Source organism: Girardinichthys multiradiatus, chromosome 2 (genome assembly GCF_021462225.1).
Source record: "Girardinichthys multiradiatus isolate DD_20200921_A chromosome 2, DD_fGirMul_XY1, whole genome shotgun sequence".
In the NCBI taxonomy this organism is placed as follows: Eukaryota; Metazoa; Chordata; class Actinopteri; order Cyprinodontiformes; family Goodeidae; genus Girardinichthys; species Girardinichthys multiradiatus.
In genome coordinates, this window is record NC_061795.1 from 38,674,343 (window position 1) to 38,909,063 (window position 234,721).

The 234,721-nt window shown below is 39.0% G+C and overlaps 8 protein-coding genes and 3 long non-coding RNA genes across 24 annotated transcripts; 7 read left to right on the forward strand and 4 right to left on the reverse strand.

Annotated features, from left to right (window-relative positions):
• The first annotated feature begins 2,774 nt into the window (after nt 1-2,774).
• mterf2 (mitochondrial transcription termination factor 2) lies at nt 2,775-9,269 on the forward strand. The gene is made up of 2 exons (XM_047347453.1): nt 2,775-2,876; nt 7,795-9,269. Exon 2 carries the CDS (start codon nt 7,824-7,826, stop codon nt 8,949-8,951), a length of 1,128 nt encoding a protein of 375 aa, XP_047203409.1. The 5' UTR covers nt 2,775-2,876; nt 7,795-7,823; the 3' UTR covers nt 8,952-9,269.
• Nucleotides 9,270-14,174: 4,905 nt separating this feature from the next.
• Nucleotides 14,175-21,830, reverse strand: zgc:153031. The gene is made up of 6 exons (XM_047384224.1): nt 21,610-21,830; nt 18,850-18,899; nt 18,650-18,755; nt 18,168-18,294; nt 16,967-17,082; nt 14,175-14,934 (listed from the first exon to the last, which is right to left on the reverse strand). Exons 1-6 carry the CDS (start codon nt 21,714-21,716, stop codon nt 14,844-14,846), a joined length of 597 nt encoding a protein of 198 aa, XP_047240180.1. The 5' UTR covers nt 21,717-21,830; the 3' UTR covers nt 14,175-14,843.
• A 2,412-nt stretch (nt 21,831-24,242) lies between these two features.
• On the reverse strand, nt 24,243-38,972 carry cry1b (cryptochrome circadian regulator 1b). Of its 2 annotated transcripts, XM_047351769.1 has the most exons (12): nt 38,661-38,972; nt 38,071-38,233; nt 33,885-33,993; nt 33,430-33,572; nt 33,141-33,325; nt 29,447-29,535; nt 28,628-28,768; nt 28,196-28,507; nt 27,077-27,228; nt 26,564-26,766; nt 25,495-25,632; nt 24,243-25,121 (listed from the first exon to the last, which is right to left on the reverse strand). In XM_047351769.1, the coding sequence occupies exons 2-12, from the start codon at nt 38,226-38,228 to the stop codon at nt 25,036-25,038; spliced, it is 1,716 nt and encodes a 571-aa protein (XP_047207725.1). In that variant the 5' UTR covers nt 38,229-38,233; nt 38,661-38,972; the 3' UTR covers nt 24,243-25,035. The 2 variants fall into 2 exon arrangements, with proteins under 2 accessions (XP_047207725.1, XP_047207734.1); XM_047351778.1 differs by having other exon boundaries at nt 24,243-25,118; nt 38,071-38,967.
• Nucleotides 38,973-41,105: 2,133 nt separating this feature from the next.
• Nucleotides 41,106-172,276, forward strand: btbd11b (BTB (POZ) domain containing 11b). Of its 2 annotated transcripts, XM_047388996.1 has the most exons (17): nt 41,111-44,734; nt 118,489-118,641; nt 127,708-127,912; nt 141,207-141,359; nt 141,600-141,765; nt 142,425-142,514; nt 148,960-149,061; nt 152,330-152,423; nt 152,657-152,792; nt 165,489-165,709; nt 165,813-165,991; nt 167,131-167,236; nt 167,455-167,557; nt 167,779-167,860; nt 169,343-169,411; nt 169,541-169,654; nt 169,794-172,276. In XM_047388996.1, the coding sequence occupies exons 1-17, from the start codon at nt 43,882-43,884 to the stop codon at nt 170,001-170,003; spliced, it is 3,036 nt and encodes a 1,011-aa protein (XP_047244952.1). In that variant the 5' UTR covers nt 41,111-43,881; the 3' UTR covers nt 170,004-172,276. The 2 variants fall into 2 exon arrangements, with proteins under 2 accessions (XP_047244960.1, XP_047244952.1); XM_047389004.1 differs by lacking the exon at nt 148,960-149,061 and having other exon boundaries at nt 41,106-44,734.
• Nucleotides 71,788-78,735, reverse strand: LOC124882573. Of its 2 annotated transcripts, none has more exons than XR_007041940.1 (3): nt 78,261-78,735; nt 78,048-78,162; nt 71,788-71,810 (listed from the first exon to the last, which is right to left on the reverse strand). It is a non-coding gene; the product is annotated as an uncharacterized LOC124882573 (long non-coding RNA). The 2 variants fall into 2 exon arrangements; XR_007041939.1 differs by lacking the exon at nt 71,788-71,810 and adding an exon at nt 77,066-77,118 and having other exon boundaries at nt 78,041-78,162.
• LOC124882580 lies at nt 107,548-108,211 on the forward strand. Its single transcript, XR_007041948.1, has 3 exons — nt 107,548-107,684; nt 107,768-108,043; nt 108,117-108,211. It is a non-coding gene; the product is annotated as an uncharacterized LOC124882580 (long non-coding RNA).
• A 2,343-nt stretch (nt 172,277-174,619) lies between the features above and the next one.
• mlc1 (modulator of VRAC current 1) lies at nt 174,620-188,113 on the forward strand. Of its 3 annotated transcripts, none has more exons than XM_047389018.1 (12): nt 174,621-174,793; nt 176,718-176,998; nt 184,082-184,171; nt 184,272-184,325; nt 184,435-184,536; nt 184,650-184,751; nt 184,852-184,917; nt 185,004-185,120; nt 185,220-185,276; nt 186,643-186,765; nt 186,934-187,095; nt 187,334-188,113. In XM_047389018.1, the coding sequence occupies exons 2-12, from the start codon at nt 176,741-176,743 to the stop codon at nt 187,412-187,414; spliced, it is 1,212 nt and encodes a 403-aa protein (XP_047244974.1). In that variant the 5' UTR covers nt 174,621-174,793; nt 176,718-176,740; the 3' UTR covers nt 187,415-188,113. The 3 variants fall into 3 exon arrangements, with proteins under 3 accessions (XP_047244993.1, XP_047244974.1, XP_047244984.1); XM_047389028.1 differs by having other exon boundaries at nt 174,622-174,793; nt 187,337-188,113; XM_047389037.1 differs by lacking the exons at nt 185,004-185,120; nt 185,220-185,276 and having other exon boundaries at nt 174,620-174,793.
• An 8,742-nt stretch (nt 188,114-196,855) lies between these two features.
• panx2 (pannexin 2) lies at nt 196,856-212,895 on the forward strand. Of its 5 annotated transcripts, none has more exons than XM_047388874.1 (7): nt 196,856-198,376; nt 198,592-198,750; nt 202,980-203,647; nt 207,891-209,005; nt 209,310-209,457; nt 210,161-210,346; nt 210,444-212,895. In XM_047388874.1, exons 3-7 carry the CDS (start codon nt 203,419-203,421, stop codon nt 210,755-210,757), a joined length of 1,992 nt encoding a protein of 663 aa, XP_047244830.1. In that variant the 5' UTR covers nt 196,856-198,376; nt 198,592-198,750; nt 202,980-203,418; the 3' UTR covers nt 210,758-212,895. The 5 variants fall into 5 exon arrangements, with proteins under 5 accessions (XP_047244830.1, XP_047244837.1, XP_047244816.1 ...); XM_047388881.1 differs by having other exon boundaries at nt 198,595-198,750; XM_047388860.1 differs by lacking the exon at nt 198,592-198,750.
• LOC124882502 lies at nt 203,968-207,868 on the reverse strand. Its single transcript, XR_007041915.1, has 3 exons — nt 204,794-207,868; nt 204,655-204,717; nt 203,968-204,389 (listed from the first exon to the last, which is right to left on the reverse strand). It is a non-coding gene; the product is annotated as an uncharacterized LOC124882502 (long non-coding RNA).
• trabd (TraB domain containing) lies at nt 210,740-224,534 on the forward strand. Of its 5 annotated transcripts, none has more exons than XM_047388913.1 (10): nt 210,740-210,907; nt 213,986-214,026; nt 214,256-214,322; nt 216,658-216,824; nt 217,162-217,302; nt 219,506-219,616; nt 219,884-220,023; nt 220,770-220,942; nt 222,456-222,552; nt 222,640-224,534. In XM_047388913.1, the coding sequence occupies exons 1-10, from the start codon at nt 210,874-210,876 to the stop codon at nt 222,809-222,811; spliced, it is 1,143 nt and encodes a 380-aa protein (XP_047244869.1). In that variant the 5' UTR covers nt 210,740-210,873; the 3' UTR covers nt 222,812-224,534. The 5 variants fall into 5 exon arrangements, with proteins under 5 accessions (XP_047244869.1, XP_047244865.1, XP_047244856.1 ...); XM_047388909.1 differs by lacking the exon at nt 210,740-210,907 and adding an exon at nt 211,450-213,419 and having other exon boundaries at nt 216,661-216,824; XM_047388900.1 differs by lacking the exon at nt 210,740-210,907 and adding an exon at nt 213,194-213,419.
• A 1,224-nt stretch (nt 224,535-225,758) lies between these two features.
• Nucleotides 225,759-234,063, forward strand: selenoo1 (selenoprotein O1). Its single transcript, XM_047381210.1, has 9 exons — nt 225,759-226,427; nt 228,639-228,842; nt 228,937-229,114; nt 229,431-229,561; nt 230,525-230,802; nt 230,905-231,073; nt 232,270-232,455; nt 232,682-232,838; nt 232,954-234,063. Exons 1-9 carry the CDS (start codon nt 225,874-225,876, stop codon nt 233,176-233,178), a joined length of 2,082 nt encoding a protein of 693 aa, XP_047237166.1. The 5' UTR covers nt 225,759-225,873; the 3' UTR covers nt 233,179-234,063.
• Nucleotides 234,064-234,721: the final 658 nt, after the last annotated feature.

The following is a 234,721-nucleotide window of genomic DNA, read 5'->3' on the forward strand; positions in this document are numbered from 1 at the left end:
ACTGGCTGCTCAGCCTCCAGTATGTGCCTCAATATATATGCTCATTTGTGAGTTGGTTTTGAAAAAAATGTCTGACATGTACCATAAACCTGCTTTTTCAAACATCAGGCATCACAAGGCAACATTTTACTTTTTGAATATATTAGCCAACTTCATGTTGTCAGATAGGTTGTATTTTAATGATTTTGTAGTTCTACAGGTCTGGCAATAACCAGCTCCTGGTGTGGCTAGTGAAATGGAATTAAACAATTTGGGTAAATAAGAGTTATTTCTTGATTTAACAAGGGAGACAAATACATTTTCACACAGGGCCAGACTGGTTTTGAAGAGATTTTTTCGACTTATACATAAAATTATAGTTTCGACGCTAAATTTTAAATTTACAAAAAAGCTACAACAAAAGCAGCCAGTAGTCAAACACTATCGCATTGCACTGTATGTTGTCACTGTAAAATATATTCTTAACACCACTCAGCTGTTTAAGTTTGTTACTTAAGATTCCTCTTTCATTTTCTCATTTTACAAAAACACGAAAGCGAAACAAATTGAAAGAACCTCATGTAAAAGCCAGTGTGAAGATGATAAAGGACAATAACTTGGCTGGAAAACCTAGTACTTGGCACGGTTGTTTTACTGTAGATACAGGTTTTAAAAGGGGAACTTATTTGTTTCCTGCAGAGATGTCTAGACATGTATAAACGTTTGTGAAATACCCTTGGGAACTTTAGGGTTTTCAATTAGGAGTGCTGGAATTTTCAGGTTAGGGACAGGGAACTCCTCTTTATGTGTTGTCAGTGGCATTGTTTCCTTACATTTATGTGTTTATGTTCTTCAGTTTCGTAATGTGGGACCTCACACAGAGTTAAATATTAGAGCAACCACAACACATTCTCGGAAAGTTTGGGGCAGTTTCTAAGCGTACAAAAGTTTTATTTCTCAGAGCTTGACAGAAACCTATAGTCTCTTCTTTTTCTTTATTTGTTGATTTTTGGCTTGCCCACTGAATGCGTGTTTAAGTTTTTTGTTCCACTATAAAACTTCTCAATAAAAGCTATGGAAACAATTAACAGGTTGAGTGGGAATGTGAGAAAAGATGTGTTGCTTTGATTCCGCTCTAAGGACTTTCCCATGAAAGTCATGCAAACCACTGGCAGTGCTGAAACAAAACAATCAGATTTATATTTTTATGTGTGGACATCTATCAAAAAAATGACTGAAATAACTTGATTTCTACTACAAATATAAAGGTGCATTAAAAAATAGCAACAACCTGTTTCCCTTTGGGGTAAATAAACAGTTTACTAACACATAAACTATAATGAACTGAAATACTCACACAGCAAAAGCAGCAGGTCCTGTTCAGCAAAGGGAACAGCTTGCAGAGCTGATGATCAAGCATCATGATTAAGCACCAACGGCGAAAAACTCTCCATGTGTTCAGTCCAATTCAGTGTGGCGCTGATTGCATTCATCAGGCCCCCTTGTGCTCCAGGGATTGGAGGCGCAGCAACTGCTGTTTGAGATTCAGATTTTTCCAAAAGAAATTTGATTACTGGACATATGGGGGAAAATAAATTAGCAGAGTTTTGAAAAGGTTAGAGCTGCAAAAAAGCATGAGGTGTACTGAGAAAAAAATAAAGACTTTTTGCTAGTTAACAGTTTTTTAAAGGTTTAATGTTGAGGGCATTAAAAAGAAAAAGCAAATTGTGTCAAAATACTGGTGCTGAGGAAAAATAATTCTGTATTCTTAAAAAACGGACATTACAAAACAGGTATTTACTAATAAGATAAATTTCCTGTCTTATGAATTCTAATAACAATGTTTGTCAGGCATTTGTCAAATACTAGTATAACCAGGTTGGGTAAAATCATTGTATTGAAATAGCAAACATTTGACCTTGTAAATTTGTACAGTTTGAAGTGCTTTTAATTAGATGCCAGAGAAACTGTTGGGATGACCAGAGCTTTCTCTAGCCTTAGGGAACATCATGCAGTGCTGCCCCTCCCCCACATGTTGCTGTGAAAAACCCGTAAGCTGGCTAAAAGAAGGGTATTACATGTTTTTTTTTTTCTCTTACAAGAAAGGCAAGTCAGCTCTTTAGAAATATTTCTGGTACCTAAGAAACAGAGACAGTCCAAGGTGTGTAATATGAATAACATTAATAAATCTATAAAAAATGTATTTACTATCTTATTTTAGCAGCAGTACAAAACATTTTAGCTTTTCTGTTTACAAAAACACAGCTATTTGATCATTTTTACCAAAGGTTGTCGTACTGTGAATCTCATGCTGCGCCATGTCTAGGTTTAGGAGTGTTTAACATAAATTCACATTTAAATCAAACTGGCAGCCCAATTTGAAAACTTGTCTGTACTCATAATATTTGATGTAGTTGAATTAAATTGAAGGGAAATATAAATAATAAAGCTACAATATCAAAATCACACAAATTCTGGTTAGCATAAACGTCCATAATTAATTTTCTCTAATATTGTTTCTGGACATGAAATGAAGTCTTTAAACTATATCTGACTGTCATTATTTTTGGTTAATTTCTAAGATTCCAATCCCACCAATATATTTTTATGGTGTTTTTATTGTTATTATCTTGTTTATAATAAGCATCATGTGCTATATGTTGATTTTGATTTAGAAAGAAAGAAAGAAAGAAAGAAAGAAAGAAAGAAAGAAAGAAAGAAAGAAAGAAAGAAAGAAAGAAAGAAAGAAAGAAAGAAAGAAAGATTTCCTTAGTTTTCAGTCTGGCAGGGTGAAATCTGCCTGCATTACCTTCCACCGCCTCTGTGTGTCACTGTTTTGCACCGGAGCATAAATGTGTTTCTTAACAAAACGTCACATCCTCCGACCGCTGCTAAAGGTAATTCATTTCAGTTACAAATGTTTTCCTGTATTGCTGAGTATCTTTACACACTTAGACGCCTCTGTTGAATAAATATAAAATTAAATCCAGCATATAACTAAGTCAGTTTGCTCCCCTGCATTGTACCGGGGGTAATTTTTGTCCTCCAGCTGTTAGCTTTCCAGCTTCATAATATGTTCCTACATACTGTGTGTTAAATAAAAACCTCAGGGTACAACAATCTGTTTTAAGGTTGTTCAATGACAGAAGTCATTGGCTGAGTTAGACCAGGGAGTCTGGTTTGTTCATGCTTTCTTTGACTCATTTGGCTTTAACTGAAGAAAACCCATTATGTCTTCCTACATCAGGGTGTATGTTTTACAAATTTAAGGCTGAATTAACTTTGACTGACATTAATCAACTAAGTGTAAACAAGTCATAACTGGAACTGTGAGTCACAAACAGGTTTTTTAGATGTAATCACTGCAGGTTTAAACTGTTGGTTCAGGTGGATACGGGTGGCTTTTTATAGTGTTTACAGTAAAAAATTAACGGGGCACAGCATTTTTCTGTTAAAGTTTTAGTGGTCTAATCCAAAACTGAGATGACACACCAGAGAAATTGCAGAAGTGTGTTAAGTTTTCTCTTGTTAAATGGATCATAAAGTAGGTGCTTCCCACCCCTCCACCTGATGCTGCACAATACCAGTAACCTGAGTGAAAGAAGGCTTTTTCACTTTACCGTCACTTCTGAGAAAGGCAGATTCTGATAAAGCAAACTGTGATGATGTTGAAACACAGGAACTCCAAGTATCTCTCCTTTTAAGGCAAAGCGCTTTTAAAACGGAAGTTACGCTGTAACTGGTTCTGTGAATTCCTGGAGGACTGCCAGTGGCAGTAAACAAAGTGGATATGTCTCCTCGCGCTTCGCGCAGGTCGAGATTGAATGTAAACAAAGTCACGCACGTGACATGTAGCCCACCTGGGCGTGCGCCTATAAGTAGCACGTGGAAGGCTACGTTCGATCTCTGGGATCTTCTCGCAGGGGAGAAGTTCCGAGTGACCAGTGTGACTGGCAGTCATCCAGGAATTCACAGAACCATATTTACAGCGTAACTTCCGTTCTGTTTACTGCCAGTGGCAGTAAACAAAGTGGACGACTTATGCGAGCAATGTCACGAGGAATGCAGTACTCACCCACCTCTCAGTTAGTAGAAGGGGCCGCTTGGCTGTTGTTACTGCCAACAAAAAAGCAGTCTTAACCGACACCAGTTTCAGAGGGCTCAAAAGGTGGCCCTCTTAGGGCCTTCAACACCAGTGGGAGGTCCCATGCTTCCGCTGGTCTCCGTAACAGGGGGTGCAGCCTCCTTGCACCCCGGAGAAACTGTGATACCCAATAGTGTGTCCCCACTTGTCTGCCATCCACGACGTCGTGGCTTGCTGAAATGGCAGCCAGGTGCACCTTCAGGGTTGATGCTCCCCGTCCGGCATCCAATAGACCCTGCTGGTACCTCAAAATATTATGCAGGGAACACAAAACTGGGTCAACTTCTCTGCGTCTGCACCACTCAATGTCCTCAATGTGGAAGGAGCTCTGGCATTCTGCAGTGTCTGCTGAATGGAGGGCTCCAGATCCGTCGGGGGCTGCCAGCACCCCTCAGCGGCCACACCGTGAGAAGAAGATGGCCCGGAGACGGATGGCAAACCTTCCCCTCCAACTGAGACAGCAGGTCTGCCCTGACTGGGAGCCTCCATGGCTCCCCATCCAGCAGACTGAGGAGCAGTGGGAACCAGACTCTCATGGGGCACTTGGGGGCTACCAACAGAACCTTCAGGGTCGACGGCCTCACTCGGTGGAGAGTGGGCAGAAGCAGTGGAAATGGGGGAAAGGCATACAGCAGGCCGGCTTGCCATGCGTTCGCTAGGGCATCCATCCCCAGTGGGGAGCTGGTCTCCGCCAGGGAAAACCACAAGGGGCAATGTGTACTGCTCATTGAGGCAAAAAGGTCGACATGGGCCCTGCCGAACTGATCCCATATCTGCCATATGACCTGAGGATGCAGCCTCCAATCCCCAGGCGGGAGCCTCTGTCAGGACAGATAATTGGCCATAGAGTTCCTTGTCCCCGGTAGGTGCATTGCCCTGATGGAGGCAAAGCGAGGGTATGCCCAGGTCCACAGCCTCCGGGCCTCCCTCAGGCACTGTAGTGATGTGGTCCCACCCTGGTGGTTGACATGGAACACTGCTGAGGTGCTGTCTGTCCTGACGAGCACCTGCTTGCCCTCGAGAGAGGGCGAGGAGTGCCTTACCGCCAAATAAATCGTCCTGAGCTCCAGAACATTGATTTGCAGACTTCTCTCCCGAGGCCCCCAAAGCCCCTGGATGGACCTGCACTGCCACACTGCTCCCCATCCGAGAGGTGATGCGTCCGTAGTCACCACCTCCCGTCTTGCGGGGACCGTACCAAGGGGGACCCCACACTGCAGATATGCTCTGTCCCGCCAGCGACGGAGGAGCATTGCGCAGCCGGGTGTAACCGGTGAAACCTGGGGTCCATGTGGTGGCTGTTGAACCACCTCTGCAAGGGCCGTAGATAAAGCAACCCCAGAGGAGTCAGAGCCAAGGCCGCCACCAGCATCCCCAACAGTCTCAGCCACAGTTTGACTGGGGGTGCCGCACCCGCTCGAAAAGACTGGAGCAGAGACTGAATCCTGTCCACCCTTTCCGAGGTTGGCTGAGCCAGCATGGCCACTGAATCCAAGGCCATGCCGATAAAGACTGCCTGCTGGGCCGGGATGAGAGAACTCTTCTGATGGTTCACTGCTATCCCCAGTGCTCTGACATGGGCCAGGACCTTTGACGTCACCCGATCCGCCCTGCCGGAGGAGGTGGCACAGATGAGCCAGTCGTACAAATATGGCAGGATCTTTAATCCTGACAGGCACAGAGGGCTTAGGACCACCTTCATGCACCTCGTGAAAATCCGAGGGGCTAAAGAAAGGCCGAATGGCAGGACCGAAAACTTGTACGCCACGCCGTGGAAGGCAGATACTTCCTGTGTCCTGGTGGATTGGAACATGGAAGTACGCGTCCTTCAGGTCTACGGATGTAAACCACTTGCCTGGACAGATTACCCGAAGGACGTTGCAGGTGCGGAGCATCCGAAATGGCAGCACCTTCAAAAAGTGGTTCAGCCCTCTGAGGTCCAACACCGGCCGAAGGCAACCGTGCTTCTTTTTAATCAGGAAATAGGTTGAGTAAAACCCATCGGCCTGCGAATGTGGCGGGACCACCACTATGGCCTCTTTGTCCAGCAGAGTCTTTATTTCCTGCAGCAAGATCGCCAGAGCCCCGCGAGGTGGTGCCCGTTCCACCCCGGGCTGCCGCCAAGCTCCCGCCACAGCACGGCTCCACTGCGCAAGCTGTGCGGAAGTAGCGGTCCAAAACTGACGCCGTGGGTCCCATACGTCACGTCTCCTGGGTTGCAGTGCAGGGGGTCCCATGGCCCCACTGCGACCACACCAAGCCTCAGGGACCTGGCTGGACTGCCGACGGCGCTCCAGTGCCCTCTTGGCCTCCGGTCCAAACAGCTGCCGCGGTACCACCGGCAGCCTCCGCAAGCTCTGCCTACAGTCATCCGAGATCGGGGCCTGTGCCAACCAGACCTGCCGTCGGGTGGCCAGGCGTTGGATGCATAGGAGCAGCAGCTCTTGTTTGAGCTGTACTTTGACTGTGGATTGAAAATGTTGTTTTCAGCTAAAGCTGTTTAGAGAAATCAAGGATTAAATTCTACATCAGTCACAAGTAGTGAGAATTTTACGTCGATGTCAGCTAAAACAGGAGGTTGTTTAAATAATAAAAAAATAAACATGTACAATTGTTGATGACTAAAGAAAAGTATCAAAAGAAAGAGCCGAATTTAATAGAAATTTTAAGGGAAGTACTTTCATCCACATACAAAGTTAAGTGTTAAAGCAAACACATCACATTTGAAGAAAGTGCGGGGCAGGTTCAAAGTCTTACTAAAATCTTAATAAGCATGTCACTTATTGCACAGTTTTGCATCTCCACCAATAGCATTTGATGCCAGCATATTTTGATTTACTATCGCTTTAATTAGTCAAACTAATTGCTCTATTAACTAGCCTGCATTCAGCTGGTTAACAGACATGCTGCTCAAGCCTCCTAAGCATGCCAACAGCATCTTTACATTTAGTAAAGCAATACTCAATTATAGGGCTGCACCATGTATTCCAAATTTACAGCTGTCACAAGATCAGAGTACGCAACAGGCATATAGCGTAGAAGTGCTTGGACTGCCATAAATATGACCAAAAGGCAACAATTTTAGTCAGCATTTAAAAAAAAACAGTTTCATTATTCTGGGTTCCCTAACTGTCGATTGATTGAAATGTTAGTAATGAAGTATTTTTTATGTATATTTAATCATAATTCATGTGTTCTAGTGGTTAATAACACTGCATCACACGTATAAGAGGGAAGGTTTGATCACAGCCACCTGGGTAGGTGCAGTATATTATCAGCTTTTTTAAACCACGTATTGGCGCAATAATTCTGGGTTTCCCACTTCTGCTAAATTCCTTGGTGCTTTTTTTAACTTTACTTTTTTATGTGTTCTGTTTTGCTGCTGTGCTGATGGTGTATTCGAGACAAGTTTGAGAAAAAGTCACCAACTAAATTTAGGGTTACTTGTGAAGAGTAGTAGCTCATCATAAAATTGGATAAGAATTTTAAGATACTAGCAAAAGAAAAGCATTAGTGTTATCTCTTCTTATATTCAAGTTGCAGTGAATGAAGTATTATTTTAAAGTTAAAGATGGGTGAAGATACAATCAGGAAGTCTGTTAATGACTCAAACTCTTACTATTTAGTGTCCTAATTGGATTTTTTATTATTATTGTTCTCTTCTATCACAGCATCTGAGCAGCCATACAACTTTGTCTCCATGTTGCGCTTGATTGCAACATCCCTGTGCCTCCGTTGTCAACATGTCCCAGTTTTACCTTCAAACCTCAGGGCATGTTCGACACTCAGCTCGGTGGAGAATCAACAGACTGTGGAAGCTCTTTATGAGCTCTCTGTGAACATCCAAAAAGTTCGGAAACTTAAAGGATGGGTGCTACATCAAAATCCAGCCTACACTAAGGAGGTAGCTGGGCTGCTGAGAAACATGGGGGCCTCGGGCCCCATCATCGCTCATATCTTGGCTGTTCATCCTGAGGCTGTCCTCTGTAATCCGGAGCAACTGCAGACCCAGCAGGAGCTGTGGATGTCTGTCTGTCCGAACCACAGAGAGCTGATTGGGGTTATTGAGAAATTCCCAGCCTCCTTCTTCACTGCATCCAGCCACCATGAAAACCAGAGGAAAAACATTGCTTACTTCCAGAGCCTAAATCTCAACAAGCGGATCATTACCAAACTCATGGCGAGTGCTCCACAGAGCTTTGGCAGGCCTGTTGAACAGAACCAGTTGATGGTCTGCACCCTCCAACAGGCCTATAAGGAACTCGGGGGGGATGAAGCCAACATGAAAATTTGGCTGCAGAAACTGATGAGTCAGAACCCATTTGTTCTGCTTAAACCGCCAGAGATGCTGACACAGAATCTGGTGTTCCTTAAAAACAGAGGGTTCACCACTTCGGAACTCCTCCGTCTCCTCTCCAAACTGAGGGGTTTTGTCACCGAGCTGAATCCGGACAGCATGTGTCGGACCCTGGCTTTCTCCCAGGAAGCCATCGGCTGCTCTGATGCAGAGCTGAGGGAGGTCATCCTTAATTGTCCAGCTCTGCTTTACTATCCAGAATCTACTCTGACTGAGCGCTTTGAGGGACTCTTCAGCGCTGGGATCAGCATGTCTCAAATCATACAGACTCCAACTGTCCTGGAGCTGACCACGCAGATTGTAAATTATCGCATCAACCGACTGAAGGCACGCGGTTACGACATTAGCGCAGGTAGTCTAGACATCATAAACGGTACCAAGAAAGACTTCGAGATGAGCTTTGGTAAACTGCAGCTGCGCAGAGAGAGACCACTATTTAACCCTGTTGCCCCCTTAAAAGCAGATGACTGAGCAGATGTTGGATTCATGAAAGTATGAATTAAAACTGTTTGTATATTGTTCTAATGCGTATTTTCAATTTGGGCCTGCATCATAATACTGAGTCTTAAATCTCATGGTGCCTTTGTTTCTGCAGTTACTTTTACATGATGGCAAATCACAAGTCTCCTTATGTGACATTTCAAGTTTAAGATTGAACCTGTGCAAACAATGAAACTTCTAATTCAGTTTTGTTTACAATTAACTAAAGGTGCAACTTAAGTAATGCATTTTTTTCCCCCCATGCTGGTATGTAAAGTGAACAAAATCCTATTAAAATGTCATCTGTGAGTCATGTGTCACTTTGTCACTTTATTTGTGTGTTTGCTTATTGGGGTTGTGCTTGTTTTATGGGAAGTATGCCTTTCAACCTGAAGTTTGGACCAAAACAAGTCTTTTTTTTTTTTTTTTTTTTTTGGCATGATAACTTTTGGGTTGCATGGTGGTGAAGTTGTTAGCACTCTGACCTTGCAGCAAGAAATCCTACCCAGGGCCTTTCTGCACATAGTTTGCATTATGAGTTTACGATGCTGGTGAGAGATTTACATACGTTAGACTTAAAGTTTTGGCTTTTAATTGTGCATTTAAGCCCTTCTTTGTGATAATGATAATACAACAAACAACTTCAATTAATTTTGGATGTTTTACTTATCAGTTAGCAGAGTGGATTTAAAGTTGTTGGTTTCCAGGATTTTAAGCATAATCTGTAAACTTTTAATAGCTTTGAGGTTTGGGTTATTGCAGGAACCTAATGTTAACCTGGTTTATCCATTCTGATGTATGTCAAAGATTCAACCATCTGACCCAAACTGTCATCCTCAGATAAAATGTAAATTGATTAGTAAAGTCCTGGAACCAAGATTTAAGCCTATCATAACCTGGAATAAGCTGGAACACCCTTGTCACTGTCAACAGTGAAGTGAGTTTTACATCAATATGATTTAAAAGGAAGCTCACCAAGCCAGAACCTCCTGCATGTGGGCAGCAGAAATCTTCAGCCCTGCGTGCCAGCGATGCCATGTTGGTCCCAACATCAGGACGCATGTTTGAAGGAATCAATATAAAGCTTTAGAACATCAGATTACTGTAACAAGTGTTGAGCATGGCGGTGGTGGTATCATGCTGAGGGTCTGCTTTGCCAGGAAAGCAACCAATTTAAAAGAATTCTACTAATTCCGATTGAAAAACAAATATTCAGCCAGGAGTGTTTTGGTGTCTACAAAGAATTTGTGGTTCCTCTGCACCCTGCAGAGAGACATTTAACCAAAGGTTAGTGTGGATGTATCTATACATTTGAACTTGTGTAAAGAAAATTTATTTTTATGCTATTTGTGACAAATAATTGAAGTTGTTGTATTATTATTCCATCCTTAAAACAAGTCTTGAATGTGTCCTAAATTAAAATATTGCACATGATGAGTGCATGTAAACTTCTTTGTAACCTTATACTGTAACACCAAACTTCAGTACATTCACCTACTCCTTTTCTTTTAAGCATTAAGCTAGCAAATCTTTTTGCTGTGCTGTTTTTACCTACTCTGCAAGCTGCTTTTCAGCTCCAATCTAACCATTGTCATATCAGTAACTGATTCTTCAACATGCTGAAGGCTGGAGTATTTTTGCCTCTGCCACTGGAACAGGGTGATACTTCACTCTAAGTTGCTACTTTAATTGCAGAAGATTATTCTTATCGTTTTGACTTAGGCATGTGGTTTTCCCAATTAAACTTGACAGCAGTGCGCTGTTATTACAGTGTAAATCTTTATTGGAAGAAATGAAGGGGAAAATGTGATGACATTAAGACAAAAGCAACCCCATATTGATGTCTAACAGTTCTTTTCAAGAAAAGGCTGCCTTTTTTCAGATGATAAAGAATTTCACAGCTCATTAAAGCATCACACCGTTACAATAACTTCTCGTAAAGTCTCTGCTTGACATAACAGTGTAATGACAGACGTGCTGAGATGCTGTCAAATGTATTATTGAGCATAACTGAGGCTTTTCCGCCCATTTTATTTATTGCCAGAGTCTCATTTTTACTGGATTCTCTGCAGCTCTTCCCCTGAAGGGGGAAGAAATAGCTCCGTGTTTTACTGTTGCTCTGCAGATGAAGGCACTTTATTATAAGCTACTAAAGTGCTGCTTAGTTATACTTTTAAATGAACTCAAACATCAACATAAGATAACATTGGGCCAGTAATGGTTTATTTGAATGTGCTTCCAAGCTTTGATTTAGCATGTACTTGAACACCAAATACATTTTTGACCTTTCATGCAAAACCTATCTTTATGTTTGGCTTTATTCATGAAAGGATTTGGTGTCCTTAAGCTTAAAATGCTTCTGAACAGCTTTAGACTGAAGGCTGAATGTAGGAAATGGCAAAGATGATACCTTTGCCATTTACTACATTCAGCTTACTGTGCATTGTCCATATAGAGAGGGCATGTTATAATGAATCTGCTGTGATGTTTGAGCACATGAAAGCCCTTGAAACACAGAGTGGCTTTTTAATGAGAGTAAGCTTCTCAGCTAATGAAGCCATGACTTTATGCCTCAAGGTTCGCTATTGTCACAATGGTGGGGGCGGGTCATGACTGAGACAGAGGATGTGTGCTTCCAGAGTGGTGAAGTTGTACGTTAACAGTTTCCTCTTCCCATCTGCTGCCTCTGGCATCACTCACTAAGTTCATGTAGTCAGGGCGATAGCCAGCGGGCAGGTGATGCAACACTGAGTGCATCTGGTAATGAATCTGAGCCGAGCAGATGGATGTCTGACCAGAGTTCATTTTTCCAACCATTCACAACATGGAAACCCTGAGGGGCAACAACATTGCCACTGGGACACTGCTGCTGACATCCTGAAGGTCTATAATTTTCACCGGCAGTAACTTTAACTCACAGTGCTGCTTGGTTATGGTTTATGCCTTTCTTCGATGGAGAGTAATAAAAACAAGGAGTTAATTAAGATGAGTCAAGGTGAGATGAAACAGCCCTGAGCTATTTCTCACAGTGTCCTTTCCTCCTTTGTTGACAGCCACATCGTTTCATACTAAGCTGTTGAATTACTCAGACAAGCCAGAGAGGTTAATGAAAGTATGTGATTTTTTTTCATTTCAAACAAGCCTACCGTAGTGCATTTTTTTGTCATATCTCAACAGAAACAGATGACAAGTGCAATGATTTCCAGCTGAAGCAGAATAAATGATGTTTACCTATTAGTGCACTTACGTTGTCTCTGGGATTATTTAGTGTTTTCTTCAAACACTGTTTACATGGGTACAAATAAAGCAATTTTCATGATTTTCATCTTTTTCTTGTGAAGATTCATTAAAAACATGGCCTCATCTGTCACCAAGCTCCGGTTTTTGAGACTGATCTTATTCTGGACCAGGGAGGCACAGACGTTTTTTTAGCGCAGTAAACCTATAATAAAACAGTTTTGGAAGGGGAATACCTTATACCCTGTTTAACAAGGTATACGGTAAAATGTAAATCTTAAAAGCAGGATCAGGTCTTGAGACAGCTTGAATAGGGTAAAAAACTCATAGAAAGGTTAGTACTACCCAGAGTTAGATTTTGACCCCGGGAAGTTGCATGTCCAGGTCCATTCTCCTGCCTGCTAAAGAGTACATTCCTTCCTGTAAGTAATACCACGTGGAGGGGGCTTGCTGTTGCTTGTCTAGGCTGAAAAAGCAACAGCCACATCGTTTCCTGAGAAAGGAAGCTACTCTATTTTCTGTGGTTGTTGAGATTAAGATGCACAAATTGCTTTTAGTCAGAACTCATCTCAGGCAAAAACAAGATGATCATCTATTGCTGTCTTCAAGGAATGACCTTAAGCAGGCAAATATCCTTGTCTCTTGAAGTAGGATGTAAAAGATATATAAATACAATATATACAGTAGTATATACAGTATCTCACAAAGGTGAGTACACCCATCACTTTTTATATATTTTGTTATATCTTTCATGGGACAACATTGAAGATATGACATTGTGATATAATGTAAAGTAATCAGTGTACAGGTTACAAACTAACGGAACAAGTTAAACCTAGTTTTGCATCAGGTCATAGTTGTCCTTTTGTTTACATGTGAAGCGATCGCATTAAGCATGACCATCAAATGCTTGGGTGAACATGTATTCAGTGCAGTCCCTGTTGTAAATATGGTGCAGATATGACGAAGGTTACATGAAAAACATGCAAAAATGGAGCAAAGTGCATTGCTTTCTGGATCCACCCCTCTGTGTTGTGGTTTTTAAAGACGTTTTACAGAACAGAACAGAGGTGTAGAGCTGCCACCCAGGCAAAATAAAAACAGAGCCATATCATGTTGTAACGTGTTCTAACAACATACGTGTCATGTTTGTACAAGATAGTATCATGTTATTAATTTATACTTTTTTCACGATTGAAGATTATAACATGATTTTACAAAATGCTTTTCACATATAAATATAATATTGTACTCGAGTGATAATATATTGTACAAAGGTGGAAATTCCATTGTTAGAACAATAACGCTTTTATTTTATATAGCTCTATTTTATTTTATTTTTTTGCCTGTGTGGCAGCTCTGGGTTTTCATATTAGTATGTTCATATATAATAAGTATACACCATATTACCAAAAGTATTTGTCTGCCTACCTTTACATGTACATGAACTTTGATGAGATCCTATTCTTAATCTATAAGGTTGATTTTGTTGATGCACCCACTGCTACCAGCAATAGCAACTGTATTTATTCTGTAAACATCTTCCACAAGGTTTAGGACTGTGTTCATTGTTAGATGAGAACATCAGAATTGCAGCCTTCGCTCTAATTCATCCCCAAGGGGTTCAAGAAGGTTGAGGTCAGAACTCAACACCAAACTTTATATCCCTGCATCCATGGAAGTGATTGGAACACCAGAATTCACTGATTTGGCGTTGTGACCAGGCAGGAACAAGCAGGAATGATAAGGCTTGATTTTAATTGAATTTCCAGATCTAACTACAAAGAGCAGATGTGAGAATTTTTACAAATTCAGTTAAATCAAGCCTTATTATTCCCGCTTGTTCTTTGTAAAATCCTTCAGCTGGAACGAAAATATTTACTGTAAAAATGGATGGTAAGAATAATCACAAGCAAAATTCGGGTTTTCTGTCCTCACCGATGGCACCATCTAGTGGCTAAAAGAATCAAATACAACTTGATTTTCATGGCTCTTTTTAATCACATGGAAGAAACATTGACATATTGTAAATGATTTTTTTAAAAGGATAACACCTACTTGTTTGTGAAGAAATGATCTCAAAGAGGAATAATAAACAGAGTAAAATAAAAAAGTAAATAAATAATTTTCATAATAAATTACAAATTGTAACTCTTCTCCATATCTGTTACTGTGATTTGAAGGAAACCAGCAGGATCTTAATGTGTATAACTCCCCAAAGTGGCACATGCGGTGTCAGTTTAGGAAGCAGCAGATTTGCTGTAAAAAACTAGAACACAGGGTGACTTTTTCATGACCTGCCAAAGGACAAACACATTTTAATCGCAGCTGCAGAATATTAGCGTGGGAGGATGATACAAGGAATCTGAAAAGGTGACAGCTGAAGCCAAAAGGAGAACTTTCATGTCATTTAATGTTGCTTCGGTCTGTGCTGAAAGTGATTTAAGTTATTTTTATGTTGCTTTCACTGTATATTGGCTAGTTCTAGCAATTTTGCGATTTCTGGCAAAACCTTTTATTATTTGCAGTCTTAAAACTACAGTATTGCCAGGACTTGATTCAGCTAGGAGTGTAAAGATTTGTTTTTAATATTATTCCTGCGCCGTTGGTGTGGTTATTTAGATTTAGATGCTTTGTTTTTTTTATCTACATAGTATCAGCAATCTCCTTCTTGAAAACCTGGCACTTGAACTTAATCCCATTCTCCTCTTGAATTTCACTCGGTACATCAGGAAATCTTAGTTGGAAACAAAGAAAAAAACAAGTGAGTTAGCCAGGGACAAAAACTAACCACAAATATGACAGACAATCAAAATATTTAAGAAGTTTGACTGTAATGCTTCAGTGTTAACTTGGGAAATTCAGTAGAAGAGAAGAAAACTTGCATAAATGAAATATAAATCTAAAACAGATTGCAGACCCATTCAGTAAATTAGAACACTGTTGAAAAGTTAATATTTTTCTGTAACTTAGCTCATTAAGTGAAACTCATTATATAGATTAACTGATGTTTTCAAACCTTCATTTCTGTTATTTATGATTTTCTGCTTACAGCCTAATGAAAACACATCATTTAAGATTAGAGTATTACATCCAACCAATAAAAATAAATAAAAACGTTTTTAATAGAGAAATGTGGGCTTTTTGACAGGTATGTCTTATACCTGCTTGGAGACTGTCAGCAATCCTCTTTGGGACATATTCCAATTTATTGAATATGACTGTAGGACTAATCTCACAAAGACTGTGAATGAATACAAAAAGAAGATTTGAAATTCTAATTTCATTAATGAAAAAGCTATCCAGGGCAAACTGGTCATATTTGAAGAAAAAAAATAACCCCCCACGCTCCCCACTGTGAAATCGATAATACCCGATATTATGGGAAGTTTAATTTTACCAGCATCTAGTCCTGATCATTCCCTGGCCTGTAGAATAAAGAAATTACTTAAACAATACCAGTCTGACAACTTAAAGTAGGCCAAAGTATCTCAAAAAAGCAACACATTATATCACAAAGGCTTTGGGACAATTAATTTGCATCAGAGTCAGAGACTGGAAAATAGCATCCATGATGGGCTTCCAAGGCACAAACCAGTGCTGACCAAAGCAAATAAAAACACATTTGCCAAAGAAAATCTTGATGATCTCAAAGACTTGGTAAAATATCCTTGGACTGACAAGATAAAAGCAGAACCTTTGAAATATGTGAGTTCTGTTACATCTGGCATAAAACTAACACTGAAAAGAACCATCATATAGACAGTCAAACATGGTGATGGTAGCATGATGACCTAAGGCTGCTTTGCTTCTTTAGGACCTGTATAACCTCCTATAATTCATGGAACCAGGAACTCTACTGTCTACCAGAAAACCTTGAAGGAGAATCTCCAGCCTTCATTCTGTGACTCTAAGCCCAAGCACACTTTACAGCAGGACAACAATCCAAAGCATACGAACAGGTCCATTTGGGAACAGCTCAAACAAACAAAACAAAATGAAGGTTTTAGAGTGGTCTAGTAAAATCCTGACTTGAATCATTTTAGGATTACTAAGACTCGGCCTATAACAGGTCATTTATGCTTGACAAATCTAAATTAAGCTCTAGATCAGAGCATTGTCTTAATGGAGTAGTGGGCCAGGATTGTAACACAGCAATGTAAAAGACTCATTGCCAATTATCATGAACACTAAATGACAATTGTTGCTGTCAGTGGTGGTACAACCAGTTATTAGGTTTAAAGGGCAATTTTCCTATATGGCAAGGTTGGTTTGGAAAACATTTTCCTTGATAACTTAAACATTCAATCATTCAACAGTCACTTTTTCTATTCACTCAGGTTATCGTTTATGTGATGTAAAAATGTGTTTGATAATCTGAAACAGTTCAATGTGAATCAAAAGCTAAAACAAACAAAATCTGTAAGTGGGTAAATAGATTTTCACAGAATGGGGTTCATAATTTGAATGAAGTGATAATTTGCTGCTTCTTAAAATGGAAACAGAAATAAACTTTGATGAAATACACTTTTACTAATTTGCAATTCAGATTTATTCTAATTACAGCAACAAAGCTCCTCAAAGCTCTGATTTAGGTCAGCAGATTCTTCTGAGCTGTATGGACAACTTTGCTTACTCTAACTTCCTGTTAGTGTGCCATGAGGCAAATAACTCTCACTAAATGCCTGCAGGTTTCAGATGTAGTGGCCGGGCTTTCAGATCAGGAAAACACTGATTCTCATCTGTTTCCGAATGAGATGAAAACTTACTTTTCCTGTAGTTTAAATACATGTCTGTCAAACTCAGGGAAGAACACATCACAGTCAAAGTCGGCCATCACGTCTGTCAGGTAAAGTAGGTCACACCATGGGTGCTTCAACGCGTCCTGGTCAGACCGAGGACAAAGCAGAGCATTCCAGCACAGTATAAGTATTAATAGTACATATTATACATAGCTTAGACTTTGGATTATTAAGCTCTGAATTTTATTTTTAAAAGAAATTCCTATAAACTTTGAATAATGAACATTGAATAATATGAAAAATTGTGTGTCAGAAATCAAGCTATACATTATCCTGACAACATTCTTCTCAGTATAAGTTTAAGAATTTGCTGTAGATATTTAGATAGAGGTCAGGTTGTAATTACAAAATTAGCAAAAACCACAACCTGTAAGGATGGATAGATGGATGCAGCTTAAAATACATGTAATAAACATGAAAATATGGCTTGTGTTTGTATTTTGCTCGTGTAAAATCTGAATTTAATTTTACACTGAAAAACAGAATAATGGACTGCTGTTGTAGCTGCCTGCTAATGTTCTTTGTATTGTAAAGTCCATTCTCTAAATTAAAATTTCTTTCAGCTTTCCGGTTGATTAGAAAAAGAATTTTGGCAAAGCATGTGAGACTAAATAAATACTCGCATGAATGAATGTCTAACACTAGGAGGCCAAAGAAAGCAGGAAGGAAAGTAAGACAAGTACATTCTTGATACAAATCCGACTTAATGAGTCTCCATTTTTCAATACAAACTAAACACCAGCAGTGAAAATCAGATATCTTCTAAACACAACTGGAAAAACCTTATCCATTCTTTTAATTATGCTGTTTTCAATCTATTACTTTTTCCTCTAAAAACTTTAAAATCAAAAAGAGAGTGCCAAAGACTTAATCTTGTGCTACAAAGAGGAAGTGTATTTTTCTGCCACAAGATAGTGCTATATATCATTTTATTATATTATTTTAAATTTATTATCTGCACTGTATTTGACATACTATCAATAGCTAAATTCATTGTAGGAGTACTACAGTTCAGGCTTGTTCACTACCAAAACCAAAACGATGAAACTGTGAGGCCATTCTAGTCATATCATTAAGTTGTCATACTAAAAACAGGGACATTTGTAAAATACATGTTATTTTAATGAATATGGACCCTGTTTCTGGATGTCTGGATAGGTTGGTTTACCTCATAGACCTGCGTCCCACCAACAATCCAGATGGTCTCTATTATGTCAGCAAGGGGGGGCTCAGCAGCCAGGTCGACAGCACTCTCAAAGTCTCGACGCAAGAAGTGGGCATGATCTGGAACTGAGCTGGAAAAAAAGTGAAGTCACAGATATAAAGAAAAGACAAAAGTGTAGAACGTGTTTCTGGATAACAGTGGATATTACTGAAGCTTCTTTTGATGCACAGTTTCTTCCCCCAGGCTGTTTCTCTGATGAACATTTAATAAAGTACAAAACAACAGCATACAGATGGTGCAAATGCACCTTTTTTATTAGATATGTGTATATTGTATATTGTAAATTGTAAATTTGTATATTCTGTAATGCAAAAACAGAACAAAAGAGCAAAGTGTACCGGAGGCAAATTCCTTGTTTGTATGTACGAACTTGGCAATAAAGCTGATTCTGATTCTGATATTTGTGTGTGTGCAATTATACCCACCTCAGTGTCTTACTAAGCACTACATGCAGACAGTTGGGAAGCGGAAACATATTTCCTGGGTGGGAATTCCAACATAGTCGCCCCCAAATCAGCAAATTCATATTTCCTGCAGAATGACAGATTATGACTTAAAAATGAATCCAAAACATTTTTTCAAGTTGAATCTTTAGAACAATTCCGGGAGGAACGATGTGTACTACCTGGTCGCGACACTTTTGTGATGGTGTTCAGAAAGTACTGGAATTCAGATCTGTTGAAGTCACAGTTCCAATATTTAGTTGCAGGAAACATTTACCTTTTGCTCATTATAGCTGTTATAGTTGGTCAGTTTACTGCACTTCGTTCACATGCAGGATACCACTTTCACAACTGCAGCATAGTTATAAAATAGTCTATGCAATGCTGGGATGTTGTTAGCATTCCAACTTAAAATACAACATAATCTTCACTCATCACGGCACTAGAGCTTTGAAGCCAATATACAGGTCCTTCTCAAAATATTAGCATATTGTGATAAAGTTCATTATTTTCCATAATGTCATGATGAAAATTTAACATTCATATATTTTAGATTCATTGCACACTAACTGAAATATTTCAGGTCTTTTATTGTCTTAATATGGATGATTTTGGCATACAGCTCATGAAAACCCAAAATTCCTATCTCACAAAATTAGCATATTTCATCCGACCAATAAAAGAAAAGTGTTTTTAATACAAAAAATGTCAACCTTCAAATAATCATGTACAGTTATGCACTCAATACTTGGTCGGGAATCCTTTGGCAGAAATGACTGCTTCAATGCGGCGTGGCATGGAGGCAATCAACCTGTGGCACTGCTGAGGTCTTATGGAGGCCCAGGATGCTTCGATAGCAGCCTTTAGCTCATCCAGAGTGTTGGGTCTTGAGTCTCTCAACGTTCTCTTCACAATATCCCACAGATTCTCTATGGGGTTCAGGTCAGGAGAGTTGGCAGGCCAATTGAGCACAGTGATACCATGGTCAGTAAACCATTTACCAGTGGTTTTGGCACTGTGAGCAGGTGCCAGGTCGTGCTGAAAAATGAAATCTTCATCTCCATAAAGCTTTTCAGCAGATGGAAGCATGAAGTGCTCCAAAATCTCCTGATAGCTAGCTGCATTGACCCTGCCCTTGATAAAACACAGTCAACCAACACCAGCAGCTGACACGGCACCCCACACCATCACTGACTGTGGGTCCTTGACACTGGACTTCTGGCATTTTGGCATTTCCTTCTCCCCAGTCTTCCTCCAGACTCTGGCACCTTGATTTCCGAATGACATGCAGAATTTGCTTTCATCCGAAAAAAGTACTTTGGACCACTGAGCAACAGTCCAGTGCTGCTTCTCTGTAGCCCAGGTCTGGGGAATGCGGCACCTGTAGCCCATTTCCTGCACACACCTGTGCACGGTGGCTCTGGATGTTTCTACTCCAGACTCAGTCCACTGCTTCCGCAGGTCCCCCAAGGTCTGGAATCGGCCCTTCTCCACAATCTTCCTCAGGGTCCGGTCACCTCTTCTCGTTGTGCAGCGTTTTCTGCCACACATTTTCCTTCCCACAGACTTCCCACTGAGGTGCCTTGATACAGCACTCTGGGAACAGCCTATTTGTTCAGAAATTTCTTTCTGTGTCTTACCCTCTTGCTTGAGGGTGTCAATAGTGGCCTTCTGGACAGCAGTCAGGTCGGCAGTCTTACCCATGATTGGGGTTTTGAGTGATGAACCAGGCTGGGAGTTTTAAAGGCCTCACGAATCTTTTGCAGGTGTTTAGAGTTAACTCGTTGATTCAGATGATTAGGTTCATAGCTCGTTTAGAGACCCTTTTAATGGTATGCTAATTTTGTGAGATAGGAATTTTGGGTTTTCATGAGCTGTATGCCAAAATCATCCGTATTAAGACAATAAAAGACCTGAAATACTTCAGTTAGTGTGCAATGAATCTAAAATATATGAATGTTAAATTTTCATCATAACATTATGGAAAATAATGAACTTTATCACAATATGCTAATATTTTGAGAAGGACCTGTATTACAGCTGCTATCTGAGAGTGAGCTTATAGCACTGTTTATACTATCCATTATTTTCCATATATTTTTACATATTGCTTTCACCTTTACATTTCAGTCTATCACCGGTTATTTACAACATGAACAGCTTTGTTTTAGTGATTAATAGTGAAGCTATTTTACAACAAACCTTAACTAACTTGTGATTGGTCAGTGCAAGAATTATCGCAGACTATCATTAATTTTTAAATACTTTTAACAATTGTCAGATAGTTTTAGTAGCACTAATTAACCCTTAATGAATAATTCAGTGAACTCTTAATTTACAGCTACAACTTTGATAAAACTCAAACTGATTAATTTGTTCCCTCCATTTTAAAACAACACAGGCTTGTTCACATAGATATACAGTATAAGCTATCTTTTTAATCAAAATGGTCATTATATTCTGTATATTTTGTTAATATATATATGTACATGAATATTTAAGTTGCTTAGAAGACAATTCTAAGTAACTTTCACAAATTAGAAACAACTGTTTTGGAAAAAAAAATCTATTTCCATGTGTCACAAGTCATCCCATATCACTCTGTTGCTGGGCCCCAAAACTCTAGTCCAAGGGCCCGCATCCACCTAAATCCGGCTCTGTAACTTAACAGTAAATTCAGTTTGTAAGTGAAAATAGCATCGATGTTATGGGTATTTCAGAAAATCTGAACATTTCTGTTTGCGCACAGAAGGATGTTGATTTTCTAGTTATTAGTACAACAAAACAAATAAAATCATTTTACGCAATTAGAGATGAGAAAAATGGCAGTTTTGTTCGTCATATGAAAATTCCGTTTTTAGATCCTAGACTAGAAGAAAACCAACATTAGAAGAAGATACAAAACTAAAGCGCATTTGCTATAATAACTATTTTAATCTTACGGTAAACTCCAGGGCAATGCCCCGTCTCTCCCTATCCCCATGTTGTTGCAAATCGCAGCTATGGGGCGAATAGGTTTCGGCTGCACTTTCTCCCGGCTCTTCTCCATCTCCAGCAACAGGCGGTGTAAAACAAATCTCAACCAGGAAGCAGCGTAGGTTTGTCAGTCTGCAACATGAAGCTACAGATGTGTGTGAACGAACATTTTATTGAGTTTGTGCTGAGCTGTCTCCGCCCACCGAGCGGCTGCTGCCATTGGAAACGATGCAGCTTTGTCTGCGTTTTTCCTGCCGGTGTCACGAAACCAAGCCGACCGAGTCGCTACCAGGGGGCTGTAATACTGGTGATTACACAAAGGATCACTAACTCTCCCTTCATACCGTGTCTACACAATTTAAAGATAAACTGTTGTGGTGCGCCTTTGAATCGCTAAAGTCTTCATTAACCAGTTTCTCAACATTTGCCCATTCACACAGTAGGAACAACGTGATCAATCTGGAATAGACCTGCCTCACATGAAGCTGAAAAACCTGACTTGCATGTGGTTTCTCTTACGTAATATCTGTTTTGACTGAAGCAAGAAAAGGAAAAAAGAGATTAGACACATTATAAACAGCACATTTTACTGCCTTGTTTTTTTTTAAAGATACATTTATCTGAAGGTGCGTGGCCTAACAGCTTGATTTAAGTATGCTCTCATTTTTGAACAAGAAACAAAATACTGAGTTAACAGAATTTTTCCGTCACATAATTGATGTCTTTGAGCCTGTAGTTATAATTGGTCTTTTCTGCCTCACCATCACAAACGTAGATGTGGAATTGAGTAAACTCCACTTGCTTTAGTCAGATAGGACTAGGATTGAGCTTTTTACAAATGTGTAAATAAAGCACCCCATGTTCATCATGGAGTAAGGTGGAGAATATGTGATGCGCTGGGCCTGTTTCTCCTCTAAAAGTCCTGAGAACTGTGTTAAACTACATGAAACTGTGGACATACTGATATTTTGAATAAAAAAATCAGATGGACTCCACCAGTAAGCATAAAATGGGCCAGTGTGGCCTCAGGAAAACTTGTGGCGTGAGCAGATCCAGAGTGTGTAAAAAGGAAGAATCAAAGATCCTTGTTTGTATTTTCCAACTTGGTATGGGAGCAGAGGAACAAACACGTGTAGCACCTTGATTTTTTTGTGCACTTAATAAATGTATTCCAATTGAAGGGTGTATTTTTGTAATATTTTCAGTGTGAAATGATGCTACAGTAGTAAAAAAACAAAGAAAAATATCATAAAGGTATATATTATTATCAGGGGTGCCAAATAATGTGTCTACATAGTTATACAACTTAAAGGTTTAGACAGGTATCCGTAGGTTTGCTGGCATCACAATGTTCAATAAAGTATGGTCTAAAGACTGGGCATTATTTATAATATTACAACAGCATCTTATTGCTTATTATTATTGTTTTACTTGCATTCTTCAGTCAAACATAGTTGGATATACAGTTAACAATTTTAGGTCCCTATTCAGTTTGGAAGGCACAACTATCACGAAAAACAGGTTACAATTTCTACTACAAGCTTAAATGGAAGGCAACCTGACTTTAGCCGAGTTTATCTGAAAAACCTTTGACACTTATCCAGGATTCCTGGGAGCTGCAGTCCACTTGCACCTCAGGAGCAAAGGACACACCTTTGATGACAATGATGTTCAGATTTTAGATAGAGAGGACAGGGGTGAAGGAAGCCATCTTTGTCAAAACAGAGAAACTAACACTGAACCGAGGTGGAGGGTTGTGATTTCAGCTTTCCAGCATCTACAACCCTGCATTGAAACTCATTCCAAAGAAATTGCATCAGTGGTCTCATCATGATTCAGGTAACCAAGTAAACAACTGACACCTAACAACAGAATCCAACGACCCAGGGGAGGCACAGGCAGGTCGTAGATTTGAATCTGACTTGGAATGTTACTAGGATGGGCCTCCATGTGCTTTAAACAGCAGCTCACAAACTCCAGGTTGCTCAACCTCCAGAACTGACAAAGACTCCTGGATACTATCGGTGTTGAAACGATTTTAGAAAAAACTGACTAAAGTCCAGGTTGCCTTTGATTTAAGCCTGTTGTAGTTGCCATGAAATGGATGAATGAGAATGTGCACTGCATTGTTTCTACTGTCAAAATTTCCCAGTTGCTGATAAAAGTAATGGGCTTTACAATTAAAATATATAAAAATGCTTGATGAGCAACCCCAATTTAATGTCCTGAAACAACCTGCTAAGATATTAAGTTAATAAAAAGGAATTCAAGTATTTGGAACAATAACTTAATATTTATGGGGCTATAATTACATCATTTATACAAAAAGATCAAGATTTTGTGTCATAATTTTTTGCTATATTGTTTGTAATTGCATTATCTTCAACACAACTCCAATCTGACAAGTCATTGCAGGAAAGACAGAAGTGTTTCATGGCTGCACACATTGCTAAAAAGGTCCATCTTGTTGTTTTGTGGGGACGTTTCACAGTTAAAAAGGCTTTCCAAAACCATTGCATTTAAATAGCAAATTACGGCAATTCCTTTGGTGAAGAGAAAGATGGAAATAAGTATTATAACACAAAATCCAAACGCAAAGCAGAATTAATTTTTCTTTTATTGCCATGTCAAAACATTCAGAACATGGTCATTATTTATATAAAACACATTTATGACCACAGAGGTGACAAAAAAACATATATTTAGTTTACAACTTTTACATTTCTGTAACATTATTCACAGATACATTTTTTTGGAGACCACATAGCAAAATATACAAAAACAGAAAATCAATTTCAGATATTTACAAAATAATTAACATTATTAACTGGCTGCTACTGTATATCAGACCTTTGTCAGTTTAAAAAAAGAAATTGCAACTTATGTTGAAGGAGAACTCTATATTCGTCTTGTGCTGAAACAACAGGTTTTTTATGTATAATAATATAAGAGGATGCTTTACTCTCCTGTCAAAATGCTAAAAGAAGTCAGTGAGGAAAGGGGCCTGCTTAGAGGGTTCATCGTGTGCGGTTACACACTGCAGGGGAAGACAACCGGTTGCTTCACATCATGTCTAAAAAGATCCCCGCCATTTTTGCATGGTTTGCTTTTTGATATATTAGTTCGTTTTATCATTTTGTACCTGAGAGGTATAACAGGTCCCATCCTGTGAGCAATACCCATTAACTGCTAATATCTTAACTGCAAGCAAATCAGTGTTTAGTTGACATTTCTAAGTTCCTTTAAAAAGAGGTAAACCAAAGTCCAGAAATACTGAACAGTACCAGTAATTAACTCTCGTCCAGAATCATTAGGCAGAAGTTAATTGTTGCTACCTGAGGACATTGACCACAAACCATGAGAGGCATTCTTGATATGCAGCCATTTCCAAACTATCTGCTCTGCTTCCAGGATCTGAAGCTGCATTGAGGGTCTGTCTCTTCATGACGGCGCTTCTGCGTGGAGTGTCGCCTTTCTACTTTCCAACATGGCACAGGAGACACAACGAGAAGATTTCAGGCACATTAGCAAATAGCTTTCATTGTTGAGAAACAGAGAATTGCTGTTACAGCCTTTTGTAGCCTTGAGCCTAGGCTGAGGTTATATTAATCTTTTTTTGATATTAGTGCAACAGAAGGTTAGAGCTGCTCCATAATGATTCCCAGTATTCATCTTCCACTTGTAAACAACAACTCGGAGCAGCTCTGGAGGCCACATTTCAGATGTCGGATATCACGCTGAAGTCTCATGGGTAGTAATTTTGTTCTTGAACACTATGATGATTCTTATGTAATAATGTTAGTGTACTGACACCAATGCACAACCTAATTCTTTTGTTAAAGCTGCCATACCTGTTTGAGATGTTCCCTCCAGCATCAAGGGGTTTTCAAAGGACCCCCCTGGACCTTGAGCAGACCCAGTGTTGACTCCTCCAATGTTGTTACCATTTACTCCATGGCTGGGATTTGCTGGTACAGTTGCAAGCAGTTCTACAAAATAAACAGCGTTTCATGCTTATTCAGGTTGTACCACTTAAAAAAAATTTAATTAAATTAAAATTGGTATCTTCCTACATGGGATTAAAATTATGATTTGACCTGAATGTCAGACTTCTGCTATTACTTATATTAATGAAAGAAAATAGGGGTAAGCTGTGTGACAGATGCGTTTATTGTTTTAACCTTTACTACCAAAAGTAAAACAAATAGTCCTTCGGAATAAAGATATTTTTGCCTTGTAAAAGCATTCATTAGCGTTTTCCAATGAGCGGAATATGGGCTAGGGAAGCTAACTTTTTGGTGAGCTGTGCAGATGGATCACCCTAAACATAATAAGGTTAGAGCCCCAATGAGATGGTTTGGATCAAAGGTTATCCATGTGTAAGAATGGGCAAAGGTTCAAATGTAAATCCAACTGAGAAACAGTGGCAAGAGTTGAGGTCCAGGTATTGGATCCATCCAATTTGACTGAGCTTCGTCTATTTTGCAAAGACGAATTGACAGAAAAATTCAGTTTCCACATGCAGGAAGCTGATAGAGACACACCAACAGACACGCAGGTGTAATAGCAGCAAAATGTTGTTTTACATTTTACTCAGGAGGGCTGAATACAAATACACACTATGAATTTCAGATTTTTACTTGTAAAAATTTTTAAAGCTATGTATACTTCTTTCATTTCACACTAGCACACTCCTTTACGTCAGTCTATCACATAAAAATCCCAATTAAATACAATAAAAGTGCTTGTGATGTGACAAAATGTGAGTAGAGGGTATACTTTTGCAAGGTACTGTATTGTGTTACAAACTAAGCAAAACAGGACATATTACACAATAACCTAACAGTCGGTACATTTAATAAGAATCCACTGTGCAGTTTTTAGTTTAAGATTTAACAATCATCTGGCTCATGTGTTTACCCAGTCCTTTGTAGCAGGACAGCCGCTGGTAAATCTGCTTCATCCTCTCTATGTTGATGCGGCTGGCCTCGGCGTGGTTCACCATGGGTTTGGGGTAGTTCGTTCCTATGATACACTTGGCTGCCTTCTGCACTTCCTCTGGGGCGTTCCAAGGATCATAGATGTATCTGGCAGGAAAACCCCTCAATACAGGCAAATAACGACTATAAAAAAGGAAAAAAGATAAAAAAATAAAAACATGCAAACCAACACCGATTATTTTCATGGTGATATGAAGAACACTTTCATAAATACAGTAAAAGTTACATAAAACACTACATTTGCTATTTTTCAATCTTGATGAGACCATCTGACATTCTTTCTCCCATGTGAGGGTTTGAAAAAGCACAAGTTAACCATGAGATTTTGGTTTCCCAGTTAAATGTGTATGGGAAGCACAAAACAAACAATTATATTATGAAAAACAAGATTTTCTTTTAGATTCACGTGGGGCACATGAAAGCAGCGACTGACCGTATGTAGTCGCCACTGGGATCTGTGCGTCGACCAAATCCCACGGGACAGTAGCAATGGAAAAACTGTTGGAAAAATGAACTGCAAGAAAGCCACATCCAGCTGCCGGCGTTTACACTCCAGTCTGCGTCAAGTAGCAACTCTTCAAAGACCTGCATACAAACAACAATATTTACTACATTAATCTCTTCAGATAATATGGGTGCATCTTAAAATAATGACTAAACTTAATTGTGACACATACGGTGCCGGTCCCGAGTTTACATACACAATCTCATGATTTTGAGCCTTTGTTTTTCTAATGGGTTACACAGCACAGTTTCAGTGAAATTTAAAAACAGGAATCACATTCAGATATTTGAACTCATGGGGTTTTCCTCTTATCTATACATTTTCAGAATTATAAATAAAGACTGAAATACATACACACACAATGATATTCGGTTAAACCACTGTCTTTTTGTAGCCATCAACAAGCTTTTGGTATTATTGTGGCTGGACAACCGATAACTTAAATCTTAAATCTTCAACTTTATATAAAGCAGCTGCTAATGACTGAAACTTTGACAGAAAAGGTGTTCAAGAGGGAAAACGATCCCAAACACACATCGAAACTGGTTTCGGTATGGATTAAGCAGCATAACATTAAACTTCTAAAAAACCTTGAACTTAACCATGCAGAAACTTAGTGGACTATGCTTAAATATTGCGCTGGTGCCAGAAATCAACCAGCTTAAAAAGTTTTATCATTTTTAAAGAGCAAACCGGAATTGTACCAGAAGGTTATTGGCGACTACAAATAGATCGTGGTCCATGGCCACCTTGCTCAGGGGCATTCAACCACGTATCAGTGCCAGGTGTATGTGTATGTTTGAGCTTTTATAGTATCTTTTTTGAAATACTGGTTACTGATCAGCCCCAACGAATTTAAACCTGTCCACCCAAATATTGGTGTTAAAAATACGTGGTTTTGTATTTTATATAAGTATTTCAACCTAGAAAAAGAATGGTTCACATGCATCTTAAAAACCCCAAAATATAATTTTTATACCCATGATGACTGCATGTAAACTTTATACAGGAACTGTATGTTTGCTTGCTGCTCCTCCTTATTCTTACCTTCATGCCTTCTTCCCAGCTGAGCCAGAGGTCTCCCCTTGTGAGAAAACAGGCCACAGCATGTCTGGCCAAATGATGAATCCACCCCTCCTGCCTCAGCTGGGTCATTATAGCATCAATCCATGGATAGCCTGTTTGTCCCTCTGCCCACTTGGCTACTGCTTCCGGGTTTCGATCCCAGGGGATTTGAAGACACACGGGGTTTCCCTCCATCTTGTCAAAGCAGGGGTTGTTGGTGGCCGTTGTGTAGAAGAATTCCCTCCACAACAGTTGGCCATACAGGGACAGAGGTGGTGCGCTGTTCCTCTTCACCTGATAAAATAATAGGCTTATTTGTTATAATGATGCATTTTTGGTCTTTACAGAACATACATTTAACTAATTGACAAAACAACACATTTTAGTTCTGAACTAACTAATGATAAATTCTACCTTTTTGTAAAGATCAGTGAGTTTGAAGTAGAAGAGCCGACAGGAGAGACACCCAAAGCGCAGGTAAGGGCTGAGGCCGGTAGGAGTGGCTAAAAGGGAGTTGGAGTTCATTCTTGGGCGCTCAAAGTTTGCCACCCATGCCTGCAAAAGCATTTTGGAAATATTATCAGCTTCAGCGATACTTCTTTACTGCTGATTGCTAAAGACACAGAATTGATGACAATAAATTAAAGGCATAAAAAGATGAGATGCTTTTTAACTGCTAGTCAAAACTGGATGACTTTTCGGTCAGTAAACTGTAACAACTGTGACAATTAAGTTCTACTGGCATTAACATGCCTTAGGGGTTTTCGTATTAATTTGAAAAAATTCTCCCGCTCATTTAACATTTTCTGATAGTCTTTATAGATCTTGATTGTCTTAAAATGGTTCACAAACCTTAGGCATAGTGCTATTGACTTTTTTATATGCATACCTATCATGCCCAGATGTGGTTATAATTTGTCAGGTTTAATAACAGGGATCTATTGTATACAGTAGAAACAAAGGTCAGGCAGGAACTAAGAGAGATAAATTGTTCATATTATTTGACCACATGTCATTAAGTTATTGACGTAATGGACTGATAACACAGCCCCTAACCTTAAGGCACAATCATGCACAAAAAAAGCAACAGAAACTCAAATAATGCTAAACAAACACCATGCCTTGCAACAAAATGTTGCAGTGTATAAAAACAAAATGTAGTCATGTCCTGTGTGAACATAATATGCTGAAAGTTGTACCAAAGTCTAATTTTGATACAGATATCCTTTTTACCTTTCTCTCCAGATGCCGATCTAACCTCATGAGGGCTTCTGTTTCTCCGCCCGGCCAAACTGCAATGCCAAGATCCTCCGTCTCAAAACCTGCCAGATGGACAGGGTTGTTCATGACATTAAAAACTGAGGTGGGATCAACTAGGTTTACATACAGGACATACAGGTCCTTCTCAAAATATTAACATATTGTGATAAAGTTCATTATTTTCCATAATGTCATGATGAAAATTTAACATTCATATATTTTAGATTTATTGCACACTAACTGAAATATTTCAGGTCTTTTATTGTCTTAATACGGATGATTTTGGCATACAGCTCATGAAAACCCAAAATTCCTATCTCACAAAATTAGCATATCATTAAAAGGGTCTCTAAACGAGCTATGAACCTAATCATCTGAATCAACGAGTTAACTCTAAACACCTGCAAAAGATTCCTGAGGCCTTTAAAACTCCCAGCCTGGTTCATCACTCAAAACCCCAATCATGGGTAAGACTGCCGACCTGACTGCTGTCCAGAAGGCCACTATTGACACCCTCAAGCAAGAGGGTAAGACACAGAAAGAAATTTCTGAACGAATAGGCTGTTCCCAGAGTGCTATCAAGGCACCTCAGTGGGAAGTCTGTGGGAAGGAAAACGTGTGGCAGAAAACGCTGCACAACGAGAAGAGGTGACCGGACCCTGAGGAAGATTGTGGAGAAGGGCCGATTCCAGACCTTGGGGGACCTACGGAAGCAGTGGACTGAGTCTGGAGTAGAAACATCCAGAGCCACCGTGCACAGGCGTGTGCAGGAAATGGGCTACAGGTGCCGCATTCCCCAGGTCAAGCCACTTTTGAACCAGAAACAGCAGGCAGAAGCGCCTGACCTGGGCTACAGAGAAGCAGCACTGGACTGTTGCTCAGTGGTCCAAAGTACTTTTTTCGGATGAAAGCAAATTCTGCATGTCATTCGGAAATCAAGGTGCCAGAGTCTGGAGGAAGACTGGGGAGAAGGAAATGCCAAAATGCCAGAAGTCCAGTGTCAAGTACCCACAGTCAGTGATGGTCTGGGGTGCCGTGTCAGCTGCTGGTGTTGGTCCACTGTGTTTTATCAAGGACAGGGTCATTGCAGCTAGCTATCAGGAGATTTTGGAGCACTTCATGCTTCCATCTGCTGAAAAGCTTTATGGAGATGAAGATTTCATCTTTCAGCACGACCTGGCACCTGCTCACAGTGCCAAAACCACTGGTAAATGGTTTACTGACCATGGTATCACTGTGCTCAATTGGCCTGCCAACTCTCCTGACCTGAACCCCATAGAGAATCTGTGGGATATTGTGAAGAGAACGTTGAGAGACTCAAGACCCAACACTCTGGATGAGCAAAAGGCCGCTATCGAAGCATCCTGGGCCTCCATAAGACCTCAGCAGTGCCACAGGTTGATTGCCTCCATGCCACGCCGCATTGAAGCAGTCATTTCTGCAAAAGGATTCCCGACCAAGTATTGAGTGCATAACTGTACATGATTATTTGAAGGTTGACGTTTTTTGTATAAAAAACACTTTTCTTTTATTGGTCGGATGAAATATGCTAATTTTGTGAGATAGGAATTTTGGGTTTTCATGAGCTGTATGCCAAAATCATCCGTATTAAGACAATAAAAGACCTGAAATATTTCAGTTAGTGTGCAATGAATCTAAAATATATGAATGTTAAACTTTCATCATTACATTATGGAAAATAATGAACTTTATCACAATATGCTAATATTTTGAGAAGGACTTGTATTACCCTAGTTAGGGTTAGCAGCATGGAGCAGCTCAGCATACTGGGGTGTACAAGGTTAACTGACCCATCACATTCACTGATCTTGAGCAGGATATTTTTGACAACAACAAAAGAGAAACTAATACTATAATAAAACCAGAATTAACTGTTGCAACCAAAGCAAGGAGGAAAGCTTGCAGAGAAAAGCTTTATAAATGTCATTATTGACCAAGTAAGGTGTCCAGAATCACGTTCTTAAAGTATAGTTCGAATATGAGACAGACAATAAAATTGTCTTTTTCTGCAGGCACTAAAAGAAAAACAAAAACTGATCTTCTAAATCTCAGACTATTTTTATGGAATCTAGGGTCTAAATAAACGATAAAAAAGATTGAAGTGTCAAGTGATTAAAATAATTTTTAAACATTTTACAGATTTGACCTGTACGAACATACAGACATATTTTTTGTACAATTACGTAAAGATTTCAAACACTTTTGCCAAGAAATCATTCATTCATATAAGGTATATTTTTTTAAAGGAGAAAAGATTCTGCTTAAACCGCAAAAACTGAAAAGAAATAGGGTTTTGACTTGTTTCTCTTTTGCACATCATCTTTTACTTCAGCTGAAATCTTTGTCATATGTCCCTTTTCAATTCGTACCTACTCAGCACGAGGGAGAGGGAAATCATGGAGTGGTACAAGCTAAAAGACGTGTGAGGGTAAGCTAATGCTACCTAATGCTAGCTTGCTAGTGGTCATTTACATATTAAGTCCAGTGTACAACAATTTAATGGTTAAAGATAGTTATTGAAACATGCAATGACTAGTGATGCCGCCCCATACCCAATCAGTGTCCGACAGTCTTCTGAGGTTGAATCTTTAGCACAATTGGGCACGGGTGGAGCTCCAAGCAAGCAGATACTAAAAAATAGTAGCAGTTCCATGTAAACGTTACTAATGGAAAAGCCAAAAAGGCAAGTATAGTCGTACAAAACCGGGCGGGGTAGAGACTAATGGAAAATGGGCAATGATGATTTACAAAATAGAATTTTGATAGAGACAACCCACAAATAATTTTTATTCATTCCAAGAGAAGTGATTGATCTGAAAGTGGTGTATAAGTTAACATGTCATTACATGGAAGTTTAGCACATCCATTATGCCATTCCCAAGCATCAGTCTTATTATATCCTGCTATCTTTGCTCACATAAACTGCATTTTATACCAGATGAATTCCAACAACAGCAGCTTTTCTTCAGAATTTTAACGCTTTCACTGTCAGAAAACAAAACTGAAAATTAAGACTATGTTTGGAACTGCAGTCACTTTTAGATACCTCATCAAGTTTTTGTTTTGACCTTTAACCTCTTAATGCACAGTTGGTTGTTTGTTTGGCTACTTACATGTAGAAAGCAGCAGCACCTTCTCTGCTAGTGTTTGCTGTATCTCCCACTCATAAACAATTATATCAAAATGCAAAAAATCTCGATTTAAAATTGGTTAGTTTGCAGGGTTAAAATTCTCCCTTATAAAGTGAAACCAAAGGGGTCATGGCCATATCAGAAGTGAGGAGAGAAATTACAAATATGGGTCTTCACAAAGATGACAAAAAAAGTCTATTGTTGTGCAATAATTTCACTTCTTATTCTTTTCTGTCTGAAATACCCAAGAGTTTGCCCTAAAAAACACAGTGTAAATCTAGCTCACACTGGGACAGAGGGCCGAGAAAGGATGTCAGGATAAGCTGCTTTTTTCTTTAAGTTTGTTTTGTAAAAATAAGCATTGTGCTTCAAAGTAATCCAAAAAGTGAGTTCCTCTCACATGCACACCACTCATGACATATAGTTCTTATTAAGACTCAATCCTATTTTATAGCACAGACTGCTGGGTATTTTCAAAAACACATTTTACAAAATAAACAAAAGAAGAACCTCACCAAGCTCTTCGAGGGATGGAACTCCAAATTTGTCATCATGATCATCACTAACAAGAGTGATGCAGTTTTTCATTATATCGGCTGTGATTGTCTCTGCAGGCAGCTCCACAGCATCCATTCGGTTAATTATAGCCTGGAAGCGCTTATATGTAAGTGGAGGCTGACCACCATTGAGTTCTATAATCCTTTAGAAGACAAAAAGCCATTTTAGGGAAGCACAAACATGCACACATAGTATGAAAACAACAGTTTAAAAAATCGTTTCAACTAATAATCCAGACTAACTCACTGGTCCAGATTATAGAGCGTGTGTGAGATCCCCACAGTAACCTCCACACCAGCCTCACTGGCTAGTTTTTGGATGGCAGCGTCACGTTCCTTTCCAAATGGCTCAGAGTCATACTCATAGGATAGCCGCGTGATATTCCATTCCTAACAACCAAACACATCACACAAATACTTTGGATTCATTTACATTTACGTATTTGGATTTTAATTTTCATTTAATGAGCCTTTAATTACTTTCTAGTTAGCTTGTTTAGATAGTATGTGTAGAGAGAGGACAGCGTTCCAAATATTTTACTTCTAGCTTCTTATAAGACACTGAATTTAATTCAGTTCAGAGTCACATTGTTTGTTGCCTTTATGGCGTTTTTGGAAAAACACATCAGCTATTTCTCATTTTCTATTTCCTTAAGCTTGGTTTGGACTTGGTAAATCCTACGTTTTTCTTTATTTTCATACCCTAATAAGACGAGGGAAGACATCTGTGGGCTGGCCTCTGATGACAAACAAGCGGGAGTTGAGTTTCCGCAGGCTTGCATCCAAATCTTCTAAACAATGCAGCAAAAACCTGAGAAGACAGAAGTTACCAGATAACTTATATTTTTTGCTCACAGATACAAAAAAATACACTTACAAGATAACTACAAGAGGCATAGTTGATCTGAATGAACTCTTTAGGAGGTTGGATATACCACAACTTCAGCTGACTTAAGTTTTTCTGATTGTCATATGAATTTCATTAAGGAAAAAAGGCCCAGGGCCATACAATCTTTCAAATATTTCTCCATTTAAAACAAAATGCTAATTTTCTTTACACTCATGGCTTAAAACCTGAATCCAAAAGGCTTCACAGCAAATACATTTCTTGAATTCTTTATTTATGCGATTTGCCTCTGGCTGAAAACAAGAACCCATAAGCAACTAACCGTGACATACCCAGAGCATGAATCAACTGTAGAAAATCTTTAAAGAAAACTGAAATATCCCCAAAGAACCTACTTTATATAATCATATTTAATAAATTACAATACTATTGAGAAATGAATTTCACTAACTCAATTCACTAAGTGTAACACATATAGGTTAATTACAAACAAAATGATGTTTCAAGCCTTCTTTTCTGGTAATTATGATTTTCTGCTTACAACTAATGAAAACAAGACCTTTAACGATTAGAATATTACATCAGACCAATAAAAAACTACTTTAATAGACATGCTTCATGAAAATTATTTTGAACACCAGCTCAAAAGTTGTTTTTTTTTCCCAAAAGCTACTTTAAATCTGACAAACAAGCCTTATCAGAACACATATGCTAATTTATTGAATGAGTATAGATTCAGTCTTACAAATATTTATATATTCCTAAAATGTGCAAATGAACTTTTGTATACTTTTACTGTTACTCTCTCATTGGTTGAAATGGGGCCTGTTCAATGTGACGACAACAATTCTGGTTTGGCCTGAGGTTTGGAGTAACCAGCAGGGTTCTTCTAACAAAGAGCTTTTGCTAACTACCTTAAAATGACAATTTCTTATTATTTAAATGTTGGTACATGTTAATAAATTCAAGTATCTATTTGATAAGGTATGTTTATGGCATGTAGATGCATAAAATCACTACTCCTACTACTAAATGTTTGGTTAGTTTACAATGTGCCAAATAGTTTGATTTTTACTTAGAAGAACATCTAACAAGTACAGACCTAAGCTACTACTAAACTAAAATACTCCTAAAATACTCCTATACCTTGCTCCCATACAGGTATAAATCCTGTTTCTAAAAATAGCACAAAGGGTCAAAAAGTCCAGCTCTGGCTTTCATTTTATTGATCAGCGTCTTTGGACATTTCACATCTAAAAAAAACTGAATATTATTTAAATATTGGTTAAAAGGCTAACTACAGTTCACAGTAAGTACAAATGTACTGGACTGAGGATTATTTAATGAATTAATAGAAGTGCTTATGTAAACAAAAATTGATCAGTTACAATGATTCTTACACAAGCCATAAGGCCCAGAGCATTAGGAGGAAATATGCAACATGTGCAGGTATGGAAACAAAAAAATAAAACATGCGCTGAAAGAAAATACAGTTGTGGAGGACAGTGTGGTGAATAAATGTGTGATTGTAGATTAAAACTCTGCTTACTGATGTAATGAGCATAACAGCACACTGACACCGTTTATGAGCCTTTCATTAAAGCTGTCCTGCAAAGACAAACTATTATGAACATGCTAATTAGCCAGCAAACTCACTGCCTGGAGCCTTAACCAAGGCATGAATGGTATACGCTCTTTGTTTCCAGATAACGTTGGTCCAAATGAAATCAGAGTTCCAAACATATTAGGGCCATGCTGAAACAGCACGTAGCTACTACTAAAATGTACTACATAGCACCAGATTAACTGCAGAAAATCTACAATTTAAATACTGAACATGATGTATCTAAGATAACGTTCAGATGTTAACCAGAGTAAATGCAAACGAAATGTTTAAAATGTATGCACATTTTTAACAAGCTTACTGTGATATTACATCTTTTTACTACAGTTAAGGGAGCCATTACCAATATTAACTTTACAGAACCTCCAAACTAACCCTTTAATTTCAAGCACGTTTGGGTTATGCAGCATGACAATGATGCACACGAGCATGTACACCTCTAAATGGTTAAAAAAAACAAATAAAAAATGTTGAAGGACTTGGAGCTAGTGGTATGACCTTAAACAGGCCCTACATGCTTCAAAATCCATCAATGGGACTGAATTAAAAATTCTGCAAGTAACCTCGGGTTCATATTTCTAGGAAGCTGAAAAGTGTTACTTTTTACACCTCTGTATTATTAATGACATAGATCATGGTGATTTCCTCTAGGTCAGCTGAGAATTAACAATAAGCTTCTTGGTTTTACTGATGTTGAAGTGCAAGCTGTTCTCAGGTTGATCTCCTCCAAATAGCCCGACTCACTGTTGTAGATAACACCATTTATAGTGTCATCAGGAAAGTTTCTCATGCTGCTTGTACTGTGGATCTGCATAGCCATGAGTGTACAAATGTATACTATACAATTAAAAGCAAACCACACAACCCAGGGAGACTAGCAACCAAAGTATGGGTGGCGAAAGAGGAATTTTCTAAAAAAAAAAAAAAAGAAAGAAGGAAAAAAGAAACTGTAAGTGATGTTTCTGAACAATATGAAGGAACATGAGATGATGAACTAACCCCTCTTTAAGTGACTAAAATACAAATGTTTTACTCTGATGAATGCCAGGTTGGTAAATATTCTAAAGCAGTTTGTAGTATTTCATCTTAGCACCTTAACAACCTGTTGGAATCTTTCTGTTTTGTTCCACTGAGCAATCTGTAAATAGTCGGGGGCTGGGCTAAGGATAAGCTAAAGTTTTAACCGAAATTCTGAGTAAAATAGGAAGTGCATTCAAGCAGTCAGCCAAACATGGGATAACCACCACCTATTAATGAAATAATATTTGACACACTTCAGTAATAGAATGATTGCATGAAATTCAGTCTTTAGATAAGTTAAATAGAACCTGTCTGAGAACCCAGAAAAGGCTAAAAGATCAGCATGCCCCAATCTTAAGAAATTCACAGACAAATGTTTAAAAAAAATCACTGTAAGATGATGAACAATTCCCTATTTTAGTAATATGGTCTCTCTTGAGATTTAGGGTTCAATTAATAAATACATTGTTGACGTTACAGTTTATGATTCTTAAGATATTCAGTTTCCATCCATCCGTTTTGTTTTACCCGCCTAATCCTTGAAGGGTTGCAGAGGGGCTGGAGCCCATCTCCGGTGGTCATGGAGGTTGTTTTCATGGATGGGGAGAGGAAGCCAGAGTACCCAGAGAGAGCCCCTGCATGCATATGGAGAACATGCAAACGCCACACAGAACAGCCTCAGCTGGGACTTTCTTGAAGGGAGGGAACTCACTTCAAGCAACTCCCTTTTTAGTTCCCTCACTTGGATTTGGATATCCGTTTTTGTGAAACACACATTAAGTAAACTTCTTAAGCTAAATGTAACAACTGTAAATTATTGCTAAATTGAAACATCTGGGCACTACATAATAAATCTTACTAAGAATAATATGATGTCTACTGCTCAGGGTGGTCCCATTTATCCAGGTTAATTGCTGGCTTTCTCCAGGGCTGTTTAACATCGACAGAACATCAATTGTTTGTCATGTTTTTGGACTCTTTAAACCATCCTGCTGTGTCTTGTGTGGTGTATTTAGATTCTCATTTAATGTCACGAGGAAGGATTAAGCAGAGACACTAAGCAGGCTTGACTGTGTACTTTGGATTAATTTTAAAAATGCACATTCCTTGCTGGAAATTGAAACGTTTCCCATAGAATAAAAATGCAGTTATTCATTTTAAAGTTTTAAAAATGCTTTCAATATCTGATTAATGCAATTCAACTCAATTTAGCATGTTTATCAAGCATAAACTCACAGCAAAGGTAATGTCACGGTGCTTTTACAAAAATCTACATATCAAATATTATTCAGACTGTTTAATTTAATCCAGCTCTTGCCAATACAAGTCCATAGAGGCATATAGATCAACGCCCTTATGACCTCTTACTGCCCCAGCTGTCCTGGCTCAACTCTTACCTCCATCTGTTGATGCCTACACCAGAGGACCCAGCGAACCATGGATCCAGGATGTAGATGCAGCGAAGGGTGTCCGTCCCCCGGATGGAGTCCCTCAGAGCCGGGTTGTCGTGCAGCCGTAGTCCCTTCCTAAACCAGTGGATGGTGTTGACTCCCATCTCGTCTGAAATTTTCAGCACAACGTGGAAAATAAGGAGGGTGGTGCCCCCAGGGGAAAAAACAAAAACACACCAAAGGGGTCCTTTGACGTTTTCTTTGTCAATTACCAAAAACGAAAGCTAGAGTTTTTAAACGGCTCAGCAGCTCTTAGTAGGTTTGTCCGAGTTTAACCTTGCTCCATGACTTTATCCACAGAGTTGGGTTTGCTGTGCAGAACTGACTACATTTACTGAAAAATAAGCTTAAAATAAAACGATTCCAGACAGCAGCAACAATTAAAGAGGAAAACGAGTGCAGAAACACGACACCTTGACAGGGCTCAAATGCCCGTTGTTACACGCCAAAAAAAAACTACAAAACGTCCAAATTTATACGCGTTATTGGTAGCTCAATAGTTAACATACGCAAAGAAAATAAATATTTAAACTTACGAACTCCATAAACACGGTAAATGTCTACTACGCGTATCAATATGTGCCGGCAAGATGTCTCTTCGGCATCAACCTCCCCACCCACATAAACACGCAGGAAGAAACTACGCGATCTGATTGGTCAGAACTGGAGGTTATGTAAAAATTTCTCCGTCACGTTTCCGTAATGTGCTTTATAACCACCGTTTACACGGTGTTTTCCGTTGATTTGCATTCACTGGACATAGGTTTTAAGGTCTAAATTCACTATAGCTTGTGTTAAACATTTTTTGTTGTGTAAATCCCCAAAAATAACCAACAGAAACAGCTTCTTTACGCAGCAAATCAGAGCCCTTAGTTGCAGTTATGTGGCAACACAGAAGTACCCGGATGGTCACATGCTGCTCGACGAGGCTCATTCTTGTTGGTGCGTTTGATTTAGTACAGCGGTCGCACCGGTTAGCTGGAACAGTGCGTTCGGTCGGTCACAGCCGTAACCGCCCAATCACAAGAGCGATAATCTCAAACCAAGGTGAGCCACGTTCGTTTACATAAAACTGTCAGCTGTGACACGGAATCTACTGTAGGCATGTAACACTGGAGCAGCTCTTGTAATTACGAAAGAACTGTTCCTAGTAAGTAAGAAGATTAAAAAAAGCAAAGCCCTTATTCGTAACAACAGTGTTCCAGAATAATACTGGTATGTTGTCACATATTGCCAGATAGTAGGCCTTTATAAGATATCCTCCAGCGGGAGGCTCAGTTTTATATAGTCTCAAATCCTTTACAGCACAGTTCTTTCAGATTAAACTAGTCATGTGAAAAATATGACACACCCCGAAAGGAGAGCACAAGATACTAAAGCAAGTCTCATAAAATCCCTAAAATGTTTTCCAATGAACTACAGCAGGCCTTTGGTACTGTTGTTATGAAAGTTAATGCTCCAACAATAGTTTAGGTTCCATGGGATGTGTGCATAAAGGAAACTGTTGCTCTCTCTAAGAACAACACGAAGCCCAGACTAAAGTTTTCCAAAGAGAATGTAGACAAACATGATAATGGGATAATGTTTTTTTTATGTTCTTTGGTTAAATGACTCTAAAATTTTATTATTTGAACTGGACATGAACCAAACACACCATTCCACAAAAATAGTCTTGTCCCAAGTGGAAAGCATAGAGCTGGAAGTGTCATGCTTTGGGGATGCTTTCTTGACCACCATGAACTCAGAGAGTGTTTGAGGAAAATGTAGTACCGGTTGATGGCAAGTGTCTCACTAAAGTTGTTTCAACCAAATGGGATGGGAATTTGGTTTTAATTCTCCTACTCCTGGTACATATGGCGAAGGTACAAGTACACAAAATAGCCCAAGTGTTTCATACTCTGCCCTATTAAATGTTACGAGTATGATAATATGTGCTATTCTAAGTGCATCATAAGTATCATAAGTATGGTAGAGGATCTATGGTACTATGGTCCCATTTCTCTCCCAAAGATTGCGGGAACCTTGTTAGACTGAAGGCATTATGGACTCTAACATACATCAGAACATTTTAAATAAAAACCTGTTCCCACATTTCTCTAATCTTTTGTGTTTATCCATACAGTAACAAGTTACAAGAAAAAACAAGTTTTAGGTAAGAGCTCCAGCCTTAGAAATTAGTTATTTACTATAAATCCAGTTTACTAGATGCAATTTTATAATACATGGACTGTGTTTTTGCCTCTAGATTTATTGTCCCCTCTCCAATTTGGCAGAAAAATATCCTGACCATAAAAACTAGGTTTCTTCTTTTTAATATATCTTAACATAGTCAAAAGAATTGCTTCAGGCAGATTTTCACTCTTTCATTTATAAACATAATGTAATTTGACTGTAGAAATGTAACACTTACTTCATCTATTTCATTTGTTGCAGCTTTACAAACTGACACTAGATGGCAATCTGACCAAGGAACTGATGAGTGATGCTTTGAAACAAACGTTTGGGTCTTCAGATACTTTTGTCCAAAGTTCTGTTTTTCATCTAAATTTTATTAGTATTAGTTATTCTCTACTTGTGTGATTGAATGAATAATAACCTCGTTCCTGAGTGCTTTGATTTTTATTGTCCTTTTAAGACAAACTTATACAATACTTATATTTAGAATTAGAATTTTCTCCGCCACTGGAGTCTCAAGGTATGAAAGTTGGTGTGATACTATCTATGTAAATCCATCCCCTAAAAAAGGTTAATTTATAAAAGTTTTATTTGAAAATAAAGATTTCCATTTTGTACAACAGAGGGTCAGCACACTATAAATAAGTAAACTGCTCCATTCAGTAGCATTTAGATCATTTCATTCTGGAATAAAGCAGAAGGAGGAACAGCAGACCAACATCCTATAAACCATAGCAACACCATGGTTGAAAACCAGGTCACTGGTTTGTGCCAAGACTGCTTAGTGGTGGGTTTTAATTAGATGAATGATTTTGCAACCAAAGAAGCTTTGTTCTCTCTCCTCATGCTGACCTGCCAGAATTATTTTAATGTAGCTCTTTAGCTTTAAAGGTCGACTTTTAAATTTATACTCAAAAGACCCTCAACAATGACTGTAAAACACTGAGATTAGAGATGAACTTTTCACAAAAGAAAATAAAAACTAAACACTGATTCTAATATTTTTTTCAGTTAAATGAAGCACTTGAAAATGTTACTAAGATATGAAACTACAATCATTACAACTTAGCCTTCTTCTGTTAAATACACACAAGTTTTAAGGCTGACTAACTCTTTATGAAGAAAGGAACCCTCAATTGTGACATTCATGGTAATTTCTCATCACATGTATGTCAGCCAAACCAGCATGGAAACCAGGACTTCACCATGTAACGGTTTGTAGGACAGAATTTATTGAGACTGATGAAACTACAATTAAGTGTGTTTGCCTCCTCTTGTTTGGAAGGTGGGCAGATAGATGCATGATAGGATAATCTTCCTCTTTTTCATAAAACAACGTTCAGGTTTATTACATTTAAGATGACTTAATGTTGCACATATTAGTAAATGTATGTTTTTAAATTACCCATATGTAATAATAGAGGGTTATGCTGATTTTCACTAGTTGGCTATGAACCAGACAGATACAGTGCTTGCAAAGATATTCATAGTTTTCCACATGTTGTCATGTTACAGCCACAAACGTCAATGTATTTGATTGCTTTTATCTAACAGATCAATACTAAGTAGTGTGTCAGAAAAATAATAATTTTTTATTTGTTATAAATAAAGGTCTGAGGAGTGAGGGACACATTTGTATTCAGTCATGTCAATACTTTGCTTCACCATGTTTCATCATGGGGATGTTATATATAGGGTGATATGCATTAGTTTTCCACCACAACTAGCATTTTATTTGTAGGAAGAAAAGTGAAATCTAGGTCTCATTGACCAGAGCACATGTTCCACATATTAGCGGTATTCACTATATGGCTTGTGGCAAACTGCAAACAAGATATTTTTTGACTTTCTTTCAACCATTACTTTCATCTAGTTAATCTTCTATAAAGCCAGATCTGTGAAGCCACTAATGTTTGTCCTGTTAACAGATTCTCCCAACTGAGTTGTGGATATTTACAGCCCCTCCAGAGTTACCATGGGCTTCTTGGCTGCATCTCTGATTAATGCTCTCCTTACACTGGAGCCAATAACGAGTGGAATTTGATTAAGAGTTGAATTATTTTAATTTTAAAAGTATTTAAATTATTATAAATAATAAACATTCAAACAGGGTAATTAAAAGCATAATGCACATTTCAGTAAATTGTACTCAGCTGCAAAAAGATTGCAAAAGATTATAGTATATTCATGCGGGTGCAGTAGTTACTAAAATCAACCTGCAGCCTGGAAATATATTTATAAAAGCAGCAATCCCAATTTTTATTTAACGCTTAAAGTCAATATTGTAAAAGTTCTACTTTTTGTGGGAGATTTCTGGTTTGTCTAGAGAAAGTTAAATAATTGAAAGGAGACAGTTTTAAAGCAATTTAATTACAATATGACAGTGCACTACATTATTTTAATAGTAGACTTTTCTTATCGTTTTCAATTTTTGCCAGAATGTAATTCATGTGGAGAAAAACTGTTGTTAGTCTTCACAACACCAGGGTTCACTGTTGCTCTAGGCACATATCTACTCTGCTGTCAAACGCAGAACCTTTCTACTGCATCTGTAATGTAAACTCATCCTTAGTCAGTGAGCACACCTCAGTGCAGTTTCACTTTTAAAGCGCCAGTTTACATTATTTCTACTCTAAGAGCTTTTCCCCTGATCCCAGCATGTTACTCTCACTGCATTGATACAGTTTTTTTTTTTTTTTTTTACCATAATCACTGCATCTAATTGAACCACCATACTTATTTGCTTGAGGATACCTGTACATTTCTCATCACAACGTTTTGTCCCTTAATTTTTGCTAGGAAGCCAGTGGGGGTCCATGAAGAAGCTGAAGTCTAATTAGACTTTGGGAGTCATCCAGAGCACATGTCTTTGAAAGAAATTTAGATCTTTTCAATGAATTCTCCTTCAGAGAAACAATGATGTATTATGCATGCAATCTATTATTAATGGTCTTGAATCATGTTACGGCCAGACATGGGCCATATAGCCTGATACTCTTTCAAACTTGTCTACTACACATGACCACATTCAGGCAGCTGCTTCTGAATTAGGGGATCAGTCTTTATGTGCTGAAGTCTATTTGCTTTTCATTTTACATAAGATCTGTTATTATTTCAGCAGTTAATCTTTCTATTAAGTGTGTTTTTCTTTTCAAAAACACCTTAAATTAAACACCAAAACATGTAATTTTTCATGATTTACAGTTACCTCCTGGGTTATCTTTTTGGTCATGGGCTACATTACTTTTATTGATCCTTTAAAGCAATCCAATTACAACTCTTTGCTGCGCCTTCCCAAGAGTCTATTGGCTGAAGGGTGCTCTCAGTTGTCCAGGGCTCCGCCTCCATCTGTCAGGCTCTGCGTTGATACAGCACCGTTGATGCGCTGAAGTAAAATACTGCAATCTAACTTTTTTCTTTAGGCTTGGGTGGACATTATTCAAAAAAAAAAAAAAAAAAAAGAATCAGTTAGCATAACTCGTACAAGGCGTATCCAAACTCCAAACGTTTGGAGCATTTCCCCCCACTTTTCCTAGGCTCTTGCTTTTTTTTTTTTTTTTTTTTACAGTATGAAGAGCAGTTATGGCAAGGAGTAGCAAGTCAGCAGCAAGGACCCTGGAGGATTTGACGCTAGATTCTGGTTATGGTGGAGCCGCCGACTCCTTCAGATCATCCAGTGCATCGCTGTGCTGCTCAGAGGCACATGGGGGGAATTACTGGCATTTAACCGACTCAATGCACAGTCGACACAACAGTCTGGACACTGTTAACACGGTCCTGGTTGAGGACGCCGAGATCCTGGAGTGCAGCGGGCAGTGCGCTAAACTACCCGAGCTTGAGGATGTGCCTTGGAGCCTCGGGGAAGTGGCAAGCGCGCTGAGCAAGGACGAAGAGATGAGCCTGCCGACCCCCCCTCAGGACGTCCTGCTCAGGCTCTCTGTGCTGGTCAGCCGCGTCCTGGTCAGGGTCGCCAAGGAGGCGCAGCGTCTGAGCTTGCGCTACGCCAAATGCACTAAATACGAGGTACAAAGTGCCGTAAAGATCATCCTGTCATGGAGCGTTTCGATGAGCTGTATCGGCGCGGCCGTCAGTGCCTTGTCCGTGTACAACATGAGCACGGACGAGGACAAGTTCAGCCGTGGCAAGTCGGCGCGCTGCGGGCTCATCTTCAACGTGGGGAAGTTCTTCAAGTGGATGGTGGACAGTAGGGTGGCGGTCAGGATCCACGAGCACGCGGCCATCTACCTGGCCGCGTGCATGGAGAGCCTCTTCCGCGAGGTGTACGCGCGGGTGCTGCGCAATGCGCTGCTGGAGCGCGACAACGGGATCCCCAAGTTCACGGTGGAGATCCTAGAACAGGCCATCAACGGTGACGCGGAGGTGTGGGGGTCTGTGCAGCCCTGGCAACACCTGATCTGTGGGAAGAGTGCCAGCGGTGAGTTATGAAGGCTGGAAGTCGTTGCAACAGGGTGTTTCTGCACTTCAGCACTGTCTTGCATATATATATATATATATATATATATACAGGCTCCCTTAGGTTCATGCCTTTACAAATTAATAAAGAGACACTCGCGAAGGATATATTTTTCTCTAACCTTTCTCTAAAGGAGAGGTTTGGATTATTTCGTCTTCATTAAGCTAATTAATGATGATATTTAACATAAATTCACGTAACTGCAATGCCGCTAAGAGCACAAGAATATGCAGGCAGGTAATGAACAAATGAATAGAAATGGAAGGGGAAAAGAGTGATTCTTTTCTAACCAAATTGCCCCCTTCTCTTTCCAGGCACTGTAAACAACTGCCTGATATCAATCTTACATGCAGTTGTTTTCTTAACGTGCATACTGATAAGTATAGGGCCAATACCCTCAGGTTGAGTGATTCATTCTAAGAGCTTTTGTTAAAGGGCCCCTCCCTATTGGTCTCCATCAGTGATGCCCTGCAGAAGTGTGTTTTTTCCACCCAAGGAGGAAGATTCATTCATTCCCTGTATACATTTGCAGTTTTTAGGGTACACAGATTTACAGAATACAAAATACAGATGCCACGTTGACTTCTTGCTTTAAAATTTAAAAGTGCATATAAAGTTCACCCCTGCTTTACCATTAGTACGTCAGAAATCACTCAAACAAAAGCAAGCTTTGTAAAGATGGATGTTCTTATTGCAACAGGTTTACATAATGAAAAGCCTTGTGGGACTTGTGTGCTGTCATGCATTATGCAGAGTGATGTAAATAAAACGAAGCTACAGAGTGAATGGGAGCAGGGTAAGACAGACATACAGGAAGCTGGAAAGACTCTTACTGTTTTTATGAATCTCTTAGAGGAACCTATCATTGTGTCGAGGACAGTTTACCGTAGCTGTTCCATTGGTTTTATATGTCAGCTGGGTTACACACGTTTCCATTTCTAACTACTGAGAGCAGTGCACAATTGTGAAACTTTTTTTGGACAGCTCATATTAAACGTACACACTGCTCACATATTATGACAAACACTACAACAATCCAGAGACAAATGCCATGCAGTTAGAAATCAATGCAACGTGTTGAGTATGAGCTCTGCTTTGCTGTCTTTTTAATGTGCATGGGGAACTCTATAGTTAGCCTGGCCAGTATCCAAGCATCCACCTCTGGAAATGGTGTGGACGTCATTCATCAGTGCAGGGGAACACTGAACAGGAATTTGTTGCAAATGAAACATCTGGAACATGTAGAATATCGACATAACCCATGTTTGTGACAGAGTGTCACATAGAACAAAACTCTTTGCTCTAACAGTGGAATAAATTCTGAAGTATAAAGTGAAAGGTTGCCTTTGCTTATGAACCTGATACTCCTTTCTCAGCTTCAAGTAGCTTTTAGTCATTGTTTTGCTTTGACTCACATTGTTGCTGTTTGGTTGATGCTCTCAAATGTATTCATGTCATTTTTGAGAGTTTTCAGTTAAAAGTCTTCTAAAGGCTGACCCCACTCCACTCACAAAGTAACCTAACATCAAACACGTCAGGTTGGTAAAAATCTAATGGATTTATTCAATCCAGGAAACGCGGTTTCCATTTGTACTTAGTATTCAAACTTTCCTAGTTCTAAGTCATAAAAAAAAATTGCAGTTTGCCCTTAAAGTCTGAATTCTTCATAAGTGGCAGACTTGGAAAGTCAGAGGTCCAGGGAAACCTTGACGTCAAAATCCAACATGGCTGATTATTTGTATCTCATTAAACCAATTGCACATATTGTACAGCAACTATTTGTGATCATGTTCTTTTAGAATTTAAATGCATAAAATGCAAAAGAAATATTTATCTTTTCTCACCATTAACAGTTTGCCTGGTAATTGACTACCACATTTAATAAATACTCCCAGTTTTCCGACTTGCAACTGGAACTCTAGCCACATCCAGTTCGTATTTCCGTAAACTATGAATCCCTCTTTATAGATCATTTCATCATTCTAGTCAATCCAGTGTGATCATGGGCTGTGTGTGACTTCTGAACATGCTGCCAGAAACCAAAGGGTAGTGGTGTTTTTTTTTTTTTTTTTTTGTGAAACTGAATGTTTTTTGTGCCAAACCTATAATTTGAAATTTTGGCACAACATTTCAAGTATATTTTATCTCACAACATTCATTCATTTTAATCAGACTTTAATCAGACTTTGATGCATTATTTAGAGGAAAGGGCTTCTGTCTTACAACCCTACTATGTAGCCTGGACATATAGAGAATACAGGAGATTGTTGGTAAATGTAGAGCATAAGCAGTTCTTATAGGGAAAACAATTTACAATTTTCATCAGTTTGACCACAAAACATTACAAAATGTTATTTGCTGTATGTCAGTATAAAGATTCAAAAATAATCTTTGTTTTTTATACATTTAACTTTCTGCAACAGTTCCTAAAGACTTTGCACTCCATAAAATCTGTGCCACTTAGAAGTTGGGTGCCATCAGAAACTTTGAATAAAACTGGCACTTGTCATATGTACTACTAAGATCCCCCATCAGAGGCCATAAGACTAGAATTGAATTTCATTCACCAAGCGTGTCAGAAAAGTACCAACTTTTTTTAAGAGGTTGAGGTCTCAGAAATATGGGTATCAAATATGATGCATTTAAGATCACAGTGGAAAAGAAAAAGAAAATAATGGACTGTACCACCTCATAATTTACATCCTGAGTTAAGTGCTCTTTGTTATATTTTGAGCTTATCTTTGTAGAATTTCTCTTAACAAACAGATCAAGCAAAACTCTCCAGTCATGCAGTCAATTTATTACATTGTTAACTCACTAGTTAACAGTCTTACAAGTTGTGTTAAATGCTAAATTAAAAATTGATCAAACATGGATACAATACCAGGGAGGTTAATGGGGCTGTGGTGGCTGGTGGGCTAATGTTGAGGTGGGTCCCCAAATGAAATTCTGCTCAGGGCCTCATACAACCTTAGGCCAGCTCTGTATCGAACAGTTCACTTCAATGTAATTTATTATACTTTAATTCAGTTTATTTACATAGCACCAATTCATAACAAATATTGTCTCAAGACACAAAAACACAGCAAAACAACCCAGTCATTTCGCAATCTTTATTCTGATGTGGGAATTTCTTGTTTATATAATGACTGCCAGGTAATTATTTGCCAACATGTTAAAAAATGGAAGATTTATTCTGAAATGGTCAGACCTCCTGAATTTTAAAATGGCCTTTCTGCTTTCATCTTCAGTGGGAGAGAAGGCTACAACGCTGTCACTTTTTTGTCCTTCTGCCAAAGCCGAATCAGTAAAGCAGAGGCTGGATTGACCTTAACGGAGTTTCTGCGCGCCGAATTGAACCGTATATTGCTCCATTCATTCTATTTATCTCCATTTGTCAAGTGGGAGTTACTGAGGTGATTTTTTTTACTATTAGGCCATGGCGCTGGTGACCCAGCTATGTGAGTAGGCATTTATGAATATCTTTATTGCATCTCATCCACCAAAGACGGTTTCCATTTCTGTGTTGTCACAAATCCAATAAGGATGTCACCGCAGCAGGTGCCTTCCTGTCTTGTCTTTATAATGAGGTTACAAGGGAAAAAAGTAAGTACACACCCTGAACAATTTCAAATAAACTTGAACAAGCAAATGCCTCATCCTTATTGAAATCTGATAGTGTTTTGTTCTTCCTTCATTCTTTTTATCAAGGTGATTATTTAAACAAAACAATTACAAATTACAAAAAAATGACATGTTTAGCACTTTAACTAATTTGGGACATAAATTAGGACTTAATTAAAGATTTTGTAAAGGTGAAACTATTTATTATTTAAACCCCTGAACATCCAGCGTACACTGATCAGACATAACATTAAGACCATGAAGCGGTGACATGAATAACATTGATTGTCTGATGATCTCCTTCTGACACCTGTAAGCAGGTGGGATTATTAGGCAGCACGTAAACATTTATTCTCAAACTGGATGTGTTAGAAGCAGGATGAACAGTCAAGTTTAGGCCGTTCCTGTTCTGCAGTCTTCAGTATCTATTAAAAGTGGTCCAAGAAAGTAACAGCGGTGAACCAGCAATAGAGAAATGAGCAACTGACGCTTAGTGCATGGTAGGGAGAGAAGGCTGGCTTGTGTGGACCAATCAAAAAGATGAGTTACTGTAGCTCAAACTGTAAAGGTAAATGTTGGTTCTAAGTAAAAGATGCCAGAATTCACTGTGCTTTACATTTGGTTTCATATGAGACAGACCTTTCAGGGTGCCCATTCTAAGCTATCTCTGATGGAGGCATTGTGATACTTTGGACCTGGACAGCTCTTTGGTCACTTGGGTGTGTAAAGCGCTATATAATTAAAGGTTGACTGATTAATTGATTTGGTGGGGCTGCCAATAATCTTTTTTTTTTTTTTTTTCGAATAATTTATCAGCATCTTTTTCTTAGTTGATTATTCTAAATTATGTATCCTCCCAAAAAGAAATGTTATTATTTATTTTTACAAAAATTCTAATTCTTTGCAAATCACAACAGAAAATGGAAACATGTTACACTTTAAAATATGAATTACATGTATGAAGGGCTACTTCCAGCATCACATTATTATTTATGTATTTACAACTTAAAAACCCATAGTTTTCAAAAATTCAAATAAGATGACATTGAGCTAACAATAAATAAAAATAGGTCACAGTTCAGAGTGCAACTCCAACGGGATGTGATAAATTTAGATGGGCACCTTATCTACACAGTTAAATGTCATGATTTGAGGGTGTTTGGGTTTTAGTTATTCATATTTCTAGTTTAAGTTTTGGATCTTGTTTCTGTTTAGTATTTTCTTGGCTGTGCTTTAGTTTTTTATTGTTTTCTAGTTCATGTTCTATATGTTATGTTTTCCCGATTAGTTTGTATTATTGGATTTCTGTTTTGCCCTTGTCACGTTTTGTTCTCCCTGCATCTGTCAACCTGCAATCAGCTTCATTCGGTCCACCTGCATCATGTAATCAGTCTTCTCGTTTCACCTGTACCACCCTCCATATATACACAATCATTTTGTTCATTCCTCGCGGAAACATTTTCACTGTTCAGTTCATGCTGTTTATGCCAAGCCTGTTTTGCCTGCCTGTCCATGCCTGTTTTGCCACCACCCACAAGTGAGTTCCATTTATTAAATATTATATTATACATTATGATGCTTCCTGCTTGTCTGCATTCTGGGGTCCTCTGCTACGCCGCACCTGACATTAAAAAGTGATTAAAATGGGATAAAGTAAAATTATTTGGGGCTTGTGCTGCTGTGGTTTGTAACACAACTTACAGTGTCAAGACCTCCATTTATCACTGTCTATCTTGAAGTATCACAATATTTCAGATAGCTTTGGCCTTTGAATACTTTGAAAAACTAAGCATTGTTGCAGACAATGTGTACTTTTTCATGAAAACAATATTCACAAACTATTGTGGCCTCTTCTACCTTGATAATGCACACTGTAATAAAGCATAAATACTTCAGTAATGGTTTGAGGAGCACAAGAACAAGTCTGAGGTGTTGACTTGGCCCTTCAAATTTTCCAGATCACAATCCTGTCTAACATCTGTGGGATATGATGTGCGGCCATACCTCACAATTTACAGGACCTAAAAGATCTGCTGTCAATATCTTGATGCAGGATACCAAATAACACCTTCAGCGTCTAGTGGAGTCCATGGCTTTACTGGTCAGAGCTGTTTTTTCAGCAAAATTGGAAGTGGGCACTATTAGGCAGGTGGTCATGTTTATTATGCCTGATCAATGTACTTTGATTGCATGTGGAATCAAATTTCCAAGCCCTAAAGAGCTCTCAGCAGACCTCAAACATATTACCAATGCTGAGGAGTCTGTGAAGGCAACCAAAACAAAATATGAAATTTGAAAGTATTATTTGTTGTTGGTAGCAGTAACTGATCTGTTTTTTATATTTCCGTTGAAGATGTTCGGTTTAATTTTCTTTGCAGAATTGTTTAATTTCAGCCACACTGCAGGATTTGTGAACATTAAAGGCATATTTATCAGAGCTGTGTATGGATGTTTCCTAGGCTGTTCACAAAACCTTTTGTTTTGTTTTTTGGCAAATGTGGGACAGGCCTTTTGGTCAGAAGTGGTTTTCACCTTGGAAGTCCCCCATGGAAGCCGTTTTTACATAGTCTCTTTCCTTTGTTAAATCATAAATACTGACCTTAACTCAGGAATGTGAGGCTGGCAGTTCTTTAGATGTTGTTCTGGGTTCTTTTGTGACTTGCTGGATGAGTTGTGGATATGCCTGTGGAGCATTTTTGGTAGGTTTGTCAATCCTGGGAAGGTTCACCACAGTACCATGATTTTTCAATGTGGCTCTCACTGTGGTTTACTGGAGTCAAAAAGACAGAAAGGTTTTGTTACCCTTTCTAGACTGATAGATTTAAATGACTTTTTTCTCATTTCTTCTTACATTTCTTAAGAAAATTGCATGATGTGCTTCTTTTTAGATCTTATGGCCTGCGTCATGTTGTCAGACAGGTTCTATTTCAGTGATTTCTGGACCCTGTAGGTCTGAAATGAAACTCAAAATTGTGGTTAATAACAGATATTTTCAGATCTAACAAGGGGGGAAATATATATTTTCACACAGGTTTTTTTTTTTCCATTCATAAATGGAATAAGCATTTGATAACTGCCTCGTGTGTTTATCCGGGTTCTTAGCCTGATATTAACTATTTGTTTGTTATTTGTTTGATTTTCTGAAACATTTAGGTGTGACAAAGTGTAAAAACAGAAGAAATCTCTAAGGGATTGTATAGACATGTTTTGCATATAAATCTGTTCTGTGGATCAAGCAGTGTCCCTTTTTCTATAAATAAACTTTATCAGAAGACATATTTTTTATATTTATATATTTGAATTGTTTTTGTTTTATAGTAGGATATTTTAATTTTAGAAATTTTGCTTTTTGTTTTACCTTTATAACCATATTGTATACATAGAAAAATACGTCTAGGAGGTAGATACTATAGCAAACCATTAAGTCTGAAACAGTAAGGGAATTATCTACCTCTGTAAGTTAGAGGCCAAATTATATAGGCAGCTTATTATATATCAATGCAGAAAACAATGCTTTCTTGCAGGAATAATTTTTTTCATTGTCAGTTAGCGTAAAAGTTTGATTATTCCTTGTAATGTGAAACTATTGGTAAGGCACTGGATATATAGTACATTATAAAATATGCATGGGTTTTTTCTGTTTGCATTTCATCAATTTAAAACACAGTGTGAGAATGCTTTTTCTTGGTTGCTTCATGAATTGATACGTCAGGCTTTAACATAGAATCCATAATTACTGTGTTCTATAAAGTCTGTTTTTACCTACTGCTCGAGTCACGTTTTTGGCACGTCCACCATATGCCAGCCACCCCACTACACGCAAACCCAAAACACACAGCACCATATACGGATAAACATCAAGACGTGAGGGGCTCCTCTCACCATGTCTGACTCAGTGTTACATTGCAAGTGGGTGTTGGGTTTCCCTGCTTCAGCTGTGAGTTCCTGTCAGAACAGGAAACTGCTCTATATGGTGAAATACGTCTTCTGACTCCTATCAGAACCAGGACACGGGGATTCTTTAATCTTCCTGAAGGCGTGTGCTTGTCACAGAAAATAAATTAAGTGGAACATTATATCCAATGCTCAGGGATCTGTCTCACCCTGAGGACAGATTTTCAATCTCACTCACAGTTGTGACATGACTTTCAAGTTAAGGCGATGGTGATTTGTTTGAAATAGTAAACTTCTTTTTTTCTTGTACCTCGAAGTCAAGTGAACAAAGGTTTTGTTTGCAAAACCTATGTTGTTTTGGTGGTGGTGTTGCTTATATTTTTCAAATGGACAGATAATAAATGTGAATGAAGTATGAAGAGTACAAAAGTCTAACTTCGTGACTCAAAATTTTGTTCACATCCAAAAATATGTGAGAGATAGCATGCTTATTTGTTATGGTTACCTTAGATTGTGTGGGGAAAATAACTTTAAATTATGCATTAAACACACTGCTAAGTCCTGCAGAGATGATAGAGAATCATCTTTAGCAGCAAAAACATGTACTTGCTTTTTGTATGTCTTTCCCATAACTGTGGAGATTCAGTATCACTCCCATAGCATTTCAATCAGGCTGAGGTCTGGACTTTGACTGGACAACTTTTACACCTTGCCTGTTTTTTTCCAATGCTGCTGTGTTTGGAATCATTGAAATCCGAAAATCAGCTCAAGCTGTTGGTCCGAAGGCCTCATATCTGATACTACAATACTTTGGTACTTTGGTAGGAGCTCTTAGTAGACTTCAAAGTATCTACAGGTGGCTCCAAAACGGGTCAAAGTCATTCCTCGTACACTACCAAGATTGTCAGTTAATGAGGTATTTGTGCTGAGATGTGGTGTTTGTTTTTTATCAGAGGGATATTTGCATCTTTACTTTGGGTAGAATTTAATATAACATATACCATATTCCCATATTCTCTAGTATGGTAAGTTAAGTTAGTTTACTAGACCTGCCATTCACCTTCTTGAAGCTTGGCTGATACTTTTCTGGAACTTTCATTGAACTTGCTGGTTACTTTCCCACAACTTACCAAGAAACTTACAGTACTTACCAAGTACTTTAATGGAGCATACTGGTTACTTTCCTGTAATAACAAGGTACTTTCTCAGTTACATTCCAAAGCTAACCAGGTATTTTTCTGGTACTTTTCCAGGAACTTCCAAACTACTTTCCTGGTTATTAGAGGTTACTACCAGAACTAACCAGGCCCTTTCCTTGAACTTTCAATGAACTTATTGATCACTTTTACAGAACTTACAGGTACATTCTGGAACTTAACAGGTTACTTTTCGGAAGTGAACAGGTACTTTTCTGGAACTTTCATGGAATTTACCAGATATTTTCCTGGCACATAGAAGTTACTTTAGAGAACTTACCAGGTAACTAGTACCTGGCTGTACTTACTTTTTCATGTGATTATATTAACAGGTTTTTATTAAGTATTTCAAATTTATTACAGCATTTTAATCACTTACAGATTATTAAACTCTGTTAATAATGCCATCTTTCACAGTCTCACCTTTTGCACACTAGCTTATAAAACTTGCAAAATCATGCGCATCAAATCATTGCACCTTTTTGTTGCGGTTGCCAGGACCCTGTGAAATGTTATACTGCGGTAGGGTAATTTTAGATGATTTGAACAACTGTCTCACTGCTCTGTGGCATTGTACTTTGTTCACTCTTGCTTTTTCTTGCCCAGAACTCACGTTCTCTGTCACTAATGTGCGATTTTGTCAGCACAAGGAATGCACCTTCCTGAGGTTAACCCACTCTGGAAAGCATAAAGGCAAAGTGGCCACCCAAAACAATGGTAAATTACTGTGCTGAAGCACATCCTTTGGAAACAATAGGAACATTACGGTTTGAAATGCATAACCCAGGTGGGATTTCCTTTTAAAGTCAACATTAAAAATGTGAGAAAAGACTGATTTTAGATGGTATCAGGGCACATGGTCAAGAGTATGATGTGTGTGCTTTTAGAATAATTACGCTACACTGTTTGTTCTCTTTTAAGAGCCTTTTTCTGGGGTAATTAAGTAGAGGTACCCTCACAAGTCTTTTGTTGCTTATCTGTGTTGTGTGAGGTGGACGCTTGGTGGACATGTGATGTGGTGAAAGCAGGCAAACAGGAATGACTTCACTCAGCAGCAGTACCATTCAGTACCAGTGGAAACCGCTCTCTATTATGTCTAGTAAAACATATCTGTGCCAGGTTAAACCATTACACAGCAACACATAGTTGCTGTGTAATGGCGCACTCAGTCTCACACAAGGCTCAGGAGAGGATGTGGTATAAAATATGTGTTTCTGAGTGTAATGACAAATGCTGATGAGACAGAGTCTGCTACAACGAGGGAGAACACCAGCCAAGTTTACTCCAGTTGATTAAGGGGTGACAAGTGATTGAATACAGTAAGTCCTGCACCCAGATGGGAATGCCGGCAATAGATTGCATGTCTTTTTTCAATTCTGTAACAATCCCTTTTTCTATGCTCCTCAGCTGTTCCTGTAAATCCTTTCTGTTGCACAAATCTACCTTATTTCTTTGGGTGTTATGATATGTGCAGCTTGTGGACTACCATTAGGATCATTCTTATCCATGTGCTACTCAAACGAGTGCAGCATTTTACACAGCACACACACAACCATTCACCAGTCATTGAGTGTAAACTTGATAGAGCTTTGCCCTTGAAAGGAACATTGCAAACCGGCCCAATTATGGTCAATAATGGGGTAAAAAGCTCAGAGTCATTGTTCTAAGTAATTTCACTGCTGGAACTGATCCAGCTAAGAATAATTTAGGAGCTTCCTCTCATTTTCATGCTTGACCTTTTACACCAAAATATGATTTTCCCCATTATAAACCTAACACTGTCAACCCAACAATTGCTTTCAAATCACCCTGAATTATGCATTTACCGCCAGTGTAAATGTCCCTCTATTTTTATCATAGAATCAACACAACTCTAGCTCTCTTTTTAAAGTAAATTATTTCCTTGCAGAAAGAAAAAATATTGGTGTTTTTCTTGAAGCTTACCATTACTTTTTGGTTTCTCTGAATAAGCTTTTACTTTGATGAATAACACGACACTAGAGTAGATGAACAATTACTCTGCACTGCACAGCCAAAGTCATGAATGAGTTGTTCATGATGTTGAGTTTGGATGAAAAATAGAAAGAAAAGAAACAGACACAGATGGCAAGGATCTAAACAGGAAAATCCATAAGAGAGGCTGTGGGTGACAGATGAGACCTAGACAAGCGGTGTCTCTGTCTTTTTATAGCGAGAGAGAAAGTCTGGACAAACAAGTAGCAGCAAGTGGATTAGCTCGGGGATGGGTCAGTAACACTTCGTTCTTTTGGAGCTCCAAATACCGTTTCTTACATAAAGTGAAAAGATCCTTCTTAAATAGCACCCAGTCTGGCCTGGAAATTACAGTGTAGATCGCAGTAAACAAACTTTGGACTTGTTTTCTTTCTTTCATGCGAGCTAAATTAAATTCTGATCAATTGTCTCGTATGGTAAAGGAAGCTACATGATGGTATGTATTAAGACATATATACATTTGTTTGCGCTTTAGCACATACAAGTACACAGATATTTACAGACCCAGACAAACCTGTTGGCAAACCTCGTAAAGATCAGAAAAAACAGGAAATAAATCTTATAGTGCAGTAGCATAATCTCACACTGAAATATTACACAAAACTGAAATCATGGGTGGCACAATTATCGGTACCCCTACTGTCAATACTTTGTACACCCCCACCCCTTGCTAACAGGACAGCACTTAGAGAAGAAACACGCCCGTAGCACCACAAATTCTTCACTTTACTTAACAGTGGCCATGAGGTGCTTTTCTACACATTCCTGTCATGCTTTATCCCAAACCCACCACAAATCCCAACCTTCGTCTCATCTGACCAAATCAGACGGTCTGAGTAAAATTTTGCGTTGTATCCTGCTCACTGTGTAAGTGCTAATAAATATTGAGATAATCTTAGATAAGCTCTCAGTAATTATTTGAAATGTAAAATCTCCATTATTTTGTAGGGGTTTAAATGAAGTTGATTACATGAGAATGTTCAGTAGCTTGTATACATCTGTCTAACAAGAAAGAAAACACAAACCAGCTGTTTCATATTATGCTAAATATTACAGAGAATTGCTTTATCTGTTTTGTGTTATTCTTAGCAAGACTCGTGGGTCTAATCAAGTTAAAAGAATGATGGGATTTCATCTGAAAATGTCAAACCATTCCTTTACGGATTTATGATTATATTCCCTCAATAAATCTTTGGGTGTCCTCATCATTATTAGAAGATACCCAAGTTGAGGAAGATTCTTACTAGTTTCCTCCCTGAGTTGCCAATGTCAAACTCAGCAAGATTCACTAATTCTTGGCTACAGCATGCTTAGCTGTGTGGGTGCAAACATATGTGGGACTTCTTTAGTGGCTGTGAGCTGCTGAACTTTAGTTATTTCAGGTTCCTCTGCACATGAGGAACACAGAGCAATACAGAACTGTATTAACACTGGACAGATATTGTTCCTGTGGCAGATGTAAACACTTTCCTCCTAACTTATTATGAATTACACACACTTTTCACCCTCTGTTTTCACTGGAGGACACAAATATTCTCAGATATATGGGTAGGTAACCAGTGTATGGTTATCACTGCTGCCGTCTGTTGTGCTGATACAGAACCCTTCCGTGCTGCTCAGTGGGTTGGGCCCAAATTGAAATGTAGAACCCTAAAGTCTGAAAAAACAGCCACACATGATAACGTGAGCTTGAACATGCCCACTGTCTAATGGCCTGCTTCACCTGGAGCATTTATAAATCAGAAGCTACTTGCCCAGGAAAATCCCAGATCTGTCTGAGTGTGTTTTTGTCACTTCTGTGTGAAGAAGGCAGTTGGGACAGTTACAAGAAAAGTCGCTACATTCTGAGGTCTTGCAGTGGCCTCCGCATATATTCGCACCCCCGATATGTAAAAAAGGATATGTAAAAAACCCATAATCTCATAATAATAAAGAAAAACTATAAAGAGACTTTTATTTTAAGTATGTTTACACAGTTGAAAAAAAATCACATTTAAAATGATTAAAATAAATGCATATTGTAATTGTAATAAACATGTTCCTTTGTGCACTCACTGAATAGGTTTTCGGGTGCCGGTACAATGTTATGCATGGGATGGAAAATATCATAGCTTATAATTTAATCCTGCACATTTATGTGACGGTTGAAAAGTAAATTAAACTGTATGCTTTACCAAAATATACAGATTGCATTTCTTCAGTGACAGTGGCATTTAAAGTGAGGTTTTTAGACACCAAAAGCCAGCCTTATAAAGATTAAAGGAGTTGTAGTTATTTTAGCATCTTCACACTGATGAATTGGAAATTACTTCTCTAAATAATGACGACTCAGAGTGAACTAAAGTCTGTGGTTATTGGTTGGCAGTATAAAGACAGCAGTCACTTGAAGCCCTATAATATTGTACCTTGTTACTCCACTTTATTGGGGTAGTTTGTCTGCCCTGATTTGCCTAAAACATTTCTGTCATTGTTATGAGCCTTGACCTACTAAGTTCTTTGTAATAAATAATATTGACTTCTGTTGTGGTTACATGAGCTGCTTTGATTTTTTTTAAACTGGAGATGTTTTAACATCACAGGCAGCTTTTTTTGTACCTAAAAATAATTGTGCATGAAAACACCCAAACTGCAAAAGTACAAAATGGAGGAGGAGTGTAATGATCTGCACCCAAACTAATCTCTACTCCCTCAAAGAGAAGACACAAAATTATCTACAAAGTCATTAAATATTATGTTATTTTTACACTAGTGTTCACATGTTGATGTCTAATCCTTTTAAATTTACTTAAGTGATTTATTTCCAGTCAAACACCAAAAGTAAACCTTGTTGCGCTCATTAAACAATATCAACACAGTTATACATCCTAGCTGAAGTTCAAGCTACAACACCCTACCCCTTAACGGCTGGCCTAATACCCAATTGCTGAAATAACTTCAGTGAGATTCTTGTCTCTCAGTCTCTGCCACACTTTTCACCTGAGATGTTTGAGGGGTTTCTTGCATGTATACTTTGCAGGGTCTGGTTCTGCTTCAGCTGTTTTTTTTTTTTTACATATGGTCCTCCTTTTTCCATAAGTACCTTCTGATAAACAGCAGGACTCATGTTGGACCCTATGATGGTGGGCTGACTAGGTCCTACTGGCAGAGCATCCACACACCTTGACACCTCCGAGTTTAAGGTTATTTTCCTGGAATGCTGCATTTGCCAAATATTTCCTCTATTCTGGTGTCCACACAATTCAATTTAGCCTAATATGGAGTTTAAACGAAAATTCAGAATGAAAGACTCACCCTCACCGTCTCCACCTTCCAATGACTCTTCTGTGCGTCTCCCGGCCTTCCAATCAGCATCCTGTCCATCTGATTCTCCATCAAATCACCTTCCGACGCCTTGCTTTTAAAGGACCTTCAGCTGTGTTCATCCTCGCTTGTCAGCCGAGCTCATCCCTCCTCCACTCCACCTCCACCATCTTCCTTCACATCTACTCCTGGCATCCTCGCTGCCTGGCCGCCAATCCACCACCAGTGTCGGATCAGGGGGAAGACATCTCTAAATTTAAGCCTTACAAATGATCATCTTAGCTCATGTCATTCTCTGCATTCATGTCTTCCTCACAGGTCCGAGCGCCAAAGAAATAACCATGTAATTTCACATCATTAAAACCTTTCTAATTGCCATCCCTTTCTTTGTGAGTCTTTTCCATAAAATTTACTGCAGGAGTCCTGGTCTTTGTCTGTGTTCTCACTAACAACTTTAGTCTGGACTTCATGTTTTTCTTTGCCTTCAGTTGTCGTAAAGCGACATCTTTGGTTTTGTTGTGGTCTTGTGTTTTCTATTAGTTTGGAATTTCTCTAAGTTCTTTTAGTAGTTTATTTTCTATTACTTGTTATGGTTTTCTTATGATTATGACTATTATTATGTTTGTTGTTTTTCTAGTTCCCTTGTCTTCCTTGTAGTATATCTGTGTTTATTTATGTTTTGGTATTTGTTCACCTGCACTCTTTGTTTACTAGTTTATTTTCTCTCTTCCTCCTCATCCTGGTTCCCTTTCTGTGGTTTAGGTTTTGTTTATTTACAGTCAGGGTTCCTTTATGGATTCTTTGTTAATTATTAGGTTTTGGTGTTTCTTCTATTCCCTTTAGTTTCTCAGTTTACTTTAGTTAATGATTATTCTAGGTCCTTATGTTTCTTTTGGTTTATTATCTTCGTCCATAGTTTTGCTTAGATCTGTTTCCCTGAGTTTTGTTATTTATAGTTTTGTTTTTGTAGTCAGGTCCCTTTGTTTATGTTATTGTCTATAGCTTCCCTCATGTTTTCCCCTCTGGATTTATGTTATGGTTTAGCTCTCGTGTTTTGTTTCTAGCCTTGTCTCCTTAGCAACTATTCACATTCCCTCAGTTCTCTACAGCCTGGTCCACACCAGGCTGTAGAGAACCACACCTGTATTCCATCTCCCCTGATTTCCTACCTCTCATTCTCATTGGTCTATACTCCACTTCCCTCTGTTCATAAGCTCTCTGTTTTCGTTTGTTCCTCACTGGTTCCTTCCGTTCAAATCCCTGTTCATATCTCCGTTCACCTACCTTCGTCTATGTACTTTGCCTACTATGTTCCTCCAGTATCAACTTTGTAAGTTTTTGGATTTCTTGTATCTGCAGTGATTTTGCTACATTTTTGCTACGTTGGAGAACCTTTGTATTACTCTTTAAATAAAGTAAGAAGACTCCTTTAAAAATGCAGCTGCCTAGCTCTTGTCTGTGCTCGGTCACTCTAAACCTCAGAACGCGACATCAGTGACAAACTTCTCCACTGTGTTTTTGAATTTTGATTGAATGGAGTGGACTTCCCTATCAACAGTAGCCTGCAGTAGGTTGCATGATGACGTTTTAGGGTTTTTGGAAAGTTCTTTTAGCATGCTTTCAGGGTGAATTTGCTTGGATCATCAGACCTGGGCATTTTGACAGTTGTTTTGAATGTCCACCACTTGCAAACTATTTTCCATACATTAAAATGACTGATTTCAAAGTCTTTTCAAAGTTTTTAAATGCTACAATCCGAAGGCCTCAGATAGCTCTTTCGATTGTATCATGTTGTTCATTCACACTTAAGCAGTCAGGAGCACACCAAACTAAATGTGTTGAGGTTTAAAAACGACAAAGCTCCGTAAGAAGTACTTTAATGTTTTAATCAGGTGATTCTCCTATGTGTGATTTTAGTCCTTTTAAACTGGGATACATATGGGGTGGTCCTAAATCGACTGTTGTATTGTATGTTTTATGTTGTTAAATTTTCTTTCCTACAAATATCTCCATTTTAGGCTTACACATAAATAACACAAAGAAATGCTCATAGCAGGGCTTATTGGTGTTTAAGTGGGTGTTAGATTTGCTGATCCAGAACCAATTCTGTTCCACTGGACCAGTATCCTATTACCTCCTATGAGAGCTCAGACCACTGACCTTCAGACTATGTTTGTGTCAGTGCATACAGCGTACTCAATACCACTCTGTGCATGCTTGAGTTAAGTGACTACAAATTTCCATTTTGTTTTTTAAGAAAAAAATCAGCCCCATTGTATCGCCTTGGAGATTCAGCAGAATGACTTTAGGTTTTTGTTTGTGCCTTCTTGCTGCTTTTCTGTCACTTTCCTTTTGTCTCATTTCTGCTCCCCGTTTCTCACTCCCTCTGTCTTGCTTCTTCTCATGCTTGTTTTAGTCAATTCTTTCTATTTAACTCCACATATTCAGAATCAGCCAACGAGCAGTAAATGTAGAGGTGAGGTAACCTTGGCCCGTCCTACATCTCTTGCGGGGCTCTAATAGTTCTGTCAATCCGAGCTTTGAAAGTCAAGGAGCCTTGACTGCAAAACCTGCTGCAGAGGCAAACAATCTCTGAGCCATGACAAACCTCCTTTAGATCAAACTACAATCTCTAACTGTAGTTTACAGTGCAGAGTGGGTAGAGTTGTACACATAATGTAACAGCAAATCCGCATATCCATATCTTAAGTGCTAAAAACAAATGATTGCTGGATGTTCTCCCAATTTCTGACTCCTACTCCTTTTGAGCTTTCTCCACCCCCATCTGAACTAGTAACATATGGTACAGATTACCAGAGGAGAAGGTAAATGTCTGTTTTGTTCATGGCTTTTTCCAGTTGGAGCATATACTAGTTACTGCTTTGGTTCCAATTATTTGTCAAAGATGATCACAGCTGGAAGGAGAACTGCCCTTTGAGAAGACTGCAGCAGGATGCAATCGTAACTATTAAATCTTGCTTTATTATCTTTATGAAAAACAATTGTATTTCATATTTTACAATTTACACTACGCTTTTTTTATGCCTTCTTATGCCAAAAACATAATGTCGTGGGAAAAGCCAGCATTGGTAAACATTCATGTACCAAATTTTCTGCTAATCAAATATTAATACATGATGAGGTTGCTGCACCTCAAGAAGACCTATAATGCAGAGGTATATCTATTTTAAAACTATTTAAACACATTTTGAATTGCTGGTTAGCCTGATAACATTAAACCTCAGATTGGCAGAATGCTACTTAAATAAAAATGAAGAACAAAGATATGCAAGCTAATGTAAAGCTACTCCTAGAAGGAGGCAGTTGTGCATATCTCTGCTGAGACACGGTTCTTTGGACTTATCTCGTTTCTCATTTTGCTGTTTTCAGAATGTTTTGGGGCTGCAACCTATTGAATCACCTTCTCGTCTTTCGTAGTGCTCTTTCTATCTGTGTGGACTTCTCTGCTATACAAATACGTTCTGACTTTACATAAAATCTGCAGATTCAGCTCCTTCCCATGAGGCCGTGTGGAGGTGTGCTGAAGTGTGGACGTGTTTATTTGAGCTTTAGAACAGAAAGAGTGTAGAAAACAAACAAAAATACTCTTGCAGCCTTGTACAAGCTGCCCCTGTTTTCTCTTTTGAGAACAGTTTTCCCTCTATATAAACCAATTATCTTAGAATTCTCTCGCATGTTTGTTTTCCAACCTTTTATTTTTGCTCATAGAGTTTCACAATAACATAATAGCACAGATTTACGCCGCAGTACTGCATCCAGGGCTATAGGTATGGGATATTTTAGTAATCCAGCACTCATTGAACCAATGCCTCAATAATCGTGTAATCTGGTTACAGATCAGATTTACTACACATCTTTCTTTTTCTTGAGGCCACCTGCTTCAATATATATACAAATGGCTGTGCATGAAAATAATGGCTGCGGCCCCTTTTCTCCATCACAATGGTACACTCACAAATCCTGCCCCAACATCTACAGCCAATTGGTAAATTATTATTTATACATTGTGTCTTACAAAAGTATTGATAACCCTTGAAATTTTTCACATTTTGTCATTTTACAACCACAAACTTCAGTGTACTTTATTGGGATATCATGTAATGGACCAACACAAGTAGCAACTCTTAACAGGTTTTCCTTCAGGATTGCCTTGTATTTAGATCCATCTATCATCTCATCAACTTTGACTAGTTTCTCTGCCCCTGCTATGGAAAAGCATCCCCGCAACATGATGCTGCCAGCAGTATGACACACAGTAGGGATGATGCATTCAGGGAGACGTGCAGTTTTCCTCCACACATAGAGTTTTTGGTCCTTGCAGCACGTCTGAATTCACCACAATCCCCTTGGCTGCTTCTTTGCTTCTTTTTCTTGCTCGTCAGTTTAGGTGTATGACCATGTCTTTGCAGGTCTGCTGTTGTGCTGTATTCTTAAAGCGTGGCATATTTTAATTTATTTCAAAATGTACCCTGCGCTAAATATTTCCACATTATCTCTGACCTGTCTGTTGTGTTCCTTCGTCTGCATAATGCTGTTTGTTCACTAACGTTCTCTAACACAACTCAGAGGCTTTCAAAAAAAGCAGAAAAAAAAAACTTTTTTTTTTTTTCCAAGTGTGTTGCTGAAAATCTGTTTTTGAAGGTCAGAAAGCTGTGCCCCTTAGCCTTCCTGCTTTTCTGCAGAACCACTTATTTTTTTGAACATCTAAATTAAATAGGATTTGGCCTTACAGATTAATAATTTGTTCTGTTTATTTATATGCTGTTTGTTCTCAGTGGCTCTTTCAACCAGTGCAGAATTATAATTTTGTTGTTGGTGTTTTTCTTTTTGCTTCTATTAGATTAATGTTTGTTTCTTGGATTCCCAGCCTTGTCGCTGCTTCTGTTATTAAAGTTCTGTACTTTGTTCAGTCTGCCTGCCTCCATGTTCAGCATTTTGGTCCTACCACATCAAACTGGAAGAGAAAGAAAATGCACACATGCACCCATGATAAATGTTAGTTTTATACTATATGCAGGACTACATATGGTATTTGAATTAATCACACTAGTTTTGAAGTACAAACCTGTACATCTGAGGCTCAATATTGGGTGGCAAAGCTGCTCTTTTGAGCAACCACCAATACAAAGTGAAAAGCTCAAAATGCTGGAAACAACAAAAGATTGTTTTCTGTTTTCACCTGAGAGGGTGAATTTTCATTTAATAAACACAAGTAATTTCTGGGAAACACCCACACCTCTAACCAGGACAATTGTGCATAAAGGCCACTATGAATGACTCACCCACTTTATAATTTTCAGTTTTTTCAGTCCCATCTGTTTCTCGCTAGCAAATCAAAGCACTGTCTGACTCATAGGATGGAGAGGAGTTGAAGAAAGGCCTGCTGTTGGTGAAACAGGTGTGTTTGCCAGTTGTCTACCTGGCATGATGGTGCATCACCTTGCAGTTCCGATCTGCGCAGACTCGCTCATAGCTGGAAGTCTGCTTTGTAAAGCGAAGGATAAGCTCTGTGAGGATTAGTTGCAGAAGCTTGCGAGAAAAGGGTCATCACTTCGTGTTAATCTGCAAACACACTGAAAATGCATGTTGGGGAGAATCTTTTTGAGTCAAAATTGTTTAATGGAATTGACTCGTCAAGGTGGCGCAAATGTTTTAAAAAATGTTTTCCTTGGTTCACTCATCTGCTTCTTTGAGCTAGCTAATCAAATGCCATTCCTATTTTGCCTCATCTCATTTAGAATATCAGACTTTTTTCCTCTGGAGAGGAAAGGGATTCATCTACCAGCTGTGTCCCTGCTTAGACTTTCTCATCTCAGTGTTCAGTTATAATTGTTAACCATTATTACACATTTCAGTGGAACAAAACAGCACCTCAGAGTCCAGAAATGAAAAGCAAATGGTTCCACATGTGCAAATGTGAAATTCAGCATTTTTTCATCATGTAAATCAATTATTGATGGTCCTTAGGCTTTGATAGCTAATTGCAAAAACCTTTTCCTGTAATTGTAACCTTCTGCACACCTGCATAACTTCTACAGTGAATTAAATTATACTTTCACCTAGCTGAACAGAGAAACCCTGAAGTAAATTTCACACTGCAGCATGTGTTATTTGCTTTTTGAAATCAGCCAAGAAGACAGAATTATTGAGATACAGGAAGAAAGAGAAGGAGACGGAGGACAGGATGTGAAAACAAGGTGAAAAGCATTGGAACTGAGAACCTGAAAACAACAGTCTTCACGTTTTGTTTGGACCGGGTTTTGTTTGTGTGTGTGTGTGTTTGTGTGTGTGTGTGGGTGTGTGTGTCTCAGGTGCGGGGGAACTGAGCTGTGATCTAAAGTGAACTATTAGGGTCGACTCTGTTGCAGGGAAAGCCATCCACTTTCATCTCCTTACTTGCCTGTCTGTGACTTGAAGCTGTGTAAGTGCTGCCAAAAGGTAGTGCTGCCAGAGCAACTGTAATGTGCAATACTTGACAATTCAAATGATTACAGCTAAGAGAAAGCCACAAAGGCACAATGGTACACTGAACCAATGAAAATTGTATATGTGCAGTGCCAAGTGCCTTATGTAAGAGGTAAACTCCAAAGACAATACCTAAAAAGAGATGTTGTTTTGTGGGAGTAATAATTTCCTATAAGTGGTATGCCCTTACATACCCACTGGTTTCAACATTGTAGTACTGTGACATCTGTATAGACTACATGCCGTACACTTTTAAATATGAACCATCCAACCCAAACTGCTACTCTGTTGAACCCAATTAAAAGTTTCTATAAGGTATGCTCTCTCTTTAATGACCTTCACTCACTGTTTTGATTAACTGTCAGATGCTTCTGCAACTGCATGGAAACAGTATTGCTTCACTGATCATGAGTCCTTTTACGTGTAGATGTGTTGGCTCATTGCAGATCTAATAGTTTACATATCCATCATCGGTTTTCCAAATCCTTTTGGGTACCTAACTTGTTTGCCACATTAAAGTAGAGCATTTCTAACTAGTTATCTATTCTCAAATGAATCAAAGAAACTCTTTCTTTTCGGATCGATTAACAAGCATCATGCCTTTTAAACAAATGTTTTTTTCATTATTCTTTAATTTGAGGTGATATTTATTTTATTTAAAAAGCATTTACATTATAATGTCGTAACTCAACTTGGAATTTGCATTAGCAGATTGAGTGAAAATACTGAAACCGAACCTTTTAGGGATTCAGTTAAGTGAATATACTGGTATGTTTGCTGTTGGAGATAAGGAATGTTAACCTTGTTTGCACCGTTAATAAACTCCATGTAAGTGTTGTATAAAGAAGCACAAATTCTCTTTGTTTATTTCAGTGTACATTAATACGGGTAAAAGTCTGTAGCCAGACACATTTTGGCGTGACAGAGAAAGTAAGTAAGTTAATTTTATTTACATAGCATCTTTCACAGATAAGTGCTTCACACAAACATTAAAAGACAAATTAATTCAAACACGAATAAAAAACAAAGACTAAGTCAAATGATACATACAATTAAAACAAATATAGTAATATTAAAAAGGTCAATTGCAAATGAGAGATATGAGCTCTTGTGATGCATGTAAAAGTGCATTGCAATAATTTAGACAGGCTGAAAGTAAAGCATGAATACCCATCTATGAAAAGCCTCAGGAAATTATCCATACAAAGTTTTGATAGTTTTGCATCCAAAGCAGTACTTTGCTTCATCCAAAGTGCAGCTTTAAAAGTCTCACACTAGCATTAATTTAAGCGTCTTTTTCAGCTTTATTTAATAAAATAAGGTCAGATTCAAGGTGATCAGTAGCTGACTGCTTTGCCTATTTCTCTTCTAAAGAGGATCTTGATTTGTAGGAGGAAGGAGTGGCACAGTATAGTTACCCCTGTAGTCACATAACCCTGCTGTTATACCGTTATGTGTTGCAAGAGTGGAGATGAGTCCAGACTCAAGAGCTAGGCAAGTAAAAAAGGGAATAGTACAATTTTGGTTTTATTATTATTAGCACAAGACATGAAATCCACACGACATAGATCCAAGTCACAAAACCAGATTGTGGCCATGTATAAACTGAAGAAGAGGAGACACTTCAACATACCAATACTGACTGATACAGATATAAAGACATCATCATCTCTATGAGCAAAGAATACTTCTCCACAATCAAAACAGTTATAGATGTGATGTACATTTCAATTCAGGATAACGTCTGATCCTCCCATTCAGTCTGTTTTATTTAAAAGCCAAGTTTTATTTATTATCACAGAGATAACAGAATTACTCACAAGTTGTTTTGCATAGGAAAATAATTTTGAGGTTTATACCCCCAACACATTATTGACTATTTGCCTTGCATTTTGATGGCATTGAAAGATACAAAGCTTTAAGTAAACAACCCACCATAACTAGCTTTACATGCATCTGATACTGTATACAGAGACGCAAAAGCCCTGCTCACTAACCACTTGGCCACTACTCCCCTAAAAACGTTTATATAAGTGAATATTGCTTGCTTATTGGTGCCTCAGTGTTTCAGGGGCTGCTAATCTACTGGGAACTGCAATGCCAAACCATCTCCCTGGTTAACAAAGGGTGGTCTGAAAAGAAAAAAATATCCAGTAATTGTCAGTTTTGTGGGTAAAATTTCCCTGCCATGCTAGAAGCCAGAATAGAATGGGTTCACAGGTTTGAGATGATAAAAAGGTAACTGTAGTTCAAATAACCACTCAATACAACCAAGGCATGCAGAAAACTATCTCGGAACATATTGAACCTCAGAGAAGGTGGGCTACCGTTCCGACCACACTGGGTGGTATTTCCGTCAGCTACGACCAGGAAACTAAAGCTACAATACTCTCAGACTCACTAAAATACATGAATAACTGATAGGAAAAACATTGTTAAGTCCAGTGAGTCTCTATTTCAGTTGCAACTTTCAGATGGTGGGGCCAGAATTTGGCATAAAACTCATGAAAACATTGTTCTAACCTGCCTTGTATTAATGGTTTCAGGCTGATGGTAGTGGTGTTATTATGTGGGAGGATATTTTTTTGGCAGCACTGTTTAAACGCCAGAGCCTACCTTACTATTGTTGCTGAACATGTAAATTTCTTTATGATCACAGTGCATTTATTTTCTAATGTCTACATCCTGCAGAATAGGGCATTATGTCACGAAACTAAAACTGGTTTATTGAGCATTATAATGAGCTCACTGTACTTCAGTGTCCTCCACAGTCATCAGAGCTCAATCCAACATAGTGCCTTCGAGATGTGTTGGAATGGGAGATTCAAATTCATCTCTGAGGAATGTTTCTGGCATCTTGTTGGACCTGTCCCAAGTTTTAAACTCAAAAAGGGGGAACAAACTCAGTACTAACAATGTATACCTAATAAAGCGGCCGGTGAGTGAACAAAATATGAAATTCTGCTAATTTCTTGATCTATAGATACACCAACACATGAGGTAAGAAAGGAAACAGCGTGACAGCAGCTAAAGATTAACAAAAAGTCTTTCGGTTTATAAACAAAACCAAGGAACAATAAACGGTGAAATCTGAATACATTTATCCTCTTTGTGATGCAAAGTTACAACCAATGAAATGCATCTCAGGGGCAAGAGAAAAGAGAGAACGGAGCAGGAATGAGTCTGATCAGTGAATGACAGAGACATTTTTCTTCTAATGATAATGTCACACTTCTGAGATTTGCTTTTTCAACAAAACAAGCAAATGTTAAAGCTGAATAGTTTAACTACTGTAGGGGGATGTGATTAAGTTAATGATGCCAGATCAGATGAATCATTTGGAAAGTTAAGTGCTGATAAATATCTTACTTGCTGTGACATAGTACTGTATTCAAGACTTCTTAGACAACCTCTTTACTGTTCATTCACATCTTCTCTGTTGTAACTCATATTTTCTTGCCCTCGCTGACTAACAGCTGTTTTGATTTATTGAAAGAAGACAGTCGTCTCATGTTTACTTGGATTTCACACCTCAGCTTCATTAGTTTACGAATGACAGCAGGAGACTCCTGCAAGCACAGACCTGAAATATAAAGCAAATCTTAGATGTCTTGGATTCGTCTTTGTGATTTTAAGAGTTTAAAAGCTCCTCTACATTTACTCACATCACTGAGTAAAACAGTTTGGAATCTCACAGTTGTGCTAAAATATAGCTACTTTTTAGGCTGTAAGCTTTGGGTTTTGAGGGAGTTATGCAAAATAGATCTTAATCTATTTTACTTCTAAAACCAACTGTCAATAGAAGAAATACGTCTTCTGATAAAGAGTCCCTCTCCTACTGGCTGAGTCTCAGAGGAGTTGAACCATCATTAAGGATCCATTAACTTATGCAGGAGTGTACTTTGAAAATCCTAGTCACATCATTTTTTTCTGCTAATGGAAACTATATAATGTAACATCTATGGGTCTTTGTTGAGCTTAGCAAAGGTTAGATCACACTCTCTCATAAACCTTCTAAGTACTGGGACAGTTTCACCAGTAAAAAGTGATAATATTGGCATGAAATGAGCCTAAAAAAAACAAAGCTCTAAGTGTCAGGTCTGTTTGAGATTAAATTAATCTTTCCAGAGTTAGGTCTGTTTAAACAAAACCCTCCACATTTATTGGCATTCCTGGAAAACATGTAGAAAGCTTTAAAAAATATATGTAGTTTATCTCAGTAATATGGTGATAACACGAAGAAAAATATGTTAACTGAGCTTTTGCAGTCTTTCTTTTTTTTTTTTTTTCGTTTTCATTCCTTACCATCCACCTCAATGTGGATTGTGGCAAAATAAACATACATTATATATCTCCTTGTCCAGCTATGTTGGTCACAATTTCAGTTTTAATGTTTTTAAATATTACTGTGGCTGCAGCTATGAACACGTTAGATCTTCCTCGACACACTGGTCAACTTAAAGAAAGGTAAAGAATAAATGAATTTGTAAATGAATGAATTTGCAAATCTCTCTATGTGCAATGTATGAGACTGAATGTTCCTTTAAACTTTTAGTGGTTGTCTGCAGCCCGGTAATAATGAATTTTTAACTCACTTCAACAGCTCATCTCTAGGGGTTCAAACCACAGCAGTGATATTATCACTGCAGATGCAGTTCAGGATGAGGGGAGCTTGAAAGCAGCTCCATTCTTACACAAGTGTGTCACATCACATTATGTGATCAGTGTTTATAAAGTGAACAGCTCTTAATTAGCCATGTATGTCCTTGCAAGCTGCTCCTTCACACTTAGCACAAGCTGCAGGGGACAGAGTTCATTTATAATCATTAATTGCTCATCTGTCCTCTAAACCAGTGTGGATTTCATTCGATCATTTGAGCTTTGAAAATAAAAATCGCTGCATGACATCACCACACAGCACCTCTTCAGACTTATTTGGAAGAGACAGCAGAGTGAACAAACAAGACCCATGAGCTTGGGTTTGTGGTCATGTTGGTTTTGGGGTTTTAGGCCTGCAGTGTAATGAAGGAAAGAGGGCAGAAAGCCAGATTAAAAAATATATATATATATTGCTTCAAGCAATCTTTATTCTTTGGCCGCTGGTTCATTGACATCATGCAAAAAATATGAATTAGGAATTATCCAATTAAGAGCAGAGCATACTGATACTGTCTCTCCAAATTACACACAGTAAAAGCATTGTCTCAGTTGATGTAGGACTTTTGTATAAAATCACAAAGAATTTCAGTGGGTGTAATATAGTATTTATTTAATCCTATTTTTTTTTTAATTACACACTTTAAGTGTTAGGTATTATTTAGTCAACTCAGAGGTAAGAACGATACAGTCATAGTTACTTGCAGCAAGGGTAGCCCACTTTGCAGTGAAACTACAAAGTTTTTGACACCCTATCTCTTTATTTATATACACAGTTCAACAGACAGTTCAGACAGGGTGTGTGTGTGTGTGAGACGGAAAGGATGCTGGTTCACACAGAGATAACAATGATCTCACACACACAGGGAGGAAGGCATAGTGCAGGTGCCTTGCAACACAAAGTTTTTACATGAGTGATAACAAGTTTTTGCACCCATCCAACAGTCCCTCCTTTTATCACAAGTAAAAACATTTAATATAAAAACGAGTAAGAAAAATACTTTGTATGAGCGAAAACCCACGGACGGTAAACAGATTATATTTTGTGGGAAATACTCATACGGCCCCGCCGCCCACGGCGACCATTAAAAGTTAAATGTTGATTAATACTTGAAATCATAAAAATAAAAGAATGATACTTGAAATCATAAAAATAAAAGAATTAAAAAATCTGCCCTGTTTATGTCATCATTGTACTTTTTCTCATTTCACTTAAGCAACAACTTCTTCCGATTTTCTGCTGTAAGGTCATTTTATGAAATACAATGTATGAGTACACTCAGGCTTTTGATGTGATTTATTTACAACATGTCATCATAATCGTCCCCTTCATTTTCGTGCATTTCTACCTGGTTCAGTGTTGCATATGCCACCATGAACAATACCAGAAATTCTGTAGGAATGGATGTGCGTCATGTCCTTCCGTCAGTGGTCTGAGATGGGTCCCGTCTGATGTCCATCTCTTCTGGTTCGGTATCACCTCCTGTGGATCCTGCTTTAGATAGAGAAAGAGTCCTGCTACCAGAATTAAGCTCAGGCTTATCAGTCCTGTCCACATGTTACAGAGAGCCATTTTATAATTGGGCGCAGATCAGCTGTTTTCTTCACCGGTTTGAGACGCAGGGCCATATGGGTCCTCCAACTCCTTTGAACCCGGACTTCCTCTGCTACCCCGTTGGTTGGTTTGGCTCCTGTAACGGCAAAACTGGCTTACAGTGGCTTTTATGGATCCAGGAAGGCCTCTCTGCTATTTTCAGAGCTGTGGGCGTTGTCAGGAGTACTTGAAACGGACCTTTCCACCGAGGAGTGCTCCAATCCTTCCAGTGGAGTGTCTTAATCAGGACCAGGTCTCCAGGCCTCAGGTTGTTCTGTGGGATAGGAGCAGGGATTATCGGCAGACCACTGGACATTTGTTCTTCTTTTGTCTGCAACATTTTATTCATCCACTCAGCTAATGAAGTTTCCTGTTGTGCTTTCTCTATTTCATTCATGTCAGAGGGCAGAGAAAACGGTCTGCCATGTACTATTTCTTTGAGAATACAAATTTATATCAGCAACTTGGTGTCACGTGATCTCAGGCTCAGAATATAGTGGGTGGAGTTATACAATGATGTACAGTAGGTGGCAAATGGAGTAAGACCAGTTTGATTTGGAGTTATTCTCATCCATAATTTAACCAGGGATAGGCATTCGGGCCATGGCCTCCCTGTTTCTTCCATTGTTTTCCTTAATCTTTAACTGAAACCCTAATGCTTTAGAACTTAGTTCTATTAATTTATTTACAAAATGAGTTCCATTATCTGACCTTATAATCTGTGGGATACCATATGTGGGGAAAAAATGTGTCACTAGGTTCATCTATTACAACTAGGCAATATTTCTTCCCCCGTGTTTGCAACAAATTATGCATGATCTGCAAAAATTCTTTGCATAGTCAGAAAAATTTATAGTGTAGCATTAATGCTTTACCAGATGTGACATATTCCCCCCTTGACACGTGGGTCTTCCCAATGTGTCACTGTAGCCGCTGTGTTGTATAAATATTTTGGGAGGATTGGTTTATCTTCTATCTGATAGATGTCATCTTTTTTCTGTGCTCCTCTCTTTAGCCAGGCCTTTATTTCTGTCTTGGGTGCTGACTGTTGGGCGTCTTTCAGCACGTCTGTGTCTATAAATAGCAGATCTGACATTTTCTCTTTAATAGGTTGAAATTAGTTAGTTCTGTCCCTGATGATGTTTTAAAACCTCTATTTTGCCAAATCTTAGCATGGTGATGTACTGATCCGAAAACGTATTGGCTGTCTGTGTATATAGTAAGTATTTGTCCCTCATGTAATTCACAGGCTCTTACTACAGCATATAATTCTGCTGTTTGGGCTGAGCATGTATTGGGTAGAGATGTAGCTTCTATTATCCTATCAATGGTTGTTATTGCATAACCAACTCTATTCTTTCCATATTCATCTTTAGATGCTGAGCCATCTACAAACACAACACATGAATCTGGTATAAGGGTTTGAGAAATGTCTTGTCTGGGTTTTGTGTCTTCTTCAACTTTTGCTTTATAAGAATGTGGTTTTCCATCTTCTGCAGTAGGTATTAGAGTACTTGGATTTAAAAGGCACATCTTTTTAGAGTTATGTTTGGCTGTGATAATAATAGCGATGTCAGTGTGATATGTCTTGCATGTAGCGTCAGGTGCTTCTTTTAATATTCCTGACTTCAACATATCTTGTATTACTGGCTTAATACCTTCTTCAACTTCTGGCTTTAAGAGGTATTGGCGGACTAATGGCCTTTTTTCAGATATTAGTTTAACCTTGTATGGTGGGAACCCCTTTATAAGTCCTACATCAGTTGATGATTGGGACCACAGTTCAGGTGGGACAGCAGATAGGGCAGGATGCATGTTGCTCTATTTGCTCTCAGCTAAGCCCTGTATTTGTCCCTCTGCCTCATCTAAATGTGTCATTGGATGGACTTTGACTATCCACGCCAGAATGAGCTTCCAGATTCCTGTATTAGGATCTACCTTCGACAGTGTCAGTGCTGTTCCTGCAGAGGTTTAAAGCCTCTGTTTTTCCAAATTCTTATTATTCTTTTTTATCATATTTTATAAAGTAAGTCCTTATTACATTTAAAAATGAGATCAATATTTTTGGTAGTTGCTATTATTATAAATAATGCTTGGTTTAGTTCTTCTTAAAAATAAAAAATAAAAACTCACTCACTGATGAACACAAAAAATGAAGGGCATATTATATCTTATAATCTTAGTTTATCTTACCCAGTTTTATAGATACAACATACAGTTTCAGTCAGCTTTGTATTTAGTTCAAGTAACTAAAGTTTGTTTCAATTAACTCAAGTTTTCTCTATTTCAGTCCAGTCCAGTAATTCTGTTAAGGTTCATTTCATCTTATGTTAAGTTTGAGTCTAATTCAATCATTTTGAACCTGACTGGAAAAAGTCTAAACATCTGTTAAAATCTTTTTGTTTTACCATAGAGAACTGACCTAATATTATTATGGTAATGCTGAGGACTCTAATTTTTACATAACATGAAACAGACATTTATTTCACAAAAACAGAAAGTCAAATACAGACATTTGGCCACATGAAAGTTTAAATACCCTGTTTGTAAAATAATTATGAAAAATTGAAGATGGGTCTATGAGCTTTCTTATGGTTATCAGTATTTTCAATACAGGTAGAACCTTTGCCATCTTTATATGATTTTTCGAAAAAGATTCTGGAAACCTTATTAAGATATAAATTTGGCAAAGATCATCAGAACATCAGACCTTTATTAGCGTTTTAAGGTCCCTCAAAGATGCATTACAATGAAATCAGTCATTCCCATTCACACACATTCACACACTACTTACTTATTTCTCTGTCAGAGTCATTTTATTTGCAAAAATGTGAGCATAATTTGACTTCTATTATTCTTAAAATGCACATTGTTTCCTCATAACCCCTTTTGTTTCCACTAGGTCTGTTTTGAACGCTTCAATTCTTTTTTTTTTTATTCACCAAGAATCAATAAGGTGGTCTTAGTGGGATCCACCTTAAAGGTGTTATCTGTTGGGTGTCATGTTATCATTGTCAGGTCAGTGAGGTTCATAAGTCAGTCAGAACCTTGGTCATTTGGTCTGTGCACATAATGTTTCATAGATCCAGCCTATGATTAGTCAGCAAAACTTCCACCTATAGGAGAAAAATTGATTGTTAATGAATGAGCTGCATTTCCTAGGAACACTGTCTTCCTACTGGATGAGCATCACCTGTTGAAAAACTTTCATCATTGTTTGTTTCACATATTCACTCACATCTTTATATTATACCAGTAGGTGAAGTTGTTAGTATCTCATGTAGACTGACATATACTGTTGCATTTGGAGAAGATCTCAGATTAAATAAATATAGTTAGAGCTTCAATCCAAGTTCATTTTGTGTCTGCAGACTTTAGCCAATTTGTATTTTCTTTTTTTTTTTTTTTATACATAAAGAGCAAGATTCAAAACATTTTCAAAAGGCAGATTGTGGCAGAATGTAGACAAAACTGCTTATTGATTGACAAAATAACATTCAAGCACACAATCACCATATTAAAAGGCTCTACTTCTAGAGAATCACTAAACGTCTGAGGTCCGGTTTTGGCCCGCGGACCTTGAGTTTGACACATGCAGGGTAGAGTTACAATTTTTTTTTTTTTTTCAGACCTTTCAGCAGAGACAGACTTCTGCTGTTTGCAGAAGTTTTATCTTTGTTTTCAGGCAGCTGCATCTCTTTGTCAAGGTCGTTTCACAGAGCTGAAATTTAACTTCTCTCAAAGAGGAAAAATCAAGAATGCACACAATCTGAGCCAAATATGGAATTATTTCCCTGTAAAATGAATCTTTTGCATTTTATCATGATATTGTTGGTTTTATAAGACCATAGAATGATTTTTAAAGCACCTGTTTCTCACTAATGCTTGCCTACAAAATCTTTTACTCTCAGATTACGTCTTTAACAACATTCTGTTCTCCCTTCTCTAGTCATTGTTCACTGGGTTGTCCAGTTGGACAGTTTCCATGTTGTCACCTCCTCTTTTAACTTCTTTTACCACGTCCTCTAAAACCACCTCTTAGTCTTTATAATTTGGGGCTACCTTGGTATTCTAACCTGGGATGGGTGGCAGTCCGCCCCCCTTTATTTGTTTTCAGTTAAGCTGAAAGTTTTTTCCTGTGCTTTTCTTAAGGCCTCAGTATTATGGCTATGTCAGTTAAAAGCTGCTCTTATTGTTGTTTTTTTAATTCATCTTTTTGTTTTAATCTGTTTATCAACTGTGTGCCCTCAGGGACTGAAAGGTCCCCTTTGAAATTATAATCTGGCAAGGCTTTTTATTGTCTCTTGAATCTTTTGAATGCATAATCTCCAGTTTAAGATCCCCGTGTAGTTTTAGGATTTCAGTGATAATTAAGTTACCTGAAAATCCGTATTTTTATGCCATCGTGTACATATTTCTGTTAAATCAGAGCTTTTTCTCTGTCCCTTCCCCATTGTTCTTTGTTATTTTTCTCTTTTTAGTTTTCATTATTTCTAATTTTAGATCCCCTTGTAATTTTAAGACATCCTTTGTATCTAATTTGCCCAAAAACCCATGTTTTTTTATTTTTTCATCTATGACAGATCATACCTGCTCCTTTTACATAGTTCTCCATAAACTTTACCTCCCCTTCTAAGTCAATTAGTTTACTTTGTTTCTTCCCCATTATGTTTTATGTTAGTTTAATTGTAGTATAAATGTCCCAGATAAAAGGTCACTGGCATGAGACTTATGGAGAGGACATTAACACGGCCTTCTACTGCAACTAATTCGCAGCGGTGTTAATTTTCTGGAATGAAATCCGACCTTAATCTCCAAAGTCACCAGTACGTAGTTTTAATCTGGGCAAAATAAAACACAGGACTAGCAGAATCCTGCTGATTCTATTAAAATGCTTAGTCCTCCATACACACACAACACAGTCACACAGTTAGTTTCAGGTACCTTGTAGTTTTTCTAAGTTAACTTGGTGTTATTTTATGAGCTCAATTTACTCCGTTCTTTTTACTTTTATAGCGCTTATTCTATTCCCTCGCAGGGGAATAACCCTTAGTCGTTTTATTTGGCCCCCTTCTTGGCGGGGCCCTACCTTAATTTGTCACTATTCCTTTCACGGTGAAATAAAACCATACCAATGCAGCGTCCTTACCGGCGACGCACTACCAACGACTTTTAAGTACTTTTCTTCTTTTATTTATATAGCGCTTACTCTATTCCCTCGCAGGGGAATAATCCTCAGTCGTTTTCTTTAATCCCCTTCACGGCGGGATTGTACCAAATTTGTCACTATTCCTTTCACGGTGGAATAAAACCATCCGAATGCAGCGTCCTTACCGGCGACGCACTACCGACGACTGTTAAGTACTTTTCCTATGAACTGTATTTTAAAACTGTCTCACCTCGGAGTTGACTTCTTGGTGACTCTCTGGACCCTGTGAGAGTCACCCCGCGCCGAGGAAGGCGATAACCCACTGGCCAGGTGTGAATTCACACACACCGGGACTTTCAGCCACTCCGGCTAATGGAGGCTGTGCAGCGGTGCTTCGCTCGACGTCAGGCTTCCCCCACGGATCCCAGAGTCACTGTTAAAGCAAAGAGAAATAAGGTTATTGAATTAATCCGGCTACGAAGGACCAATAAATGTCAGGTATTATTTAGTCAACTCAGAGGTAAGAACGATACAGTCAGAGTTACTTGCAGCAAGGGTAGCCCACTTTGCAGTGAAACTACAAAGTTTTTGACACCCTATCTCTTTATTTATATGCACAATTCAACAGACAGTTCAGACAGGGTGTGTGTGTGTGTGAGACGGAAAGGAGGCTGGTTCTCACAAAGATAACAATGATCTCACACACACAGGGAGGAAGGCATAGTGCAGGTGCCTTGCAACACAAAGGTTTTACATGAGTGATAACAAGTTTTTGCACCCATCCAACATTAAGACATTAAATGTCTTCAAATTGTATAACTGTTAGATTTTTAATGTAGAATGGCAGAATATCAAGGCAACCAGTCAGTCAATATCTGTTTTACCATCCACCTATTTGTCTGTCCTTCCTTGCATACATACATCTGTTCATCACACACACACCACAAGTTAAAAGCCCTTTCAGTCCGCTGCTATAAAATTTCACTAATACAAACTGCAAGCAAACAATTTGCTGGTGAACATCTAAATGATCAAGAGATGGCTTAGGAAAACGTGCTGTGGTCAGCATCATTTGACCCGTCATGCTTGGAGAAAGGTGAAAAGCCGAGTATGACCTGAAGAACACCATCCACACGAAAGTAGAAGAATCATATTATGAACATTATATGTACATCTATGTAGATGTAACATATGTACATCTAAGAAGTGTCCTGAAGCTTTAAATTGCCAATTTTCAGCTCAGAAACCTAAAGGATTTGGAGTTTCTATACTAAAGATTAAGCCAGATTAATCCCATCAAAAATGTGTTCAAACATGCTGACCAACTACTGGAAACATTTTGGCTCTGTGCTTACCAGATACCTGTCATTGTATTCAAAATAGCTCTGACCCACATACAGAGAACACTCAGGAGGAGGAAGTAAAATAAAGACTTTTATTGATGATGAAATCAGGAACGAAACGGACGAAAATCTCACTGTAGGGAGAGAAGTGAAGAAAATGGATGAGTACGGGTAACTGAAGAAAAAACAAAACTAAGAACAAATAATTAACATGATTCTGAGATTAGCTTACCGAGTAATGGTGGTCAGGTCGCCAGGGGGAATGAGATTCAGGATCCAGGTCTTAAGCAGGGATATCCGTAGAGAGTTCACTTGTTGCTGTTCTGTGTGAGCTCAGAACAAAGGAATTAGTTCGATGTGCGGTGGCTTGCGCTGGAGGGTGGACAGGGTACGCTTGTGGCTTGGCTCAGGAGACGAAGAGAGCAGGAAACTGCCAGCTTGATGCAAATCCAAACGAAGGCAGATGACATGATAGGAATCCACAGAACGTAGATGGGCTTTATCATCCAGAATAACTTCCAGAAACGTAGTCAGAAACTCAGTGACATAGATCCAAAGCTTAGGCTTTCAAAATCTGCAGAGGAGCAAAAAACAAAATTAAACGAGGTTGAAGAACGAAGCACAAACTTAGAGTGTGGCTCGAGTTTGTACCACTGGTGGCAAAACACTCTGGCATCGAAGTGCTGGCAGCCTTAAGTACTCCTCCTAGTAATCAGTGGAACAAGTCGTACCTGTCACCAGCACACCCGAGAGTTCCAGCCCCTCTGAAACAGAGCACATGTAGCAACACCAAAACAAAAACTCAGCCCAGATCCTGACAATACCAAACAAATTCTAAATCATGTTTTATGTTAGGATTATAATAATTATTTATGAAAATGGCATGCAAATTAATTTGATTACATTTCCTTTGGCGTGTTGTTTTCGGGTGTTTGGTCAATGTTCTCCCAACAATAAAATCAAATCTTCATAAAATTTCCATCAGAATAGACTTAATTTTTTTGTGGGTAAGAAAAGTTACAAATTCAGCATGGAATCAAATAAGTATTTCTCCCACTTTAAAGGAATTTGTACTTTTCTGTGAGGACAGGTTAACCATTCTGAGTACCAAAGGCTAAACAGTTTGCCAGCACATCATTTTCTCACAAAATGGTACTTGATCCTGGTGAAATGACAATTGATACTGTACATAGATTCTCACTGAAGGCATCAAAACAGTAAATGAACACAGTTATATTTAAATGCATTAATATCAGCTAACTTTTGTGGAAAACGTTCTTAAGTGAAACAACTTTTGGTGTAAGTGTCTGCAAAGGTGGAGAAAGTAATCATTATTGTCAAAGCCATTGTTTTGAGGATTTAAATCGCCAATGTTTTGCAATTATGCTGCAAAATGAGTATCATTGACAAACAGACATGCTGCAGCTGCAGCTGCATGTGTTTGTGGGTAATGCTTCTTTGGAATAAATATGTTACACTTGCCATAAATATAAATGGTCTGTGAGTTATGATCTTCCTTGGAGTTTAAAACGATTTTAATTCAGTCTCAGGTTCTAACTGCTGTGGAAAAATCAAATTTTTTGGCCACATGCAGGCCAGCAGGTTGTAATCCCAACCAGAGCTTCCTCTTCTTGGGTTGTTTGAAGGCTTTTACAGGTAGGCCTTTTTATAAGATTTTAAATATGTATACAATTCATGTGACAGAATCACTACAGGTCCTTCTCAAAAAATTAGCATATTGTGATAAAGTTCATTATTTTCTATAATGTAATGATGAAAATTTAACATTCATATATTTTAGATTCATTGCACACTAACTGAAATATTTCAGGTCTTTCATTGTCTTAATACAGATGATTTTGGCATACAGTTCATGAAAACCCAAAATTCCTATCTCACAAAATTAGCATATTTCATCCGACCAATGAAAGAAAAGTGTTTTTAATACAAAAAACGTCAACCTTCAAATAATCATGTACAGTTATGCACTCAATACTTGGTCGGGAATCCTTTTGCAGAAATGACTGCTTCAATGCGGCGTGGCATGGCGGCAATCAGCCTGTGGCACTGCTGAGGTCTTATGGAGGCCCAGGATGCTTCGATAGCGGCCTTTAGCTCATCCAGAGTGTTGGGTCTTGAGTCTCTCAACGTTCTCTTCACAATATCCCACAGATTCTCCATTGGGGTTCAGGTCAGGAGAGTTGGCAGGCCAATTGAGCACAGTGATACCATGGTCAGTAAACCATTTACCAGTGGTTTTGGCAAGGTGAGCAGGTGCCAGGTCATGCTGAAAAATGAAATCTTCATCTCCATAAAGCTTTTCAGCAGATGGAAGCATGAAGTGCTCCAAAATCTCCTGATAGCTAGCTGCATTGACCCTGCCCTTGATAAAACACAGTGGACCAACACCAGCAGCTGACACGGCACCCCAGACCATCACTGACTGTGGGTACTTGACACTGGACTTCTGGCATTTTGGCATTTCCTTCTCCCCAGTCTTCCTCCAGACTCTGGCACCTTGATTTCCAAATGACATGCAGAATTTGCTTTCATCCGAAAAAAGTACTTTGGACCACTGAGCAACAGTCCAGTGCTGCTTCTCTGTAGCCCAGGTCTGGGGAATATAGGCACCTGTAGACCATTTCCTGCACACGCCTGTGCACTGGTGGCTCTGGATGTTTCTACTCCAGACTCAGTCCACTGCTTCCGCAGGTCCCCCAAGGTCTGGAATCGGCCCTTCTCCACAATCTTCCTCAGGGTCCGGTCACCTCTTCTCGTTGTGCAGCGTTTTCTGCCACACTTTTTCCTTCCCTTCAGACTTCCCACTGAGGTGCCTTGATACAGCACTCTGGGAACAGCCTATTCGTTCAGAAATTTCTTTCTGTGTCTTACCCTCTTGCTTGAGGGTGTCAATAGTGGCCTTCTGGACAGCAGTCAGGTCAGCAGTCTTACCCATGATTGGGGTTTTGAGTGATGAACCAGGCTGGGAATTTTAAAGGCCTCAGGAATCTTTTGCAGGTGTTTAGAGTTAACTCGTTGATTCAGATGATTAGGTTCATAGCTCGTTTAGAGACCCTTTTAATGATATGCTAATTTTGTGAGATAGGAATTTTGGGTTTTCATGAACTGTATGCCAAAATCATCCGTATTAAGACAATAAAAGACCTGAAATATTTCAGTCAGTGTACAATGAATCTAAAATATATGAATGTTAAATTTTCATTATGACATTATGGAAAATAATGAACTTTATCACAATATGCTAATTTTTTGAGAAGGACCTGTATATGTTAACTGCTGAAAAGTATGGCATTCTATTTTTGCAACTGGAACTCTTTTCATCTTTCCACGATACACCCCGAGATATTGTTACTTCAAATATGATATTAGTGCAGTGTCAGTCTAATTTCACTGGTTTATTTACATTTTGAAGTCATTTTGGATGGGTCAGCAATCTGTGTTGCCTAGTCACTGAAGCTGAAGGCTAACACTCTTGCAGTAGAAGAAGCTTCTAAGCATCACTAGATGTAAATTATGTAAACACCCTGGTTTTGAGCCATGCAGTGAAAACACACAACTGAGATCCAGTAACTTAGGTTTCAGATAGAAAACAATCCGGGTCACATAGTCATAGTACACCTTTAGCCTTTGTCTCTGTTAAACAGAACGTACTTGAATTTTTAAGAATACTTTTTCAGGGAAGAGATTCCTGAACAAACTCCAAGATGTGAGTGTTCTTTACCTGTGTAAGGATGAGACAGTTCTGTAGAGATCAAACGATCGGGCAACCAAGAGGCTGTGCAGAGAACTGCAAACTGAATTATCTACCTGTTGTGTTGTGGTGGTGTCAGGTTGCCTGTGGGGGGAAAGGAGATTAATATGTCTTGCTGTGTCTCTGATCTCTCACCCTTTGTGCACTCATAAACAGTCTGTGCTTTGTCACTTTTGCTCACATGCTTGGTTTTACTCAGCTGTTGATCTAGCCTTACTAAATTTGCAAGTAAAATGAAGGCTTTACAAAATGTTTTAATTATTACCAACACTTGGTACAAATATTTTACAACTTTTTGCTTTCATGAGGAAGTAACTCTTTTTTTCCTGAATAATTTGGAAGAAAACAAACAAAAAAAAAAACTTCCTATTCCTGAACAACACCCAAATTCATAATAGTTTTTCACACATCACCTTTGGGTCATTCATCATTGTACACCTACAAGTCACACATCCCTGCTGACTCTTTCAGTCCTTCATCAACAGAGTCAAAGATCCAGCTTTTCAAATTCCGTCACGGTGTTTGATCAACTTGCATGGCATCGTTGAAGGACCACACTGTTAGTGTTCAGCTGCTCAAAGATCTGCACAATGATGCCAAAATAGAGGCTGTGCAAATCACTGCAGTGCCTGACATAACAAAACTACAAACCCAATACAGTCCAGGGCAGTCCAATATAATAACAGAGAAACATATAGACTTAGATTTATGACTGACACAATCTATTGCAATGGAATCCCAAGACAAAGTTAGGACTTATTGCAGAGTTGTGTTGGTAAAGAGACTCATATTGGGCAGTTGTTTTTTTAGTTTTTGGGTTAACTCCCTGAGGCAGCTCTTATTTTTTCCAAGTGTCATAGAAGGTATGAAATAAAGGACAGAAAGAAGCTAAAAGATATTGGATCATTTGTAGTGTAACACTAGTGTGTGTCAGTAGAAGCCAGTTTGTGAAATATCTTCAACTTTTATTTAATATTCTTTCCTGACTTCTTTATTATTGTACTTTGGTTTTACTTTTTGCCTAACATATTCAAGTTCGCTCACTGGAAACACTTGGTTATGTTTAAGAAAGACAATGTCCTACAAATATGATCTCTGCTCCATGTTAAATGAAAAATCACCTTTCAGATTGTATCATAGTGACCAGAATGTAAAAATTTAAACATGACAAAAATTAACACAAGGAACAAGGAACATAATTTTCAATCAGATGTGACAGTGATGTAACCTTTCACTTAACTCAAAGAAATAAAGTTTCTATAACATTATTTCTTTGTACCATATTTTTAAATGCTGTTTGAAACAAACGCTGTTTGAAACAAACCCCTCAACATTATTGTTTTGAGACAGTAGCATAATGTTACACAAAAATACACAACCCTTATTTTGTGTACATTTGCTTAGTAAAGTAAAACAAATTCAGTAAAGTAAAAGAATAATTGTTTTTAAAAACATCAGTTGTTCTATATAAAAGCTTATATAGTAAATGTAACTGAATCATTTTGCAATGTATTCTTTACTTTTCAGGTTGATTAGAAAGCCTAGGAACTTTCAAATCGAAATGGTGTGACACATAGGCCCATTTTACTTCAAAATGGGAAAGACAAGACTACACGCCATTCAAATAAGGTCTATGTGTGTTTATGTTCATAAGTAAAGAAATATCTGTAAGATAATGTCTACTTGTCTAAACCTGCCCATAGCTACAGTCAGAAATATTGTGAAAAACCAAAACAACTACATTTGTGACAAGCAAGTCTGGACATAAACCTGTGTTTATCTTGCCACATTGAGGAGGAATGGTATGGAGGAAATCTCCAAAGCTCACTGTTGAAAACTGCAGAAAATATTTCAACCTGTGATTATATAACTGCAAAAAAAAAAGGAATTTATTTTGATGCTTTTTACTCATCTTTGCCAGTGATGCCTGAGCTTGCTGTAAAAACATATTTCTACACTTTGAAAGTTCTCTACAGTAAAATTTATTAAATAAAAAAATCCTTGGTTGTACTGCAGTTACCTAGCAAGATGCCAAAAGGTTGTTTTTTTCTTGGTTAAAAGACTAAATTGCTATCAAAATATATTTAGAGAAAAACAATAACAACGAGTCTTTTCAAAGTTTTCAACAAACTGTGAAAGTAGTTTTTTGTTTTAGTTTGTTGAAAAACAACCTGGAATTCTGATCCATTTTAACGGTTTCACATAAAGCCATGAACACATCAAAAATCTGCTAAAAGAGTGAAACATATTTAGTTACAGATCAGAGAAAAATGCAGAAAAACTTCTAGGAATTCACCCACTCACATCATCAAATTGATACAAGTTCATACATGAACAGTATTTTCCTGTCAGCTTATTTGGGTGCAAAACAGGAAATGCACCAAACATTTTGTGTTAGAAAAGTTACATTAAATGATTTCCATATCAATTATTTTCTTCTATTACCTGAAAGTGTGCTAAATATTCACTGTTTAAAAACAAACAAAAAACTATAATACAAAAACTTACTGAAGAAAAAGAAAATATCAGGCATTGCTTCTAGGATGGAGTCATAAATATACGCTAAAGATTGTAGATATTTATATTATTTTCTCTAATGACTATTAGCTCTGCTGAAACATTTGCTTTAGACTTTTCCTCAGTAAGACAAACCATTTGTTTTAAATTATGAAAATTGATGATTATTCATTAATGATTAGACTATAAGAGGTAAAGGTGAAAACTCCCACCTGCTGCCTCATCCTGCCCTCCCTGAAACACCTGCGGGGCATTTGCCCCTTTTGTGTTTAAAAAAGGGCATGAGGTCTTCTTGCACCTGGACACCCCGCAGGCCAGAAACTGGACACACCTAAAAAGAAAGCTGAACTATCTCATTCTACCCTGTGTGTTTCTTTTTTCGCTTCTTTTGTTTTTAGCAGTCTGCACATTGAAAATGAAGCCTTGCAGGTGCCATGGCTGGTGTCAGATTTCATGCTCCCTGCAGCCGACTGGACAAATCACTTGAATAATTTCACAGATGAAAAGTGGACAGCCAGAAAAGAGCGTCCCCCCAGTTCAGCAGTAGTAATTAAATGTGCGTTAGCATCATTCTGTTTTCTCTGGCATAGCTGAGACATTAATAGTTCGATTAGCGTAATAGATGGAACAATTTCAAAAGTGCAAAGAGAAAAACTTAGGATTAATTTTTCCTTTTATACAGCACAACTTTTTCTTCATTTTGGTTGAGTTGAGTTTTTTTTTTTTTTTATGTGGTGAGAGTGGAATATTAAAGAAGGCCTGCAGTCCACATGCTGTAATCATTAGCTTGAATGGAGAGAAGTTTTATAGCTCCCCACTCCATTGCCAATCCAAAAATGTGCTCTGCTGCTCTTACTCTGCACTGTTAGTTAATGTGTCTACGGCCCTTTCTAGTCAATCAGTGCAGTGTTCTGGATGGGTGAAATGGTAGTCTATCAGCCCCATGATTGAGGCCGTGCAGCTCTCCAGGCAACGTTAGGGGAGGGAGGAGCCTTTCATCTTGGAATCTTTAACTGGATGGCTGCAGGCCAGTGGCTACAAGAGCCTCCAGCTACTGATGTCATTGCGGGTTTTCTGGTATCAACACCCCCAAGGAAATGTGCTCAGCTATAGTAGCTTATATCTGCAGGGTAACAGTAAGTCGCAATGCATCCCATCATTTTTTAAAGACTTTCTTTGTGGATGTGTTTTTATTTTAGCCTAGCTAAACATAGTTTAAAGAACTGTAAATGAGAGGCAAATGCTTTATGAGCTGTGATATGGGTTTAAAACTCTGATTACAGAGGTTGACAGTAAAGGCCTATTTCTGTGCTGTAAAAGTTGCTGACCCGCAGCTGACGAGGAACGATTGTGTTTCACGTGCGTCCTGTCCTGCTCTCACAGCACCGAGGTAAACAAATGATCACATTTTCTACCCAAAAGCTTAGAACTGAGCTTTATCCTTCAGACTGTAGGTTTGTTTCTTCTGCATCTGAACTTGTGCATCACAAGGTCATCGCAGGAGACACACAAAGCCTTTTGCAGATGATTGATAGTCACTTCCTGGCAGCATGCATTTCCATAATATTTAATGGAATGGAAAGGGACTCTGTGTCTCCTAATCTTCTCAAGTTCATTGGCTGTCTATCACTGTCTCAGAGTTTTAATTGGTCCCCTATTTTTGACTCATTTGTCCTACAGTTTCTATTTCTTTATGCTTCTCCAACCCTTGTAAAACTAAGACTTTAAAACATTATAACATGAGCACTGTTGTTTTGGTGATATGAAATAAATACCATTTGACACTTTCATTGATACATTTCTTTTGAATTAAGGATGTATACTTGTGTATTTTTTAAATATAAGAAAGTAAAGTAATTGGCACTGCTTGCAAGTTACTGAAAAGGGAAAAAAAGATATTGGTTAATACAGGGGTCTGTGTGGCAGTGGCACAGAGGTAAAGCGCGTGACCCATATATAGGGGCCACAGTCCTCAATGCGGCCGTCGCTGGTTTGAGTCCCGGCCCGTCAACCTTTTCTGCATGTCTTCTCCTCTCTCTCTCTCCACCCCATTTCCTGTCGGTCACCACTAGACCACTAGTGCCACAAAATTTTGAAAATATTTGAAAATAATTCAGCTATGCCAAAAATAGTAGAAATACGGGCGTTTATGTGTTGGCAAGGCCCAAAGGGCTCATGTTCATGGAGGTGGAGATGCATGTTCAGGCCTTAACACAATGTCCATCTTAGATTAAGCTAAAATCCCTAGCTTGAATGCGATCTTACAAGCTGAACAGTTGTATAATGATTTGTCCAGTGAGGAGGAAAAATTCAGGAGAAATGTTGTCTCAGAAGCTGCAGCTACCAAGTAGACCAATAAAGCCCAGTCTGCCTGTAATGCACCACAGAAAGAATGTGTCACAGAAGTTCTAATAAAAGTGTAGATGCAATTTTTTGTTGATTAGCATTGTTACTCTGATGTGCACATGTGCACCAGCTCTATTTCCGCAAGCAGCTGTGTCACCAAACTATTTCGTATTAGGAAGCTGTTCAGTGGTTTTGCAAAACATGGTAGTAGTGAAAGGAAGAAGCTGAAAGTCTCAATTTAGTTTTCTAATAAGAATCAGTCCACATTTTACTTTTAAAGGTTTAAGTAAACTACAGTAATGTAGTTATGTTGTTGGCCCTAGAAAAAGCACTGCTTGTTGATGCTACACACTTGGTGGTTCGAAGAGAACATCGAATACTAATTTACAGTCAGATGGCAGCTGCAGTCAAATGCTCTCTTGTTCATTTGGCTCAGACACAGAGAATGAAAGCCCAGCTGCGACTAATCCTTAGCGTGAGAGAACATACAGGAGCATCATTTGGAGAGAGCTGTAACTGATTTATTTAGTAATTCAATCCATGGCAGTTAGTAGCTGTAGATGCTTTTTTTAAGGCACACCTCTACTTTTCTCATCTTTTCAACAGTAAGTTGACAGCAAAGGAGAGAGATGGGAAAAACATGCAACAAAGGTCGCCTGGACCTCCGACCCGTGGCCTGTCATGCATTTAACCCCTGTGCCACAGTCGCACCCCAGCTGTTCTTTTTTTGGCCTACCTCCCAAGGCTCTCGTTGTTGCTGAAAGAAAGATATTTTAAAGTTTCTTATTTTCTTGACAATTAATGGAAAGAGAAACTGGGGTAGATTTTTATTAGTTTCATTAAGATTTGTATTATTGTGGAACCAAAATCTGATTAAACATGCCTTTTATCTTTCCAGTACTACAAAATGTTCTTTTAATACATAATCAGATACGTATCTAGACTTGGGATAATTTTTCTCCTCTCAAAAATGAGAAAACAGGTCTTGTCTCCCTATGTTTTCTTCCTGCTTTACAGGAAGAAAAGCACACAGAAGTCATGTTTTTTGTGCCTGTGTTCATGCTTACATACAACACACAAAACAATAATGGAACGTGGATGTCTTCTGTTGTGATGGCATCTGTTGCTCGGTCAGATTACATTCATTCAGGAGGTTGCTATGGATGACAAGAAGCCAAATCTTACTTCATAGCAACACAAGCCTTAACTGAGTTTTTTCTTTTGTTCATGAGCTCAAGACCTTCTGTGCACATGAGGCAGATGAAAGTAAAGATAATTCCTCTTATACTGCTGTGTCTTTCTTCTGTTCTGACCAAGAGTAAATAATCACAAACACCATCCTGTTGGGCAAGATATGAATGGCTGGCATTCATTGGCAAGTAAAATATCCCTGCAGGAGTGGAGAAGCACCGGTGTAATACAAGCTGCTATACTGACACGAGTCCAGACACCCTTTCCATTCACAAGCTGAAAATAACATCCAAAAGAAGCTTTGCCACATTAAACAAACTGTTCTTCTGTAACCACTGACTTTTTAGTGACATAGTTTAAAGTATATAGGCCATTAAAGTAGTGCTTTAAAGATCGAACACTTTGTTCTCTCATTAGGGTGCTAATACAAAGCTGCACCACAGCCTCTCTTCATCTAAATTAACTTTATTGATCACCTGAGGTGGACAGGAATCAGAGAATTATCAGTCAGGCCCACTCACACACATCAGCACCACCCTTGATTCTATTTTGTCATTTCAGTCACAGCTCGATGATTTATTGAGACATTTAGACAACATTTATTTATAATTTGCTTGCTATTAAAATGCGATTCCTTTTACTCTCTTTTTATGTTTATGTGTGTAGTTAGCTTTTATCCTCATTTTACCAAAAGTCAATGCTAAATTAAACACATGTTTAATTAATTGAGGTTTTGCTCTCTTTTTACATTGAAATGGAGAACGGGAAAAAAAAAAAGTCCCATAATAACTTGTGACCTTGCTGTGCAAAGATGTAAAAATACACAAATTAGTCTCCGCCTCTAAATCTACAGTAAGTCCAAATTCAGTTGGGTTTTAAAATGTTCCTGTGCCGTCAAATTAAACTAAAGTTTGTAATTCTATATGATGACAGCTTAAAAGGCGATGCAGATTCAACATGTGGACTTGCTTGGACTGGGTTGTAATTTACCTTTATTAAAAAAATTAATTTTCAAAGATTCATTGACAAATTTTACTAGACCAATGAAAGTATACCACCTATTCAAAGACAAAAGCAACATGATATATTTCCTTCTTTCCTAAACTCTACCCTAACTCTGCCCTAGTCTGAAGTCTTTTTTTGCCTTTCATTAGATTTTCTTCCAGGACTGACTTTTATCCACCCATCCCACCACCATGTGGGATCGGCAGTGGATTTTGGGGCTTGCTAGGTTTTGCATGTTAAATAAAATGTTCTGTTTTGGTCTCATCTGTTTTTGGTGGCACCTTTTCTTGTGGCAAATATTACATGATGATAAAAAAAAAAACATGCATTAAATGTAAAAGCACAAGGCTTGATTTTGTACATATCAAATGAACCCAAACCATTAGCTTTGTTTAGAACAATTGTGCAAAGGAAATAACTGAGAAATAAAGAAAACCGTGAATTTAGCAAAGGTATCCATTAATCCAGCTGTTCCATCATCAGGAGACAGCATCCAGTTGATCAATTTTTTGGTGTAGATGGTTGAACACAGACTATTTAATGAATACTAACCAAAAAAAACAAACCCTCAGTTTCATTGTACTCTCCGGTACAATGACAATAAAGACTATTCTAAGTCAAACACTTTAGCTAAAGGCCTGTTGCTTCAGTTACAATAGTGGACATACTTACCCCAACAAAAAAATGTCAACATCCTAAGCATTTTTACACACTAAGTTGTGGAAAATGTGCCCAATTGAAGAAACACTCCCTGATTTTGCTCAAATGCCAATTACCATACAGTAGACAAGGTGATAATTTAGTATCTCACTTTGTCCACTAAATTTTTCCACTGCAATTTGAGCCACAGCTAGCAGCTCTCAATTATTATTGCATTTCTTTGAGCATATGTGGCTTTAAAAATCCGCATATATGGCTTTAAAAATCCGCATATATGGCTTTAAAAAGCCGCATATGCAGCTCACTTTAATAAAGTTGTAGCATTGTCTTTGTATTTGCATTTCATATTGTGGTATAAGTAGTTTTTCATGTGTCAAATGTACTTCAGAGACATAAATGTCATAACAGTGAGTTGATAATTTTGTTATTTATTCTCATGCTGAACTCTACCGGTTATATTTGCATATCTAATGATTTATTCACCTCAGCATGCCAAATGCTTGGAGCTGCTGCCATGACAGGGGTATTGGCTCTGTTTTCGTGAATAATTTAGGAGTTAATGGTCCAACAACATGGCGGCACTCAGACAATGTTGAGAGCATAAACCTTTCAGATGGTTAGTTGCTTAGTATCGAAAAAAGAAAGACAATAAAAACTAGGCAGTGACACCATGTGTAAATTTTATACCCATCACTATATACACACTAGACAAAGTAGTCTTTGTGTATAGGCATGATTGATATAGGTACTTTATATACATGACAATATGTGGATTATGCTTTTTTTCATTAATTAAAAAATGTAATGATAAAACAATATCCCCTTAAGAGGACATTCAGCATTTCATAAAACATCTACTTTTAATAAAATCTCTCTGAGGGTGACAGAGCAAATATCTCTAACTTTCTGCATGAGAAAGAGATCACTTAATGTTGGCCAGTTATAGGACATGCTCAGATTCTTTCAATTCAAAAGGCTTCCATAGTGGTCACACATTAGGTACGTTAGCAAAGCTATTGCCAATTATTGTCTTTTACCATGGTTCTTTCTCACAATTTCCAAATTCATAATTATGAATGGGCAAAATACCAATCTTTCTTGATTTTAAATTATTATACCCTGTTTATTATTTGGAAAATTGAGACAAAAGATCCACCTTCTGTGTTTATATCAGTACAAAAACAGATTTATTTTAGTCTCCACAGGGAGTACTAACTTCCTGCAGTCTTATTGTCTCCTTGAGTGTGTCTTACCATGAGACAGCCATTTGTCAACTGTTGTTTCTGCACTTGTGAATGTGAGAAGATTGGAACAGCTCTAATGACTGTTACAGCTGTCGGTTCACCTTAGCAACGATACCCCAATATCTTGCAGGCGGTCGAGCTTTCTGTTTTCATCCTCTGTTGAAGATGTTCTTTAGTTTGGGGTTGATGCTCCCCTGAAGAGATTTACTGTGCTGAGACATACAGCTCTTGTTTTCTATGTCATCATGTCATTGTCATTTGTCTGGCTATATACAGTGGCTCACAACATTTTTCAAACCTCTGTTAAAATTTCAGAATATAGAGATGTGCTATGATGCTTGCCTGAACAAGTTGAAGAGAACAATGCCTTTGTGTGGTACAACTTGTGATCTATTTGAAAAGGTGTCATTCACCTGCTTCTGTCTTAAGTCTCCAGCTCCACTCTTGGATTACAGCTGGTTATGAGAGCGTTTGTTCTGTAGTCTCCTGAGATTGATGCTGTAGGTTTGGCTTTGGTGTTTTTTAAATTGCAGCAGGATCTGTACAGCTTGTGTAGAAAGTTGTAGAAAAATGTGAATGTAGAAAGTTCAGTTCTAAAGAGTAATGCCAGTGGTCCTAAAACTATTAAAAAAATGGCCAAGCCTTGTTTTATAACTTTGTGGAACAAAAATTAATAGTAACAAAACCCATATTCCTGTTCCCCCCCCCCCCCCCCCCCCCCCCCCCCCCACACACACACACTTACACTTATTTGTTAAAACAAATAAGTCTTTACTGCATTAAGTCTTAATGGGAAGTCTCTCCTGTGTCTTTTTTCTCCCTCTAACAAATTGCTCCCACTTACATTACTGCCTGTTTTTCTTTGCTGCTTCTCCTCACCCCTTCAGCAAACTTAAGGTTTTTCTTTTCATACACCTCGCTTGCTTTTTCCTGCCACCAGATCGTGAGCTTCTCAAAATGCATAAACTGCTGTGCTGTCTCAACTCAACATCACGGTAGCTGCCCCCAATTTTGCTACCAGACAGACAAATATTTGAAACTGTAGGTGTATAAAAAATGCTTTTCTGCTTTTTATTGGGTTTCAGAAATACATGAGGAAGCTTTTCACTTCTTCATTCCTTTCTACCTGTCCATTTTTCATGATTCTTTCCATCTGGTGTTATGATTTGGTGTTTTTTGGTTTTTGGTTTCTGGGTTTTTGTTGGTCTTATTCACAGTTCAAGTTTTGAATCATGTTTCTGTTTATTTTACTGGTCATGCTTTTGTTTTGTCGTCTTCATGTTTTGTCTAGTTTGGATTTCGGATCTGGTTATGCTTTTGCTTCATGTTTTTCTAGTTTGTGTTCAAGAGACTCTGTTTTGCTCCAGCCATGTTTTGTTCTGTCTGTCAATTAAGTTTATTCGGTTCACCTGCTCAAAGTTAATCTGTCTCCCTGCTCCACCTGGTTTTCACTCCATATACAGGTCCTTCTCAAAATATTAGCATATTGTGATAAAGTTCATTATTTTCCATAATGTCATGATGAAATTTTAACATTCATATATTTTAGATTCATTGCACACTAACTGAAATATTTCAGGTCTTTTATTGTCTTAATACGGATGATTTTGGCATACAGCTCATGAAAACCCAAAATTCCTATCTCACAAAATTAGCGTATTTCATTCGACCAATAAAAGAAAAGTGTTTTTAATACAAAAAACATCAACCTTCAAATAATCATGTACAGTTATGCACTCAATACTTGGTCGGGAATCCTTTTGCAGAAATGACTGCATCAATGCGGCGTGGCATGGAGGCAATCAGCCTGTGGCACTGCTGAGGTCTTATGGAGGACCAGGATGCTTCGATAGCGGCCTTTAGCTCATCCAGAGTGTTGGGTCTTGAGTCTCTCAACGTTCTCTTCACAATATCCCACAGATTCTCTATGGGGTTCAGGTCAGGAGAGTTGGCAGGCCAATTGAGCACAGTGATACCATGGTCAGTAAACCATTTACCAGTGGTTTTGGCACTGTGAGCAGGTGCCAGGTCGTGCTGAAAAATGAAATCTTCATCTCCATAAAGCTTTTCAGCAGATGGAAGCATGAAGTGCTCCAAAATCTCCTGATAGCTAGCTGCATTGACCCTGCCCTTGATAAAACACAGTGGACCAACACCAGCAGCTGACACGGCACCCCAGACCATCACTGACTGTGGGTACTTGACACTGGACTTCTGGCATTTTGACATTTCCTTCTCCCCAGTTTTCCTCCAGACTCTGGCACCTTGATTTCCGAATGACATGCAGAATTTGCTTTCAACCGAAAAAAGTACTTTGGACCACTGAGCAACAGTCCAGTGCTGCTTCTCTGTAGCTCAGGTCAGGCGCTTCTGCCGCTGTTTCTGGTTCAAAAGTGGCTTGACCTGGGGAATGCGGCACCTGTAGCCCATTTCCTGCATACGCCTGTGCACGGTGGCTCTGGATGTTTCTACTCCAGACTCAGTCCACTGCTTCCGCAGGTCCCCCAAGGTCTGGAATCGGCCCTTCTCCACAATCTTCCTCAGGGTCCGGTCACCTCTTCTCGTTGTGCAGCATTTTCCTGCCACACTTTTTCCTTCCACAGACTTCCCACTCAGGTGCCTTGATACAGCACTCTGGGAACAGCCTATTCGTTCAGAAATGTCTTTCTGTGTCTTACCCTCTTGCTTGAGGGTGTCAATAGTGGCCTTCTGGACAGCAGTCAGGTCGGCAGTCTTACCCATGATTGGGGTTTTGAGTGATGAACCAGGCTGGGAGTTTTAAAGGCCTCAGGAATCTTTTGCAGGTGTTTAGAGTTAACTCGTTGATTCAGATGATTAGGTTCATAGCTCGTTTAGAGACCCTTTTAATGATATGCTAATTTTGTGAGATAGGAATTTTGGGTTTTCATGAGCTGTATGCCAAAATCATCCGTATTAAGACAATAAAAGACCTGAAATATTTCAGTTAGTGTGCAATGAATCTAAAATATATGAATGTTAAATTTTCATCATGACATTATGGAAATAATGAACTTTATCACAATATGCTAATATTTTGAGAAGGACCTGTATACACACCTGTTCAGTTAGTCGTCGCGGAAACATTTTTCATGCTCAAGTCTTGTTTTCGGATCATGCCATGCCTGTCTCGCCTGCCCGTTTGTGGTTTTGTTCCTGCTGTGAGTGAGTTTTTGTTTTTTGTCATTAAAACCTTTTTACTTACCGACATGCTGCCTTCTAGTCTGCATTCTGGGGTCCTATATCTCGCAAGCCTTAACACTCTGGCCCATGCAGTCCTCAAAACCAGCACAGTAAACTCCAAGACTCTGCAGTCCAGTGCTCTGTTGTTAAGATGTCAGTGTGCAGCACTCTGTATAAATTGGTTGCTTCTTTTCATGGCAGCCACACATTCAGTCAAAACTGCTGCTGAAGACTCTTGGTCTTGTGTGTCTTGTTTACACATCAATCATGCTGAACTTGAAACGGTCCAACAGGCTCAGTATGAGCTCAGTAAGAATGATGTATTGAAGAACAAAAAATGAAAAAATGTTTAAAAATATGCTAGAACCACATTATATGAGGATACTCTGTAGAAAAGTAATAATGCTAAGAAAGTCCATTAATGGTTTGATGCGATAAAACCAGTCAGCAGACTTATTAGGTATTTTGTTTCATATAGGCAGTTCTTTGTAAGATTCCTGCTTGTGCCTTTACGATGCACAATTATACAAGACAGAGAGGTTTAGTTTGGAATCTTTTTTCCAATTTTTGCAAGCAGATGTTATTATTGATGTGTCTCAGATATTTATCAATTTCCATCTGCTTTACAATTATGCACTACTCTTTGTTGCCATATGGCATAAACTTGCAATAAAATACATTACATTTTAAGAGGCAGTGTGATATGACCAAAATATTTATTTTATCTGTTCTACAATGTGATCAGATCATTTCAAGATTTTGTAAGATTTAAACTAATTGAAAATATGACTTGTTTCTGATTCAGTACAATGTTTTCTTTACTTCTGAAATGATATTCATTTTGAATTTCATTTATTTATGTTACACATCTAACTAATTTAATCTCTGGATTTGGAGTAGTAAAAATATTGCCTTAAAAACTGTGACACCCCTTCAACAAGCTATATAAATGACGCGACATGTTAATATTGAAGTTGTAATTAGCATATAACCTAAGCGTCAGGATCCGTATGGGTCAAAGTTTGTTTTTTTGTTAGTTTCTCGGCACTTCCATGTCTATGTTCATCTAGGTACAGTTCATATTGGATTAAGTTCATTTTTCTATGTTTTTTCAATGATAATTTTCTGTGTTTGTTAAGTAGAGTAGCCTATAATACTAAAACTACTAGCAAAATAATAGAAACACCATATACCCTGTGGTTGTAGCGTGCAAAATGTACTTACTTGTTAGCATTATGCAGTTTTGCCTTCAGATGTCGCTAAATACTCTATGTCTACTTTTAAATAGTAAATATGACTTGATGTAGTCTATCTATATTGTAGACTCATCTTGTTAATGGGCTCTGACGTGTTTAAAGGCTTTGTCACTGTCATTTAACCTTCACTTTCGCTGTTGGTGGATGCTGTGGACCATATGATTCTGCTTCGATAACATAACTCTAGCTAATGTGACATGGCATCAAATGATTCACGCAATGCGAGCTGCTTTCACCCTCTCTTTTACATGAAAGAACAATTAACGATGTTATCTACAGATGTGTATAGTAAACTGTTATATGTCAGAAAACACGTCCAAGTCTTACGGAGCAGCGCACGTGCCCAAAGCCATGATATTCCATTTCGTATCAAGCTCTAATGCCAAAGATGCACAAAAGGGTCACTCATGGCTGCTGGTGAAAAGGGGGAATTATGGAGGAAAATTAAAAGAAATCAAATTCAGACCTTGAGTCTAACTGACTGTGCGAAAATTTTACTTTCATCTAGTTTCTGATTGAAACTGGCAGCTGAGTTGTTTGGAAACTCTCTTGAAAGCAGACCTTAGTTTAAGGCGTAGACCCACTCGTGTTCTCCGTCTAGAGTTTGACTGTACTACCCCTGGCGGCTAGGTCGGCATTATATAACCCATATAGGAGTGTCTACTGTGAAAAAACTAAAGACTGCTGCTAATGGAATAAAAAGTCAAACATAAACAGAGATAATCAAGACCAAAACTCAGTAATTGCAAACAACAGGACAGAATCAAACAATGGAATCACAAGTGTTCATAGTAACATTTTCCCATTAGACTTTTGACAGCATGACATTATTCCATGGAAGAGCTGTGCACTTTTCTGCCATTTTGGCAAGCAAGACATAGACTCATAAGACTTGCATTTTGTGTTTAAGTCCACACATTCTTATGTGACCCGCATACTCCATCCACTTAATAATGACAGAAACAATGAGGTTTTTGTGTAATAGCAGGTAACCACTCATGCATAAAGCAATGTTGGAATTTTTTTGTGCTAATCTTTACCGAAACTTTCTGAACTTGACATAAATTAAAATCCCACTGATTTTATAACTAGAGAAGCTGGCTTCCAAAGGAGAAAAAGGGAAGGATTTTGAAAGAGTGCCGACACTGACAACACTGTTTAATCATACTTTTTATTCAGTCATGCAGTGTCCCAACATACCTAAAGAAGAGAAAATGTGTGCTTTGTAAGAGTGGTGTGAACGCATCTGGATAAGCTGCAAATAATCTCTTTTAAACATAACATTTTCGAAGTAGTGCATCCACATGCAGCCACTCCAAGGATGCCTCACTTCAAATTTGGACTATCATTCTCCATTAGGAAACCCTCCTATAAATCACACAGAAGATTTACTTTCTCTTTTAGGGAAGTAGTCTCTTTTCCTTGCGAGTCCCTCTGTGTTGGTGTAGTGGCATAGGTCTGTGTCTCTCATACGAGAGACCTGAGATCTAATCTCAGTTGGGTCAGGAAGGGCATCCAGCATTAAAAAACTGCCACGTCTGTGTGCAAGTTGTAACAACTTGCTGTGGCAACCTCTGAATAAGGGAACAACTGAAAAGGACTTACTGTCTCTTTTCCTTTGGATCCAAGTTCTCTGGAGTTGACCAGTTTCCATCCTTGGCATTGCAGTCAAGTGTATTAAGGTATGAGGATAAAGTGCCACAGCCATCCAAGCTGAAAAGCAACTCTTTACTAAATGGAGCATTGCTGGTCTAGGTTGGAGCATGAATCCGTAGCGCCTTCAGCGGCCTGGGACCAAGCCACCATTAATTAACACTTAGTTAAGCACTGAGTTAAGCATGAATGACCTGATGATGAAGCACTGCTCTCTGCACAGATCAGAGAGGAGCATGGGATGTAACTCTGTGATGGGTTATGTGAGGGAATGTGGTTGGAGGGGTGTAGTAGCATGAATTCATTTTGATGGTGTATAAATAATTACTGAGGGGAGAAGTTTCACTAAGAGGAATTAGAGGAGGAAAAGATCCTCTCCAAGTGCTAGTTTCCAGCTTTATGGCACCATTTAGATTCATTAAGAAACCTGAGCAATTATGAGCTAAATATGGTGTTCTGTGCATTATTTGTATTTTTGAGTGACTTTCCTGTCTGTGTTTATGCTTTTTTAAACTTTAAAGTGAACCACACCCCCAAAACTAAGATTGAGACCTAAATTCCTCATAATTCTTTTTAACAGTGTTTCCTTTATATTTCAGTCAAGCACTGGATACTGGTCTGTCAACTCAACAGAGTAAATCAGGAAAAGAAAAAAAAGTTAAAGTATATGTTTACGCATGCTCAAAAGAGTTCTATGAGTGTGCAGGAATGTGTGTGTAACTGTGGTGTGAATATTTTTGTCCATGTGTTTGGACCAGAAATGGAGTGCTCCCTACCAGCCGACCTCCTTCACTCACTATGAATTTTACTGCAGAACCAGTACCTGGAGGTGCTTGGAGAGATGTCTTGGAAAACACATATGGGGAAATCCAGAGGAGTAGGAGGGAAACCCAGTCTGCCTGACTCCTTGTAGCCTACTGGCATCAGCTGCTACACTGAGACATATTTACTTTGGCATGGTTTAAGCATAATGTGAAGTGTTGACAGTGGGTAAGACGGTTATAACCTGAAATACGACCAGAGGTCAGGGGATGTTGCTTGTTTTTTTTGTAGTTTTTTTGGTGATGTATAAGAAAGAAGTGCTTTTTAAAGCCCTAGTTTTTGAAGGGAGAGCTCATATTTTTTTATGAAAATAAAATCAGTAATCATTTCCTGACCTGTAGTAGAAAGGTGCGATTTTCAGACATACACGTTTTAGCTGATTTAATGAAGTTAAAAAATTTCAGACTGATAATTCTCATACCTGTAAGTCAGAGGTGCTTAACTCCAGTCCATGAGAGCTGCTGTCCTGCAACTTTTGGATGCATCCCTGCTCCGACACACTTAAATGAAATGGCTGAATTTCCTTATCGGCATGTCATTCAGTCCTGCAGGGGCCTGGTAACGAGCCATTCATTTGATTCAGCTGTGTAGGAGAAAGGATGCGTCTAAAGGTTGCAAGATCACCCCTGCTGTAGGTCAACACCATAGTTCCAGGTGTTAAATCTCTAATCTCTCACAAATGAAACCATTTAGTTTTGGAGCTGTTTTCTCAGCCAAAAAGCATCAACATAATGTTCTAACATTTCTCATAAACTTTCTGGATCGGTCTCTTATGGACATCAAAGTTCTTTTACATTCCTCAAAATTGGATTGTAAATTAACATTAAGATAATTTGGTTTTGACATTTATTAAACTATTTAGAATCATCTAGGTCTGCATCTCAAACTTTCAAAAAAACAAGACAGTCAGAGACTACGTAGGGTCACTGATGCCATAGAAAAAAAAAAAAAAGTCCTGGATCCGGATAATGATGCGGATCACAACCAAAGTTTTATGGATTCTTCCTTGGGCTAAGACACACTCTGGTAAGAAGTTAATACGTTTTTGTAAAGTTGCTAGCACAAACATACACAGAGACAAACAAACCTATTTGAACACATAACCTTCTTGCCCGGGGTAATAATAATTGTGTTCTCCTATCTTATTTAAAACCAGTGAATATTATGTTGCATCCCATCAATATGAACGTTTTCAGTTTTTATTATTTCTAGTTGCTTAAATCCCCTAAAATAGGATTCCCTATCTGACAAGCTGTTAGCTTTCTAGCACTCTGAGGAGTTCTTCATTTTTTTTACTAACTCACTGTCGTAGAACATCTGTCCACTACAGTAGAGGGAATATTAGTGGTGACAGATTCATAGACTCAAACTTCCAAAAATCCAAACTATCCCTTTAAGTTGTTCAAAGTGGTATTTTATCTTTGAAGGATGAGCGTGCACTGCTGATTAATTGAGTGATAATGGAAAATGCACAATTACCACTTGGCTGATCTTCAGCTTTAAATCTGAATGCAATCATTCACTCACAAGTCTTAACAAAGGGTGCTTTGTTTTCATTTCATTATACACATTTTCCATTATGAGCAAAGTCGTTGAGGTCGCTGGGGCTCATCCATTGAGGTTTTGTACAGTGCTGAAAATTGAAAGACTACATGTCCGATATGAGTGTTCTCTCATTAGGAAAATGACAGGGGTATCCGCTAACAGAAGTCCAGAGCAGTATGAAACATCGCTCGGAGGTCTGGAGTAGAGATGGTTGAAGAGCAACAAGGAGCAACTCGCATCAGGCCTCATCATTCTCTGCCAGCCATGGCCCGCTTCCAGTCGATGTCTATGCTATGTGAAGCCACTTTGCAAAGTCAAAATGATTGATTGCAAGAGGTATGTTAAACAATTATGGGTTTGGAGTTATATGTCTCATAAATTGATGGTGTCCTGACATAAGACAACTCCGGGAAGAGTTATGTATCAACGTTTTGGTAAGAGAGACAGATAAGCTTCTAAAGATTCTTCTTGAAGGTAATAGTAACATTATTAGGTGGAAATGGAGTGCTTTCTGACTGCAGGGACTCTGAGCTGTACTTGCCTTATTTACTTGGCATGAAGTATGAAAGTGAAGGCTTACAAAATAAGCTTGCACACAATTGCTTGGAGGTAAAGTTACACATGTGCAGGTTGGGGAAAACCACCCTCAGTTGAATACAAACAGGAGCACAGTAATGACATGATCACACAGGCGTTTTTACAGTGCAACAGGCTTATTTTGCAGTTGCCTGAAAACAGAATCACCTGCTTACTGTTTGCAATAAACTCACATTTAGAAATATGCAACAAGAAAGGAAGTCATGCTATGACGATCAGTGACGCACAATGTGGTTGAAGTCTTGCCTGTCTGCTGGGATGGCACTAGTTATCAGATTGCTTCTGCATGGTGGCAGGCCAGGGACTCAAAGGAGGGGCAACAGAAAAACGAAATCAAATTTTGTAGCTTGCAGTTTGATGATGATACTGGATGGATGCTTACCTTGTGCAAGTAGATGAGTTTCATAAATGCAATATTTATAACAGTATAAGAAAGGTTTATTATAGAAATTACTTAAAGTAAGAGCAATAACTAAACAGATGGAAGATGAATAATGTGGAACTTTTCAACTTTAAAGGCTGAGTAAAAGAATAAGGTTGACATTACTAAGTTATTTATAGGATATACATTATTTATATCATTTATTTTTGACTCAATATTTTATGAGGATAGTTTTTGTTCTCTTGTTATCAAAAGAGATTATGATCATCTTTGATGATTTTTTGAAGATAATTGGAAGAAAAGTTGCATGGCCAACTACTAAGGAGACAACCAGTTGTAAGAGCTGACAAAGTGAGGTTGCACAGAACGTGGTGTGTTCAGAAGCTGGGCAGGCCCCACCTGCCTGAAACAACTACATCACAACATTTTGCAGTTAATGTACAGCTGAACCCAGATATTTATATACACTTTATAAAAATAAATATAAGTTTGTTTTTGTCACCTTCTGAAATTAAATCATACTGTTTTAGATCAGCTAAGACCACTCCATAGTTAAAGGTGAACAATTTTCTCCTCTTTTTGTATAGTGTTATTTCTTTATACACTACTATAAATGACTACTGTATATTAAGGCTTTTAATAAACCAATTTATGCGGACAAAACAAAGTTGTAAATAAGCAATAAAACATCTGCCAGCGAGAGGACCACTTTGTTCTGAGTTGAAGGTGGAGGCAAATATCTTAGATGTGGGTGCCCCAATATGTTTGTTTTACCTTCAAACGTCATATCCCGAAGTACTGAGGTACTTGCAACAAAAATCCATTTTGTTTCGTTATATATTTTGATATGAATGAAATGCGATTACTGAATATCTATGAAATTATCAACTGCTCTCAGGAAACTAGACATAGACTATCTATTAATGCAGTGTTTAGTCCTTCTATAAAAATATAAAATTAGTTCTTTAAAAGAACAGCAGAAACGTAATATTTTCCTATAAAGCCTCCACTGGGAAGGCTTTACTGATGGATTACAAAGCCTGGTGTCATCATGCATCACTGCTCCTTACATCCATCGCTTTGTGTAAAGCTCTGCCCAGGATACAATAAATCATCCTCTCTGATCTTTATTGCAAGTATATTTTTGTGGCAGTTTCCATCTGCTACTAAGCAGCCATTTTCTCAAATCATATCAAAAAGATAAATTTTAACGAATAATGTGGGTTGGGGGGCAGGAGGACATGTTGCCTCTCCAAAGACAACATATTTGGGGTGGCTTTCATAAATATCACAGAAACGTTCTTCAAAAACATTAAATGTGATTTAGGAACAGTTAGAGCTGTTGTTTCACCTGACAGAAAGACACACCTTTAGAGACCCCTGTCGCTGCATGAAACACAGATACAGAGATGAAAACGCACTGGGACGCAGGGATAAACATTCAGTCATGCACATCTTGCACAAACAGTGACTGTACTTCTCTGGCCTTAAGGACTCTTCAGTTGTCTTATTTCCTTTGCACTTTATTTCAATATTTGTAGAAATCTGATGTCCTGGAGCATTTTGTTTTTTACTAAAATCGACTTGCAACTCAAAATGATGCTACCCTTTTTAAAATGACCCTGATGAATATGTCTCAGGGCAGAAAGTCTCATTTTATGAAATTAGTCATATCCTATAATTACTCCCGTGCCTTGAGTATTAAATGAGCAATTACTTGAGAGCATTGTTGCATTCAGCATTATGTCCGCATCTCTCTGAGGTTCAGAAACTTAATATATATTTTGGGGTAATTCGCAGAAACTACATCCACATTTTGCTCTGATGCAACACATCTTAAAAAAGACACCTTATTATTCTTATCTGTATCAGGTTATTGAAGGCAACTGCAGAAATGTAAATACTGTAAAGTTATTCCTCAGACACCACTATGATGATGAGAGACATTTCAGAATGAGCAGAGAGATTACGGCTCAGTGACTTCAGATTTTGCCCTGCTGCTGATGATTGCAAGCATACTCTTGAAAGCATCCTGCGGGAAGTGTGCAACTAACGGATATTACATGCAGACTTATTACCCTTGACAGAAGAAATGAGATGAAAAGGAGGAAATAATAGAAAGAGCCACTACCTTAGGGTGGAATAGCAAACAGCCTGCAGGGAGGCTGGTTTCTGTCTGATTGGACAAGATTGCATAACTTCTGTAGTGGCCTTGTTGTGCATCGGTCACCAGTCACAAGATGTCCATCTATGCGTGTGTGTTTGTGTGCACTGGGTGTTGCTGACTTGTCTAGTGTTGCATGTCTCTTTTCTCTGGACTTACTCACAGTTGCTTTCTTTTTTTAGCTCTTGTCCTGATTTCAACATCACAACTAGGCTGACCTCTTTTTTAATTTAATTTCTTCAGTTTTTAGTGTGTTATATATCATATATTTTCATGACAAAAAATATCACGTTTGTTGGCCCGAAATTTTGATAAAAGTGTAAAACAAAAACTATTATGTAGTAATTTTGTAGTTCCTTATAAATTAAAATATTTTTTTGGGAGAAATCAGAAAATTTGTTTAGTTTATTTTGTACAATTAATTTATGCATTCTCAGTCCGTGTGTTCCAAAAAGACTATTTCTTAAATCATGTATGGTGTAATCAGCAATAGCTCTTTAAAAAATGGATTCCTAAAGCGTTTTTTTGTGGCTACTTTTAAGCCAGCCAATGATTTCGTATTTAACCTTTCATTTGAACTGTATGTCCTTTTCAAATGTATCCAAAACAAAATCATCCAAAGTCGGACTTGGTTAGGCAATTTGATCAACAGGTTTTTTATAAGAAATTGTGAAGACTTACAAAGGGAAGGGCGCCAGATACATGAAATGATACCCGATGTTAAATTATGTTTAAAAGTCAAAATCACATGTCTGATTAAATAAAATCAATTATTTTCTTATAAAAATAAAATCTAACAAAAAGTAATCTAAAGAAGAAAAATCTTTTACCTAATCAGTGAACACCTATTGCATGCTTTATTGGCACTTCAGTTGAAACGTTATGAATACATTTACTAATAGAATCAATGATTTTCTGATCATTTATTGAATAACTAAGTAAAGAAACAAAAACATGACCTTATCTACTTAAAGTAAAATTCAGAAGGGAATCCAAAATAAATGTTTGTTTTATTATTAGCTAATTAGAATCTAACTTTAACAAACATATTATAAGTGTCTTTCTTATCTTTGAAACTTGTAGTCATATTCGATAAATCTGAATAATTTTGAAATGTTCCTGTTTTTAGTAACTTTATTTCACTGAGTAAAACATTTTATAGATTATTTTTTTCAAGCCTTTATGTTAATTATGATGATTTTCTACTTACAGCTAATAAAAAACATGACATTTAGATTAGAATATTTCATTAGTCCAAAAAAAAAAAACCACAATTTTGATACAGAAATGTAAGTTCAATTAATAGTATGTTCAATACCTGCTTAAAGGTTATGTTCAAAGGGTACTTTTAGACAAACGAGCCTCATCACAATGCATATTCTAATTTACTGAAAATGACTGTTGACTCAAAGTCTTTTGTTCATAATTTGAAATTCTAAATACCTGATCAGTCTACGGTCTCAACTCTCTTTAAGAACCCAATTTTGACCTAACCAGGGGCAGTCCATACTAAAGGGAATAACATAACACAGCTGTTGTTCCACCAGGAAGATCTTCCTCAGATTTGATGGCGATTGTTCTCCTACCACTGACCAAACTGTTTAAAATAAAAGTATTCTTGCTGGTTAAGCTAGAATCTCCTTTCTTATGCAAAACAAATATTAAGTTTGCTGGAAATTTAAACATCACTAGTTGAACAAAAGAAAAGCTTAAGGTGAGTGAAAGCAATTGCGTAGCCAGATTTTAAGAAAGTGGACAAGTCCTAAACAATCCAATTGGGGCCTTTTCTTTGATGGTTCTGTGTGTTTCCCTGTTTGTCAGTCCATCACCCTGACTTTTTTTAATGGCCAGCCCCACAGAAGGTTGCAACTAGAGGAAATTTGGAGAGAGAATAATGTTGTACCAGACAGTCATAAGAAAATATGATTCAACTATTTTCTCAAAACCTTTTCTTTATTCATTCGGAGTAAGAGACTGTTCAAACCTAGATAAAATATCACTGGGCAGTACACACCTTAAGGGTCTACTGGCATGCATTAAAAACTCTTAAAGTTGTAATTGATTCTGAATTTATTGTGGATCCTTCTTTAAACTTGCAGAAAAAGATTATTACTGTAAAGAGCATTACCTGACATGAATTGGCATGCATCAAAGTAAACGGTTTCATAACAGCTTTATTGTCATAGACATTGCCTGTTATGTCTTGTCTAACACACAATCCGTGGAATAAAAGATAATTTCTGCTCATTTAATGCTGTGATGAAGGTATTTTTGAGTGACCTTCATCATGACACTACACTACACTAGATTTTTTAAAACGTTTGATCCACGACTGCATGTTGTATAGACAGAAATGTTGCCAATCCTTTGTCTTTTCAATTACCCTTTTCTTAAGGAGATGTAAGGATTATGATTATTGATTAATTAATATTTATCAACAATTATAATTAAAAATCATAATGAAGGAAAATAATGTATTTATCAAAATCATTACTTATGAATAGAAATCAGAGATGTCCTCTGGTGTTATTATGGGCTCAAAGCTCTTAATAATTATAATTAGTTATTTATTAGTTGATAATTGATAACTATTAACCAACAACACAAAATGTCACTGTTAATTCAACTGCTTCACCGAAGGTGGGGGAACGTCGAACGTATTTTGATAAATAAATCTCTCTTGCACGAAATAAACACAAACACTTCTCTTAATTATATATAGGAAGATTTACTGAAGCCATATAATTCTGATACACCATTATTCTGATCCCAAAACCTCCACCTAACTAACAAGCACTATTCTATACAAACGGGATAAAAATGACTACCTAACAGTAATAACAAAAGATAAATATATGCGCATTTGTCGGGGGAGGATCTTGGGTCGGACCACAGTGCAGACAAGAGCTCGGTAGCCGCATCATAGTTTATTCCTCAAAGTCCAAAAACGTAACAAAAACACTGCAGGGATGAAACAAAGACAAGATCAAAAACTTGCGCAAACCTGCAGGTACTCATGGCAAGGCATAGCATAGACAAAACGTAGCATAGTCGAAGCATAGTATTTACAAAGTGAAGCATAAACAAAGCATAGACGTGGTAGGGAACGGGGTAATAACAGACACAAGGAACCAGTGACGAACAGAGACACCAAACCAACTAATATACTGGGGAAAGACAAAGGCAGGGAATTATGGGAACTGAGAACAGGTGCGACAAGGAGGCAGGGAAGCAGAAGGAACAGGTGAAACAAATACCAATCCATAACTAAACACAGAGATACTAAATAAGAATCCAAGGGTGAAATAATAATAATAATAATAATAATAATAATAATACCACAAAAAGTAATAAGAAAGCAACCACAAAAGAAACTAAGAGTTAGAGGAATACAATACAATACATACTAGGAAATGATAGAGGGAGGAAAAGGAACTAATAAACATGAAGCCCAATCCAAAATGGAAACAACTAAACAAAAGTTAACACAAAGCCACGAGCAAAGTCCAAAAATGTCATATCCTGACAGCATTGAGTGTCTATGAATATCAAACCAGCAGTTTTATGGACAAAATTTGCAATTTGGGTTAACTTGGAAAGAGAAGCATCTCCTGGTGTACTGATGACTAAATTGCGCCGATCAGCTGGTAGACGGTGAGCTGTGCCCTTAGCCACTAGCAGCTGATTGCCCCGAGTCATAAAACTCTGAGGTGAAGCTCTTCCGGGAATGGACGTGTGGAGGAAAGGTTTGCCTGCAAGTTTTTGTCTCTCTAGATATGCGCCTCCGTTTAGTCGTCCCGTGAGACACGCTGGAAATGGCAATGAAAGTTTATTTTCCGTGGGTTTAATAATCTTGGTTGACGTCAGAGCTGTGATGTCTGTTGAACTGCGCATGTTCAACTCTGTAGCCCAGAATGGATGACCCCAACAGAGGTGAACAATTTTTGCAATGTATGTCATTATTCTCCTGTGTTAGGTGCTTGTGTTTTGAGTTTCTTATCTATTTCTCTGCACTTCTCTGTTTTGTTGCTGTTTTTCTTATTAGATTTGGTTCAGCCTTGTGTTTTGATATTTATGTTCATTGTGTTACCACCCATCTGTGTTTATTAGCCTCCCTCCTTCAGTTGCTCTGCACTCTCCCTGCTACCAGCTGCTCCACATTTCATCTGATTTGCTCCTTGAGCTCATTGGTAATTTCTCCACCCTGCCTCTGTATTTAAACTCTCTGATTTTTGTGGCTCGCCACTGGCTCATGCACAGCCTGTCCTTGACTGTTTGTCTGCCTGCTCTGGATCAGTACTCTGCCTATGTCCTGTGTTCAAGTTAAAAGTTAAATTACAGCCTACAGACTCGTTCAGATCAAACGTTTACATTTCCTCACGAACTGCATGAATGTCCTTCATAAAATATAAATGATAAAATATTAGCATTATTTATAATGCATAAATAAGTTTGATTATTTGTCATGGGAAATCAGGGCTTTATGAATGAATAAACAAAAGCCTGCAGAATTGTTGCGTCACTGTCTCATAAATCACAAATACAGTCGGCAGATTGCTTTGTTGTTGCCATGATTTGTTTTGTAATTTTTATGAAATATTCTTCCAAGTTGAACATTCTAACTTCCAAGTATGAAAAATAAACTGGAATCGCCCCTGAAGTCAGATGGGGTCCCTCACCAAACGGGAAATCTAGATCTAATAATGGTGTTTCAATATCTGTGGTAATAACTTGTTCATTAACTTTTCTGGCTGTTGGTGTCATTAAATCAGTTATGCAAATAATAAACTTTTAGTGAACATATTTTTGTTCTTATTTAGTTTATTTGTTTGGATGTACAAAATGCTGAAATATACCTGGCTATTCGCTTGTACTGCTAAATTTCCCTGGTGGCTTAATACAACAGTTACCATGTCCCAACAATTTCTTCAACTTGTATTTATTGTATATATATATATATATATATACATACATATATATATTTATTCATTTAATTCAGTTTTTAAAGTTCTGTTTTTATCATATGTTGCTCCTTGCTTTTTCTTTTCTTTCATTGAGCAATTTTCCAGAAAATGTTGCTTTGTATGAGGAATCCGGGGGCTTGTGCTCTGTGTGTGTGTCTATTTTTTGGAGTCCCTAGGTTTTTTCACTGGAGGGCACACGTCCACCTGTGCATGGAGCGTTGGAGGCCTGAGTGCTGCAGGTGTGCTACTGCACACCTGTTAGGAATCAAGCTCCTTTGGAGGGGTATATGAGGAGCTAGCTGCCAGTTCTTCGTCGCTTGACTGTTAACCTATAGTGGTAACCTAAGCCTCCCGAGTCTCCTTGTTTTCTTATGTGTCTGCATAGTCTGACACTCTCCTCTCATTTGTTCATTGTTAAAGGTTTCCCTGTGCTGACTTCAGGCTTACACTGTAGTATTCCTGGACCTCAAGCCACCTACCTCCTAACAAGGTTTCCTGAAAAATGTCCTCCACAACTGGCAACCTCAAGGTTCCTTATTTCCCTCTCCTCTGTGCAACCTGTTTGCCCTCTGGCACTCAAGTCAAGATCCTCCAACATCTCCTCTTTCTCCACCCTTCATATCCATCTCACACACACTATTGGACCTAAGCCCCGGATTCTGCTCATTCCCCTGGCGTCATCATCTGCACTCACCAGTAAGCCGGCATTAGTCTCCGTCCTGAATTCTCTGATAATTTTGCTCCTGCTCACATCTCCTCTCTTCCCCAGTGATGCTGCAGTCCATTTCCCCTGTGAAGAACCCGGTCAGGACCAGATCATTGTAACCATTTATTCATTGTATGCAATAAACCTTTTAAAATCTTTCCAGTCTGCGGAGAGTGTTGTGCATGTGGGTCAGGCACTTAAAAAAAAAAAAAAACATAACACTTTGAACTATTGTACTGTTAAAACTATGCTTATATTTGCAACATTTCCTTCATTTTTCTACAAGTGTTCAAAACATTTTTTGTATATTTCCTAAGTTAATGTCCAAATCCATCACATTAGTAGATTGTGTGTGGGTGTGTGTCTGTGTGTGTCAACCCATCATTCTCTAGTTTTCTCAATGCTTAGGAGCCTTTTCAGCACACTGATTTGTTCTTTCTGCCATATTGAATTTAAGGTGTCTTTTATGCAAACTTAATTGTGCAACACACAACAGCCTAATTGGCAGAACAATATCAGTAGCTAGCCAAATTAATGCAGTAGAGCCAAATTATCGAGAACAATATGGGAAACAAGTGTGTGTACAGATGCCACACTTTAATTATGTTCTGGAAAATTTTACAGGGAAGCAGGCCAAAAAAAGAAAAACACTATTTTGCTAGCATAGCTATGAAGTTACTGCTTTCTTCAATGTTGAAGTCAGTGGTATACAGAGTTGTTTGTGAAGTCTGGATGCGCATTTATTCTGATCATTTATAGATGCGGCACAAGCAATATGTCCGGAAAATCGAATCTAAAAACAAATCTGATTTGGTTGCCCTCTAATGAGCTAAGAGTTCCCTTGATCCCTTTTCATACTGTTTCCAGCTGGTTACTCACTCAACCTACTTCCTGCCGGCTGCAAAAGCAGACATTTCACTGCCCCTCTGCTCACCTGCAGCCACTTCACTAATTAGCCCAGCAGTGTCCAGATTTTCACTGGTTGTCATTGAAACTCTGATGCTCAGTGAATTTGTTATCTGGGAAGATTGATGGAGGAAATATCCCGTTTTGATTTAGCTGCACCAAACATCTCACTTGAAGCAGACATGAAGTGACTGCAATTAAGACTTTTTAACGAGCGGTAATTACCACGTGTCTGCTTTTCTGTACACTCACTTTTGTGTTGTGAGCAGCATGACTTGTTATTACCTTGTTTGCAGATTTTGACTGTGTGTGTGAGTGGGTATGTGTGTGTGCCTGTTTGTGGTTGAGCTGGTGTTCACATGCCTTCTCCATCTGCCAGTTTCTTAATATTATTAAACATAAGCGTGCAGATATTTTCTCTCAGGACTCATGTTTGTGGAGTCCATCTTTGAATCCATGTGGCTAGAACAAGACTAAACCATTAAAAGCTTGCATCAGACCATAATGTGGTCATCTCAGGAACCCAAACAAGTCATATCTCTCTAGATTTACAGTGTGCAAGGGTATTTCATCTTTTCTTCAAAGAAATCATATGTTTCTGCTCACACGTCTTTTTCTAACACTTTGGAATACAGTTGTGAGTAGTTTGAAAGGGGATGAAAGGCATTCTAGCACATATTAACTCACGTCACGACTTCTTCCTATTTTCCAGCGTGCCATGTTTCCCTCTATGATCACTTGCTTGGTGTGCATATGGTAGCCATCTGGCCTGGCACAACAGCTCAGGAGCCTGGAGTGGGCTGCACTATCACGCCATATAGAGTAATAACATGATTAACTCCTTGAGTATCTAAAGCATGCTCAACTCACATGTCTACCATTTTGTTAGGTATATTTGTTTTTTAATATCCTGGAACTTTCATCTTATTTTGTTTTATCTCTCTATTTTTAATTTGATTCAAATTCAGCACTTAAGTCAGATCTCAAATATATGCTCTGGTGCACCTGCTCATGCAGTCTAATCATAATTTGCCAAATCAAAATTCCTGCCCATGTTTCTAATCTTTGTATGAAACGGAAAGCCAGAGCTCCTGCAGAGTTCAACTATGTTTGGGGAAGTGCGCTTCACTGTGTGTCCAACTAAAATAGATTTAAATACAGGGTAGGAACCACACTGAGGTCAGTGTTCCTACACTCCTGCTTCAGTCAACCCTATAACAAGTCATCTAAACTGCAGTCATCTGCTCTTTGACAGACAGACCCAGAAAAAAATAGAAGAAAGCTACATTTGAGAGGACTTAATGTTTTTTAAACAAGGTCACTATGAGAATGTTGACTGCAAATCAGCATTATGGGAAAAGTCTTGTTGCTCGACAGTTTGAAGTAATTACTGATTGCTCTCACCAAACATGTCTTTTGAAAGTTGATGCAAATTGTTGTGTAGTTGCACCAGATGCAGAGTTTTTGTGAGTACGCTAGTAGTTTTTGTGCCAAAAACAAACAATAGATAAGAAACCTCATTAAAATGAGAACATGTGCAACTTTAAGTGTAACCAAAAAAAAAAAATGTAATCTCTGAAAAATCAACCTGATCAAATTTCCATGTGCCCCAATCCTGAAAGCCATCTACTAAAAAAACGGTATTGTTAATAGATACACCCGAGGTGAGGAGAGCTTTTATAGATACATATATTGTGCAGTAATACCATATTTTGTACATCCTGACCTTTCATCAGTAAGGTCACATACTTTCCATCCTTGAATGAGTCAGTTTGCTTTTCTCGATGGTCTTCTGTTTGGGAAATACTATGAAACAATTCAAAGTGCTTTGACTTGTAGAAGTAGAGAATTTATTTTTGCTTTAATGTAGACTAAAATAAACAAAACTTCATAAAATTGTATTAGATTTTCAGATTCTTGCCACATTAATTTATATATTTATGGGATCAAAACAAAGTGTGGCCAGCACAGTATCTGTGAATAAAATTCATTTGAAAGTATTAACAGGAACCCCTTTAAGAACAATGTAAATCTATAATGGATCGTATGGAACAATTACTTTTGAAATTGAATATTTAACTCTGATATGGATGTTGAAAAAAGTAACAGTTTTATTGTCCACTCTGTAGCATTCAGCACATTTGGCATAAAGGATTAAATGGATGCTCTCCAAACCTATTGGCTCATCCTGTAGATCCCTTGCCCACATTTGCTTATTGCCAGCCTCAATGTGTTCACAGTTTGCTGGAAACGTGATACAGTGATCAGTGATGAGCAAATCATTTTCCATTTAGATAAAATGTCTCACCTCCAGCTTGAAGTTATCAGTTATAACAAAATGATTGTCTGTCATTTCTGCGTCCAACTTCCACCAGCAGCTCAGTAGTCTTAATTAGCTGCTTTTACTGTATCATAAAACTGTTCGATGGTGCATTACATTAATTGAGAAACACCCATTGCCTCATAGACTTCAGTGTAATCAATCTGTTTCTTTTGCTCATTCACGTAACACACTTACACTGTTTAAGACCTGAAGGTTATGTAACAAACTGGGCACAAATACAGGTCCTTCTCAAAATATTAGCATATTGTGATAAAGTTAATTATTTTCCATAATGTCATGATGAAAATTTAACATTAATATATTTTAGATTCATTGCACACTAATTGAATGAGATGGGTATTTAAAAATATTTCTTCAAATTTAGGATTTTATATATATATTTCCTTTGTATTTGGTAGAATTTCCTTTTAAACTTCATGAATTGGGTTTAAGAATCTGAGTGTTCTTCCACAACTTTTTAGAGACAATCTTGCTCACCCACACCTCTGCCAACAATTTTCTATAGGATTCAGACCAGGGTGTTGATATGGCCACTCAGAGACATTGACTTTATTGTCCTTAAGCCATTTTATAACTAATTATATCATTATATGTAGTATTATATATGATATTATATTATATGGTATGCTTACAATCATTGTCCATTTGAAAAGACCCATTTATGTCCAAGCTTCATTTGTCTGGCTTATGTCTTAAGAAGTTTCAGTATTTGGAGATCTTTTATTTCCTCATCATGTCATCCATTTTTTCAAGGGCCCCAGTCTTTCCTGCAGCGAAACACCCTCACAACATAATGCGGCCATCCTGGGACTTTACAGTTGGGATGGTTTTCTCCGGTTTGCTTCTTCCTTTTACCTCAAAATGTAACAATGGTCATCATAGTCAAAACCTTTCATTTTAGTTTCATCAGACCACAGAAAATGTATTCAAAAATGAATGACTTACTGAAGACCCTATGTACAGGTCCTTCTCAAAATATTAGCATATTGTGATAAAGTTCATTATTTTCCATAATGTCATGATGAAAATTTAACATTAATATATTTTAGATTCATTGCACACTAACTGAAATATTTCAGGTCTTTTATTGTCTTAATACGGATGATTTTGGCATACAGCTCATGAAAACCCAAAATTCCTATCTCACAAAATTAGCATATCATTAAAAGGGTCTCTAAACGAGCTATGAACCTAATCATCTGAATCAACGAGTTAACTCTAAACACCTGCAAAAGATTCCTGAGGCCTTTAAAACTCCCAGCCTGGTTCATCACTCAAAACCCCAATCATGGGTAAGACTGCCGACCTGACTGCTGTCCAGAAGGCCACTATTGACAACCTCAAGCAAGAGGGTAAGACAGAGAAAGAAATTTTTGAACGAATAGGCTGTTCCCAGAGTGCTGTATCAAGGCACCTCAGTGGGAAGTCTGTGGGAAGGAAAACGTGTGGCAGAAAACGCTGCACAACGAGAAGAGGTGACCGGACCCTGAGGAAGATTGTGGAGAAGGGCCGATTCCAGACCTTGGGGGACCTGCGGAAGCAGTGGACTGAGTCTGGAGTAGAAACATCCAGAGCCACCGTGCACAGGCGTGTGCAGGAAATGGGCTACAGGTGCCACATTTCCCAGGTCAAGCCACGTTTGAACCAGAAACAGCGGCAGAAGCGCCTGACCTGGGCTACAGAGAAGCAGCACTGGACTGTTGCTCAGTGGTCCAAAGTACTTTTTTCGGATGAAAGCAAATTCTGCAAGTCATTCGGAAATCAAGGTGCCAGAGTCTGGAGGAAGACTGGGGAGAAGGAAATGCCAAAATGCCAGAAGTCCAGTGTCAAGTACCCACAGTCAGTGATGGTCTGGGGTGCCGTGTCAGCTGCTGGTGTTGGTCCACTGTGTTTTATCAAGGGCAGGATCAATGCAGCTAGCTATCAGGAGATTTTGGAGCACTTCATGCTTCCATCTGCTGAAAAGTTTTATGGAGATGAAGATTTCATTTTTCAGCACGACCTGGCACCTGCTCACAGTGCCAAAACCACTGGTAAATGGTTTACTGACCATGGTATCACTGTGCTCAATTGGCCTGCCAACTCTCCTGACCTGAACCCCATAGAGAATCTGTGGGATATTGTGAAGCGAACGTTGAGAGACTCAAGACCCAACACTCTGGATGAGCTAAAGGCCGCTATTGAAGCATCCTGGGCCTCCATAAGACCTCAGCAGTGCCACAGGCTGATTGCCTCCATGCCACGCCGCATTGAAGCAGTCATTTCTGCAAAAGGATTCCCGACCAAGTATTGAGTGCATAACTGTACATGATTATTTGAAGGTTGACGTTTTTTGTATTAAAAACACTTTTCTTTTATTGGTCGGATGAAATATGCTAATTTTGTGAGATAGTAATTTTGGGTTTTCATGAGCTGTATGCCAAAATCATCCGTATTAAGACAATAAAAGACCTGAAATATTTCAGTTAGTGTGCAATGAATCTAAAATATATGAATGTTAAATTTTCATCATGACATTATGGAAAATAATTAACTTTATCACAATATGCTAATATTTTGAGAAGGACCTGTGATGAAAGCCAAGGGAATGCCATGATGCCTGTGGAGCTCCTTACGGACAGTTCTGGTGGAAACAGGAGAGTTGAGGTGCACATTTAATTCTGCTGTGATTTGGGCAGCCGTGATTTTATGTTTTTTTGGATATAATCCGGGTTAGCACCCGAACATCCCTTTCAGACAGCATCCTCTTGCGTCCACAGTTAATCCTGTTGGATGTGGTTCGTCCTTCTTGGTGGTATGCTGACATTACCCTGGATATCGTGGCTCTTGATGCATCACAAAGACTTGCTGTCTTGGTCACAGATGCGCCAGCAAGACGTGCACCAACAATTTGTCCTCTTTTGAACTCTGGTATGTCACCCATAATGTTGTGTGCATTTCAATATTTTGAGCAAAACTGTGCTCTTACCCTGCTAATTGAACCTTCACACTCTGCTCTTACTGGTGCAATGTGCAATCAATGAAGACTGGCTACCAGGCTGGTCCAATTTAGCCATGAAACCTCCCACACTAAAATGACAGGTGTTTCAGTTTCATTGTCCAACCCCTGTATTTTCAAGCGTACGATGCAATTTGTGTTAAATCTATGATTTGTTTTATTGTTTGAGTGAACCCTCTGTCTCAAGTGAGCACTAAAGTGCTAAATTTCAAGTTTTTCCTTCAAGCTGATGGTTGCAACTGATTTTCCAGCAAGAAATTCAGATCGTTCATCTTTAAGCTTGTAATGCCTGGCAAAAAATATGAAAAACCTTCTTCTTCCTGGCGCTCACTCCGTTACAGTCAGGACTGATTGATCTGACAAGCTATCCAGTCTGTTCCTGAGTAAGAAATTACATTTTTATGGTTTAAGGAGAAAGCAGCATTAAACTGATGTCATTAAAATCCAAGTATCAATACTTGGGGCATGTGAATTCCAGTTTTTCCATATGCAACACATTTTTATGAGCACAGAGGGGCAAGCCCCACATTCAGGTTTCTCCACGGAGAAACAGAACAAGTACTGACCAAATGCCCCAGGTGTTGATGACTGCTGTTCTAAGGTGACATTTATCCAAATATTTGTGGGGTTCTGTCTACATGTTGATGTGGAAATCAACAATAAACTGAAACTTGCACTCAATTCTTGCTTTTTAAAAACAATTTGTCATTTGTAGTTTAATCATACCAACCTGACAAAAATGCGTAATTAATGCCCCAAATTACAATCAGAATCAGCTTTATTGCCGGGTTCATACATACAAACAAGGAATTTGGCTCCGGTATACTTTGCTCTCTGGGTTTTTTTGTTTAATGCGTTATAAGATATATTTATGCATATATCTTTATGTCCTTAAATATACATATATACAAATATACAATGACATTCATGTCAATGATGAGTGGATTTCAGAATGTCGCTGTAATCTAAGACACTGTTACATTATAGATATATATGACCTGTATATTGTAATTTGAACAAGCGATGTATGTTTTATATGCAGCTGTCCATCAAAGAATAGGACGAGTGCACATTCAGTGACATCTTAATGGAAACTCCTGTGTACTCATTACTTCTTCTCCAGTGATGGTCCCTTGCCTGAAGGGATCATCCAGTCTTTCTTCTTCAATGCCACTGAATACTGTATCTGCCACTGTGTTAAAAGGACAGGTCCTCCTAAAGAGAGTCAGGTGTTTAATTTGAATCCCACACCATACACAAAAGAAGGAAAATAAATACTCGTCACTGTATCATTATGGCCATAAAACCACTTGAGAGTTTTGTGCCATTGAACAGTATTGAAAACCAGAGGGCAATGCATTTGTTTGAATTATATGTTCAGTTTTGCAGTAGTAGGAGCAGGATACTCACACAAGCACACAGAGAGAGAGCTCCATCAGCTCCTCCCTGAGGGCAGACTGAGCCTTGCATTAGGAGGCAGAGTCAGTGAGTCACCTTGCCTTACTCCATCCTGATAGCAATCACCACTTCACTGACAGCCAGGCTTCTTATTCCCGTGAACCAAGGTTGAGGAGGTTGACAGTCAAGTGCTCGAGTGTAAAAGGAATGTATCTGAAGATTTTCATTTAACTACAGAACGTTTAAATATTTTTTAAGAACTGACACAAAGACATTCTGACATGATTTGTTATAAATGCAACCAATTGCAATTAGTTGATGATTAATTGTGAAAAATCACTGTAACTTTACAAGGTAAATGCAACCTCAGATAAAAATGTATTTAGAAATGTGTGTTTACTGAGAGTTGCTTTAATGAAAGACAACCTGAATCCAGGCAATAATTGCTTTACATAGTTATTCCTGCTTTTTTGGAGATCATTGCCTGAAGGTTTCAGTTAGACTTCAGGCATCTAGCTGAAGTTTTATAAGCATCTGTCCTTTCCCACAAGCTGAATAAAGAAGGCTATGTTTACCACATGGCAGAGTGCCCATTAGTTTAACTACACATTATGAAAGTGGAGACAATAAAACCAAAGCTTCTTCTCTCTCACTGATTAAGAGGATAAACAGAGAGCCTGCTTTTTGCTATTTCATGAGATGAATCCCTGCAAACACTAAGAAGAGGGAAACAAGAAGCACCATAAAAATAAAAATAACATGACTGTATGTGAGGAAGAGCTGGCAGTAATGAAACAGCATTGGATGTCTTAAACATTTGAAACTGTTTCTGAGGAGTCAAAATTATTGCATCATGTCACCTTTGTTATTCTAGCTACCAGATTCTCACACCTGATGCAAATAATTACTCATTCATCTTTATTTTTCAACCATTGTGGAGTATTGTAACTATTGAGAATCTGGAAATGCATTTGAATTGAGCTGCTCAATTTTGTGCAATCAAATATGATTAGCAAACAGAGAAAATCTGTGAATGCCTCAATGATCTGTTAGGAAACATCACTGAACAATCAGCATTATTAAGACCAAGACATCAGAAGATAAGGTTTTGGAGATGTTCAAAGCAGCCTTAGATTCTAAAGTTATATCTCAAGCTTTGCATATCTAACAGAGCCATGTTTAATCCATTATTCAGAAATAGAAAGAATATAGCACAAGTGCAAACCAGGACATAACTTTCCATCTAAACTGACAGACCAGGCAAGGAGGGGTCAATGGTAATTCTGGAGGAGTTGCCGAGATTCAATTTAAGTCAGTTTATGTCAGTATCTGTCTCCATAAAGTTTTTGTGTTGTTTACTTTCTGCTTAGCCAGGTGCTTTTCTGTTCATTTATGTTTATTAGATTCCTTCTGTTTAGTTTTGGTGCTTTTTGGGTTCCGGTGTTAGATGTGTTTAGTTCTATTCTGATTGATCTGGTTTCCTCTTGTTTATGTTAAGTCTAGTCATTGTTTTCTTGTGTTCTGATCACCTCCCTGCTCTCCATGCTCACCAGGTTAATTAGTCATTCTCCCTGTGTATTGTTTAGGTTACCTGTTCCTTAGCTGTATCACATTCTCCTGATTAGCTCCTCTCCCAGTTTGTTGGTCCATACTCCACTTCCCGCAGCATTTAAGTTTTCTGGTTTTCATTGTTCACCACCAGATTCTCTGCTTTGCTACTGCTCACATCCCTAGGTCCACGTCTCTGTTTTCTTGCCTGTTACCCTGCTTTTGTTCCCCGTGTAAGCTCAGTTTATTATTCAAATTGGTTAAAATTGGGAGATTGCATTGAGTTACTGACTAGCATTCACTCCTCCTGGATGGGCAAATAGCGACAATAGACTCTGGCTATGTATGTAGCCACAGTGGATAAAAAAAACTCCCCCTTTAACAGGAAAAAACTTCCATCAGAACCTGGTTCAGTTTGAGCAGCCATCTGCCACGACTGGGGGTTCGAGAAGACAGAGCACACAAATATTGCTCAGGTGGGATAATCTGTCAACATGACAACTATTAGTGTTGCACTTCACCCTTTTGGTCTTCCTGGAGGAGTGGTGTAAAGAAAGAAATTGTTAAATGAAAGCCAAAAAAGAATTAGGAACTAAGAATTCCGTCATTCCTCTCACAAGGAGAATTTCCAGTGTTACGGCAGTAGTAAAAAATGAAATAGAATTAAAAAAAATAAAAGCTCAGTGAGGGCTGCTATAACAAGCTGTCACAAGTCATGTAACTGACACAGCAAAGATTTGAAAGAAAGTGTTCTGCTCAGATGAGACTGAAATTGAACTTTTTTAGCCTATATGCAAGATGTTTTGTGTGGCAGAAGATTAGACTACATCACACCCTGAAAACAACATTCCCCCAATTGAAACATGATGGTGGCAGCATCATGTTGCAGGGATGCTTTTCTGCAGCAGGGACAGGGATTTTCAGATTTGATGGGAAGATAGATGGAGCTACATACAAGGTAATCCTGGAAGAAGAGCTGTTGGATGCTGCAAAACAGACCTACATGAAAAGACTTCTAGCCGAATTTGCAGCAAAAGTTGGTTTTAGAAAGTATTAAAGCAGGGGTCACTGACCACAAATACACCACACTTTTCAGATATTATTTTTATAAATGTTGAAAACCATGGGCACTCTTGCAAGTCACTGTAACTTTATCTAGAATGATATTTAAATTCTTGCTTACTTGTTTACCTGCACCGATGCTCAATGAAATGCTCAATCCATTTCCTTTCTCCCCTCAGGTGTGCTCAGCCTTCCGGAGGGTCTGACTGTTCACAGGGAGCAGCAGCACAGAGCGGGGAAGTGCGGGGAGGGAAACTTCTACAGTCAAACCGAGCTGCGCTCCATTGAACAATGCTTACTGGCCACAAGGGTGGGCAGCATCTCTGAACTCAGTAAGTTTTAGATGTATTTGTAGGCTTTTTGTGAGACATATGTAGAGAATGTATGGCTAGGACATAAAAACTCTGAATTTAAAAAGGATTATTGAATAATGCATCTTATATGTACTCTAAAAATTAAATGTAGAAGATCCCTGGCCAGTCCCAAACTCAGATTCAATATTAATGCTATGCATAGAAGAATTGAGCAAGTAAAGTGTTTTTATTCTCTACTCATTGTTTAGGTGGCACATAAAATACTGAGAAATCTTTGTCTGAGACAATAATCCTTTACCGTTTGAATGGATGGAATAGACAGGAATACATTTTTATCTGCTTGCAGTGCTAATGGCAAGTAGTCTGGTTACTGATCACAATAAGCAGCAAAGCCTGCTGGTTTTCCAACTTGCAACTACAGTAGGTTCAATTTGAGGCTCATGCCATTCCCAAATCCACCCTTTGATATCCGAGGCAAATCACACGAATCATAAACCCTTCTTCAATGGTCACAGCACCATCCTCACGGATTCATTGGAAAATTCATGATTGACTAAAACAACCAGCTGCTACCTGAGTCTTGATTAAGCTGCCAAGCCCAATACCTGTCTTGCAAGTAGGGGTTCTGAAGCTCTAAGATACCTGATAATGTTCTTGGATTTTTGTACCCTCTAAGATGCACATTAGGAAAGGATGATATGCCTGAGTGGAAAACTAAAAATGTTTTAATGCTGAAAATCTCCCTTATCCTCTATACCTACCTGTCTGACTTTATGTTCTTGAGCACAGTCAATAGAATCCCTGAAATGTTCCTTGTTCTTCCTCTTTTCTTCTTTCCTTCAAACTCCACTGTCAGGATATTTCACCCTTATCAAACATTTTTTATATGTACAAGTTCAATTCAAAATATTCTTATTCCCTCTATTTCTTTTTCAAAGTCCAGAGTGATCTGAGAGACCAATTCTTATTTTATAGTTGAAGAATCATCCACAACGATAGAGATGCATTGTATGGTATGATTTAAATGCTGGCTTTCATGTTTGGTGTCAGGCCAGGTAAAAACATAATACATGTTAAATACAAGTACATACAAATACTCATATATTCATGCTCGTCCATCCTTTTCACTACTAAAATCCATCTTTCCATTTTTAGCTCCACCATCTCCTGAATTGGATTCCTGTTTTTCTGTCACATACACAACAAAACAAAAGCAACACAAAGACATGTTGCACCCTCACACACACAACTAAGAGCAAGTATCTAGTTAACCAAACATGCATGTGGTCTGTAGGAAGGAGCACAACCAGCATGAACAGGGAGAACATAAAAAAATATTCCAGCCAGGATAAAAAGAACCTTCTTGGTGTAATGCAACAGTATGTAACTGCTCTACCATGTAGCTCACCATGACTTTCAGTAGGTGATTTTCTTTCCAGCCGCTGCAGGTTGAAAATTCTGCTTTTTATCAATTTTACCAAAAAATGATGCCCACAAGGTGATGGTTGCGAACAATAATTTAAATAGATTATTATAGTTTAAACAACTTAACTGGATCCCTGTCTTTCTTCAAGCACCACCATGGATTGCAGTTCTTTTAATCTTTTTTAAGATGTGTATTTCACAAAACAATAGATCTATTCATTCATGCATTTTCTTCTGCTTATCCAAGGTGAGATCATGAAGGTAACAGATCCAATAAACTCTGACATCTGTCTCCCAACCATTACACTCCACTTTATTCTAAGGAATCGCAATGTTTTCCGAAGCTGTGACTCCTTCACTTGAGGCAGAGACTTACCCCAACCTGCAGGCAGCAGTTTGGGAGCAAATACAGTATAAACCTATTGTTTCTGCTCCCTTGAAAACAATAGATTCTAAATAGTGTCTGTCTGTCCATCATGGTGGCCTAATCCCAGCCTATTTTATGGGCAGTGAATATGAATTAGAGGGAGTTGCATTGTCAGTGACAGCCATTATAATGAACCACAAGCATTCAATAAAATGAATGAGTCTGGCTTATACATTTGACAAGTCCTCCAAACATTAATTGAATATCTGTCACCTTACAATGTACTCATTATTCAAAGAATAATGGGCATTACAATTATTTTTGACAATGTTTATACAGTTTGAATTGATTAACATAAGCTTTACGAGTTTCATTTAGATTATAATAGTTTTTACATAATTTTTTTAATTGAAAGTTACAGATTATAGTTTACTGAAATATTCTAATATACTCAAATCATGACAAACGTTCCTTCCTTTCTGTTCTGTTTTAAGGGAAAATGTTTATAAAGCTACAGCATATCCACTGCAGTAAGCTGTGCTGCAAATAACTGAATGCACAATGTCTAAGTTTGAAATAATCATTTCTAATCTCTAAAATAGAGTGTTCTTTGGCTGTGTTGAGACGTTTTGTTAGAGTTAGCATGCAGCTCTGCAAGTTATTCCAGAAAACTGACAGGACGGGTAAAAATCAAACTTCTGAGCTTTCCCAGTTTCATGAAAACTGGGAAAGTAGTCAGTGTAAATCCAGTGTAAACATTTATCATGACAATAAACATCGAGCCAATTCCTCTCTGTATGTTTTTCTCAGAACTGAGGAGCAGAAGCAACAGGGCAAATTGCCAGTCCTATTTATTGATGAGGTCAAACTGGGATCCGTTCTGTGGTGTTGGCACTGCAAACAAACTGTGCCTCTACAGAGCTGCTGATGGATGATACCACCACTTAGACAAATTTGCAGCCACACAATTCAAGTGGAGACAAAATTAATAATTGAGAAAAAGTATAATAATAAGAATTTAACATACCAATGGAGAAGGGTGTTGAGTTTGATCTTCTACAAATATGATATAGGAAAAGAGCAGACAATCTTCTGCTCTGGCATTTAGGCTCAGATTAATTTTTTTCCACTTATTCCGCCTGTGTATTTTTCTCCTGCTGAAATGTCACATTAACATATTTTAAAATGATAGTCCTTCAAATTGTGCTAATGTGTCATTAGCACTCAAGATGAACTGTATATCCTGCATGTTATTACAATTAATTTGGATAAACCAAAGAAGCAAACGTAGAGTTTTTAAATTCCATATGTGTGAAAACCTATAAACAACATAATGTAAAAGCAGGTTGATGTTGGTTAAATGGGCTATCAGGAGTTGTTCTGCTTTGAAAATAAAAACATTTATATACTAAACACTAACTTGATTCAGGCTGGTGTACTGATCAAGACATGCAGTGCATAAATGTGTACTGTTGACCAAGCACACAATTTTTTAATTTTATATGTGAAATTCACCATTAACCATGATAATGTCATTCAGCTGGAATTGAAATCTAATAATAAAAATGCAGATATATTAATATATAAATGTAAATGGACATACAGTCATTAAGAGATTAGGACAGCACATTAATATTCAGTTATTTATTACAAAATTTTCATACATTTATGTCCATTGTAATTTTTTTTATCTCTGGAAAAGAAAGTAATTTAATTGCACTTGAGAAACAAAAAAAAACCTTGTTTTCCTTATGAAAGAATAGACATAAAAGAATAAATACCCCTTTTGGAATAACGTCAGTGAGACGTGTCTTATAGCCACCTACCAGTCTCCTACATTGGTCTGAGGAATGTTTCCCTGACTCTTTACCTTCCAGTCCAGTCCAGTTTTGCTTCAACTTTAATTTTTAATAGGTGATTTCACATTTTTCCTCAAACACCCTCCATCACAGTAGAAACCATAATGGATTTATACTGTGGTGAGCTGTCCAGGTCCCAATGAAGCATAGCATCCCCAAACCTTGACCTGTCCATCTCCATTCTTTACAGTTGGTTTGTGTTTTTTTTCCTGGGAAATCTTCTGGTGCCCAGGTCATTAAATTTAGACTCATCTGCCCATTATTTCAGAAATCCTTCTAAATGTAAATATGTACCTTTAAAAGGCTATTCTTTATTATTGACAGCAAAGTATATCAGAGTAATTTTCCTTTTGTTTGTCTGTACAAACTTGGCAATAAAGCTGATTCTGATTATCTCTGGCAAATATTATTATGGCCTTTATGTTTTGCTTAGAGAGCAGGGATTTCCTCATTGGAAATCTTCTATGAAAGTTAAACTTGTCCAATCTCTTACTGATGAAAGAGGCATGCATTTCCCAGAAAAAAGTGACAAGAGGCTGCTGTAAGTACTGTGACAATATTTGAGGATTTTTAGAAAGTTCCTATAGTATCTTACAATCTGTGCTCAGGGTGATGCTGGAGCATGGGTGTTGGTCCTTCTTTTAAATGTCTTCTACAATTTTTTGAATCGGCTGATAAGATTTTTTTGAGACCTCTTTAAATCCCTTACTCATAAGTTTCTACTGTCCTCTTTCAATAGGCCTCCCCTTTGTGGCCACATTGTGTGGCATTTTATGGTCAGTTGTGGGCATGTTTTATGGTCAGATGCATCAAAGATTGAGGTATTCGGCCAAAAGGACAGTAAGATGGATGAGTCAGGGTAAGTCTTTCAAAGCAAAAAACACTCTACCAACTACCAAGCATGTTGGTGGTGGTATCATGCTATGGCCTATTTCATGGTGCTGGTGCATTGCTAAAGTGAATGGAAAATTGAAGAAGGGGGACTCTCTCCAAATCTTTAACCTCACCTTAGATCATCAATTAAATGGTTGTAACCTGGACACAGTTGGATTTTCCAGCAGGACGATGTCTGTATAAACACATCAAAATTGTTTTTGGAATAGATACATGTGGCTAGCAGTAAGCTTCTGGAATGGACTTGACCTAAACCATGTTTAAACTTTATGGACCGTGCTTTAACTAGTGCCCATGCCAGGAAACCAATCATCATAAATCACCATTTCTAAAAAGACTGATCACAAATTGTATCTAAAATTGTGACCCTGTGTGGATTAGAGAAACTGGGACAAATACACTCACTAGTTAAGAGAAATGGTTTAGATTCACAACATTAACAATAAACCAGTTTTTATTTAGAACTATTTAATAATTTCTCCTTACAGACACACTAGGGACATGAAAGTGGTAATTAAATGTCTATTTTAAATACAATATAATTTTAATATCAGACACTTGTTTGAGTTTTTATATTGTAATATTTTAATACATCATTGCTATCTTTACTGTCTCCTTTAAACACTTAATAAAGCTACTTAAACATTTCTGGAAACATGGTGATTTATCTGTTAGTGAACATTAATTCATAGCTCGTTTGGCCATTTGCTAAAATTGATTCCTCTCTCTCCTTTAGTCTAATCCAGTAGTTTTCAGGTCTAAAGGGACAGAAAATGACATTTTTTATAAGCATCTCCCTCAGGAGCTAAGAGGGTTGCTATTAATGGCCATCAGTTCTCTCACTAGTGGCTTTTAAAAAGATCATTTCTCTGTGGAAGCAGTAAAACGCTAAAACCACATGTCGGGGAAAACATCAGAGGCTGATAGGAAACATTTTATGCCTTTTGGTTCAAAATGTTAACACATTGTTTTTTATTTCAAGAGAATAAGTTTGACCTCTGAGCAAAGTTTTAAATTACGTCATTATACTTTGATTTTAGGAGAAAGAATCAGCAAAAGTTAACAAAATTGACATAATTGGTCAATAAATTTACACCACTGTGTCTTTGTGATGTTCTGGTTTGTCAAGAGTGGTATTTTTAAGAAATTATTACCAGTTAGCATTGGAATAATCGGTGGGTAAATATTGCGGATATTGATGTTAACTCACATACAACCCCCCCTGCATCTAAACTCCAACTGTACACATGTTGAAAACCTCAAGGCTTTGGTAAAACTGAGAAAAATACATTGCAGGACCATAGAGAGTCCTGGTTTGAAAGAATGATGAAAACTGGATGCTATGAATCTATGCGTCCAATTGCTAGCAGGAAAAAAGTTTGTATGCTTGTTCCTACCACAGATCTTCACATTGATGTGAAGTGGGGGAAAAAACAAAGCAGATATGTTTAACAATAAACACACACTCTCAAAAGAATCATTTTACTCTCAAGTCATAGGCATAAAGCCTTTTCAGATGGAAGAAACGAACAGCAGGAAGAATGGCTCTGCATCTTTTTGAGGCGAGACGGCCACAGGCACCCATTAAATGTAATCACGGCCGCATGGCAGCAAATAATTGAAACAGAATCTGTGACCGTTTCAGCAGCTGCACAATGCAGGGACAACCCATTCATCAAAATGCTAAGAGAAAGCTTGGTTTATATCTGTTTATTTCCCCACGGGGAAATTAATTTAATGAATCCATCATGTTTTAGAGAAAAATTCAAAATGTCTAAAGATCATACTTTCAATCTTGTTCTTATACAATTATCCATCAATCCCTAAAGTAAAACATCTTTGTTGATTGTGTGTGGGTGTGGCATTGTTTGCTACTAGCCTTGAAGGAGCCATCGTTTATAAAACGTCTCATGGGTTAAAGCGCTCGTACTCACGCATTTCTTTTTCTTTTTTGTGCAAAGAAAATTCAATATTTGTTTAAAACAAAGACGGCTGTTGCCCCTAAAAAAAAGGCAATATTGTGTGTATCCTCTTCTTCTCGTATGTTGATGAATTAATTACCCTGTAAAAGCTTTCAGATACATGCATGTTCTTAAAGATGTTGATGCTTTAGTTTGTTAAGCTGTGTACACACAGGGTCTTGCTAAGGTATTCACAACCCATTGAACCGTTTCACATTTTCTGGTTTTACAACCACAAACTTCTATGTATTCCATTAAGATTTTATGGTAGATCAACACAAATCTGTTGGCATACAAAGGCACAAATGGCGTAGGAATGAAAATCTGAAAAATGTGGTGTGCATTAGTAGTTTTTAACCCCACAAGTCAATACTTTGTGAAACCACCTTTCACTGTAAGGCTGCTGCTAGTCTTTTATGTTATGACCCTCTGGGTTTTGCACAACTACAGACTGAAATGTTTACCCATTTCTTTTTCACAAAATAGCTTAAGCTTGGTCAAATCAGACAGAAAGCGTCTATGAACATTAATTTGTTATCTTGTCACGGATTCTCAGTTTGATTTCGGTTTGGACTCTGACTGGAACTTACGAATATAGTATTATGTCTAGGTTTAACTATTCCATTTTACAGTTAAGCCCAAACCTATTCATACCCCCGGCATATTTTGATCTAAATTTACTTTCCTTCAACAAATTAGTTTGTTTCTGAACATAAATGGAACAGGTATCTTTAATTGAAAAGGAGCATAAAAATAATTATATTTGCTGTCCAACTTTTTGCATGTTTACTCTAGTATTTTAATATTTTATCTTGGGACACCAAAAGGTTATTATTACTTCCAGTCCGAAGACACACCTAATTCTGCCAAGGGGATGAATAATCTTGGGCGTAACTGTAACTGTTTAGGGACATTGTCCCACTGGAAGGTGAACTTTCTGTGGGACAATGTCCACAGTCTCAATTCATTTGCAGCACTGAGCAGGTTTTGTCCTCGGATTGTCCAGTTTGTAGCACCATCCATTTTCCCGTTAACTCTGACCAGGTTTTCTATTTCTTCGGAGGAGCAGCATCCCTGAAGCATGATGGTGCCAGGATGATGTTACTTAGTGGGGATGTTGTGTTCAGGGTGATGTGCAGTGTTTTGCCACATGTAGCATTTAGTAGGTTTGCCAACAAGTTCTATTTTGGTTTCATATGATAGAGCACCTTCTTCCACATGTTTGCTACATGGATTGTGGCTAACTACAAATGGAATTTCGTACAGCTTTCATTTAACTTTAGCTTTCTGCTTGCCAACCTGAAAGCCAAATTTGTGCATGACTTATAATAGTCTGGTCATCAGATTACTACAGCTCCTCCAGAGTGACCATGGACCTCTTAGTCGGTAGCTTAGTCAGTAGATCTGAATTTGTGCCATACTCTTTTCATTTTCAGGAGATAGATTTAGATGTTCAGATCTTACGATATTGTTTATAACCTAACCCTGGTTTAAATCCTTTCAACAACATTTTCCTTTTCCTGATCCCTGAACATTAGGTGACTTCTGCAGGCACATGAACTGCTGGATTTCATGTAGTGATTTCGGAATAAATGGAGCTAAATACAAATCCATGACACTCTTTTCATATTTCTATTTGTAAAAAAGAGAGATTCATGGATTATTTTTCTTTCACGTCACAATTATGTGCTTATTTGTGTTGGCCTATTACAATAAATTGTCTCGTAACTTGTTTTAACAAGATAAAACCTAAAATCTTACACGACGGCTGAGAGATTGACTTTATTGCATGAATGCGCTTCCTTCACTCAGGCATCCTTTTCACACTTGCCTCGCACATTGTTGAGGCTAAATGGAATCTTGGCATGCAATAAAAGGTGTAATTTTAAAGTTAAACAAACCACTTTGCCTTTGAGAATGAGAATGAATGTTTTGTTCACACTCTTTGTTGTGTAGGCACAGACCTGTGCCTTGTTTCAGAATGACCGGATTGATTCATCACAGCATCTGTTTTTATAATTTATACTTATCTTATTTGCTTCAGAATGTTATTACATTTACTTCTAGGCCTGTGGGTCTGGACAGGAAGGAGCAGCAACAGGAACCTGACTGAATTCAGTGAAATGGGATTTGAATCCACACTGTAATAATACAGAACGTTTTCAATAAGACACAATAACGAAGGTGCCACAGTCATCATGTTTCCATGAAACGTGGGCTCTGTGTGAAAGAAACCTTTAATTCACACTTCTCCTTCTGATGAACGTCACTTACTGCAGGATGATGTATCAATCCTGAATTGAAACATAGCAAAAACAGGTGCTGAACAGAAATTTTTGAACATCAAGCTTTCATTTTTAAAGTTGAATGTAAGCTGAATATGAGCATTACAGATTATGCATAGCTGAGAGTAACCGGTCTTTATAAATGTTCTCCTTTTAAAGGATGCTATTCTGGTTATAATAGTTCTCCCAATCTCTTCTGAACTTTACAAAAATTATTTTCTCCTTCTTCTCTAATCGTTGTGCTAATGAATCCTTTTTTCAAAGCTCTTTGGTTTACCTTTGTTTTTGCACAGGTGACCTTGTGTCCAGAGCCATGCACTACCTTCAGCCACTATACATGAAGAATCCCAGCAATGGAACGCCACTTCACCACAAGAGCTGTATGATTCACTGGGCGCCTGAAGCGATCTACACACTATGCTACTTTATGCACTGCCCTCACATGGAGTGGGAAAACCCCAACGTTGAGCCCTCCAAGGTTACCTTACAAACAGAGAGGTGAGACCCAGACTTGATTAAATGCAAGTATTCTTTTAAAAACTGAATGAAAGGTTACAGAGCAAGAAAAAGAAAGAGATTGGAGCCACTCAGTATTTCTGCAACTGCCTAAAACCTGAATGGATAGTTACAGCTTTGGCAGTTCAGTATGAGACTATGTGCCCTTATGTTCAAAGGTCAAGAGATGCAAAGCCTTTAAAAATACTCTGACTCCTGGACTAGAATGACACAAAGTCACTACAAAAGAAATCATGATGGTTTATTTCCCAGGGGAAACTGTCACTTGGGTTTTGTTGACAGCACTTTGAAAATGAATTTACACATTTTGAAACCTTTTCACATTATGTTGCAAAACTAAGTGTGCAATGCAATGCTCCATAGCACAGCTTTAAAAGGTGACAGCAAAACAAAACAGAGAGGACTCCCAGCTATAACTAAATGCTGCTATGTGGACAAATGTGGACAAAACCAAAAAACGTTGTCAGTGTATGCATTTTTCAACAGCAATAAGGTACGTAGCTCACTCTAAACTTAACTGATTAACTCACCTGAGACAACTTCAGTGCATCTGAAACATCACAGACACTGGAAAAAAAAAATCAGTTGATGAACAAATGGCTACCTGAAGCATTCAGTCAGACCAAACTCCATCTCCATACATTGTATAAAATGCAAAATGGAGGAATCTCTGTTGGTGAGATAGGATTGTCCTAACAGCTTTGCATGCACATCTCAAAACACCTCTAAAGTGGTTTAAACAAATGTATTTCTCAGATATAGGCACAGTCTTATTTAAAAGCTCCTAAACATTAATGCTGGCTGTTTGCAGGTCGGTCGGTCGGTCTGTCTGTCTCTATCTCTATATTATCAGTGAAAAAAAAACAACCAAATCTTGAGTCAGTTCTGTACTTTTATAAGTTTTTAAACATAATCAAATTTAAATTAACCCCTCCTTGAACCGTCACCTTAATGTGGTGGAGGGGTTTGAGTGCTCAAATGATCCTAGAGGCTATGTTGTCTGGGGCCTAAATGCCCCTGGTAGGGTCTCCCATGGCAAACAGGTTCTAGGTGATGGGTCAGACAAAGAATGGTTCAAGAACCCCTCATGAAGAACACAATATCGAGGCACGTGACGTCGCCCGGTACGGCGGAGCCGGGGTCCGACCCTGGAGCCAGGCCTGGGGTCGGGACTCGTCGGAGAGCGCCTGGTGGCCGGGTTGCTCCTCGCGGGACCCGGCCGGGCCAAGCCCGAACGAGAGACGCGAGGCCATCCCCCAGTGGGCCCACCACCTGCAGGGGGAACCGTGAGGGACCGGTGCAAAGAGGATTGGGTGGCGGACGAAGGTGGAGACCTCAACGGCCCGATCCCCGGATGCCTAGGCTGGCTCTAGGGACGTGGAATGTCACCTCGCTGGGGGGGAAGGAGCCTGAGCTTGTGCGGGAGGTCGAGAGATATCGACTAGAAATAGTCGGGCTCGCCTCCACGCACAGCGTGGGCTCTGGAACCCATCTCCTTGAGAGGGGTTGGACTCTCTTCTACTCTGGAGTGGCCCACGGGGAGAGGCGGCGGGCTGGTGTGGGTTTGCTTGTTGCCCCCCAGCTCAGCCGTCTCGTGTTGGGGTTTACCCCAGTGGATGAGAGGGTTGTATCCCTGCGCCTTCGGGTTGGGGAGAGGTCTCTGACTATCATTTCAGTCTACGGGCCGAGTGGTAGTGCAGAGTACCCTGCCTTCTTGGCGTCCCTGTCGGGGGTGCTGGATAGTGCCCCTCCCGGGGACTCCATTATTCTGCTGGGGGACTTCAACGCCCACGTGGGGAACGACAGTGACACCTGGAGAGGCGTGATCGGGAGGAATGGCCTCCCCGATCTGAATCCGAGTGGTGTTTTGTTATTGGACTTCTGTGCTAGTCACGGATTGTCCATAACGAACACCATGTTCAAACATAAGGGTGTCCATCAGTGCACTTGGCACCAGGACACCCTAGGCAGGAGGTCGATGATCGACTTTGTTGTCGTATCATCAGACCTTCGGCCGCATGTTTTGGACAATCGGGTGAAGAGAGGGGCTGAGCTGTCCACTGATCATCACCTGGTGGTGAGTTGGATCCGCTGGAGGAGGAGAAAGCCGGACAGACTCGGCAGGCCCAAGCGCATAGTGAGGGTCTGCTGGGAACGCCTGGCGGAGCCCTCGGCCAGGGATGTATTCAACTCCCACCTCCGGGAGAGCTTCGACCAGATCCCGGGGGATGTTGGAGACATAGAGTCCGAGTGAACCATGTTCTCTGCATCTATTGTCGATGCTGCTGCCCATAGCTGTGGCCGTAAGGTCTGCGGTGCCTGTCGTGGCGGCAATCCCAGAACCCGGTGGTGGACACCGGCAGTAAGGGATGCTGTAAAGCTGAAGAAGGAGTCCTATCGGCTGTGGTTGGCTTGTGGGACTCCTGAGTCGGCTGACGGGTACCGTGAGGCCAAGCGTGCTGCGGCCCGGGCTGTGGCAGAGGCAAAAACTCGGGCCTGGGAAGAGTTCGGTGAGGCCATGGAGAAGGACTACCGGTTGGCCTCGAAGCGATTCTGGCAAACCGTCCGGTGCCTCAAGAGGGGGAAGCAGTGCTTTGCCAACACTGTTTATAGTGGGGGCGGGAGACTGCTTACCTCGACTGAGGACATTATCGGGCGGTGGAAGGAGTACTTCGAGGATCTCCTCAATCCTGCCATCACGCATTCCGTGGTGGAAACAGAGGCTGGGGACTCGGGGTTGGACTCTTTCATCACCCAGGCTGAAGTCACCGAGGTGGTTATAAAGCTCCACGGTGGCAGGGCTTTCGGGGTGGATGAGATCCGCCCTGAGTACCTCAAGTGTCTGGATGTTGTAGGGCTGTCATGGTTGACACGCCTCTTTAACATTGCGTGGCGGTCGGGGACAGTGCCTCTGGACTGGCAGACTGGGGTGGTAGTCCCCCTTTATAAGAAGGGGGACCGGAGGGTGTGTTCCAACTACAGGGGGATCACACTCCTCAGCCTCCCTGGTAAGGCCTACGCCAGGGTATTGGAGAGGAGAGTCCGACCGATAGTCGAACCTCGGCTTCAGGAGGAACAGTGTGGTTTTCGTCCCAGCTGTGGAACACTGGACCAGCTCTATACCCTCTACAGGGTGCTCGAGGGTTCATGGGAGTTTGCCCAACCGGTTCACATGTGTTTTGTGGACCTGGAGAAGGCATTCGACTGTGTCCCTCGTGATGCCCTGTGGGGGGTGCTCCAGGAGTATGGAATCGGGGGCCCTTTATTAGGGGCCATCCGGTCCCTGTACGAGCGGAGCAGGAGTTTGGTCCGCATTGCCGGCACTAAGTCGGACCTGTTCCCAGTGCATGTTGGACTCCGGCAGGGCTGCCCTTTGTCGCCGGTCCTGTTCATAACTTTTATGGACAGGATTTCTAGACGCAGCCAAGGGCCGGAGGGGGTCTGGTTTGGGGACCAGTGGATTTCGTCTCTTCTTTTTGCGGATGACGTGGTCCTGCTGGCCCCCTCTAGCCAAGACCTACAGCATGCGCTGTGGCGGTTCGCAGCCGAGTGTGAAGCGGCTGGGATGAGGATCAGCTCCTCCAAGTCCGAGGCCATGGTACTCGACCGGAAAAGGGTGGCTTGTCCTCTTCAGGTTGGAGGGGAGTTCCTGCCTCAAGTGGAGGAGTTTAAGTATCTCGGGGTCTTGTTCACGAGTGAGGGAAGAATGGAGCGGGAGATTGACAGACGGATCGGTGCAGCTGCCACAGTAATGGGGGCGCTGTGCCGGTCCATTGTGGTGAAGAGAGAGCTTAGCAGAAAAGCAAAGCTCTCAATTTACTGGTCGGTCTACGTTCCTACCCTCACCTATGGCCATGAACTTTGGGTCATGACCGAAAGAACTAGATCACGGATACAAGCGGCTGAAATGAGCTTCCTCCGTAGGGTGGCCGGGCACTCCCTTAGAGATGGGGTGAGGAGCTCGGCCATCCGGGAGGAGCTCGGAGTAGAGCCGCTGCTCCTCCACATTGAGAGGAGCCAGTTGAGGTGGCTCGGGCATCTATACCGGATGCCTCCTGGACGCCTTCCTCGGGAGGTGTTCCAGGCACGTCCCACTGGGAGGAGGCCCAGGGGACGGCCCAGGACACGCTGGAGGGACTATGTCTCTCGGCTGGCCTGGGAACGCCTTGGGCTCCCCCTGGAGGAGCTGGAGGAGGTGTCTGGAGAGAGGGACGTCTGGGCGTCTCTGCTGAGTCTGCTGCCCCCGCGACCCGGTCCTGGATAAGCGGAAGACGACGAACGAACGAAATTTAAATTAATTTAATAAATGAAAAAAATGAAAAAATCATATATCTTTTTTATTTTTCTTGTGTTTTTTGAAAACATACCAAACCGTGACTTAACCGTGTACCAAACTGTGTTTATTTTTGTGTACTGTTACACCCATAGGTGCCTATGTTTTCAGTCCCTTTTACTCTGATGCTCTTATATAAAATCCAATGTAACCAACTGCCTTAAGAAGTAATATAATTAGTAAATAGAAACTATGTGTGTGTATAAATCCAGCTGTTCTGTAAAGGCCTCAGATGTTTTTTGGAGCAAGCAAACAGAATCATGAAGACCGAGGACCACACCAGGCAGGTCAGCGATAAAGTGGTAAAGATGTTTAAAGAAAGTTTAGGTTATTAAATGACATCCTATTCTTTGAAAATCTTACTGTTCAGTCCATCAGATGAAAAATAAAGAGTATTATACAAATGAAAAAAAACTACCAAGACATTTTCACACACACAACAGGCCTTTTGAAAATCTAAAGAAGCGGCAAAGATCCACAGTTCAGGTTGGAGATCATTCATAGGACAAGAGTTAGTTGGTACACTCAACCAGTTTAGATTTTTTGGGAGAATTGCAAGAAGGAGGGCATTGTTCAAAGAAAGCCATTAAAAATTCCTGTGTAAGGCAAGGCCAAATGCACACCACACTTTTCAAATTTATATTTATGAAAGAATTTTTGAAACTATGTATTTTGATCTACTTTGCTGTTGTGTACTACTTTCTGTTAGTCTATCACATATTATCCTAGTAACATACACTGCTCAAAAATATAAAGGGAACACTCAAATAACACATCCTAGATCTGAATGAATGAAATATTCTCATTGAATACTTTGTTGTGTACAAAGTTGAATGTGCTGACAACAAAATCACACAAAAATCATCAATGGAAATCAAATTTATTAACCAATGGAGGCCTGGATTTGGAGTCACACACAAAATTAAAGTGGAAAAACACACTACAGGCCTATCCAACTTTGATGTAATGTCCTTAAAACAAGTCAAAATTAGGCTCAGTATTGTGTGTGGCCTCCACGTGCCTGTATGACCTCCCTACAACACCTGGGCATGGTCCTGATGAGACGGCAGATGGTCTCCTGAGGGATCTCCTCCCAGATCTGGACTAAAGCATCCGCCAACTCCTGGACAGTCCGTGGTGCAACGTGACGTTGGTGGATGGAGCGAGACATGATGTCCCAGATGTGCTCAATCGGATTCAGGTCTGGGGAACGGGCGGGCCAGTCCATAGCTTCAATGTCTTCATCTTGCAGGAACTGCTGACACACTCCAGCCACATGAGGTCTAGCATGGTCCTGCATTAGGAGGAACCCAGGTCCAACCGCACCAGCATATGGTCTCACAAGGGTTCTGAGGATCTCATCTCAGTACCTAATGGCAGTCAGGCTACCTCTGGCGAACACATGGAGGGCAGTGTGGCCCTCCAAAGAAATGCCACCCCACACCATTACTGACCCACTGCCAAACCGGTCATGTTGAAGGATGTTGCAGGCAGCAGATCGCTCTCCATGGTGTCTCCAGACTCTGTCACGTCTGTCACATGTGGTCAGCGTGAACCTGCTTTCATCTGTGAAGAGCACAGGGCGCCAGTGGCGAATTTGCCAATCCTGGTGTTCTCTGGCAAATGCCAAGCATCCTGCACGGTGTTGGGTTGTGAGCACAACCCCCATTTGTGGACGTCGGGCCCTCATACCATCCTCATGGAGTTGGTTTCTAACCGTTTGTGCAGACACATGCACATTTGTGGCCTGCTGGATGTCATTTTGCAGGGTTCTGGCAGTGCTCCTCTTGTTCCTTCTTGCACAAAGGTGGAGATAGAGGTCCTGCTGCTGGGTCCTCCTCCACGTCTCCTGGTGTACTGGCCTGTCTCCTGGTAGCGCCTCCAGGCTCTGGACACTACGCTGACAGACACAGCAAACCTTCTTGAAGCTCGCATTGATGTGCCATCCTGGATGAGCTGCACTACCTGAGCCACTTGTGTGGGTTGTAGAGTCCGTCTCATGCTACCACGAGTGTGAAAGCACCACCAACATTCAAAAGTGACCAAAACATCAGCCAGAAAGCATAAGTACTGAGAAGTGGTCTGTGGTCCCCACCTGCAGAACCACTCCTTTATTGAGTGTGTTTTGCTAATCGCCAAAGATTTCCCCCTGTTGTCTATTCCATTTGCACAACAACATGTGAAATTGATTGTCAATCAGTGTTGCTTCCTAAGTGGACAGTTTGATTTCACAGAAGTTTGATTTACTTGGAGTTATAGTGTTGTTTAAGTGTTCCCTTTATTTTTTTGAGCAGTGTAAATTTAATTTTGCAGGTGTGAATAGTTTTACAAGGCACTGTAGTTTTGATTGCTTCAACACTAGGTTGGCTGGTGGCAAATATATAAGAACGGTTATGTTGTTGTCATGATCTGCACCTGTTTGTGTTTCTGTTTGATGGCACTCACTGGATATCTAGCCTGTTTTCTACCATGTGTGCTGCCTGCCTTATGGACCAAACTGCAGACAACAATGAGGGAACCACAAGGTAAGTGATAAGGTATTTAATAATGAAATAAGACTTACAATTCAACACAAGACAGGATCATAGAGTCAACGGGCATGGAGCAGGCAGCAAACGAGATAGAAAACATCCAGGCAGAAATCCGGTGAGTGCCATCAAACAGACACACAAACAGGTGCAGATCATGACAGTTATACCTTTTTTCCTTCACTGCATCAGATAAATGACATTTACTACTTTAGGCTGTATTGTTTGTATACACTGTTTAAATCATGGAAGAGTTATTAAAACCATTGTTCTTCCACTGAGTTTCTGATAAGGCTGTTAAAATGCAGTTACTTCTGCTTTAGTTTTTTACCGCCTTAAAGTAATCAGTGTCATATTCTTGGAAACTATTCTCCAAAGCCAATTACCTAATAAGGACAAATAAACCTTTTTTAAATATGTGATGTTATTAAACACAGACCATTAATACTAGCTTTCTGGCCTTGAAAGACAAGAATATGAACTGTTTAATATCCACAAAGATAAAAATGCAAGATGTCAAAGATGTTTTTGTTTTTAATGCAGCAAGAATCCTTAAAGCAGCATCATTGAACAGGTCAGCATTGAATTGTCTAGTACTGATTAGACCTTTGGAGGCTTTCACCTTGACAATTGTCACTTTAGGCAAGTCAAACATATTGTCTTTTTAATGTTCTATAAAGAAGCTCTTTTTGAAACCTGCGATGAGGGGTGGAAATTCCCTACAGTTAACCATAAGGAATAGGAATAAGTCAAAAACTATTTCCATCATGGGAGAAGAGGTGGAGGTGGTGGAGGAGTATAAATACCTCGGTGTTCACCTGGACAACAGACTAGAGTGGAGATGCAACTGTGAAGCCATCTACAAGAAGTGACAGAGCAGACTGTACTTCTTGAGGAAGCTTAGGTCCTTTGGTGTTTGCAGCAAGATGCTGCATATCTTCTATAAGTCTGTTGTGGAGAGTGTGATCTCTTCTGCCATCATCTACTGGTGTAGCAGCATCAGAGGCAGGGACTTAAAAAAGCTCAACAAGCTGATAAAAAAGGCTGGCTTTGTTCTGGGGACTCCTCTGGAACCTCTGGAGATCATTGTGCAAAGAAGGATTCTTCATAAAATGAAGAACATTATGGAGAACCCTGAGCATCATCTTCATCAGACTGTCCTACAACAACAGAGTGTCTTCAGTCAGAGGCTTCTTCCGATCTGCTGTAAGACGGATCACTACAGGAGATCCTTCCTGCCCACAGCCATCAGCATCTACAACGGCTCTTTGAAGAAACCTACATAATGAGCTAGAACAACATTTAATTTCCCTTTGGGATTAATAAAGTATTTTTGAACTTGAAAAATTTAGTCTTATGCCTCTGTTTTCCTTTGTACCCCATCTTACAGGCGCAGCTCCATCAGAGCTGGAGAGATCTTTCTGCTGCAGTCATACACCTCTGCAAATGTGTCTTCTTATTGTGTTTCCGGTCCCCTGAGCTTAACTCTGAAATGACACACCAAGTGTTTTGATCAGGAACAGAGCTTTGGATAAGTACACTATCAATGTGTTGCATAATAAAGTGAGTTTTATGGTTAGGATTAGGCTTTGTTGGAGAAATTGCACTGTTGGGAGTTATTTTTTGTTTTGAATGGCATCAGGATTAGGTCAGCTTTCCATTGGTGTTAATTTACACCTTTTCATTCAAGGAAGAGGCGCCCAAAACAGCTCTTTACGGTTAGAACACTTGAAGCACATTTTCTGCACATTTTCTGCAGTGTTTCTTCTTGTTCCCCTTACACTCTGTGTTCTCAGTATTTCCTGAACCTCTGCAGAAAATCCCTGTCAGTTTTCTTCAGTTATAAATGAGGCTGACAGCTGAGCATCAGTAGTTCTCTTCAGGGGCTCCTTTTTAGACTTTTTCACCTGCAATAGACCAGTTTAAATGCGAGTCCCAGGTGTCCAGTCTGTGTGCATTAGTTCAGTTTACTGCCTTTCCAGATATTAATTTAACCCTTTATATCAGTCATCCTGAAGTGTTGGAGAAACAAAAACTGACTCCTGTTGATGCAGAGAATCAGTAGTTCTACTCCATACTGCCCCCGGATGCCCCCCAGCTCTTCAACATGACAGACCTCAGCAGTGCCCACATTACTGCAGACAAAGCATCAGTCTGTCTTTCCATCTCCCACCCATCCCATTATTACTCATGAACAAAACAACAAGATACTTCAACTTTGCCTCTATATATAACCTTCACTTTGTATGTTCCCTGCCTTTTAATGAGGTGTTGCGTGCTGCTTTTAGAAAGTCTGTGAAACTAACATTGTCACATGGCTGTAGGTCAAGCTTTTGAAGTTCGTAAATGAAAGGAGTTTGCAACTCTCAGCTTATCAAACTTCTGATCAGTTCAGAGATGAGCAGCTAAATTTAACTGATTGCTTAAAGCTGAATCTGCATCACGGAGAGTCTAGACATTAACTCACTCATAATGTAGTAACATATTAATCAATAAATCCCACAAGAGTAGACCCAACAAAACAAAACAAGTCGAAACCACAGGTAGGCTGTTTATATAATGAGGTGTATGCTGTTTAAGTTATTTAAAGAAAATATCAGAACTGGTTATTTTTCAAGGCTCTACCTTTAACTAATTTTGCAGCTCTGCATTATTACACATGCAGCAGATAACTGTTCATGTCAGCCTCCATTTAATTGTAAAAGAGCAGGAAACATATAACTATAAGGTATTATTGATTAATTAAAGCATTAAGATTATTGTGGTATAGTGTAGTGTAATGATTTATGAGAGGAAATAGTTTGGCTCGTGTAGTGGTTTGGATTTCTGCATCACCTGAGTAAAGTTATTAGGTTCAATCTCAGCTCCTGCATTTAAGTGTGGATATGATGTTTTATATTTACAGAAATATAATGTTCATGCCATTTAAACACAATATTTTTAGACATTAGCCCATTCGTGGCTATTGGTCTTATTTTGTATATATGTATCTTTCTTTACTTCATCCTTTCTTTAACAGGATGAAGTAGGTGTAGAATATGAATGGAAAGATTGATTTCTTTCTCACTTAAAGGTGATGTCACACATACATTTGTCACAATGAAACAAATTAAAGTAGAAATGCGTAGGAAGTAAAGAACTCTAAAATATTTTGACAAGAGCTTTAGACAAGAAAAAAAAAGTAAAATAAAAAATAAAAAATACTTTTTAATTGTTGAAGCAAAAGGGAAGGTTTTGAAGGGTATACATTATCTTGACCTTTTCTGGAGGTCCTACCAAGAAAGTTATACAGTAGAGCTACTTGCTTGTCATTTGTCAGAAAAGGTTGTTAGCCTCCAGCACCGATAGTACATCCAGGGTTTAAGAGGCTGCACTGGAATCAGTTAAAAGCAAGAATACAGGCTTGTCTTAACTGCAAGTATATATGCTGTGTATTCACTTGCAGCTGTAAATTGTCCATCTTGTTATACAAAGCATGAAAATAAGCAGGAAAAAGCAGCTGTAGAATGACTCGTCAAAACTCCAAGTCAAGGCTGGCTAGGGGTGTTGTTGTCCAGCCCCAGTCTCCTACACCGCACTGTGTCTCAGGGGAAGATGCATTATGCAGGGACAGATATGGCTTTGACTCAATAACAAGATGTCTATAATCTAGTTTATTCTGGTGTTTATTAATAACACAAAACCTAGCATATGAGGCGAAGAGAAAGAAACTGAGACTTACAGAATCAAGAGTGTTACAAGCTTGTTCACTTCCCTTACGCTTACTCTTACTCTTTCAATTGCTTTAAGTAATAAAACCTAAAAGTGTTCAAATAAAAGTGCAACATGCCATTGGTAGCCCATCTGGCATGGTCACTTTGCATCTATTGGCAGTGCAGCAGGTGGTTCTAATATGATGGCTGTCAGAGCTAAGCTTTCAGCATATCCTGAGGGCTTAGTTTTTTGTTTTGGTCCTCATGAAGACTTGTTAAATGCATTCAGTGGTTTAATCGCAAGCAAACATCTTGTGCTCCATACTCAACATGTTATCGGCATCGGATTCAACTGATCAATGCATTCCCCTATGCTCTGTGTGCACATCTGTGCTGTTCAACCTCTTTGCTTTGTATCATATCACGTCACACTCATTCGTCATCCAGTATTACCGCTTACAGTTCATAGTACTTACAGGTTTTTAGATCACCTCCTGAGGTGGATCGTGGCATAGTATTGTTGGGACGACCTTTACCCCCCATTCAATAATGAGATCTTTCAGATCTTTCAGTTAACTGCAAGGCCTAAATATGTGTGGATCATGAAAGGATAATATGATATTAAATGATATTAAAACGTTATAGTACATAAGTACTCCTAATCACTGTCTTGGTCTCATTAAGCAACTTGGCACTTTTGTATGCCTCTGGATCGACTGCAACATTTTCTTTGTGTTTGGAATCTTTGGCTTCTATTTTATTTTTGCTTAACAAAACCAGTGCATTGTTCAATTATTGTTAGAATGGTGAAAAATACAGGGCTGCATGGTGGTGCAGTTGGTAGCACTGTTGCCTTGCAGCAAGAAGGTCCTGGGTTCGATTCCTGGCCTGGGGTCTTTCTGCATGGAGTTTGCATGTTCTCCCTGTGCATGTGTGGGTTCTCACTGGGTACTCTGGCTTCCTCCCATAGTCCAAAGACATGCCTGTTAGGTTAATTGATAACTCTAAATTGCCCTTAGGTGTATGAATGAATGTGTGTGTGGTTGTTTGTGTGTTGCCCTGTGATGGACTGGCAACCTGTCCAGGATGTACCCCGCCTCTCGCCCATAGACTGCTAGAGATAGGAACCAGCTCCCCTGTGACCCACTATGGAATAAGTGGTAGAAAATAACTGACTGGTCAAAAATACCCTATGTATAGTACATGGGTGTACGGGAGTGGGCTCGGTACTTTAAACAGAGAAAGCTTTTAGTGCATCAACTGTCTTAATACCAAACAGTGTTTGGCGTATATTATAATTTTTTGACAGTCCTATAGCCAAAGAATCAAAATAAATCGAGGTTATCTGCATGTGATGTTTGTTGTAAGAGAGTTACAGAAAGCGCTAAATTAGAAATTATGTACATGTGTTTAATAGATACTGAGTTCAGAAAACAGTTAATTATCATGAGAGCCAGTCAGAAACAGGCAGCAGACCAGGAAGAAGAGATATTTAGTTTACTCATTGTGCATGAATGGGTGAATGACTGTTTGCAGTGTAAAGCGTATTGGGGTCTCTGGAGACTTGATAAAGCGTTATACAAGTTCATGCTATTTATCATTTACCATTGTTATAGTTGCTGCATCGTACACACATAAAGGATCCCTCGGGAGCTAATGTTGGGCATATCTTATTATAACTGATTTTCAAAAATATATTTTTTAAAGAAAAAGCCAACATATGTATTGATAAGACAAACTTTGCAGCTTAATGAGCTGCCTGAGATTTTCTATTCATTTAGTTATTTACACTATTAACCAAGACATGTTTAGTGGTAGTGTCTTCCTTGTTTACTTGTGAGAGCAGAGGAAGATAGAGAAGCAGTTACAGTCGACCTTGTTGAACAACCATGATTTTGAGTTAATGTGTGGCTCATTTAAGTTCTGGGGGGACAGAGTCTTCAGTTAATCCAGCCTAGACTGTGGTTTTTCTCTGTACAGCAGTCTGGCTTTAAATGTCTGTCACACTCTCTCAAGCTTTTCAGTGAAAGCCCTTATGTCTGGATAAACTATATGATGGATTTCTCCTGCCCCTGTCTGAGTGCCCCTGTACATTTAAGAAAATATCACTGCACTTTCAGTTTACCTTCAGCAGGCAGCGGGATCTCATAAATAATGTATGTTGCCATGCAGCAGCTCCATGAATCATGTTTGCAAAGAGAACTGTTAAACCAGTAAGGAGAAATTAAATGTAATGGCATACAGCATATGATGCATGGTTACCCATGAATGTCATTTTTAAGATGTATTTAGGTGGCATAGATGGACACTCTTAACTTTTTGTGTTTTAATATATAAGTTTTATATATATATATATATATATATATATATATATATACATATACATATGTATATATATATATATATATATATATATATATATATATATATCACTCTGACTAAGTGGATTGAAAACATGGTAAATAAATATTTGATGCAGAATACATATTTATGTTACATGGTAAAATTACCCTTTGATCTGCACATATCCAGTATGTCTCTAGTTTCTCCAAAGAGTTCATCCTCTTCTCAAGCATCCACTGCACCATGCAAAATAACTTATGCAAAAATTCTGTGTGAGGCGGATTTTCCTAGTCAGAACGAGATACAAATAGTTCTTAGTCTGACTGAAGTTCAGCGAGTCTGTGATGTTGAGAATAATGTGCTTCTATCTCCTCCTACAGGCCGTTTATGGTGCTTCCACCTCTGATGGAGTGGGTGCGAGTGGCTGTGGTCCACACTGAGCACAGGCGGAGCTTCTCGGTGGACAGCGATGATGTCCGGCAGGCTGCCAGGCTACTTCTGCTCGGAGTGGACTGTGAGCCACGCCAGCTCCGGTAGGGCTGTGAAACGTGTCCCTGCCTTTAGGCATCAGAGCATGTGTTGGGAAATAGCCCACAGTGTTACACATTTCTAACAAAAAAAAAGCTTTGCATATTTCGAATTTCCTCATTTTCTTTTTAAAAGGTAAAACAAAATGTCATCAGGTGTTTTGGGGCAATATGTCACATTTAAGGAGACATTAGTCATATCTATGAGCTTGCACTAATAATCTGTGTGCGTGCTTTGCCCTTCAGAACGGATGATTGCTTCTGTGCCTCAAGGAAACTAGATGCTGCCTCTGCTGAGGCAAAGTTCCTGCAGGACTTGGGCTTCCGTATGCTCAGCTGTGGACGCACAGACCTGGTAAAGCAGGCCGTCAGCCTGCTGGGGCCAGATGGAATCAACAGCATGAATGAGCAGGTTAGGGACACAGTCAACATATTAAATAATGCATAACCTAGTGCATCTGCACTCAAGTGCACACACACACACACACACAGCCTGTAGAAGGACATGTTGTGTTGGGTTTGTAAACTATGGCTGCTTCACCCTGTGAGCAAAAGGCAGCAGCACGTATTAAATCTTCTTCTGGCTTGTTTTTCCTGCAGCTCTCCTGCCAAGCACTCTGCATTATATCATGACTACTGACCCCCTGGACAGTAAATCATCTGGGGAATACTGCAAGTGAAACTCAAGAGTTTCTATGACAAAATTCAGCATATAGATGGGGACTGATCTTAGCAGAAACTTTTAAAAACAAGTATCTTGAACTGAAGGTTTCTCTGTAACTGACCTCCTACTGTAGATGGCCCTATGGAAATATTGACGCATACAGTATTGAGTGGAGGTGAAACAAAGAACTGTAACAGAATCTACCTAAAATCAAGAAGCCTGGAGGTTTTAAAGATTTAAGTTTAGGGCAGACCACAATTTGACCTTGTGCTGTTTTATTTAAAAGAATCGTCTGTATTTAAACTTTGATTCATATTACTTCCTAATCTTAAAAGATACCACGAGGATTTAATGTGTAAAAATAGTAATCATATCTTGTTTTTTTCTTTGTGTTTGTGCTTCTATAGGGGATGACCCCATTGATGTATGCTTGCGTCCGTGGAGACGAGGCCATGGTGCAGATGCTGCTGGATGCAGGGGCGGACATTAACAGTGAGGTGAGTGTTTAAAAGTACCCTCTTTAATTTGGGTTTTAGAGGGGAGAGTCAGAACTTATTAAAACCTCACATATGAATTGGAGATGTCCCGATCAGAATATTTTTGTACCTCTCCATATCATTCAGGATTTGGGATTTGTTAATAAAATCTTTGCCATAATTATGCTTGAAAATTCAGTAGATTCAAATTGCAGTAAAATAGCACAACATTTTATCAGTATTGCATCCTATACATTAGTTTTGTGATTGTGTCCCACTAACTCACTCACCAATGACATTCCACACACAGCAATACAATTTTTTTTCAATAGCAACTAATCAGCTCAATAAATATCATTTAATAAATTAATTTGGTCCAGTCATTCAATTTGAAGAAACAGTGATGTGTTTATTTCTGTTAATTTCGATGATTATAGCTTACAGCTAAAGAAAACCCTGGATTTACTTTCACATAAAATTTAGAAAATAAAAGAGACCAATAAAGCTAGGAAGGCACAAATATAATTGAAAAAGGTTCACAAGCAGCAGGGATAACGCAGCCTGGAGAGGATTGTGAATCAAAGCCCTTTCCAGGTGCATGCTGGACTCCACAGTGAGCCAACCCAGCAAGCTGAAGACTCCTGTTAGAGCAATCTGATGCTGCCTCCATTCCATGAGACATCTCCATGAGATGCACATGCATTTTGTTCCAACCAGAGTTTCTGCAGGACAAACTTAATATGATGCTTCAAAACATGGTTTATAAAAAGCTATTATAATCTTCTGACAACACATAAAAACACCTAAATGGCAAATAGATTTGCAATCTCAAATAAATTCACACTTTGCTCCTGCTGATGATCTGATGATGGTGTTTATTTTTTGTTTTAATATGACTTATTGATAATTTGACTTGATGCATTTTTTGTTGTGGTTCCAGTTAACCATTGGGTGACAAAAATTGAAACAATTCACCTAGTTCATGAAGCTAGTGCTTGGTGCTTTGATAACTGATGTTTCAGCTGCTCTCTGCACATCTCTACCCAAAGGGGACCTCTGCCTAAGCACACTGTGCAGAACAGGTGATATCACACCACAAGGCAGGGATAGGATAATCAGGGTGACCTGTGATGAGGGATTGCAAGTCATGCCTAGCAAAATAGATATAAAATCACAGACAGCACACCATCAGACAGGGACTCTGATACTGATGACTTGAAAAGGTCTTGATAGGGGCCCTGACCTGATTTTCAAGTTCCAAAATGGGACATCTTTAATATAAGATGTCAGGAAAATGGAATATCTTGACATAGCCATGGAAACGCCTTTGTTTCTCTCAAACCCCCAGTCGGTCGTGGCAGATGGCCGCTCACACTGAGCCTGGTTCTGCTGGAGGTTTCTTCCTGTTAAAAGGAAGTTTTCCTCTCCACTGTTGCTACATGCATGCTCAGGATGGGGTATTGCTGCAGAGTCAATGCAAGCGACTGTCGCTACATGCTCGTCCTAGAGGAGTGAATGCTGCAAGTCACTGAAACGATGCAATCTGCTGGATTTTGTTAGATAGAAAACCATTTCAACCACTTTGAATAATGAACTGAATCTGACAGCACTGTTTGATAGTTAGGGTTAATTGGAATGTGTGTACCTGACTTGAAATCTGTATAATTCAATCGAATCGACTTTGTAAAGTGCCTTGAGAAGACGTGTTGTGAATTGGCGCTATATAAATAAAACTGAATTGAAATGAATGTCAAGGAAGGACTGTGAAGAAGTGTTTTCAATAAATTGTTGAAAAAGAGAATTATATAATTTAAACTACTACTACTACTTAAAATATTAATAATAACAATAATAATGTGGTATTAAATGTGGAGAAAACTAAACATATTGTCCCTCATCTCCTTTTGTTCTCTCCCATTTGTCTTGTTGCTAAATTTATCAAAGGTGAGAATCATGAGGTCACCCAAAGGGTCAATTTAACACGTTTTGAGCATTAAGAGTTGTAATCGTGACTCAGAGGCTTGCTGCAGTCAAGGTTTTTCTCTGTTAGGCCAACAGAGGATAATCTACTTTGTGAAAGCTAAGTAAATTTGTAACAGGGTGACGTCCTTTGATTTGTTCATCCAATTAATCCCTCATGATCCTGATCTTTACAGCATGTTTACATCCCATCAGCCGTTGTGCCAGAGCTGGTTTGCATTTATTACAACTTTCAGATTCATTTGATGAATTCATATTTTATTGCTAACAGCAGCTCAAAGATAGTGTAATTTAATGACAATTTCTTTATACACTGGAATTTACAGTGCATTTCTATTAAAATTAATTAAATCTAAAATGATTTCTACTAATGTTTTTACATCAGTCATACAGGAAAAACTAATAGACAAATTCAATAGCACCATATCAATGCTTAGATTCTCTACAGGGATCTTCACTTGGTGGGAAATGTGAAAAGAAGTACAAGCTATTATATACAGTCAGCGCTGATAATTAAAGACCTAAAAATGTATTAGACTGCATACTGTGCCAGTCTTCTGAAGATGACTGCAAGAGTTTGCTATCCCACATGCCTCATAGGTTTTTGAGTTCTTGTCATCAGTTCCAATTGGCACTTCTGGGCGAACACTGATGAGGGTAATATGGTAACATCCGAGCACTGCAGCACACTCACTGAATAGAGTAACACGTTCATCACAGCCTGGTGTCAGAAAACATGTGACAGCCCTGGGGGTCTTATGTCCATATATGGATCAGTCAGATGTGTTTTGATGCCTAAAAGGTCATCAAAAAAATTGAGGTCAAATGGTTAAATGTTATGGATAATTACTCTATGGATAGATTAAAGAAAAAACTGTGATCAGGAGAAAGGTCATTTAAAGAAAAATGTTGGTAAATATTGTGTAATTACAGTTTTGGGAAGGTAGATAAAATGTACAGAGTAATTACCGGATCTCTAGTTAAACGTAAAAGAGTAGGGGTAGTAAAACAGACTTTGGAAAAACCTACAGTTGAGTCTGAGTTGATTCTTCTTCCAAAAACAATGGAAAGTTCTACCACTCTGTGCATTTGTAGTTTAGGGTGGTTATGTTTGGGAAACACTGGATATGCCAAATTAACTAAAGACTAATTACAATGATTTCAAATGTCCCTGATCCAATTAAATCTTTTTGGGTGTTGTTATTTATTGAAATCATGGTGTGTTTTTACATTTACTCACTGTATTCAGAATGCAACAACAATAAAGCTGCAGTCTGTAGGAGAGAATCCCAGTACTGCTTTCTCTAAAATTCAACATCTATTTATTTACTGTATTGATATCATTGCTAATAAGTTTTTGCTGTCATTTTACTGATTGTTACTCATATTTGTCTCTCCTTAATCCCAATCACCTTTATTCCAAAACTGTCTGACAAAATATGTCTTTTCATGCTTTGTTCATATTACCAAATATTGTCAAAGATGTGTATAAAAAACTTGAAATTAATAAATGGTTTGTAAAACAAAATGCTTCAGTTACACTCATAGTCAGGCCTAGGCAATTTTGTTTCTCCATAAAATCAAAATTAATTTTCTGTAGATTCAGCATCGTGTTAACAAAACCTGGCACTATTGACTGTTTGTGCCAAAGAGCAATGTTTTGTGTGCAAAACAACCAGTTGTGCTGGTGATTATTCTCTTAGGGTATTATCTTAACATGGATATTAAAAGGTTTTTTTTTTGCTAAATTACCTAAAGATCAAGTTTAAAATAGGTAAAATTGTCTACTGTGTATACAAAATACTGGTTCAACCCTTGGGTTTAAGAGCCATTTTTATCTAAATGATTTACAGGTCGGTGTTAGGCAACTTTAAGAGAGAAAAAAAGATAAATAAATTATCAAAAGAAAATAAACTAAACTAAAACAACAATAGAGGTGTTTTAAAATTATTGTAATGTGACGGATAACCCAAATTAGACCATGTGGAAAGCGGACCAAATAACAAAAGTTGAGTTAACTAGACAGAAATTACAAAAGCCCTGAAAGGCTAGTGAGAAAAATAAAATCTAGATTCAAATGTTTCAAAAGTTTTGTTGTTTTCTGTTCTGCCCTGAAAGGCAAGTGAGAATTATTTTTTGAGAAGCTCATTTTTCCAAGTGTTTGTTCTTGTAATAATTGGCTCTGCCACTAGAGGCACTGGAGAGAAAAAAAACCACGAGCCTTCACTAACAGCTGTATTGTTCAAATGGATGGTCAACGGGTCGATTTCAAGGATGATTGTCCCATTTTCTAAATGAGATTGTTGTAAAGTAAAATAAAGTACAGCAAAAGCACATAAATAGTGTATTTTCCGGCTATGCTATGTTGTTATCATACCAACATATATTCATGTGAGATAAAGAATTATCTACAGCATTGACCAAGGATATCTGTAGGACAAATGTCCATTGCCCACCATGACTGCTCTTTCTTGGGACCAAGACTGTATTTTGCAAATGGACTTAAAACTTGCTGTCAGTCCATGCTTATCATAACCTGTCACAAATTAGAAAAGGGTATGATTAATCACCGGGCAAAAATTTTAATATGAACCGTTTAATGATTTATATATGTCTTTTTTATTTGTTTTTTTTTGTATGATGTATTTATATGTTGGTGACAACAACTCAATAATATATTTTTTCTTTTTCTTCTAGTTTTAAGCCTGGAAAGGCAAGTGGGGGAAAAAACCTTTATGTTGTCTTATATTTCTAAGTCTTTTTTTTCTCTCATGCCCAAAGGCAAGTGGGGAAAGTGTATTTTTGTAATACCACTTCTGTTACTAAAAAGGGGTGGCACAACAAGTCAGCCCGGTGCAGGTGAGTACAGAAAGTTATATTTTGTTTCAAAAATGTAGAAGTCTGGTTTTGAAAGATGTTTATGTGTTTTTGCTGTGTTTTATTTTACTTTACAACAATCTCATTTAGAAAATGGGAGACTGGTCCTTGGAAACCAGCCCTTTGACTATCCATTTGAACAATACAGTTGTTAGTGACGGCTTGTGGTTTTATTCTAGTGCCTCTAGTGGCAGAGCTAAGTATTACAAGGACAAACACTTAGAAAAATAAGCCTGTGAAAGAATTTTTTTTTCTCTCACTTGCCTTTCAGGGCTTCTGTAAATATGGAGGTAAATTTGTCTCAATATTATTCAATCAATAAAATGAGTCATTTTAATCAAAAAAAAAGTTTTTTCAAACTATTCTTTTTTCTCCCCAAAATAAAATATTCCATTAAAAAAAAAAGTGTTACAACTCTGAAAGTTTTGATCACAACTTAATATTTTTTGATTGAGATTAGATTTTTTTTTTTATTGAATATTCCAAAAGTTTTGACCACAATTTATTTTTTTGATTGAGATTAGTTTATTTTTTTTATTGAATAATATTGAGACAAATTTACCTCCATACTGTAAGATATTGTTAGGCATAAAAAAAATAATTCCACACTTCTATACAGATTTTTGATGATATATCAATATAAATAAAATCATTAAATGTTGAGTTTTTAATAGTTGTGATTTTCTGACCAAAACTAGACATAATTAATTACCTTTTGATCGCTTTTTAAATTTGTCAATTTTCATTGATTGAGTAAAGGACTTACATGGGTTTACTTACATGAAACAAAATGAGGCAATCAGACTTAGTAGCCAATTCCTTTTTTTAAAAATATCACAAAATGTTCTCAGCATCCAATTCAACAAATAAATGTAATATCAATCCTAAAGCTTTATATTTTTCTACAGTAAATATAATACAAAAATTTGAGAACTGTGCACATTTTTTGTTTAATTTGTTTAATTCTTATAATATATTAATAAATTAGGATGTGACTCTTTATATTATCTTAAAGTTAAATTAGATAAAAATTATGCCATTGTTGTATAGAAGTTAGACTACATCCCAGCTAAAGTTCAAAGTTCTGGAATCCTTTTTACAGTAAAATGTTTTGGAGGAATGTTTTTCCCCACTAATAGAAATTTACTTATTTGGAGTTTTTCAGTGGGAGATTATGCTTGCGGAATAACGTTTTTCATGACTTTTTAACCATGTTTATCAGAGGTGCCAATAATTGGGAGGGTTGATGTTTAATCCAGGCCTTTTATTCAGTCTTTCTAAAGAGATTAATTTAGAGTCCTGTCACATTAACTAACAGCAGATCAGAGTGAAACCATTAGAATAAGGCCTAATGACACAGATCAATCCATTGTGTTCATTAAAAAGTGAACACGGAGGGCAGGATGTCCTCTGCAGCCTCAGGGTTTCTGCCTAATCACTCATGTTTCTCCTGTAGAGTTTCCTGTCTCCCCTCTTTCCTCCCTGCGGCTGCTTGTCTTGTGATTGTTTGTCCAAGAAGTAGTTTTAATGCCTCGGTGTCTCTCTCCCCCATTACTCCCCCCCAACCCCTTCTGTCTGTTCATCCAACCCAACTGTGTACCTTCCCCAGGTGCCAAACACAGTGCACAAGCACCCCTCAGTCTTTCCCGAAACGCGGCAGGCGACAACCCTCACATTCGCTGTGTTACACGGACATGTGCCTGTGGTGCAGGTAGTTACACATTCACCTGTGACTCTTTCACCTTTTGTGCTTCAGCACCTAGTTGGTCATCACTGTCATTTCTACCATCAAATCCTCTCAGAGTTTTCTCCTGTTTTGTCCTTTTAAAAAATATATTGAGGAACTGTTTTTGGAATTTATAACCCAAAGCTTTTTTTAAATTTAAAAATGGAATTTATGTAGTCATTAGAATTCAAAACTTCCTCTGGCGAGTTTTAGCTTTTACACAAATGGTTTCAGGCTGCCTTTTGGAAATGAAAAGTGAAAACTCATCAGCCTAATTAGTATTGAACTCATTTAACTAATTCAGTTTGCCTTAAGTAAACTGTCAGTTGGATTAAAGTGTCATGAAATTGTAATGGAAAGAATTTCAGGCATGTGTAATTTGGTGTAGGAGAGCATCAAATAAAGGAAACAATAAATTCAAAAGGTTATTTCTTCCTTAAAGTCCTGAAGTGTATTTCTATTAGAAAGAAAAAGATTTCTGGTCCAGTGTGTTTGATTAGGATTTATGTGATTAAACAATTAGCACTAATTTGTGAAGGGTAAGGAAAATGCATATATGATATTGAATTTTCTTTTTACAAAAATCATAAATAAAAGTGTGACATGCATTTGTTTAATAACAATAATGTTTAATAATAATAATAATAATAATAACTAAAGCCCAGTAAAACCAGTCTCCTTCAAAAGTCACCTGATTAGTTAACAGAGCCTTCTTGTATGTGATTTTATCACAGTAGGAATGGAGCTGCTCTGTGAAGGTCCCCAAAGTTTTTTAGTGAACATTAAAAGACAAACAGCACCAGAAAGAACAAGGCGGGAGGCCCATTTTAACTCTAGAGAAGGCTGCAGAAATCCTCAGCTCAGGTATAAAAATCTTTGTTACTGGACAGCTATTTGTTGTTTATTCCACTAAAATGGCATTTTTGGATATGGAAAAGGAACATGAAGGAAGCCATAACTCCCAGGAGCAGATTCCCACAAGCTATGCTGAGGACACAGGACAACTTTTTGTCACTCCCTCAGCAAATCTGTTCTTCATGCAAGAATCATGAGAAGAAAGCAATATGAAGTCACAGCATGACACTGGGGTTGTTTTTCTTCAGCAGTATCAGAAAAGCTGCTCCAGAGTTTATGGACGGATGGATGGAGCTAAATACAGGGAAATTATAGGAGGTAACCTGTTAGAGGCTGCCAAAACTTGAGACTGTGATGGATATTCAGATATTTCAGCAAAACATACGCTAAACATACAGCGAGAGCTGCAATGGAATTGTTTAAGTCAAAGCATATAATGTGCCCAGTCAAATTCACCCAGTCAAATTCCAGATGTAAATTTAATTTATAATCTGTGACAAGACTGGCCCATCTAGTCTGACTCAGCTTTATTTTGCAAATAAGAGTTAGCAAACAGTCCAGTCTCCTGGGTCCTCATATACGAAAGAGTGTGCAGCTTCATAATTTTGCTGTAGGAAGAAATTCTAAGACTTACAACACACAAACAAATTTAGATGTACAAAACTGTACGTAGACATGTCACCACATATGTAGCCTTCATATATTCCAATTTGCGGTGGATTTTGCGCAGCTGCACGTGGTGCTGGAACCGTCCCGTCCCTGCCCCTAAATACATATGCAAAGTAGTATAAGTAGCCATCACGTGTCTAAATATGGTGCTGTGACAGTCAAAGAAGTGGTTCCTGTTGGCGGAAAAACGCTAAGAGAGACTTTGTCTACACACCATGAGCATTTGTAGTCAATTACAGCAAACCAACAACTTCTTGAATGACATCAGCAACTCAAACCTGACTTGAAATAAAAAGGTTGTCGGCTCGAACCTGTTTAGTTCTATAATGTCTGCATCAAATCCACACAGCCCTCTAGCTGCTGCACTAAGCTCAACCACAGCCAAGTGCTGATCATTATAATGATGTGAATATTCCTCCTATATTTCTAATAGGAAGACTGTCACTAAACAGACTATGTGAAGTACTTTAAAACCTTTCAGGACGCCACATAAAAAAATAGAGAATCACCTAGAAGCTGCCCGTTATGCTCGGAGTCTGCTTGAGAATTGTTCCCAACTCTTTAATTATTATAGTATAAAGGAATCATGAGCTGAGGAGGCCAACGTGCTATTGCATTAGTGAGACACATTAGCGCATCATAAATAGGTTGCACATGTATTGAATGAAAATGCCTTCTATTTTGAAATTCATATTTACTTACAGATGGGGCCCTTATAGCAATATTAAAGCAGTCCATTGCTCTGATTACATTCAGAAATCGGCTCATTGCTGCAAATTAGAGCCACAGTTTAGGGGAACCTTTTATATGTGAGCAACATACGGATGATGCTGTCCCATATGGCTGGCATGGCCCGACTCAGGGATGTCTGTCAGTCAGCTCCCCTGAAAAGCTCCGGCTGAAAGGACCGCAGCATAGTGAGAACTTGAACTGGCACCGGAGACACACGATTCCTTCTGGTTTCCCTTTGTAACACCGAGGCCAGTTCCACGCAGAGCTCCAAAATAATTGCCCTGGGCAATTTTTCACCAGCTAATATATCATGCATCATTATGTGCCAGCAGATCAGTACGATATCTGAATAAAACGCTTCCTCTGACTTCTTCTTCCATCCTCCAGCTGTGCCAAAGCTGCCATCATTCCACCGTTAGGCACAACTTTACGCAGGTCTTTATGGACATTGTCTACAACTTGTCCACCGTATCAATCATTCAACCAGACTTTTTTGGAATTAATCTGCTGATCCAACGCCGTTTTCTTTTTCACGGAGAATGAAAGTGCGCCTTAGATGATTCGCATGCATTTCCATACAAATCCATCCAGGTTTGCATGGATTTACACACACTTTCATGCAACATTTATTTTTGTACATGCCAAGTTGTGTGTAAAACATTGTGCCGCAAGACGCTTTGTACATGAGGCCCCAGAATTGTAAGACTATCAGCTGTAACCGCAAGTGGTTAAACAAAGTATGGAATCAGGAAGGTTGAATACAAATGCACACTTTGCAGGTTTTTGTAAAAAACGAAAATGAAACCCATATATTCGTCTCCTTCTGTTTTACTGTTATGCACTGCTTTGAGTGTTTCTGTCATGTACAATTCCAATGAAATACATTTAAAGTTGTGGGTGTAAAAATTCAAACTCTGGAAAGGTTCAAAAAGTAGAACTCCCTATCTATTTTGTCGTTTTGCTCTCCTATCATATTCATGTGCGTGACTACCTGTAGCTGCTGCTGGACGCCAAAGCCAACGTGGAGGGTTCCCTGCAGGATGGGATGGAGAACTACACAGAGACTCCACTGCAGCTGGCGGCTGCTGCAGGTACAGGCACACAGCAGCACTCTCAGAACTATGTCCAGGTGTACTGCTTCATGGTGATAACAGCACGAGGCTTTATGCAGCCCAACACAACACCTGACTGTTAGTGTGGTCACTGGCTGAGCTCCCACATTAGAGGACGATTTTGATCTAGAGGCAGGAAAAAAGGGTGATGTTTTTTCCCTTTTCTTTATCTTGTGTGTTTGGTAACTTTATCAGTGGCTGTTTTTGTGCAGGTAACTTTGAGCTGGTGAGTTTGTTGTTGGAGCGGGGTGCCGATCCCATGGTGGGAACCATGTACCGTAATGGGATTTCTACAGCCCCACAGGGAGACATGAACTCCTACAGCTTGGCTGCAGCTCACGGACACAGGTAAACAATACATTTTTATGTTCAGTCAGCAGACAGAAATATACACAGGCTTTGCTCAGTTTACATTTTACACATAATATAATATAATATAATATAATATAATATAACATAATATAAGAGAAGGTCCTGGGTTCGACTCCCGGCCAGGAGCCTTTCTGCATGGAGTTTGCATGTTCTCCCCATGCATGCGTGGGTTCTCTCCTGGTGCTCTGGCTTCCTCCCACAGTCCAAAAACATGACTGTTAGGTTAATTGGCCTCCCTAAATTGCCCTTAGTTGGAATGAGTTTTTGCATTGTTGTTTGTCCTGTATGTCTTTGTGTTGGCCTGCGATGGCCTGGCGACCTATCCAGGGTGTACCCTGTCTCCCGCCTGTAGACTGCTGGAGATAGGCACCGGCTACCCATGACCCACTATGGAATAAGCGGTGGAAAATTACTGACTGACTGAATGAATAATATAAATGTTCAATTTGTATGACATGGCATAAGTTTTTTTATTTAGTTATGTTTAATATTGAATTCAGTATATAGCTCATTATATAAGTTTAGCATGATTTTTAAGTATTTCAGCAGAATAAGCCAGAATGAGCCAGTCTGTACAAATTTTATGTATGCGAAATTTTTTTTTACCTCACATACCTGAAATAAAACAGCACATGCTGTCATCCACATTGTATGGTACGTATTCTGATGTTTCGGTGATAAAACTAATCTGATTCATGAGTGATGTTGTTTTGCAACAAAATTTCTCAGTCAGTCAGTCATTTTCTACCGCTTATACCATAGTGGGTTGCGGGGAAGCTGGTGCCTATCTCCAGCAGTCTATGGGCGAGAGGCGGGGTACACCCTGGACAGGTCGCCAGTCCATCGCAGGGCAACACACAAACAACCATGCACACACTCATTCATACACCTAAGGGCAATTTAGAATGACCAATTAACCTAACAGGCATGTCTTTGGACTGTGGGAGGAAGCCGGAATACCCGGTGAGAACCCACGCATGCACAGGGAGAACATGCAAATTCCATGAAGAAAGACCCCCGGTCAGGAATCGAACCCAGGACCTTCTTGCTGTAAGGCAACAGTGCTACCAACTGCGCCACCATGCACAACATTTCTCACAATTACAATCAAAAGTATGTGATTTGGATTGTTTCAAATAGAAAACAACTTGTATTGTAGTATGTTTTTGTTTGCCACCCTTTTATAAAACCTAAACTGCGAGCAAACTGACATCTTTTTATATCATTTGGTATACTGTTCAAGTCCTATGGAGAGAACCCAGGTAAAATACCTGGAATAATTTAAATTAATAAATCACATTCTGCACCTATTATCAGCCTAGTCCCAGTAAGAAATGTCAGACATTTGGTCAGGCTCCTATAAATAAATAAATACAGAAAGAAGCCTCTCGTTTTTTCAGTGTGAAACTGTTTCAGACTCACTCTTTATGCTACTTCTTTATGGAGGACCGATCCTGACAAAATTAAAAATAAAAGCAGAAATATATATATTTTGTTTTTCCTTTTCCTTACACGTGTTTTCATCAAGAAATGTAAATGTTTTGTTTTTCCTTTTCCTTACACATGCGTTTTCATCAAGAAATGTATATATATTTTGTTTTTCCTTTTCCTTAAACATGCGTTTTCATCAAGAAATGTAAATGTTTTCTTTTTCGTTTTCCTTACACATGCCTTTGTTCTTTTGACATTTCCTCGTCTCTCTTTTTCCTTTACCATATGCATTTCTGCTTCATTATGCAAATGAGGAGGGCTGCCTTCTTCTCTCCAGCTCCTCTCCTATTGGTCAATATACAGGAAGAAGGAGGATCCATTTGCAGGCTGAATACTAATTCAGGGGCTGGATCCTTCCAAGTGTGTACTTGTGGGCCGATTACATCACAGCGCGGCGCGTAAGGTCTGTCAGATGCTGCCGACAAATGTGTCCTTCTTTTGCCCGATTTGAAGGATGACTTGTGAGTATCCTTCGCGGTCCATCTTCTCCCATGATTCATTGCGGGTCGAAGCGTTTTGGTCAAACAGGGGCAGCCATGGCGGACCACAGTGGCAAAAGCTGTGAGTAAACTGTGAAAAATTACACTTTCTGTGACACAAATTAACTTTTACAATGTTTTTAATGCGGGAATATAACTGTGTAGATATGGAGTTAAATTTGTCTCAATATTATTCAATCAAACAAAAAACTAATCTCAATTAAAAAAAAACTAATCTCAATCAAAAAAATAATATTCAATAAAAAAAGACTAATCCCAATCAAAAAATATTAAGTTGTGATCAAAACTTTCAGAGTTGTAATAATTTTTGTTTTTTTTATGTAATATTTTATTTTTGGGAGAAAAAAAAATTGTTTGAAGAAACTTTTTTTGATTAAAATGACTCATTTTTTCTCACAAAGAGAAAAAAGTTATTTGCAAAACATAAACTTTTATTTGCGCATGTCAAAAATCTTTGGCTACGAGTCTCGCTCTTTTGGTTTTGACGCTCTCTGTTTTTGGTTGAACTCAACGAATTTTGAGTTCTGGAAACATGAACATCCTGGGCGGGGCCTAAAGCCGAACGCTGTAAGACGTTTCCCTATTGGTTAGCGCTGACTAAAGCAGCAGACTCTAATCCCCCGCATCTCTGAACTTCTGCTCGAACTGCAGGGCTTGCAGCGTCGCTTCAGTGAGGAGACATCAACTGTACAGAAGAAAACTGCGGTCAAGTGAGCCGACAGTCAGAAAAACGCGGTCCCACCAGCCGACACCAGCTCTCTCTTAAAGATTTGCGTAGCGCATAAAAGGCGCATTACGGTAATGGAGCAGAAAGGACCCGATCCTGGCAACGGTTGAGAAAATAAGAGGAAAACAGAAAAGTAACCTACAGAACATTTATATTAATTACATTTTTACAACTTTCACATTCATGTTTTATGTAAAAGAATAAATATTTAATATTTTACTGTACAGTTTTGGAGAAATATCTTGTCAAAATACCTCAAAATGCTCAACCATTATATGCATTTGTCCCACTTTCAGGAATTTATTTCTCCAAAACCATGAGAGGTGACAACACAATCTCTTCAGATTTTATCAGAGGGTCATCTACGCTATAACCAGAATTAGTATTTCATAATTTCACTGTAGGTTTCTGGAGAAATACACAACTACCCCAACAAAGTACCACAAACGCTTCTTTTTGGTGAGGCCGATGAGGTCCTGTGGGAAGTGGTCTGGACAGCTTAAAGTGCAAGAACATCCAGATCTCCTCTGACCTCTCCTGGACTGAAAACGCCCCTCGCCTGTTGAAGAAGGTACAACAACAGCTCTTCTTCATCTCCTCAGCTGCTTACAGATGTCTACAGGGCCACGGTGGAAAGCACTCTGTCTCAGCATGACAGTGTGGTGAGGGAACTGCACAGGAGAGGAAGTATCACGGGTTGTGAGGACAACACACAGGATTATGGGATGCCGTCTGCCCGACATGGACTCTGTTTTATACTACACTTGGGGTAGTTGTGTATTTCTCCAGAAACCTACAGTGAAATTATGAAATACTAATTCTGGTTATAATATAGATGACCCTCTGATAAAATCTGAAGAGATTGTGTTGTCACCTCTCATGGTTTTGGAGAAATAAATTCCTGAAAGTGGGACAAATGCATATAATGGTTGAGTATTTTGAGGTATTTTGACAAGATATTTCTCCAAAACTGTACAGTAAAATATTAAATATTTATTCTTTTACATAAAACATGAATGTGAAAGTTGTAAAAATGTAATTAATATAAATGTTCTGTAGGTTACTTTTCTGTTTTCCTCTTATTTTCTCAACCGTTGCCAGGATCGGGTCCTTTCTGCTCCATTACCGTAATGCGCCTTTTATGCGCTACGCAAATCTTTAAGAGAGAGCTGGTGTCGGCTGACGTCACCGCGTATTTCTGACTGTCGGCTCACTTGACCGCAGTTTTCTTCTGTACAGTTGATGTCTCCTCACTGAAGCAACGCTGCAAGCCCTGCAGTTCGAGCAGAAGTTCAGAGATGCGGGGGATCAGAGTCTGCTAATTTAGTCAGCGCTAACCAATAGGGAAAGCGTTCGTCTTTAGGCCCCGCCCAGGATGTTCATGTTTCCAGAACTCAAAATTCGTTGAGTTCAACCAAAAACAGAGAGCGTCAAAACCAAAAAAGCGAGACTCGTAACCAAAGATTTTTGACATGCGCAAATAAAAGTTTATGTTTTGCAAATAACTTTTTTCTCTTCGTGAGAAAAAATGAGTAATTTTAATTTAAAAAAGTTTTTTCAAACAATTCTTTTTTTCTCCCCAAAATAAAATATTCCATTAAAAAAAAATAAAAATCGTTACAACTCTGAATGTTTTGATCACAACTTAATATTTTTTGATTGAGATTAGTTTTTTGTTTGATTGAATAATATTGAGACAAATTTAACTCCATATGTAGAAATGAAAAATCTGCTTGATTTATAAAGACATCGCTTAATTTCAAACGTGCTCCGACGTGTTCGGAGTTTTCCGCTCCCACCGTAGTAACTGCCGGTTTGCTTCGCCAGCCCTACCGGCGGTGGAGCGAGCTAGACCCGGTAGAGATCTGACCGGACTATCGGCACTGACCTCCTGCTGCCAGTCATCACAGTGAACGTTAAACACAAGTGATTTCTAACAGTTTATGTTAGTATTATTTTAATGTAATGTGTCATTTGTTCATGTAAGTCGATTTGACATTACAGGTGATATTAAAGTTAACCTGAATAAATGGACGATTTTATGTAATCTTACCGTATCGCTGGAGAGTGTGATTGAGAATAAATAAGCTTTTAAATATTCATTTTTGATGAAGAAATATGCTATGTGTTTTTAAAAGTATATTTATAATTCAGCTAGCATTATAATTTGTGATTCCAGGTACAGTTGAAGAGAAATACACTTTCAAATGTAAGTGAATCTCAGTAAAGAAGTGAAAAGTTTGAAAGAGCTTGTTTTAGGCATTTGCATAGAAATATTTTAATATGTTCTGCAAATTAAGACAAATGTAAAATAAATAAAAAAGACTTGTTTTACACCGATATTAAGCAAGATGGTTTTTTTTTGTTGTTTAGGGACAAAGGAGCAGACGGGCCAGTTTATTAAGCTCAGGGGTGAGAATGACCACCTTTTTACTGGAGCTAAAAGCTCAGCCACCGTGGCTTGGACGTACAATAACAACATTCTTTGCAGTCAGTTTCTGTCCAGTTTCAATAACTCCTATCTTTCTAACTTTCATAAATATCCATCCAGTTATTAACATACTTCTTTTGGTTTTCCCTCTTTCTTTTTGCTTGTTTAGGACAATTCTGGAGAACATGGGCCAACAGGGGAAGGTCAGCCCCTTGCAGGCCAAACAAAAGTGGGACAATATTAAAAGGAAATATAAAGTTTGTTCAGAAGTTCTCATGTCACACACAAATAAAAAATATTTCTCAAAGTCTTATTGGTTTCTCTGTTTAGTCAACTCTTCTTTTATTCCATCTAACTTTAGGATTGTAAGTATCCAGGGTCAGGAGAGGGAGTCAGTGAAAAAGCCCACTGCTGCTACTTGGCCCTGGTTTGTCCTTATGGATGAGGTGTTGGGACAGAGGTCTTCCACAACACCTCCTGTCCTGATTGCCTCCATCCCTGAGGACACTCCAGGGCCAAGCGGAGCGGTGGGCAACCAGATAGAGAAGGAAGACAGTGAGCCAGCAGGAAGGGGTCAGAAAAGAAAGAGGGACAGAGATGATGGAGTTGATCAGGGAGGACATGAGGGCACAGAGAATGGACAGACTGCTTTTCATCTTAGAAAGAATGGTACTGAAATAAGGTGCTATATAAGAAATAATAAGTTTTGTTCAGATAGTTTCTTAAAGTTTTAAGCTGTTCTAATAAATTTCAATATTGTTTTTATCACCAATGTATTTTATTTCCATTTGACCTAACAATACATCAATTTCATTTAAATTTCTAAACACAGTTTATTTTGAAAATTACAAATAGCATTTTAAACAGAATGTGGAAAAAAAGAACATTCAAACAGATCAAGATTACAAGACAAAAGGCATAAAATAAAACTGTACAATTATTTACAATGGCGACAGCAGGATCAACCTGAGTGACAGGTTCCTGGAACACCTCTTCAACAGAACAAAAAGGCAGATGTCTTTCTGAACAGAAAGTCTCTGGCGGTGTGGCTAAATCTCTCACAAGGTCAGAGACTTGGATGGGAAGCTGCAACTGAGACCTATGGTTTGTCTTTCTGGATGGTGAGCGAAGCATCACAAAGGTGGTGTGCAGATGTTTGTGATGCCATTTTCCACTATCCACGTCATCAAGTTTAAAGGGCTGGCTGGACCACATCACTAATCAGGAAAGTAATCAGGAATATGCAGAATTAGAAGATGGTGCTCACAAAATATGACAATTAATTATACCCCTCAAACATTAATCACATCTATAATATTATACCTGCCTGCAAACAGTAGTCATGTTCTGGTGGTGGTGTGTGTGTGTGTGTGTATATATATATATATATATATATATATATATATATATATATATATATATATACACACACACACACTGCTGAAAAAAAATAAAGGGAACACTTAAACAACACAATATAACTCCAAGTAAATCAAACTTCTGTGAAATCAAACTGTCCACTTAGGAAGCAACACTGATTGACAATCAATTTCACAGCTGTTGTGCAAATGGAATAGACAACAGGAGGAAATCTTTGGCGATTAGCAAGACACACTCAATAAAGGAGTGGTTCTGCAGGTGGGGACCACAGACCACTTCTCAGTACCTATAGGTCCTTCTCAAAAAATTAGCATATTGTGATAAAGTTCATTATTTTCCATAATGTAATGATGAAAATTTAACATTCATATATTTTAGATTCATTGCACACTAACTGAAATATTTCAGGTATTTTATTGTCTTAATACGGATGATTTTGGCATACAGCTCATGAAAACCCAAAATTCCTATCTCACAAAATTAGCATATCATTAAAATGGTCTCTAAACGAGCTATGAACCTAATCATCTGAATCAACGAGTTAACTCTAAACACCTGCAAAAGATTCCTGAGGCCTTTAAAACTCCCAGCCTGGTTCATCACTCAAAACCCCAATCATGGGTAAGACTGCCAACCTGACTGCTGTCCAGAAGGCCACTATTGACACCCTCAAGCAAGAGAGTAAGACAGAGAAAGAAATCTTTGAACGAATAGGCTGTTCCCAGAGTGCTGTATCAAGGCACCTCAGTGGGAAGTCTGTGGGAAGGAAAAAGTGTGGCAGAAAACGCTGCACAACAAGAAGAGGTGACCGGACCCTGAGGAAGATTGTGGAGAAGGGCCGATTCCAGACCTTGGGGGACCTGCGGAAGCAGTGGACTGAGTCTGGAGTAGAAACATCCAGAGCCACCGTGCACAGGCGTATGCAGGAAATGGGCTACAGGTGCCGCATTCCCCAGGTCAAGCCACTTTTGAACCAGAAACAGCGGCAGAAGCGCCTGACCTGGGCTACAGAGAAGCAGCACTGGACTGTTGCTCAGTGGTCCAAAGTACTTTTTTCGGATGAAAGCAAATTCTGCATGTCATTCGGAAATCAAGGTGCCAGAGTCTGGAGGAAGACTGGGGAGAAGGAAATGCCAAAATGCCAGAAGTCCAGTGTCAAGTACCCACAGTCAGTGATGGTCTGGGGTGCCGTGTCAGCTGCTGGTGTTGGTCCACTGTGTTTTATCAAGGGCAGGGTCAATGCAGCTAGCTATCAGGAGATTTTGGAGCACTTCATGCTTCCATCTGCTGAAAAGCTTTATGGAGATGAAGATTTCATTTTTCAGCACGACCTGGCACCTGCTCACAGTGCCAAAACCACTGGTAAATGGTTTACTGACCATGGTATCACTGTGCTCAATTGGCCTGCCAACTCTCCTGACCTGAACCCCATAGAGAATCTGTGGGATATTGTGAAGAGAACGTTGAGAGACTCAAGACCCAACACTCTGGATGAGCTAAAGGCCGCTATCGAAGCATCCTGGGCCTCCATAAGACCTCAGCAGTGCCACAGGCTGATTGCCTCCATGCCACGCCGCATTGAAGCAGTAATTTCTGCAAAAGGATTCCCGACCAAGTATTGAGTGCATAACTGTACATGATTATTTGAAGGTTGACGTTTTTTGTATTAAAAACACTTTTCTTTTATTGGTCGGATGAAATATGCTAATTTTGTGAGATAGTAATTTTGGGTTTTCATGAACTGTATGCCAAAATCATCCGTATTAAGACAATAAAGGACCTGAAATATTTCAGTTAGTGTGCAATGAATCTAAAATATATGAATATTAAATTTTCATCATTACATTATAGAAAATAATGAACTTTATCACAATATGCTAATTTTTTGAGAAGGACCTGTATGCTTTCTGGCTGATGTTTTGGTCACTTTTGAATGTTGGTGATGCTTTCACACTCGTGGTACATTCTGTTTAAAATGCTATTTGTAATTTTCAAAATAAACTGTGTTTAGAAATTTAACTGAAATTGATGTATTGTTGGGTCAAATAGAAATAAAATACATTGGTGACAAAAACAAATATTGAAATTTATTAGAACAGCTTAAAACTTTAAGAAACTATCTGAATAAAACTTAATATTATTTCTTATATAGCACCTTATTTCAGTACCATTCTTTCTAAGATGGAAAACAGTCTGTCCATTCTCTGTGCCCTCATGTCCTCCCTGATCAACTCCATCATCTCTGTCCCTCTTTCTTTTCTGACCCCTTCCTGCTGGCTCACTGTCTTCCTTCTCCATCTGGTTGACCACCGCTCCGCTTGGCCCTGGAGTGTCCTCAGGGATGGAGGCAATTACAGGTCCTTCTCAAAATATTAGCATATTGTGATAAAGTTCATTATTTTCCATAATGTCATGATGAAAATTTAACATTCATATATTTTAGATTCATTGCACACTAACTGAAATATTTCAGGTCTTTTATTGTCTTAATATGGATGATTTTGGCATACAGCTCATGAAAACCCAAAATTCCTATCTCACAAAATTAGCATATCTTTAAAAGGTTCTCTAAACGAGCTATGAACCTAATCATCTGAATCAACGAGTTAACTCTAAACACCTGCAAAAGATTCCTGAGGCCTTTAAAACTCCCAGCCTGGTTCATCACTCAAAACCCCAATCATGGGTAAGACTGCCGACCTGACTGCTGTCCAGAAGGCCACTATTGACACCCTCAAGCAAGAGGGTAAGACACAGAAAGAAATTTCTGAACGAATAGGCTGTTCCCAAAGTGCTGTATCAAGGCACCTCAGTGGGAAGTCTGTGGGAAGGAAAAAGTGTGGCAGAAAACGCTGCACAACGAGAAGAGGTGACCGGACCCTGAGGAAGATTGTGGAGAAGGGCCGATTCCAGACCTTGGGGGACCTGCGGAAGCAGTGGACTGAATCTGGAGTAGAAACATCCAGAGCCATTGTGCACAGGCGTGTGCAGGAAATGGGCTACAGGTACCGCATTCCCCAGACCTGGGCTACAGAGAAGCAGCACTAGACTGTTGCTCAGTGGTCCAAAGTACTTTTTTCGGATGAAAGCAAATTCTGCATGTCATTCGGAAATCAAGGTGCCAGAGTCTGGAGGAAGACTGGGGAAAAGGAAATGCCAAAATGCCAGAAGTCCAGTGTCAAGTACCCACAGTCAGTGATGGTCTGGGGTGCCGTGTCAGCTGCTGGTATTGGTCCACTGTGTTTTATCAAGGGCAGGGTCAATGCAGCTAGCTATCAGGAGATTTTGGAGGACTTCATGCTTCCATCTGCTGAAAAGCTTTATGGAGATGAAGATTTCATTTTTCAGCACGACCTGGCACCTGCTCACAGTGCCAAAACCACTGGTAAATGGTTTACTGACCATGTTATCACTGTGCTCAACTCTCCTGATCTGAACCCCATAGAGAATCTGTGGGATATTGTGAAGAGAACGTTGAGAGACTCAAGACCCAACACTCTGGATGAGCTAAAGGCCGCTATCGAAGCATCCTGGGCCTCCATAAGACCTCAGCAGTGCCACAAGCTGATTGCCTCCATGCCACGCCACATTGAAGCAGTCATTTCTGCAAAAGGATTCCCGACCAAGTATTGAGTGCATAACTGTACATGATTATTTGAAGGTTGACGTTTTTTGTATTAAAAACACTTTTCTTTTATTGGTCGGATGAAATATGCTAATTTTGTGAGATAGGAATTTTGGGTTTTCATGAGCTGTATGCCAAAATCATCCGTATTAAGACAATAAAGGACCTGAAATATTTCAGTTAGTGTGCCATGAATCTAAAATATATGAATGTTAAATTTTCATCATTACATTATGGAAAATAATTAACTTTATCACAATATGCTAATATTTTGAGAAGGACCTGTAGGACAGGAGGTGTTGTGGAAGACCTCTGTCCCAACACCTCATCCATAAGGACAAACCAGGGCCAAGTAGCAGCAGTTGCCTTTTTCACTGACTCCCTCTCCTGACCCTGGATACTTGCAATCCTAAAGTTAGAGGGAATAAAAAAAGAGTTGACTAAACAGAGAAATCAATAAGACTTTGAGAAATATTTTTTATTTGTGTGTGACATGAGAACTTCTGAACAAACTTTATATTTCCTTTTAATAATGTCCCACTTTTTTTTGGGCCTGCAAGGGGCTGACCTTCCCCTGTTGGACCATCTTCTCCAGAATTGTCCTAAACAAGCAAAAAGAAAGAGGGAAAACCAAAAGAAGTATGTTAATAACTGGATGGATATTTATGAAAGTTAGAAAGATAGGAGTTTTTGAAACTGGACAGAAACTGACTGCAAAGAATGTTGTTATTGTACCTCCAAGCCACGGTGGCTGAGTTTTTAGCTCCAATAAAAAGGTGGTCATTCTCACCCCTGAGCTTAATAAACTGGCCCGTCTGCTCCTTTGTCCCTAAACAACAACAAAAAAACTATCTTGCTTAATATCAGTGTAAAACAAGTCTTTTTTTTAATTTTACATTTGTCTTAATTTGCAGAACATATTAAAATATTTCTGTGCAAATGCCTAAAACAAGCTCTTTCAAACTTTTCACTTCTTTACTGATATTTGCTTGCATTTGAAAGTGTATTTCTCTTCAGCTGTACCTGGAATCACAAATTATAATGCTAGCTGAATTATAAATATACTTTTAAAAACACATAGCATATTTCTTCATCAAAAATGAATATTTAAAAGCTTATTTATTCTCAATCACACTCTCCAGCGATACGGTAAGATTACATAAAATCGTCCATTTATTCAGGTTAACTTTAATATCACCTGTAATGTCAAATCGACTTACATTAACAAATGACACATTACATTAAAATAATACTAACATAAACTGTTAGAAATCACTTGTGTTTAACGTTCACTGTGATGACTGGCAGCAGGAGCTCAGTGCCGATAGTCCGGTCAGATCTCTACCGGGTCTAGCTCGCTCCACCGCCGGTAGGACTGGCAAAGCCAACCGGCAGTTACTACAGTGGGAGCGGAAAACTCCGAACACGTCGGAGCACGTTTGAAATTAAGCGATGTCTTGATAAATCAAGCAGATTTTTCATGTCTACACAGTTATATTCTCGCACTAAAAACATTGTCAAAGTTAATTTGTATCACAGAAAGTGTAATTTTTCACAGTTTACTCACAGCTTTTGCCACTGTGGTCCACCATGGCTGCCCCTGTTTGACCAAAACGCTTCAACCCGCAATGAATCATGGGAAAAGATGGACCGCGAAGGATACTCACAAGTCATCCTTCAAATCGGGCAAAAGAAGGACACATTTGTCTGCCACATTTGACAGACCTTACGCACCGCGCTGCGACGTAATCAGCCCACAAGTACGCACTTGGAAGGATCCAGCCCCTTAATTGGGACACACCCTCGGCCTGCACATGGATCCTCCTTCTTCCTGTATATTGACCAATAGGAGAGGAGCTGGAGAGAAGAAGGCAGCCCTCCTCATTTGCATAATGAAGCAGAAATGCATATGGTAAAGGAAAAAGAGAGACGAGGAAATGTCAAAAGAACAAACGCATGTGTAAGGAAAAGGAAAAAGAAAACATTTACATTTCTTGATGAAAACGCATGTTTAAGGAAAAGGAAAAACACAATATATTTACATTTCTTGATGAAAACGCATGTTTAAGGAAAAGGAAAAACAAAATATATTTACATTTCTTGATGAAAACGCATGTTTAAGGAAAAGAAAAAACAAAACATTTACTTTTCTTGATGAAAACGCATGTGTAAGGAAAAGGAAAAACAAAATATATATATTTCTGCTTTTATTTTCAATTTTGTCAGGATCGGTCCTCCATACATCTTAGTCTATTTAAAGACAATGTTGTAACCAGAAAATGAAAACTCGACTGTAAAACAGCTATAATCACGCAGTCAATCGACTATCACATTAGTAGCTTCAACTGTGTGAAACTCACTTTTAAATCCATCCCTTTTATCTCCTTGCATTGTTTATAATGCAAACAGAATAGATAAAAGTTTTCCTTGAAAAAACAGTTATTCAAGTCTTACAATGTGTTTTGACCAGTCAAATTTTATATGTTGTGTTTTTTTTTGTTTTTTTTTATGCTTGCAGAAATGTGTTTCGCAGGTTGTTATCTCATACGGATAAAGCAAAAGGTGATGTACTGTCGTTAGAAGAGATTCTTGCCGAAGGTTCAGAGCTAGAAAGTAGAAGTTCATCTCAGGTTGACCTAATCCGAAGTGGGAAGGCCAAACTTAAAGCTCTAAAAGAAGCTATGTACCACAGTGCCGAACATGGTCACGTTGACATCACTATAGATATTCGGAGCCTTGGTGGGTTTCTGCTTATACCTAATTTTTTGTACAATATACAACATATACACCATCTTTGTGCAGAAACATTCCCTATATGGTTGTTTTATTAACTGGTTTCCAGGGGTACCATGGACATTACACACCTGGCTTGAGTCTCTGCGCACATGTTTCCAGCAGCACCGCCGACCTCTGATCCAGGGTCTTCTGAAAGAGTTTAGCTCCATTGAGGAAGAGGAGTACACTGTGGAAATCATTACACATGGCCTTCCTCTGATGTTTCAGATCCTCAGAGCCAGCAAGGTACTTCAGAAATTGCTAACTTCCAGATTGCTTTTCGGTTTTATGGATATCACTTTTTCAGTGCCAATAAATAGCTTTTATTTCTCTGTAATTAGCTGTTTTCATTTAAATACAGCCTCGTTATCTGAATTTTCACCTTCCTATTCTCCATCATGTGATTTTGTGTTCATTAGCTTCTAAAAAGCCTAACTGTGCCTGGCCTACCCAGTATCAGTTACCTGAAACGATTGTATGGAAGTCTCATGTTTTTCAGCTGTAGCTAAATAGGTCAGATCCCTTTTTCATTAGTTCATCATGAGCACATCATCCCCATGGTGAAACATGGCAGTTGCAACATTATGCTGTGGGGATGCTCTTCTTTAACAGGGAAAGGAAAGATGGTCAGAGTTGACGGGAAGATGAATAAAGCTAAAAAAAAAAAAGGTCCTAGAAGGTCCTGGAAGATAAATGTTAGAGGAGTTAAAAATTGATGTGGTTGAGCTTAAGCTATTTTATAAAAAAGAGCAGACAAAAATTTTAGCATTAGAGAATTGCAAAGCTGCTGGAGACATACCCCAAAAAGACTTGCGAGTGAAAATGGTGTGGAACTGTGGGCAGGGAAGCTAAATGTGAATGCACATCTCACTTGCTGTATCACATAAAATGTCAATAAAATACATTGTAATGTCTGGTTGTAAGGGCTATCAATATTTCTGCAAAGCACTCTGTCTGTCTTTCTGTCTGCCCATCTCTCTTTCTGCGTGAGCTTGTGGCTGTTGGAGTTTTTGGCTGCTAAAGATGGTTGTTGCTATCTTCAGTGAGCATGAGCAGATTGTTTATGGATGTAGGTTCTGTAGTCTAGCTGACGGTTCCATGCACACATAACCACATTAAAACACAACTCCAGATACCTAAAATGGAAAGTGTTCCTGTTTCTCAAGCACTTGCATGTGCCTGAAATGTCACTCTGTTTTCACCACCATGATGTGGGTGTTAGAAATAGGTCTGATATTAATCTCATCTACTTTCAAAAATATGATGCAACCATGACCTTGAGGCTTAATGAACGAGCCACTTGAACATATACAATGCTGCATGGGTTTAAGCCGTCTCACTGTGTGAAGGGCTAACCTTTTCTGTAACTGCTTATGTGTTGCCAGAATGAAGTGATCAGCCAGCAGCTGTCTGCCATCTTCACTCAGTGTTATGGTCCTTATCCCATCCCGAAGCTGTCAGAGATCAAGAGGAAGCAGACATCACGGCTGGGTGAGCAACCCTCTTTAGCATTTTTTTTAAAAACAGGTTTTAAAACATATCCATAACACTGCAAAGATCGCTCAAAACACCATCTAGTTATCTTGACTGGAACAGAAATTTTCATGTAAACCTTCCCTGGTATGTATTGGAAATGGGGCTACTGGGATTTCTTTTTTTTCCAAGTAGATAATCAGAAAGACAAACTTTTCTGTTCATGTTTGTGTCAGATCCTCACTTCCTGAACAATAAGGACATGTCTGATGTGACCTTTTTGGTTGAGGGGAAGCCCTTTTATGCCCATAAAGTCCTGCTCTTCACAGCGTCCAACAGGTATTAGCCTTTTCAGCCTTTTTTTGCTGTAATCAGATCCTGCTAAAGATGATACCTTTATAGGTAGGTTTGGCCTCTTTTTTAAATAGCAAATGCAATTTTGTTTTGGTATATTGTGAACTGAAACCAACACTGCATGTACCAAACTTATATTTATGGGCAGTATTTCAAAGCTCCCACTTTTACAGTTTTTTTACTTTTCTGTCATTTCTTTTCTCAAGATTCAAAATTCTTCTAGCAAACAGACCTTGTGGTGAAAATACATGCATTGAAATCAGCAACGTCAAATATCATATCTTCCAGGTAATGTATATATTAACCTGAAAGTGTTCCTATGTACAGGTCTGGTGAAAAGTTTACAATCCAATGTAAACATAGTCTAATCCTATGTGGTGAAATTTATACATATAAGTTTCTAATATTTAGACAAATGTACCTTAACAGGTTTAAACAGACATATTTTGTAGCCATCAGAAAGTTCATGGCATAATATTGGCTGAATATTGAACCACTCTTCTAGGCAGAATTTTCAGGCTTAACTTAATTTAACATGTTATGTTATTTTTTTTTTTTTTCTTTTTAGCACAGACCGACAGACATTTGCAACCATGAAGTCTAGGAAGGCTATTGCAGATGCTTAATATTAGGTTGCGTTATCTATTCTAGAACTTGTTTTAATGTGTGCTTTCAATCATTATCCTATAAATACACCCAACTGTGCCTGTAAAGACCCAAAACGCCACCCTCAGAAGAAAATAAACGTATTACAGTGATCAGGAAAAACCTGAAACATGCTGTCAATTAGAAACTGCAGGAACACCAGTGTCACTGTTCAGAGTTTCAGGCTTTAAACTGACATAGACTGCTTTATCAACAAACACCAAAATTGTAACCTTCAAGTTTAACTTCCACATGAACAAGCTAAGCACCTATTGGAGAAAACTTTTGTGGTTATTGGCCACACCAATGAGAATATGTTTGGAGGAGCCAAGCAAAGGCTTTCAAACCCAACCACACTGTATTAACTTCCAAGCATGGCAGTGGTGCCATCATGCTCTGGTTTTGTTCTGCAGCCAGAGCTACTGGTGCATCACACAAAGTGAATATAGTGATAAAGAAGGAACATTACAAAATTCTTCAACTTTTACCTCTCAGTACACAACCTAACACATTAGAACTGGTTTGGGAATGAAATAGAAAAGACTGCACAGTGGTGTAGTTGTTTGCACTTTTGCCTTTCAGCAAGAGGTTCCTGGATTTGCCTGGAGTCTTTGTGCTTGGTGTCTACACGTTCTCCCTGTGCATGCCACAGTCCAAAAACATGTTTTCATTTTGCAAGGTATGTCAGAGGAAACCAGCTAATTTAAATGAACTCTGTCAATGCTGACAGGAAAGGTGTTCAAGCATTCGGTTTGAAATATGCCAGAAATTTGCTGATGGCTCCAAACGTCCGTGGTAGAGGAGCTAGGAGACATTTAATGAAGCTGTTCTGGGGGTGTGTGCATATATTTTAGCCTGTAAGTTTAATTTTTTAACATATGTGGATTGTAGAAAATCCATAGTAAATTCAAACTCGCTCAAACAATCTTTTCATTTAAAATTAATTGAAGTTGCCCACTGTTTAACTATTCCACCCTGTAAAAACACAGTTCAAGATCATTAAGATTTAGATGAACTGTTGATATCAATGATGAATTATGTAAACATACAGCTCGTATTGTGTCTACTTTTTATATATATTTATGCTACGGGTTTTTTGTGGGTGTAACTGTATCTTCTTGACAGCTGGTAATGCAGTACCTTTACTTTGGAGGAACAGACGCCCTGCACATCAGGAGCACAGATGTTATGGAGGTTAGAGAAACATAACTCTTCGACTGCTATCTTAAAACCTGTAATGTTCTCCTTGAAATTCCACTCCAACAGTTGCTAAATTTTTAGAAACAATTGAAGTTGCATTAATTAGTTGGGTTTTTTGTTTAGCTCTTGTCTGCAGCCAAGTTCTTCCAGCTGGAAGCTCTGCAGAGGCACTGTGAGATTATCTGCTCCAAGAACATTAACACTGAAACTTGTGTTGAGATCTACAACCACACAAAGGTAAAACAAAAACAAAAAACATTAAAAAAATGCAATGCAAAATAAACTATATAAAGAATTTTAAATGTTTGCTGGAAAATTGCTACCTAAATCAAGCAGTTAATTGTCAATAAAATTAGGTACTCTCTTCTTTTTTCAGTTTCTTGATGCTCCAGACTTAGCATCATACATAGAAGGCTTCTTCCTGAAGAACATGCTCATCCTGATTGAGCTGGAGCCATTCAAGCAGCTGCTGTATGACACACTTCCTGAAAGCCCCGGCAGCGACATCCTGCAGGCCTTGGAGAAAACCCTAGCCATTCGCATCCAATCCATTCACTTGTCTTCCTCCAAAGGGTCAATAGTCTGAACTCTTGTATAGAGGAAATTGTTTTTTTTCTAAATTTAGGAGCAAACATTTTTAATATTTGAGCAGCATTCTTTATTTTTTGTCTAAAATGTAATGCTCACCCTCAAAACAATGCTCTAAAACTTCAAATCTGCTGCTTTCTTACAAATATGAACTGATCTCCTTCAAAACTATCTTTCTAGGCTCAGATTAATAATTTTATGCGCAAATATTGTTTCCTCGTATTTGCATCCTTTTCCTCAAGCACAAACGTTCTCCCTGTGTAAACGCTCAAGTTGCACGCTCAAGTCTTTCTATCATGAATGGTGAGGTTGTAGCAGAACCTAACTGCAGACAGGACCTCGGCAGCCACATATTGAGGATTTAATAATAAAAGAAAAGAAACAACGACAGGCAGGAGGATAACAGGACTAGAAGTATGAACGGAGAACTGAGCAGAGTAACAGATTATAAGGCAGAATAATGGAAGGATCCAGTGAGGTACAAGGAGAACTAGCGAGAGTATATACTGAGGCACCTGAAGGACTGAGGTAATTTAACATGAATAGAGCAGCAACACAGAGAAACCCAGGGAAGTATATATGGGTAAAATAACTACATGTTTAAAGAACACTAAAAAACAAAAGATTGAACTAATAAGGAAAACACCTAACAATAACAAGCAGAAACAAGAAAGACCTAAAAAATGTAATAAATGGCAAAGAAATAGCAAAAATACATAAAATCAAAACCCAACACCTCAGAATTGTGACACTTTCCTCTTTGCTTTTGATTTTTCTTGGTCTCTTGTGGCTCAAAGCAGTAACTCTGACTAGTGTTCCAACATTATCTAGCATATGAAGTCCATTCCATATCAAAAACAAGTGCGCCTCAAAGAAGGCAGTAAAATGACAGTCTCACACTGTCATTCTATTGGCTGGAACTGTTGATAGAAGGAGTACCACAAGTAGAGATTAAATACTTGAGTGCGGAGATTTGATATGCACAAGGGGGGAGTTTTGAGCGTGAGGAAATGGAAGCAAACAGGAGGAGAGAATATATGTGCAAGATGCATTTGAGATGAGTGCAGAAACATGGTATGGGAGCTGAGCATATCTGTATGCAAGCATTACTTTTTGAAAGTGAGAGAAGAGTTTTGAGGGCAAGCATTACAACATCAGAGACTGATCATGAGAAAATACATACTCTTTCATTTTTCGAGACGTTCTGAACTTTTTTTAACCTAGAAGCAGGGATTATTAATTATACAATTATACAAAGCAAAGCATATGTGTGATGAATAATTTTTTATTCAAAAAGAAACCTGGGAGTCACAGACCTTCCATGTTATACTTTTTGTTCCCCATCAGTCGCTAACATGGTTCTTGTTATCTTAGCACAGATGGTAACAAATCTGTTTGCCTTGTTGATATGTGTATACTAAAACGACTGTCATACGGGAGTTGTATTGAACCTCAACTTGCCAATAGCAACTTAAACAGAATGGTGAGAGCTTGTGAATACACAGCACAATAAGCAACCTCTAAATAATGTGATAAGCCATCAGAATATCCCTGAATATGAGGAAGAACCACTGCCTCATTTTGTGATTTGTTGCTGAAACATTACAACCTGTACAGAGAGGATCATTTGTATATTTGTGAGTCAGATGTGTGCAGATTTCTCTGTAAAGCCAAACAAATTCAGCAGACAAAAAAAATAATGACATGACTGAAGAAATGGGACTTAAGAAAGAGGCATTTTAATGTCCTCAAATGCTTTGTAAATTTTGTTGATAAAACAGAGATATTGATGATGTAAGTTAATGTATATATCCACATATTTTTTCTCATGTGTCTCACTGTTAGATATTACTGTAAAAACTAAATTTGTTCATCTTATACACATAAATGTTTAAGTGTTGCATGTTTGAACTTAAGGCGCTGCTTTTACATTTGGGAATTGTCGTTTGTCATTAGCTTGGATCACTATTAATATGTCGCAGAGAAATTATGTTTTTTTTGTTTTCAAGAGGCTGAAGGGATATTTATCTAAACATTATCCTACAAACGTTTCTTTTTTTCTTTCCCAGAGAATTTGCTTTTAACTTCACCTTATCTTTTATTCTGTTTTAAGAGGAGTTTTGAGGGCAGGCCTGTTGTTATTCTGTTCTCTGCAGCAAAAGGTCAGATCTCAGCTGGTAGTAGGTTTAATGTGAGATCCAGCAGTGCTCATGGTAGTAGGGTCCAAATAGCCTGAAATCTGTGACAAAAATAAAGATATAAAAATTGTCATCAACAGCATTCTCATTTTTTGGGCCCTAAGTGAGTAAAAGGTTGAAACTCTCATTTACAACATTAGCCTATAGAATCTGCAACTTTAATCATTCATATTTGTTAATGAGATATAATCGGCAACAAAATTATTTTGCTCATAGTTTTCTGTAATATAGCAGTGATATGCAAAACTAAACTGTACCGATATACATAAATAAAATCTGTATCAGTCAAAAATTCTAGCTATAATTCTGAGTACTAAGAAATTCAAATTTTGTGTCAAATATTTGGCCATCAGCTTCTCATTCCAACCACCATGATAAAGCAGAAAAGAGAGGGCCTACTTTGTTGGCTTTTTTCTGGGAAATCTCATCACTAAAGCTGTTGTTCCAGTTGAAAGGTCACTCGGACTGGAATGCAGTTAGTTCTGGTATAGCTCATTGGATCTCCTGGGTTCGTTTCTCACTTTTAAAATTGGACAGAAAGAAACAGCGTTAGCGTTACAGCAACCAAAACTGGCACCAAAACTGGCAGGATGATTCTTGGCTACAGGCAAGATGTCTTGCTGTTTTCAGGATTCTGTTTCTCTGTGTGTGAGTCTCAGAACTCAGCTGCCTTTGTAACCCAGTAGCATATTGCTTTAGGCTTTCAACACCTCTTGAAGACCTAACATCACCAATAGATGTGTGCAGAGGGAATCCTATCCAAGTTCTCTTCTGGTTCACACCTGTCAATAGGTTTGTGATTAAGGTTAGGGTAAGGGGTATGGGGTAGGGAAAAGGTTAGGCAGAGGGCAGCTTCCAGGGAAAGAACTCATCAGAAAGGCATTATGAGCCAATCAGACATGGACTTGAGGAAACGTGCTGAAATGCACTGAACAGACTTGAGTTTGAATTTTACACATTATTCATATTTTAAAGTTTAAACTAGAACAAAATTACTATTCTGACTCCAATGGTTAAAAGTAGTGCAGTGTTATTAATAGGAAAATATTTTTTGTCGACAACCAAAATGTCAAGTTAATACATTTAAAATTATTAAAACAATGGCATATTTTGAAATTAAGTCCAGAGTTGAAATTGGGCATTCTGAAGATGAAAGTCAACATCAGGTCTAGGAACACCTTATGCAGCAGACATGCAGTATCTGTCACTTAATACAGTTTTTATATGTTTGTATTTAAATATGCACAAAGACAGGGAGGTTTAAAAGAGAAATACCTTTAGAGAAATGAAACTGCACTAATGCAAATAAAATGGTGAAAAAGCTGTCAAAAACTCTGTTTTAGATATTTAGAGTGTCTTTTTCCTGTTTTTTGCATAATTTCTGTCTGGGACTGTGGCAGGTAAATATATTAGAAACCGATTTTAACTTCTTCCAATGTGACAATAATGACAGTGACATTTTAAATTGCTGGGTTTATGTCCCTCTGTGGGTTTTAAACTTGTTTATGTTTATTTTTTATTACCAATTGATTACATTAGTATTCCAATGTTGAATTGGGCTTAGGCCAGTCAGTTTTACAGATTATTTCTAATGTTTCTGGAGACTGTTGCAAAGTGCATGTCTCCCTTTGAGTCTGCACGGCGTTTGCAATTGAGGGACAGTTGTTTAGGCGTCACCATGGTTGCAGCTGCCTGAGAACAATATGGAGCTGGGAATGCTGTGCTGCATTGCAGACTGACTGGAATCCTGAGGTGCAGGATACGGAAACATGTCTAAATGTAGACACAATTAAGACTCCCTCTCAGAGTGTCCTTACTGGCAGGATTTCCCCCCAAAATTTCATTTTTATTTAAAGAAAGATTATCCATAATCAGATTAGCTCTGCCAGACAGGAGAGAGTGTGATGAAGACATGGAAGTGTCTCTGATGCCTCTTTTCTGAAGCCCTGCTGGGCATCCTAATTTACTAAGCTGTGAACTGTAAATGAAGCACTTAAGTAACACCAGGGGAGGTTGTGACTGGAAGTAATGCAAGAGGACAAATACAAACTGTTCCCAATGATTTTTATTTGAAAGTCTTATTTTGGTGATGTGAAAACATTCTGAGTTTTTCTGTTCTGAAGGCCCCATTGTTCAGTTCTCTAAGTGGGCTGACGTGCACATATTTGAGTGTGTTTATCTGTGTGCAAGAGCAAAGAGGAGGGGGGATAAAATAGGGGTGTCTGCCCTACTAACTGCCCCCAGCGCGAGCCCCTTCATCCTCCCCCTTGTTGTCATGCACAAGCGCTCTCCCTTTGGCACAAAGTAGGCTCGCCACACAACAGCCATGTGTTTTAGCTCCACGCTTTGAAGAGTCCAAAAACCTTTCAGAACTGCTTCTGAAAAACATTGCGTAGTGTCAGAGGGGGGGGAGAGAGAGAGAGAGAGAGAGAAAAAACAGAGAAACAGGGAGTGCAGTTAAAGAAGAAGAAGTAAACCGTGTGGGAGAAAGATGAGGCAATGAAGCACAAGAGGCCACAGAGATAAAATACTGTCTTGTATATGGTGTTTTGAAAGAAGGTACTTCTGTTGGCAGGATTCACAGCAACAGGTAAGCATAATGAGTGTGTCAAAACAATTATGGACTAGACAAAAAAACATCTCATAAAAGGTTTTTTTAATGCAGTATTCAATAATGGATAGCCTTCCTGCAATTTGTGTATTTAACATTTTGTGTGTTTTTGTCTGAATTCCAATGTTGGAATGCCTCATGTCAAATCTGCATGTTAACCCTTTAATGGACCTGACATTAAAATATGTTAGAATTGATGACTTAAGGGCATACGGCACTTTGCAAAGATGTTCATGTCCATTGACCTTTTTCACATTTTGGTACGTTAAAACCTATATGTATTTTATTGGGGCTTTATGTAACAGACCAATGCAAATATTACATTATTGTGAAGCAGACGTTTAAAAATATACATAAAAAAGCTGTTGTTATTTTTCAGCCTTTTCCAATCCAGATATCCCTTGATAAAATAATTTGGACCATTTGCCTACAGAAGACACCAAAGAAGTAAATTGAGTTTCCTCAATTTAATCTCAGTATGAAGACAGCTATTATGAAAAGCCTCAGTGCTTTGTTAGACAACATTTGTGAATAAACAGCTTCATGAAGGCCAAGGAACACAACAGACAGGTCAGGGATAAAGTTGTGGAGAAGTTTAAATCAGGGTTATGTTATAAAACAATATCCCAAACTTTGAATATTTAACAAAGCTCTGTTCTATCCATTATCTAAAAATGCAAAGAATATGGCAAAACTGCAATCCTACTAAGAGATAGCGCTCCACCTAAACTTTCAGGCCAGGCAAGAAGTGACTAAATGAGAGAAACATCCAAGAGGTCCATGCTGGCACTGGAGGAACTGCAGTAATCCAGGGTTCAGAAAATAAAAGTTGTCGACGGGAAAACTATTAGTGGTGCTCTCCACAAACTGACTTTAATAGAAGGGTAGCAAGAAGAAAGGCATGAGAGACATAAAACCATAAGAAATCCCATTTATCGTTTGCAACCAGCAATGCAGGACACACAGCAAACAAATGGAAAAAAGTGTTGTGGCCAGATAGGACCATAACTGAATTTTTTTACCAGCATATAAAATGTAATACGTTGCAGAAAACTTACCCTGAACATCATCCTGAAAAACACCATCCCAACTTTAAAATGTTGTGTTGATACTTTCAGCTAGGACAGCAAAGTTTGTTTGAGTTATTGGGAAAGTCGCTTATGCTCATCCAGGAGGAGTGAATGCTGCATGTCACTAACTTGATGCAATCTGCTGGGTTGCCTTAAATAAAAAAAACATTTTAACCAATTTGAATAATAAACTGAATCCCACTGCACTGTTTGATAGTAGGATTAGTTGGAATGTATGTACCTGACTTGAAATCTATAAGATTCGATTGAATTGACTTTGTAAAGTATCATGTGAATTGGTGCTATATAAATAAAATTGAAGTGAATTGAATTGAATGGAATTATATATAGGCCGATCTAGGAAAAACACCGGTTTGAATATGCAAAAGATCAGAAGGTGATGGAGGGTCACCTCTAAACATACATCTAGAGCAACAATGTAATGATTTAAAATAAAGCATTTCTATGCATTAGAACACCCCAGATCAAAGTCCAGACCTAAATTTTGCAATGAAAAATTGGCAAAACAAATGAATATCTACGTGTGCAAAGCTGGAAGAAACATTCCCTAAAATATTTATACCTGTAACAGGAAAAAGCGTTTCTGTAAATTATTGACTCAGGGAGGTTAAATAAAACGCTATGCCCACTTTTCGAATTTGTATTTGTAGGTGTTTTTTTAAAGCATCTATTTTAATTTTCCTTACCACCTGACAACTATACCTTACAGTGGTGTTAACATATGAAAATGTATAAAAGTTCAACAGGTAAAAAGACAAGTGACTGTATTTTTAGGGATTTGTTTCAGTGTGTTTCCCATTCTATCTCTGAAGTTGGCCAAAAGTCCTTTCAAAAGATGCATCGTGAAGATTTGTCTGCCAGAGAAGAGTTCACCTACAGCCGCACGTCCACACTGGAGAGAGGCAATGGGACACTCGGACGGCGGGGAGACAGGAGTCTGGAGAGAAGGCCAGACTGGGCGGAGAGGGAAAGGCCAGAGCGCAACAGCTATGCAGTGGACGTGAGAGCCAGTGACCTGCAGCTGGCCCAGGTGGAGCCTCTAAAGCATCCCTGCTTCAGCTACAGGGCCTGGCTCTACAGTGTCCTCATAGGGGTGAGAGAAAATATGGTCTGGAATGAAGGAAAAGGGGAGCACAGTGAAGAATTCACCAGTCCAGAACAAATCACAAATACTTACAAGGTTGGGATGATTCATTCTTTTAAGGAAGGAAAATCCCAGTCTATGAATTTTGAGTGAAACCTGGCAACTCAATTCTTGTTCTGCGCTTCCACTTTACAAGTGAGAAAAGAAGGTCAATGATGGATTAAATAAGCTTTCTCTCTGTCAGAATCTTAATTCAGTCTGTGGCTTATTTTAATCTCTCTGAATTAGCTTTATGTTTTAACGATTTCCAAGGAATCCTTGTTCTTTTTTTTTTTTATCAGCAAATAAGTTCACAATGTCAGGAGTTTAAACATGGTGATGAGTGCATCACCATGAATGTCCTATTATTTTGGAGCTTCTAATGATACACTGGCCTACTCTTTTGTCAGAGTGAAATGATGATACAACAAACATCAACAATTTTAAAAACAAAACTGACACACACATCACCACAGGATTAAACTTGGATATTATGTAATAGTCCATTTAAATGACAATAGCAGGTTTCACCTTGACAACACATCTTTTTAAGCAATCATCAAGCTTCTGTCCATATTTTGTCTTGGTGTTTGACCCATCTTGTTGGCAAAAATGTAAATGTAAATTTAATTGCTTGATATCATTGCACAAAGGCAATAGTCCACAACCTTTCAGCAGAACTGAGACATGAGCTTACTAGAAGTTTAATGTTAGTCTGACTGACACTCTAAACATTTAACCTGAGCAATCAAATGTATTGTAACTATAACTGTTGTAGTTACTGAACTTGGATTACACAGAAATGTAAAAATGCTTCCCTCATCTGGATTTTTTCATTTGTTTTCATGTAACTGTGCATGGAGGCCTAACAATATAGACTCAGAAATCAAATGAGGCAGTAGATACAAGTCTTAACTACTACAAGATCAAATTTGATAACAATAGAACCTAAAAATGACTATTTCAAAAGGTTTTTCTGTGGGTATTTCCAACCATTTTCCAAAATGGCCATTTGAGTCTCCAAATGGCCACTGAAGAATACACCTCTATATGTAAACCTCAAAAGGCTGTATAGCTGTAATCCTGAAACTAAAAGTCCAAAAAGTGGTAAAAGAAGGTCTTGTATTACTTCAAACAGTTAAGCAAAACACCTCACTATCCCTCGTGTGTACACACAGAAAAACACTGAAACTTCCCACCCTGCATTAAATGAAGTATTTATTTTCTTACGGTACTTTAAAACTAAATCTGCCAGCTAAACAACATATAAACAAACTGTAGCTGTACATACTAACCGTTTCCACTTACTGGTCAAGAATAATATTGTCTCCTTAATTATCCTCAGCCAAGTTGGCAAACAATGAGAGCTCAGTTTGTTCCAGTCCTCTGAAAACTGGCTCTCCTTTCCGCAGAACAACTCTACCTGCCTCATTCGGGGGGTTTAGCTACTCTTAACAAAATGTTTGGCCACTAATATTTGTATTTGTAGCCACAAATACTCTCCAAGGACGCAAAAAAAAAGCAATACTTTTTCTGCTCGTGTTTCGAGTCTTGCTCCACATGCCATCCATTGTTATGACAGGAGTTTCATTGGCTACATGCCTGTAGCGTCAGAGCTAATAGGTCAGATATGCGTAAGTGTAGATGGGACTTCTATCGCAAGACGACACACGGTGGATATGGTTGGATCTAGACAAGCCAATTGACGCAGTTTGTCGAAATAGGTGTCAATCAAAAGAAGAGAAGCTGGTGGCCATTTTGGCTCTTTGATGTTAAGAATTTTATTTTTGTTCTGTAGTGATGTTCTGAAAGCAAACTCATTATTTCCAGCCCCTCTGCTGGCCACCGACAGAGAAGGGGTTATCAATTATTCCATCCACTTTGTGCAAAGCAAAATCCCACTGTCAGGTAAAACAACCCTTCTGTCAGTGGGTGACACTGCCATGCTTGACCGTATTTTTAGGTTTAGACGCCTCACCTTGACTGCTCCAAACATTGGGTTTGTGATGGAAGCTGTAGAGCTCAGTGGTTGAACCATAAAACTTTGATTAAATATGGCTGTAAATCTTTTTTATTGGCACAAAATCCATGGCAATCTGAAACTTGTTTTACTATGAGCAGTGACACTGAAGTCCCAGCAGTTGTCAGTTCATTGCAGCTTTTTGGTTCCTCAGTTGGTTTGGATCGTCCAAGCCATTTTTCTTTCATCTCAGAATCACAATTTTTGTCAGCTGGTTAAAATTTGGACACAATTGGCACACAATTATCAGTTTTGGAATAGACAAAGCAGATTTAAATTAAACTTTTGGAAATTCCTCACTTCAACTTTACTGAAATGTGTGGTCAGTATGGAGCTAAATTGGGGCCATAAAGTTTGTTCAAACGAAAACAAATTTGAACCTGAAAGATTATTTTGAACCTCCCCCCAAAAAATTTGAAAACTGGAAATAAAAAGTTTTGCAACTGAAAAAAAAAAACAGATGTGAAACTGGAAAAAAAAAAGTTCAAAACTACTTTTTAGATTCAAGTTGTTTTTTTTTTCGAACTTGCAGATTTTTTTTTTCGCCCTCAAACTTTTGTCCCGGTTTTGGCGTGAGGGGCGGGGCCTCACATCACGGGGGTGCGGAATCATGACTGACAGCTCAACACAGCGGCTGATCAACATGTTCCCAGCTGTTGCATTCAGGGACCGTGGGAACTGGAATTATCTGCAATACATCATCGATATTCTATATGTGATTGGTTTTGAAAGATAACATGCTTCACCGATAGAAGCAGCTTACGTGAATGAATACACGACGCGCATCTCAGAGGAGAAAATATGATCTTGAGAGATTTGCACAGCATTTTAAGTGCGTGTTGGAGATTTCCCATGCTCTCAACATAAAACAAAAGAACCGCCAGACTAAACGGCAGAAATGAAACCAGATGCAAAACGAGCCGGTATTTTCCGGATATCCTTGCATAATTAAAACCTGGACTTGTTTTCACATGGACTGGACTCGGGTTAAAACGTGTTTGGTCTTCATTTAGTGAAGTGGCAACCATGGAATTCCCTGGTGGACCGCTGGCTTAGGCATTTCTTATTTTGTGAATGTTTAGTTTTTAATAACTGAACATTCTTATCCTATTCTAACAAAAAGGAAACATTAGAACTTATGCTTTATATCATTCACGGGGTGAAGTGAACCACCGGCCCACGAGCTGAACCTCCGGCCCACCGCCCTGCACAGACGCAGGGCGAGCGCGACTTCAAGTACGCAACAGGCGATAGTTTCTGGGGCGCTGATATTTTGCTGGACCATTGTACCCTAAACTATGCCATATCAACCTGTTAAGGATAACGTTTATTCATATGACTCATAGCTGTTTTTCCCACTTATACCATAATGATATAAAGCACAAGTTCTAATGTTTCCTTTTTGTTAGAATAGGATAAGAATGCTCATCGACACACATTACAAGGATAAATGGCCCAAGATTTGTCATGAATGACTTGAGGCTGGGGCGCTGGGTTTGATGGTGGAGCAGCGAGTAACTGGTTTGATTAGAATGCAGCAGCACACGTAGATTAAGGATGGACACCAGCTACACAACCTACAAGATAGACACCACAATGGTGGCAAATAGTCTACTGATAAACACTGAGGGAGGGCACATCCATTGCATCGGAGTGCCAGATGTAAAACTACATGTGACCTTCTTTCGGGGCTCTTCGTCATCCTTTCACAGACGGCGCTGATCTCTGTAATCATTCCTCTGCCTAATTTAGATTAAAGGAGCTGAAAGTTAGAAACAGTTTGAGAGTCGTTCCTTGAGAGTCAATGTTAGATAGAGTCTGATCGCTTCTGGGGTTCAAGAACGAAACCTCTCCTCTGCTCCAGTCAGGCAGATCAGCTCTGCTGCGTGCTGGCAAACAGCTGATCTGTAACACATGAACATGCGCTGCAGGGCGGCCAGCTGAGCTGACAATGAAGAGCGGAGATCAGAAAAAAAGCCCGGGCTACTAAAACAAACAGTGGCACTTATTAAAAAGTATATATATAGCAGAGATGCACTCCGCACCTCTCTGCTGGATGCCAGACACAAACGGAGATTTATAAATATATATATAACAGTGGTTCACTTCACGGGCTAAGGTGAACAACCGTCCCACTAAGCCAGCGGTCCACCAGGGATTTCCCCAGTTTCCCCGTATGCCAGTTTGCCCCTGGCTGTGAGTCACTTCACTAAATGAAGACCAAACACGTTTGAATCAAAAATGCACCAGAAACCGAAACCCGAGTCCAGTCCATGTGAAACCAAGTCCAGGTTTTAATTATGCAAGGATATTCGGAAAATACCGGCTCGTTTTGCATCTGGTTTCATTCCTGCCGCTTAATCTGGCGGTTCTTTTGCTTTATGTTGAGAGCATGGGAAATCTCCAACACGCACTTAAAATGCTGTGCAAATCTCTCAAGATCATATTTTCTCCTCTGAGATGCGCGTCGTGTATTCATTCACGTAAGCTGCTTCTATCGGTGAAGCATGTTATCTTTCAAAACCAATCACATATAGAATATCGATGATGTATTGCAGATAATTCCAGTTCCCACGGTCCCTGAATGCAACAGCTGGGAACATGTTGATCAGCCGCTGTGTTGAGCTGTCAGTCATGATTCCGCACCCCCGTGATCTGAGGCCCCGCCCCTCACGCCAAAACCGGGACAAAAGTTTGAGGGCGAAAAAAAAAATCTGCAAGTTCGAAAAAAACAAACTTGAATCTAAAAGGTAGTTTTGAACTTTTTATTTTTTTCCAGTTTCACATCTGTTTTTTTTTTTCAGTTGCAAAACCTTTTTTTCCAGTTTTCAAATTTTTTGGGGGGAGGTTCAAAATAATTTTTCAGGTTCAAATGTTTTTTCTTTTGAACAAACTTTTATTTTTCAGGTTCAAATTGTTTTCGTTTGAACAAACTTTATGACCCCAATTTAGCTCCATAGTCTGTACCACAAAACCAACCAATTTAAACAAACTCTACCACTTCTGCAAAAAAAGTGAACATGCAGCCTACCAGAGTTATACCTTAAGCTTATTGATGGCTGCAAAATGTTAGCAGTGCAACCAATTGCGACTTGCGAAGGGACTTTTAACATATTTTTACTTTTACCAAATATCAGTGTGACTGTGCATATACAGGTCCTTCTCAAAATATTAGCATATTGTGATAAAGTTCATTATTTTCCATAATGTCATGATGAAAATGTAACATTCATATATTTTAGATTCATTGCACACTAACTGAAATATTTCAGGTCTTTTATTGTCTTAATACGGATGATTTTGGCATACAGCTCATGAAAACCCAAAATTCCTATCTCACAAAATTTGCATTTTTCATCCGACCAATAAACAAAAAGTGTTTTTAATACAAAAAGCGTCAACCTTCAAATAACCATGTACAGTTATGCACTCAATACTTGGTCGGGAATCCTTTTGCAGAAATGACTGCTTCAATGCGGCGTGGCATGGAGGCAATCAGCCTGTGGCACTGCTGAGGTCTTATGGAGGCCCAGGATGCTTCGATAGCGGCCTTTAGCTCATCCAGAGTGTTGGGTCTTGAGTCTCTCAACGTTCTCTTCACAATATCCCACAGATTCTCTATGGGGTTCAGATCAGGAGAGTTGGCAGGCCAATTGAGCACAGTGATACCATGGTCAGTAAACCATTTACCAGTGGTTTTGGCACTGTGAGCAGGTGCCAGGTCGTGCTGAAAAATGAAATCTTCATCTCCATAAAGCTTTTCAGCAGATGGAAGCATGAAGTGCTCCAAAATCTCCTGATAGCTAGCTGCATTGACCCTGCCCTTGATAAAACACAGTGGACCAACACCAGCAGCTGACACGGCACCCCAGACCATCACTGACTGTGGGTACTTGACACTGGACTTCTGGCATTTTGGCATTTCCTTCTCCCCAGTCTTCTTCCAGACTCTGGCACCTTGATTTCTGAATGACATGCAGAATTTGCTTTCATCCGAAAAAAGTACTTTGGACCACTGAGCAACAGTCCAGTGCTGCTTCTCTGTAGCCCAGGTCAGGCGCTTCTGCCGCTGTTTCTGGTTCAAAAGTGGCTTGACCTGGGGAATGCGGCACCTCTAGCCCATTTCCTGCACACGCCTGTGCACGGTGACTCTGGATGTTTCTACTCCAGACTCAGTCCACTGCTTCCGCAGGTCCCCCAAGGTCTGGAATCGGCCCTTCTCCCCAAACTTCCTCAGGGTCCGGTCACCTCTTCTCGTTGTGCAGCGTTTTCTGCCACACTTTTTCCTTCCCACTGAGGTGCCTTGATACAGCACTCTGGGAACAGCCTATTTGTTCAGAAATTTCTTTCTGTGTCTTACCCTCTTGCTTGAGGGTGTCAATAGTGGCCTTCTGGACAGCAGTCAGGTCGGCAGTCTTACCCATGATTGGGGTTTTGAGTGATGAACCAGGCTGGGAGTTTTAAAGGCCCCAGGAATCTTTTGCAGGTGTTTAGAGTTAACTCGTTGATTCAGATGATTAGGTTCATAGCTCGTTTAGAGACCCTTTTAATGATATGCTAATTTTGTGAGATAGGAATGTTGGGTTTTCATGAGCTGTATGCCACAATCATCCGTATTAAGACAATAAAAGACCTGAAATATTTCAGTTAGTGTGCAATGAATCTAAAATATATGAATGAATGTTAAATTTTCATCATGACATTATGGAAAATAATGAACTTTTTCACAATATGCTAATATTTTGAGAAGGACCTGTATTTTTGAGACTATGTTTAATGATGACCCTATATGTATTTCAGAAAATTTACCATAAATTAATATCTATGTATTTAAATCTTGTTTTTTTATTTTAATAAAGTTCATTGAAGTTGTTTAGTGTATCATCATTTCACCCTGAAGGCTCAAATGCACCATTCAAAGCCCCAAATCAAGCACATTAACTTTTATGATGACTGGATGTAAACCTCTGACTGGTACAGTATGGGTCTGTGAATGTGTGCCTTTCTATGTGTGTATTTTTAAACATCCCCAGGGGAGTCTGCTCATCGCTTCTGGTTTCTCTCTGTACCTGGGAAATGTGTTTCCTGTTGCCATGGACTACTTGCGCTGCGCTGCAGGCTCAGTGAGTTACCATCACCGCCATTGCATCACCTTTAATGAACTCATTAACATTTCAATTAGTTTCATGACAATTTTCATTGACATACTGATATCCTTCACAGGGCATCCCTGCAGCGATAGCTAGCTTTGCTATTGCCAAGAAAAGACATGTTGCAGTGAGTAAAGGCTGAACACACAAGAGCTATGTCTTTTCATGTAAAAGCTGTAAGGTTTTTTAAAAAAGTTGCAACAATAACAAAAGTATTTTTTTTATTGTGGTTACAGGTGTCAGACTTTCAGGTTGTCTATGTGTCAGCATTTGCCGTGACGACCACCTGTCTTGTTTGGTTTGGTTGTAAACTGGTCTTGAATCCTTCTGCTGTCAATGTAAATCCATCCTCAGCCAAAGATAGCGTGGTGTTTGAGAAGAACATTTTCTGTTTCTTCCCCTTTGCCTGCATTTGTTTTTCCATTTCTTTTCACAATCCTCCTGTTCCCAGATCAACTTTAACCTCATCTTGATGATTGTGCTGGAGGTGTTGATGGCCACCACCGTCATACTGTCGGCCCGCTCTGCAGATGACTGCTGCTGCCATAGGAAGGTGTGACTGATTGCTTTTGTTTTTCCCACCTAATGACTCTTCACTCTCCTCTATGTTGTTTTCATCATAACCCCTCTCAATATTTCTGCTCCTCTTAAAGTCATATGACAGACCAGTGGTAATAAAACCCGCAGTGTTCCCCACTCGACTTCTTAAAGCATATTCTGTGAGTATAGTTCTCACCTATGTTGAAAAAGATGTTGCAATTATGTTTACTATTTGTCGTTTAAATGCTAAAAATGTTCCTCACAGGTGATTGAAGTGATTGTGGGAATTTCTGCTGTATTTGGGGGGATTATTGCCCTCAACATGGATGCTTTGCTTCCTGGTCCATACTTATCAGTCACATTTTTCTGGATCCTTGTAGCTGTAGGTTTTCTAGCCTTCTTGCACTGACACACATGAAAGCTTAGCATGATAATAAAGGAAGTCAGAAGTGACGTAAACTTTGCATCTAATCCTTTACAGTGTTTTCCAAGTGCAATTGCCAGTCATGTTGTGTCAGAATACCCCAACAAATGCCTGGTGAGTACAAAACAATTTTCTATCTCTCACAAAATAGCAATTAGCAAAGCAAAGTTTAGTAGTTGAATTTGAATTTCAAAAGTCAGAAAGCAATTACTTGGAGCAGCAGACCAGCAGCCAAAATTAATTTTCAAAACACCAAGAAAATAATGGGTACCAAGCATAATTGATTCCTATCAGACTGAATTTAATTTAATTCAGTTTAATGAAATCTATTTTTAAGACAGGTTTAAACCAAATGTCATCTCAATGCATTTTATAAGACAAACACTCGTACTCGTCATCTTGCGCTTACCCGGACGGGGTTTGCATGGGCGGTAGTCTCAGCAGAGACATCTAGAGTTCCCTTTCCCCAGACACCTCGTCCAGCTCCTCCGGGAGAAGCCTGGGGCGTTCCCAGGCTAGCCGAGAGAAATAGTCCCTCCAGCTTGTCCTAGGCTGTCCCCTGGGCCTCCTCCAGGTGGGGCGGGCCTGAAACACCTCCGAGGATGGCGTCCAGGGGGCATCCAGAACAAATACCCAAGCAACCTCAGCTGACTCCTCTCAACATGAAGGAACAGCGGTTCTACTCCAAGCTCCTCCTGGATGGCCGAGCTCCTCACCCTATCGCTAAAGGAGTGCCCAGCCACCCACACAGTCTAATTCTTCCCAGTTTAATACAGTCAGGTTCAACTTATTTAATACCAATTTGTAAACAGTTACAGTGAACTGTTTTTTTGTCCTGTGCTGCACATCATGAACTAAATTTTTTCTGACAGCCTTCAGAAACAGTGGTCCAACATCACCGAATGCTAATGGTGTGCAGCTAAGTTGGTGTGTAGGTTAACTAATCAGATGTTTGGGCCAATTTGATAACCAACACGAACAGTTATTAAGTTAACAGTTATTAGTTAACAGTAATTTTAAGATGGACTGTAGCACAGAGAATATGGAATAATAGTATAAATATTGAAATAATTAAAAGTGATTTTAATATCTATTGAATTCAAGTTTTAATTATTTCCTAATGCAATTATTATGTAAATATCTTATGCATTTCAGTAGTTATATTTTAATTCTTTAAAAAGTATTTAGAGCAGTTTTAAAAACATGAAAAATGTGACATGTATCTGTTAGTAATTATTTATATATTGAACTGTAGCACTTTTGCATGTCTACAGCTTTACTTTTGCAAAGTTTTTTCATCTTTAAAATGTAGATTTTTCAATATTCAAATATTAACGGAATGGGCCCAGGAGTTATTCTATTTGGTTATAAATTATAGCAATATGGTTACCTTTTTAAAAGGCTGACTAAGGCTAAGACAGAACTTGTGAAGACTTTTTTTCTCTTAGTTCCTGTCTTGTATCTCTTTTTGTTGTCTCAGGTGGAGGTGCTGATTGCCATCAGCAGCGTGACATCTCCTCTCCTCTTTTCAGCCTCGGGTTACCTTTCTAGCAGTGTGATCAGTTTTATAGAAATTTTCCTCCATGACGTGCCTACAGCTAAGGTGAACTTAATTAAGAAAAAGTGTGAGCAATGTGCAAAGTTCTCAAACTAGTGCAATTCGGTCTTGACTTCAGGCTGACTGTGAAACAAATGAGCAGAGTTTTGAAAGCAGTGGGTGTGATTCATAAGAAATCCAATAAAATCATCTTGTTTCCTGTGTGTGTCCCAGCAATCCTATGACATCCTGCTGTTGATTCTGATGGTGCTGCTGCTGGTGCAGGCAGTACTTACTTCCGCCACTGTGGTGCATTGTGCAGCATACAAGAGTCAGCTCCGCATGGGGGCCCCAGAGTGCGAGGACAGCATGCAGACTACAACTCATTACAATGAGGTATGGCAGGTTTAAACAGAGGGTTTGGACACAAAAGGCCAAAGGTCATTTTCAAACCACACATACAATTCTTTTTGAGGTAGTTTTAGCAGGTGTATTGTGTTTATATTACAATTAAACATGACAATATAAAAGTTAACAAGAGATTCACAAAAAGACAAACTAAGAAAGTAAATGATTTTTTTTTCACTTTATTCTTTTAATCTCTGCGCCTCTCCTTTATATGTTGATGCATCAGCAGCAAACTCCCAATGGGACTGTGCAGGATTATGAAAAAGACAGAACCTGGAAGGCAGTTTTGGTCCAAATGGCCCAGTGAACAATCCTGTCTTATCTACAGAAGTCTGCCCAGCAGAAATATAGAAATCAAGAAAAAGGAAGGATAAAGCAAACTCCACAAGCATGGGTATAAAGAAGGAGAAATGACAGAGGAAAACGGAGCTGAAAAAGACAGAAAAACTGACAGGTCTTCAAAGGCTTTTTTTTTTTTGGCATAAAAATGTGTAGGGCATTTTCATATCCGTTTTATGTATTTTTCTACCATTAATTCATGTTAATTATATTTAGGAATTACTTTATCAGGAAAGAGTAATTTTTAAAAACACAAATATTAAACAATCAACTGGGGTAATTATCAGCAATGTTTCAGTGGCTTAAGTCATACATACATAGTTCGCACATGTAGCATTTTCTCACATCAGAGGATCATTTTATATATATTTTGTTGCATAATTCTTTTAAAAGATGTTTTCTAATGTGAGTATATATATATATATATATACATATAAAGTTTATATATAAAGATTTAGATTTTTTTTAATTTAGTTTAACAAACCCCAAGTTATCTTAGACATTTAGCAGTGCAGATTTTGTTCTTCTTTGTCTTCGTGGTAAGCGGATGTTGCAAAATCTATTACAAAGCAGCTGATCTGTTACTGCAAACATAAAGGATTATTGGATGTAAAGAGAAAGGACTGAAAAGATTATTTTTTTTAAAATAAAGCCTGTTTAGAGTTTATTAACGTGCTTTTGTGTCAATTTAATCCCACTGATATGTTGTCATAACTGTCACAAACACCAATAAACAATACAAAACCGTAACACTAATTACAAATAACATATATGTCTGGTTTGCATGAATTAATCCCTTAATGTGTACATACAGAGACCAGAAACTAGATTTTTACATTTGCTGTAACAGAGAAATATAACGTTAGCCTCATAGCATAATTGTATAATTGTCATATAATTCAGGCCATTATGCTATTAGACTAAAGATAACCTTGTTTTTCTGACTGTGTTTAAGCTAAACCTTTTCCTGTTTTGGGTCAGTTCGGGTTACAAAACGTATTTTATTTTGAGAAGTGCCAGAATAATGAGGAAAATATTTTTTTTTTCAAATGATTTTTTTGTATTATTTCTTCACAATCAAAACTTTACCTACACCAAGATTAATGTGGCTTTAGACAATTTAGGAATGCTCAGATAATATAATGGTTTTGTAAGCATCTAATTACGTTCAATGGAGGCACACCTGTGGATGTATTTTAATGCAACACTTCAAACCCAGTGCTTCCCTGTGTGACATCATGGAGAAATCTTAAGAAATCAGCCAAGATATGAGGAAGAGAGTGGTGGACGATCAGACACCTGGTTAATCCTCGGGTACAATTTCCAGATACCTTAGGTTAAGTCATCTATTCAAGCAATTATACAATAATCTATTCAAACAATTATGTACAATATTAAATAACATGGAAATGTTCAGCCATCACACAATTCAGGAAGGGGATGGGTTCTGCTTCCCAGAGATTAATCTATTATGGTACGAAAAAAAATTAACTCCAAAATAAAAGCAAAAGACCTTGCAAAGATGCTGAATGAAGCTTGTAGCAGACTGTTGGTATCCCCAGTGAAAGATATCATGTACCAACATGGGCTCAACTGCTCCTCAGCAAAGAATAAGCCTTTACTTCAACCCAGTTTGTAAATGTACAGGTCCTTCTCAAAATATTAGCATATTGTGATAAAGTTCATTATTTTCCATAATGTCATGATGAAAATTTAACATTCATATATTTTAGATTCATTGCACACTAACTGAAATATTTCAGGTCTTTATTGTCTTAATACGGATGATTTTGGCATACAGCTCATGAAAACCCAAAATTCCTATCTCACAAAATTAGCATATTTCATCCGACCAATAAAAGAAAAGTGTTTTTAATACAAAAAACAGTCAACCTTCAAATAATCATGTACAGTTATGCACTCAATACTTGGTCGGGAATCCTTTTGCAGAAATGACTGCTTCAATGCGGCGTGGCATGGAGGCAATCAGCCTGTGGCACTGCTGAGGTCTTATGGAGGCCCAGGATGCTTCGATAGCAGCCTTTAGCTCATCCAGAGTGTTGGGTCTTGAGTCTCTCAACGTTCTCTTCACAATATCCCACAGATTCTCTATGGGGTTCAGGTCAGGAGAGTTGGCAGGCCAATTGAGCACAGTGATACCATGGTCAGTAAACCATTTACCAGTGGTTTTGGCACTGTGAGCAGGTGCCAGGTCGTGCTGAAAAATGAAATCTTCATCTCCATAAAGCTTTTCAGCAGATGGAAGCATGAAGTGCTCCAAAATCTCCTGATAGCTAGCTGCATTGACCCTGCCCATGATAAAACACAGTGGACCAATACCAGCAGCTGACACGGCACCCCAGACCATCACTGACTGTGGGTACTTGACACTGGACTTCTGGCATTTTGGCATTTCCTTCTCCCCAGTCTTCCTCCAGACTCTGGCACCTTGATTTCCGAATGACTTGCAGAATTTGCTTTCATCCGAAAAAAGTACTTTGGACCACTGAGCAACAGTCCAGTGCTGCTTCTCTGTAGCCCAGGTCAGGCGCTTCTGCCGCTGTTTCTGGTTCAAAAGTGGCTTGACCTGGGGAATGCGGCACCTGCAGCCCATTTTCTGCACACGCCTGTGCACGGTGGCTCTGGATGTTTCTACTCCAGACTCAGTCCACTGCTTCCGCAGGTCCCCCAAGGTCTGGAATCGGCCCTTCTCCACAATCTTCCTCAGGGTCCGGTCACCTCTTCTCGTTGTGCAGCGTTTTCTGCCACACTTTTTCCTTCCCACAGACTTCCCACTGAGGTGCCTTGATACAGCACTCTGGGAACAGCCTATTCGTTCAGAAATTTCTTTCTGTGTCTTACCCTCTTGCTTGAGGGTGTCAATAGTGGCCTTCTGGACAGCAGTCAGGTCGGCAGTCTTACCCATGATTGGGGTTTTGAGTGATGAACCAGGCTGGGAGTTTTAAAGGCCTCAGGAATCTTTTGCAGGTGTTTAGAGTTAACTCGTTGATTCAGATGATTAGGTTCATAGCTCGTTTAGAGACCCTTTTAATGATATGCTAATTTTGTGAGATAGGAATTTTGGGTTTTCATGAGCTGTATGCCAAAATCATCCGTATTAAGACAATAAAAGACCTGAAATATTTCAGTTAGTGTGCAATGAATCTAAAACATATGAATGTTAAATTTTCATCATGACATTATGGAAAATAATGAACTTTATCACAATATGCTAATATTTTGAGAAGGACCTGTACATAGGGTCTTCAGTAAGTCATTCATTTTTGAATACATTTTCTGTGGTCTGATGAAACTAAAATGAAAGGTTTTGACTATGATGACCATTGTTACATTTTGAGGTAAAAGGAAGAAGCAAACCGGAGAAAACCATCCCAACTGTAAAGTCCCAGGATGGCCGCATTATGTTGTGAGGGTGTTTCGCTGCAGGAAAGACTGGGGCCCTTGAAAAAATGGATGACATGATGAGGAAATAAAAGATCTCCAAATACTGAAACTTCTTAAGACATAAGCCAGACAAATGAAGCTTGGACATAAATGGATCTTTTCAAATGGACAATGATTGTAAGCATACCATATAATATAATACCATATATAATACTACATATAATGATATAATTAGTTATAAAATGGCTTAAGGACAATAAAGTCAATGTCTCTGAGTGGCCATATCAACACCCTGGTCTGAATCCTATAGAAAATTGTTGGCAGAGGTGTGGGTGAGCAAGATTGTCTCTAAAAACTTGTGGAAGAACACTCAGATTCTTAAACCCAATTCATGAAGTTTAAAAGGAAATTCTACCAAATACAAAGGAAATATATATATAAAATCCTAAATTTGAAGAAATATTTTTAAATGCCCATCTCATTAATGTGCAGAATGGCATCACATTATATTCTTGAAAAAAGTGTTGTTGCACAGGGAGGAGGACTCAAATGCAAGACTCAACACAGCGGCACAAAAGCAGTAATCCTTTCATACAGTCCAAGGTCAATACACAGAAATCCAATCCAGTCTAGGCCGAAGTATCCAAAACACAGGTAGAGGAAAATAAAAATTCAAGCTGGGTCAAAATCTCTAGAAGGCAAGGCTTTAAAGAAATGCTGGAACACTTAACACAGGAGAAGAGGATGAACTGGCAAAGGAAGCTGCAGGGGCAAGGAATTAATAGGCAAACAAACAAAGGAGGACAAATCTTTTTTACTAAAAAGAAGCTCTGTGTTTTATCTCTTAAAATCTCTGAATAAAAACAAAGGAAGAACCTGATGCTAAAATCTAGGGGCTGTTTGAGGTCAAGAATGAGTAAAACGTCCCTTTGGCAAATCTCCCGAAGGAATTTTCACAATGCTTTCCTGCATAAATTGTTCTTTAAAGTCTCAAAAATTTAAAAAAATGCATTGACTGTGAAATTGGAAAATCCTGAGAATTATTGCATGCCTCAAAGTAGATTTCTTCATTAGTACTATAATTTCTATAAGTATTTCTCTAGAATTTGAAGATTTCTTATTAGTGTTATTATTGATATATAACACAAATTAACCACCCTACAAAATACATTTTGTTGTGGACATAAAACTTAATTTGGAACCTGCATCAAAGTGCACAAAAAACCTCACAAAATGCACTTTAAGAGCTGATTACCTTTTGTCTAGGGGTGACTAGAACAGCACAGAACTCCAGTAACAGATCTTGATTAAATTCATTTGAGGACAAGTGCTTCTTTCAGTTAGCCTCCTCTCTGCTGAGTGAGCTTTTTTTGCTATTTATTTTATGTGGTTTTAAAAGCCACGTCCACTTCCACCATTCCTGGTAACCTCAGTTTCTTAATCACATTACAGCCTGTCTGAAAAGCTTTGCTATCTTCTTACAGCCTTTCCGGTCTTTATAATGGGCAGCAGTTACTTTTACTCTCAGAGTCCTGAGAGGTGGTTTTGAAATTTCTGTGACTACTGTTCATCAGGATAAGGTTTGAGAAGTGACATTTGCATCATTTACCCTTTCCAATGACAAGCTCAAAAGGCTTTAATCCTTCAAAAAAAAAACATATTTTTTTCTTTTCATAGTGTGAATATACAAATATAAGAAAAAAATACATGAGAAATTTTCCTTAAATGTGATATAAAAGGCTTTAGAAATCAATTAGTTTGCTAAATTAGCATAAACTTTCAAGAAGGGGCCCAAACATTTGCCTTTCACTATAACTGTAATGGTTTTTTTAGGTCATGAAATTATGATAAAATACATCATGTTTAATTTTATAAGTGTGCTTCTTGCCTTTAGGAAACTCTTATAGGCTTGTTGTGGGCTACATAAATATCAAAGAGGAGGAGGGGTAAGACAGAGGGAAGGAGTCTGTATTTGGAAGCAGTGCGTGGTAAAGAGCGGCTTCCCTTACTGGCAGAAACCGGCTTGGGGGGGTGGCAGATTCAGTCTGACGGGTGTGCCACATTTCGACACGCTCACAAACAGAGAGACAAAAGCAAACTGGACCCAGCAGTCAGCCAAAATGTGTCTGAGCCTGTGAACAAGCCTGAAAAGCTCCATTAAACATTTTCCCTGCTCAAATGTCTAGGGCATTTTTTGATTCAGCAGATATAGGTGAGAAAAAGAACCCTAACCCTAACCCAAAACGACAATGAGAATTAATTAATGCCTTTTATTTATTGTATAAAGACAACTATTTGCAGTACCAGTTTGTTGTTTGGATACATTTATCGTCTGCCATAATATCATGTTGATTTAGGTTTATAAATTGTGCATTCTTTTTCAGTGAAATTATCTCTAAAGAAATAACTTCAATGAGTTTTTAAAGCAAAAATTATGTGCAAAGGTTTGAATAAAAGCATATGCGCCCCCACTGATATTTAATTACTCATCCCATAAATGGTTGCAGAAGAGTTTATACTTTTAGTTTGTAGTCTTCAGGAAGCTCCTGGCATGATTGTATGCACTCTTGTAATAGGATTTGCAAGAGCTCTTTAAAACTGGTTGGTTTTATGGCATGGAGGTGACTTGTAACCATAGTGCAACCACTGTCAATAGGATTGAAAACAAGGACATTCAAAAAGCTTAATTTTAATCTGTCTTATAATTCCAACAAGGTCTGATGTGTCTAAGGAATTGTCTTCCTATTGGAACACCCAAATGTCCAAGTTTTAATTAGAAGATCCAACCTGTCGACCTCAAATGATAGAGAACTGGTAAACATGTTCAACAGCAAACAAGAAACCACCCAAACTTAAGCTTAATATGAACCAAAGTATGCTGAATACCAGAGTCACTGTCTACAGTGAACTGAGTTTAACATCATCATGTACAGAGAGGATGCCAACCAGAAAAAAGCACTTGCGTCAAAATCAATATCCTCAGGCTTGAATATTTTTTTACAGCTGCCCACATGCAAAACTTTAAAGCTTCAGAAGAAACAAAGATTGAGGTTTTTAGTATCAGTGACAAGAAGACTGATTGGACAGATCAAGGTGACCAGAGTACCAACTGGCAAGTATGGTGGCGGCAGCTTCATGGTGGTGTCCGCTTCATGCTGATGGTGGTACAGGTTCTGATGTCTCAGGTTTAGACTTATCTGTAAAAAGATCATTACTCCAAATTTTTGTCTGATAAACATTAGTTTGGTATTCATGTTTTCCTACAAGGGTGTTGGGATTATGATTATTGAATAATATTCATCAAGAATTATAATAAAAAAATCATAATTTGAGAAAATTAATTTTTTAACCAAAAATCCTCATTTATGAATCGAAACTAGAGATGTCCTCTGGTGCAGTAATTGTGGCTCAAAGCCCTTGATAATTACAATTATTAAATTCTCATTAATAGTTGATAACTATTATTAGAGGTCACTGTTTATTCAACCATTTCTGCCGAAACGTGTGGAACTTTAACCTTATTTTAACTGACAAATCACTCTTGCACAAAATAAACACAAACACTTTCTTTTTATCTACATGAATATTTATTAAATCAACAGCCCTGATACAACTCGCTCTTCCGATTCAATAATCTTCACCTAATCAAACATGGAAAGCTCTACACAAAAGGGTAAAATATCTAACTAAACAAAATAAAACATTGAGTGTGTATGAGATCAAACCAGCAGTTATGGCAGTTATGGCAAAATACAAAAGGAATATGGTTGAACGAAGCTCAGGGGGGCCACCCCCAAAGTGTAGTTTAGTTACTGTAAGTCACAAAACATTGCTGGGGATGTTACAGAACACAAAGGGTTGTAAAACTTTTGGCGGCAACTAATAAAACATGAAGTTGAAGACAAAGAAAATGGTTGATTTTCACCATAAGGTTATTATAGCAGTTCAGTTCCGCAACGCACCCGCGCTCAAGTGTTCGGACAGTAAAAACACAACTTGCGAGACTCGGCGGCCTCAGAAATCAACAGCAATCAAAGTTAATAAAATGTTGCATGCACATACAATTTAGAACACATTAAAGTATAACATCCTACTCTATCCTGCCCAGGCTCTTCCTAATAAAGAAATAAAAGGAACAAACGGACTTTACTTGTTGAATTCTTCCTTTGGCCAGAGAGGCAGAGAAAGGAGGGGGGAAGAGTTTCCACGCGTTCGTGGATAACTCAGAGTAGAATGGTCCGTTTCTTCTGGCTTCCTTGGCAGAAAAGCAGTATCACGGACCGTCAACAGTCGACTGGAACAAAAACTAGGGTGGCGATTCCATCTCCTTGAAACCTCCGTGGTTTTTTGGTTATGTGTTAAATCCACGTCATCGATCAGTAAAGTTGAAAACTTACAAGCCTTCTTATTCCTGTAAGCTTAATTCGCTTAGTTTTCTCATTGGCCAACGGGGAGAATGAATGAAAGTCCACATACGATTTCCTTCTCCAGAATGATGCGCTTCAGATGCTGGTAACCGCGTCTCGGTTCAAAGCTGAAAAGCAATGGTGGGCCGTCTCATACTCTGTTATATAGTTGACTGTGGCATCAGAGCTGCGACGCCCCCATCCTATCAGCCGCGGTTCCCGCTGGGATTTGTAGTAGCAGACTTTCCTGGGATACAAAATGGCTGATGATGCCAGAAGGCCTGGTGGCGTCCAGCAACATGCAAATGGTCCAACATTCAGCAAACAAAATGGTCCAACAAGGCCAAAGCTTTTCTTCTTGCACACCTCCCACAGAAGTATTTTTCTGAAAGTGCAGACATATACAGGTCCTTCTCAAAATATTAGCATATTGTGATAAAGTTCATTATTTTCCATAATGTAATGATGAAAATTTAACATTCATATATTTTAGATTCATTGCACACTAACTGAAATATTTCAGGTCTTTTATTGTCTTAATACGGATTATTGTGGCATACAGCTCATGAAAACCCAAAATTACTATCTCACAAAATTAGCATATCATTAAAAGGGTCTCTAAACGAGCTATGAACCTAATCATCTGAATCAACGAGTTAACTCTAAACACCTGCAAAAGATTCCTGAGGCCTTTAAAACTCCCAGCCTGGTTCATCACTCAAAACCCCAATCATGGGTAAGACTGCCGACCTGACAGCTGTCCAGAAGGCCACTATTGACACCCTCAAGCAAGAGGGTAAGACACAGAAAGAAATTTCTGAACGAATAGGCTGTTCCCAGAGTGCTGTATCAAGGCACCTCAGTGGGAAGTCTGTGGGAAGGAAAAGGTGTGGCAGAAAACGCTGCACAATGAGAAGAGGTGACCGGACCCTGAGGAAGATTGTGGAGAAGGGCCGATTCCAGACCTTGGGGGACCTGCGGAAGCAGTGGACTGAGTCTGGAGTAGAAACATCCAGAGCCACCGTGCACAGGCGTGTGCAGGAAATGGGCTACAGGTGCCGCATTCCCCAGGTCAAGCCACTTTTGAACCAGAAACAGCGGCAGAAGCGCCTGACCTGGGCTACAGAGAAGCAGCACTGGACTGTTGCTCAGTGGTCCAAAGTACTTTTTTCGGATGAAAGCAAATTCTGCATGTCATTCGGAAATCAAGGTGCCAGAGTCTGGAGGAAGACTGGAGAGAAGGAAATGCCAAAATGCCAGAACTCCAGTGTCAAGTACCCACAGTCAGTGATGGTCTGGGGTGCCGTGTCAGCTGCTGGTGTTGGTCCACTGTGTTTTATCAAGGGCAGGGTCAATGCAGCTAGCTATCAGGAGATTTTGGAGCACTTCATGCTTCCATCTGCTGAAAAGCTTTATGGAGATGAAGATTTCATTTTTCAGCACAACCTGGCACCTGCTCACAGTGCCAAAACCACTGGTAAATGGTTTACTGACCATGGTATCACTGTGCTCAATTGGCCTGCCAACTCTCCTGACCTGAAACCCAAAGGGAATCTGTGGGATATTGTGAAGAGAACGTTGAGAGACTCAAGACCCAACACTCTGGGTGAGCAAAAGGCCGCTATCGAAGCATTTTTATCAGAGGCTTTTTGGTTTCAATGTGAATTCTACATTTATGAGAATGTATTATTCTTGTTTTAGCAACTCATTAACTTTTATCTGTTGATTTAGTCTTGTAACTTGCAAAAACAGGAACAGACTGTAGGGAACTGTCAGGGTGTGCAGCAAAATTGCTGGTACATCCTTAAGTTATCTGACCAACTTGTATAAGGAGAGGTCAGTGAAAAAGGTCAACGATTCTGGCAGATCCAACCTATCAAATGCACTACGAATTTATTCTGCTTCCGTTAAGAGGCAGATATCTGCTGCCAAAATCGCTGCCAGAACTAATAGACAAAAAAAATAATTTATTCCTACACTGATTAGATTTTTAATAGTGTGATTTTGGTACATATGTTGTTTTGCTACATTCTGCCTTTGTGTTTTACTACTGACTGTGCAATCAATTAGCCCCTTAAGGGATAATAAAGACTCTTGAACTCTTGAATTTGAACTCTGAACTCTCATTTTAAAAGTCAGGAGCACACCAATCTAAATGTCTAAGGGTTAAAGTCCTTCACGGTGCATAGTATTGATGTTCTCATCGGATGTGCACTGGAGAAGATAACTGATGTGTAATTTTAGTTTTAGTTTTAACAATTATTGAACTAACGCCCTAGCCCATGAGCTTGTATTATCAGATCAGCCTGAAAAGAATGGTTAAAATCCCTCCTTAAAACCCTAAAATTATTATCGCTGTCATGATGAATAAGCTTCTGACCAGAAGTGCAATTTAATAAACGCTTCTTGAAAACAGGAAACTTATGAACCACCTGTTCATGGCTCATCCACAAAGCCAAAGGAAAGAGACGATGCTCGCCACACCCAGAAGGTTTGAATGACAGGCATCTGTCCCACTCGTTGTTTGCATGTGTCTGCGGTCAGTCCCACATTCTCAGATGATGGGCATGCTGAATAAACCTATGATTAGGCAAGAAAACACTGTCATTCTCATGCAGTTTGGTTGTGAACCGAACAAACAGGAGTTATAGTGTACAGCCGGTCTGCAAGGATTTAATAGATTCATCAGTGAGCCAATTGGAGCGATAAATCCTTGTGTTGTGTACAAGATTAGTACAAAATCCCGCTCTGAAAATGTTAATATAAAGCTTTTCTTTATTAACAATGGAAAATCTGTAATATTTGTATTAATATTTGTATAATGTGTGGCCCATGTTCCTGAAATTCTGGCAACAAGCTAAGGCGCGCTCGTAATTCCGCCTGAAACATTCAAAGAGAGCTGATGCCAAGAGCCGCAGGATCTTTAATTTATTATCTCTTCCCTTGTTTCTGAGAAAGAGACAGAGGCAGGGAGGGGAGATGAAGAGGAGAGGTCTGGAGTCACTGAGGGAGGGGGAGAGAAAAGGCGGAACAAACCGGTGAGCTCGGATACAAGCTGTAGCTTCTCGCCCGCACTGCAGATTAACTCTTTCCTCGCCGGGAAGACGCAGCTGGACCCGGTGAGTTATTTTTGAATTATTATTTCTCTCATCCTCACTGCCTGCAAATGGCAGCAGCAAATGCGGTGGTTTGTTCAGGTCTAAGTATGATCAGGTAGACAACTGATGGAGGTGCAGAGCATAGAGAGTCTCCTCTTGTCTCATGCACACTCTGAGCTCACATATACACTTTCGCTTTCTGGCATACACATTAAATCGATATACTTGATGTTTAGCAGCCTTGTTCCCGGTTTGCTGGAGCTGTCCGCCGCTCAGGTGCTGAAGCAGCTCGTCATCTGCAATGCAATGTCTCAGCAGAGGTGATGCCCTGGATTGATGAATCCCTCTTGGAGAAAGCAGTTAGGATCCCAGCCTGCTGCGCTAACTAGGACATGGTGATCTTTTTATGACATTTGTTCACTTTAAACACTTGCTGGCAAGTAAAACTGTGGAAACTGTTACCATACTGATTTAGTTATCTCAGTTGATCTTTAAGCATTCAGAGAACATTTCACCCTGGAAGTTCTTCCATCTCCTTCCGTCATCCAATTAATAATAAATGAAGGAATGGATGGATGGAGCTTCCCTCCCTGAGTCATTGTTCTGAAGTCTAACTCTGCCTCTTTTCACAGACAGTTGCACTGGTCACAGCCAGGCGGGACGTTGTAGTAGCCAAAGAACGTGGGATTCCCTGTGTAAACACTGAAAGCATCCCACAGCTGAGGGGCAAAATCTGTCAGACTGGAGCAGTGCCAGTGCCAGCCAAACAGCTCCTAAAATGTGGTCTTGCTCTTTTAAATTTAAATTATGCCAACTTTACCTCTTGTCTGATCATCTTCCAAGCAGTATGGCAGGACGCAGGTGTAATTAACAGTCATATGTGGGGGTGAAAGTGGAAGGTTGCTATCCCAAAAAGGACATTTGTTCTGTATTTTGAAATCAGTAATTACCCCATGTCAGCATGAACACCGAATAACGGTCCCTGATAATGCTCCTAAAGATTCTTCCACTCATGATCCCCTTCATCATGTTCACTTTTAAGTTGTCTGGAGCACACCAATTGCTCTTTGCGCTAGGGAAACCGCAACTCGGGATTCTTCTCTTCAAGATATTAAGTAGATGATCCAGCCTGGATATACACTGCTCAAAAAAATAAATGGAACACTCAAATAACGCATCCTAGCTCTGGACGAATGAAATATTCTCATTGAATACTTTGTTCTGTACAAAGTTGAATGTGCTGACTACAAAATCATTCAACAATCATCAATGGAAATCAAATTAACCAATGGAGGTCTGGATTTGGAGTCACACACAAAATTAAAGTGGAAAAACACACTACAGGCTGATCCAACTTTGATGTAATGTCCTTAAAACAAGTCAGAATGAGGCTCAGTATTGTGTGTGGCCTCCACGTGCCTGTATGACCTCCCTACAATGCCTGGGCATGCTCCTGATGAGACGGTGGATGGTCTCCTGAGGGATCTCCTCCCAGACCTGGACTAAAGCATCCGCCAACTCCTGGACAGTCTGTGGTGCAACGTGACGTTGGTGGATGGAGTGAGACATGATGTCCCAGATGTGCTCAATCAGATTCAGGTCTGGGGAACGGGCGGGCCAGTCCATAGCTTCAATGTCTTCATCTTGCAGGAACTGCTGACACACTCCAGCCACATGAGGTCTAGCATTGTCCTGAATTAGGAGGAACCCAGGGACAACCACACCAGCATATGGTCTCACAAGGGGTCTGAGGACCTCGTCTTGGTACCTAATGACAGTCAGGCTACCTCTGGTGAGCACATGGAGGGCAGTGTGGCCCTCCAAAGAAATGCCAACCCGCACCATTACTGACCCACTGCCAAACTGGTCATGCTGAAGGATGTTGCAGGCAGCAGATCGCTCTCCACGGCATCTCCAGACTCTGTCACGTCTGTCACATGTGCTCAGTGTGAACCTGCTTTCATCTGTGAAGAGCACAGGGCGCCAGTGGTGAATTTACCAATCCTGGTGTTCTCTGGCAAATGCCAAGCGTCCTGCATGGTGTTGGGCTGTGAGCACAACCCCCATTTGTGGACGTCAGGCCCTCATACCATCCTCATGGAGTCGGTTTCTAAACGTTTGTGCAGACACATGCACATTTTTGGCCTGCTGGAGGTCATTTTGCAGGGCTCTGGCAGTGCTCCTCCTGTTCCTCCTTGCACAAAGGCGAATAGCGATCCTGCTGCTAGGTTGTTGCCCTCCTACGTCCTCCTCCACGTCTCCTGGTGTACTGGCCTGTCTCCTGGTAGCACCTCCAGGCTCTGGACACTACGCTGACAGACACAGCAAACCTTCTTGCCACAGCTCACATTGATGTGCCATCCTGGTTGAGCTGCATTACCTGAGCCACTTGTGTGGGTTTTAGAGTCTGTCTCATGCTACCACAAGTGTGAAAGCACCACCAACATTCAAAAGTGACCAAAACATCAGCCAGAAAGCATAGGTACTGAGAAGTGGTCTGTGGTCCCCACCTGCAGAACCTCTCCTTTATTGAGTGTGTCTTGCTAATCGCCAAAGATTTCCTCCTGTTGTCTATTCCATTTGAACAACATGTGAAATTGATTGTCAGTCAGTGTTGCTTCCTAAGTGGATAGTTTGATTTCACAAAAGTTTGATTTACTTGGACTTATATTGTGTTAAGTGTTCCCTTAATTTTTTTGAGCAGTGTACAAGTTATAGGTTTTTAGAAGATTTCATAGATGAGCTGTACTTTGATGAAAGTGGGAGGAGGAGAAATAGAGATATGGAATTGGTAAGAAAAAGAGAAAGAGATGGCATGATTAGTTGATGGTACAGAGCGAGCTATTCACACTCCCTACAAAGGACCTTCCCATAACCTTGATGTTAAACAAGCCTGCTGTAGGCGGTTACCTCTCTGCCCAATTATGGCTTTGGATATGAATAAATTCAAACTTTTATGAAAGCATATGAGAAAGAGGACAGTGGTAGAGGTTCTTCCTGTAACTGGTGACTTGCTGGTTTGAACCCCTGCTCTGTCTGTCTCAGTTGTGTCCTTGGGCAAGATACTTCACCCTTCTTGCCTTCTGATGGTGGTCAGAGGACTCGCTGGTGCCGATTGTTTGGCAGCCTCACTTCTGTCAGTCCGTCCAGGGCAGCTGTGGCTACAATGTGGTCTGCCACTATCAGTGTGTGAATGTGTGTATGCTTGCTTGGATGACTAATTGCAGTGTAAAGGGCTTTGGAGTCTCTGGGGACTGGATAAAGCGCTACACAAGTCCAGGCCATTTACCATTTTTGTGTAAGCCTTCTTTCCCCCAGGGATCCATTGTCTGCTCTTCATGGAGCAGTAGAGAAATGATTTTAACATCATATTCAAGAAAAACATTTGACGTATTAGTGTCAATTCCAGTTTAAAATCAGTCTCAAGTTTGCATTGTCCCTCTTTATTAAACATTTCTTTGTGCATTTTTGCTGGAATAGGACTAAAATATACACATACACTGCCTTGCAAAATAACTCATTTATTTTCACATTTTGAGATAGCATTAACTCTGAAGGAGCTTAAGAGATCCACAGCTCAGGTGGGATAATCTGTCAAAAGGACAACCTTTAATCATGGCTCTTTAAATTTGGTCTTGATGATTGGAATGATTATGGATGATTGGAAAAAAAGAAAGTCCTCTTTGCGGTTTCTCACAAGCCATGTAGGGGACGCATCAAACATGTGGAAGAAGCTGCTCTGGCCAGATTACACCAAAACTGAAAGTGGATTTTGCTATGTTTGGTGGAACACTGTCAGTCCAAGCACATTATCGCCATGATGACACATTGTGTTGGCATCATTGTGCTGTGGGGATACTTTTTTTTAGCACGGACATGAGAGCTGCATGGTCAAAGTTGATGCTAGATTGATGTATAGCTAAATACAGGTCAATCCTCGAAGATAACATGTTAGAGAGTGCAGACGTTCACCTTTCAGCAGGTCAAGGCCTTTAAGAATACATCCAAAGCTACAATGGAAAGGTTTAGATTAAAACACGTTTGTCCAAAGCCAACACACAAATCTAAATCCAACAAAAGAATCTGTGGCAAGTCTTGAAAATTTACGTTCACAGACTCCATCCAATCTTGAGCAATTTTGCAAGAAATAATGGGCAGAAACTTCAGTCTCTAGGGTTGAAAATAAATATACACCACACAAATGAATGTCTTACTAAAATATTACTAAACAATTTTTCCTTTCTCCTCTCCATTATACCCTAGTTTTATTTGGTCTATCATATAAAATCCCAGTAAAATACACAACTAGTCAAATGTTTTAGAAACATGTTTGCATTTAATGGTTTTCTTTATGTTATGACTATTTACATTGAATGTAGATTCTCACTGAAGGCATCAAAACTGTGAATAAAACACATGGACACATGAGAAAGTGTATCTAAAACGTTTGACCAGTAGTGTACATTGAAGTTTGGTCAGTTACGACACCATTCCAAGGGTAGGGATACTTTTACAAGGCACTGTATATGGAAAGTGAATTGGAATTACCGGTCTTGAACCACATGTTTGTTTTAGAATGTGATAGATTACATTTACAGCTCCTAACTTCTTATTTGTCTTTCAGGGAAGGATTGGGAAAGCTACTTCTTACCATGTTCACATAGCCACTCTCCAGCCTACAATTACTCTCCCTGTGGAGCACAAAAGCTCCTCCTAAACTCAGACCTGCCACATACAGAGCTTGTGGACCTCAGCCAGACTGTGTGGAGATGGGGCAAAACAAAGGGATGCACAAGGGAGACACTGATTGAGAGATGGGCTTCTAACCCATGTGTCTGCTGTTTTGTAAAAGTTGAGCACCGTGCGACTGCAGAGCGAGCTCTGAAGATCACCATACCTTTAAGAACCACCACTTTTTTTTTTTTACATATGTCGACCAGGGCTTACAGTGGCCACACATTTCTGTGTCTATGTTTGCTTTACAGCAACTTGGCTAGTACCTAACCACAAGAGGAAGCATCTGGTCTCAAGGGGAGTTGTAGAGCACATCCTTCTGTTTCCGCATGCAGAATATCCTTGATCAAAACTTAGACATGGCCACAGCGCTACTAGCGGGCGAGAAGCTGAAGGAGCTCATCCTGCCAGGCTCCTCTCAGGATGAGAGGGGTGGGGCACTGGCGGGCCTCATGGTGCAGCTCAAACTGGAGCTGCCCTTTGATCGGGTCGTTACTATAGGGACTGTCATCATCCCTATCCTGCTGGTCACCCTAGTCTTCACCAGAAACTTTGCAGGTTGGTGGCTCAGCCACAAGAGGGGGCAACACCGGTGGTTAATCAGTTTTTGGCAGTTTCAAGCAAACGTGTTTGAGTTTACATAGAGTACTTTGCAAAGCGTTCATACGCAGTTTTCATATTTTGTCACGTTACAGCCACAAACTTCAATATATTTCGATGGGATTTTATGTGACCAACACAATAGTGCATAGTTGTAAAAATATTGTAGTGTTGTAGCACTATGTACTAAGGGACTAGATAGCATATGATATCAGAAGACTAAATTCATCTACTGGAGCTGTTGTCAGTAATCAATAAAAACAATGCAAAAGAATAACTGCTTTCAATACCATGTATTTTATAGAAGGGATAATTAAAGTGACCACCACAAGACACAAAACATACATAGAACCAAACAATAAATACAATATGTATATACACAGTACTGCAGTAGATCTTCCATATGAATGTGCACAAAAATCCTAAATTTCCCCTCCGGTCAGCACAATGTCTGACTGACACACATTTAAATAGTTCATGGTCTAATTATCCAGAGATTTAAGATGAAAATGTCCAAGCACAATTTGTTCCCAATGAAGAGATGAATAATGGATTGTGTGTCAGTATAGTGAGAAGGAGGGGGAAACACTACGGACCATCAGCCTCCTACCAGTCCAATATGGAGTTAATTTCAAGTTCTCCTGGCCCAGCCAGTTGTCAGAAGCTCACCATCCTTTAACCCTAAAAAGGGTCACCTGGCCTGTATTGAAATAAACAGGACCAGTAAATTACCAGCCTGCTAGTTAACTAGACGTTTTTCCAATTACATACAGAAATAAATGCAATTATATCCACAATCAAATCCTTAAGACAAAATAAAGATATCAGCATTTATCTCATTATCTTAAACACATGTATTGAATTTAAGAAGTTAGATCATGTAACAATTTATGATCAAACAATTCACATTGGCTACCACCACCAACATGCTAAACAAACAAAACAACATTTTGTTCACTACTCACCAATTCCATATATAGTTCAGCGCATGACCGCTTCATGGCTACAAGCTCACTGGGTATTCAGATCTACATGATTTTTATATCGTGAGTTTAAAAGTGCATAATAAACAAAGAGATTAACAAATTGTTTGGAAGCACAAACCTGTAGCTCCTTTGTCTCCAGCTCTCCCCCTCACACCTGATTGGGAAAACTGGGGCAGGCCTGAATAACCTCTTCAGGTGCAGTGATTGGCTGAATGCACCGTGTGACCAACTGTCAGTCCAACCAATGGAGCAGCAAAGGTGGGATTAAGGGCAGTTTTTTCTGAGTTTCTTTCTGGTTACAGAAGGAAAAAGATTTACAGCTTTCAAAATTAAATATAAATCTGAAAGTGTGGCAGTAATATGTATTTAACCCACTTTACACAGATACCCTACAATAAAATCCAGTTCAACCAGATGCCTTTAGAAGTTACCTTTTTTGAATCCACCTGTGTGTAATTTAATATTAGTGTAAATATAGCTGTTGTAGGTGGGCCTCTGGGTTTTGTGGGAGAACATAGTGAACAAACAGCATCCTGAAGACAAATTAACTCTGTAGGACCACCTTTTGATGCAATTATAGGTGCAAGCCTTTGGAGGTATGTCGCTACCAGCCTTTAACATTATAACAGAAATTCTTGTTCATTCTTCTTCGCAAACGAGCTCAAGTTTAGATTGGATAAATGGCACGAATATGTGTTGATCTAAAACATTCTATTGTTGCTCTGGAAGTATGTTTGGAGTCATTGCTCTGCCTGTAACTTCTTCTAGTATTGCCTTCGTTTTAGATCCTTCTATCTTCTCATGAGCTCTGACCAGCTTCCCTGTCCCTGCTCACTAAAAGCCTGACCACAGCTGTTTTGATTTTCCTTTTGATTTCTTTCTTAATATTTCTGGGTTTATTATTGTTAGAAAATGTATTTTAGTCATTTATTATTGCAATTCGGGTTTTGCCATATAGGTTCATTAATTTGCTTAAATTTCTTATTTTATTATTATTATTCCTTGTGATCTTTTATCTACTGTATATATTGCGGTTTATTCTCTTATGTTAGTGTCAGGCTTCTTCCCTTTTGGTTTGCAGATCCTTTTGAACCTTAGTTCAGCTCCCTTTGTCTTAATTAGTCTCCCTCCCTCAGTTTCCCTGCTTTCATTCTTGCACAATTGTTTCACATCTTCTCTGATTAGCTCATCCGGTTCATCTGTCAATTTCCACCTCCTCATTATTTAAGCTCCTGGTTTTTCATTGTTCCTTGCTGGGTTTTCCCGTTTCTCTGCGGTGCTTCATGTTCTGCTCTTCCAGCTGATTTCCCTATAAGTCTTCTTATTAGCTCTCCTTGTTAGCGCTGCTCTTCCCTCGGTCAGTCTATGCACTTGGGTCCTTTACCTACCCACAGACATGGCACAGCATGATTCTTCCCACACCATGTTCCACCGTGGGGATATTGTTTTCAGGGGGATGTGCAGCATTAGGTTTTCTATCACACATAGCATTTGGCTATAGGCAAAAACGTTAGGTTTTGTTCTCATTGGACTGTCTTTGTCCACATATTCTCTGCCATCTACATTGTTCATAGCAAACAGGACTTCTCAAGGCTTTCTTTCAACTGTTGCTTTGTTTTACCCACTTTCTGTAGCTCCCCCTTAATTACCATGGGCCTCTTGGCTGCTTCTACGCATAATGCTGTCCCTGCCCAGCCATTTTAGGATAGTCATGTCTTGGTAGCTTTGCCATTGAGACAGTGTCTTTCCATTTGTGGACGTTGGATTGGACATTACTACATTAGATGTTTAAGCATGATATATTGTTTAATAATCTAACCATGTTTTGAACTACCCTACAGCTTTCTGACTGACATGTGTTCCTTGGTCTTATTGATTCTCTTTATTCCCTAATGTTCTCTAACAAACCTGTGAGGACTTTAAAGAACAGCAATATTACTACTTAAATAAATTACATGGAGGGATACTTTATTACTTAGGGAATCAGCCCTGGATTTTATTTAGGTGTATTGAAGTAAGGGGTCTCAATACATACTTTTTTTGATTTCTAAAACATTTTTGAAAAGCATTATTGCACTTCCACTTCACAATTGTGCAACTTATTTTGTTGGTCAACATATAAAATCCCCCAAAAAACACTTTAAAGATTGTGGTTGTGACATAAGGGTTTGGCAAAATGTTAAAAGAAAATGTATCAGGGGTTTAATACCTTTAAGGCAATGTATACACCTGCCATTTTGTTTCTGTGACAAAGAAAACAATGTATAGTTGTGGAGATGCAGAAAAATAGGATGACTTGTTTGGCTAAAATGCAGATGGAAACCAATGGTTGATGGAAATGCTGCCTTGTTGCTGAGTCAGGTTTTCAGCTGCAGTGTTTAACCAACTGGGACTTCAACTGGAGCAGCAAAACAATGTGGGAGTTCAGGCAGTCTAAAATGTCTAAGACAATTCAGCACAAGGACTGGTGCTTTGTCTAGTATGACAATTGCAATAATATAAAAATTTAAATGGTGGTTTAGAAAATTACTATTTGTTAGCGATTTTCAGAAAATTATGCTAATCTTTTCCTTACTAATTAAGATAATATTCATTTAATTGCATTTCATGATTTATTGTGCACTTTAAAACATCTAAATAAGAAGACCAAAGCGCATAACAATAAAACATAAAAACACTGAAAAAGATCAGAAAAAACAATATAATTCAGGGAATTAATTGTGAAGGAATGTGCTAAGAAACATTAAATGCCTTTCTGAAGAAATGTGTCTTCAATATTAGTTGTCAAAGCCCTGAGTTCTAAAGGTAAACAGAGACTTGAAACTAAATTGCACTCTATGGTAAACACAGCAGAGAGATAAGGTTTGGTAGGAACCACACCTTTAAGTTCTTCTGCTTAAAGCTGGGAGAAAGTTATTATGTCAGAAAGCAGAATGTCTTTGGTTAAATATATAATAACAAGCAGATGAATGACACAAATATGCTCAGAGTTACACCAAGACAAGAGAAAGATACAGCATCTTGTATTTTTCATAAAAATCAGTGAGGAAAAAGTAGTTATTCCAGAGTGGTAGATAGATATTAAATATTTATTCATCTGCTCTTTTTGCCAGTGGTTAAATTACTTTTATACGACTCTGACTTTGGTTTACATTGAAACAGGATGTTATAACTATGCTTTTTTTGACCCACATTTTTTTCTGTGCTTTCTTCAGAGGAATCTATTTACTGTTACACACCGCACAATTTCACCCGAGACCAGGCACTTTATGCTAGGGGCTACTGCTGGACAGAGCTTCGCGATGCTATTCCTGGTGTGGAGCCTCATCGATGGCCCTCGCTGTTTGAACATAAGTTCCTGCCCTACGCCCTTCTGGCCTTTGCTGGGATCATGTACATTCCTGCTTTGGGTTGGGAGTTCCTTGCCTCTACGCGACTCACGTCAGAGCTCAATTTCCTGCTTCAAGAGATTGATAACTGCTACCATCGAGCTGCTGAGGGCAGAGCCCCCAAAATTGAGAAGCAGATTCAGTCTAAAGGACCTGGCATAACAGAGCAGGAGAGGAGGGAGATTATAGAAAATGCAGAGAAGGAGAAGAGCCCTGAGCAAAATCTTTTCGAAAAATATCTGGAGAGACGAGGGCAAAGTAATTTTTTGGCCAAGATTTACCTGGCTCGCCACCTGGCTATCATGTGTCTCAGTTCTATCCCCATTTCCTACCTGAGTGCATACTATGCCCGCCAAAGGCAGAATGAGTTCACCTGTGCTCTAGGCGAGCCCCCAGACATCAGCAGCTACACAGAGTTGAAACTTAGGGTGAACTGCAAGCTCTCTGCTGTGCAGCTGCAGCGCATCATGGCAGTGGTGGACCTAGCCCTGCTGTGTACTATGAACTTCATCATCCTGCTTAACTTGCTGCATCTGTTTGTGGTGCGTAAGTCTAACTTTGTGTTTGACAAACTGAATAAAGTCGGGATAAAAACGAAACGACGGTGGCAGAAGTCTCCATTCTGTGACATCAACATCCTGGCCATGTTTTGCAATGAGAACAGGGACCACATTAAGTCACTGAACAGACTGGACTTCATCACCAATGAGAGTGACCTCATGTATGACAATGTGGTCAGGCAGCTATTGGCTGCACTTGCACAGTCCAACCATGATGCTACGCCCACTGTGAGGGAGTCTGGGATACAGACTATTGATCCCAACATGGATCCTTCAGATCTTAGGGTAGGAGAGATGGCTGGGGAGCCACTGGTGATCAAACGGACCCGTAAGAAGATCAAATGGATATCAAGCTCAAACCCTCTTCCTCAGCCATTCAAGGTAAGCAGCACCCTTGAAATACAACCAATCTTTTTCCCTGACATTTCAGCATTCATTAAGCATCACAATATAATCATTCCAACAGATCCTCTATGCAACTACTATGGAAACCCCCAACACAAATGTAATAATAACTACTTTATAGAAGAAAACACATTAAAGTGTTACCAGCTGAGACATCTTTGTTTTTGGTTCCACTTGGAACTTAAAAAATACACAAGAGGGACTAAAATGCTGCTTAGCTAGTGTTTTTGGCTCTGCTTATACCACCAAATAATCCACTTCTTCACTGTCTGCTGTGAAGGAACCACTCACCTTGACCCGCTTGGAAAATAACACCAAGCCTGAAAAGCCCAAGCCACTTAAGCGCAAAACCATGGCAGACAGCCTCATAGCACCACTGGTGGACAGTAAAAGCACACAACATCCTTCAGCTAAAGGTATGCTGTACTGTAAGTGTGCCTTACATGGTAAGTGAAAATCTCCACATTTATCTGTATCTCTGGTAAAAATGTGTGAAAAGCCTTAAAATCGATTTGTTTTTTAATGCAGTAGCAGAACATCTCACAGAAATGTTAAAAAAAAAATCTAAATTTTTGTTTCATAATGTTTATTCAGTGGGGGAAATCCTACAATTTCTAAAGAATGTTATTTTTTACAAAATCATGTATGCCGCAATTTCCTGCATCCATCAGAAATCCTATGAAATAAATGGAGCTGAAGCATTTTTTCTATTTATTTCTACTTTAAGTTAACCAGCTTAAGAACTTTTAATTAGTAATCAACGACTTCCCATTTTCATTCGGTATAAATATTATGTAACACAGGGGTGCTATTCTCTTAGACAATTCTTCAAAATGGGAAAAGCTGGAGAACATGATATTTATCTAAGGTTGTTATCTTCAAAAGCCAGAAAATACTTTTGACTACTACTACAAGCAGAGCAATAATTGAGAAGTACAATTGGAAGTGTGGAACATAGGGCTGGATGAGACCATAAAGTTACATGTTTTTGGGAGATAGGCAGAGTGATGTCCAGTTTGAATGCATAACAAGCCAACACTGGTTATACAGTCAGAAACTGAATGTTACTCTGCTTTGTAAAGTAACATTCCATTTCTTTGTAAGTCAGAGAGCTTGTTTTCTTATTCGCAGACATCAGTGGAATGGAGAAAAAGCACCCGCGAAACTTCTCTCTGGACGTCCATCCGTATATGCTGACAAATCGCAAGCCCAAGGTGGAGGCCTCAACCGTTGAACCGCTACCGTCAGAACACAATATGGATACAGTTTACCTTGAAGGCACTCATACTATTGTTCATGTGTCATGTGCAATGACAGGTGGGTCTTACAATAGTTTGTGGTTAATGCTTAATTTGGTGCATTTTATTATAGATTCCTGAATCTGCAGCTCAGTAGATGACTTTTGTCTTTTCAGAAACTAAGGTTAGCTCTCCAGTATCGACCACTGCTGCCTTTTCTACAGTGACTTTGTCCTCCTCTACATATGTGAATGGAGTGAGCCCGAACCCACCCTCTAGTGAGGATGCACTCAGTCCCAAGTCCTCCCCTGCACAAATGGAGCCTCTGGCCCTAACTGAGAACCCAGAGCCAACACTCCTGACCAAAGCCCCCACACACCAGCTCCTGAGCATTCATCACACTCTTTTTGAAGAAGAAGAGGATGAAGAAAACAGAAGTGGCAGGCTGGAAGAAAGACCTGGGGAGCTCATTGCTGCTGGAGAATGTTGAAAAATGTATCAGATTTGAATAGTTTGATCATGATTGCAACAATTCCCCTTTTCTCCATCTCCGTCTCCGCATATCAACTTCTGTGATTGGTGAATTGGGTTCACTGACAAGCAGAAATGCAACAGGAGGATGGCACAGACAAAGTGTGGTGTAAGAAAAAAAAGAGGAAAAAAACTTAACTTGATTAGAAAATATATGTATTTGTTGCAGGAAATGATGTCACCTTCATGCCTCAGGATGACTGTGTTCAGCTGATCACCCACCAATGAAACCAGCAGTGATATATAATTCAACAGGGTGCTAAAGAGCAGGGTTAAACAGCTATGCTAAAAATGGCACAAGGTGAAAGACCAACAAATAAATATTACAGAGAAAAAATTGCATTATGACATAAAAAAATATGTATTTAAAACACATATTAACACTTTGTCCCTTTATCCCTCTAGCCAAGTAGAAACGTAGCTCACACAATATAGCTGTTGAGATCTGCACAACTGATATGCAAATGATCACAATATATATGTGGCAATAATGTATGCGCTTCGAGCATTACTCTTCACACAATGTGTTGACTTGGTATATGTTTAATATCTTAAAAAATCATGGCTTATCATTTTCATTCCAACATTGCCATGGATACTTCACTATATGTGCCCACCGTTTATTATAGTAAGTTGACACATTATATGACTGTGAGACAGTTAAGAGTAGCAATACTGATATAGTGCCTTGTGAAAGTATTTATGGCCGATTTTTTCATGTTGCACCGGCAGACTTCAATGTGATTTGTTCAGATTTTATGTGATAGAACAATCCAAAGAAAGGCACAGAAGTAAAAGGAAAAGGACATCTGGGTTCAAAAAAGTGTTCTATGCATTAGTATTTAGACACTGATGTCAATACTTTGTAGGATCATCTTTGGCTTAATTTGTTTTTTTTTGGTTGTTTCTTTATTACTTTACACATCGAGAGACAAAGCATTTTGCTAAATATTCTTTGCAAAATAGCTCAAATTCAGTCATATTGGACAGACAGCATCTGAGGACATACATTTTCAAGTCTTACCACAGAACCTCACTGGTAGATAGGTGTGGAATATCATTTTATCTAAACCATTCTACTGAAGCTCTAGCTGTATGTTTAGTGTAGTTTTCCTGCTGGAAGGTGGACCTCTCTCCCCGTCTCAAATCTTTGTAGCCTTTAACAGGTATTCTTCTGGTATTGCCCTGTATTTAGCTCCGCCCACCTTCCCATCACCCAGATTTGTACACGACTAATAATTCATCTGGTGACCGATTTTCCCAATTGAGCCGTAAACGTCTGCAGCTCTTCCAGAATCACTATCAGCCTGTTGGCCGCTTATCTGATTAATGCTCGCCTCAGCTGGCCTCTCAGGTTTGCAATTGTACCATACTCTTCATTTTCAGATAATGGATTGAAATGTGTTTGGTGAGACGTACAAAGTTTGGAACAGTTTTTTTTTACTTAACCCTGCTTCCCCACAACTTTATCCCTCCCATTAGTTTTATCTGGTGTGTCCCTCGGTTTGAAAAGGTCACACTTTTTAGATTTTTTTGGGGTAAAGAAAAATGGAAAAACATGTAGCCTTTTCCCATATCCATAAAAATGATACTATTTTGTGTTGTTCGATCACATAAAATCCCAATAATACATTGAAGTCTCTGGTTCCTACTGGATAAAATGTGAAAAAATATAAATTCTTTAGCAAGGCACTGTCTGTTAGTAATAAACAAACTATTAAGGGAAATTTTGAGAAATGCTGCTGGGCTCATGAAGACTTTGGAATCAGCTCAGTTTGATGAATGAAGCAGAAACTATCTTGTTGAGGTGGTGTGATGTGAACAAAATGATGTTGAATTGTTCCTTTTTGAACGGTTTATTGCCAGGATGAGTAAGCATTTATGCTGTCTGATGCTCTAACACAATCCACAATTCTTTCTGTATTTAAATCAGTCACAAGTAAAAAGAATATGTATTCATAATATTTGCAGAAACAGCAAGCATATATATGCACTTATGATTATCCTTTTTCAGAGAAAATGTGTCACGCGTGTAAGCCACAAACCTTCTTGCACTCATGATTACAGGAACTTCAATAAAGGAAGCGTAATACTTAGTGACACATCAGCATGACATTTGTTGCAGAAGATATTACTACTGGTGTAAAAGGCCTACAGTATAGATTCACTTACACATAAAAAACTCATCCATTTCTCTGGGGCATTGAACATACACATGTGTTCCCTTCAGCTCAACCTCCTACTCTTAAGCCTGCCTTGTTATAATAGTGAAGCACACTAAATGCATCCACAAGCACTTTAAGCCTAGAAACATTAGTGAGTTCTTAATGACACTGCTTAAAACTCATTTTCTGTGTTGACTTTCACATTACAGCTGACACAGAGCGATACCTCTGATAGTGTGAAAAACAACTGGACACGCACAGTCCAGCTTTTGATTGTACCTTGTGCAACATCAAAGTGAAAAAACAAATAAAAACGTTTTCTTTATAAAAAAAAAAAAAAAAAACTAGATGTGTTCGTAAGTGCCTACATGTACCAGAGTGCACCGCGGCTGTCAGTGTTAACCAACCGAGCGCTGATCTGCTGCACTAGCAAACAGCAGTTTGATAGACGGGCTGGTATGTATGTTTCTACAACATTTTTGGGAGGGGTTCCTGAAGTCAGATATTACAAAATACCTGAATGCATTGCAGCATTAGTTTGGTTTAAAATATATAGTGTGTCGAATTATTATCCAACTCGCCAGCTTATGTTAGCCCGAGTTAGCTTTATCCACAGGGAGCTAGCAAAACCGTGAAGTTCTCCTTAAGTGAAGTGTTTACATGTGCTACAGTAAAAAGTATTTATTAAAAACATTCTAAACAGTCTTTTGACAAGGTTATTGTTTTCTTATCTATCTTCCTTCACTTTCATAGTGATGAAATCGTCGGAGATCTCGCTGTGTGTTTGGTTTGTTCTAGTTGTTGTTCAGTGACAGTCACCACTTTCCACAGCAACGTTTTCTGCGTTGTAACTGTTAGCCACCTTTAGCCAAGCCGGTAGTAGTTGTGTTACAGATAAAGCGACGTCAGCAGTCAGTGCGTGTCTGACGGTCAGTGAACGCCTCACCGCGCTCTGTTTGTGTACCAGACAGCAGCCCGGTGCCAGCCATTCTCACACCTCTCATTCTCCCTGTCGCACGCAGTTTTCGCTTCTCCAAACATGGACCAAGACAACAAATCAGAGGTGAGGAAAAATAAACAAGCTTGTGGGAAGATAAGTGGAGTTCAAATATTGTGTTTTACACACACGTTAGTTACGATTCAGTTGGAAATTCTGTCTCAGTCTCCTATTATTAGCTAATGTTCATCTTTCTCAATGCAGCTAGACATTAGACTGGAATTATCTCTTAATCTGGAGCAGGGCTGAACATGTCACCAGAGATTGATGATGTCTTGCTGTTTTGATGTCTCAGGATGAGTCCGTTGGCCTGTCAGAGAATCCTTCAGACGAGGAACCACCTTGTATAGCTCCAGGAATGGGTAGGTTATAGTTTTTATATATCCTTTTCCTCTAAAGTTATCAAATTGTGTTGCAAAACAGTGTAAACAATTGCTTCAGACACTTTGTTTGACAACTGCATAAGGCTTTATTAGGCAATATTTGATTAAAAGATTTGAAGTTTGTAGTTTAAGACTGAATCTATTTCTATCTGTTGGAGGAAAAGTAAATGATTTTGGTCTGTTACCTGATGAACCATGGTTTTTTTTGTAACTGAGCAACATCTAATGTTACAGATTAAACCAGTTTTGCTCAATTATTTTTCATACAACATTGTGAGTTGTGAGGTTATAAACTCAGACTTGAGAACGTATCATATTCTGAAAACTGAGGTTACTTGTTCATGATGGACATGTTTTGGATTTCCTCTCCTTTCTTATAGGTACCTGGTAAACTGTTGAGCCAAACTGTACATTATGATCAGTTTTGGTTTTGTACAATAAGACATTTTTAAGAATAAATCCAGTAGTTTGTGTTCATTTAATGCTACAAACAGCTCTCCTCACTAACTCCCTGCGGTTTCTCTTTTTCATCATAGTTTGGGATACCGCGCACGGCTCTTACGTTGATTAGACATTGTTAAAACAATGTTGACATTGTAGTTCTTTGATCACAGATTACTTTGCCAAATGTTTAACACTTTGAAGTGTTCTCTGTTATACTGTAGAAGTACTATTCTTGAGCAATACAGATACATTTCGTACAAGTCAAAGATTTTGTCTCTTGTTTCAGAAAGTGAAACTCATATCTTATATAGTAGGTTCATTACATATAGTTAAATATTTCAAGCTTTTATTTTCTGTAATTTTGATGATTATGGCTTACAGATAATACAAACCAAAAATCAGTGTCTCGCTAAATTAAAATATTACATAAGATTGATTTTTTAAAAAAAAAGGATATTTTAAACTGAAATGTCAGGCTTCCGAAATGTGTGTTAATTTCTGTGCACTCGATACTTAGTTGGGGCTCCTTTTGCATGAATTACTGCATCAATGCGGCGTGGCATGGAGGCAATCTGCTGAGGTATAATGGAAGCCCAGGTTGCTTTGATGGTGACCTTCAGGTCACCTGCATTGTTGGTTCTGGTATCTCTCATCTTCTTCTAGACAATAGTCCATAGGGGTTCCGTGGGGTTCTGATCCAGTTTGCTGACCAATCAAGCACAGTAACATCATGGTCATTGAACCCGCTTTTGGTACCTTTAGCAGTGTGGTTTGGTACCAATTCCTGTTGGATGAATTCGGCATCTCCATACTGCTTGTCCGAAGAAAGAAGCATGAAGTGCTCTTAACCTTCCTGGTAGATGGTTGCATTGACTGTGGACTACAGAAAACACAGTGGACCAACACCAGCAGATAACATGGCACCCAAAATCATCATCACTGACTGTGGAGACTTCACACTGGTCCTCGAGCAATGTGGATTCTCTGCCTCTCCACTCATCCTCCAGTGTCTGGGACCTTGGATTTCCAAATAAAGTGCAAAAACTTTCTTTCATCTGAAAACTGGACTTTAGACCACTGACCAACAGTCCTGTTCATTTTCTGTTTAGCCAAGGTAAGACGCCTCTGACGTTGCCTTTGGTTTAGGAGTGGGTTGACATGAGGAACAGGACATTTGTATCCCAAGTTTAGGATTCATCTGTGCGTAGCAGCTCTTGATTTTCCGACTCCAGCCTTACAACAACTCACTCCTTGTGAAGCTCCCCCAAATTCTTGAATGGGTTTTACTTGAAATCCTCTCAAGGCTGCTGTTATCCCTGTTGCTGCTGCACCTTTTCCTGCCACACTTTTTCTTTCCATTTAACTTTGAACGAATGTGTCGCCTACTGACCCAGACTAAGAGACCATTTAGAGGCTCAGGAAACCTTTGCAGGTGTTTTGAGTTAAATAGCTGATTAATATGTGACACCATCAGTTTCCAATGTTTACCTTGTTTACCATACTCTAAATTTCTGACACACAGAATTTTGGGTTTTCATTTATATGTCAGCGATAACCATTAAAATTACAAGAAATGAAGGCTTGAAATATTTCACTCAGTGTAACTTTTGCACAATATTCAGATGTTTTCAGATGTACCTCTATGTGTACTGATTAAGCAAAGGATTTTCCCAAAACATTTATGCATTCATTATCATGCTGTCTCTGTGGTTATGTTTAATTATTTCCAAACAGAGCTCCATCTCACCTAAAGAATGTCTGAAGTAAATGTTTCCGTCTTATGTGCGGGTTGTTTTGACCTTAAATTTACCAAAACAGTTTTAGTATTTTAATACTTACTTCTTTGCATATCTCTGCTGTCTGCATACAGCAGATGGCGAAACGTTGGAGATGCTCTGGCAGCTGCGAGCCCAGCGCCGCCAGTCCTCCCCTGAGCTACCAGAGACGGTGACCCGTCTTATCGCTCCTGACGGCAGCACCCTGTACTTGGTGGGAACTGCCCATTTCAGTGACAACAGCAAAAATGACGTGGCGACGGTAAGCTTAACAGACGAAGACGGAACAGTGTCTCAGCAGAATGAAAAGTTACTTGAAGCTTTTTTAGAAATGTGGTATGCTATGATATGGCAGTAAAATAATGTGCGTAACTAACAGGGGTCAAATGTTAATGACTTGTCCCTGTCTGTATTGCTGATAATTAGTTTGGTGAGCCCATTTAGTCAAGTTTCATCTTGTCTTCTTTGCTCCTCACTGATAATTTCCTCCTACGTTTTAGTTAATGTCTATTTATCATGTATCTTTCTTCCATTCTGATGTTTTGTGGGCACACATGTCTTATCTGTCCTACCCACTGCTGTTTCTCCCCCTCATCCAGACGATCCGCGCTGTGCAGCCAGACGTGGTGGTCGTGGAGCTTTGTCAGTACAGGGTGTCAATGTTGAGGATGGACGAGAACACGCTGCTGAAGGAAGCCAAAGACATCAACCTGGAGAAGGTTCAGCAAGCCATCAAGCAGGTTAGGCTTTCAGACCGATCAGATAAAACTGGGTTGGAAAAGCGGTGGTGATAGAAATAATAATGACAGTGGAACAAAACAAGTCTGCATTGCATCATGATCTGGATGAGATAGTAATGGGAATTTTGTGGCATTTAACATATTTAACATGAAACAGGATTGCTGCATGGAGGCATTCTTAATGGAGAATTAAATGTCACAGATAAATAAATCAAGTGCAGGATCAATTATCAGGCACACCTTTGACGTTTAAAGAACTTTTCATAATGCCTTTTCATAATCATTTATACTTCTTGAACCTTTCCAGACTTTATGTCACATCTGCAAACTTCAGTATATTTTAGTGGGATTTTACCTATTAAATAAACACAAAGCGGTGAAATGGATGGAAAACAATTTGCATGGTTCTGAAAAAATCTCAAAGTGTGAAATGTATTTGTGTTCATCCACCCTGGGCCAATTCATTGCATGACCATCTTTTTCCTGTTACACTTGGAAATCATCTGAGGTATGTCTCTGCCAGGTTTGCACATCTAGAGATTGAACTTTTTTGGCCATTCTTCTTTGAAAAATAGCTCATGTTTGGTCAGATTAGATTGTGTATTTGTAATCATTTTTCAGGTCTTGGCCTCAATTATCTGTTGGATTTAGGTCAGGGCTTTGGAACATTCTATTACATGATTGTGCTGTGATCTACACGCCAGGCCATTCCATTATAGCTTTAGGTGTATGTGGTATGTTTAAAATGGTTGTTGTCACAAGTCTTTTGCAGCCACTAATAGGTTTATTTCCACTATTACCCTGCATTTGCCTCTGTTCATCTTCCTGCCAGTTCCCACCAGCTTCTCTGTCCCTGCTGAAGAAAAGCCTCCCCACAGCATGATGCTGCCACCTCCGTGTGTCTCAGTGGATTTGTTCAGATTGATGTGTAGTGTTAGTTTTACAGCAAACCTAGCCTTTTGCATTATTCACAAAAAAAATCATATATGGTCTCATCTGATCAGAGAACCTTTTTCCATGCGTGTGGTGTCTTCTACATGGCCTGTGGCAAAACTGCAAACAATCCACTCTTCCATAAAGGCTATATTTGTGGAGTGCATGACTAATATTTGTCCACCTGTGCCTTGGAAATCTTCAGCTCCTCCAGAGTTACCATGGACCTCTTAGCTTCTTCTCTGATTAATGCCTTCATTGTCCTGGTCTATTGGTTAGGTGGACTGCCATGTCTTAATAGATTTGAAGTTGAGTCATATCCTTTCCATTTGAGGATCATAAATTGATCAGTGCTCTGTAACATGTTCAAAGTTTGGGTATTGTTTAGTTTTTATCATGTTGTTTGTTCATTGAGGTTCTCTCAGGGCTTCACAGAACAGCTGGATTTATACTAAGATTAAATTACACTCAGGTAGATTCTGTGTACTAATTAGACAACTCCTAAAGGCAACTAGCTGCACTGAATTTTATTTTTGGATGTCAGAGTAAACAGAGCTCCATATTGATCGATGATAAATGAATTTTGAAGGTAAAAATTATCTGGAAGTTTGTTGTTTTAATTTGATAAAACTGTGGGAAAGTTCCAGGGTTATGAATAATTTTGCAAGCCAATCGAATGATGCTTAAGATATTTCACCACTCATCTAACAGGTATGATGTTGTGACTTCAACAGTATGTACGGTATAACATCCTGTGCACACTGTTATTTGCATTACTATCAAAAGCTGTTAGTTAAGTTTTTTATTTTAAATACTGCTCTGTCATGAACTATTTTGCAGTTTTATATTTTTAGACACTTTTATAATGTACATGGTGTTTTAAATTTGTGAAAAATGGTTTTTGATGTTATATACTCCTGTGACAAAATAAGAGGGTTTGTCCGTCCAATAAAATATCATGTTAGAAACTTTCACACACTAGCTAAAACCTATATAACGTTAAAATATAGACGTGTTAAGTTGTTATCCCCAGTAGGTGCAGCTACTCCTTTATTGTGTTTGCCATTAAGAATGTCGTTCCAGGCGTCAACATGACTTTGATTTTCCAAAACAGATCGGTGAGCTGCAAGTTTTTTTCTGGTTTCTTGTTTGCTCTTGGCTGTGGTTCCTTTACGGATGAGGGTTTACTGCTTTAATGCAAAAGGCAATTTTCGTGGTGTGAAATGTGTTACAGTTGAAATTTTGATTGTTCTTTGCCTCTGTCTGTCAGAATGGGCTCATGTCTGGCCTGATGCAGATTCTCCTGCTCAAAGTGTCGGCCCACATCACAGAGCAGCTGGGAATGGCCCCTGGAGGAGAGTTTCGGGAGGCCTTTAAAGAAGTAAGTCATTCAAAAACCTGTTTTCCACAGCTGTTGTGCCGTATCGATGCCAGATGCAATGTTCTAATATCTGACTTGGAGGTGTTTCATCTTGAACTGCAATTCCTCCACCATTTTTTACAGAAAAATTGACCTGTTGAGACAAATCAGTTTTATCCTAAAGAGACTATGTGAAAAGGCCTGCTAAAAACAGAATATGGGAGTAGTTGTAATATTTGTGTACTCTTGAACTGTTTTTACAATCTTGAAGTATTTCTTTCCTCTCAGGCGGGACGAGTTCCATTCTGTAAATTTCACCTTGGGGACCGGCCAATCCCTGTGACATTCAAGAGAGCCATAGCTGCTCTCAGTCTGTGGCAGAAGGCCCGTCTGGCCTGGGGTCTTTGCTTTTTGTCCGATCCAATCAGGTATAAACTCGCCTAATGAACCTTGCTTAGCTAATAACTAGTATTTATTCTGCACCTATACTGCATCTTAATAAAGAAAACAGAATCCTCTATCTTTACCTTGACCTTGCAGTGTCATTAAAGTCATGCTGTTCACGTGTCGGCTTCTGCTTTATTGAATGTATCTAGTGGGCAAGAGCTAAACATTGAAGGAACATATAATGATGACACCCGCTGAATTTGGGGCAAATCACAGGGTCGGTTTTTAACTAGAAAAACAGCAGTGAACATCTAAGCATCTTGGATATCTGTTTGTGTTCAGTTTAGAACTTTATGAGAAGCACCCATAAAAGTGTAAAAAACTATGTATGTTGTATTTAATTAAAGCTCATTATTTGAATTTATTGTATACAATTTTTCAATGTTTCTGTAGTTTAGCCTCTGATTGATAAACAGCCGATTCTGGGAGATCTTTGAAAGCACACCTGTATTGTCTATAATAACTTAAACCACTTAAAAACAATTTTGCCCTCCTGAAAATTTTATCTCATGAGACAAAACACGTTTATGTTAAACACTGTAAAGTAAAGCCTGTCTCAAAGAAGCACTTTAATGAGGATTTACGATGTGTTTTCTAGAAGTCTTCTTCACACGTTTGTCCACTGTAGAGTACTCCCTAAAGCACGGCATGTGATGTGCACAGAAAACACATTTTCTTTACCACATAACCTCCAGCTGAGTGTGATAAATTGTGTGTGATGTTTCAGTAAGGAGGACGTAGAGAAGTGCAAGCAGAAGGATTTGCTGGAGCAAACCATGTCTGAGATGATCGGCGAGTTTCCTGCTCTCCACCAGACCATCGTGGCTGAAAGGGACATTTACCTCACACACACACTTCGCCAGGCAACACGATGCGTGGAGTCGCCGTCTAATGGCCAGAGTGTGTATTGCATCATGTTTTTCTCTTTAGTTCCTCATGGACGGTGGTGTCCAAAGTCAGTCCTCAAGGGCCATCATCTGCATGTTTTAGTTTGTTCCCTTGTTCCGTACACCTGAATCAATTGATAGTTCATTAACAGGCCTCTGCAGAACTTCATGACATGCTGAGAAGGTAGTTGGACCTTTTGAATCAGCTTTGTTGGAGTACGGACACATCTTAAGATGGCAGGACAGCGGCCCTTGACTGGAGATGGACACCTATGGTCATAGAGGAATGTCTGTCATCATTCATGTATGAAATAAATTAAACACAACATATAATGGTAAATGGTCAGACGGAGCAGAGCGTGTTTGTGAACAATATTACAAAATTCTCAACTCGGTTTATGGTTTGGCCATTCTAACACAAAACTGGTTTGATCTAAACTATTTCATTGTAGGTAAGGCTGTATGTTTAGGAGAACCTGCTAGAACCTGAACCCTTACCTCATTCTCTGTTTTTCTGGAGCTCCTAACAGGTGTTCTTTAGGCCTCCAATGGCTACTCTGGAGGAGTAGCCATTGGAGGCCTCTTGGCTGAGTAATGCTCTCCTTGCCCTGTTATAGTACTGCTGGAAGACAAACATTTAGCCTATTCTCAAGAATGTTTGCAGCCTCTATCAGGTTTTCATCCAGGGTTGACTTGTATTTAGCTCAGTCTGGCTGTCAATCATCTCTGACTATCATTCTTGTTCCTCCTGAAGAAAATTATCTTCACGACATAATGCTGCCACCACCGCCATTTTTCTTGGTGGGCATGGTGAGTTCATGGTAATGTGAAGTATTATTTTTTTGCAGAGTCGTCACACACATGGCTTTGCACATAAGCCAAAAAGTTCAGCCCTTCCTTCATATATGCCATGGCCGCTACATGGCTTGTGGCAATCTTCAGAGGGCTATTCGTTTTTGCAATTGTTCTCCTCTTCCATAGAGGCCAGATTTGTGGATTACATGAGTAATACTTGCCCTGTCAGTATATATTTCCACCTGAACTGCCATGTCTTGTTGCTTGCTGTTCTCTTTGCAGTTTTGAATGATGAGTTGAAAATGGATTTGTGAGATGTTCAAAGCCAAGAATATTTTTATAACCTAACCCTGCTTTTGAAATCTTATAACATTTTTTCCTGGCATGTCAGCTATGTTCCTGTGGTCTTAATGATGCTGTTTGTTCATCAGTGTTCTCTAACAAACCTGTGAGGCCTTTACAGAATAGCTGAATTTATAATGAGGTTAAATTACACACAGGTTGACTCTATTTACTACTTGGGTGACTTTTTATAGCGAATGTGTGCATTGGACTTTATCTGGGAGTAAAAAAGGAAAAGAAGCTGAATTGTCCATGTTTTATTTTCCTTATATTTTCCAAACTTGAGCTACTTTGTGTTGGACCATCCCACATATTATTGATATACATATCGATAATTTGTGGTTCTAAGCTACATAAATAATATAATGTATGATATGTTTTCCCTATAGAAGTGCCTGCTGTGGTGGTTGGAGTGGTAGGAATGGGTCATGTCCCTGGTATTGAACGAAACTGGGAAAAGGAGCTCAACATTCAAGAAATCATGAGGTTGGTTATGTACCTGTTAATTGAATGCTAAAATAGTAGCCACAGGACGAAACATGCATGGTTTTCTGCTTTATCTGTCTTCCTCAGTGTTGCATCGCCCTCACCGTTCAGCCGGGTATTGCGCACTGTTGTAAAGGGTGTCTTGATGGGAATGCTGGGATATGCCTGTTACCGCGCCGGAGGAGGTTTAGGTCGAACCCTGTTGTCTTTACCAGCAGTCCAGTCTTTACTGCAGACACTTCGACTTCATCCCGCCTGACCCCGTTGGACCGCGCCGCATTTTCTGACACAAGCGTTGATTTGTTAAAATGATGCATCTATCACCGATGGCCTTAAATGCAGGAGGTGAGGCTGGAATGGGTGTACCAGCTCACACCTGGGGACTGATAATGACCTCACTGGGGTCAAAAACTTGTAACCTCCTATTGATGTCCCTATAGACACAGTGGGACTGTACTGCCAAAGAAACCACAACTGTATGCTAGAAGGCATAAATTGCCTCTTAGTAGAATAATACATTTCTTAATTTTCCTGATAATTACTTACAGAATTTTAATTAGCTAATCATCCCTGGAATCAAATTGATTAATTTCCCTGGATATAATAGGACCATTTTCTTGAAAGAAGCCCTTTTCTGAGCATCAAACAGATTGTTGGTAATTGGTCCAGCACTTTATAAGAGGTAAATTATATTAATGGCACAGCGTGTCTGAACTAGAAAGTCAATCGTCATTTTTATGATTTTCAACAAAAACAATGAAAAAAACATTCACATGGTGCTCATTACTAACATTCAGGATTAGCAGAAGAAACTGTACGTGATTGCTCTGAGCTCCAAACTTTACAGCCAAGTGCCTCATATTTCAGCTGGAAGGGCTACTGTGAAAACCAACATATTTCTGTCAGCTTCATCTCACAAATGGTTAGTGCAGTTTTCAAATGATTTGACATCATACACATGAAATTCTATTTTGTAAAGAAAGGACATGAAGTTTATGTTGAGCGTTTTTGTGAGCACTCATAATTTTACAGACACTGATGCTCAGGAGGCCTAAGAGTGTCTCACAAAACAGTGGGGTGAAAACATTTATATTTTATTATACTTCTAATATGAGGTACCCAACCTTTGTGTTAAGTATCTTATACAACATAAATGAATGATTTCTATAGGGAATACCATTTTTTTAGCCACTGCTCAGGCTGTGTTAATATATGCATTCATATTTATTATAAAATAAAGAAACCAGATAAGAATGGAAGTTTCTTTGTTTCCCTCAGCGTAAAGAGGTCCGTAATGGTTTGTGTGTTTATGAATCTGTTTATTGGGGCTGCTAAACAAACTTTAGGTGGAATTGGGTAATTTAGCCTTACTTTGCTGTCACTGCTGCCTTTGACCCTCTGATTGCCTCAACTGTCAAAGCCTAACACCAACACATGTGTATATCTAATATATTTAGTTACGGCATGTATAACAAAAATAAGACAACCCTGAAGCAAAACGGGTGACGTCAAAGCATAGTACAGTTGGTTCTCTCAGCATAACTGCATGTCATTTTAAGTGATTTCTGTACAGTTTTTTTTTTTTTTTTATCATTTACTGTAGATTAAGGCAAGGGATGTGAAATGATCATTTAATTTTAACATGTAAATGGGTCCAATGAATTTATACAGAATGTAATGTTAATTTTTTTAAAGCATAGCAAAAACCAGTGCCAGCTATTCACAGCCTGAGCTTATTCCAATAACCTGTCTTCCAATGTATAAAATGTTATAAGGAAAAAGGAAACTGAAGGTCAGTTGCAAGTCGGATACCATTTTGCTCACTTAGTTTGTCCATCAGAAACATACAAATGACTGCATGTTTGAGAACTCCCTAAAAGAGAGGATGAATGGCTGTATTTATTGTAATAACTGCTTAGCTCATATTGTTTTGTCACTGTAATGGTACCAAACAGAGTCTTCTATAAAAAGAGTAAACTATATTTGATTCAAAGTGTCTGTGATTATATAGTAAGATAACAAATTATTTGAATATTAATAATATACACATAAATAATGTAACGTTGGCTTACAGTTTTGGGGGTGGGCATTTCTATGATTTTTGGGCATCTTGACTGAATCTAAACTGGATTATACCATACATACAACAAAAACGGATTATTTTAAAACAGCTCCTGGTCATTTTGGCCATTTTGCATTTTGATCTTTTGAAGCTGTCTTTGTTGGAGAGGCTTTGAAAACAAGCTGTCCTCTTTCATACCAACTTTGACAAGTAATGATTTAGTTTATGGTAAGGAATATGGTTATTTAATTAAAACAAATTTAAGAACAGGCGGCCATTCAGACCACCTACTCTGACCACCTGCTCTTAGATAACCCCTGATTAGTTTAACCAGGGGTCTTAATGCATCATATTACATAAGAGTTGACTGGCCCACACAGGGATCAGACACACAATTGATGTAAAAGGGTGTAATGTAAACTATTAAGAGAGTCAATAAATAAAACTAAAATTGTAAATAGCATTCAAACATTTTTTTTCATCATTACTTATCTCAAGTAATCCAAATTCGTGACTACTAAAAAAAATAAACTGATGCACAAAAGTTAAGTACATGGGTATGAATTTGTTGACGTGTATGACCTGAAATTATGGGGTTATGGAGATAAAACGACAATGCATGGATATAAAACAGAGCCTGTGACCTTTTTATATGAGTGATGTGTCGTTCTGTTCAGGGCAGCACACTGGACGGGTGTCCGCTGTGCCAGAACGTGTTTTCGTCTAGATTTATTTATATGACCTCTCTATAGGAATGGATGCCTCACTGTAGTGTGCACAATGTAGGCACTATAAGAAAATCTGCTTGTATACTAATGAGTGGGATTTATCTGATTTGCAGCTCACAATTCTTACAAAATTAAACGAATATTTGGGCGTTTTTTAGGGATCCTAGTTGACCTTTTCTACTTAAATACTTAGACTGGTTAGACTTCAATTTAACTGAATTGAATCTACTCTGAAGATATGCTTTAAAACAAAGACAAGTGTGAAATCGACCACTTTTTAATTTTATTTTCACGAATAAACGTTTAACAAAATATAAGGCATTTGACAAGTTACTGCGGTATTTATTAAACTATTTGGAAGTAGCCCATATCCCAACCGAGTTTTTATTTTTCTCACTGTAGAGTTCCGCCATTACTGTTTCAAATCGGACATAGAAAGGTGTGACAACTCAGCGCCTCCCAAACATCCGCTGTGGCTAGCAGGGTTATGAAAGCCTGATCAGCTTAGTTCAGACTGATGGCCTAGTTTGCATGGCTTATTTAGGACCTCGGCTGGGAGTGTCACGCATCTTTGCGCCCCGTGTGATCGTGTTCCGACTCCTCGGCACTGTCGGGATGGACGACATGGGTCTGGCATTGGGTCGGTCCGCTTTGGAGCGGCTGGACTTTGACAACGTCGTCCTGAAGAAACTTCCCCTAGACCCGTCCGAGGAAGCGGGGGTGCGACTGGTGAAAGGAGCGTGTTTCTCTCGAGTTAAGCCTGAGCCGCTGAACAACCCTCGGTTCGTGGCCGTTTCGCTTGACGCCCTGGCACTGCTGGGGCTCGACGGAGACGAGGTCATGAACGACCCTCTCGGACCGGAGTACCTGAGCGGATCCAAAGTCATGCCTGGATCCGAGCCCGCGGCTCACTGCTACTGCGGTCACCAGTTCGGACAGTTTGCCGGGCAGCTGGGGGACGGAGCTGCCTGTTACCTAGGAGAGGTGAAGGTTCCTCCGGGACAAAATCCAAAGTTCCTCCGAGAAAATCCAAGCGGCCGGTGGGAGATCCAAGTGAAAGGAGCGGGACAGACTCCCTATTCCAGGTAACAGGTTTGACCTGTGTGTGACTTCATTTATTTGGTGTGTACATGTACATCTAAATTGGAATATATAAAGTTCAGTATTTTTGGTCACTGGTTTCAGAAAGTGAAATTTGTATATAGATTAATTACTCATAGTGAAATGTTTATTTATTGTAATTTTGATGAAAATAGCTTACAGATAATAAAAACCCATAATTCCGTGACTCAGAATACTAGAATATTACATAAGATCAATAAAAAATGATATTTTAAACAGAAATGTCGGATTCCTGAAATGTGTGTTCATTTCTATGCACTCAATGCTTGGTTGAGCCTCCATTTGCATGAATTACTGCATCAATGCAGCGTGGCATGGAGGCCATCTGCTGAGGTGTTATAGAAGCCCAGGTTGCTTTGATAGCGGCCTTCGGGTCATCTGCATCGTTAGGTCTGGTGTCTTTCATCTTCTAGACAATACTCCATATATTCTTTATGGGGTTCAGGTCAGGCGCGTTTCCCAATCAAGCCCGGTAGCACTGCTGCAGGTTTTGGTACAGCGTGGACAGGTGTCGTGTTATTATCTGAGGATAATCACATCTGTTTAAACTCTGTGGTCATTTCCAGATGTCTCACGAAAATACTATTTGCTTTGAGTTACTAGATTGTCGCTTGTTTCTCTGCTGAAACCAAACGTCCACCTTCCTGAGTCCATCACAGCTGTCTGCTTCAAAATTTCTGGGGTAGTTATTCGTTATAAAAAATGTTTATGATCCGAAAATGAAGAATGTGGAACATTGTTAGTCTATTTTTGGAAGGGGATACAAATCCTGGCAGGCTCACCATGATGGAGCCTGTTTCCCCCCATAGTGGAAATTTGTTGGCTGACTTTGTGCAAGATTAGGACAGAAAGACTTAAAAATAAAAAGACCACTAATTATAATCTAAGGATGGCAGTGTAAAATAAATAAGAAACCCGATGTTAGAAAAGATGGTGATGGTAGGATACTTCCAGCCTGCATGACTCTGCTCGAAAGACAAATGTCAAAATACCATTAGAAAGATGTAAAAAGGCTGGTCAGCACTCATAAAATGGGCTGCAGTGCTTTAAATCAGTAAAACTTTTAACATTCAGTATTGAGAAGTCTAAATAATTTTGAACATGCCATTTGAATAAAATGAAAACAAAAGATTTTTTTAAACTCCTCATACATTGTTATGTTTTTTAAAGTCTTGTTTCTATACTTCTTGATTAAAATAAAATCTCATTGAATCTAGATCTGCCAGATAAGAATAATTTTGGCTGTAACTTTATTCAGTGTTTATTTGATCACATTTGGGATCTGTTTTATATGATCCATTCATGCAGCCTATCTATCAGCAAAAAATACACGAAGCAGCAGACAACTGTGATGGACTCAGGAAGGTGGACGTTTGGTTTCAGCAGAGAAACAAGCGACAATCTAGTAACTCAAAGCAAATAGTATTTTCGTGAGACATCTGGAAATGACCACACTGGTGCCAGTCTGTGGATTCTGTTCATCTCTACTCTTCCTCCAGACTCTGGGACCTTAATTTCCAAATGAAATGCAAACTTTACTTTCATTTGAAAAGGGAACTTTGGACCACTGAACAACAGTCCAGCTCTTCTTCTCCTTAGCCCAAGTGACTTCTTGTGAAGTGCCCCTCAAATTCTTCAATGAATTTTGATTGACAGTCCTCTCAAGGCTGCAGTTATCCTTACTGTTTGTGGGCCACATTCTATTACAATTTTTCATTCCACTCAACTTTCCATTGGTGTACTTGAATACATCACTATGTGAAAAGCCAGATTCTTTCAAAATGACCTTTTGTGGCTTACCCATCCTGTGGAGGGTCTCCCTGGACATCGGGCACGTCAGCGGTCTTCCAAACAACTGTGTTGGCAATAACATGGAATTCCTGGATAAAAAAAGTTTTCTTTTTTTATTGACTTTGTGTAATGTTTTTATTTTTTTGTGACACTGGATTACAGGTTTTTTATGTAAGCTATAGTAATATAAACGAAACGAAATAAAGGGTTGACATTTTGCACGGCAGTCTAAATGTTGTAGGTAAAAGTATTTATACTAAGGTTAAATTACATACAGGTGTTCTCTGTTTTCTACTTTATCATTTGCCTTTTACTTCACAGTTATTATTACTACTTTGTGTTAGTCGCTCACATAAAATTTAAATAAAGTACACCCCCCACAGAAAAGCTGATGGCCGAAAAGTCCTGCGATCCAGTGTAAGAGAATTCCTTTGCAGTGAGGCTATGTTCTTCCTCGGTATTCCCACCACCAGAGCAGGCTCTGTGGTTACCTCTGACAGCAAGATCTTAAGGGATGTGTACTACAGCGGGAATCCCTCTTACGAGAGATGCTCAGTAGTCCTCCGCATTGCTCCCACCTTCCTCAGGTGAGCACGTACTCCCCCCGTTTATTTGTCGCACATGTCTGACATCATCTTGACGTTTTCACTGGGAGCTGTTTGTTATTCTTTGTCTTCACAGGTTTGGATCCTTTGAGATCTTTAAGCCGGCTGACGAGTTCACGGGGCGGCAGGGTCCCAGTTATGGACGTGAAGAGATCCGAGGTCAGATGTTGGATTATGTCATTGAGACGTTTTATCCTGAAATCCAACAGAACCATCCAGACCGGGTGGAAAGAAATGTGGCCTTCTTCAGAGAGGTAAGAGTTTACTGCAACGTGTTATAAACATGCAGCTTTAATCTAGTACTGAATATTTTATCAGCACATAAAAAACAGAATTTAGGTTTAAGGTATTACTTTAGTCGGGATGTATTGCATTAATGCTCTTGAGTTACATTTGGTGGTTTGTTTGTTGAGCTGCTAGAATTGGTTCAGTGTCCACACAAACACTGTTCTTCTGCTCTCTTTAACATTAAAGTTTTTATATCAGGTCCCATTATGTGTAAAACCTGGTTGTTTCGCAGCTTTTTTATTTATTTGAAGATGCCATTCTGCCTTCTCTTCCAAATTGTAGGTGATGTGTCGTACAGCTCAACTCGTGGCTCAGTGGCAGTGTGTTGGATTTTGTCACGGAGTTCTGAACACCGACAATATGAGCGTGTTGGGACTCACACTGGACTATGGTCCATATGGCTTCATGGACAGGTCAGACATAGGGATGTTTATGTGGAATAACTGACTTTATGGTTATTTAGGTGTATCCACATATTAATAATTTGATGCACAGAGGTCTGGGATTAATGTGAGTTTTCTCTCGATTGCAATGGTTTAAAATTAAACTCTCAAGCCCCACCAATATTTGGATTAATGTCCCTTATTCAGTCACAGAGAAGAAACCAATCACTTTTTGTTGCCATCAACAAGCTTCTGGAATACTTCTGGCTTTACCATTCTACTTATGTGAAATCTAAATAGTTTGATATCCTGGAACAAACACTCCTTAAAACTTAGTTTATAAACTTTCAGTTGGCTTGAGGTTGGGGCTAATCCAGAATCATTGTTAGCTTGCTTCATCCATTTAAAGAACGGCTTTTATTTTTGTTTGAGATCATTGCCGGTTCTAGCACCCAGATGTATCCAAGTTTAAAGCGTCTGGTACTACTGGCAGTGAAACAGAACCTCAACATGATGCCCCCATCACTATGTCTGACATTTGGTTCAGTGTTGTTAGGTTTAAAAGCTTCACCTTGACTCCTTCATAAATTTGTTCTGTCATTGTGGCCAGTTAGTTTAATCTTTGTCTCAATTGACAATAACATATTTTCCCAAGAAGGCGTTCGGCTTGTCCATATGAGCAACTAGGAATTATTAGTTTAGCAGAGAGGTGTTGAATTTGAAGCAGGTACTTCTCTCTTGGGCAACGTTGTCTCGGTTGTTGTTGATGTTAAACTCACATTTTGGACAGTGACAATGGTGTTCCGCCATCTTGTAGTTTAATAAAGTATTGAATCTTAACATCATAACCAATTTCCTTTCCTTTGACTGGCAATGTACGTGGTTCCCGTTGCTTGTGTAGTATCATTGAATGGTTATCAGATAAAAGTAGAAATAAACGATAATCATAATAAATCTGTACAGATTGGTTCAAAGTTGCCCTATCTATTTCAGGTTTGATCCAGATTTCATTTGCAATGCATCAGACAACTCTGGTCGATATTCATACAAGGCACAGCCGGCTATCTGCAGGTGGAACCTGGTGAAGCTGGCAGAAGCTCTGGCTCCAGAGTTGCCAACGGATCGAGCTAAAGCTGTGATAGATGAATACCTGGATCAATTCAATCGCTCCTACCTGGAGAACATGAGGAAGAAACTGGGCCTACTGAGAAAGGAGGAGCCTGAGGATGAGATCCTGATCACTGAGCTGCTACGGACCATGCACGACACCGGTGGGGCTGCGATGCAGGATCTTAAACGGGTTTTGCCTTGCAAGAAAAGAGCATTCAACGAAATAAATATTGATTGGTTCATTTTCCATTTCTTTCCTCCAGGTGCTGACTTCACTAACACCTTCCGCAGCTTGTCTCAGATCTCCTGTCCATCAGAGAGAGAAACTGAACAAGACAAGGAGATTGTTAAGAAAGCCACAGAACTCTTTCTTGCACAGTGTGCTTCTTTGGAGGAGCTAAAGTCAGCGAACACACCCACAATGGATCCACGGTGAGTTATACAGATAATAATAATTTATTTTAGGGAAAGAACTGCCAAATTAAGGTGCAATGCATATTAACTTATAAATACATTTCCAGTGACATCACAGAATTGTTTGGTCAAACTATGAGCTGTAAGATTGGTATTGTTGAGGTGCCAATGTCTTTTAGCTCTACTATTTAGGCACATTTGTAATATACTCCCCAGGTCTGAAAAACTTTTTAAAAATTGCAGATTTTTATGATTATCTATGCATTCACTTCATTTAATGTAGTGCATATTTCTTACTCAAGAGGGCAGTGGTGGAATATAATGCAGTTGTTTTTTTGTTTTCATTTAATTTAGATATTTATGGCATACAACTAATGAAAACCCACAATTCCGTTTCTGAGTAAATTTGAAATAAGGAAATCTACACAAAAGAAATTAAAAAAGTAAAAAAAGTATTTTTAATACAGTCATGTTAATGTCCGCACAATAATGAGTAAGACTGATGCCTTGACGTTCGTCCATAAAAGAGTCAGTGAAACTCTCCTCAGGGAGACTAAGCCACTAAAGTTTGCTGCTAAAGACGCTTGCTGTTCAGGTGTTGGAAAGATTAGTGGAAGGAAAAAGTGTTATAGAAAAAGCTGCGCAAGCAACTGGGATACCTCATTTTTATAAATTTTTTTATTGGGAAAATTGTTTGATATCATAAAATATCAACTATTTCAATATTTACAGCGTAAGTTACTTTGCAGTGCCGGTTCTTAGTCACACTTTTGGTTACATATAAACATGAACATTATTCAAGGTTTAAAACTTTAAGATGATTGTGAAGCAATCAAAGTTGCTTGAGGTCCAGTATGGAGTTTAAATGCTCAGTTATGATTTAGGGCACTATGTGATCTACTGGTATTGGTACTCTATGTTTTATGAAGTCCAAAGTCAGGGCAGCCATCCACCAGGAGATTATAGCAACCATCATGCTCTATGGAGATACTGTTTTCATTTTTCATCAGGACTTGGCATCTTCCCACACTGCCAAAGGTACCAGTACCTGGTTCACTTTGCTTGACTGGCCAGCAAACTCTCCTTACCTAAACCACATAGAGGATCTATGATTTTGTACAGATAGTTATTGCCTACGTCCAAATACAGTTACCCTTTCTCTACATGTATCTGCTCTCAGACGTTCTATGACTCATGATCTTTTTTATTCACAGTGAGTTGGCAATGCTGCTCTCTATGGCTCAGAGCAACCCCACTCTGTTTGAGATGATCTCAGACAGGGCGACCATCGCAAGGCAGTTGGACAGAATGAGTAAATTGAAAGTCCTGATGGAGACCAGTCAGGAGGAGCTGAGAGCCAGGCAGGCTCAGGAGTGGACCTCCTGGATCACACTCTATAGGTAAGATACTTTTTTGGAAGAGACTGATCAAGAGAATAGCTTGTTATTAAGAAAAGGCTATGTATGGACAAAACAGATGAGTTTTTTTTCTGGTGGCTAGTAATGGGTGGAAGTCTGACTGATAAAAGGGGTGGACAGACAGAAATGGGTGGAAGTGGTGTTTTCAGGGAGATAATGTCCCATTACTGTAACTCTTGAGTGTTTTCACTTTATCATCATTGCAAAGGAAACGCCTGGCCTGCGAGCTGGAAGGCCAGAGCGACGTGCAGGTCTTGCAGGAGGAGAGGGTGAGGGTGATGAACAGCACCAACCCTCGCGTGGTGCTTAGAAACTACATTGCGCAGAATGCAATAGAGGCTGCAGAGAATGGGGACTTCTCTGAAGTCAGTATCGACTCCATGCATTTATTTTTTATTTTTTGTGATCTAATGTTGAAATATCTGTGCCCTAAAACAGTGACATTTAACATCTCTCTGTGACCACTTTGTTGTGCTGTAGGTCCAACGGGTCCTCAAGGTTCTGGAGAAGCCCTTTTTTTCTCAGCCAGGACTGGAGCTCCCTGCTTGGGTGGGTTCACATGGGAGCACTGCACAGGGGGAAAGGGATGAAAGAGAGGAGCAAGAGCAGAGAGCCTCTGCTTCATCAACTGCCATAGACCCTGTGCCGTACGACAGCAAGCCTCCAGCATGGGCACGCCAAATCTGTGTCACATGATCTTCATAAACAAGTCCTTATTTGCTGTCCTGCCTAAAAAAAAAAAACAAAGTTGGAAGGTGTTGATAGTTTTCTTACCTTTTATATCCCTTTACTTGGTGTCCAACTTTCTTTTCAGCTTTGGCAAGGCAGCAACAAGGGAGTTAAAAGAGGAGTGGCTCTTCACAGATTAGCATGATGACACAAAACAGACGAGAGGTTGATGGTGACTCATTTCTTCCATTGCTAAAGGCTTTCAAATTTAAACAGTTTGGGTTTTATTTTTAGACATTTATTAAAGTAGATGACAAGAAATGTCTTGAGGTAAGTCATGGTTCTGGATGTAATATACAGGTTCCAGAGGGAAAAAGTCTCTGAAGTGCACTCCTTTGGAGGGTTGTTTTTCCAACTGTACAGAAACCAAACATGGCTCACGTCCACCCTGTCTGTTCAGTGTCACTTCTGCTATTTATGATGAGTCAGGTAACAAGTCCCACATTGACCTGCCTGCCTCTGACAAACTGTGTGCTGTCACTTCAAGAGCATACCATATATAAGGACTGTGTGAGTAAGTCTAAAGGAGTGTCATTTCAGTTAAGAGCGAAACCAAAACTTCCGTTCAAAAACACGCACAACTAGTTCTTCAATAAATGACACGTTTTTATGTATTTATAACCTAAATAAAAAGTTTATGTTGGGGTTCGGACCCTATTTTTTCTTTTGTTTCTTAATTTGTTCATACGGGCAAGTATAAATAAACATTATCAAACCTGGACGTAACTGTTTACTCATGAGTATTAACGAATAGAAAAATATTTCAGTTGCTGTTATTTTCAGGCAAATGTATATTAAATGTAGAAATGAGCTCTTCATCAGTAATAGCCTTACCTGTTTTTATTAAACCTTTTAGCAGACCATGTGTCGTTTATTTTATATTTTCACATTTTCATTTTAAAACAAAAACTTTTTTGCGATTATGACACGTTTGACGCACATATGTAATCACTCTAATACCACTAAAAAGGTGCAGCTAATTGCTTTTGGTGGTGACCCAAACAGAGCCCTGTTCAATCCATCATCCCAAAATTGGGACAGCATGTAGTGAATATAGTGTTGAATATATTAAATATGCCAGTAAAGGTGTTATTTTGATATGTTAAACCAATCAGGACAGATGGATACATTTCCCTGTATTTAAACTGTCTAAAAATGTTCTTGGGGTCTGTAAAAAGGTTCAATATTTAGTCATTTTATTAATGATCAAATATATTCAGATGATGTTGTAAGCTGTATTCTCAAGTGCCATGTGGGTTGTGCTTCGGTTTGGTTTTAGGAAAAGTGGCTTTCTTTAAAGCACATTGCATACCCTTGTATACTTCCTATATGTGTCCATCTTACAAACAGTGTAATATGTAGACGTTGCATAACAATGCCAGTCAAACGTTTCTAACTGCAGACATTAGGATATTTAAACCAGTTTTAAGAAAGTTAAACTTTATAGAACATTTGGATGGTGCAGTGAGATGTTCTCACTACTCATCCAGTTTTAGGACGTACTTGAGTTTTTCTGTTT

Coding starts and splice junctions, on each gene's coding strand:
- mterf2 (XM_047347453.1), top strand. CDS start 7,824: ATGTTGCGCTTGATTGCAACATCCCTGTGCCTCCGTTGTCAACATGTC.
- zgc:153031 (XM_047384224.1), bottom strand. CDS start 21,716: ATGGAGAAGAGCCGGGAGAAAGTGCAGCCGAAACCTATTCGCCCCATA. Junction 18,756..18,849: donor CACAAAAGTGTCGCGACCAG/GTAGTACACATC, acceptor GTCATTCTGCAG/GAAATATGAATTTGCTGATT. Junction 14,935..16,966: donor GTATTTAAACTACAGGAAAA/GTAAGTTTTCAT, acceptor TTTCCAACTAAG/ATTTCCTGATGTACCGAGTG.
- cry1b (XM_047351769.1), bottom strand. CDS start 38,228: ATGGGAGTCAACACCATCCACTGGTTTAGGAAGGGACTACGGCTGCAC. Junction 29,536..33,140: donor TCCATCCCTCGAAGAGCTTG/GTGAGGTTCTTC, acceptor TCCATCTGGCAG/GTTTTGAGACGGAGGATCTT. Junction 28,508..28,627: donor TCACTGATCTTTACAAAAAG/GTAGAATTTATC, acceptor TTATTTTATCAG/GTGAAGAGGAACAGCGCACC.
- btbd11b (XM_047388996.1), top strand. CDS start 43,882: ATGGCAAGGAGTAGCAAGTCAGCAGCAAGGACCCTGGAGGATTTGACG. Junction 152,424..152,656: donor GCAGCTGGCGGCTGCTGCAG/GTACAGGCACAC, acceptor GTTTTTGTGCAG/GTAACTTTGAGCTGGTGAGT. Junction 169,655..169,793: donor AGATCTACAACCACACAAAG/GTAAAACAAAAA, acceptor TTCTTTTTTCAG/TTTCTTGATGCTCCAGACTT.
- mlc1 (XM_047389018.1), top strand. CDS start 176,741: ATGCATCGTGAAGATTTGTCTGCCAGAGAAGAGTTCACCTACAGCCGC. Junction 184,326..184,434: donor CCAAGAAAAGACATGTTGCA/GTGAGTAAAGGC, acceptor TTGTGGTTACAG/GTGTCAGACTTTCAGGTTGT. Junction 184,537..184,649: donor TGAATCCTTCTGCTGTCAAT/GTAAATCCATCC, acceptor TCCTGTTCCCAG/ATCAACTTTAACCTCATCTT.
- panx2 (XM_047388874.1), top strand. CDS start 203,419: ATGCAGAATATCCTTGATCAAAACTTAGACATGGCCACAGCGCTACTA. Junction 203,648..207,890: donor CTTCACCAGAAACTTTGCAG/GTTGGTGGCTCA, acceptor TGCTTTCTTCAG/AGGAATCTATTTACTGTTAC. Junction 210,347..210,443: donor TGTGTCATGTGCAATGACAG/GTGGGTCTTACA, acceptor TTGTCTTTTCAG/AAACTAAGGTTAGCTCTCCA.
- trabd (XM_047388900.1), top strand. CDS start 213,332: ATGTACCAGAGTGCACCGCGGCTGTCAGTGTTAACCAACCGAGCGCTG. Junction 220,024..220,769: donor TTTTTGTCCGATCCAATCAG/GTATAAACTCGC, acceptor GTGATGTTTCAG/TAAGGAGGACGTAGAGAAGT. Junction 222,553..222,639: donor AACATTCAAGAAATCATGAG/GTTGGTTATGTA, acceptor TGTCTTCCTCAG/TGTTGCATCGCCCTCACCGT.